This window comes from Triturus cristatus, chromosome 1_2 (genome assembly GCF_964204655.1).
Source record: "Triturus cristatus chromosome 1_2, aTriCri1.1, whole genome shotgun sequence".
Taxonomy (NCBI): Eukaryota; Metazoa; Chordata; class Amphibia; order Caudata; family Salamandridae; genus Triturus; species Triturus cristatus.
The window spans coordinates 470,293,748-470,582,105 of NC_140580.1; the positions used below are offsets into that span (position 1 = coordinate 470,293,748).

General features: G+C 44.6%; 1 protein-coding gene and 1 pseudogene across 1 annotated transcript; both read left to right on the forward strand.

Annotated features, from left to right (window-relative positions):
* The first annotated feature begins 105,843 nt into the window (after window positions 1-105,843).
* LOC146867503 (insulinoma-associated protein 1b-like) lies at window positions 105,844-229,924 on the forward strand (annotated as a pseudogene).
* An 18,175-nt stretch (window positions 229,925-248,099) lies between these two features.
* On the forward strand, window positions 248,100-253,625 carry NKX6-2 (NK6 homeobox 2). Its single transcript, XM_085606192.1, has 3 exons — window positions 248,100-249,234; window positions 250,443-250,615; window positions 252,730-253,625. Exons 1-3 carry the CDS (start codon window positions 248,802-248,804, stop codon window positions 252,976-252,978), a joined length of 855 nt encoding a protein of 284 aa, XP_085462318.1. The 5' UTR covers window positions 248,100-248,801; the 3' UTR covers window positions 252,979-253,625.
* The last annotated feature ends 34,733 nt before the right edge of the window (window positions 253,626-288,358 follow it).

The following is a 288,358-nucleotide window of genomic DNA, read 5'->3' on the forward strand; positions in this document are numbered from 1 at the left end:
CCTTATATAGACCTGAATTGTCCCACCAATGACCTCACCCGCCACAGGCCAGCTTAGTTCACCTACTGTGTGGCCCCCCCACCCCACCATGGTGCGGGCGATGGGAAAACCAGACAGCAAATCTTCAAGAAACATTTTGATACCTGTCTTAGAAAAAGGGAGCCCATCCTGCAAGACAAACCGCTCACCCTTGATGCAACCATGAGCTATAGATGACAACCTAGTCAACCTGAACAACTTACCAATATTAGCACAGAACGCCAATCAATATTCAGCTTCCTTGGCCCTGACCACGAATCCATGTGTGAAAAAAAAAACCTTTGCCTGTCTCACATATGAATGGCCCAGCACCAGCACTTCTGTAACCTCCTCCACTCCTGCTTGGACAGGAGGTGCCGAGATATCCAGCTTCTGTTTTAAATACTCACGCCGTCTACCTGCGTCAACAAGAGAAATAGATAAGTGGGGGTTGTGGGAGAAAGGCATTAGAGAGAGGTGGCTTCAACAAGTTCAGTCTCACATAGCGTTTGTAACAGTCTGATGTCCACCTTCCGATGCTTTGCACTGCCGGCCCGGCTAGCCCCATCCCCTGTAGCAGTTGCGTCCCCAATTCTGAACGAATGCGAGTCATACTCCATGGGATATAAGCCCACCACCCTCAATGCACTTGCCAACACTCTACAGAACTGAAACGTAGTAAGTGGTGTGCCATCTGCATGTACCAATAGAGGACCCACAGACCCCCATGTGTGGTGAGCTAAAAAGGCATCCAGATTCCCCGGGGGTAGCATTCATTACCTGGGGCCCTATGCAGGAGGATTGGACTTAGAACGAGAGATTGTGATTGCCTGGGAGCCATTTGGCCAATGAATGTCTGTATACTGTAGACAATCGATCAGGTGCCTCTTGTTTTTAGCCACCAGTTCACGTACTCTCAGTGCTCCATAAAATGCTGGGGCAAATGCCACCCTGAAGAAAGGAACCTCATCCTCTGACTTGTAAATGTTCCCCAGGGTGTACACGATGACTGCTAGCCAAACCGTGTCAATGGTGGCACCTTGAGTCCAGCTTAGACACTTCCAAAAGCTGTCAACCCTTGAATGCCCTTTAAAGCCTGAAAGCCTTTGTCCCATCGGCATACCCTAGCATCTTCATAAAGAATGATACAGCAACAAAATGGCACCTGGCGAATGAAACTGCCCACCCCTCCTGCCTCAGGGACCCCAGAAATGTTATCACTGACTCAGAAGCAAACCCCTCCCCCTCCCTTGCATGCCCTTGAAATTTGATCTAAGTGTTGAATGGCCCTCCATAAGCATGTCTCGTCCTGAGTGCTAAGCTGACTGCCACAAGGCCTGGTAAGCTGGGGCACCAAGCTGTCAAAGTCGCTCTGGAAATGGTGTAGAGAACTCCGCTACTCGTGGGTGGTGGAACCTGAAAGCCTGCATCTGCTGTATTGTTCAGTCCGCCAGGTACACGTTTAGACTTAAAAGTAACATTCAATCTTAAGCACAAGAACACAATCTTTTTCATGAGTCTAAAAATCATATTGCACCTGGCTACCTGTGATTGATGCAGTCAACCACAGCTATGCTATGTGACCAGAATACCACAGACTGGTTGCAAAACCTATCAGGCCCGACCGTGAGGGCCACTAGAATGGGGAAGAGTTGAAGAAAGCCAATTTTTGTCAGTAAAGCTGACTCAACCCATGCCCTTGGCCACTGCTAAGCCCACCATTCGGGACCCAGAATGGTACTGAAACCTTCACTGCCAGCTGCATTCGTAAAGAGACCTAACTCCTCATTAAACCTAGTTGGGCTGGGCCGCACTACAGTCCCATAGAAACCCTTCAGAAAGGCCTCCCAGATCCTCATAGCCTGGAATGGTGGCGTTTAGCTTTCAAGCCCGACATGGCCTGTGCAATTAACCGTGGAAAAGGGCGGCCCTCCCCCTTATGCCCCATCACCTCCACAGCCCCGGAGAGCCACTGGAGCCGCCACTGAGTGCAAAACAGGCCTAATTGCACCTCGGGTAGGGCAAGACTCTCGAGAGCCCATGCAGCTCCCAGAGGCACAAGCTCAGGGGCTGTGGTGCAGAACCTGCCACGGAGCGTGTCTGGAAATTAGGGATAGTCAGAGAGAGAAAACAGAAAAACACAGATTTCCTTGGGGTTGCTAGCAGCAGCGGTCCGTGGAGGGAGTTCCGTGAGGCGGAAAGGCGGGGCGGGGGAGGGGCAGGGTGGGGGTACTAAACACCAGAACATGGATAATTGGAGGTAAGTAAACAATGAAATAAAGAAAACGAATTTCGTAGCGCGCCCTGCATCACAAAATGCGGTGCAGCGCGTGCTACGAAATTTGTTTTATTTATTTAATTGTTTACTTACCTCCAATTATCCATATTCCGGTGTTTAGTACCCCCCCACCCTGCCCCTCCCGCGCCCCACCTCTCTGCCCCACGGAACTCCCTCCACGGACCGCTGCTGGTTGCTAGGATCCAAACATCCTTCCTGTGAGGAGGAGAGCAGGAAAGTGACCCGTTCCCCGACGTGTGCTGGCCTGAGTGGGCGGGACCATCGCTGAACATCCAGAACCCCAAGAGCATTCTCTCACTTCTGGGGTCACCTTCCAGCCCCAACAGCCAATCTGCTCACAACCATAGCCCAGGGCCACGGTGGCTTGTGCTGTGCCCCTGGGGTCGGGCCACTTCTTGCCACCATATTGACGGCTCCCCTGAGTTGAGGGAGCCTTTGCAATTTTCTCTCTAAGCAAGAGGTGATCCTGCATTTCATTTCTTCAGTATCGTTCCGTGCTTGCTCATGGTAATATTAACAAAGAAGTATTTTGTGGCTAGGATCGATCTACCATTAAGAACTGGTAGCACAAAATACACTTCTAGAGTGTTTGCAAGTCAGATTTTTCTCCGTCAGTGGCATGTATTTTTGACATGGACATCTGTTTCAATCTTTTACCAGGCCCTTCGATTTCCTTACCCTTATTTTCTTAATTGGCTTGTATGTGGGTTGTGTTTTTTGTTCATGGTTTCTGCCTCAATTTGAAAATCGTATTCTCTCTGGGCTTATGGACCTAATTTTGAGTTGGGAGTAATGTAAAAAATTTTGAATTCTGGTGAAATTATAAAGTCAGAGGCTATTCATGAGAGGCTTCAATTTTTGCAATTTCTCCAGAAATCTGGAGCTTTACACTCACAGATGCTTTCAGTACAACTGTAGAGTCAAAGGCTCCTGACACAGCAGCCCTTGCATCCCTCCTCCCCATTTTGACATTCATCACTGACCGGGCGGCCTGTGCAGGTAAGCGCGGTGAGGCAGTGGCAAGCGAGTGGTGGGGTGGAAGCGACAAATGACAGAATAGGGAAATTAAATAAATTAAATCGCTTTTCCTTGCGCTTGCCACATCACCAACTCGGCGATGCGGCGAACGCAAGGTAAGTGGTTTTATTTATTTAATTAATTTTCTCTATTCCATCATTTGTCACTTCCACCCTGCCCCACCCCGCTTACCTGCACGGGCTGCGACTGATCACTGATGTGATAAATCGTTGTGCATTGAAAACCTGAGTCATGAATCCCTAGGCAGGTGCTTTATGTTTGGTAAAAGTTGTTCCGCTGCACTGGTTCCTCAGCTCTCCTGGAGATAGCGTTCATCAAAAGTGATCTACCATCTAACATGGGACGCTGTGAATGCTACAAATGTTAGTTTGGAAAGTTCATTACCAAGGGACTGATCTGTACCTGAAAGAAGATGTGCTTGGAATTAATCACTTTGCCCCAACATTTCATCTGCTGCATCAATTCAGGCTGGCTAATCGGCCTGTTGCCAAATACCACTGTTTGAAGATATACGTAGATCCCGCAGTAGAGGTATACATATTTACCTTTGACCTCAAATAAAACTATTTACAGACGTCCAAAATAAAAATGGGACCAATGACAGAAAACTTGACTATACATAAAATTCCAAGTCTCCTGGAAGGTGATGTACCTGATTTAGGGACAAAGGGCCTCTGACATGTCAAACATTGTGAGTCTGGTTCACATAAAAAAAGTACCCCAAACCCGAAACAATGTCTTTGTAAATCTGGACTTCAATTCTTCTACAAATTGGGTGCGACCAATTTGAACAGCCTTTCTATATGGGTGACTTCCATCCTGTGTGCAGACTAGGACATGCCTAATTGTTGGGGCCAAATGACTGCTGGCCATGGGGTACCAGCTGCCGGGGAAACAGCCTACTGAGCCCGCCAGATACATGAAGTCTGGCAATACGTATTCAAAAGGTTTCCATCCATGGACAGTTAACAGCAATGGCACTTGTTTTTTTTTTTCCAAGTGCACAAGTGGAAGAAGAGCGTCTTTGGCCGCTAGATGTTATGAGAGTGGTCATGCATTATTTGGACACAGCATCATGGCTTAGACAATCTGATAGCCTGGTTGTGACCTGTGGGACATCAGAGTTGGGTCCTAGGGTGTCAATCTTGTCTCATGGTACATATGTTCTACCAACGTTTGTTTTACTCAATGGAACAGATACCAACCAAAGGAATCTGAGTGCAGGCCAGTGAGATTGGTGGCAGCATCCTAGGCAGAGCTGCGAAGCGTCCTGATGATGGGGACTTATAGGACAGACACATTGGTTACTTTGCCATGTTTTTTCAAGGTCCACAAGTGAGAGATACAAAATGTGCTTATATTGGTATATTATGGTCAGTACTGAAATAGTTATGGGTACCAGATACTAATAAAGGATACTATTAGTGCTGCAATAAAGGACAAGACTTTTTTTTCAAAGCTTTATTTTAGGGGTCTTTATATGGTGCAGGATAAATGCATGTAGATAATAGTTCATACAACTAATATAACATTTCGGGCCAGTTGTATCAACATTGGATTTGCGAGTCTATAATAGCGAATTTTACCGATTCGTTATCGCAAGATGCAATGTATGTAGGTTTTTGCAAACATTTTGCGATTCCTACGCATTCCTTACTTGCGACTCGCAAATTTTAAGTCGCAAATAAGGAATGGCTTCCCAGCATTAAAGGCCCATAGGAATGAATGGGAATTGCATGCGCAATTTGGGAGTACCCAATAGGTACTCGCAAACTGTGCATGCAATTTCCAGGGTGCCAAAAGGACACCCTGTTACACCCCTGAAATATGCATGTAAACATATGTGGCACACATACATGCCTTAAGGGCATGTATGTGTGCCACATGGCAATTAGAAAAATGCAATAAAATGCATTTTTCTAGGAATTTGTAAATTACCACCAACTAGAAGTTGGTGGTAATTTGCAATTCCTTAATGCTAATTCGCAATTTGCGATAGCTACAAGAATTGCATTAAGGGAATTGCGAATTGCGATTCCCTATCTGCATTCGCAATTTTGGTAATCGCAAATAATTGCGATTACCTATATTGCGAATTCAAAATGTTTCATACATTGCCAAATGCATTTTTGCGTTCGCAAACCATTTGCGATTGCAAAAAGCGTTGATACATCTGACCCTACGTGATCAGCAAGCAACATTAAAATAAGGTAATAGTGCATGAATGAAGAAGGGAGGCATTTGTGGACATAGTCATCAATCACCATATTATAATTTTTACATTTTACCCTTCACAATATATAATAATATAAGTGACGTTAATAGATAAGCCAAGAAATACGTATGTATATGACCAAAATTAATTATGAGAGCGTAGCAGATTGTTCATTTCACTTGATGAAGGTGACTGACTGTGCCTGCAGATCCTTGATCTATGTAAGATTATCAGTCATATTAGCTCGGCTATGCCACAAAGATAAGGTATGGAATAAGGGGTAATGGCCAGAATACTTCCCAGTAACGCTCCTTCTGTATTTTAAGGAGCGCAAGAGGGGTTGTGGTGAAAGCTGACTTGTAGTGTCTGTAGGCATCTATGCAGGGCTCTCATCCATCAGCAGGACTGAGGCAAGGAAGGATGGGGCCAAATCCAGTACAGTTTCCCTGCTGATTTGCACCACTCTGATAGAAGCAGTGGTCGAAGTGGGCAGGATCAGCAGGGCACGGCATGCCCCTACTTCTTTAATTTAATAGAATCTGTTCCCCTACTTTTTTTTTATTTTAAAAATGCATCCCAGGATGGCAGAAATAGCCAAACGCCTATAGATAAGGCTAGGCTTTCTGGCTGTTCGGGGAAGGGTGGGGTATGCAGAGAAGGAAAAGGATTCTCAATAAGTCAGGGAATTGTGAAGCGCACTACTCACCCGTGAGGGTCTCAAGGCGCTGGGGAGGGGGGTGCAGCTCCGAGTCAGCCGAAGAGCCAGGTCCTGAAGCTGTGCAGAGTGGGGGGGCATCTGATGTTGATCGGGAGCACATTCCAGGTCTTTTCTGTGATGTAGGGGAAGACTCTTCCCCCTGCTCTGGCTCTGCGGGTGCGCGGGGTTTCAGCGAGTGCAAGGTACATGGAAGGATACTCTTTCGTTTAGGTATTTGGGTCCGGTGTTGTGGAGGGATTTGTAGGCATGGGTGAGTAGCTTGAAGGTTACTCTCTTCTCGACAGGGAGCCAATGGAAGTCTCGCAGGTGTTGGGTGATGTGTTCATGTCATGGGATTTCGAGGACGAGTATGGCCAACAGTGTTGGATGGTCTGGAGTTTGCATAGCAGAGATTTGTTTATTTCGGCATAGAGTGCCCTTCCGTGGTCCAGTTTTCTTGTTATGAGTGCGTGGTTGAAGGTCTTTCTGGATTCGGGGGAGATCCATTTGAATGTCTTGTGAAGGATGCGGAGGGTGTTGAAGCAGGTGGATGTGATGGTGCTTATCTGTCGGGTCATGGTGAGCGAGGAGTCGAGTATGATGCCGAGGTTCCTGGCGTGGTCTGTGGGGGTGGGGGCGTTGCCAAGGGTGGTGGGTTACCAGGTGTTATCCCATGCTGAGGGGGTGGGCCCGAGGACTTCTTTCTTCTCAGAGTTGAGCTTCAAACAGCTGCTTCTCAACCAGGATGCAATGTCTTTCATTCTTTCCTGGAAGATGAGTCTGGTGGTGTTGGATTCCTTCGAGTACTCCGCTGTTGATCTCTGTGGGTATGGAGAAGAAGGGCAGGAATCTGATTCTTTGGGTTCTGCCGGTGAGGAAGGAGCAGAGCCAGTCGAGGGCAGTTCCTGTATGCCGGCGTTGTGGAGTCTGGGGGTGAGATTGCGGTGGGAGACGGTATTGAAGGCTGCAGAGAGGTCAAGGAGGATGAGGGCCGCGGTGTGGCCTTGGTCGAGGAGCATGCTGATGCTGTCTGTGGCGGCGTGGAGGGCGGTCTCGGTGCTGTGGTTGCTGGGGAATCCAGATTGGGAAGGGTTAAGGATAGAGTTCTCTTCGAGGCAGTTCGTCAGCGTGACGTTGACGATCTTCTCAGTGACTTTGGCCGCAAAGGGGAAGAGAGAGATGGGTCGGCAGTTTTTTAGGTTTGTTGGGTCTGCAGAGGGTTTCTTGAGGAGTGACTTGACTTCTGCATGTTTCCAGTCATCAGGAAATGTGCCGGATTTGAAGGTGGAATTGATGGTGCGTCGCAGTTTGGGTGCTCTGGCGGCGGTGGCTCTGTGGAAGATTTGCGGGTCTTTTTCCTTTTTGCCCAGAGAAGACAAGGACAGTGTCCACTTCTGCTCTGCCACTGGCAGCTGCCCCCCCTTCTTCCCCTTCTTCCCTCTCTTTCTGTTTCGCTCCTATTCACTTGCTGAAAACTGTAAGCTCCAAGAAACGGTTCTTACCCTCTCTTTCCTCAGCTTTCGTTTATTTGTTCCCCTGTGAAATGGATCCAAATATCAGAAAAACACTTTTGCTGCAAATGTTGCCTTTAGCCGACATTTTTCTATTCCAAGGTCCAGCCTTCGGACGGAGAAAAATAAAAGGTTCAAAATATGAAAATTAAATAAATAACTAAATAAAGCAAGACAGAGTGGTCGCAAAGAGGCCAGATTGGTTTCATTCACACCCAAACACATTAGCACCACTTTACAGAGTTTGCTAGCAAAGCACTACCTTTGTATCTCGTCTTTCTTTGAACAACATTTTCTCCCTTGGTGGGAAGGTGCACCATTCCTGGAGGTACTGCAATTCCTGGTTGATGAGTGGATTGGCAAACAAAATGTGTACCGCGCTTCTCTGTTCATGGATGTGGTCTATTTAAACCATACTGCTTCTGTTTTGTAAGGATAAAAGCAATGGACATTGAAATGGGTCCCTTCTGGGCGATGTAGTCATGTCCTCAACTTTTCAGGCAAAAGCACTCACTGATATCTGAATAATGAGTGTAAAAGTGTTACAGTTACCATGTTGTTGTTCCTGCTTACATTTCACATACTTTACTTAATCCTGCATTCCCTATGAGTGTTTGCTTTTTCCAGGATATTATTTTTTTTTTCAGGTAGCATATTACTCTTGTCTAGTGCATAATTTAAATTGAGGCGCATCCAGGTGTTTATTGCGGGGCAGAATTGGGTTGTAGCTGAGCTGAAGGCAGTGGAGGTTTCTCTCAGTGGAGCAGTAATGTGTTCAGTGGGGGAGAGGATGTGGCACTATGGCCAGAGCTGGTGAATTCCGAACAAGGGAACCAGGTTCAGCCTTCATGAGCAGTCCACCAGACTACTCTCCTGAGGGAGCACATTTCCATCCTAGACCTTACAAGGGCCCGCTAGACATTTTGCGATGCAGGGCGCGCAACAAAATTCGTTTTATTTATTTTATTGTTTACTTACCTGCAATTATCCATATTCTAGTTTTTAGAACCCCCCACCCTGCCCATCCCCCGCCCCGCCTTTCCGCCCCACGGAACTCCCTCCACGGGCCGCGGCTGGTCTTGGCTATGAGAGGATGATTAGGAAGGGAAGAATTGTATACATTTGTGGGGAATCCCTGAAAATGTAAAAGAAAAAAAAAGAAAACATGCAAACTTTTTGCAAACAAGGTTTGTACTATAAAAGCGCCTACGGTTTTTTAAAATAATGATTCGAGTCAATAGTCAAACAAAAGTGGAACTAACGGAAGTGAATTACAAGATTTGGGACCTTATCTAGAGGTTGGCAGATGGGATACTCTGTTACAAACATGGTGGATGCCCCTCCTGCCATATCACAAGTGTATTAAAACCCTTGTGATTGGTTGGATGGGATATCCGCATGTTTTGACAGGGTATCCATTAGCCAAAATCTAAAATAAGCCCTTGAATTTTCTTGAAGGGGACTACCATAATCGCTCTTTCAGAAGGTATAGCATTCATTAAAACACTGATTTACCCTTTAAAATGACAGCATTTGACGGTTTTTGTTAAGTGAATCTTTTTATTGCAGCCATTTCACTAGAATGCATAGAAGCTGAAAAAGTGCTAGTTTATTTGCTCCATGTGTGGTGGTGAATGCTTCTTACACGCCTGTTCTTGCCTCTGGCACTTGCTTTTTGCTCTGGCACTTATTCATAGAATCTAAGTGGCACCTCGTGTTGTTAAAACATGCATGCCACCATATATATGGGCGAGTCAATCTATTATTAAACTTACTTCTCTCAGTCATCTTCAGGCTGTACATGGAACACCTAGGTATCTGACTCACTGCCAATAACATGAAGATCTATCAGTACTATAACAACAAGCAAGTCTACCTCAAAATATCCAGATGACACACTATGACTTAAACTCTTCTTGAGAAAATCAGAACTGAATATTAGGCACCAGCTTAAGCTTAGGCCCACAGAAAGAGAATTTCTCTTGATTACCACTAGCGCCAAACAATCCTTGAGTCATGCTTAGAAATGAACCTGTATGATTCACCTTCAAGTAAATATCTAATCAATAAATCATTTGGATCAATTTTTGATATAGAGCTCTCCTTCAAAGAACATATTGCTAAAATGCTAATAGAGCACATCTCCCACTCTCCCTCCTAAAACATGTAAAACTCTTAATACCTGAGACCAACTTCAGATCAACAGTGCAAGTGTTGACACTTTCCAACCTGGATGGAGACAGCACTCTGCTCAAAAGCCTCCTTGACTCCACATTGGGACCTATGAAAGGCATTCTACATGCAACAACATATCTCATTGAGAGCTTGGAGTACCTTCACCACTGCACCCCAGTACTGAAGGAATTGCACTACATCCCACTTGTTAACTGCATATTTATTAAGATGAATTGCATCAAGTACAAGACCCTTAGAAAACAATTCCAGAGTATCAAACTAAGGAAGGAGCCATCTCAGTAGGACAATGCAACAGCAAAAGACAAAATGTCACCAAGCTGGAAACAGGAAAATGCAGGAAAGAAGACCAAAAGGCAAGTAACTCAGTCTATGCCCACAAGATCGAAAACACTATTCCCATCAACATTAGAATGTCCCCAGTCTTCTGCAGTTCAGATAAAAACTGAAGACACAGCATTTCACTGAACAATATCACTTCATTTGCTACGTGTCCACACTTCTACATTCTTGGTACTCAATGCACCCCTTTTCACAGATTATTTCTTGACCATTGCTAAACCTTCCTCTTCTCTGTGCCTCAATGTAATTGTACAATAACTTCCATTTGGCACTCTGCTTCAGTTCTCTATTGTGTTCAGCGAAGTTTGCATGCTACAAATAACCACATATTCACATTGTGGTTCTGTCTGCGCTCTGCTTCTTTTTAGGAATGCCATTCCCAAGGGCTCCCTTGAGTTGCCGAAGGAAAGCATGAACAAGGTGGTAGAGACACTGAAGTTGAACAAGGAGGAATTGCTCTGACAGCTGTGGAAACCCCAGGCCAAGAAGATGAGCAGGATGCTGCTATGGGCAGCCTGTAGAAGGGGGCAAACTGCCAGCTGCAACCTACTGAAATCTGTAAACTCAAGTAGGTGAACCAGAAGCTGCAGCACAACAACCATGAGCTTCAAGAGTGCAGCTGTTTCCTGGTCAGTGACCAGCAGGTGAGGCATTGACTGCCCTGTGAAAGGAAAAATTTGGGGCAGTGCCAGGATATTGCCATCTAGAAGGAGGTAGCAGCTTACCAACACTAGCTCACAGAGCCGAAGGCCGGCCAGCAGGTGCTTGTGTGTGACAATCAGGGTCTCAAGGATCTGTTGCTGCTGACTGGTGAGGAATGTGCATTGTGTATCCCTCTACTTCATCAACCTCTATACCAACCTCATCAACTTCATTGGGAGCACCGTCGCATGTGTGACACCATCAATTCCTTCAACACAGTCAGCAGCATGGACAGGACTATCAGCACTACCTGCACCAGCAAGTGATGAATACTGAGGCTGGGTTCAGCTAGAGGTCTTCATAGTACCTGCCCACACCCTCCAATACTGTGAGTCTGGAACAACATAATACTCAATCTATGTGTCCTCTGCTTGTCAGAAAAAACTTAGGGCTGAATTTGATCTTGGCATAATCAGTCACGCAGTCGCTTTTATTGGTGTCTTTCCAGCACGCCGAATTGGCAGTCCACCCACCCTATTTAGATGTTGCCTATAGCATAAACAAAAGACTGCCGTGATCCCACCATCACCGCCAGGAAATCTCAACCGCGTAGACAGCAGGATAGGCAAAAGCAGCTGTTTCCCCACTGGGCCAATCACGATGTGCCTTCCTGCCGATGTGTCTGTGGCGGCCGAACGTTCACACCTGAGTTGGCGGATAAGAAGGGCTATAAGGCTGAAACTCACCTTTTCTCACTTTCACACTTCCTGTTTCCCCATTGATCCAATCTGCCAAGTCCTGCCACTGCTGGTGCTGGTTGATGACGAACGAAACTAACACCATCATGGTAAGCCACACTCTTACCTGTTACCCATTGGCTTTTCTGTCATCATTTGCACAGGACTTGGGTATTTAGAACTCACTTCTACAAGCACTAGCATACCAATGCGTAATACAGATGTCCGTAATGTTGAAGTCTTAGAAATTCAAAGAAACACACCCATATATGCACATTGTATGTATAAATTTAGTCAGGCTGCTGTCCCAAAATTTGACACTTGCACAAAAATAGGATATCAAAATGAAAATCTAAGTGTCACCATACAGGTGTGTGTATAGAAAGGAAGAAAATTCCAACATTAAAAACATTTGCAACACACATCATAGGGATAAGTGCAATGTTTCATGATGTAAAAATTGCACTAGACAAGGTATTACCTTTACCTCAGAATATAACAGTCGCACGAATGTCTGTCACAAATTAGTAGTAATCAACATTTACATACATGTAACATTTCCCCTTGTCTACTGCTGGTCCTGTACTGTATCTTATATAATTAGTCACAATTGAAATTTAAATGTGTCATGAATATGTGCTCATACTGATCAGTAATCAAGGTTAAAGAAACACGTCTGTAGAAACATATCACCAAATCATTTTCTACATCAAATAATTGGTGCACATGTCCATTACTATCATGAAAGCCTGCATCTAAATTCAAGTGACCATCAGCAGTGTATGCACTTAATAAATTAGACATTAAACAGATCAGTTGTATCGCCTGCCATCATGGGAAAGACAAACTGGTACTTCACATTTTACTCAGAAACATTGCTAGACTAAACAACTGCTAAGGAAAAATAATGCCAGGACAAACTTGGTGAAACAAAAAATAAGTATTTTTTCACACTAGAGTCTCTTAAGAATCAAGGCAAATTAAATGTCAGTCCATTCTTGGTGTCATAAGTCCTGGGGACTGTGGTGCCGTGGCACTCAGCTTGCCTCCAATATAACTGCCAAAGGGGACCTCCTCAGGAAGAGACATCTAGTGGGCAGATCAGGCACCTTCAAGGTCTTACTTGGGAGGGATGGTTAAGGTTTGGCAGGGGTGTCCCTGTGTTTGGTAGGGGTTTCCGTGGGTTTGGAAGGGGTGGTTTGAGGTTGGGGGGGGGGGTAGGGCAAGGGAAAATCTCAGATCCTTAATGGGAATTTTGATAGGCTTTGGGGAGGGAGTGGGGTTTGGGAGGTAGAAGGAGTGGCAGTGTCTGATATGCATGTGTGTGTTGAGGGTGCAGGTGCCCTTGGTCTGGTGTATGTTGTGCTTATTTGGGTGTGTCTTGTGTTATAGGTGTCATGTGATTGTGTGCTTGTGAGTGTCTGAGTTTTTGGGGTATGTATTCTAAGCTACCTGTGTCTGTGTATGCATGTGCTGTGGAAGTGCTGGGTGTGGTAATGGTGCATATGGAGGGTGTGGTGCATGTGTGTGTGGTGGTGGGTGTGCTATCTGTTGGTGTGCCATCTGTTGGCATGGTGCATGTATGTGGGGTAGTTGGTGTGCTGTCTGTGGGTGTATGTGTTTGGTGGTGGGTATGTTGTCTTTTAAGTTTGCTGTCTGTGGATATTGTGCAAGTGTGTGTGGTGGTGGGTCTGCTGTCTGTTGGTGTGCCATCTGTGGGCATGGTGCATGTATGTGTTGTGGTGGGTGTGCGCTCTGTTTGTGTGCTGTCTGTGGGTGTGGTGTATGTGTGTGTGGTGGTGGATGTACTGTCTGTCAGTGTGCTGTCTGGAGGTGAGGTGCATGTGTGTGTGGTAAGGGGTCTTTTAACCGATTTTAAAACGAGTATTGGTTTCACTTTTTAAATATAAAAACGAGCATTTGTTATTCTTGCCTGAACAACTGTGGTTGAATTTGAGGCGTTTGGGTGGGAATTGATTGACTTCCTGGTTCCTCGGAACGCCACGGAGAGCCACCATCTTGGGCAGTGTGCGCTCTAGCTTACGTGGCTGCCGGGTCCATAAAAATGCGCACTGCGCAGTCGCAGGCGCCTTGAGGGGTTTGCTGCATTACGCTCCTGTACTTTTACATTCTCGCTATTTTGCACATCTCTGCCACCTGAATTTACTTTTTTTTTTTAAACGAGTCTTGCTTTTAACCGATTTTAAAATAAATGTTGGTTTTACTTTTTACATATAAAAACAAGCATTTGTTATTCTTGCCTGCACACCTGTGGTTGAATTTGAGGCGGTTGGGTGGGAATTGACTGACTTCCTGGTTCCTCGGCACACCACGGAGTGCCACCATCTTGGGCAGTGCGCCCTCTAGCTTACGTGGCTGCCGGGTCCATAAAAATGCATGCTGCGCGGTTGCACCACTGGCGCGCCTAAGGCAAGCCTGTCTGCACCCATCAGCGTCCCGGAAGCAGCCAGCGCCAGCCATTCTGCCCGCCGGGCCCCTGGTACACTGGACAGATTGAGCTATAGTAGTGACTTTCTGTTGAACCTCCGTCCACTCTCTTGTTCCCATCAAGGTATTTGGGATTTATCTATCTGTAAAGATCTCACTTGTGGGACAAGTGGCTTTATGTGGGTTGGTGGGTCGGCCAACTCAGGTCCTATTAGCACCTCACTTAAGAGGCCTAAGAGAGCCTCCCCCATTTTGGCCGCCTTGATTAATGCCCGCTCCCTCAGGAAGCACCACTTGGATATCTTTGACCTCCTTGTTGACAGACCTTTGGACCTTCTGTTCATTACCGAGACATGGCTAGATTCCACGTCCAATCCCATTGTCACCTTGGCCACGCCCGGGGCCTACAAGATCTCTAGAGCAGATCGCCCAGATGGAAGAGGGGGCGGAGTAGCTATTATCTACACAAACATATGGGACTTTCGGAGAGGGGATGTCAATCCAGGGGGGACTGTGAAGCATTTGACTTTAGCATTCTCTTTTCGGCCCATTTTACCCTGGGGGGCTCTCTGATCTATAGACCTCCAGGCCCCGCTGGGTCCTTTCTTCAGTCATTTGGTGACGCTGTTGTCCCTCTGGCTCTCTGATTCTCCAACTATATTGTTCTAGGAGACCTTAATATTCACCTTGACCAGGCAGAGGCCAGGGATTCATCCGACTTTGTGGATATTCTTCATCTCGCTCAACTCTCTCAGTGGATAAGCAGTCTCACCCACCAAGCGGGACACACCCTAGATCCTATATGCACCAATTTTCCCATCACAGTAGAAGATCCGTACCCGGTCCCCTGGTCGGACCACTTTTTAACCTATTTTTCATGGGCAGTCTTCAATGCTGACCCCCCTGCTCCAAGCCACCGCAAACCAGGAATCAGCAAAATTGATCCCGTTGCCTTCAATCAGGCCTTGGATGCTTCTAGGCCTGTACTCAAGGGTGATCTTGAGGGAGGCCTTACTGGATTTCCAGACTAGGCGACTAATGTGGTGGACACGTTAACTCCGTCATTTCCTCCAAGTTTTCTAGGGAGTCTCCATCGAAACCCTGGTTCATCCCGGAACTTAAAGTGCTCAAACATTTATGCAAAGTTCTTGAGCGAAGATGGCGCCGCAGTGATTTTTGTCCAGCAGCTAAGCTGCAACTTAGGCATAAACAAAAAACCTACTATGAAGCCATAATCCTGGCCAAAAGGTGTTTCTATTCATCACGCATTGACTCTGCCAATAATAATGCCAAGGAGATCTTCTCAATTGTCCAGAGCTTTACGTCGCCAACTGCCCAATTAAATATGTCTCCATCGACGGACTCCTGGTGCGACAATCTTTCCTGTTTCTTCAGAGATAAGATCAGTACTATACAGGCATCTTTTGCCTCTGGCGATAGTGTCGTAGGGGTCGCGTCGGCGATATCATCGACTCACCCTACTCACTTCCTCCAGGTCTTTAGTCCAGTGGACTTGTCGGAATCTCTGAAAATCTTAAAGGACCTGAAGTCAGGCTCTCCCGTGGACCATTGCTCAGCCAGGCTGTTTGCAGCGGCTCCTGAAACTATCAATGCCGAAGTGAATGGGATCATTAATCTGTCCCTGCAAAAAGCTTGTGTTGCAGAGGTCTGGAAGCAGGCCAAGTTTCTTCCCCTCTTAAAAGAGCCCTCCTTAGACCCCCTTAGCCCAAGGAATTACCGCCCCATCTCCCTCCTGCCCAGCTTAGCAAAGGTATGTGAGAAGGTGGTGACTAAACAATTTACTAAGTTTGTCGAAAGCGAAGGTCTCCTGCACCCGGCTCAGTCAGGGTTCCGGGCTTCCTACAGCACAGAATCAGCCCTGGTAGAGGTCTCAGAAGCCATCAGGGAGTGTTTGGACGCCGGCAGCAGGGCGGCATTGATTTTGCTCGACCTGTCGGCGGCGTTCGACACGGTCCCGCACTCATGGCTCCTCATGTGACTTACCGAAATAGGGTTCTCTGGCACGGCCTGGGGCTGGATCAAGTCCTTCCTGGATGGACGGGCCCAGCAGGTCTGGCTTCCACCATCCTCTTCTGCTCCCCAGACGGTGACCACAGGGGTCCCCCAGGGGTCCTCTCTTAGCCCCCTTCTCTTTAACGTTTACGCTACACCATTGGTTTATATAGCAGAAGAACTGGGGGCGAAGATTATCGCCTACACTGATGATACCCAGCTTCTCTTTACATGGGAGAAAAATACGGACTTAGTCTCTTCTGCGAAGCACTGTTTGTCCTCCATTTTTAAATGGCTTGCCTCCGCACAGCTTAAATGCAATGGAGAGAAGTCCGAGATGCTCCTCTTTGGGAAGTTTCCACCTAAGTTCTGGGACACTCTCTGGCCACCAGAATCCCCCCTGCCTCCCTCCATGGGGAGGCCTGCTAAGAATTTGGTGGTGTGGTTCGAGGAGAACCTTTCCTTCTATACCCAGGTCAAGAAGCTGGCTGGCACTTGTTTCCGCCTGCTTAAAACCCTGAGGAGGTTTCTCCCTCTTCTGCCTAGGGCTGTGAAGGAAACAGTCATCCGTGCCCTTATCCTATCTCGGCTGGACTACGTCAATGCTCTCTATGTTGGCATTCCTGGCTACCTGCTGAAAAAGCTTCAGGGGGTCCAGAATGCGGCAGCCAGGCTTCTTCTTGACTTACCCTCCAGAAGTAGTATGCGCCACCATTTGCGCTCACTACACTGGTTGCCCGTAGCGGTAAGGGTTAAGTTGAAATCATTAGTTAACGCCCATTGTGCTCTCTATGGCCAAGGCCCTACTTACCTGCAGAAACACTTTTCTTTCTATGCCCCTCTGAGACAATTGCACTCCTCGTCTCAATTAATTTCTGGCCTTGGTTCCCCGCTTCAAATACCAGAGGTTAGGTGGCAGTTCTCTCGCTTGCAAAGCTGCCATGGCATGGAACGCCCTTCCTTTTGCCCTTCGAAACATCATCCTTTGACTTTTAGAAAGCTCCTGAAAACACATCTCTTTGTTTAATGTTTTATTTTCCTCCCCTCATATGGCTCCGCGCCGGGACACTCCGTAGTATCTGTGCGCGTTATAAAATAAAATAACATAACATAATGTGGGAGGTTTTTTTTGGGTGATTGTTTGTGTGTGTGTGCTGATTGTGTCTGTTTGAGCAGGTGCATGAAAAGGTGTGTGTGCTTTGACAGGGCTGGGAACAGGGGACAGCAAATTTTGATGGGTAGGGGAGGGAGGTGGAGCAGAAGGTTGGGATGGCTAGAAAGTTGTGGTAAATGAGAAGGCCAGAGCTTGAAATGAACACTGTAGGACAGACACATCACTGTGAATGCCTTCCTGGTAAGCTACCATTTGTTGCATATGGCAGCTAAGCCCCTGGATAGTATTCTGCTGGGCAGTCTGGCTTACAACAATGCTCCGGAGAAGGTCAATAGAGCCCTCATTCAGTGCAGCCAGTGAGACAGGGGCAAAAGAGATCCCAGTCCTTTTAGTGGACATGGATGGGCCAACTGGGGGGGAGGATGGAGATGTTACTCTAGGTGGCAGACAAGGATACAGCTGTAACTTGAACCATAGGGTCCACCACCACTAGGGAAAGCTTGCTGGAGGAGGCCTCCAGAGAAGATGTAGTGGCACTGGTGGCCTCCATTGCACTACCATCACCCTCCGGGCCACTGTGTTCCTCGATGTAGGTACCAGAGCCACTGTGGCCAGATGCTTCCCCACAAACATTGGCATAATCTCCTTTCCCTGCTCCAGTTGATACTGAAAGGGCATATACAATTGGGTTATTGTATCTGTGTAAACAGAACAGATTATTAACTTTCACCACAAATCAGTTTTTAGATTTCACCTGCTTCAGGCCTCTCAAACTTTGGTTCTGCATTAGCATAATCACATGCATGTAGGCAACATTTTAAAAAGATACTTGGTCACAGTGAGGCATTTCTACACAATAGCTCCTATATCATGTATGATCTTTGATCTTGTCTCTTATCCATTATCATGTCTCTTCAGGAACTGCTGCATGCCTCAGAATGGTTCGCCATTGTTGTATAGATTAGTGAACTGTCACCAAAAAGGATATGTACCAACAACACCTTATTAGGCCCTAGAATCTGCATACTTAGCATTATCAATAAGTCAAATTGACTCAATATCTCTCAACATATACTGCAATTTTGTATGGATTTTGGCATAACCTGAAAGTAGGCTACCATTGTTTCGACATTTCAGGATGATAACACTCATTTCAAGTCAGTAAAGCACATGTCAAGTGTCAACATTCATACATGAATCAGTTACTGAAGTAGCTTAGCAATGTTCCACATACTATCTACATAGCTATGCTGTTGAAGACAGTGTGGGAGTAATATTTGGGGGGACTGGCAAAAGACTACTGCAACATAATGAAATACATAGCCCTTGTAACATTTCTAATACACTTCAGCACAGAACAAAAGCATCTTCATAAATGATTCCTGAACATCTGTAGACATTTGAACCTTGTTGTATCTTTCTGAAATTGTTTCACTAAATATGCTGACTTTCACTGTAGTCACAATGTTGTAAAACATCACACTAATCATTACATACAATGAATCATATATGATATTTCATTCTAAGATTTTAATGTCAATCACAATATGCAACATAGTACACCTTTCTGCATTTCACCATTTTTCATGAGTTTGGCCTGAATCTGAGTTTTCCTGATAAGATACTCATACATATATGTGATGAAACATTCCATCTTCTAAAATACCTTTAAGTTTCCCATCTTACTCTATTATTGATAGCTCATCTGGTCATGACAAAGGACAATGGTTTGGACTATCTGGAACTCTAACACCATTGTGCACACTTTCCTGTTTGTGTTTCATCAAAATTGTATGTCTATCTTAATAATTTGGCCAAAAGCAGACTACCTTACACACACATTTGTGGAGCAGTAAGACATCATGCTAATATGTCACTGTTTAGTATGTATGAAACAGTATTTCTGATACTGAACACATTTTGGACATGTCTTGATACCAATATGTAATCATCAATTCTGCAGTCACTAGCCATGTTGGATCACATGCTCACTCTGTTTTGTGTAGAATCCCAACTTGCAAATGTGATAGTTAGTGCATCCACTAAGTGCCTAGTATGCTATGTCACCTGTAATAGGGCTAACATGACATCATCCACATCGGTGAAGGAGCATCACACCTCACACAATAAAGACCAGTTGCCTGTTTGTTACAACTGTCTTTCATTACATCAAACAACATGATTAATCTGTGTAGTTTAGGCAGCAATGTGTCTTCTCAGAAAAGTCCATTAGTAGGGGATAGGAATAAGGTGGGCTCATTATCCAAAAACAATAGACAAAGCACATCATCATACACCTTGTACAAAACGTACAACTTCAGGAACACTTTGTGAGCAATGGACATGTGTCACCCTGAATGTTTTTGGTTTAGTTTAAATTATTTTTATTGAGTCGAAGACAAAGTACCAAGAGTACAAAATACATAAGGAAAATAGAAATAACATGTTAAGGAATATAACGGATAAGATACAACCTTATGAAAAGGATTAAAAGAAAAAATATTAGGGAACCGCTTAGTTAATAATATATATATATTTTTTTTATGGATTTGGGAAAGGGAGAAACAGATGAAAGAGTGGAAGAAGAGAGGAGGGGAGAGGGAAATAGAAGAGAGGAGAGAAAGGGAAATGGGATAGTCATGTCGTTATTAGTATAGAGATGAGTGTGCAGATAAGAAAGTAGTAAAAGGTAACCATAATAAATCCGATTTGATTTTTTGAAGAAACAGTGATGAAGATGAGTCAGTAGAGATTCTATGTTCATTACAAATAAAATTCCACCTTGTTAACATACATATTAGAATTATCTTTTCAATAAGAATAACTGTAAATGCAAGAGCAATAAAGAGGTCGAATAATTTTAACTTCAACGAGGATTCATAGAAATCAGCAGACATGGATCCCAAAAAAACATTATGAATTAATAGTAGAATACAAAAAAGAAATATCTTAGAACATTTGTCCATATGGATTTCCAGAATTTGAGAACATTAGGGCAGTAATATAACAAATGAAGTAATGTACCAGTGGAGGAAAGACATGAACAACAAAGAGGCGAAGAAGACAGGTTGATTTTGTGAATAAATATGGGTGTCCGAACTGCTCTGTTATATAAGAAAAATAGTGATTGAGTAATATTAGCAGTTTTAGAGGTAGTAAGAACTTTATGCCAAAATTTGTCCCATTTTTTAATTGAAAGAGACATCGAAAGATCTTATTCCCAAGCCAATTCGTCAGATGATATTGGTCTTTCAGAGTTAGGGGTAGATAAGAGTTTATATATACGAGAAACGTTTGGATTAGAATCAATAGGTATATTATATAACAGAGTTAAGGGAATAAATGTAGTAACATTGGTGGGACATTTTTTGGTTATTACAAATGATTGAAGTTCCTGTGATAATTGGGAGTATTGGGCTAAACAGTCGGCGGGTAAATCATAAGGGTATTGTAGTGTATTAAAAGGTATAACAGAATTATGTGAAATAAGTTGATGGATATATATAATATTCTTCTCCCTCCAATGTTTGAAATAGAAAGACTTATGACGAAACTTGATAAATGTATCGTACCAAATAGAGGAAGCAAGAAAACCTTGGTGAAAATTGGAGCCATCTGTGAAAAGTGAGTGTATCAGGTGTTGGGAATATTTTAAAATAGAGTGTTTGGAAATAAAAGTGCAATTAGACAGAAAACAAGTATCATAGAAAGAAAATTAGTGTAAAAAAGAGCATTCAAATTGAATCCAACCAGGTATTGGTTCATCATGATATTGTCTGTTTAATGCGTAGATTTGTCTAATTAGGGAAGAAGTATGATATAATTTAAAATTAGTACATCGTACACCCCTTCGCCTTTTGGGTTAATTAATTTAGAAAGAGCAATACGAGCAGGTGTGTTGTTCAAAGAATTTAAGTGCAAAGGGAGTTGATTTGATTAAAATAGTAATTGGGAATGTTAAAGGGGAGCATAGAGAGTAAGAATAAGATGAGTGGTACACTCATCATTTTGATGGTATCCAGTCTACCCCACCAGGATAGATAGAGAGGGGATCAGGAAGAAAATAAGTTTTGAATTTAAATGTATTGAAATTGTGAGAGAGAGTTTGAGAGATAGTAGAAGAGAACCAGACTCCCAAGTATTTCATTTTAGAAGGACACCATTTAAAATTAGCATCAGAAAAAATGAATTGATAGCATGGGTAATTTAAGGGTAAAATCTCAGTTTTAAAAAAGTTCAATTTATAACCAGATACTTTAGAGTATAAGTCAATTTCATGTAGAAAGGAAGGAGATTAAGGGTTTTGAAAGGTATATCAAAATATCGTCAGCATAAGCGGATATCTTAATTTCATGAGAGTTATGTTGGAAGCCAGTTATCAACGGATTACAACAAATGTGTTCAAGAAAAGGTTCAAGGAATAAAAGGGGAGAAAGGGGACATCCTTGCCTAGTACCCCTTTGTAGATTAAAATAAGGGGATAAAAAGCCGTTGACAGAAACGCATGCACGGGTAGCTGAATACAGTAATTTGATGAATGAGATCAATTTGGGGCTGAAACCAAACCAGTGAAGAGATTTGAACATAAACTGCCAATTTATACGGTCAAAGGCTTTTTCAGCATCAAGGGACAACACAGCTAAATGATCAGGATATCGTTTTGCCATAGTAAGGATATTAGAGAACATTCTAGCATTGTCAGAGGTGAGCCTACCCTTAATAAAGCCAGATTGGTCAGCTTTTACCAGCAGGGGTATAACATCCTCTAATCTAGAAGCGAGGATTTTGGCAAAAATCTTGCAGTCACAGTTGATTAAGGAGATCGGACGATAATTTTGACATAGCGAGTGATCTTCATCGGGTTTGGGGATACTTACAATGAGATCATCAAGAAAGGAACCCTTAGGTTTGAAGTGTAATAGAAAAGAGGTGAAAAGCTTATGTAAGTGTGGAGCAAAAATAGAAGAAAAGGAATAGATCAGTTAAATGGAAAAACCATCAGGGCCAGGAGCCTTAGCTTTTTTAAGAGATTTAATTGCATCTAAAATCTCCTGAGGTGTTATATCTCTTTCCAATATGGCCATAACATCAGGTATAGAGCAAGGGGGACCATCAAAGAACATTTGAATGTTATTTTTGGAAGGATGGGTGTCTTCCATGTATAGTGAGTGATAGTAGGTTTGCAATGCATTGACAATATCTGAGTCAGAGTGCAGTAGAGTGTTAGTGCGGTCATTAAGAATAGGTCCAATGGTTTTCCTTTCTGATTTGACTTTTAAATAGTTGGCCAACAGACTACCTGCTTTGGTCTGATCCCGTGATATTTGGATTTTCTTTGAGTAAAATATTACATGCATCAGATGTAGCTAATTTGTTTAAGTCAGATTTAGCCTTGATGCGGTACCAAAGGTGATCAGGGGATTTAGAAGTGTAATTGGCATGTTCAAGGGTTTTGATATGTGTTAAAGTGGAAAGGTATTGGGAGTTTCATTTATTTTTCTTTCTGGCAGTTTAGGAAATGGTAAAGGCTCTAAAGGAGGCTTTAAAGGCATCCCAGTTATTATGAACAGAGGTATCACTTGGTTTGTTGAATTGAAAATAATACTTTAATAAAAAGGGAAACATCTGAAATATAAGTTTGGTCAGATAATAGGAAATTATTGATTCTCCATCTAGCATGTTTGAGAGTAACAAGGGATAAATCAAAAGAAACTGAAACAGGGGCATGATAAGAAATGAAAATGGAGCCAATCTCAGAAGTTTTGAGAGTGGGAAGTAAGGTTTTTAAGCTCAAGATATAATATATGCGTAACATGGTGTGGTCAACAGTTGAAAAGTTCCTGTTTGTCAGGATTACTAGTTTTCCAGGCATCATAGAGTGGATGAGAGGTAATGCAGCTTGAAATGCTTTGTGTGATTCATTTGGTTTGAATTTACAATCTGTTTTTCTATCGGAAAAAGGGTCCATCCAATTGTTGAAGTCTCCAGCATCAATAATATTAGGGTTAGTGATTGAGCATAATTTTAATTTAATAGTATGCCAAAAGTCAATATCAAACTTAACTGGTCCATAAATATTGAAGAAGGTGATTTGTTTATTATGAACTGTAGCATTAAGTATTACCCATCGTTCACACGCATCATTTTCAGTAGATACAATTTGTAAATTTAAAGATTTATGACAGAGGATGGCAACACCTCCCTTACGGTTGACAGTTGAGGAGAAGACAACCTGACTCACCCATTGGCATTTGAATTTGAGGGATTCTAAATCATTACAGTTGGTTTCTTGCAAAAAAGCAATCTGACAATTAAGCTGCGATAAATGAGAAAGTACCTTTTGACGTTTGACAGGATGACCCAGACCACGAACGTTCCACGACACAACATTAAGCATGTTGATGTTTAAGGGGCAGAAGTAAAACACAATGATGACGAAATGCAGGGAAAAGAAAGGGAACAATAAGACACCAATCATTAAAAGAAAGGTAACTTGATGAAATTAATAAGCACACAAGGGTGTAAAACAAACATGTACACGTGAATATAAGGACAACAGATAGGAAAGAAAGAGAAGACAGAGAAAGAGGGTGTAATGGTAAAGCAGATGAGAAGAGAATAGAAAAAGTAGTGAGAAATAAGGACAGATCAAGGACATAAAGCCAGATCTGAAATAAGAAGAGAGGGAGACATGAAACGGACAAGTTCACACTCAGAGACAAGAGCAACAATGGATAACGAAGGAACTAAAAGAGATAAGAGAATATAAATAAGATATTAAGACCGCGAAACCTATATATAAAATACAAGAAGCAAGAGACCAGACATGAAAAGTCTAGAAGTATCAACAATTTAGCAATTTAAGAACATTAAGCATTTGTGTCCATAGGTGCTCTGGTGATGAATTGTAGAAACTGTTTTAGTTTAGATGGATCTTCAAATGAGCGAGAGACATCTTCATGTGTGATTTTACAAAGACTAGGATGTAATATGCTCTAATCTGAGGACGAAGAGCTAAGAATTCCTTGCGTCTGGCATTGGTTGTGTTAGATAGATTCTGTGATATGACGATATTATGACCAGACCATAGAAGGCGACATTTTTCTCTAGCAACCTTTTATACATGCATCAGGTCGGTGAATTCTAAAAAGAGCATTATGATACCGCATGGTCTACTCGATTGAGGTTGATGTCGACCAAGACAATGTGCCCGCTGGATGTTAAGAGGAGTAGAGGATTGAAGGTTAAGAAGGTCAGACAAAAAATTCTTTAGAAAGGAAAGAAGGACCCTCAACATTTTCAGGTAGGACATTCAGACGAAGATTGTTTCTTATGCTACGATTCTCAAGATCCTCGGTGTAAAGCTTAAGCTTGTGAATTTCCTGTTCCCGCAAGGGTACTTTCGTGGCTACATCTAGAAGATCACTTATACGTTGTTCCATTTCAAACATTTTACCCTCCATGTTGATCCATCTGTCTTCAATCAACTGTAGTTTTAACATTGGTGGTGTTCATAAACGGTTTTAGAGCACGCAATTCATCTAAAATTGAGTCCAGAACCAGATTTGAGGATGACTGAATTGGAGATGGAGGGTCATTTTTGGCTCTTTTTGGTTTAGTGCCAGATGAAGATGTTTTTGTAAGAGACAGAAAGTCACTAGCCATCTTGACGATATGTACTTGACGTCAAGGAAGTTTTTTGATGATGGAGGTCTTGCCCATAAAGCAGAAAATCACAGATAAAGGATTCAATGAAAATATGAAATGTTCGATCACTGTATTAAGGAATGTCACAACCAGATCCTAGCATCCTAGGAAACAAGATTATAACAATATGGTAGATTATATAGTAATGAGTTTTGGGAGCATCCACCAACTTGTAAATAGTAGGAAATAGGATATGAAGTGTCAACTGAGATAACGGATCACAACATATGAATGCTTATTCACATCCACTCAAATTTAGGTTAATGAGACGGCAAGAGTAGGACCATCTCAACAATGACAACGAAACACCTATATCATGACCATTATAGGGCTCCGAGAAGAAGGTCGAAAACAGCAGAGCAGGTGAAAGAACCCAACTGGATAAACAGGTACTGCGCTCAGCAGCACCATGGGAGGTTACAGGATCGCAACACGGGGTGTACTGTCCTGTGCACTGCAGTAGTTGGCAAATTCTTCAGAGATGTAAGAGTTTATTCCTGTTGGCGTGCCCTTATGGTAGCTCAAAAAGGACAGTTGATATATTGAGTGAGCTGGCACTAGTGATGATAGATTTTCTTTGATGGGATTCCTTGTCTTATAAGGTCTCTCACATTTACCTTTTTTCCTTTTTCTTGTATCAGAAACTTGAGTGAAAAACAATTGTGGTTTGGTTAATTTAGTACCAGTAGCAGCCCGTGGTGGGAGTGCTGCCGAGCGCTGACGTGGGGCGGGGGAGGGTCAGGGTGGGGGTAGTAAAATACAGATTACAGCCGATTAGAGGCAAGTAAACATATAAATAAATGAAACTAATTTTGTTGCACACGCTGCATCTCAAGGAGAGTTATACAGAAGCAGTAACTGGATAAACGCCGTGCATTCGCGACCCCAGCCGCAGGAATATTACGAGCATGGAAGTGTTGCGGCTTTGCTAGAAAAGCACACGCGTCGCTGTGGCATTTCTTTCTCGGGCTTGTCACCAGTGCAGTCAAAGCCTGGAAAAAGGAGCATTAATTCACCATCCATTTGGTACACCCTGTTTCACTTCCTTTTTATGATAGTGTTGTGAAAGCTGCTGCTTGGGCCACCAGTCAACCTCTTACTCACATGCACTTTGGATTTCTGGTATTATTGTCGTCTGAAATAAAGTCACACTTCAGCCTTTACTCTCTGGAAATGTGAAGCCTAGAGCTGTATCTGCTTTTCCCTTTTCACTTGGTGGGATGTGCTGCAGTAGTGACTGAGAGGGACATCACATTAAAAGATGTATAATGTAGTATAATAGATGGTCTAGCTGTCGGTGGCGTCTTGGTTCTTGGCGAGAGGAAAACAAGATGGCGGGCGCTCTTGTGAGGTAGATGACATTGTGGCAAATTCGCATAAAAGGTGAGCTACAAACTCACCCATCATCAGAGTGGTGGGCTTCCGTTTAGCGAAATGCACAGTCGGCTATGGAAGGGCAGAATGGTGTCTCCAGGCAGCCGAAAGTTCCCTCCTGAGCTCCGTGTGAGGTCGGAGCTCAGCATGCCGCCGCCATTCTCTCCAAGCACGTAAGCCACGTCCCGTTACCCTGAATGTTGGTGGTAAAAATCCTGGCTGTAACAAAAAATGGGTCATGCAACGTGTGTAAGTCTGATAAGAACTTACCCCTTTGTTGCTGCTATTGGGCCCTCAACTGCCCATCAATCTCCGGATAGGCGGGTCAGTGTGCGGCACATGCCTCTAACATGCTTGGAGGACTTCCCAAGCTGGACTTCTGCAATCTTCTGGGTCCAGCATCTTAGTCCCTCCCACATCTTGCCGCAATGGACACTGTGCCACCTGTAGACTCCCCGAGTCCCCACCTTTCTGGCTATGGTCTTCCATATGACACGCTTCTGATGGGCATTGACCTGTATGGATACATGAAAGGAAAGAACAATAGTATTGCTAATTTTTGTTAGTCTGTATTGCTATCACAACAATTGTCTACAGCTATCAGCAGCATAACTCATAAGTTACCACACAACATGTGTATTGTCACATGCTGACCGAACCCAACACAAATCCAGGCCTGTGACATCATCTAGCCCAGGGGCCCCAATATAGCCTGAGATTTGACCTACTCCTTATCAGTGCTAAAGATTGTGAACTACTGAAGGTTAGACATTAATGATTATGGCACAGTAAATAGTGGCTACTGGCTGATGACGGCTGATTAGCCAGAAACCGGTCCCAGGATGCTTGTTTCCGGTCCAGGGAAGACATGTCTTGGCAGTTCGGGCTGGACTGTTCCAATGAGCCACAGGGTCAGACTGATTTGCATATGGCCATGTCTGAACTGGGGTGGCGGAGTGAGCTAAAGAATGGTGATGGATTAAACCCAGATCAGTTGACTGGGGATGAGTGCTTGCAATGTTCAACACTTCGTCCATCATCCCCTTTGGTTTTGCTTTGTTTGCCCTAAGTTGGCAGGGTATGCCCAGACGTGGGTCCCTTGCTCACTTTGCCACTGGATTCAAGCTAGCCTGGCTGATGACAGCTGATTAGCCAGAAACTGGTCCCAGGATGCTTGTTTCTGGTCCAGGGAAGACATGGCTTGGCAGTTCGGGCTGGACTTTTCCCATGAGGCACAGGGTCAGACTGATTTGCATATGACCATGTCTGAACTGGGATGGCGGAGTGAGCTAAAGAATGGTGATGGATTAAACCCAGATCAGTTGACTGGGGGTGAATGCTTGCAATGTTCAACACTCCGTCCATCATCCCCTTTGGTTTTGCTTTGTTTGCCCTAAGTTGGCAGGGTATACCCAGACGTTGGTCCCTTGCACACTTTGCTTTGTTTGCCCTAAGTTGGCAGGGTATGCCCAGACGTGGGTCCCTTGCTCACTTTGCCACTGGATTCAAGCTAGCCTGGCTGATGATGGCTGATTAGCCAGAAACCGGTCCCAGGATGCTTGTTTCCGGTCCAGGGAAGACACGGCTTGGCAGTTCGGGCTGGACTGTTCCCATGAGGCACAGGGTCAGACTGATTTGCATATGGCCATGTCTGAACTGGGGTGGTGGAGTGAGCTAAAGAATGGTGATGGATTAAACCCAGATCAGTTGACTGGGGATGAGTGCTTGCAATGTTCAACACTTCGTCCATCATCCCCTTTGGTTTTGCTTTGTTTGCCCTAAGTTGGCAGGGTATACCCAGACGTTGGTCCCTTGCACACTTTGCTTTGTTTGCCCTAAGTTGGCAGGGTATGCCCAGACGTGGGTCCCTTGCTCACTTTGCCACTGGATTCAAGCTAGCCTGGCTGATGATGGCTGATTAGCCAGAAACCGGTCCCAGGATGCTTGTTTCCGGTCCAGGGAAGACACGGCTTGGCAGTTCGGGCTGGACTGTTCCCATGAGGCACAGGGTCAGACTGATTTGCATATGGCCATGTCTGAACATTATTCCCTTTGGTTTTGCACTGTGAATAAGGGGCCAGAAGTTTGGACATAACATTCTTTGAAATGTTAGTCCATTGAAAAAAGAAGTGTTAGCTCAAGAAGTCAGGGAATTCTCACTTTCAACTGTTGTCAATTTAAAAGCATTCAGGGACAGTATCTAAGCACAGCTCAAATTTGGACCTGCATAGGATATATGTTCTTGACAGCTGTACCTCAGTGCATCCGTTGTATGATCTTGTGACTCTGGCCCAGCCTGGCCCATGATTATGAATGAGCACTGCTCAATGAAAGGCCTTGCTATCTGCAGCCTGATGACGATTATGTCACATGAACACCGCCTTTCCTCAACTTTTAGATTACATGAGTCACCTTATGCCCATCCAGTAAAGGACTTAAGGCTGTGTGCTACTCAGAAGGGATCTGAGAGCTACTGGTAACTCCCAAACTACATTTGGAGAGCCCTGATCTAGGCTTAGTAATTTGTGGCACCATGCACATCACTTTCAATTTGGTTGCATACAGTACATACATATCTCCAGGTGTAAAGATTTTATGATGTGTTTACCATTTACCATGATGTTATTCGGCAACTTATCACAAGTACATCAAACATATAAATGCATAGATCTCTACATACAAACCAATGTGAATCTAGGGCTTTAACTCAGAACACATATTGATGGTGTTGTATATTTGACACTGGAGAGTGTATACAATTCCGTATCATCATTGGCCTATGTAAGGACCACATTATGTGACACTTAACATTAATCACTACACTTCACTCAGGAACTCAATGGGACATTGTAGCATGTGGAAATGGAAAAGAGCCAGTTATAAAAATTCACGCATGTATGCCAGGCATATACCTGTTCCTTTGGTGAGCTATACAGCTGGCCAACCAGAGAGAGAACCTCCTTTGCCACTGCTCCAGCTCCTCTGGCATGAAGGCAGGGGCCCTCTCAGTCGTTGGACCTGGCATGGTTGCTCCCAGAGGTGAGAAACAGCAGCAAATGTGATATAGGTCTTGATAGCATCAGTAATAGGAGGCAAGTGAGGGTTTTTCCAACCACCACATACATGTACGCAACATACGCAGTCGTCACCGGATATGGACACAGCCACTGGCCATCTACTGTTACATTTGTCAATGTTAGTCTTTAGCTGTGTCTGTCGTGGAGTTTACTGTGCACTGTGCGGTCAACTGCCAGTCCTATCCATGAGGTCAGGCAGCCGCCATTTCAGGACTGCATACTAGTGTGTTAGTGACTGTTAAGTGCATCACCACCAAGCCAAATGGGGGCTACTTAGTTCAAATACTCACACATTGATGAACACTTTTTTTTTTAATACGTTTATGTGTAGTGTGTTACTGTGCTGAAACGCGATATTAGCGTGGTATTGTGTACACGTACATTATGGGTCTTTTTGGAGAAAATAAGTGAAAATATAAAAAATCGTGTAAATGAGACACTTGAAAAGGATTATTTTCACATTTATTTTTAAGAGTGATATCAAGGCCATAAAAGTAATTTGTGAAGGTTAAAGAACAGGAAGCAAATGTAGCTTCAAACTATGTATTAACCCATATACATTTGTTAAAAATAGATGACTTTTGTGTTACTCATCACATATGTAGCCGTGGATCATGTATTAAATGTTCACGTTTCTCCAATGCACACATATGAACCCTGGAATGAACCCTGGAAGAGTGAGGAAATGACAGCCTCCAGTGTACCACACATTATTAGACCTTGCCACTATGGAAGAAAGCGATATAATCAAGAAGTTTAGGTTGAATAGGCAAACCATACTGCATTTATGTTATCAGCTGGAGCCGGATCTACAGCCTCACAACAGAAATCCCACATCTATTACAATTGTTAAAATCATGTCTGTATTTCATTTTGTGGCCACAGGATCCTTCCAATACACTGTGGCAGTAGCTGGTGGTATGTCAAAACCAACTTTCATTAGTGTGCTACAAGACGTTCTATCATCAATGATGAGACACATCAACACATTCATTCAGTTTCCACAGCAGCAGGATTTAGCCAATGTGAAGGGTGACTTCTATAGTTTGGGTTGCCTACCACATGTGGTTGGAGTAATTGATGGCACTCATATTACCTTAGTGCCACCACACGCCAGAGAACAGATATACTGGAATCGAAAGAACTTCCATTCAATCAATGTACAAGTTGTCTGCTTACTGGATTAGTACATCACAAGCATCTGAGCCCATTTCCCCAGCTCTGCCCATGGTTCCTTTGTAGTACAGAACAGCCCCATACACTTGCAAATGTCTCAACTTGGACCTGAGAGGGCCTGGCTTGTTGGTCAGTACAGTCTTTCATATTATTGTTTGGGGTATTGCTAGATGCATTATCTGGAACTGTGTTACATAAGTTTGGGCCTTTTCTATCTTCCATCTAGGAGACTCAGCTTATCCCAACCGATCATGGCTGTTGACACTTCTGAGGACTCCTACAACACCAGGGGAGGCAGCTTCAATGAGGGCCATGGACAAACACAGTGGCCAGTGGAGAAGGCATTTGGGCTCCTAAAGGCCAAGTTTTGTTGTCAGGATAAAACTGGTGGAGCCCTCCTCTTCTCACCCGCTACGGTGTGCCAAATCACTGTGGCCTGCTGCATACTCCACCACATCGCCCTGCGATGGAACATCCCTTACATTGCAGAGGATGGAGACCATGAAGAGACTCTGGGTGCGGATCCTGATATGTCAAATAAAGATGATAGTGGTGAAGAGGAAGGAGTTGACTTACATCTAGATGTCATTGACAACTTCTTCTTATGAGTGTAAGTATATTTAATGTTTTTCATCATTTCACCAACTATTAATGTAGTGATGACAGAAGTATGTGGTGGTACTTTGCTAGGCCAAATTCTAGTACAACCAGGCCAAAGGTGTTTGTAGAGTAAAGCGTGGACACATTGACTACTGTGTTCAGTTACATTGATTATTCCTTATTGTTTTACGAAACTGTGACCTCCAAAGGTTGACTTGGTAATATGGCCATCATGTGCCAAGTGATTGATAATTTGTTTTTTTAGATCTGTTTTAGGTTCCTTCACCATGTCATCTTTATTTGGACATTTCAGAGTTGTGACATTTGCAGCTATATGGTGCTGTTTCCAAGAACAAATGGAACCTGGGTTGATCCTGGGAAAGACATTCACAGACTTTGGATATACAAATCTTGTGCAAAGGTCACTTGAACTGTGATTCGGTGGGAGATTTGAAGATTGCATTAGACTTGCTATCTGTTGTGTATTTGCACTAAAGCTATATGTGTACCATCATTTACTCAAAACACATGTGGTAGTGGAGCCAAATCATGATACTCTACCTTCCCATTGGTAAAATCCTTTGTGTGTGTGTAAAGTGTATGTGGTTGCTGATCTGTCACATAAATGTGGGGCATACTTCTTGTGGCACACCGCTGAAACGTGGTTGTGGCATTCCATCAGATACTGGACCACTGGTTTTGAATGATCCTGTGACTCCAATATGGAGAGCTGCCATGGTTTTGTCTCTTGATGTTATTGATGTGGGCTCCTTATGTGGGCCACAAGATCTGGCTCCAGCTCATAACATGAATCAATGAAAAATTGCCAATGCTATCCTATTGTTTTGGACATATCCCCTCCTTCTATATTGGCATGGTCTTGAACTGGAAATGTGCAAACTGACACTGAGTATTAGTGTGACGTGTGGATTGCTATGTAAGTGCAATTGTTGACAGACAAGTACGCTGCTTTGATAGAGCGGGACCCTTTCTAAAGTAAAACCTACCTGGCATCTCGTCCCTTTCTGCTGATATGGACCTCGTTGCCTGTTCCTGTGGCCCTGCTGCTCCAAGCTGTCCCGATCTCCCGCCGCCGCATCAACACCTATCGCGGCCGCGGTGGGGAGACGGGACTACACGTCCCAGCAGCCCGAGCAAGACAAACCCAGCTGAGCCCTAATTGCGCGCCAGGAGGCGCTTAAATCAACGACGCTGCTTTGATAGAGCGGGATCCTTTCTAAAGTAAAACCTACATGGCATCTCGTCCCTTTCTGCTGATACGGACCTCGTTGCCTGTTCCTGTGGCCCTGCTGCTCCAAGCTGTCCCGATCTCCCGCCGCCGCATCAACACCTATCGCGGCCGCGGTGGGGAGACGGGACTACACGTCCCAGCAGCCCGAGCAAGACAAACCCAGCTGAGCCCTAATTGCGCGCCAGGAGGCGCTTAAATCAACGACGCTGCTCCCGCGTCGCGGGACCGCGCGCGGGTAGCGCCGGGAGAAGCCCGGGACAAGGGCGGGACCGTCTGTGGCCGTCCGGGGCCGGTCGTGGCCGGGCTGGGCCACCCTCCTGTACAGTGAGTACATTTTGCGAACTTCTGGAAGACTCACTGCATGACGTTTGACATTTGCGCTATCCTGTTATCTTCTTTGGGACCCCACTCGCCGTGTGAGAAATGCCTGGAATGGGGAAACGTGTTGCGGTCCCTTCAACTGTGTCTGGCACCATGGATCAATTTATCACCCGAGCTGTCTCGGTACTCGAGCAAGAAATCGCTATTACCGAAAGACGCCTCTCTATCGATCCTAAGCTTGCCAGACGTTCTTCCCTGGGCCCGCTAGCACTTGTTAAGTCACCAAGCAAACATACAGACTACACACGGGGGGTTGTTCCTTCCCACATAGAGATTGCATCACCACAAAACTCGCCATTATCTCCCGGGAGGTTATCACAATCTCCAGTGATGACAGATTTGGTTTCAGTAGCGGAATCTGTGGTAACACCTAAACCTAAAACCACTCGACCTCAGACCAGGGCAGGGGGAAAACCTTTTAGACCAGTGCACCACAAATGGAAAAGGGCCGGGGTAATTGACGGTGACAGGCAGGCGAAAATTTCCAAACCTACTAATAATACCCTACCTTTCGACTTTTCTAACTCTCCAGCCTGTCTTACACCAGCCGACGCAATCGCACCCACTCCCTCCTTGCCTAATGGCAATGATATGATTTCCCAGCTAGAACACACTGTTCGCTCCTTAATTTTACCTTTATTAGAAAGGATAAAAACAGTTGTAGAAAAGGTGGACAAACTTGAACAAACTATTCTGGACAATTTCTGTTCACTTAAGAATGTTGTTAAGCTAGCAACAAGGGACATTGATAAAAGTAATTGCCCTCACGGCATAAATCCTATGACCCCCATGCCGTCTCTAACAGACAAACGCCCCGTTATAACTGACGCAAGCATAGTCCTAGGTACAGCCCTGTCCTCACAACCTTCAAATACGTGTCAGCCCTCTGGGTCCTTTGGGCGGGAGGGGATGTCAGTTATCCATCAGCCACCCGGGCGGGAGGGTTGCACAAGTAAAGCATCCCCGGTTACAAACCCTAAGAAATCTGTGGGCACGAGAACAGCTATTGAGTTACCTCCCCCAGGCATTGTGCCCAGAGCATCCCCAACGCAAATACATCTTCCCCCCGAATCACTACCTTATGTCGTGATCTTAACTGGCGTCCCTGAACTCCCCACTGGCAAAACTGAATCCTTTCACCAACTAAAAAATAAAACGAGTCATTGGCTGAATATGCACAGGCCAATCCCTACTCACTTTAATGGGCGGATTCTATTTGTCAGAAGAGTACAATGGGTAGGCCTTCAACCTAAAACTACCCAGGGAGATTGCATCATCGTTAATTTTGAAGACGCACGTCTTTCAAGGTTTATTACGGAATACCCAACATACGGACCCAGAACAGGGATAGAGGCCCATAATTTAAACTTCTTTTACAACACGGGCTTCAATTACTGACAATCCCATTTTGTGACAAACGTTTCACCCCTTAAGAAGCCGAGGGCCAATGAAAGTATACTCACGGCCGACTATGATGTTGTCCCCCCAGATTTGATAGGACCACTTTTAATCCCCGGGGCCCCTTCGCCGCCTAAATTCAGGACGGGCGATAGGGAAAGCGCACTAGTTCAGATCGTTCCATCCCACATGGCACCATTTAGTACCCAACAAGGGACCCTGTTGTCTTGGAATTTAGCTGGTATTAAGACCAAACTAGATTCACCGGAATGGGTTAGTTTTGTGAGTAAATATGATGTTTGTCTCCTGCAGGAAACATGGGCCTGCGAGGCTCAGTGTTTGTTGGGATATTTGAATTTCCATGTCCCAGCCACCCAAGGTCCGTTCGGGCGTCCAATGGGTGGACTAATCATTTGGGCTCGCCAGGATTTATTCCCGAGCGCCGTTACGATTGATACGGGCTCCCCAGATATTCAATTAGTGAGATTAACTCTCGACCACAGGGGTAGTTTGGATATTTATAATCTATACCTCCGTGGCACAAGAGGGAAAACGTCAAGGGTGCTGGATACCTTGGTTAGCCTCATAGAAACTGAATCGTGTAACAGAGACTTGATTGTTGCTGGTGACTTCAATGTCACATTTGAACCCCTACTGGATCCTGACCTAGAAAGTGGCCTTGATCCCGTAGAGGATAGTTTATGGGGCATTCCAGCACTCTTACTTTCTCCCATTAAAAGGTGGTCTTCGGTAGCAGTGCAGGTAAATGCACTCTGCCTTGAGAGGGGCCTAAGGGCCCTGAATGGTAGGACCCCAGGGGATAGGATGGGAGCTTCCACCTTTGACAATGGCCGCTCAATGAGTAGGATAGATTATGTGCTCTGTGGCTTGAGCATGTGGCGCAAACTCATTGATATGGTGGTCGAGATAAGATTAGAGAGCGACCACAATCCTATTTGTGTCTCCCACAGTTGGTGGGGGAGCGATCATTCGAGGTGTGAGGAGACACCCATGGTTTCCACTGGATGCGTTCTGTCTAATGACATGCGGAGGTTAAAGTGGCCCCAGGTAATGACCAATCCCACGACCATTGCTAGTATTGACACCGAGCTTACCGCAACCATTTTGAGGTTGGAGGAAGCTTCGAACGACAAAGGAAATAGTGACCAAGTAACCAGAATACATGAATTCTTCTTTGAAGGTCTGCGCGGCTTTTTTCTCAAACCACTCAATAAGGGCAATAAGCCACTGCGCAAGCAATTGAGGTGGTATGATAATGAATGCAAACGCGCTAGAAGTACCCTTTCACTAGCTGTCTCTAGCGGAAACAAGGCATACATTCAGCAAGCCAGGTCCTCGTATAAGAAGTGCATAGATAAAGCTAAGAAAAGATGGGACGAATCTTTTTGGCTAGATCTGAAGGAGGCTTGTTATGCCAGGGACACTAGACTGTTCTGGAATGTGATCAAGTGGAACAGAGGTGGCTCCCCCGAAAAACCTTCAAACCATGTCACCCAAGAAGATTGGCTGGGGTATTTTAAACCCCAATATGCACGCGACCCCCTCTATAGTTGCTTGAGGCCAACCCCATATGTCTTCTATTCGCCTGGCCCTTTTAGTCCCAAGGACGTTTTAGCTGCTTTGGCTCGCGTAGCCGCCGGGCGGGCACCAGGGGTAGATGGGGTTCCATCTGACCTTTTTCTTAACAACAAGATACCCTGGAGTAAGTATATTGCTCTCCTGGCCAATGCTGTGGCTGAAGGTGCCCCAGTACCTAAATCGTGGGGGGGCGCCATTATAATTCCCATTTTCAAAAAGGGCGATAAAACCCTCCCAGGAAACTATAGGCCTATTAGCCTTATCGATACTATCCAAAAAGTTATTGGGAGGATGGTATTGAACGAGTTACTGGTCTGGATCGAAGATAATCAGATCCTTTCTAGCCTCCAAGCAGGCTTTAGAAAATTTACCAGCACCGTGGACCAGGTGTTCCGCTTTGAACAACTGCTTTGGAAGACAGTCACGTTAGGCAAAGGCAGTCTCTATGTCACTTTCGTAGATCTAAGAGCTGCCTTTGACCTCGTCCCTCGAGAACAACTCTGGTGGGTACTCGCAAAACGCGGCCTTCCCATGGAACTCCTGACTCTAATCAGGAGGCTCCATGAACCTAATTTTGCCAAAATACAGTGGGGAGGCCTGGGGGACACAACCCCCGAGTTTCCGGTTGAGCGTGGTGTGCGCCAAGGGTGTGCCATGGCACCCACACTCTTCTCTTTGTATATTAATGGCATAGTTGACTATATGCTTCAAACTAGCACCGACGCTCCAAAGTTGGCTGGAGTCCCTACCCCAATACTAATGTTTGCCGACGACACCCTCATAGTATCAAAAACTCCGAGTGGTATGCAAAGGGCTCTGAAAGTCTTTGAAGACTTTTGTAACAAACATGGACTGGAGGTCAATGTGACCAAGACCAAGCTCATGACATTCAACCCGCACCCAAGCTATAGAACAGGTAAACTTACAATGAATGGCCAAGTCCTCGAGGAGGTAAACAACTTTGCCTACTTGGGCATCCATGTGTCACACAACAATAAGTGGAATAGACACCTGGAGGTGTCTGCGTTGAAACTCACACAGATCCCGGGAACATTGATCAAAGAGCATAAAAAATCCTCCACCAAGCCGGTCAAGCCCGTGCTCCAGGTTTACGAGGCAAAGGCCCTTAGTGCAGTGTTGTATGGGGCAGAGCTCTGGGGTTTTGACGTATTATCATCTCTTACAGTTGTTGAAAACAAATTCTTCCGCTGTATAACAGGTCTCCCACAAAGCACCCCTTTGGTCCCACTGCGCTACGACCTAGGAAGGAAGGCCCTCAAGGATTTGCCCAAACTCCGCCCAGTCTTATACTGGAGGAGACTGTGGACTACGCCAGAGCTTCGGCCATATGCAATGGGTATCATGGATGTAATGCAGGCCGACAAGTTTCATAAGATAGGGTGGCTTAGGAATTTACGGGAAACCTTGGCAGATTTGGGACTGGCAGACTTATGGAGCGACCCCGCTACTGCTGGCTTTCCCGCTAAGAAGCTTTTGAAAACGCTTTATTGGGAGAGGGTAGAACATAGGGTGTGGAGTGACTCTGCCTCCTCTTCGATGACTAGTTGTTTTTTGGAGGCAAAGGCCACCCCACTTTTTGAACCCTACTGGGATTTGATCACCTCACCTAGAGACAGGAAACTTTATTTCCAACTTAGAGCAGGCTCCCTTCCACTCAGGTCCCTAACTAGTGGGTGGTTTGGTATAGGCAAAGACACTTGTCCTGGCTGTGGTGACACAAAAGAATCTATTGCCCACTTTTTGTTTGTCTGCCCTGTTTACGTGAATCCCAGACGAAAGTGGCTCACTCCTTTGTGCAAATTATTGGGCACAAGGAGTTCTGTTGTTGCTGTTAGGATTTTAAGCACAAGCACTTTTCCAGTCCACTCAATCGCCTTAGCTAAATACCTGGGATGGGCATGGTCCTTAAGATGTAATGTTATACGGGGAATAGAGGCGCCACCTTCGTAGGGTTCTATCTTGGGACGCTATACTGTCCAGTCTTTTTCTTCTTTTTTAATATTTTGCTTCATCTGTAGTCAGCTGATATGTTTAATTCCCAATTTAAAATTGTTTTTAACTATTTATTGTAAAATCTTTTATAGCCTTAGTGAATTGGATTTTATACTTTTGTCTTATGTATATGTTTGTGTCTTGTATGAATTATTTTTAATTCGAATAAAGACTATGATGATGATGACAGACAAGTATTGGTCAAATGGGATACATATAGTGAAGAGTATGACATATTTTGGTATCAATGTTTAGGGGCTTGAAATAAACAAGATCTACGTGTAAATCATCTATGTTGACACCATATTGTGATGTTCTGTCATTGTTAGGTTATGATGGGACTAAACAAATACATTGATAGAGTTAAGATATACAACAAAAACAGTCTATGATTTTTCACTTGTAAATGTATTGTGCCAAATGTGATGAAAATAAAGAAGGTGAACATAACTAAAGCAAAATAAAAAGTGAGGAAGTCAGTCATGGTTAATGAAGCCCTAGTTGTAGAGCAAAAGTGTGTGATGTCCAATGTCCAAAATACTACTGGCATCAGAAAGGCAAATGTGTCCAGAAATAGTCCACAGAGTGAATGGTAGGCACACATTGGAAGAATTATGGGCCTCATCTGGTTGCTGTGCTCCCTCTGCAGCTGCTTCATCTCCTGGAGCTCGGTAAGTACCTGACCCATCATGTCTTGGGACAGATGGTAGGCTCCCAAGACTTGGTTGATGATGGTCTGGGTGTCAGCGACCCCAGTGGACTCAGTATGCTGGCGCACAAACACCCTCCCATGACCCCTAACTCCACTACCCGGTGCCCTTGCCACAGTGTGCCCTATCTGGTTCCTCAGTGAGCTGGAGCGGGTGGTGGTGTGGTCTCAACATCAGCCGGGACTGAGGGGATTGAAGTGGAGTCTTCAGGTTACTGAGATGTTACAACTGGGGTGGGAGGTGTTGGTGTGCATGCAGGAAGTGACACTGGAGCTGTCTGTCCGGGTTGACCAGATGTATCAGGCTCCTCAAGCTTTTCTATATCACCAGCAGTGCTGTCCTCACTGAAGGCTTGATCCTGGGCTGGAGTGGATGTTCCTTAAGTGGCTGGCACCTGCCCACGTGCTCGCCCAGTTTGAACTATTGAGAAATGGAGAATATTCTTTTTAGAAAACGGGTGTATTGTACATTCAAATCTTCTGTGAAAAACAATGTGGATACCGTGAAAACAAACTAGGTAGAAAATATTGTGATGATAGCTTCCAGTGATATTGAACATATTACCCAAACTTTTAGCAATTTCAAACACTACAACTTCAAATCAGCAGGTAATCAGATAACCTAAAATGTTCATGTAGTGATTGAGGAGTATACTTAACATCCCCCAAAAATTCATCCCAACACAGTGGAGAGGTGAAACGTGTAATTGACAATTCCACTGCCTATATGGCTGCAAAACAGACATTTCCACTACTTGGATTGATGTTTGGCATTAGTCATCACGTGAACAGTGCAGTGTCAATATTTGCAAGGATCACTTATATATAGCATAGTCATTGGCATACCTGAAAAATGTTGTGTCAACACAGTTTGATTAGTGAAACTCATGACATCATTGCAATTGTTTGAGTGGAACAGGACAACTTTCAGAAAACAACACAGACCATTTTCATTAGAGATCATTGAATAGGTATAGATCACAACATGAAACTTTATTGTGTATTGAAATCTGTTAGGAAAGAGCGAATGAGCAAAATGACATAGAAATATTATTTAGAGAAACAGAAACAGGGCATCATTGTAGTTGTAGTCATTTAAAAGACAACTTCTCAACACTTGCAAAATGCTTAGTGGAACATACCTGTGGAACATATGCAGGGAAAAAGGGCCAGACACTTACATTTTGATATATATATGGGTAATGGGTTATTTGGTGTTGTAACACTTACAGGCACCCTACCATCATGTGATGTGTAATGGAGATTGACACCTGTAATCTTAGATGCAACACAATACATTCAAAGAAACAATAATAATTATTTGATACTTTGAGGCTTGTATGTTCGGAAAATATGTGTACACATTCACAACAGCTGATTTGAGAACAAACAGGATATTGTTATTTATTGTGACTTTGCAGAGTGTAACTTACCAGACTCCAATGCACCAGGTATTCCTGTCAAGCCAGCAGTATGTAGGATCTGCAAGAACTTCTCCTCCTATGGCATGAATGGTATTGGGGCCTGGGAGAACCACTATCAGTCCTGTTGGCCTCCACATGACGTTTCCTCATAGGGTGAGGCATCATGTCTTGTAGAATTTTAACAAAACTGATGTACTTAAATTTAACAGAATTGATGGTTATTTTGGCTGATTGAGGGTTTTGAATTTTAAAAGATTCGATTTGGAGGGCCATGATGGGTCCCCATGTTTTTTAACATGTCAAGATGTTTCCTCCTGAAGCTCACTTTCTGGATTTTTTTACTTGTGACTTTTATGGTTTGACAAAAAACGAATACAGTTGTATTTGATTTTGAAAGTTATTTTCGAGTAGAACGCGCTGACTCCAACTCTATTATAATTACAAGGGCAATGAGGAGCACGCAGGCACAAAAACACGATATGCATATTTGTGTCATGCATGTGATTTTTTCACGAATAGTAAACTTGTAAAAAATGCCTAAAAGAGAAAAAAATATTCCAATAGTCTAAAAAGAAAATTCTCAAACTATGTACATATTAGATAGATGATCACACAAGTCGCTATCAGAAAAACTAAATACGTGTACGCCTGTGGCTGTCGGCTGAAGGGGTGTCGGATAAAACCGGTCATAATGTGCCGTACAATTTTAGAAAGTGCAGTTACATTTAGAAACTATTGACATGTAAAACAATGTATTAAATATGATTTATGTAAAGGACGGAGGATTCTGTTCCCAGTACATCGCTTTCATGTGTTAGGAAGAAATGCACCAAAGAACGGTATCCGGAGTTTGCACGTAAATATTTCGCGAAATTGTATTATATATATATATCCGCTTAAGAAGACAATGCCTGTCTGGGAACAGGGCAAACATTTTGTTTTTCTTCTTCATCTTAAAGGTAATGTACTTAAGTAACGTGCGTAAAGAATCGAAACTTAAATAGCCGACGTTTACTCGCGAAAAAAAACATGAGCTTTCATCTCGGGCTTCTACATGGCGAGAAACGTAAAGTGCTTCAAACACCATTATGTAATAATTAATGCTAGAAATAAAAATTATAGGAGCCCCGAGGGAGGGCGGGTTCCTCCCGCTCACATTGGCACAAAATTGTGAGTTCATTATGAAGAACATAATTACTCTTAAAACTGATGAATTAATTCATGAAAAGTGTGAAATCCGTAACGACAGTGCCAGAGGCCTCCCACTAGGGAGCGCTGCTGGACCGATTATAGCAGTTCCAAGGTAAGGTGCTGATTTTCTCTGCCAAAACATGGATAGAATAAATAATGTTCGCTTCCAGCTAAGAGCTTATTTGAAGCTGGTTGCATTTTTGACAAAGTTAAATATTCGAGTCACTAAATTGTCGGTCTTGTATAATAACTGATGCCTGTAGAAGGGAGGCGTGAAGGACTGCCTGAAAATGTCACGAAATGTGACCACCTGTGAGTGATTCATTCAAGATTTCCATTCCCAAAGTTTGCAGTTGACGGGCTTAGGCAACGGGTATGACTACAGAGTGATGCCGCAGCCCACACTGATAGTTCGAGTTCAGTGTATTATAGGGAGAGGGGCTGTGGGGCGTCTCTTTAGTGGCGTACCGCAAAATGACGCCCCTCTTCCCCTGCAGAATGTGACAAGGGGCCCCTGACTAGACGCCCATATCTCACATATGTACATTGGCCTTGGGGTGACTGAGGGACCCTTGAAGGCTTGGGCCCCCTGAAGGGTTGGGGGGCCCGCCTCCGAAAGACGGAGTGAATTCCCCCAGCCTGCTGCTTGCCTACTGGGATTGGTGTCCGACCTGTGTCGCTTTTAAATTAAAATGGCGGTCCTCGTGTTCAGCTTTACAGGTGGATTAATAGCGGAATGTCTGCCTAGAGAGACTACCACAGGTTAGATGTGCAATTAGTATGTTAAAGCTAGCAAGGACTATTAACTCGCATATTAAAAAAGAAACGTATGTGGGACGTGCATTAACCCACGGAGCTATATTCCGACATATTTATGAATGTCAGATAAAGCGGAATAGTCTCGGGTAATTGCAGTAAGTAGCTTCCGCGCTTGCCGCCCATTTTGCTCAGTTTGACTGCGACAGAGCTGTGTAGAAGAAAAGTACTGCTTGAGGGTAAAACACGTTATCTCTGTTATGCACAATGTGCCAGAATGCACTTATAAAATGTGTAAATTGCTCTAAATTATCAGAGCTGCAAAACTACTGCATTAAATCAGGCTCTGTCCTTCCACGGCCCTGCCCCCATCCCCAGACTCACACCACCGAAAAAAAGCGCCCAACTTATTTTGGTGTGATTGCTCATAAATCACCGCTATAAGACTCCATGAAATATGTGTATATGTGATCATAGCATTTACTGTGATGAATAATGCGCGCGAGGCAAGCAGCTGCCCACGAGCTGATTCACTTATTGTCAATGATTAAACATTTGAATAAAACAAATGACCGATCTAAATTCGTGCCTTCTTACCTTAATTTAATTTTGGGGACAGAAAACAAGGCATGATGGATGGAGAATCGTAGGTGGGGGCGGGAGGCTGCGCCGGGAGCTCGCCCGTCAGCCTGGCCGAGGGGAGGGCACGGAAGAGCCAGGCGTCTCCTGGGAATCTGGGAGACAAGATACGTTTTACCTTTACGTTCAGTTTAAAATTTTCCACAATCTTTATTTTATCCTTTATTCATTTTTTTAAACCTGCTTTTGATATAAACATAAACAATATGTCTCTACTGAACGTTCTGTTCACGTTTTTGCTGTTATCACGATTTGCTTTACATCTATTTGTGTTGTCTTTTTACTAACTAAAAAACACAGTATAACGCGTCACTGCGCTATCTTAAAAGTCATAGGGCTGTGTTATAAAAATTAATCGCAGGTTAGTGCCACACTGGCGTCTTGGCACTATTTCTATCCTTAAATCCACGCAGAGGGAGTACCCGTACTGAGCAGGACACCTGCGGTGCAAATGTCGTACAAAGTTTGGTGCCTACCCCACTCGGCGCTACAGATATTAAAACAAATGTCATATTGGAAAGCTAGGTTCGGCGCCACAAATCATATATTTCAATAAAAACCTGTTGCATGTTCAGAAAAAAGAGATGTGCTTTTTGAGTCACATTTTATCTTTTTCTCAATTTGGGCTTTTGCTGCCGAAGTTCTTGTCTGTGACGTGCTGAGTGTGCATTTGCGACCATGGAGCGCTTTATAGTTGAAAGGGCTCCGAATGAAAGTTGGATGAAAGGTGCCTTCGGGCGAGTCTGAGGCGCTTCTGTGAGGCTCACTCTGCTCCTCCGGGCCACCGTCAGCCCCCTCTGCCTGCAAGGGCAGCCAATGGGCAGAGCTGCCGCCCGAGGACCCGGGAACCCGGTTCCAGTCTCGGCGCCGGCTCAACATCCTGTGATTCTGGGCAAATCACTTAATATCTCGGTGCCTAAAAAACACACATGGATGTGTCCTCCTGTAATGTAACGGTGCGCAGGTAACGCGCTCCAATACTGTCCGGCACAGGTCACGCTATATATAATTAAAAACATAAATACACCTCTCCCCTCCATAGCCGTGACGTCATTGTCGAACTCTTTCACATCGCTGTTATTTTTATACAGTTCAGGCACGCTCGGGAAATCTACTGGTCAATGTGTAAAGCGGTCGACATTGAAGTGAATGTATGCCCGGTGCCCCCTCTTTAAAAAACAAATGTCCAGTACTTAGAGAACAGGAGCTGCGTGTACCGCCGCTGGCGAGAGTTGGACAGCCGCTCGTTCAAGCTCCAGTTGGCCGGTTACAAGATGTTTATATTATATAAAGTATGCCTTGTAGTGCTTAGAAACGGGAAAAGTGCTTTACGTCGCACTACATAAAACAAGCAATTATTATTAACAACAATAATATCGGTAGATTTCTATTAGTAGTAGTATACATCTTGCCATCATCTAACAGCCACACCTCCAGAACAGCGATGAAAGATTATTGGACTCGGGACCCTCTTCACCGATCACCCCCGCCATTTTTCTGCGTTTCACTAGCGCTCTGAAGTAACCTGCAGGAAATCAAAAGGGAGTCAAAAAACAGATCAACCTTGTAAATCTGGAGTTCCTGAGTAGGTGAACTCTACTCAACGCATTTATGTATTTAAGTGACATCTACATTGCGGTCGTGTGACAGACGGCCACTTGGTACCAATGATGGCAAGGCAGGTCTTGAAGTAGCCAATCCCCTGCCTGAAAGATGGAAAGCCATATTTGTGGAAGATTGGACTACTTTTAGGGTGCTATATGAATCGACAATTAACAAGAAATATCCGAGAAGTTAATAAAATGTTGTTGGGGAAATAAATACACACAAGGGCACATCTGGCCTCACAGCACAGATAAACCTGCTGGACACACCCCTGTGGAGTGCTTGTGATGGTGGTGACCCCACCATAGAAGACTCTGGAGTGTCCCCTGCTGAAAGAGAGGGGTTGTTTCTGGGTGGAGGGACCTTTCAAATCGTCAGCACTAGAAAACATCTCTTGGGGGCCTTGGGAAAGGAGCGTCTCAAGGGGCTCTTTCTCAGCATTAAAGGCCTCGAGGCTTCAATTCATCAAACATGAACACACATAGAGTTATTTGGGCTGCCCATTCCTGTTGAAAAATGAGTTTGCCCTAAAAGTGGGATTCTGAGTAACTGCGAGCTTGTTTCATTTCGATGATCACAAGGGGGGGGGGGCTGTCTGATTTGGGCAAAAACTGCATGATTCTGAGTTTTGGACTAATGGAATGTGGAAATCATGCTGCATTTCTGTGTTATCCCTCGGTAATTCTACTTCTCATATTGAGTGCCGAGTAATTGGTGTGATATTTATTGCACCTGATCAAACTCGACTCCTCCTCCGCAGAATTGGTTAGGGGAGATCAAGTCTGCCCAATTAATTAGTTTTAGGGAAATAACATGTATATTTTGGTTCTTATACCACCAAAAAAACCCTGTTCTGATAACTGCTGCCATTATATGAGCTGGGTGGACCAGCCCATATCTATCACAAAACTCAGAATTGCAATATGTGCAGATCTCGAGTTGCCAGACCGATCACAATTAACTGGGCTGCTTGTAATGAGGACATAAGTGTGGTACTAGCACCAGTTTTGACCGCAAGAGTACAATGAGGGTCTCAGGATGTAACCATGTTTAGTTAAAAAAAAATTAAAGGAAGGCATGGAAAGGCTTAAGGAGAGGGTGTCATTGTTCATCATCCCAGAGAATATGGCACATGGTGCTTCCCACACTAAGTCGGATGCAGAGGCAACACCAGTCACGTGTTATACAAAAAAGGTTCCTAACTTGTGGCTGACTCCAACCCCAGCCTCACTAGTTTTTCGGGGCACCAGCTGGCATTCCTACTCTGGGCAGCTCTCCTTTGTGTAGGACCACTGGCCTAACACTGCCAGTTAGTGGCCCAGAGGAAAGGGATGTGAGATTGACATGTTTGCTTCTATTCCTTGTGTCTGCACCTGTTGGGACTGCAGCTGGTGAATTGCTCGGCCCCTACTACCGTGGTTCTACTATGACAATAGTGACGGGGGAGAATAGACCATTTTTTGTACAGTTGTGGTTGCTTGCATAGTAGGGGATGGTGCAACTGGACATTGAAACAAAATGATACATATATTGCTTTAGAATCGTTTTATTCTCCGCGGAGGAGCGTGTTTATCTAAGTAAAACTTGATCCATTAATTTATTTTGTTAGGAAAAAATGGAGCAAGTTGTCCTTGTACTATTTTAGGTCCTCAAATAAATACACAAACATATTCACTAATTAATTATGATTGTATTCGCATATAAATAAAAAAAAAGTGTGTTTAACTGGTGGACCTAGAGCCAACCTCTTGCATGTTTCTTGAGTGACTAGACAAGACTAGTAAAATTTATTCCATCTTCGTGTTCATCCACATAGCTTGGAATTCCAAGAAATCAGCCGCTTTCCAAGCTCAGTGTGCCACATCAGCTGACAAGCCACCTAAGGCCGCCACCAACCTAATGTAATTCAAAAGGGTTGGTTGCCTGACAAGGCTCAATGTTTTAAAACATCCTCCCATCACATTGGCGCACCAAATCCAACTTGTTACATTCATGGATGTCTGAAAACTCACATGTGCCCTCGGGCACGTGGCTGCAACCAAGATACAGGATGAAATTAAAGCACACAAGTACCCAACACTCTTGCAACCTTTCTTTCACTAGCTTTCCCTTTTATTGCTGGATTATCCCTTCATTTCTTTTCTGTATTACACCTGACCTAGCACCTTGACGCAGCTATTTAATTGGTTTAGGGCCACAAATACATTAAATCAAATGCGTATCCTGCGTTTGAGAGCAGAATGGCGCAAACTGATTTTGCCTCAATTACAGTTTCATCTTCCACAGTTTAAAAGAGGAACGCGATTTATTTAGCGAGCCAATTTTTTGCTTTTTTAAATACAGCCACAACAAAGAAAAACGTTTTTTTCCTCATTATTGTGTGCCTGCTGGATACATATTTATGTAAAATTCACTAAGTATTATGCGACAAGTATTGCTCATTTTTGTGCACAATTTCAAAAATATTATTAGGTTGCACTTCGCTGATCTTTACATCATCTGTCCGCCAGCTCCCATTTCTGTCAACAGTAAATAAGACCGGATACCCTATCTAGGGCTAGGGCCTGAGGGGATATTCCGGAGCATCGACGTGAACCGTGCGTGAGCTCCGTGGCGTGGAGGGCTTGCAACGTATAGTGCGCTCTAGATTCCAGGGCATTCAGTAACCGGGCTGGTTGGCTGGTGCGTGAGGTGTCAGAAACGACGCAGCATAAATCACAGCCGGACCCTGATGTATGGGCCTCTCAGAGGGGCTGGGAGGAGGCTTTCTCATTCCGATACGGCATCCCATTTAACTTGTGGCAGAATTGTAAATAGTTCCACAGAAGGAAGCATAAGAAGGGCGCTCAATTAGCAAAACAAGGACTGACGGCGAACAATGGGCGAAGGGCTGCCATAAAAAGGACCCGGTGGTCCCTGCTTGTGGGTGACGTGGAGAGGAAAGAATGCTGGCTGCAAACTAACTAACAAACCTCAAGTGGGAGAACTGCCTAGCCGCAGAGAAGAGGCCGCTTGTGCTCTCCACGCTTGAGGAACTAAAGCAACAACGGCGACAAACTTAGAAGTCTTTCACAGAAGTGCTCGAGAGTGAAAAATGGCAAAATATTAAACATTTACACCAATCCTTTGAAATCAAACAGTAGTCACCGAAAATCACCACCCATACTAACAGCAATGCAACCAAAACAAAGAAGCATGCATTAAGAGCAGAGCATCAGACTCGAATACAACAAAAAGTAGGACGATTCGTACTCGCGACATGGGTGGAGAGTGCGCAAGAGAGAGACGGGGAGACAGAGGGGGCGGAGAGCGAGAAAGAAGATGTCGATACCTTTCTAAATACATTTTTGAAAAGGAGTGGCACTAGAATGCACGCTTGTGGTAAATAGGAATAAGAGAGCAAACCGCCACCCTCCCTCTCACCCACAACCCGCACAAAATCCCGGAGCAGCAGCATGGCTGAGACTCGGCATCCCTTGTCGATTCGCTGAAAAGACCCCTGTTTACACGGGGAAAGACTTTCGTGTCACAGTGCGCTGCCCCCTCACAGCACCTGCTGCACCCAGGGTAAAAGGCGGTTGTCTCGCCACAAGTGGGAAAACCCTTCCGCCGGGTGTTGGACCCCTGCTAATCCCCCAGCCGGTTATTATCCGGGCACAAAAGGACACCGAGCTCCAAAGCACACGTGGAAACCAACCCAGAGCCCAGGCGGCGCGCGCTGCTGGCAACAGCTGCCCCTGAAGTGACTGCGGATGCGCGCTCTACTGTAGGGGGAGGGGGGGCAGCCGGGGCACGCCAGGCAGATTACTGAATACAAAGGCCTTGTCATAATTCACATGTAAATGGAGATCATAGACGGCAGTATTGTGGTGACGGCCACCCCTGGTGTATTCCCAGGGTCCTATTAGCATTCCGACCCCAGGACAGCCTTGATGCATAGGCAGGTTAAAGACAGGTTAAGCATATGCAGTAAACTCATGGTCCGCTATGCAATATACTTAGACCTCATTTAGAATATTGAGATGTTAAACCCAGGCTCTTGCCTTCTGGGTTAATAATGTGTGTCTGTTAATGCACCAAGGGAAAATCGTGCCATTGTTTTATCGTACGCGATGGCCAAAGTTTTTTAGCGTGCTAAAATGGCTACTGCACATGCACTAAATCACACTTGCATGGAGTACAATGTGTAACACATGAGCACAATTTTAAACAAGCGTTGGCAAAACCAATAGGTTTTGCATTAGCCCCCAACCTTTAGGTTGGCCAACGTTTGCAAAAAGTTTTCGTGAAACTGTAAACACACACATACCCACCCCCCAGAAAAAAACAAAGGTTAAAAGGATGTTATTGTTAGGTGAAAATATCACTTAAAACATACAGTTTTAAGAAATTCACTAGTTATAGTCAGTCGCGGTCGGCATGACTCGCGGGTGGGGGGGCGGGGGTCATGCAGGGAGGGGGTCGCGCGGAAGGTTAATTTAAAATAAAATTTTAAAAAACTTACCTTCGCCAGTCCCGCATTGCATCGTCCTTGCAGGAATCAGTCGCAGGCAGCTTCCCTCCCCTAAGCAATTCAAAACACTGCAATGACAGCGCTGTGATTGGCTGGGACGCCGACCGCACAGGCGTTTATGGAGAGCCCGTTTTCTCCATACAGGCTGCATGCATCCTACATGGAGAAAAGGGAGAGTGTGCATGACTGGGTTCTTCGGCCCTGGGGCCGGCCAAACAGTCAGCGCCTACAAGATTGGGCTAGCCACTCCTCCCTGACCAGCCCACCTGCCCGTCCCCAACCAAACCCTACTTCTGGTTTTGCGCAGTGCGAGAAGCAGAAACATAAAATGGCATTTATACCATTTTATGTTTCTGCTTCTTGCAGTGCGAGAAAGCAGTGGGGCGACGCTCCTCCACCCACATGGAGGAGCCACCCCTGGTTATAGTTATGTTGCATAACTATAACTTGGTCTAAAGTAACTATAACTCTCACCTCTGCTGTACACAGTGTTGGCATCAATGATGTCATTTCAGATGTTGCAGTGATTTTCATAGAACATGTCATGAGTGATGTAATATGCAGGCCCACTGGAGTTATGCGGCAGTTGAGGGCCAAATTATGCAGCAGGATTGAGTAAATTATGCAGCAAGTAAGGCAAATTATGCTTTCTGAGACTCAATTTGTGATAGTATTACTTTGTTATTTTGGCAATTTTAAACTTGTTAACACTGTCAGGGCATTGGTTGCATTTCTTTAGTACCAGTTTAACACCCAAATATAGCAATAGGCAACAAAAAGGTGGCCAGTCCAACTTTGCAAAGGGACTTCCACTGCGCAGTAACACATGCCACATTGTTTTTAATAACTTTTTAACCATTTGAGCTAGAATTTTGTTGTTGTTAAAATCTGCGAAGTTCGAAATCAGGTATATCGAACCCGCCTTGTATGTACGGGCGCGCAAGCACACTCCATTTAAGCCGCGGCCTTTTTCCTCCCCACACCAGACGGATGAGTTCTGATCGTAATGCCCTAAAGAAATAGCCACCTGGATGAAACGGTATATTGAGGAAGAGGTAGAGCAGCTTGGGGAGTATTATCATCTTGATCAGTGAGATCCGGCCAGCCATGGTCAGCGGTAGGGTAAGCCACCTGTCCACGTTCGAGCGTATAGCTTCAAGGGCCCTACCATAGTTCATGCGCATCACCTCTTGCCGATCCCTGGAAACCCACACTCCCAGGTACTTCACGTCGGTATCGCACCACTCCAGTGGGAAGTCAAGCAGGACTCTGTCAATACCATCCGTAAGAGGAAAGATAGCGGTTTTACCCCAATTTATGTGTATCCCAGAGTACAGCGCAAATCTAACAAATTCTCTGAGTATGGGGTTTAAATTATCCCAGGGATTTTTGATATATAGTGTGAGGTCATCCGCATACAGTGACAGCAAAATTTGCCGCCGTTGGCATCTCAGGGATGCCGCAAGGTAATTCTGCCTAAGGCGGGACGCCAGCGGTTCTATCGCCAAGGCGAAAAGGAGTGGCGACAGTGGGCACCCCTGCCTAGTACCCCTGGTGACAAGAAAGGGATCAGAGACACGACCATTAATAAGGACTCTTGCCATGGGGCGGCGGTACAGGATTTGAATCCATCTGGAAAAAGCCAACGGCATGCCCATATTTTTTAGAATCAAATGTAGGTAGTCCCACTCGACCGAGTCAAATGCCTTGGTGGCATCTAAAAACACCGCCACCAGGGCGAGAGAGGGATCAGCGTTGTTCAAGATCGAGAAAAGCGTCCGTAAGTTGTGGGAGGTGGATCTGCCAGGGATTAACCCCGCCTGGTCTGGCAGAATCAAGTCTCCGATCAAGAGATTAACGCGGTTCGCTAGGACTTTGGCTAGGATCTTCACATCGCTATTAATGAGAGAGAGGGGCCTGTAGGAATCGCAGCAGTCCGGGGGCTTTCCTGGCTTGAGAAGAGAGACTATTAGGGTCTCAGACATGCTGGGTGGCAAGGATCCAGTCTCATTCACCTCCTCAAACACTTCTTGTAGAACTGCCGCTAATGGGTCAATGAAGGTTCTGTAGTACTCAATAGAGAAGCCATCCAGACCCGGCGCCTTGCCCGATGCTGTTTGCATTATGGCTTCTTTAATTTCGGCTAGCCCTATGGGGGCCGCCAGAAGTTCTCGCTGGGCGTCGGATATCCATCCAAGGGTAAGCTCCGACAGGTACTCAGACATCTCTAATGGCGACTCACGCTTGGATGGGTACAGGGCGGAATAGTGAGATACGAAGGTGGAGAGTATAGAATGCGTATCGCGCTGCGTGGTGCCATCAGGGGCTTTGACCTCCAGTATGTAGCTGGCGCAACGCGGGGGGCGGACTACTCCCGCCAGAAACCTGCCGGGCCGTTCCCCCTCCCCATACGCTCGCGCAGCGAAATGCTTACAGCAAAAGTGGACTTCTCTCTCAGCAGTGACCTTGAACTCGGTAAGTTTGGTGCGGTAGTCAAGTTGTGCCACGGGATCATCCAAAAAATGAGGGGCAGTTTCTAATACGTGCAGGGCATGCTCCAGGGAGGTCAGCGTGGTGCGAAGCGAACGCAGAACCCCCGAGCCCTTAGAAATACACACACCCTACATGGTGGCCTTGAAGGCCTCCCACACCGTCGCCACACTATCCACCGACCCCCTATTCCGATCTATACATTCTGCTATCTCTTGGGCCATTTCAGTCTTAAAAAGTTCGTCTAAGAGAATATTAGGCTGCATGCGCCATGGAAGCGGAGCGCGGACCAATCCAGTTCTAGCCAGGGTGATCAGCATGGGTGCATGGTCCAAATGGGTACGAGGCAAGTGTCGTGCGCTTAGCAGTGAGGACCCCAGGCCCCTGGATAATAGCATATAATCCAACCTAGCCCAGGTGGAATGCGGCGCCGACCAGTGTGTGCCTTCCTGCGCATCCGGGTGAATGCGGCGCCAGGCGTCGAGCAGCGAATGATGAGCCATTAAGTCAGAAATGTAGGCTTGAGAGCGAGGGTGATGTGTAGTGCCTGCATTAGATCGATCCAGAGCAGGATTCAGGGTGACATTAAAATCCCTCCCCAGATCAGGTGCGTGGATCCTATATCCAGTATGACTTCCCACAGGGAGATAAAATGTATGGGTTTGTCAATGTTGGGCCCAAAGGAGGATGCAATGGTGACGGTAGCGGTTCCCACTCGTCCCCACACGACACAGAATCTCCCCTCCACGTCAGTTTTTTCCCCTAGAGGCACAAACGGAGTGTGTTTCTTAACTAATATGGCTGTTCCCCTGGAGTATGTTGAATATGAAGAGAAAAGGCTGTAAGCTGCCCATCTAGATGCAAATGTAGGTAATCGGCGGGGATCTGTGTGGGCTTCCTGCAGCAATGCGATGTGTACCTGGTGGCGATCGAGGTAACCCAGGACCTGTCGACGCTTACGCGGGTCTCCCAACCCCCGTATGTTCCACGTCAAGACATTGACCCTACTATGCGGGTCCCGCTGTACAAACCTCTCCCCTTGTGCCATCACACGGAGGGGCACCAGATACTAGGTCTAAGCATGTCTCGCAGCCGAGCCTCGGAACCCTGCTGCCCACCCCCCCACGCCAGTAATGTGCCGCATCTCTTATACCCAGCATTCTCTGTTCCATGGTGGACATACTTTGCATAGTGCATGCTGGTATATTAAGTTCCTTAATTTGCGTTTGCCTTGTTGAATGCGGCTGCCGTAAACCCCATGAAAAATACTTACCCCAGTGGATTGCTGTACCAGATGGAGCTTGCTGCAAGACTGGAAAATCCAAAACAGACGACATAACGTTCCGTCTTGCGCTGTGAAATACCTGTGCTCGGACCCGCACATCGGCGGGAGGATGCAGCAAGCCCCATCTGGTACAGCAACCCACTGGGGTTAGAATTTTTCATGGGGTTTACGGCAGCCGTATTCAACAAGGCACATGCAAATTAAGGAACTCAATATACCAGCATCCACTATGCAAAGTATGCCCACCACGGAACAGAGAATGCTGGGTATAAGAGATGCGGCAACCTGCCTGTCCTCATTGTCGACACCTGTGAGCAAGGGCGCGAGGACGCCCGAAACGTGTAAGGACTTGTTGACGAGACATTTGCTGAACGTATGAAGTTTGTTCAGCAAGGCTGCCTCACAGAATAAAGATTGACACTACGTACGTTGGCTCTCCAAGCTGGGTGTTCTTTTTTGGTAATATTAATTGCGGTCTTTCCCGGGTCGCGGAGAGCCCTCCCGCGGATGTGCGGGTCCGAGCGCAGGTATTTCACAGCGCAACACGGAACGTTGTGTCCTCTGTTTTGGACATTCCAGTCTTGCAGCAAGCCCCATCTGGTACAGCAACCCACTGGGGTAAGAATTTTTCATGGGGTTTACGGCAGCCGCATTCAACAAGGCACATGCAAATTAAGGAACTCAATATACCAGCATGCACTATGCAAAGTATGCCCACCACGGAACAGAGAATGCTGGGTATAAGAGATGCGGCAACCTGCCTGTCCTCATTGTCGACACCTGTGATCAAGGGCGCGAGGACGCCAGAAACGCATAAGGACTTGTTGACGAGACATTTGCTGTACGTATGAAGTTTGTTCAGCAAGGCTGCCTCACAGAATAAAGATTGACACTACGTACGTTGGCTCTCCAAACTGGGTGTTCGTTTTTGGTAATATTAATTGCGGCCTTTCCCGGGTCGCGGACAGCCCTCCCGCGGATGTGCGGGTCTGAGCGCAGGTATTTCACAGCACAACACGGAACGTTGTGTCCTCTGTTTTGGACATTCCAGTCTTGCAGCAAGCCCCATCTGGTACAGCAACCCACCGGGGTAAGAATTTTTCATGGGGTTTACGGCAGCTGCATTCAACAAGGCAAATGCAAATTAAGGAACTCAATATACCAGCATGCACTATGCAAAGTATGTCAACCATGGAACAGAGAATGCTGGGTATAAGAGATGCGGCAATCTGCCTGTCCTCATTGTCGACACCTGTGAGCAAGGGCGCGAGGACGTCCGAAATGCGTAAAGATTTGTTGACGAGACATTTGCTGAACGTATGAAGTTTGTTCAGCAAGGCTGCCTCACAGAATAAAGATTGACACTACGTACGTTGGCTCTCCAAGCTGGGTGTTCTTTTTTGGTAATATTAATTGCGGCCTTTCCCGGGTCGCGGAGAGCCCTCCCGCGGATGTGCGGGTCCGAGTGCAGGTATTTCACAGCGCAACACGGAACGTTGTGTCCTCTGTTTTGGACATTCCAGTCTTGCAGCAAGCCCCATCTGGTACAGCAACCCACTGGGGTAAGAATTTTTCATGGGGTTTACGGCAGCCGCATTCAACAAGGCACATGCAAATTAAGGAACTCAATATACCAGCATGCACTATGCAAAGTATGCCCACCACGGAACAGAGAATGCTGGGTATAAGAGATGCGGCAACCTGCCTGTCCTCATTGTCGACACCTGTGAGCAAGGGCGCGAGGACGCCCGAAACGCGTAAAGACTTGTTGACGAGACATTTGCTGAACGTATGAAGTTTTTTCAGCAAGGCTGCCTCACAGAATAAAGATTGACACTACGTACGTTGGCTCTCCAAGCTGGGTGTTCTTTTTTGGTAATATTAATTGCGGCCTTTCCCGGGTCGCGGAGAGCCCTCCCGCTGATGTGCGGGTCCGAGCGCAGGTATTTCACAGCGCAACACGGAACGTTGTGTCCTCTGTTTTGTACATTCCAGTCTTGCAGCAAGCCCCATCTGGTACAGCAACCCACTGGGGTAAGAATTTTTCATGGGGTTTACGGCAGCCGCATTCAACAAGGCACATGCAAATTAAGGAACTCAATATACCAGCATGCACTATGCAAAGTATGCCCACCACGGAACAGAGAATGCTGGGTATAAGAGATGCGGCAACCTGCCTGTCCTCATTGTCGACACCTGTGATCAAGGGCGCGAGGACGCCAGAAACGCATAAGGACTTGTTGACGAGACATTTGCTGTACGTATGAAGTTTGTTCAGCAAGGCTGCCTCACAGAATAAAGATTGACACTACGTACGTTGGCTCTCCAAACTGGGTGTTCGTTTTTGGTAATATTAATTGCGGCCTTTCCCGGGTCGCGGACAGCCCTCCCGCGGATGTGCGGGTCTGAGCGCAGGTATTTCACAGCACAACACGGAACGTTGTGTCCTCTGTTTTGGACATTCCAGTCTTGCAGCAAGCCCCATCTGGTACAGCAACCCACTGGGGTAAGAATGTTTCATGGGGTTTACGGCAGCCGCATTCAACAAGGCGAATGCAAATTAAGGAACTCAATATACCAGCATGCACTATGCAAAGTATGTCAACCATGGAACAGAGAATGCTGGGTATAAGAGATGCGGCAATCTGCCTGTCCTCATTGTCGACACCTGTGAGCAAGGGCGCGAGGACATCCGAAACGCGTAAAGACTTGTTGACGAGACATTTGCTGAACGTATGAAGTTTTTTCAGCAAGGCTGCCTCACAGAATAAAGATTGACACTACGTACGTTGGCTCTCCAAGCTGGGTGTTCTTTTTTGGTAATATTAATTGCAGCCTTTCCCGGGTCGCGGAGAGCCCTCCCGCTGATGTGCGGGTCCGAGCGCAGGTATTTCACAGCGCAACACGGAACGTTGTGTCCTCTGTTTTGGACATTCCAGTCTTGCAGCAAGCCCCATCTGGTACAGCAACCCACTGGGGTAAGAATTTTTCATGGGGTTTACGGCAGCCGCATTCAACAAGGCACATGCAAATTAAGGAACTCAATATACCAGCATGCACTATGCAAAGTATGTCCACCATGGAACAGAGAATGCTGGGTATAAGAGATGCGGCAATCTGCCTGTCCTCATTGTCGACACCTGTGAGCAAGGGCGCGAGGACGTCCGAAACGCGTAAAGACTTGTTGACGAGACATTTGCTGAACGTATGAAGTTTTTTCAGCAAGGCTGCCTCACAGAATAAAGATTGACACTACGTACGTTGGCTCTCCAAGCTGGGTGTTCTTTTTTGGTAATATTAATTGCGGCCTTTCCCGGGTCGCGGAGAGCCCTCCCGCTGATGTGCGGGTCCGAGCGCAGGTATTTCACAGCGTAACACGGAACGTTGTGTCCTCTATTTTGGACATTCCAGTCTTGCAGCAAGCCCTATCTGGTACAGCAACCCACTGGGGTAAGAATTTTTCATGGGGTTTACGGCAGCCGCATTCAACAAGGCACATGCAAATTAAGGAACTCAATATACCAGCATGCACTATGCAAAGTATGCCCACCACGGCACAGAGAATGCTGGGTATAAGAGATGCGGCAACCTGCCTGTCCTCATTGTCGACACCTGTGACCAAGGGCGCGAGGACGCCCGAAACACGTAAGGACTTGTTGACGAGACATGTGCTGTACGTATGAAGTTTGTTCAGCAAGGCTGCCTCACAGAATAAAGATTGACACTACGTACGTTGGCTCTCCAAGCTGGGTGTTCTTTTTTGGTAATATTAATTGCGGCCTTTCCCGGGTCGCGGACAGCCCTCCCGCAGATGTGCGGGTCTGAGCGCAGGTATTTCACAGCGCAACACGGAACGTTGTGTCCTCTGTTTTGGACATTCCAGTCTTGCAGCAAGCCCCATCTGGTACAGCAACCCACTGGGGTAAGAATTTTCATGGGGTTTATGGCAGCCGCATTCAACAAGGCAAATGCAAATTAAGGAACTCAATATACCGGCATGAACTATGCAAAGTATGTCCACCATGGAACAGAGAATGCTGGGTATCAGAGATGCGGCAACCTGCCTGTCCTCATTGTCGACACCTGTGAGCAAGGGTGCGAGGACGCCCGAAACGCGTAAGGACTTGTTGACGAGACATTTGCTGTACGTATGAAGTTTGTTCAGCAAGGCTGCCGAACAGAATAAAGATTGACACTACGTACGTTGGCTCTCCAAGCTGGGTGTTCTTTTTTGGAAATAATTATTGCGGCCTTTCCCGGGTCGCGGAGAGCCCTACCGCGGATGTGCGGGTCCGAGCGCAGGTATTTCACAGCGCAACACGGAACGTTATGTCTTCTGTTTTGGACATTCCAGTCTTGCAGCAAGCCCCATCTGGTACAGCAACCCACTGGGGTAAGAATTTTTCATGGGGTTTACGGCAGCCGCATTTAACAAGGCACATGCAAATTAAGAAACTCAATAAACCAGCATGCACTATGCAAAGTATGTCCAACACGGAACAGAGAATGCTGGGTATAAGAGATGCGGCAATCTGCCTGTCCTCATTGTCGACACCTGTGAGAAAGGGCGCGAGGACGTCCGAAACGCGTAAGGACTTGTTGACGAGACATTTGCTGTACGTATGAAGTTTGTTCAGCAAGGCTGCCTCATAGAATAAAGATTGACACTACGTACGTTGGCTCTCCAAGCTGGGTGTTCTTTTTTGATAATATATATATATATATTTATTTTTTATATATATATATAGCAGGAGATAATGTTGCAAAGGTTCCGGGAGAGGGGTTACCCTGAGGATGTCCTTTTGACTGCTCAGAATAAAGTAGCAAAACAAAAAAGAACCACGTTACTAATCAAAAGACCTGTCTTGGATGAACAATGCAACACCATTAGAATGATCACCTCATTCAATGTGGCGGCTAAAGCAGTTAACCACACGCTCAGTAAACATTGGCATTTGGTTAGAAGTGACCCAGTGGTGGGTACAAGTGTCAATGTCTTTCCTCAAGTCACTTATCGTAAAGCACGTTCCTTACAGGACATGCTGGTAAGAAGCTATTTGGGAGCAAGTAAAAAGCTGACCTGGATTCAACAACAAAAAGGCTTTTTCAAATGTGGGAAATGCAAGGCTTGCACCACTAGCAAGAATGTAAAGACTTATCCCTTACCAACAGGGAAGAGTGGTACCATCAAGAAGTTCATTAACTGCAATTCAGATTTCTGTGTGTATGTTATCAGGTGCCCATGCTCCAAACTCTATGTAGGAAGTACGATCTTTCCTGTAAAAAAACGTATTTTGGAGCACCTAAGGGCCATCAGAAATGTTGATTTGAACTATTCAACAGCCAGGCATTGGTTGAAACATCATAGCAAGGATGTTAACTGTTTTTCATTCTTTGGTATTGACAGGGTGCCGACCAACCCCAGAGGGGGAGATCGCCAAAAACAACTGAGAATCCTGGAGTCACAGTACATTATTCTTCTTGAGTCGAAGAATCCCTTTGGTCTCAATGAAGATGAGGAACTTTATGTACACATTGGATGAATAATTTATGGACATGCATTCTGAATACTTTGATTGATTGTCTGATTTACTTTATACTCCTAGGACAATGGTGTCCGATCGGTGCCACCGGTTCTCCCCTGCCACATTCATTTTCTCGTAGTAAATATTTGTTAGTGATTTTGTTTTTCACTCATATGAAACTCTCATTTGATGGGACCAAGTGTTTAATGGTCACATGACCTATGTTTACTAGAGTGTTTATATGGAATGAATTGCCTATGAAGAGTATATTTGTTATTTCTCTCAGTTCAGAGCCACTTGCCCCTTTCTGTTTGTTATCAATCACACTCTTTTGTTTACGCACTTGCGTCTGTAAACTTTAAGGATTTCGTTATTCCTCGTTTTGAGGACTTTGAAGTCTTCTGTTTATTTCACTGCTCGAACAGCGAGCCACACTTGGTCCATTTTCTATGTTTATGTATGTTTTAAATGGAGGACGAGTGTTTTACTTTTTGTGGCCAGTGAAGAAGAGCGTCTGCTCGAAACGCGTAGCCAATAAAACTTTATTGAAATACTGGACCTTGGAGTGCGAGTGTTCCTTGATCAATTGCGGTGGAATCTTCATCAATATATATATACATATATACATTACCTACTGGCGGTCGCCAGTAGGTAGTTATAGTTAGGACCCTGTTTCCATAGGAAATCCGCAACATTCTATTTTGAATAACTTTGGCGCCGGTCGACGAATCCTCGCGAATTTCTCAAAATAGGTGGGGCGCTACGCTCCGCTCCTACCCTGAAAGTCTCGGGGGGATTCGTCAAGCGGGGGCTGAGATAAAAGGGGGGTCCCAAAACGCGTTTTTCCCATGCATTTTTCCATAGGACCTTTAGACAGGGCTACAGCCCGAACGGCTGAACAGAATTACTAGAAATTTGGCAGAGAGGTAGTCCTCAGGTCAAGGAAGTGCCTTTTGTAGGTTTGGTGTAAATCTGTTCAGTAGATTCTGAGAAAATAGCCTTTAAATCAATATATATATCTGAGCCAGCTTACGGTACGCTTACCGTAAGCTTACCGTACGCGTACGGTGGCGTGCGCGAGCGCGATTCTGATTGGCTGTTACATCTAAGTAAACATTCGAATCGGTCGAAACCAGGAAGCGGTGGCCGCCATTTTCTCTCTCGCACTCTGAGGGGGGGGCTGTAAACAAAGGCAAAAAACATATAAAGGGGCTGTTTAGACAGCGCCCATGCACATAGCCATGTTAGTTGAGTCCTCAAAGATCCCCCAAGGCCAAAAACGGTAAATTTTTATTTTTTGAAAATTTCGCCGATTACGCTTACCGTACGCGTACGGTGCGCTTACGCTAAAATTTTTTTTTAAAAAAACACTCTCTGTGCATGGCATATTATTGTCATCACTTACAAATTAAATTTAACAGATTACCTATCACAAGGAAGCGCATAATATGTCCTCCATGTGCGCACGGTGCGTAACGTGGGCACGCGGTGCGCGTAGCGCACTGCGTGCCCACCTTGCGTGTACGGCACTAACTGCGTAAAGTGGGCGCGCGGTGCGCGAAGCGCACCGCGTGCTCACTGTGCGCGCACGGTGCGCGAAGCGCACCGTGCGCGCACGGAACGAACTGCGTTAAGTGGGCGTGCACGCCACGAATGGCGTAAAGTAACTTAGCATTAAAAAACCGTACAAATTCACTGAAAAAACCATAGGTTTCACACACGTTATAGTTAGGAATTAGCATTTAAAAGACCTTGCTAATTCAATGAAAAAACCATAGGTTTCACACATGTTATAGTTAGCTGGAAATTTTACTGATAAAAAACCAATGAAATTCCCCCGTTATAGTTACTGTAGGCAACTATAACTCACGCGACTGCAATCCTCTGCTGATGACATATGTGTCTTTATGAAAGTTTGGGGGTGATTCGTCAAGCAGGGGCCGAGAAAAAAGTGGGTCCCAAAACGTGTTTTCCCCATGCAATTTTTATATAGGAACCTTTAGTCGCAGCTACAGCCTGAACTGCTGAATGGAATTACACCAAATTTGGCAAAGAGGTAGCCCTTGTTTCAGACTCGTGCCTTTTTGTTAAATGGTGTAAATATGTTCAGTAGTTTTTTAGATATTAAAGGAAAAAAATACATATATATTTGGGCGGAGCCTAACCACACATCTCATCGTGAGATCTGATTGGCTGTCAGCACTTCATCCAAGAAGTGTTGGCAGCCATCTTGGGACCAATATACATGATAGCACCTCATTAAAAAGCATTGCAGTTAATAGAAGGTTTTAAGACTTTAGTTACATTATAAATCATTTGTTGATGGTACCATACTCATTTTAGGAATTGTGGTGTGTTCTAAGGTGATTTTACCATGTGAAAAAGCCTTCTGCTGGGATATCATGAATCATGTTTGAGAGAAAACTATTTTCTCATGCTTTTCCCACAGAGGTTTGGAAGGTGATCTATAAGCAAAACTGAGAGCATATTTTCTGTAAATTCACATTATCTTTCTCAGTCATGTGAGAATGAAGTCTGACATTCTCAGTAAAACATGTACATCCAACAAGGGCAGAGACTATCAGTTGATTCCTTTGTGTTCTACTGCAGCTTCCCAGAGTGTTCTAAAGAACAACTAGAGCGCTAACAGTCTTACTTATGACAAAAGTATGGCTCACCTGAAGCCATCTTGATTGGAATGAAGTGGTAACACTTAAAACATTTAATTTCCAAAGGAACAGAATGAGGGGGTTCATTTTGCCATAGAAATTATGATTAGTGCTGCAGAAAGAAAAATTAGGGCACATTTTGACTTCTCAAATCCTCTTCTATTTCATTAAAAAATTCTGACATGCAGACTGAAACATGCACTTTGAATACCAGCAACAGACTCCCCTGGTGAGCAGTAGCTTTACTACAGTGATCTAATGAGCAACTAGAGTGCTAACATTCAGAATTTTTAGGAAATGTGTGACACATCTGAATGCCTTCTTGATGGAACCAAAGTAAACAAGCATTGAAAATGCAATAGGTCTTGCCCTCGTTTAAGTTAAAGCAATTCTGTTTGTAATTAGGTGGCTTTTAAGCTTTGCTTTTATTAGCGTTTTTCAAACTTTCATGTACATAACATGCATATGTATGCATATATGTATATGTATGCATGCATGCATTTATATTTGTATTTATATAGTAGTAGAGAGTAGTAGAGTGAGTAGTAGTGAGTAGTAGAGAGTGAGTAGTAGAGAGTAGTAGAGAGTAGTAGAGAGTGAGTAGTAGAGAGTGAGTAGTAGAGAGTAGTAGCAAGTGAGTAGTAGAGAGTGAGTAGTAGAGAGTGAGTAGTAGAGAGTAGCAGAGAGTGAATAGTAGAGAGTGAGTAGTAGAGAGAGTAGCAGAGAGTAGTAGAGAGTGAGTAGTAGAGAGTAGTAGAGTAGTAGAGAGTGATTAGTAGAGAGTAGTAGAGAGTGAGTAGTAGAGAGTGAGTAGTAGGGAGAGAGTAGCAGAGAGTGAGTAGTAGAGTAGTAGAGAGTAGTCAGTCAGTGTCAGTCAGTCAGTGTCAGTCAGTCAATCAGTGTCAGTCAGTGCCAGTCAATCAGTGTCAGTCAGTGTCAGTCAATCAGTGTCAGTCAGTGTCAGTCAGTCAGTGTCAGTCAATCAGTGTCAGTCAGTGTCAATCAGTCAGTGTCAGTCAATCAGTGTCAGTCAGTGTCAATCAGTTATTGTCAGTCAGTCTGTGTCAGTTAGTCAGTGTCAGATAGAGCAGCTCTGCTGACCTGGTTCTCTCCCTCTAAAACAGCTCTGCTGACCTGGTTTCTCTGGCTCTACAGCAGGTCTGCTGACCTGGTTATCTGGCTCTAGAGCAGCTCTGCTGACCTAGCTCTTAGGCTACAGAGCAGCTCTGCTGATCTAGTTCTCTGGCTCTACAACAGCTCTGCTGATCTGGTTCTCTGGCTCTAGAGCAGCTCTGCTGACCTGGTTCCCTGGCTCTAAAGCAGCTCTGCTAACCTGGTTCTCTGGCTCTAAAGCAACTCTGCTGACCTGGTTCTCTGGCTCTAAAGCAGCTCTGCTGACCTGGTTCTATGGCTCTAAAGCAGCTCTGCTAACCTGGTTCTCTGGCCCTAGAGCAGCTCTGCTGACCTGGTTCCCTGGCTCTAAAGCAGCTCTGCTAACCTGGTTTTCTGGCACTAAAGCAGCTCTGCTGACCTGGTTCTATGGCTCTAAAGCAGCTCTGCTGACCTGGTTCTCTCACTCCAAAGAGCTCTGCTGACCTGGTTCTCTGGCTCTAAAGCAGTTCTGCTGACATGGTTCTCTGCCTCTAGAGCAGCTCTGCTGACCTGGGTCTATGGCTCTAAAGCAGCTCTGCTGACCTGGTTCTCTCCCTCTAAAGAGCTCTGCTGATCTGGTTCTCTGGTTCTAAAGCAGCTCTGCTGACCTGGTTCTTAGGCTCTAGAGCAGCTTTGCTGACCTGGTTCTCTGGCTCTAAAGCAGCTCTGCTGACCTGGTTCTATGGCTCTAAAGCAGCTCTGCTCACCTGGTTCTCTGGCTCGAGAGCAACTCTGCTGACCTGGTTCTCTGGATGTAAAGCAGCTCTGCTGACCTGGTTCTCTGCCTCTAGAGCAGCTCTCCTGACCTGGTTCTATGGCTCTAAAGCAGCTCTGCTGACCTGGTTCTCTGGCTCCAGAGCAGCTCTGCTGACCTGGTTCTCTGGCTCTAAAGCAGTTCTGATGACCTGGTTCTCTCCCTCTAAAGCAGCTCTGTGGCCTGGTTTCTCTGCAGCTCTGCTGACCTTGTTCTCGGCCTCTAGAGCAGCTCTGCTGACCTGGGTCTATGGCTCTAAAGCAGTTCTGCTGACCTGGTTCTCTCCCTCTAAAGCAGCTCTGCTGACCTGGTTTCTCTAGCTCTACAGCAGCTCTGCTGACCTGGTTCTCGGCCTCTAGAGCAGCTCTGCTGACCTGGGTCTCTGGCTCTAGAGCAGCTCTGCTGACCTGGGTCTCTGGTTCTAGAGCAGCTCTGCTGATCTGCTTCTTAGGCTCTAGAGCAGCTCTGCTGACCTGGTTCTCTGGCTCTAGAATGGCTCTGCTGACCTGGTTTCTCTGGCTCTACAGCAGCTCTGCTGACCTGGTTCTCTGCGCTCACGATGCAGGCACCCGACTTCGCGAAAATATATTTAAAAATAATATAAGTTTATTATAAGTACAAATATATTATTTGTATGAATATCTTAGATAATCTCTTGCCCTAAATTGTATATTAAAAACACATACATATCATTTTGGAACATAACATTTTTTTGTGGAAGTTGCGCACCAAGCGCGCCCCAGCACGTATATGACGTCACGCGGGACCCGCCACCGCGCAAGCATCTTGTACGGTAATGGGCATGTGTCTCGAATGCGCAGGAGCAGGAGTCACGGACTGGTCGCATACCAATCGCGCACATCACTTAACATTAAATGTATATGATGTAACTGAAAAACACGCAGACCGAACGCGGATCCTTCACGACTTTTCTAAAATTGTGACTAGAATCCACGCACCCACCGTGATGTGTACGCTTTGAGTGCGCGACTCCGAAAAAAATTTGGAAAAACATTTTTTAAACAAAAATAATGTAAATATATTAAAATAAAAAATGAAAAAAAAAATTAATCAATATTTCGGTTTGTGTTTTTTAAATACAATTTGTGTGCAATTTTCAGAAAAATATATAATGTTATTTAATGAATAAAATATTTATAAACAGTTAAAAAACTGTAGAAAATCAGTACAAAAAAATAGGTATAACTACTATCACACTTAAAAATTAGCATTTAAAAAACCTTTGAAATTCACTGAAAAAAACCATAGGTTTCAGAAACGTTATAGTTAGAAATTAGCATTTAAAAAACCTGAGAAATTCACAGAAAAAAACATAGGTTTCAGGGGTGTTATAGTTAGCTGGCCATTTCACGTCGTACAAAACCATAGAAATTCCTCCGTTATAGTTAGTTCTGCTAACTATAACTCGCGCGCCCGCAATGCACTGCTGATGATGTCACATATTGCATCATTCATGACATGGTCAGTGACATCACTGATGACATCTCAAATGACATCACTGATGACATCATCCACGTGACAATCTGATACACCTCATCACACACTAGTATAACCTTTCATCACTCACTGTAAAATACAGAGTACCATATTTGAAACCATTGACACACCAATACCAGTTACTACATACCCACTCACTGATTCCTAAGTCTAAACACACAACTACCCTTTTAACAACAGAATCATTTATACATGCAGGCACTAATTAATAGAATACTATCAAATATACATATATAGACATTGACACATCATCAGTCATCTTAGTCGGTTATGCAGTCTTTCTACTCACTCATGAAAAAAATTAATCACACTTACATTTACTCACTTACACAATTATCCAACAACACCTCATTTATTCAAACACATAGTAACTCATAGTTAATATGTTAAAAAATCACCATTACAATTATACACTCATTCATATAGTTACTCTCACAATCACTGACTCTTACACATACTTATTTATATACACCATCTCTCACATACAATGCCTTTTATTTTTTTACTTTGTTGAAGATGTACAACTAAAACATATATTCGCTCACCAACACACAAATAAATACACTCAGTCACCCAAACAACTGTTTCCACATGCACTCTTAAACCTATACACCTAGTCAATCAACCATTCACACATCTATGCATAGAGTTACACACACTCCATCCAATCACACACAAACTCAGTGTGCCATACAAATACTCACCCAACAAATCAATAACTAATATACACACTCATGTAGTTTGTGACCAACTGATGCAGCATGTTATACAACAACAGAGACAGTGATGCACACATTCACATAGTTTAGTTACTAATCCATGTATTAAGTGAGACACTTTTAATTACTCACTTAAACAGACAGTCAGACAGCTACTAAATCCTCCATCCAGACAGTTATATACCCACTCAATCTTCAATACAGATTTGTATATATATAATACATATTTAAATTTCAAACTAAACTACATTCACTGGATGATGTCATCAGTGATGTCTTTTGAGATGTCATCAGTGATGTCATCAGTGATGTTACTGACCATGTCATGAATGATGCAATATGTGACATCATCAGCAGTGTATTGCGGGCGCACGAGTTATAGTTAGCAGAACTAACTATAATGGAGGAATTTCTATGGTTTTGTACGAGTGAAATGGCCAGCTAACTATAACACCCCTGAAACCTATGGTTTTTTCAGTGAATATATATATATATATATATATATATATATAAATATATAGCCAGTAGGTAGCTATAGTTAGGACCTATTATCCATAGGAAAATCGTAACATTCTTTTCCCAATAACTTTGGCGTCGGTTGACGAATCTTCGTGAAATTTTCTAAACTCGTGGGGACGCCCCGGTCATCTTAAAAGTTTCGGGATGATTCGGCAAGCGGGGGCCGAAAAAAAGGGGGGTCCCTGAACGTGTTTTCTCCATGTTAATTCCCATAAGAAACTTTAGATACGACTACAGCCCGAACTGCTGAACGGAATTACACCAAATTTGGCGAAAAGGTAGCCCTTGGTTCGGAAAGCTCCCTTTTTGTTAAATGGTGTAAATCCGTTCAGTAGTTCATGAGAAATTAGAAAAAGAAAAAGTTTCAATATCTTGGCGGAGCCTAACGACACATTTCATCGTGAGATCTGATTGGCTGTCAGCACTTCTTCCTGGAATTGCTGGCAGCCATCTTGGGACCAATATACATGATAGTACCCCATTGAAATGCATTGTAGTGAATCGAAGATTTTGAGGGTTACCAAAAGGAGAACTATAAAGGGTGATAACAGACTTTAGTTACATTAGAATTCATTTGTTGATGGTACCATACTAATTTCAGGAAATGTGGTGTGTTCTAAGGTGATTTTACCCTGTGAAAAACCTTCTACTGGGATATCATGAATCATGTTTGAGAGAAAACTGAAGCTAAATTGAGAGCATATTTTCTGTAAATTCACATTATCTTTCTTAGTCATATGAGAATGAAGTCTGTCATTCTCAGTAAATCATGTACATCCAACAAGGGCAGAGACTGTCAGTTGATTCCTTTGTGCTCTACTGCAGCTTCCCAGAGTGTTCTAAAGAACAACTAGAGCACTACAGCCTTACTTATGAATGAATGAATGAAAGGAAATTTGTAAACGCGCTACTAAGCCCGAAGGCATCAAGGCGCCTAATGAAAAAAGAATTCAAAAAAAGGCAAAATCAAATCTAAGAGTAGGCATTGGCAAATAGCCACGTCTTTAGGGCCTTCTTAAAAACATGCATGGAGGGAAGAGATTTAATTTCCAAGGGCAGTGTGTTCCACAGCTTAGGGGCAAGAGTTGAGAAGGCCCTGCCACCCCACTTAGCTTTACGGATCCGGGGGACTAATAGCAGGGATTTATTGGCAGACCGGAGGGTTCTGGAAGGTGTATAAGGGACCAACAGGTCCCTTAAACCTCCGGACCTATTAGTGGCCAGAGCCCTGTAGATCACAGACAGGGACTTAAAAGAAATCCTGGCCTCAATTGGAAGCCAATGCAGGGTCCTTCTAGCAGTACGGGCAGAGGCCCGTTTGGGCAAGTCCAGTACAAGTTTGGCGGCAGCATTCTGCACCATTTGGAGACGCATCAACAGGCCCCTGTTAATGCCTAAATAAAGAGCATTACAATAATCGAGTCTGGAGCCTATCAATGCCAGGAGGATTTGTTTCCTAGCCTGAAGGGACAAATAGTGTCTAATCTTCCGTAAGATGTTTATAAGGCCCCAGCAGGTGGAAATGGTCCTCTTTACCTGTTGGTCCATCCTCAAAAAGGGGTCAATCAAGACTCCTAGATTTTTAGCCAGAGTCGTCGGTGTCGGACACACACCCATAGAGGAGGGCCACCAATCCGCCGACCAAATATCCTCCTTTCCACCAAACACCAGAATCTCTGTCTTTTCCCCATTGAGCTTCAATGAATTACAGATCATCCATTGAGCGACTGCCTTCATACAGTTCTTAAAATTGGAGGCAGCAGAGATGGTAGGTTGAGGAAAAGACAGCAATGTCTGTGTATCATCGGCGTAGGAGATTACCTCCATCCCGAAAGATCTAATAAGCCTGGCAAGTGGGGTCACATAGATGTTAAAAAGGGTCGGACTTAATGCCGACCCTTGAGGGACCCCACAATGCACAGAAAGGGATGGAGACAAAAACTCCCCCAGCTTTACTCTCTGTTCCCTCTGATTCAGGAAAGATGCCAGCAAACTAAGTGCCGGCCCCTCCACCCCTATCTCTCTCAGCCTCGATGTTAGGACTGAGGGAGACAGGGTGTCAAACGCAGCCGAGAGGTCCAACAGGATAAGGAGAGTGGTCTGACCCTTATCTACTCTGGTACGGATGGTATCAAGCACAATAGTAAGGGCAGATTTATGCACACCTGAAGCCATCTTGATTGGATTAAACTGGTAACACTTAAAACATTTAATTTAAAAAGGAGCAAAATGATGGGGTTCATTTTGTCATAGACATTATGGTTAGTGCTGTAGAAAGAAAAATTAGGACGTTTCAAGTGTGATCTCAAATATCTTCCTGTTATATTTCAACAGGAGCAGCCTGTCAGTTGATGCCTATGTGTTCTACTGCAGCTTCCCAGAGTGTTCTAAAGAACAACTAGAGCGCTAACAGCCTTACTTATGACAAAAGTATGGCACACCTGAAGCCATCTTAATTGGAATAAACTGGTAACACTTAAAACATTTAATTTAAAAAGGAACAAAATGATGAGGTTCATTTTGTCATAGAAATTATGGTTAGTGCTGTAGAAAGAAAAATTAGGACATGTTTCAAGTGTGATCTCAAATATCTTCCTGTTATATTTCAACAGGAGCAGCCTGTCAGTTGATGCCTTTGTGTTCTACTGCAGCTTCCCAGAGTGTTCTAAAGAACAACTTGAGCACTAACAGTCTTACTTATGACAAAATTATGGCACACCTGAATCCATCTTGATTGGAATAAACTGGTAACTCTTAAAACATTTAATTTAAAAAGGAACAAAATGAGGCGGTTCATTTTGTCATAGAAATTATGGTTAGTGCTGTAGAAAGAAAAATTAGAACATGCTTTAAGTGAGATCTGAAATATCTTCCTGTTATATTTCAACAGGAGCAGCCTGTCAGTTAATGCCTTTGTGTTCTACTGCAGCTTCCCAGAGTGTTCTAAAGAACAACTAGAAAGCTAACAGTCTTACTTATGACAAAATTATGGCACACCTGAAGCAATCTTGATTGGAATAGACTGGTAACACTTAAAACATTTAATTTAAAAAGGAACAACATGAGGGGGTTCATTTTTCCATAGAAATTATGGTTAGTGCTGCAGAAAGAAAATTTAGGGCATGTTTAAGTGAGATCTCAAATCCTCTTCTATTTCATTAGAAAAGTCTGAAATGCAGACTGAAACAATCACTCTCAATACCAGCAGTAGACTTCCAGTTAACTCCCTGGTGAGCAGTCTGGATTTATGACAAATGTGTGACACATATGAATGCCTTCTTGATGGAATCAAAGTAAAAAACTGAAAGCATTTCCTACTGAGGAGACTGCAGTAAATGAGGAAATTAGGAAACTTCATAACAAACAAGTCTCCCAAGATGGCCACCCGAGAAAAAAGAGCACAAATGTAGCACAAATATCACCCGGATGTAGCCCACATATAGCCCAATGACAGAAGTGTGCAAAACACTTTTTATTTTTAGTTTTTCTGCAGTTTTATATAGTGCAGACTGGCCAGGTATTGGAGCGTCACATCTTACTTGGACCCCTTATTGCGTATTTTGCACGAAGTACATGAGATTGATCTTGCGAAACATTGAACTTTGTCTGGTCCGAGCGAGGCAGCTCCGTTGAGCGCTCCCGCTGGTCTTTACGCGCATTTGGAAATCCGGTCACTCCTGTAGTGTCCGCTTGATTCCCGACCAACCCTCGCCTAATTTTTACACCGCTACGCGGTGATTTCCCCACACGGCCACGTTAATTGGTATTGCGCCTCAGGCTATTCTTATGACAGCTTCGGGGAAAGCCCAGCTGTTGGAGCACCGGCGAGGGGGCTGCCTTAAAGATGCTAAGGGCATTTGTTCTGTGCTCACACCCTCTGCTAGCATGTCTTCTCCAGAAGACCATTTTTACTCCTCCTACCAGGATGTGGAAGAGGAATGGCCCCCCAACGTCTCCCTCCAGCAGTGGACCAAGCCCTTTCTCTGGCTATTTCTAGGGCTCTAGCTCCTCTTAGGGATCAGGTTGATAAGCTGGCGAAAAGCATCCCTGGGGTGTTCAGTGACCCAGATCTGTTGGTAGCGGGCCCCAGTAGCTCCGAGATGGGGAATAAAAGGGCCGTTAAGCATAACGCGGGGCACTTGGAAGGATTTGATAAACTTACGGAGACCTTCCTCAAGAATGCGCCAACGCTAAAACATGCACCCTGCCGGGAGGAGGAGGAGTCCGGAGAAAATTGCAACGCTGTCACCACTATTGTAGACCCCGACGGCAGGTTTCCCTTAGAGGGAGAGGGTGTATCGGAGGACAATTCCTCCTCCGATGAGGATAAGGACTCGGGGCATCCCTGGCATCCAGAGTCCCACTCCCCTCAGTCCCGGGTTGGGGACGGGGTCCACTCGGACATGTTCGAGCCTACCCAAATTTGCCATCCTAGGTCGGCGGAGTGGACCCCTGACACCAAAGTGGCAGAGTATGTGGTGGGGAAAATCCATCAACCCCTTGAAAGGGAGGTCAGGAATAGGATGAGGGGAGAATGCCCCAGGCCCTCACTGAAGGGGAAGGTGGCACACACGCCTGAAATTGATGAGAAACTATGTACCTTTTCTCCAAGTATATGAGGGATCCCAAGAAAGAAATTGATAGGTCTTGGACGTGGTAGGGCCCTTGAACCAAATTATTCAATTGGCGGAGCGTTCAAAAGAGTCAGGATCCCATTTGTCCATGGATATTGTGGCTGGTTGGGCGCACTACCCTAAACCCTAAAACACTACCCCCTCCACTACCCAAACACCACTGCACTACCCTAAACCCTAAAACACTACCCCCAGCACGACACCCTACACTACCCAAACATAACTGCACTACCCTAAACCCTAAAACACTACCACCAGCACGACTCCCTACACTACCCAAACACAACTGCACTACCCTAAACCCTAAATCCACCCCCAGCACGACCCCCTTCACTACACAAATACCACTGCACTGCCTTAAACCCTAAAACACTACCCCAGCACGACCTCATACACTACACAAACACCACTGCACTACCCAAAACACTAAATCTACCCCCAGCATGACCCCCACACTACATAAACACCACTGCACTACCCTAAACCCTAAAACACTACCCCCAGCACGACCCCTACACTACACAAACACCACTGCACTACCCTAAAACACTAGAACCCAGCACAACCCCCTACAGGACACAAACACCACTGCACTACCCTAAACCCTAGGGAAAAAAACACCCCATGCCCAATCCCCCTTACCTCTCACTCCTGGTGGTTCCTCTCTCCTCGTGGTTCCTGCTTCACGTCGTCTCTGAGGGGCGGTGCACGTCATTGTGAGGAAACGGAACAGCCTCTGTTTCCTTACAACAACGTGGATCGTCTGCATGTTTTTTAGAACGCATGGTCATTTACCATACATACCTTTACAACAAAATTTGTTGTAAAGGCATGCGTGGTAAATGACCATGCATTCTAAAAAAATGTGTAGTAATGACTTCGCGATGTACAACGCATGCGTGGTAATGCATGCGTTGTAATGGTATCGCGAAGTTAAAAAAGTCGTCATAACGGCTGTTTACCGATCAAACTTGGCCCCTGTTCTTCAGTGAGACGTTTATTTGATTAATTTGGAGGAAGGAATGTGTTTTTTTTACCAAAAAGTGCACTCCCAGCTGTTGTATTGTGAAAGTGTCCGCGAGGCCTGGTTTCACTTCCGGTGAGAAAGTGGAAGAGTCTGTTTGGATCTAAAGGAGTTCTGTTGTTGGACGGGGCCAGCGTGACACGTCATCAGAAAACATAGCTAATGGAAAGCATCCTCCTTGAAGTGTGGAGCAGTGCCATGAGAGGTGAACGAGCGTGCATCCCACCGCAGTATGACCGTACCGCGTGACCCATGTGCCACCTCCAGGGTACGGGAGGCAGAAGCGGCATCGCAGGTCCTCTTGAAGACCGTTGTAGCACTAATCCTACATTTTGGTACTAGGGCATATTAACTTTGTTATTCCTGCCAGATACAAAGAGAAGATCCTGTCTTATTCAGCGCCCTCGTTACCTTTTTTGTGGGTTGTGGTGCTTGTCACTTCGCTGTCCCACGGTGCACACAACTGGGCACCCCACCTCGTGTGCCATCTGCAGGGCCTCTTCCCTCGGATCACTGGTTTTGGTTTCTGGAGTGGCAACATAAACAGTTGCTCCCAAAGGACTAGCCTGAATACTTAGGTGAATATCCCCTGCACCTGCATTCCACGGAAATTCTTTCCTAGCTCTCCCATGTCGACGAGGACGTCATAATAGCACGGCTCCGCTCGCGACACCGTATTACGTCATCGGAGCCATAAAAGGACCTCGTCAGCGTGTTGACGTCAGTTCCACCCATTTTTTCTGTGCCACCGTGGCAAACAGGCGGACCGAGACATTTTCACATGTATACATAGTATAATAAATATATATATATTCACTGAAAAAAACATAGGTTTCAGGCACTTTATAGTTAGAAATTAGCATTTAAAAAACCTTAGAAATTCACTGAAAAAACCCTAGGTTTCAGGGGCGTTATAGTTAGTTGGACATTTCACTCGTACAAAACCATAGAAATTCCCCCATTATAGTTAGTTCAGCTAACTATAACTCGCGCGCCCGCAATGCACTGCTGATGACGCCACATATTACATCACTCATGACATGGTCAGAGACATCACTCATGACATCACTGATGACATCTCAAATGACATCACTGATGACATCATCCAGTGAATGTGTGTTTTTCTGAAAATTAAATATGTTTTATATATGTATATCTCAAGGTTGATGGAAGAATAAATGGGTATATAAGTGTCTAAATGAATGATTGTTTTTGTAAAATTGATTGTATGACTGACTAAGTGTATCTTAGTGAATACATGGGTTAGTGAGTAATGTTTAAATATGTAAATATCTGTATCAGTCTCTCACTTTGTGTATAAGTGGCTGCATGGGTTGGTGAGTAGCTACATGAGTGTCTATATGGGTTATTAGTTGGTTTTTTGAGTATCAGTATGAGTATCTGTATGGTTCGGTGGGGGGGGCATTACTTAGTGCATAGATGCATGAATGAGTGATTCACTGTTTGTATGTGTTGAAGACAGCATGTGTGCAGGACTGTATAGGTGGATGAGTGTGTGTATGGGTGTGTTAGTGAGTGAATGACTGTCGCTATAGTGTCTTTATGAGTAACTACATATGTTTTAAACTAGTATATGTGAGTATTGGTGTATATAAGTGAGTATATGTGAGAGTGAGAGATTGGAAGAGCTCCTGTACAAATAAGTAGGTGTTTCTATGAGTGATTGTTTAAGAGAGTAAGTATGTATAAGTTTCTGTAGAAGTAAGTGTGGTAGTGTGTGTATAACTGTATATGCAAGTAAATGGATGTTTGATACTTTGCATGTGTGACTATGTGTGTGAGAAACTCTATGGATGAGTGGCGGTGTGTACCAGGATGTATAGGTGTATGAGTACATATGATGAGTGAGTACATGTATGAGTGACCGTATTGGGACTGTTGGTGAATGAGTGGATGTGTGTGTAGATCTTGGAATTACTAAATAGGTGTGTTGTAACTGGTATTGGTATGTCCATTGTTTTGAAAATGTTAGTTTGTATTTTTGAGTGTGTGTATCAAAGGTTATATTAGGGTGAGAGGAGATCTGCCACTCTATCACAATGATGATGTCATCAGTGATATCATCAGTGATGTCATTTGAGATGTCATGAGTGATGTCATCAGTGATGTCACTGACTATGTCATGAGTGATGTAATATGTGACGCCATCAGCAGTGCATTGCGGGCGTGTGAGTTATAGCTAGCTGAACTAACTATAACGGGGAATTTCTATGGTTTTTTACGAGTGAAATGTGCAACTACCTATAACGCCCCTGAAACCTATGTTTTTTCAGTGAATATATATATATATATATATATATATATATATATATATATATATATATATATATATATATATATATATGTATATATATATCCAAACAGCAAAGACGACACTAGGAATGCCCAGCCTCTCGAATCGGGGCCTGTTGAGTTGTGTCAGGACTCTAAATGTTCAAAAGCAGAGCGCACTCCACCCTCTGGTGCGCGCAATCAGGCCCAACCGCTGTGCTTCATTTTAAGAAAAGTTTTTATTCCGGCAGAATTAAGTAGCATTACGTGTTTCAGCTCTACTGAGCCTTAATCATATGCAAATCATCCTACAGTCACCACCTGGTTGATTATATACCTGGCATTCATGGACAGTGACAGGGGACTAGAATAAACATTTCCCAACAGTAAATCCGTGGCTGCGGGGTGTAATTGCAGTTCATATGTCAGTTCGAAATTCACATTTATTTCTTCAAGACAACAGTGGCTTAGTTCATTAGACTCGATGTAAAAAAAGTCTAAGTATTTTCTTGTCTTTACAGCTCACTGTTTTTTCTCGAATATTTATCGAACCACAGTTCCCACAATGCTTCAATTTTAACAAAATGTATACCATGTCCCAACTGCCACAGAATTCCAATACCTTCGGTTCTCTGGCTTCCAGTATATCACTTCTGGTCTCCTTCATGCCTTTAAAGGAAAAAGTTCCATGTACGGCAAAGATTCCAACAATATACTTTTCATCCAAAGTCGTGGCTGATACTGGCAAACTTCGATGGAAGAAGCTGGTCTGCCTCCGTTTTCTCCACACAAGCGCAGCGTGCAGGGAACCAATTCCCCCCAAAATCCTGGCTAACTCATCAAAGTTTTCAGAATTTTCTGTGCGGGCCTCACAACTGTGGCCCTGCTCAACCTTCTTTGTCAGCCGGCGGGCTTTCTATTGACGATAAATCCAAACAGCAAAGACGACACTAGGAATGCCCAGCCTCTCGAATCGGGGCCTGTTGAGTTGTGTCAGGACTCTAAATGTTCAAAAGCAGAGCGCACTCCACCCTCTGGTGCGCGCAATCAGGCCCAACCGCTGTGCTTCATTTTAAGAAAAGTTTTTATTCCGGCAGAATTAAGTAGCATTACGCGTTTCAGCTCTACTGAGCCTTAATCATATGCAAATCATCCTACAGTCACCACCTGGTTGATTATATACCTGGCATTCATGGACAGTGACAGGGGACTAGAATAAACATTTCCCAACAGTAAATCCGTGGCTGCGGGGTGTAATTGCAGTTCATATGTCAGTTCGAAATTCACATTTATTTCTTCAATACAACAGTGGCTTAGTTCATTAGACTCGATGTAAAAAAAGTCTAAGTATATATATATATATATCAAACACATGAAGAAAAAACGCCGCACTCCTCTTGGATTTATCAGCGTAGTTTTTAATTACCTTTTCCTCTTCCCCACCTACGCGTTTCGAACTCACACAGTTCTTGATCACGGTAGTAAGATAAGTCCTATGTTTATTTCACTAATTTATACCTCAACTCCACCTTATCCCATAATGGGGCATTGTGGGTTAAGTAGTTTATTTCCTTAAGTAAAGCACGATTCTGTGCTTTCAGTCCAAGTCTACGATGCTGTTTGGCATAGGTGTGTCGCACTTGTTTGTTAGGAGCTTAATATATCGTACCTGAGTGGTTATCCGTGAGCGGTTATGGGTGATATTATTATCACACCGAGTGACGCTCATTGTGTCAACGCTTATCAGAGCACATCTCGGGCTTGCTGATAGAGCGACCGCTTGTATGTTATAGACTAAGTGTCAAATAAATCACGGCTAAGTGCCATAAAAAGCTCGAAACTTACCTAATGTTCCACACCATGCCTCACAACATGTCAAACAATGGACATAAACTATTGATAACCATGATTATACCATTATGTTTTTTATATGTTTTTCTCTATTCATTACATCACATTTTAACAATCAATTTCAAGATTCATATTTATTTGTGTAGCCATATAGAAAGCAAACAGGGCGCTTTTTGGAGTCGAATCCCATTTGTAAATTTTCAAAGTACCATATGTCAAGTCTGTTTTTGACATGTTATAGATGTACATACATCTCCTCGTCTCCATTGAGCCCCAAAGGGCTTTTTGTTTTGAAGCTGATTATTAATTTCGACTCCAAGCGTCTCAATTTCTGAATGTGGTTGCCTCCTCTTTCATGTTCACAGATCGTTGCTAAGCCTGAGTATCTAATGTCTTGCCAAGTTTTTCCACTGTGACTTTGCAGATGTTTCGCTATAGCATAAGTTGTATCTTTGTTTTGGATCGCTCTAATATGTTCTAATATACGCTTCTTCAATGGACAGATAGTAGATCCTATATAGCGTTTGCCAAAATGACATTCAATAAGATAGACTACAAACTGCGATTCACATGTGATTGTGTCTTTGATTTCAAATATTTTTCCTCTTGGATCTTTGATGACTTTAAGATTTTTTCCTACTTTGCACGCTTTGCAGGTCTGACATTTTGTGAATCCCTTTTGTCGTTTTTGTAGCCAAGTTTCTGTTTTTTTATAATCGAAGTGACTGTTGACTAGTGTATCACAAAGTGATGGTACCTTTCTGTATGAGATTAGAGGTCGATCTCCTATTATGGAACCAATGTCTACATCTTTTTTGATCACATTCCAGTATTTCATTAGGATTTTACGAATTTGAAAACTTTCTTTTGAATAAGTCAAAATTAGTCGTGGCGTTTCATCGTTTTTATTTGTTTTCTCCTGTTTATTTTTGACGATGAGAGTTTGGGCTCTTGTTTTCTGTCTAGCTTTGGCCTCTCCTCGCACGATATCCCCATATTTGTACCCACGTTTGGAAAAACGTGTCTTTGTTTCCAGAAACTTAGTAATGTAATGTAAATCAGACACGCCCACTGGAAGGCCTTGATATAAATTGATGGATTTGGAATCTTAATTTTTCAATGTCAACGAGGACGATAACCAATGCTCGAGTTAAATGCATTCACTTCTTAATTATAAAGTAACTCTTGTTTCCCCTCTTGTGTGTTAAAAGACATAATCAATGTTTGCATACGATTTCTGAAATTTGTTGAACAAACTACATGTCCCATAATGCCTGTAGAACTTACAGGAAGTGATGTAACCCTATTGGTTTTTCCGTTTGTCTTCTGATTTAAAAAGCACAATTTCAATCGAAAACTTTACCTGTGAGCAAGGTCTCCGTAGAGACCGAAACGCGTAAGGCTTTGCTGGATGCTGTAATCAACGCATGGAAATTTGATTGAAAACCCGGTGTTGGTTCCCTTGATTTCATTACACGGGAGTGCACGAGGAAAAAACTTCCCTATGGGAAAAGCGGAATCCCTCATATATATATATATATATATATATATATATATATATATATATATATATATATATATATATATATATATATATTCACTGAAAAAACCATAGGTTTCACACATGTTATAGTTAGCGGAAATTTTACTGATAAAAAACCAATTAAATTGCCCCGTTATAGTTAGTGCTGGCAACTATAACTCACGCGACCGCAATCCTCTGCTGATGCTAATACTGTATTTAGACACTTATTTGCCCATGTCTTCTTCCATACATTTTTAGCTATACATATATTACAAATTTTTTTTTTCATAAAGACACATATGTCATCAGCAGAAGATTGCGGTCGCGTGAGTTATAGTTGCCAGCACTAACTATAACGGGGCAATTTCATTGGTTTTTTATCAGTAAAATTTCCGCTAACTATAACATGTGTGAAACCTATGGTTTTTTCAGTGAATTTGCAAGGTTTTTTAAATGCTAATTCCTAACTATAACGTGTGTGAAACCTATGGTTTTTTCAGTGAATTTGTACGGTTTTTTAAATGCTAAGTGACTTTACGCCATTCGTGGCGTGCGCGCCCACTTAACGCAGTTTGTTCCGTGCGCGCACGGTGCGCTTCGCGCACCGTGCGCGCACAGTGAGCACGCGGTGCGCTTCGCGCACCGCGCACCCACTTTACGCAGTTAGTGCCGTGCCCACGTTACGCTAGATGGGCCATGTACGCACGATGCGCTTCGCGCACCGTGCGCACATGGAGGACATATTATGCGCTTCCTTGTGATAGGTAATCTGTTGAAATTTTTTGGGAAAATTTTCTGTGCTCTGATAAGCCATGCACAAATGGTGGCCTTCGCCAACCATTTGCACAAGGGGTGGAGAAAGTGTGGATAGTGTTTTTTTTATTTTTATTTTTTTACCGTACGCTTACGGTAAGCGTACGGTAAGCGTACCCCGCGAAATTCCCGAAAAAAAAATAATGCCGTTTTTGCTCTTGGGGGATGTTTGGGGACTCCCTCAACATGACTATGTGAGAGGGAGTTGTCAAAACATCCCCGTAACATGTTTTTGGCCATCATGTTTGATACATAACACTCAGTGCGGTAGACAAAATGGCGGACGCCGCTTCCTGGTTTCTGCCGATTCGAATGTTTACTAAGATCTAAGAGCCAATCAGAATCGCGCTCGCGCACGCCACCGTACGCTTACCGTAAGCGTACGGTAAGCGTACCGTAAGCGGGCTCAGATATATATATTGATTTAAAGGCTATTTTCTCAGAATCTACTGAACAGATTTACACCAAACCTACAAAAGGCACTTCCTTGACCTAGGGACTACCTCTCTGCCAAATTTCTAGTAATTCTGTTCAGCCGTTCGGGCTGTAGCTCGTTCTAAAGGTCCTATGGAAAAATGCATGGGAAAAACGCGTTTTGGGACCCCCCTTTTATCTCAGCCCCCGCTTGACGAATCCCCCCGAGACTTTCAGGGTAGGAGCGGAGCGTAGCGCCCCACCTATTTTGAGAAATTCGCGAGGATTCGTCGACCGGCGCCAAAGTTATTCAAAATAGAATGTTGAGGTTTTCCTATGGAAACGTGGTCCTAACTATAACTACCTACTGGCGACCGCCAGTAGGTAATATATATATATATATATATATATATATATATAAATATATAATTTTTTTTTACTGAAAAAATCATAGGTTTTAGGGAAAGTTATAGTTAGTTGGACATTTCACTCGTACAAAACCAGACAAATTCCCCCGTTATAGTTAGTTCAGCTAACTATAACTCACGCCCCCGCAATGCAGTGCTGATGAAGTCACATATTACATCACTCATGACATGGTCAGTGACTTCACTGATGACATCTCAAATGACATCACTGATGACATCAATGATGACATCATCCAGTGACTGTGTGTTTCTGTATAGTTTAATATGTTTAATATATATAGGGAAAGGCATATTGAAGAATGAGTGGGTGTATAAGTGACTGAATGCATAATTTAGTAGATGCATGACTGACTCTTTAAGTGAGTGATTAAACGTATCTTACTGAATGCATGGTTTAGTGACTAAACTGTGTGAATGTCTGTATCCGTCTGTCTGTGGTGTGTAAGCGGCTGCATGGGTTTGCAAATAGCTACATGAGTGTCAATATGGGTTATTGATTGGTTGTCTGGGTATCTGTATGGATGCCTGAGTGTTTGTGTGGGTGGGGTGGGTGTGAATCTGTGCATAGATGTGTGAGTGGGTGATTCACTGGGTGCATGCTTTCAAAATTGCATCTATGATGGACTGTATGGGTGGGTGAGTGTATGTATGGGTGTGTTAGTGAGTGAATTTATATCTCAGTGGTACATGTGTGAGTAACATACATATGTGAAAAGCAGTATATATGTGTGTTGGAGTACTTAAATGGCTATAGTGAGAGTGTCTGATTGTGAGAGTGGCTGTACGGATGAGTGTATGCTTGTATCAGTGATTGTATAAGAGCGTAAGAATGTGCTAGTATTTGTATTAGCAATTGAACTGGTGTGTGTATAGCTGTATAGGTGAGTAAATGGCAGTGTGATTAATTATTTGCATGATTGACAAGGTGTGTGAGTACCTCTATGGATGAGTGGTGGTGTGTGAGTTTCTATATAGGTGTATGAGTCCATAAGTATGAGTGACTGTACGGGTGAGTGAGTGGATGTGTGTGTAAAACTAAGAATCAGTGAATGGGTATGTAGTTATTGGTGTTGGAGTGTCTATGGTTTTGAGAATGGCAGTCTGTAATTTAGAGTGGGTGTATCAAAAGTTATATTAGGGTGTGAGAAGATGCATCAATTTATCATATGGATGATGTCATCAGTGATGTCATTTGAGATGTCATCAGTGATGTCACTGACCATGTCATGAGAGATGTAATATGTGATGTCATCAGCAGTGCATTGCGGGGTCGCGAGTTATAGTTAGTTGAACTAACGATAACGGGGGAATTTCTCTGGTTTTGTACGAGGGAAATGTCCAACTAACTATAACTTTCCCTAAAATCTATATTTTTTTCAGTGAATTTCGAAGGTTTTTTAAATTCTAATTTTTAACTATAACGTGCCTGAAACCTATGGTTTTTCAGTGAATTTCAAAGGTTTTTTAAATGTTAATTTCTAACTATAAAGTGCCTGAAACCTATGATTTTTTAAGTGAATTTCAAAGGTTTTTTAAATGCTAGTTTCAAACTATGCCTACAGAGGTAGGACATGTGAAGAAAGAAGAAAAAGCGCACAGAAAGAAGCAAAAGAAATGCAGAAATAAGCAACAGAAGTCCACAAAGACGAAGAAAAGTGCAGGAAGAAGCAAGACGTGTGCAGAAAGAACCAAAAGAGGAGCAGAAAGAGGCCTTGTTGCAAAATAATCCTGTGCCCACAACTTTTTCAGACGGGTACTGGTGGTAACTGACTCTGACTAACCAGGCCTAGAGCCAGTGCTATGTTAAAAGACACTCAGAATACAGTGAAGCCACTTACATACACTAGGGAACACTATGCGTTGGGGTACCCCTGTGATTAGCATGACCTCCTCTGTAAGGCCATAGTACATAATAGGGTAGGGGGATTAAAATTACCTCTAAGTCAGAGGTGCAGAAATATGCTACTTTAACTAGTAGTCGCGTTTGCAGAGTGGTGGAGAAAGGGTGCTGGGCGTCCAACCAACGCTCAGGAATTCCGCTGCGTCGGACTTACAGGAGGTACCAGCAGGGATTCTTGGCCCCCAAACTCCCTCAGTACTAAATTGGACTTCATCCCCCATCCCGTAGTCTGCCACAAGGCACTTTTGCAGAGTGGTAGAGAAAGGGGGCCATGGCCTCCGAAGGCGTCTTAGCAATCCCACTGTGTGGGACTTACTGGAGGTAACAAGAGGGGTAGTTGGCCCCCAAGGACATCCTTGGGGGCCAACTTCCCAAACTATTACCTCCAGTCAGTCCCACACAGCAGCATTGGTAAGTACCCGTACCAGGCCATGCCCACTTTGCCCACTACTCTACAAACTTGCTCCCTGGCATGCTCTTGGATGGGGAATGAAGTCCCCTTCACTGCTAGGGGTCCTTTAGGGGTCAACTAGCCAACCTTTTACCTCCAGTAAGCCACACGCAGTGGGATTGGTGAGAGGTAGACAAAGGTCATGCCCCCTTTCTCCACCACTCTGCAAACATGCCCCCTGGTGCGGTGTAAGTTGGGGGATTAAGTCCCCTTGAATCCTGAGGGTCCCTGGGGTCCAACTAGCCCACTAGGTACCTCCAGTAAGCTCCACAGAGCTGCATTGCAGAGAGGTGTAAAAAGGGGCGTGGCCTGGACCACCTCTCTGCAACGCAGGGCTGTGGCGCTTACTGGAGGCACCTGGTGGGCTAGTTGGCCCCCAGGGGCCCTCAGGATTGAAGGGGAATTAATTCCCCAACTTAAAACGTGCCACAGTGCGTGTTTGCACATATGTCACCTCAGACCCCACCCCCTCCCTTCACCACTGTGCAAACGCACCCCGTGGCGCGTTTTAAGTTGGGGGATTAAGTTCCCTTGAATCCTGAGGGTCCCTGGGGTCCAACTAGCCCACCAGGTACCTCCAGTAAGTGCCACAGAGCTGCTTTGCAGAGAGGTGTAAACAGGGGGATGGGCTGGACCACCTCTCTACAATGCAGGTCTGTGGCGCTTACTGGAGGTACCTGGTAGGCTAGTTGGCCCCCAGGGGCCCTCAGGATTGAAGGGGAATTAATTCCCTAACTTAAATCGCTCCACACGGCATGTTTGCACATATGTCACCTCAGGCCCCACCCCCTCCCTTCACCACTGTGCAAACGCACTCTGTGGCGCGTTTTAAGTTGGGGGGATTAAGTCCCCTTGAATCCTGAGGGTCCCTGGGGTTCAACTAGTGTACCAGATACCTCCAGTAAGTGCCGCAGAGCTGCGTTGCAGAGAGGTGTAAAAAGGGGCGTGGCCTGGACCACCTCTCTGCAACACAGCCCTGTGGCGCTTACTGGAGGTACCTGGTGGGCTAGTTGGCCCCCAGGGACCCCCAGTATTGAAGGGGAATTAATTCCCCAATTTAAAACGCACCACAGGGTGCGTTTTCAGAGTGTTGCTGGGAGGGGGCGGGGTCTCTGGCACGATCGCATCTTTTTTTCTTTCTTTTTGTTTAGAAGGGGGGCTGTGTGGACCCCCATCTTTTCCTTTTTTTGGGGCCCTGGGGACCCCATCTCCCAGGGCCTGACCTCTTTTTCTTATAAAAAAAAGAAAATGAACAGGAAGGGGGACGCGTGGGCCCCCCTCCCTTGGCCAATTCCAGTCCCGGGGACCCCGTCACCCGGGGCATGGCCACATTATTTATTTATTTTTATGGAGGGGTCTGCGTGGCCCCCCTCCTGAGGCCTTTATTGGCCCCATCCCCCAGGGCTGACCTTTATTATTATTATTTTATGTATTTTTTAAATTTTGGGGAGGGGGACCCATGTGGCGCCCCCTCCCAGGCCACTTCTAGCCCCGGGACCCCATCCCCCGGGGCTGGCCCTCTCCTTTGGGAACCATAGGGGGTGCCCCAATTCCCCATGGTCCTGCCGGCTCCCCGTGTCCTGCGGGAGCCGGCATTGCTTTTCCACATGGGGAGCTGCTAACATGCCGCTCCCCTTGTGGAAAAGCAATCTGCTTTGCTTCATTGAAGCAAGAGCAGGTTTCCCTGCTCTCGCTTCAATGAAGCAAAGCAGTTTGCAATGACAGCGCCCTGTCATTGCAAACAGCAGTGTCCCAGGGGTTGGGCACCCCGGGACACTGCAGGAGCTGGCCCTGGGGTGGTGGCGGTCCCCAGGGCCATCACGGGCTCAAGGAGGGGGGCCACACGGAGGTGGTGGTCCCCGGTGCTCGGGGGTCCTTAACTTTAGTGCCCAGGAGAGGTGGCGGTCACCGGGGCATGTGGGGGGCTCGAGCCCCCCGACATAGGTATATTTTTTATTAAAAAAACAAGCCCCGGGGGGTGGTGGTCCCCGGGGCTGCGGGGGGACCGTGTGCTCCCCGCAAATAAAATAATGAAAGCCCCGGGGGTAGCGGTCCCCGAGGCATGGGGGGCCTTGGAGACCCCCATGCATGTTCAAATTAGCCCTGGGGGGTGGCAGTGCCCAGGGCTGCGTGCCCCCCACAAATCATTAATCAAGTCCCGGGGAGGTGGCGGTCCCCGGGGCAGTGTGGGGGGATTGGGGCCCCCCACACTTTTTTTTCACTGCCCCGGGTCCTGGGCCACCCGGGAGCTTCAATACAACGAAGCGTGGGAGCCCGCGCTTCGTTTTGTTTTATTTTCTTGGCCGGATTCGCACACCCAGTGCAAATTCGGCTGATTTTTTTTTTTGGCAGCAAGATAATTCTTTGAATTTACTATTCATTTTCGGAGTTGGAATGAAAATGACGAATTTATGGACATTCTTTGAATAAAGACTGACTGTATTTATGCAAATACATTGGATTATTTTCTGAATCTGCTGTGGAATTTATGTTTATGAAAAGAAAAATATAAATACTAATATTGTGATGATAACAATGTTTTAAAAGCCCAGGTATTTTACCTGTTGTTATAGTGCACAGAGGATGGGTCTTATCGACCCTTAATATTGTTGGTTATTACTGGCATTTGTGACTGTTGCATGCCCCCCCTGCAGCACGCTTTTATATAAAAGTGTTTAAGACTGTGAAAAGTTTTTGTTGATCAAGCTAATTTAGTGTGTGCCTCTCCAAAAATATTGTTTTCTCTGTTTAAGCAGTCCCAGGTAGAGAGCACCCAAACATGTCATTTGACGCAATCACGAGCTTAACAGATAATAGAGCTAGTACTCTTGCTTACACACCCGAACAAGCTTCAGAAATTTACGCATTAATACAGGATGTAAAAGCATCAGACCTACAAGGCAGCACAATCACTAAACAACTAAAACAACTAGAATTTCTAGTTAAGAGAGAAATGAATCAGCATCTTCATGCGTCCACCCTAGTACAGTATCACCGAGCCAAAAGGATTCCGCGGGGATTGAGGTTGTCTATTAAACCAATGTTATTCTGGTTTCATCTCAATAAAGACTTCATGGAGAGATGGTATTCGATCTTAAATAAATGCTCACTAGACCTGATCTTACTACTAGTAGAGGAACTATCAAAAGCCATTAATGAACTTACTAATGAAATTGAAGAGATCAAACAAAACTTATCTACACGGATGGAAGAAGGAGAATTAAAAAAGTCCTTGGAAGATATTAACTTTAGACTAGACAAATATACCAAAGAATTGCAAGAAGGAAAATTACGGAAATACAAGAGAGATACTTTGGATTATAAATTGAACGAAGTGTATACTTGGGCAGAAGTCTACGCACGGCGGCGTTCATATTTCAAAAAATCTACAACCACCACTTCATCTGAAGAAAGCGTAGCTACTGAGACTGACACAACTATGACTAGACCACCAGCGCAGAGCCAAATGAAAAGTACAGCAACTCCTAAGGATAACATTGAAAGTGCAACAACTTCAAGCTCCACTCATTTTTTATCCAAGGATCCAGATCCCAGTCAACCACCAGGAACGTTAAAAACCGGAAAACCAGGAGAAGTCACCGGAAAGTCAGGACGAACACGGAGCCAGAAACAAACCTAGTGGTTAATATTTTGTCCAAAGAGTTCACTCCATCACAGATTCAAATTCTTAATAAAGGACTGGGCTTTGTCCCTACATATGACACTAACATTCTCGAATGTGAAATAGCTCTTTTTAAGTTTTTGAGAATTCTGCATCTTAGACATTTCTTCACCAACGTGCCACCACCTAAAAAAGATGAAGAAGTCTCCGAATTTCTGGAATTTCGCCCAAAATCCAAATTCCAAGCACCTATTTCCCACAAAATACTGGATTCCTTTGAGAAAAGATTTCCATCAGTTGCATTTTAAAAGAACTAAGAAGACCAATCTAACCAAACATTAAACCTATACGCTACGTTCTATCCAGAACAATGCTGAAGTGCAGGTGCAAAGAACGGATAAAGGCGGCGCTATTGTCATAATGGACAGTTCATTTTACTTTAACACTGTTCAAGATCATGTAGCAGATCTACAGACATACTTGCAGTTAGACAAAGATCCTGTCAATGAACTTAAAACTACTCTCAAGAGCATCCTGGAACACGCCCTTGAGTTGGGTTGAATTACCACTGCCACTAAACAATTTCTCACTGTGGATTATCCTCGCAAACCTCTACTATATATGTTACCTAAAATCCACAAAGACCTGTACAACCCTCCCATGTGACCGATAGTCACCGGATGTGGTACTATCTTTGAACCTCTTGGCCATTATATTGATTACTTTTTGCAACCTTTTGTCCAAGAATGGAGTTCCTATATAAAAGATACCAAGGACTTTCTACAAAAATTGGAGACTGTAGTTCTCACAGAAGAGATTTGCACGATTGATGTTAAGTCACTGTACACTTCCATACCACACACTGCTGCTGGTATGGAAGCTGTAGAGTGGGCCCTGCTGCGTCAACCTTCACTGCGAGCTGATAAAGTGTTCATACTTGAAATCCTACATTTCTGTCTGTACCATAGCTATTTTCATTGGAACAATATTTTTTTTCTTCAACAGCAAGGTACTTCGATGGGCTTTGCAGGGGCCCCTGCATACGCCAATACCTTTATGGCCAAATTTGAATCTGACCATATATATAACGATGTTGATTGGACAAGGAACTCCCTGCTTTATTGTAGGTTCATAGACAACATTTTTATTCTATGGACAAACACCCAGGAACTACTAGAAGAGAAAAATCTAAATTTTAATTTAGTAGATCATCATATTCAATTCACTTATACCATCAGGGATTCTACTATTTCATATCTAGATGTGACCCTTGCCATCAGCGGGAGGATTATTCAGACCGAAGTACACAGGAAACCGACTGATGTCAATAGTGCTTTGCACTTCCAGAGTTTTCACCCCACCAGTCTCAAGCATAATTTACCATTTTCACAATTTCTGCAGATTAAAAGAATTTGTTCTGAACCCATTGATACGGAAAAACATTCTCTACAACAACAACAAATGTATCTTGAAAGAGGATACCCCTGTGAAGTGATCGAACAAGCCAAACAACGTACCTCTAAATATACGAGAAAGAGCCTGTTACAATCTCAACCTCGAAGACAAACATCTAGACAAGTTTCTGTCTCGAAGTACTCAACAAGCTCAATAAAGCTTAAAAAGATCATCAACAAAAGGTGGGAAATGTTACAGAACGAACCTGATTTCAACGATATCTTTAAGGATCCGCCCATGTATGCTTACACGCGATCTAAAAACTTGAAAGAACTTATCAACACTCCTAAAAAGTCACTTGGCATTAAATTCAAAGGCATGAGTAAATGTCATAACTGTGTTCAATGCAATAATGTTATAGTGGGGAATGTGTTACACCATCCTACTTCTGGAGAAATGATCCAACTCTACCATGATTCTGATTGCAATTCTAACAAACTTATCTATTACCTCAAGTGCCCATGTGGAAAACTCTACGTGGGTAAGACAGAACGAAAAATAAAAGTGCGAATATCTGAACACAAAAGCACTATAAGAACACAGAATAAAAACAGTAGCTTAGCTACCCATTGGCTGGAGGAGAGACATAGTATAGCCCAATTAAAATTTTCAGTATTAGAAAGGGTTGTACACCATTCAGACATGGATCTCACCAGAGGTCTTTTGCAAAGAGAAACATTCTGGATAAAACCATTAGATACCCTGATAGATAGGGGAATTAATGACAGAATAGACTATTCATGTTACTTATGAGTATGACATAAATACTGTTACAGGCTTGTTCTGCATGATAACTATGCGCTGAATTCAGATGTATTTTAAACTCACGACATTTCACTTGGGTTTTTTTATTTTGTTCTCTGCACTTCTTTTTATATTTCTATAGCTCACTGATCAGTTCCACTTATTCCTCAGATGATCGTCAGTTGTATTAGCTACTTGGACTCTAGTCTCGCTTATGTAAATCATAGCGTTAAGATGGCGGCTGAATTTCTTTCTACACTCTAAGATAAGCACTTTAGCGTTCGTCTTCAGTTTCCATGAAAGTTTCTTTCAGCGTGTGATCAGTCCATCTTTTATCTCTAAACTGTTCGCGTATTAACGCATAATGGAAGGTTGTTTCCAAACCAAGCGGACCTGTGGCAGAACACTCCCAAGTCCGCCACGCCGACTTCGAGGGTCTTGGCATCTACACTTTGAATTTCCCCGCACGGTATGATATGTTTATTTATCGTCTCCCATGAAATGAGGCTACTATAGAGTAGTTCCTCAGAGTGATACATAAACCACGGTATTGATTTTTATTGAATCTGTTATCTTTTCAGGCATCTACTTAAACTGCTGGGCCACTAGCGTATATACGCATGAGAGAGAAGGTATTCCCTAATTACGCTTCAATAATCACGCTGGTGGACACCACTTGGATTGTTTGAAACAGCGCCTTTAAACTCGAGATATGCCTTTTGACCTCTACAGATTACATAGCAATCTCTTTGAATTAGGACTAAGCACACACCCAGACAAGCGTCACTCTCTGGTGGAGGGCTTTATGTTAACTTATATGTCGTTTACAAATACATCTACGATTTACTATTACTTTTCTATGTATCATGTAAATGATGCTTTGATATTGATGATGTTAGTACTATTGCTGTATAGTATTATATTTTTCCGTTTATATTCTAGAATTTGAGCCCCTGAAGAAGGGCCAACTTTGGCTCGAAATGCATTGGGCAGCAAGATAATTCTTTGAATTTACTATTCATTTTCGCAGTTGGAATGAAAATGACGAACTTATGGACATTCTTTGAATAAAGACTGAATGTATTTATGCAAATACATTGGATTATTTTCTGAATCTGCTGTGGAATTTATGTTTATGAAATGAAAAATATAAATACTAATATTGTGATGATAACAATGTTTTAAAAGTCCAGGTATTTTACCTGTTGTTATATTGCGCAGAGGATGGGTCTTATCGACCCTTAATATTGTTAGACTTAGGGCTATGACACGCTTCAGCAGGATCCCCTGCCTTGATCCCATGTAGAGCCAAACTCCCAAAATAAATTTAAATGTTTTGTTACCATCACGTAGTACCAAAGACATACACAAAACACTTCACACACAATTTTTAAAGTTCATTATTAAAATTCAGTGTTTTTAGATAGAACAAGCGAGAGTGTGTTTATACATTGCATTAATAGTATTGCATTTTTAACATAAGATGTTTCATTTTATTTACTTTTGCATCTGCAGTCGCTCTCCTTCCTTTTTCTCTTGGTGTTTTTTCTTTTCAATGAACTTTATTGTACCCGACAACTAACCCTTCCTGAGTGTTTTACTGACAAGTGTCCAAACATTACACATATCACCCGGTATACGTTCTCAAGTGGGGTCCATGAGTCCTTTTCTAATTTTGTCTTAAAGGCACAGCGCGTCATAAGGTTTCATTGTGACTGCGCGACCAAATGACGGCGGGTGTGATCAGACCATAACTTTAGCCACACACTTCAAGAGCACGCTGCGGTACGATCCCTTTCTGGCTTTTAACTGTATATACAGGCTTCGTGTTTCATTATACCTCCCCCCATTTCCCATTCAAGTATCCCATAGGGCATAGCTTTCCAAACTCTGTGTCGCGACACGGTACTGTGTTGCCTGCAAATGGTGGGTGTGTCGCGGGATGACGCCGGTACTATGCCAGACGTATGTGGAGAAAGGAGGAGACCGTTAGGTGAGCGTTTGCGCGCCGCACGCGGCACATGCGCAGTTCGGTCCGCAGAGCCCAGGGACGAGGAGGAAACGGTGTGCCCGGAGAACAATCCAGTGACCACGGTGTAAGCCAAGTACGGGTGTTCAAGTTCTGAGGTAGGTAGGGCATAGTGCGCGCCTTTCTGCCTGATGTGTTGTTTTAAGCCAGAATGTGTTTTAAGCAATCCCTTCCTCCAACCGGGGGACAAGATCGCGTGCCCTTTCTGCAGGACCCCTTCAGCAAGCAGCGGGACAGTGAACACCCGGATATTGGAACTCCCGCAGGACGGTTCTCAGGAGGAGGGAGGGATGATCAAGGGATGCCAACGCCAGAGTGGGCCCGACCTTCTAAAGGAAATATGCCCACTGTGTGGGGTTTACTTTGAGGGGAGCGACCCGAAGCCAAGGATGTTGGAGTGCGCTCATGTCTTCTGCGGTGACTGTATCCTGGACATGTTGGCCACGTCTCCCGCACATGTTGTGAAGTTCCTGTACTGCCCGCTCTGTGGCAGCCAATCAGTGGCTTTCGTACAGGGTCGCGTGCCGTTCACATACAGTGGGCTATCTCCCGTCCCCTACTGCTACAGAGGACAGACTCTACCCGAGCAGACGGTAAGCAGCGAGGAGGACAGAAGATAGTTGTAGTCCGTCCCCTCAGGTGAGGCGATGGCTGTGAGTCCCGACGAAGATGAAGAGCAACACGAGGAAGAAGAGGAGAGGGAGCTAATGGGAGGCTGCTGGGATGTTCGTGCTCTTTGCCTTACTTCTTTTTCACACCATTGCAAATTTTGTGCAGTGTGTCTCTTAGAGTTACTGAGAGCATAATCCGGCAGAGTCAGACATTCATCTGTCTGAAAATGGAGAGAGCATTTTCAGGGATACGAAATTCATGCAGGGGACAGCATGAGATGCTTCGTGCAATATCACATGATATTTTCAAGGTGGGAGGTTCGACAGCCCTGTATATTGACTCAGGACAGGGGACGTTGTTACGATGATGGAGAAACCGAAATGAAAAATATCAACTGATGCATTTTAAACCAAACACTGTGCTCAATACTTTATTACACCTTTACGGCCGCCATGTTGAGTTCGGGAAAAATCAATGCGAGATGCACGGAAACAAAGAGATTGGCAAATGGTGCGATAATCCATGTGGTACCAAGTTAAGCAAATCTCTGCTTTAAGAGTGACAGAAGTAATTACAGGCCCCCAGGAGATATCTGGTAGCCACAAGTTGAGAATATGAACGAGGTGCTATGTAGGAGTATTCAAAGTTGAACTGGAGCTCTGGGCCCTTTAATAAAAGACCATGTCCCAAGTTGTGTCACTGTAGAACTGACTCAGTTCAATTACCAAATATAATTAGCAGGCACGCAATGTAGGCCTAAATCTCAGCTTCTGTGGCTTTGAACTGCGGATCAATCAATGCAGTGCTCTTTAGATCATCTCAGTGTGTGTTAATTCCTGCTGCACATAACAAAAGTCATAGCAAACAAGCAGAAGATTCAAAGTTTTTTTTTGTTGAGAACTCTCCGCACAAACTTCCTGCACAGTTCCTTCAAAGTATCTTACATGAGCTTGGTGTTGTGGAGCAGGCGGAATAGGTGAACATGAGTGGTTCTGCGTATATAGGAGCCCAGGGGGAAACATGCAAGGCCCGGTTTATATAGGGAAATGGGGAAAAGCGCGCGCAGCCTGGATTAAATAAGGGAAGAGGGGTAAGCGTGCACAGTCCGACTTATATAGGGGCGGAGAGGGAAGCGGGTGTGGCCCGGCTTATACAGGGGAAGAGGGGAAAGCGTGTGCAGTCCAGCTTATATAGTGGAGGGAGGGTGCGCAGCCGAGCATGTGCGGATCTGCTGATGGGAGGTGAGCACTTGTGACCCGGCTGATGGGAGCACTGTGTGGGGTAGAGTGCAGACAGCATGACTGAGGTTGTGTACTAAGCAGCTTGGCCTTAATATATCCCATTAAGCACACAGTAAATAGCCATGTGTATGCTAAGAGTAACTGAACGGCTGCAACAATTAGTGATGGGAGAACGTGTGGAAGGTAAGGTTGTGCAGAGCACTGCTGAAGGAGATTTAGGCATGGATAATCATGAAGAGAGTAGAGACCAATGTCTGCAGACTAGCTGATACTGAGCAGACGAATGTAGTGAAGCCCATAAATAAATGCACACGGAAATAATAAACATCAGAGAAAGATAGCACATTTAAATAAAATGACACAAGCTTCAATACGTTTAGCTTCCAATAGCAGTGGAGCAGCACTACGAGGTATCCAAAAGGGCATGAATGAAGAGGCCTGAAAAAGGCTCCCCCATCCCCCCGGGGTGGGATTGCTTCCATAGTGTATTAAGATGACCCGTTTTAATTTCTTGCACCGTAGGTATATCACTCCAGTTCTGTCTCACAGATTGACCCAGTAGGCCTTAAAGTTGTTACCGATGTTAGGCACAGGTGACGTCGTTCCTGCACCTTGCCTGGGAATCTATAGTGAGAAAGGTGGCCACGGTCTTTGGTGTTGAGATGGAGCTGGACCCAGATGATTGCCTGTTGGGCGCTATTAAAAAGCATAAAGGCAGAAAGATGAAATTAACATTTTTGCATTTGCTATTGTTGTAAGATGGAGTTGATAAAAGTTTGTAATCACAGGAATGAGATGAGATGATCGAATTAGGTGGGGCCTAATTTTAAAATGGCTCGGCGTTCACACCCAATAGAGAATAAATATCGAGAAACTGAGTACAAGATAGGCATGCTAGTATCATATTTTAGTATCCTGTAAGCCTCCGCACAGTGTTTTGTTCTGAGGTTTCTACATACCTGTAGTGACCATAGGTGTCTAGCCTTCTTGTATGCCGGGCAAAAAAATTGTACGGGTTGCTCCGTCTCCGATATGTTATTGCAGACCGGACAACCCTGAGTCAGAGTGCCCCCCAGTTGTTTGTGAATGCTCGAAATGGCAATACTGCGTGTCTAAATTGTAGATCAGCTTTTTAGAAAGGGGAGGCTGGATGACATCAAGAGCAGGTTCTAGCCTATATAGCGCTTTAACCTCTAGAAAGGATGCAGTCAATATACCAGTCGCAGGGTTCCTCTTTATCTGATTAAGTTTGTATTCCCTAAAGGTCTTTGACAGGGCCTTCCTGGATAATGACAAGCAGCTTCCTTCAGCGTTAGCCCATAGGTCGCCCATCCCCATAGCTTCTAAAGAGTTTTTGATATATGCCAGCCATGGGATTTTACTAGCTACCTGTAAGTTTAACATCCTTCAGCTCTTCTCTAAAAACGACTAATTCTGGGGTATTCCATAAACGTCGCCAATGTAAGAGAGGTCTAAGGGCAACTTCCTCTGCAATTGGGCCAACCCAAAGATCCATTCGAAGTGGTGTAAGTGGTGTACTTTTGGGAAGACCTAGGAGTTGCCTGGCAAAGGAATTCTCGTTCTTAGAAAGGGGGTAGGATGGCCGATGGCCCCAGATTTCAGCCAGATTTCTGCCCCGTACAAGGCCGTCCCCCCTTGCTTGGGCTTTATAAATTTCCATCACAGGTCCAACCATTTTATGGGTGCACTTCCTAAGCATCTTTGCTAACCCTCCCATTGTATGGGCCATCTTTAGGCTAGCCTTCTTAATTTGTGCACTCCAGTCCATTTTTTCAGTGAGTGTTATTCCTAAGTATTCAAAGACAGTCACTTTCTCTAGTGGTTTCCTGTCTAGCTGAGGATTTTATTGTGTAGTGTTTCCTGCGTTAAAAGCCATATATTTGGTTTTCTGTGAATTTATCTCTAAACCCCTACTTTTACAAAATTTATGGAAGATATCTAGGGCTCTCTGTATTCCCATAGGGGACTTAGATAGTAGGAGGATATCATCGGCGAACATCAAGGCGGGAACCTTGAGGTTTGCCAACTTAGGAGTCTTAATCAGTCTGGCCTCACTAACGGACCCAATTATCAAATTTTAGGGCCAATATCATAACCAGGAAATCCTCCTAATTTGATCAACATCTACTTAATAGTTAAGAAACATCCCTGTAACCCTAAACGGAATACCAACACCAGCCTATGACTGTTAGAGAGGTAAAATCATGGCATGGGATGATAACCTATGGCGTACATATTGGCCGATGGCAATGGCTACATCCCGGTGTCTCAAACCACATGCCAGGTCTAGACAAATTGCTCTCGACCGTACCCCATATTTTTACATATATACAATGAAAGTAATTTAATTATATATATTTTTTTAAGTGTTCCATTAATTTTTAATTAAAAATGATGTTCTATTTTTATATTTGTTTAACCATTCAATTATAAATATTTAGATTTTTAACTGTTTAATTAATTAAATTTAACATGATTTCCAATGGCTATTTTAAGGCCCAAACTCCACTGGGTTCTATGGCAGGGTATTGCGGTACCAGTAAGTAAGTAATAGTCTTTATTTGTATCAGTTAATTAAAACCATTACAAAAAGAGATAAAAACTTTAAAAACAGCAAATTTTCTCATACCAATAAGTAGGTACAAATGTATCAGATATATAAAACAATGGGGCCGATTCACAGAACTAACTTAAGACAAAATCCTAAACTTACAACTTTTGGTATTCACAGAAGTTAGGATTGTGTCTTAAGTTTGTCCTAAGACAGACTTAAGACAGACTTAAGACAGACTTAAGAAAAAATCCTGTCTTAAGTCTGTCTTAAGACAAACTTAAGACAAAATCCTAACTTCTGTGAATACCAAAAGTAGTAAGTTTAGGATTTTGTCTTAAGTTAGTTCTGTGAATCGGGCCCAATATTCTTAGCAAGAAGTAACTTAACAAATGCATCATCAATTGGATATGACCCTATCAATTATTTTGGTCCTACGTGTGGGTAAAGCGGCAAAGTGCATAACCATAGTTTGCGGTTCTATTAATTCTGTAAATTGGCTAGGGTTCATTTATGCTCTCATCCATATTGGTTTACAATCCTGTTATTATCAAATATGAACCGAAGCTCAAAAAGATCCAAGAAGATACATATGTTTTGAACTTTGTTATCCAGTTCCAATATCTATGACTCAATGCATAAACCAGAAATTCTAAAAATACATTGAATTAAATAAGCTGTAAAAGTTAGAGAACCGAATAAAACTCCCTACATTAGTCATTAAGTTCATTAATAAAATCACTTACAAGGATTTATTGTTCAATTGCAGTCACATAAATGTCAAATAGCAGGCTAACAGTTGCAGAAATTCCCCAGAATGGCAGGCTGCAACTTCATCTTAATTTGTCCTCAGACTTAACTGTAGGATAACCAGTTGCAAACAATATCTTCTAAGAGCCATTAAGGGAGCGCAAATGCAGATCGTATGCAGTAAGGACTCTGACTGCACTCCACCAAGTCAGGAAGAGATGTTGGTCATTCCTTTTATGTGCCCAAAACAATATTCTTCCAGTGGAATCACATCACACCTTAGAAGTGTAAACTTTGCTTCATAAGCATTTTCCAGGGTAGATCTAAAAACCCTGAAACTCCATTTTCATTATACTGGGGAAGGGGAAATCCTGTTTGCACCAAGGCAAGAACAGCTTCCTTATCCATAGATCTAGAAATTATTTTAGCTTGTTTAGACAATGCTCTCAACATTAGTTTTGGTGGCATGTTACTGTCCCAGATTTCCTTTGCTGCTAAAGTGTTTACCGCAGAAGTAAGGTACTGGTGCCACTTCAAATGTTCTGTTGAAATGTTATGCTCAATCTAATGTTTCATTTAACCAATTTCATCATTCCTTGCCTTTGCACAATAAACTACAAATCGAGATTTTAATATTAAACTTTGTCTAGGCAGGTTGAATTCAAGGCGCAGGCATGCTGATGGGAACAGTTTGGCAGCAAGAAGTGTGAATGGCGGTTCTAGACACATTCTAGCCAAACCTCTTGATAATCTTTAACAAGCATTTGCAATGCAATAGGTCTTTCATTTGCGAGAGTTTAAGCTATTTGCATTGTAAATAACAATACTTTTTAGTTATAATTTAAAAACTAACATAAATAAAAGGCATTGTCATTTAACAATGCCATTAGCTCAAAGTCACGCAAATGCGGGACCTATTGCATTGCAAATGCTTTTTATTTTTAACCAACTAGAGACGACCACGTCCTGTAAACGCAGTGACTCATGACTCTTGGGAAAACATGGTACTATCTAATTTTCTTTAAAACCTATGAATAACAGATCTATAACGTATAGTATTCTTGCTCTGGTTTGCATCGTGATGTATGTGCAGCCCACGCATTCGCGCTATATATCACATCGTTGCTTTGTTTTTGCAAAGCAACCATTCTTAGCCACGTTTCGAGTGGAACAAGCCTCGGTAATGGTGCAAAATACATAAGTCGGTGGTCGGAGGGCGGGTCATCTAACATTACTTAATACGGTTATGGGAAACGCAAAAATAGGCGAAAAACTGGGAGTGTCACAAATAGAAAGGGCGTTGTACTTTTTGACAAAGCATGGGTGGGGACCAGGAGATAGCAAGTGTCTTTGTTCCCAGTCCCATGCCCCTAGTAGCACTGCACACCTTTCTCTCCCAAACCTGGTTTGATGTTTTTATGCCTCCTATAAACTGACCGCTGCATTTCAGGTCAGTGCTAAGGTACCTATTAAGGGAGGAAACAGCCAGGCACGTCAGTGAAATAGGGCGCATGTGTTGTTATTGAAAGCGGGCGCCCGTGTTAATAAGAAACCGTGTTAAGGAGAAAGCGGGCGCCCATGTTGTTATTTTAAAAACACAAGATAAAGCGCAGCCATGCTGCTTAAAAAAGCACAAGCGGTTCCAGCTGAAGCAGCACATGTCCTGCCTGCAGTAAGAGAAAATCAATAATGAAAATAGTGCTTATAGACTAAATAACACGTACAGTGTAACAACCGAAGTAAAAGGGCAAGTCCCCATGGGAGGTTACAAATGAAGACAAGGCGGTACTAAGAATGGACTAAGAAGCCAATTTACGAATCAGAAGTCAGCATTTACAAAAGACAATGACACAAGCCAATGACAAATATGGGCGGAGAGTAGGTGGGGCTTCAAGTGCATACTCCAATAAAGCATGGCTGGCAGAGCAGCACATGCGCCCTGCCTCTAGGCTCGGCCTGAAAACCAATGTTCAATCTAAGAACAAAATTAATGGGCAAAGTAAGTTTCAAGATGTAGGGATCATTTCTCAAACCCCTTTTAGTGAAAAGAGCATATCCACAGTATAAACAGCACTGTGAATGGCTTTGTAAGCCGGTTGCTGAAGAGCCAGGGATGAGTGGAGGGGTAAACTTGCCAAAACTGTTCTCAAGCCATATTCATCAGAATGCCTGCCCATGCGATGATCACCATCCAGTGGGACACACACAGGCTTATTTGCACCGTTCCCGAGTCAGTCCATGCCATTCAGGCTTCCCACAGGCCAGAAGCGATTCTGAACGCGGATATTAAAAAGATGTGGGTGGACATGCTTAGGACCCTGTGCATCCTCTTTGTTGACTAGATTGGGTATTTGGCTTACCAAGGGCCTGTAGAAATAGCCAAGGGGTAGAATCATGACTTTACTGGCCTTGTGCTGCCCCAGGGAAAAGACCCCAATCAAATTTGCTGTTACTCTCGGGTTACAAAAAGTAATGATGACACTGTCACCCAGGAATCCCTTGTGCTGCTTCCCTACCCAGCCCACCCTTCTGGCCATCAAAACTTCATTGAAGAGCTCGCCTAGGCACCAAATATGGTCATGTAGCCAATGAGTAAATTTATCAATTAGTTTGCATATTATTGTTTTAAGGAGAAATGCATATGCTGCTTCTTTTTAAATTCTAAATTTACATTTAAATGAATGCACAAAAAACTAATTTGGAGAAATGTACAGGGAATTAAAGGCAAGAAATTTATATTGATATACCATAAATATTTTAAATAAATAAAGTGTATGGAAAATCAGCTGACTGCATAGTACAGATGTCTAGCGGTCCTAATGCAAGTAAGCGCAGGCACATAAAACTGCTGCTTCCGTGCGTTAGCACATTAGAACTACAACTACTAGACTTTGCTAACGCTTGTTTTCGGGAATTATAGCGCTTTCGCAATTACATGTCAAAAAATAGTTGTACAACTGAATAAAGGCATAAAAGGACACAGGTCTGTTTTGCAAAATTTCATGGAGTATCCATAAATTTTTTTTTTACAATGATGGTAAGAAAATTCTGCCTGGAACAAATAAACCCAATTGGTATTTGTAAAACAGACGGAAATAGCATTTGCCTTGGTTTTAGCAGTAGCGCCAACCAGGAACTGAGCACAAACTACCCTGACACTGGTGATCTCAGGGGCACTTGCCACCAGCTTTTAACTGATGGTGCTTATCTATGTAAGATGTCAAAAAAAGTGGGTATTAATGACAGAAAAAATAAATGTGCACATTACTTTCAAGTTTTATTTAACGCCAAACAACCAATCAGAAGCAGAAAAGCACACCCAATGTACACCGAATGTCCTTCCAGTCAATGAAAAGTCTCTCCTTCTCTAAACCACAACTAGTTTCCTGACATTGTTTGTTACTGGGAGTAAAATATTTTCTAACAAAGCACATGCGTTTGCTTTATGGTTTAAAAGTCGCCATTTCTGTTCAGTAGCCTAACCCTTAAGATATGATTTTTTTTGTACCTGATTTTAGACTTACTGATGGACACAACTTGCTTTTGGCCATGGCTATATTGTGCAGAGCTCGACAGGTATTACCTGAGGGAATTTGCGCAGGGAAAAGGCAAAAACATGCAATGAAACTAAAACTGCATATTAACTACGTCCACCCTTTATAAACTCAAAATCAATCATAAAAAAGAACTCATAGTAAAACTGTAACCACGTGGTAACATTATTTCACCCAGTCTTACGCTACAAAAGATACAAGGCACAGAATGAGGGGTTAAGTAGCAAACCAACAGCGCGTCACCAAGGGCTATATGTATCAAGCCTTTTTCCCGTTTGCAAATGAGAAAAAGCTTTTTGAGATGTATCATCCCAAAAGGCCATCGCAAAATAGAGAATCGTAAAATTTGCGATTCTCTATTTTGCGAATGCAATTAAGGAATTGCAAATTGCGATTCCTTAAACGCAATTCTGGAAGCACCAGAAATTTGCTATTTGGCCTTAAGGAATTGCAAATTACCACCAACTTCAAGTTGGTGGTAATTTGAGATTTTCTTAAAAAAGCTATTTTTTAATAGTGCCATATGTCGCACATACATGCCCTTAGGGCATGTATGTGCGCAAAATGTGCACACATACATATTTCAGGGGTGCAACAGGGTGTCCTTTTTGCACCCTTGCAACCTTGAAATTGCATTCTCAATTTGCGATTCTCTAATTGGTCATCGCAAATTGAGAATGTCTTCCCATTCATTCCTATAGGACTCCTAGCGCATAGGAATGACTGGGAAGCTATTCCTTATTTGCAACTCTCAATTTGCGATTCGCAAATGACGAATATGTAGGATTCGCGAAATGTTTAGCAAATTCTACATACATTGCATTTTGCGATTCTCTAATTTCAATTCGCTAAAAATCGCAATTTGAGAATCGCAAAACTCTCTTTTCACTAGGTCATATCATAGCTCCATAACTTAAATAACTAACGCATAACATGATATTGACAGTGGCTTTACGGCCTTTTAAAAATAATCCACATTGCAGAAGTAAAAACATATCTTCTCAAGGATTCCACGCACTCGAATTTGAGAAACTTGACTGATATTGCTCACTATCACAAACTTTACAAAGGACTTGCAAATAAAAGATTCTGCACGTGTGCACTTAACAGGGTGAGAGGAAGTAGTTCACTAAATTTCTTCAAATTATAACATTTGTGATCTGGGGAACTTGCATCAAACTAACAGGCAACTTCAAAGAAAGACTTAAATAAAAAACAGATCTTAAGCTTTAGAATGCAGACGCGGACAATAATCTCTACCATGAAACACACTACAAGTGGTTCATTCAAATATAGTTTAGCCCTGTACATGGCCACGTCTTAAGTGGTAACCAGTGAGTCTTAGACTTTAGTACTCTGAAGTTCATTAAAACATAAGTTGCAGTTTGGGATCCCCAAAAAGTATTTGTTAACAGGACGGTGATCAGTCTGTACCGTTAAATGAGCCTCTTATCCCTATAACCAGGGCCACAGGAATTATGTGATTCTACGCCTGTTGTTTTTTTGTGCCTAATTATGGATTTGCCACATTACACATCATCCTCTGCATAACCTGCAGATTTATTTCCCAAAATTAATTGTTCCTAGCTCAAACTGATCAAAAGTTATAATAATGTGGTGACGTGTTCAGGCGCAGTGGAAGGCCCTTTGCGAAGGTTAACTGGTTCATTTAGTTTTTAAACTGGTACAAAAAAGGTGAATTTTTTGCCCAGACAGTATTACCATGTGCAAAAATGACAAAATAATGAAGTAATACTATAAATAAAAAGTGCTGCATTTTTCTGCATAATTTTCTCATTCCTGCCACATAATTTGGTGCTCTCCTGCGAATAATTCCAGTGGCCCTGCCTATAACCACTTGCTGTCCCCACAGTGAGATTTCCACAAACCGGAATGACTTTTCGCCTCTTGCCTTGTCCTCACACAAGTAAAAAGCAAAGAAGGACAAAAACGTTCCGCACTTGGTTTAACTATTGGACGATTATTTTATTTCTTGCTTCGAAAAAAGCAAGGCTGGGAGGCAGTATTTAGTCTGCTAAAATATGGAGTGATTTACACAATTTTCATGCAGGAAAGTTGAAGACACTGCACCCCAAAAAGTTATCTTAAGTTATAGAGACAGAGTTAATACAAGTTTATTTCACTAGTGGAGAGAGGACTACCACATTCACAATATTTTAGCTAAGAGTGAACAGCTTATTTTCACTGTGGACTCTTAAATAGCCTAGGATTGTAAGAGTGTGTGGGGAACCCAACAAAAAACCAGCATACTGCACGAAAGCAGGAGATAAAAGGGCATATCGCATATATGCCCACCTGCGGAATGGAGGGAGGCTCCCGAGGGTGGAGGTAATAAAAAGCTGGGATTAGGATAATTGAGCGGCGAAGGGGTGGGGCACAGAGGATCTTTGTGCAAGGACTTCCTAGCGAACCCCATCATTGGTTGTAAAAATCAGGCCGCACCTCCTGTTCCAAAGAAACCTCTACTGCTCCAAATTAATTAAATGAATAAACCAAGCGCACCCGCTAAAGTCAGCGGACCATGCTCCAAATTAATTAAATAAATCAACAAGCACGGTGAAAGCCGCCCGCGCGGCAAATCAATTAAATAAACAAGCGTGGTCCCTGAAGTGAAAGAGGACCGCGCTGCAAATAACAAAAAAAGAGTGCTCACTGACTTATGGAGACCGTGGGTGTAACGCTACAAGTAAATGATCCAGTCATGATGGGCCGTCCCAAAAGGAGACAGGGTGGTAACAGGGAGGGACTAAGAAGCCCGTGTTTACCAAAGACGATGATGCCAGCCAATGAAAAATAGGGGCGGGCTTTCACCCTACTTGTAAAACATACCCTAATATAATATGCCTTGCAGAGCGAGTAGCGCATGCGCACTGTGACGCTAGGTCTGCTCGACCTAAAAAGGAAGGTTCCTACATTAAAGTTGCCCTTAATTTAGAGTTTATCACTCTACACATTCTATCTGCGTTTCAATTAACAAAACGTGATTGTTAAAGCAGAGCCAGCTTTTCTCTGGGCGATGTTATTTCAAATTGTTTGCTGCCCAAATAGCATGGCTTTTTCTGTCCTACAGATTATTAAGATTTTAGTTTTTCCCCTGTTAATTTCAATGATGTTAATTTGACAGCATGCATTCAAGGCATTCAAACAACTCTGTAAGCCTACTTGAGTTTGATCAAAGATAATGGTGTCGTCGGCATACTGAAGAAGGTGTATATTGCTCCTTGCTAATTATGATAGACACGCCCTCACACCAGCTAGATGGTTATTAATATCTGTAAGGTACAGGTTCAAGGGGAGAGGATCCAAGATATACCTTTTTTTAACCCCTCCAAGGTTGGGATTTTGTTTGTTTTTATCCAATTGGATGTGATCAGCACTCTTACCAATGTGTTAGAGTAAAGACTAATAATGGCATTTAGTATAGAGTCAGGGATCCCCCACTTATGGAGTTCGAGCCACAGCCTCCCCCTGTGCATGCAATCAAAAGCTGTTGTGAAATCAATAAAAGCAGTGAACGGGAGAGGGAGCCCTATTTCATGGCCATGCCTGAAGGCATGCCAAGGCCATTAGATCTCCTTTCCCACATCCACCATGAAAACCCATCTGGGTCAGGGGTATATCCTTTTTCCCAATGCCCAGTGTTCCAACTCTTGAAGTAGGATCTTGGCATATGCCTTTCCATCTACGTCCAACAATGAAATTAGTCTATGATTGGTGGGTCATCAGAAGGGACCAGGAACAAATACTGCCATCTCTCTGGAACAGTATTGCACAACTTGCATTGAATAAATAATGAGTGCATCATCTCAGCCCATTCTGTACTTGCTGCTTTGAAAATCCTGGGTAAAAGGTTGTTTGCTCCCAGAGTTCCTGCCGACCGCATGACCTAAAGCTCTTATATACTTCTTCATAAGTTAGTCTTCGAGGGACAGGAACCGGTGCACTTGAGTCACCAGAGAGGTTAGAGAAATATAGTGGTTCCACAGGTTGGTTTGCCTCATTTAATTTTACAATGTAGGTCGACCAAGTTGCTGCTGAGATAATACTAAACTTGTGTTGATTCTTAGGGTTCATTATCCTGTGAACCAGCACCCAGAAAGTACATGGATTAGTTGATTTTGCTGCTTTATATAATTTCATCATCTGTTTTTCTTCGTGGACCTAGTCTAATTCCCACTTCTTTCTATATTCTCGCCTCGCTAACCTTAATGCTATCCACATCGATTAATTTTGTCTGTCTCTCACCTGTAACCTGGCACAGGTATTCACTATTCTTTTTAATCAAATGATCTTCTTAGTGTCATTGCGGGAGCATTCGGCTTCCAGCCTGAATTTATCAGTGCCTCCCCAGTAGTTTGGTCCCTTTCTAATATTGTATTTATGATTATAGGCCAAGTTGCTATCAAGACACCATTTTCCTTGTTCAGACAGTCTAGGGAGTTTGTCAGTTTGGCGGTGTCATCCTCCTGAGACTCTAATTGCCATCTAATTTTACTGACAGTTCTTATTTCCATTTGATTACCTAGCTGCTGTATGGGCTCCATCAAGCAAGAAATAACCAATAATTAGCACCTTAGCATTGCACGATGAATGAATCAATATCATAATTGTAGACTGCGACTTTTGATCCCTAAGAAGCATCTTGGTGCTGTGCAGGTAAAAGCAAGAATTCAAGAGACCGGGGGAGTGAAAGGGTGCTGACATTATCGAATAAATGCCTGGCACAATGAGTCAGCGGATGAAAAGATCAAGGTTTTGAGACTTTTATCAAACAGGGATTCAGAGTTGCTAAATCTCATCTGTTGAGGGAGTTGAATCAAGCCTTTGTTCCCAAAACTGCAAACGATTTACCGCCCTTGGTCTTATAGCTAAACATGAAGATTAGCTGAGGAGGACCTCAGGGTGCGGGAGGGGGTATTAAGAGTAAATCTAGAAGCTAGATATTTGGGACCTTTTTATCTGTATGCTCTGAAGGTGAGCAAGAGGATTTTAAATAAAATTCGCTTATGTGTGGGGAGCCAATGGAGTGTCCTAAGGGCAGCTGAGGCAGAGGAGCGACATGGTAGTTTCAGCACGAGCATAACGGCTGCATGTTGTTCTACCTGCAGTTTTTAAATAATTTTTTGGGTTGTGCCTGCATATAGACTGTTACAATAGTCCAGTCTGGATGTAATTAATGAAACGGCAACTGTCTTTCTTGCTGCAAGTGAGAGATAGCAAAACATTTTTGGGGGGATTTTATCAAGTTGAAACATGTTCTTGCCACTGCAAGGGCTTGTGGCTTCATGGATAGAGCAACATCGAATTTCATCCCTAGATTTTTTACTACCATAACCATGTTTGGTGAGGGGGAAGGGGTCCAGAATCTGGCCACCATGATATCAGGTTGAAGGAGTTAGTCTTACCTAGGAGCATGATCTCTGTTTTGTCTGTGTTGCATTTGAGGTGGTTGGATTGCAACCACTGAATCATCACCGTCACCAGTGTGCAAAACCTGAATTTTTTGGGTGCTCAAAAATGGGTGGCTATAATACAAATGTAACCCAGTATTGATTCTTTGTTTCCGAAATGTGAGTATGTGAATCAGGCTGATCAGTTGTAAATCTACCATTCATTGCGCAGAATCCTAAGTTGTTCAGTGTGCTGGCCAGCAGAAAGGCTTCCTGCACTTCCCTAGAATTGTTCTTAACTATAGGAGAGATTCCCATTCCAGAGTCCTCTACTCCCATTTCAGAGTCCTCTACTTGGGTTTTGGATGTTTGAGCCTGCAAGTTTCAGTTAAAATCACCTGTAAGCAGCCACAATGCATCAGGGTGCGTCAATAAGTTGCTTTGCACTACCTCCATCAAAGATGTTTGGTGGGCTTTTTTCTTTGCGGTGTGCAGGTTTATTTTTCTTTTTTTTAAAAAATTTGTTTATTCATTTTAACAAAGGAATCGTTCACCATACACAGGATATCATGTTCCCACATCATCAATCTGGTCTCCAGAGAGGTCCCCATTCCTATGTGTACAGGTTTATATAAACATTTCCGATAAGGATTGTTGGTGGTATCAACTGAACGGTGGTGTTGGAATGCAATATAAGAAAAACAAGATCATTTTCTTCTCTATATAGGACAGTGATTTCTACTCTCAGGCTCTTTTGTATTTATATTGCCACACCACCAAAGGGTGGCCCCCTTTTTCCAATGGTTCAGCTGGAGCGTACTTTTCATTAAGATTTTGCAATGGGTTATCTGATCACTGCCAGGTTTCTTGAAGACATACTACGTTATTTTGCTGCAAATTGTGCAATAAATCAGGTCTTTTAAACAAACTGTTCAAGCCTCTAGCATTACAAGATACAATAGTTAGAATTAAGGCCAAATTTCGATTGCGAACACCAATTCATATAAGACATACTATATTAGGGGTATTGATCATTATTGAGTTGCAAGAAACTGATGTTACTATTATACACGGCATTCTCAAAGCGTCTTGAAATTGAGATCCCTTGGAAGGGATTATGTAGTAAGGTCTTGCTCCTATCCTTACTACCTATGTTTGTATTACTTTAAGTGGGTACGGTACATTCTCTCTTGGAACTCAGGATTGCTAGGTTCCAGAGAGAGGCGGTTGGCTACAGTCTTTTTGCCTGAACCGGTCAGGGGTACTGCTGTTGTATATATGATTAAATATATGATTCTCACCACAACATTGTCAGCCAATTACTTCACGTGGCGATGAGCTGGATCTGAGTACCCCCGAGTGGTGAACTTCTTCACCGTGTGCAAGAAGTGTTAGTTGGACCATTGCCCTTCCCCGTCTGTTGAGTGTCGGGTTTGTTGTCGGTCACTGCTTCTGTGATTCATGGTGCACCGTGACCTCCAGCGGAGAGTCAGAGTGCCATCATGCATCGTTAGTGTTCCCCTCGTTAGCGCTTCTGCCCTCGGTGGGGTTGTGCAAAGAGGAGTTTGGACCTGCAGTCACTGGAACTATGCAGGTGGTGCGGCGCTTCGTTTGTGGCTGCAGTGAGAAGCGTGGAACTGTAAGCATGGTCAGTTGACTGGTTGGGAGAATCGGCTGTCTGCCACGTTGCCTGCAAGGTGATCGGCGGGTGGCTGAGGAAGGTGGAGCACTGGTCCAGGCCCAGAGGAGAGAGTCTACACATGCGTTGGTGACACGCATATGAATTGAACAAGCCCTATCGTCGTTGGAAATAAGAGGAAAAACACGGCGGCCGTCTTAGGAAATGTACAGAAATATTGTTCATTAATAGAAAGTGCCTAATTACTTTAGAGACATTAAACCAAACCGGCGGCCATCTTATGTTATTGCGTCTACTCTGGTATGTGTGCACTAGAGTACAACTTTCTGTCTATGCTTCAGGCATTTTGTTTTTTTCTCTCTCAAGAGGTGGATGCAGTAGTTTCAAGACTGCATGAGTTATTCACAAATGGTTGGCTATTCATACTAATATGAAAACATATATACATTCATAGGACAACGTGGACGGCCCCGTAGGTTTATCCTTGAACAACTTCCGACTCAGTATGAAGTACTAGAGTGCAGAAGACCAATAAGGTTGTTAAAGAACCCTCACCCACCAACCTGGTTGGTGGCATGCTTCATCATAGGGTTCACAGCTAGGCTGCCCAATGCAACCCAGCTGTGCTACAAGACCTGATTACAGCGAGGCGGGAATTTGGTGATGGTGTGAGTGTGAAAAAGTGTCTTGAATAGAACTGGTGTAGTTAAAAATGTCTCTGAAGTGCCCGAACAAGTAGTGGTTTATTTATAGGGCCTTAGGACACATTAAAATGAAGGTGAGATATTGTGAAGATAATAATGATCTTCTATATCTCTTTTTTTTATAAAAAGGTCAACATGTTTCATCCTCTCTGAAATTCAATTAAATGAGGCTTTCTTCAGGACCGTGAAAATATGAACCATGATATGTCAGAATTTCTTTTTTTATGCCACGTGAGTGAATGAGTGATCTTCAGCACACGGGCTAAGGTGTGCTGTGCATGTGGTGTGATGACCGTACTTACGGACCCACAGGCTGGTATAAATATTGTTCGTTAGCAAAAGATCAAATGGATCCCTGAAGTGGGGGGCTCATGTAGTCAAACATTCATCAAGGAGAACCTCCCGCCGGCGGGATCCTTAGAAGCCAGAAGTAGGTTTGAGGTGCTCCTCCCCCGTTGATAAATCTGGGGTTAAATCTTTTTTAGGTCTGTGTGAACTTTACTCACGCTTTATACCTGACTTCACTTTTAGAGTCTGGGTAATTTCTATGTTGTTGAAAGACAGGTCAGAATTTGTGTGGAGTGATGAATGTTCTGCCGCTTTTTCCGACATAAGAAAACAACTGACCAGTGTGAATGCTCTGAAACCTTTTGATCACAATCTTAAATGTGTTTTGACTGTCGACACTAGTAAGTTTGGTGTTGGTGCTGTGCTGACACAGAAAGATGTTAATTCTGAATACACAATTGGCTTTGCTTCTAGAGTCTGAAGTCCACTATTCAGTGATAGAGAAAGAACTTCTGGCATGTTGGTGGGCCATAGAAAGGTTCAAGTGTTATCTCTGGGGAAGAAGGTGTGTCTTACAAATGGATCACAAACCCTTAGTTTCCATTCGTAATGGTACTAATTGCAAGAGCAGCACTCCCAGGATCGTAAGATTTGCTGCCAGACTTCTGCAGTTCCATTTTGAAGTTGTTCATATTTCTGGAGGGAAGAATGTGAGGGTGGATTATTTGTCCAGAAATCCTATTGTTGAGAAGGATGTGATGGTTGGTGAGAACGGTGAGAACGATGATGAGTGTTGTTTCATTGCTGCCTTAGAGGTCGACAATTGCTGTCAGTTCACTGAAGAGGTGTGGAGAGAAAGTTTGGGTCATGATGAGGTATTAAAAAAGTAATAGATAAGGTCATCTCTGGGTGGCCTAGAGAAAAATCTTTAGATTTAAATATGCAATCAAAGTGTCTGAGGAGTTAACCATTGAAGATGGTCTACTTTTGAGAAGTGACAAACTTGTTCCCTCAATTGAGTTGAGGCGCAGTATTTTATCTAAAGCGCATAAAGGTCACTTGGGTTCCACTTTGACCAAACGGACGGTGCATAAGTCATTCTGGTGGCCACAAATGGATGGAGAAATTGATGAGTTGGTCAAGAGTTGTTTTGTGTGTTCCACTTCCGATAAATATTTCAAAACAACCACTCCACTGTTGAAAACCATTGATTGTCCTGCTGGACCTTGGAATAAACTAGGCATTGATTTGGTGGGGCCATTTAATATTCTTTCACATAATTTTCGCTTTGCTTTAGTACTCATGGACTACTATTCAAAATGGCCATTTGTGAAATTTATTGGAGAGCCGGACTCCAAGGCTGTGATTCTTTTCCTCAAAGATATTTTTTTGAATGAAAGTCTACCTGAGGAGATCATCTCAGACAATGGTGTGCAATTTGTCCCTGGTGAAGTGGAGACATTTTTGAGTGATAGTTCCATTCATCATCTCAAGAGTTCTCCTTACAATCCACAAATGGCCTTGTGGAACGTTTCAATAGCGCGCTTGGTGAGTGTGTCAGGTGGGCATTGGCCAATAAGTGTGATGTCCATAATGCTGTCCAATCCATGTTGTGGTTTTATAGAACCACTCCGCATTCCACAACAGGATTCTCTCCATTTGAGGCTCTTAAAGGAAGGAAACCTGCATTTTAGTTTAGGCTGGCTTGGATGAGTAGGTTTAAAAAAAATGAATTATCGCATCATTGTCGTACTGAACTGCTTCAACGCAATGTGGAATGCGCCCAACAGAAACAGAAATTGTATTACGATGCAAGGAAGAAAGTCAAAGTCTGCACTTATAGGGCAATTGATTTTATACAGATTAAAACTCCAAGTTTTGTGAAGAAATGTGAGCCAAGTTTTCTGATCCTTTGGTTATTGACAAAGTGTGTGGTAACGCTGTAAGGGTCCAAGGTCGCAATTGGTGGAACACTGCTAGAATTGTTAAAGTGCCTAAACATGATGATTTGGTTTCTCAGTCTGTTAAGTGCGATCTTGAGAAATCTACCAATCCTTGTGTCAGTTCGAGACAAGTCTCGTGGTGGTTCTCCTGGATATGTTGAAGGTGCCTTGACTCCTTCTGAACCTCTGCGGGGGAGCCTCAGTGCCCGAAAGATTACTAGCATGTACAGTTAGCACCTTTATTGAGTGAGTGTTCTGTTTCACATGTTTTTTTTTTTCTCAGCCTGGTTGTTTCTGTTTTTTTGTTTCTCAAAAAAATATATACATAAGAATACAGATAGTGTATATTTATAGTTATGTGTAGCTCATGTCATTTTAGCGTTTGTTAAGCTAATGTTCTGGCTCACTAAGGTTTTTTTCTTGCGCATGTTTATTTTGTTTTTCTTTGGTTGTATTTAAACAAATGTTTATTCAAAAAGGGAAAACTCAATATAGTAAGGTCTTGCTCCTATCCTTCCTACCTATGTTTGTATTACTTTAAGTCGGTACATACTCTCTTGGAATTCAGGATTGCTAGTTTCCAGAGAGCGGCGGTTGGCTTCAGCCTCTTTGCCAGAAGCGGTCAGGGGTACTGCTGTTGTACTGAATAAATCTATGATTCTCCCCACAACGTTGTCAGCCAATTACTTCAGATTAACAATTAATTCAGAACCTTTAGTATTCAGGAGAATAGATCTAGTCTGACTCTTACATTCCTTTGACCCTTTTGCATTGGTAACTGCCCTTTCTGAGCCAGTTGTGAGAACACTTCTAGGTCATTCCTTTGACCCTTTTGCATTGGTAACTGCCCTTTCTGAGCTAGTTGTGAGAACACTTCTAGGTACTGAATAATTAGGGGGACCCTTATCCAAATTTCTCATGCTTCAAGATTTGCCTTCTGAGATACTATTTTGGCATTAATCTCACTACTAGATATAACGAGGTTCAAACATTCATTAGTTTCTCCAATTTCTTCAACCCTGAACCACTAAATCATTATCTGATGAGGAAATGTTCTCCAGGCCCAGTAGCACTGAGAGCAGATGTAACAAATCCCCCCTAGTTAGTATATCTTTTTCCTTGTAATGGATATTCGAGGTACAAAATGAATAGACCAAACTCTTCGTTCATCTGTTGATGCACTATTTCATGATGGTCTAATTCCTGTGATAGATCTAAGTCTCCTGGGACTATTAAAACATTTATGAGTTGAACCGCTCTAATTGGGTCCCAATTTCCTTTAGCAGCACTCCCCAATTCTGTGGATTCCAACTCTAGTTTTTTCACACTGGTTGCTGCCTTATTATGGAACTCCCAGTGGGTGGTTGCATCCCAGTCAGTGGAAATGTTGCAGATGGTGTTGGGATCAACAAAGGGATCCTATTTATAGCTTGCTGTATCGAGCTCCATTAGTTTTTTTACTTACATTTTCTTCTATCATTGGAATTCAATTTTGGGTTAGTACAGAATTGCTGCACGGCATGCGCTTTAATTCCTTCCTATGTTCCTCCAGGTGCTCAAATGGAATCAGAATTTTTTTCAGGTGAGACTTGCATGATTTTTAGATAGGGCTTTTAGATGAAATTCCATTCGTTGTTGTTATCAATGTGTCAGCAATAATATTGACGCTGGTGCCCTCCTCCTGTTCCATTTCATCTTATGCGCCCTCTGTGTGCCTTCATATTTGAACAGGGGATAGAAGCCACATACTGCTTTCCCTGGTTTATTCGCTTTCTTATTAAGTTTAAAAAATAAATTTTTCTTCTTTCTGGATAACACCGGAGAGGCTTTAGTTATCTCTGTTAACTTCTCTTCATTCTGCTGAAGAGAAGTTTTCAATATACATTGGATGGCCTGCATTGCGTCTTCTTCCTCGTTACTCTGGCTCTTATGAGAATCATTTCTCACCTCCAGGATGTCTAACAATTGACACATGTGTGAGTTGGACCATTGCTTTTTAAGTCTTGAATTAAGCTTGACATTATTTCTGGGAGGCTGGCTAGTTTATCGATTAAGTGCATACAGTAACACAATGTTACTGTTCCCCTTTTGCAGATTGGACTTTAACGATGAGATCATTTAATTTTTCCAATTTCAAGTCTATTGCTCTTGTATGAGATGCTAGTATTTGCAATACTGAAATTTCCACATCGAGTTTATCAGCATGCATTATTGCTGTTTGACCAATAACAGTCAGAGTTCTCTCAACCGGGCCCCACCTCTCTATGATATTCTATTGCTGGTTAAAACCATCTTAGTTTACAGGAGAAGGGAGGAAATTGGTCAAGGCGCTGGTGGATCCTTGCAGGTTTGACTTAAAATATCAGGCAAAGGGCTGGTTTGGTGAGACAATAAGGCCAGGGTGTGGACAGTTCTTGATCTGTTTGAACTATTCAAGATATGATCTTTTAGTAGTTTTGATGAATACAGGCCCCAGCTAGGCCCGCAGGACACAAGGGTTCGCTCTCCTGTAATGGAATCTATAAGGAAGTTGGCACGGAAACTGCAAAGTACAAAGACAGCATTTATTAACCCTTAAGGGTGGTCCTACAATCCACACAACACTCTTCAGTATCGCATAGAGTAGCACAAAGAACTTACGTACATGGTCCCCTTTTATACACAATAGAGGGGCTCATAAGTGGGTGGATACAACATGAGGCCGAAGAACATTACCATTTATGGTCATTTTCGATACTGAATCAATATGTGGGCGGAGCTAACACACTCCTTGAGCCCGCGAAAACATGGTCAAGCAAGGCTAACTGATAACAGATGTGGTCAAGTCTGGGCATGTGCCAGATGGACAAAGGAGCTATTTATAGACTGTTACTAGGCAGATTACAAGAGCAACTAACACAGAGGTTGGACTCTTCTCGTGGGGAACACGTGGAAGCATGACAATACAAAATGGAGTCCAAACTTCGGTCAACATAACGGAGAAAACATGATCTATAAGAGGGGAATTAATGTCTTTAGTAAATGCTTAATCACATCGTCGTTTCAATTTACAACAGACGACCCTTTCAGCATTTACTGAAGACATCCGGTTTGTTAGGATAATCATCATGTATGTCAATTGTCATCATTTCTTCAACTTCCTTAGCTAAACGTTTTTGGTGAGCAACATCGGCAATAGCTTTCTTATCAGGGATACAGAATGATACACATAATGAGCAGAGCAAGGGACCACATTGAATACAGATACAGCACGAAAACAGAACCGCTACAATAATGCAGAGACCAGTTAGAACCTTCCATCCCCAGGCAGTAATTAACGCCCAAAACCATCCAGAAAAGGACCAAGTGCCGTTTTCTGTATGGATCTCAGCTGCAATTTTATGCAGTTTATTGATGGCATTATAAACCGATGGCGTATGATCAGGGATAAACACACAACAGCTACTTCCAATAATTTTACATGCTCCTCCTCTGTCAGCTAGCATAACGTCTAATACCATACGATTCTGCAATGCAACAATTCTAGTAATTTGCAATTCCTCCGTAAGATTCCCAAGAGCAGCAGCAGTCTGATTTGTCACAGCTTCTACCACTCTTGTTAATCTTCGGATCTTCCTACTGTTCAGGGCAGCTCCAACAGAGAAAAACAATCCTAAGTTAAAATCAATATACTGCTGCAGACTGGTGTCAGTCTGATCTACATCGTCAATTGATAAAGTACGTTTATACCTATTTACAGTCACATTATTCAATAATTTCAGATCCTTATGATAAGATGCGGGTGCTAGGAATACAGGAGGTAATAGAAATGATACATAGCATACCCCAGACCACCCAGCCGGCAGACGGTAATAACCTTTATTTCCACACACAAAATACGTATTATGGGAGGCCAAGAAGGTACTATTGTTCAACCCATCAATATTCAGAACAGTAATACAATCACTAACACCAACAGGGATGAAACCCACACTCTGGACACACAGGTCCGCCTGAGCTTGTGCTACTTGAATCACAAATTTGTCCTTTCCCACAGTGTCTCTTGTGTTCGTGAAGATGTAGGGAATGGATTCATTGTCTGGTCGGTACTCTTCCCACTCCCAAATTGTCCCATTCGCTTGTGGATACCCATTTTTGTCTTGATGGCATTCTTTATTAAGTCTAAAAAGCAATCGTCCCACTGTCGGTTTCCGAGTGGCAAAAAGCAAAGTATACCATGCTCTACAAGAGCCATTATGAGAGAAAGGAAGTGGTATAAATGGCGTTCCTCCTTTCTTCTGATGAGCTGGCATCATCCCACATATCCAACAGTTCGTAGCATTCGTAGCAACGTGGGTATGATGCAGCATCTGGATGAAAGTGTTATTCAAGTAAGATTGTCGATGCTTCAACTCTTGATACGGTAATGTATAAAAGTAGTGCTCCTCAGGCACCGGAATTGTCAACACAAGAATCTTCCGAGCGGGAGTTACATCCTCCACGAACCATGTGGTTATCCCAACAATGGCTACTGTCAGCATGAACCCTAATGCACAAAGGATTTTCTTTTTCTCCATGTCAAAGTAAAAAAGAATAAAACCAATATCTTCCTGAAACTAAAAGTCTGTCAGAACTCTTCCCCTTGGGCAGCGGTTGATTTCTTCACCAGCGGGCCAAGACGGGTGTCGCTACACTAATGCAGGGCTGATCCCCCCCCCTTGCCTCATCGGCTCTCCGTTTCACTAACCCAAGGGCCGTTCTGACAGTATGTCCCGGTACTGGAAAACTCACTTCCTTGGTCGAAGATGATATCGCCTTCCTCCAGGAGTCGCGTGGTCCGGAAAGAGCTCCTCAGTGGCGTTTGGCTCCGCAGCACGGCCTGTCTCTGCAGCCAAGATTTCTCGTTGATCGGTCAGCACGGCAGGTTCCACCAATCCGGGCGGCACCTTCCTACAGTGCAGGGAGTGGATCCAATTCTTTCTGTTGGAGACTCGCACAGCCGTCCTCGTTGCGAGGAGGACCTGCTCAGGGCCCACCCATCTCGGTTCCAAGCTGTTTGTTCTGTCAAATATTTTCACCATCACGTGGTCCCCAGGCCGGAGACCATGTCCTTCACCGGTAGACCGATCAGGGAGCGCCTCTCGGACCTGTTGATGGATAGAAACCAAGTTATCCATTAACTGTGCCAGATAATCGCTCATCATTACACAAGGTACATCATACACAGCCTTAGGTCTTGGTGGACCCCAAATATTCATTGGGCGTCCGAAAACAATCTCATATGGTGTAAGGCCAGTTCGAGAGTGCGGTACCGATCTAATTGACAATAACGCCAGTGGCAGAGCGTCTGGCCAAGTCAAAGACGTCGAAGCTTGAATTTTAGCGATCTTAAGCTTCAGTGTACCATTATACTTCTCAACTAGGCCTGCAGACTGAGGGTGAAACACGGCGTGGAACTTCTGAGTGATGCCTAGGCCCTTCAAGACATACTTTATAACATCCGCTACAAAGTGAGGGCCGTTATCACTCCACAGAAGTCTACAAACGCCATATCGGGGGGAAAACTCCTTCAGCAGCAGCTTCGCAGTAGTCATTGCAGTATTGTCTTTCGTAGGGTACGCTTCAACCCATTTGCTGAAGGCGCAAACCACTACTAGAACATACTTCAGATTATTACAGCGCTCCAGCTGGATGTAATCCATCTGCAGAACCTCAAAGGGTGCAGTGGGTGTCACAAACCCTCCTGCTGGAGTTCGAGTACCCTTTCCTGGGTTGTACCTCAGGCAGATCATACAAGTCTGCACCACCCTCTTCGCTGTGCTAGCAATCTCTGGATGCTCCCAGACTTGGGTAAGCAATTTCACAATTGCAGAAGCTCCAACATGTGCTAGCCCATGTGCCATCTGAACCATAGGTTGTACAAAAGCCGTGGGTAATTTCCATCTATCCATCTGCTTATTCCTCCAGCAACCCTCATCATCCAATTCTCCCTCACTAGCCCATTGTTCCCGCTCTTTGTCAGAAGCGGTCCTTTGCATTTCTCGCACTTCCTCCTTCGCATCATGCCATCTTTCCACCTGTGACTTTACTACATACATGGCAGTAGTACCGGGCTGCATCGCAGTCTCCCGTGCTACTCGGTCTGCTAACGCATTCCCTTCTCCAACTTTATCAACTACTTTCCTATGGGCGCTACACTTAACGATGGCAATTTTCTTTGGGTATGTCAGTGCAGTTAAAAGATTATGAACTAACTCTCCATGCATTATCTGTACTCCATGTGACGTTAAAAACCCTCTCTCCTTCCAGAGTAGGCCGAAGTCATGCGCTACTCCGAAGGCATAGCGGCTATCTGTATAAACATTCACACATAGTCCTGTACTGAGCTCACATGCTCGTGTTAATGCTATCAGTTCCGCTGCTTGAGCTGATTTCTGTGGTATGCGTGCTGTCTCCACTATCGTTTGTAATGTGGTAATTGCATATGCTGCTGAAGTCGTACCATCTGGTAGCTTCAGACAGGATCCATCCACCCACAGTTCTCCATCTACATCTGGAAAGGGCGTATCCTGGAGATCAATACGACCCTTTGTTTGTTCCTCAGTCACGAGAATACAATCATGCGCTTTCCGCGCCTCAGGCTGGGTTTCGGGGTATGGCAACAATGTTGCCGGGTTTAACGTTACGCACCTTTTCAACGTAATATGAGGAGCCAAAAGCGTCAACTCATATCCCGTTAAACGGGCGCTGGTCAAATGCTGCGTCTTCGTTTGATTGAGCAGGGCATCGACAGCATGGGGGACTAATACCAACAGCTTATGAGATAACACAATTCCCTCGCTTTGGCGTATTGACACAGCTGTCGCCGCAACCGAGCGAAAACACCCTGGTAATGCTCGGGCGACAGGATCAAGTACAGCCGAAAAATATGCACAAGGGCGCTGCTTATCGCCGTGCATCTGCACTAAAACTGACAATGCACATCCATCTTTCTCATGCACATACAACGAAAAGGGTTTTGCATAATCAGGGGTCCCTAACACTGGCGCTGAACAAAGGGCCTGCCGGAGTTGCTGAAAAGCAGTATCACACTCATCTGACCAAGGGATTGGGATAGGCGTGTCCTTTAGAAACGAGGCCCAAAAATGCACGCACATCCTTCTGTGTGGACGGTCTCGGTGTATCCAAAATTACTTGGATACGATCCGGTGTGAGTGCACGTCCCTCCTTAGACAAAAGGTGACCCAAATAAGTCACCTTTGGTCTACAGAATTGCAATTTCTTCCTAGATACCTTATGATTGTGGGACGCTAAAAAGGAAAGTAAGGATAACGTACTTTTTTCACACAACTCCAGGGTGTCAGCCGCCAGCAAGATGTCATCAACATATTGGATGAGGGCGACCCCCTCGAGCAGAACAAAGGAATCCAATTGTCTTTTCAAAGCCTGACTGTAAATGCTAGGGCTTTCTGTGTAGCCCTGGGGAATCCTACAAAAACGATAAGATCTATTATTTAATGTAAACCCAAAAAGATATCGGCTATCAGGGTGAATGGGAATGGAAAAGAAGGCATTCTTCAAATCAATCACTGAGAACATGGTCGCCGTAGGCGGGACCAAGGTAAGCAACGTCGTGATATCGGAAACCACTGGGTTCTGAGGTATCACGATCTTGTTCACTTCTCTCAAATCAATTATAAACCGATAAACTCTGGCATCCGTATCCTTTTTCAGTATGGGAAGAATCGGACTGTTACAAATGTTGTAGGGGACTTCCTCCACTACTCCTACCGCCATCAAATCCTGCACTATCTGTATGAGAGCCTCCTCCCCCTCCTGGGAAATACGGTACTGTGGGAGGCGTGGTAACACCGCCCCCTCCTGGACGCTAATGTGGACCGGTGGAATCACCATTTGTCCCACATCAGTATCCGAAGTTGCCCACAAAGCACGAGGGAGGGTAGCTAACAGCGCATCCTCTGACATCGTACACATTCGTTCTGATCGGGGGTAATTGTCATTCAATATTACCCGTACACCAGCAGGGGAGCAGCGGATCGTAGCCCTAAAATGTTTTAACATATCAAGACCCATAATGTTGTCCGGTGTGTACGGGGCAAGCAGAAACGGACAGGGTGCAGAAAAAGAATCAACCTTAAACATGAGGGGCTGTGAAAGAGGGCTTCGGGAGAGTGTACCATCAAACCCTACCGATGTGACCATTAAGCCGGATGGGGGAGCCCCCGGAACCAATTGCTTAGATAGCGCACTACGTGTCGCTCCTGTATCCACTAGGAACTGATCAGTAGAGCCCAAAACCTCAGCCGATACATAAGGGCCCTTCTGATCGACCGGCACCTCAACTGATTCTAACCCCCATCCAACGCATTCCTATGCATGCTGAGAGTCATGGTACCCCGACCGGTCAATCCCTGACGCTTGATACTGATGCTGGCGATCGAAAACATTTGATCTATCTCGGTGCTGCCCAGCAGAGTCAAAACGAGCCTGTTCGTTAGAATTCCCTCGAAAGTTCGAGAAACCCCCTCTACCTCGCGGGCCACCGTGGGTATGCCCCTGACGCGATGCATGCAACACCGGGCAGTCCCTAGCCCAATGACCCGATTGCTTACAATACGCACATTGGTTCCTATTCAAATCAGATCGGCCCGAGGGAGGACCATAAGATCCTCCCCTACCTCTATTACTACCCCGTCGAGGCGGGCCATAGACTTGTGCCAACATCACCTTTGTTTTCAAATCTTTCGATTTCTTTTCTTCCTGGCCCTTTGCTTCTTGCTCCTGACGCTCATAATACTGGGCGATAGTCAGGAGGGCCGTCGGTGTAGCGGAGGACCAAGAACTTTCACTCGCTTTTAGACGGGCCGCAACTGCCGGCAGCAGATTAGCCACATATTTATCCGCAAAAAGGTGGCGTCCCGTATCGTCGGTAAGCGACTGTCCACTAAAATCATGAAACGTCTCCTCAAAGCGCGTAAAGAAGTCCGCAACTGACTCGTCAACTTTCTGTTTACATGCAGCTAACATATTCCAGTCAATCTTTTTAGGGGGGATAATTGTCTTCAACTTAGCCACAATAGCAGCAGGGAGATCTAAAATATTCTGGGGCGGTTTCTGCGCAGGCTTCCTCTCCCTATCCTCATCCTCCAGTTCAGACCATCGAGCCTTAAAAGTGGCAACATCATCTACCTTTCGCACAGATCGCCACATATCTGGTGGTAGAATAAGCCCAAAGAACAAATCTATATCTGCTAAAGTCATAACGCAAGAATTCAAGGCCCCCTCAACTTCTTCATAGAAGGCCGCTGGATTCTTGCGGGGGTCGGGCAGCGCCTTCTTCAATGCCATAACATCAGCCCTATGCCACGGAGTGTAAACCCAATTATACACAAAATATCCCTTAGCATCGGCGGAGGTAATGTCCGAGCTAGTCCCCGCTCCTTTAGGAGGAACATACAAAGGCGCCGCCTCGCGCATTGGCTTAGCATGCACTAGATCGCTCTTATCTGATTGAGAGGTGGATGAGTGGCCTTCTGCGGTACACGAATCCAACTGCGTCTCCTCCCCTGCTCGTGGGCGCGCTTTTCCTTTATGGGCCAGCACCGCGTCCCGCAAGGCGAATAGCCGCCGAGCCGTATCAGGAGCCTTAGAGGGAGAAAAAACACCATCATGCAATGCTTTAGCATCCGATGTCACTTCTTCAGGCTCAAAGACACTAGAATATTTCCGAAAAGCAGCAATCACTTCCTCAGCGAAATGACTCAAAAAATACAATCTCTCTCTATCCTGCCACGACCCCCAAGTATGAAACAATTCATCCACGGACACCTTACCCTTAAGTGCACGGAAGGAAATTTGCCGAAGCTCAGCCATATGCTCAGCCGATAACATGGACCGCGTATCTACCTTACCCGGACCCGGGACAGAATCTTGCGGCCTCGGAGCAGATGCGCCGACATAAGGGGGCGGAGAGCGATCTAGTAAATAAAAATCATCATCAAGATTATTAAGGACAGGAGGAGGAGCCTAGCGCGCAACCAAGATGGCCGCGTAGGTGCGAGGCTCCCGAGGACCTCCACGACCTCCTGAATTAATCCTGGCTATATCCTGTCCTTGTTGAGGGGACTGTATCGGTGAACCCGAGCTGAGGCGCCACCCGTTTTTCGTTTTCGAATCGGACCCCGGACACCGGTGGGAGCACCGATTGAAGGTTGCGGCCTTCTCCGCGCTGGCCCCCCGGATTGGAGTAGTGGGGCGATCCGGGGACAAAGCGAACAACAGCGGCGGGCAGGGCTGGGCGACTCGCGTATCCCGCGCTTTCACTTTCGCTTTTGCGCCCTCCTTGCCCTCAAGCGAGGTAGGGTTGCGGAGCGGGGTGCGGTGGTGTGGCCTTGTCCAGGTGCCCGGCTGACCCGCCGGCTGTGAGTCGTCCTGCGGTCCAGTGGTCACCCTCCCCCCCCGGAACCCGTGAACTGGTTTATCGGCCCTTTCGAGGAGATTGGCACGACGGTGGGAGAGCAGGCATGTCCACCAAACAAGATGGCGACCGGGCGAAGGTGAAGACGACCCGCCGTGGCCCGGCGCATCAATCCAACAGTATGGACCGCTACACCCTCCAGAAGGGATCTCCGGAGGCATCGCGCACATCCCCGGCGGGCCCGACGGAGGCGTCTGCTCAGCCGGTGGATCTGACCCTCCGGGACGTCATGGGCGCCATCGCAGAGATGAAGGCCTCGGTGGACCAGCGCTTCGACACCCTAGCGCAAAAGATAGACTCGGTCCTTGTGGATGTTAGCCTTGTGAGGGCTGACTTGTCCAAAACCAACGACCGGGTCGATTCCCTGGCCCACACCACAACGAGCCTCACGACGGACGTGGTGGCCCTCCAAAAGGAGGTGCGCCGGCTTGGCCAGGCGAGCGCCCTGATGGACCGGCGACTGGAGGATTCCGAGGGTCGGGCCCGGAGGAATAACGTTCGCATTGTGGGGGTGCCGGAGGGACGAGAGGCGGAGGCGGCAGATCTTTTTGTGGAAGAATTGATCCTTACCCATCTCCAGCCCCGGGGGCTGAGTAAGCTTTTTGCGGTGGAACGTGCTCACCGGGTCCCTGGGGGCAGACCTAAGGCCGGTGCCCCGCCGCGGCCTCTCATTGCCCGGATTTTTAACTTTCGGGACAGAGACGCTATCCTGCAGACCTCCAGGCAACAGGGACCGGTCAAGCTTGATAACATGGATGTGCATTTCTACCCAGACTTTACTCCGGCGGTCCAAAAACAGAGACTGAGTTTTCTCGGAGTTAAACGTCGCCTACGGGACCTGAACCTTAAGTACTCAATGCTTTTTCCAGCTAAGCTAAGGGTGGAGGTGGATGGTCGCACGCACTTTTTTGACCGACCCGAGGCGGCTGGGGACTGGTTGGACACTCTGCCTGGAGATCGGGGCCGAGGGGGTGGGGGGGTGTGGTTGGCGGGGAGGGCCCGCCGGATCAGAACTGAGGGGTGAATAATAGGCCTTGCTCTGGACAACATTCCTTTACCATTTACTGATCGTGTATGTTCCCCTCCTATGGAGGTCGTGCGGGGTCTGTTGGGGGCTTCCCTCCTCCTCTGGGGGACTAGTTAGTTTTTCATCTATGGGGCGACAGGCACACTGCACTTTGGGGGGGCTGTCTGGGCTCATGCAGGGGTGCAGGGAGGGGGGAGTTCTGTTGGGAGGGGGGGGTGGGGGGGGTGTGTTGTTTGTTTGCACCGCAAGGCAAGCCCTTTACTGTATTGTTGCTCTCGAGATGCTCTGTGGGGGACGACTGATTGCTTCTACGTATGATGGGGGGTAGGGATTTGACTGTGTTGTCATGGAATGTTAACGGCCTGGGGGACAGGATTAAGCGTGGTGTGGTCCTGCAGTACCTGAAACGTATTTCACCAGATGTTATCTTCCTGCAGGAGACACACCTTATAGGTAACTCCTTTCATGCCATGAATCGGCGGGGCTATCGTTTGGTGGCCCACTCGGGCTTCACCTCGGGCTCGCGGGGGGTGGGTATCATGATCAAGAACTCGCTCCCGTTGGAGATTGATGAGGTGCGCCATGATGAGAGGGGACGCTACACTGTTCTGGTGGGTAGAATGGAGGGTAGAGTGTTTGTTTTTATATCAGTGTACGTCCCGCCTGGGTTACAATCTACTACATTTGCGGACCTGGGGCGCCTCCTCCTAGACCTTCCGGGTGGCCTGCTGGTGGTTGGGGGGGACTTCAATGCGGTAGTTTCTGGGTCTATGGATCGTCATCCCCCTAGGGACCTCCCCCGGGCACAGGCTTGGCTGTCCGGCCTTTTAGATACATTGGGCCTGGTGGATTGCTGGCGACTAAAGCATCCCGCACAGCGGCAATACACCTTCCACTCGGGTGCCCATGGTAGCCTCTCGCGGCTAGATTACATCCTTGTCCCGGCGGCCTATGCTGGGAGGGTGGGAGAGGTGTGCCATCTGGCGCGGGGCATTTCCGATCACTCCCCATTACTGTTACATTTCGATGTCTTCCCGAGGGGGGAGGGCAGGGTGGCTCCAATCAATGCTTGGTACTTGCGCGACCCCACTATTCGTGCCGACTTGATCAAATCCTTACAGCGATACTTTGATGAGAATGTGGGGTCTGTCCCTTCGGCCATCTCCCTGTGGGAGGCTTTTAAGGTAGTTCTCAGAGGGGAGGCCCTCTCCTTTATCTCCCATGCCCGGAGGCGCGAGCGGGAGGAAGTAACCCGGGTGGAGGCCGAAATTGCGGAACTAGAGGGTGACCTGGGGAGCGGGGTAACGGACGCCAAGTTGCATGTTCTGCACCTCAAGCAGGCGGCCTATAGGGCCCTCGTCACGGAGGCGGCCAGGGGCCTCAGTAGAGAGCAACAGGGGCGATTGTATGATGTGGGTGATAAGGCTGGTAAATTGATTGCGTGGTTGGACAAGAGGGAGAGAGCGAGTCGTGTGGTTCCTTTGATTGAGGGGATGGATGGTGTGCGTGTCACCGAGCCGGAAGCCATTGTCTCCTGCTTCGCGGATTACTTCCGCGAGGTGTACTCCCCGGTTTCTCCCTGCTCGGAGGAAGATTCCCATGCCCTGCTTCGGGACATCGCGCTGCCCTCCCTTACGGTGGAGGACAGGGATTTGCTGGACGCTCCTCCCACCTCGGACGAAATTGCCCTGGCTATTCGCTCGGTCGCATCCGGCAAGGCCATGGGCCCCAATGGTATCCCCATCGAGCTTTACAAGCTGCGACCGGATGTACTGGCGCCCCACCTGCGCGCGATGTTCCTGGCGGCCCACTCGCAGGGTTCCCTCCCGCCGGACCAGCGTCTGGCCACAATCGTGGTGATCCACAAGGAGGGGAGACCCCGTGAGCGGGTTACATCCTATAGGCCTATCTCGCTCTTGAACGCGGAGCCCAAAATCCTCGCCAAGGTGCTGGCCAACCGGCTGGTCGGCGTGGTGGGCGATTTGGTCCACCAAGACCAATCTGGCTTTATACCCCATCGCAACACGGCTCTTAATCTGCGACGCTTGCACGGGGTGCTCGCGCGTGTCCCGTTTGTGCGGGAGCCGGCCATCTTGGCGTCCTTAGACGCCACCATGGCGTTTGACACGCTTGAATGGCCATACATCTGGGCGATGCTGGCGAAATTTGGATTTGGACCAGGATTCATTAGCTGGGTCAAATTGTTGTATTCGGGCCCATTGGCGCAGGTGGTGGTGAATGGGCGAGTCTCGGCCCCATTCGCGCTGGGGCGGGGCACGCGTCAGGGTTGCCCCTTGTCGCCGCTCCTGTTTGCACTGGCCTTGGAGCCCTTGGCGGAGTGGCTGCGGTGGCACCCCTCTATCCGTGGTCTCCGCTGGACCCCCGAGCATGAGGACCGCGTGTCCCTCTACGCCGACGATATCCTTTTGTATCTCGCCTCCCCGCGTAACTCGCTGATTGTCCTGGTTGATGTTTTGCGCTCCTTCGGTCGTAACTCAGGCCTTGTCATCAACTGGGCGAAATCCTGCGTATATGTGCTTTCCGGGGAGGCTCCGGCCCTACCACGGGACTGCCCGATCCAGATTGCCTCCCAGGGGTTCCGGTACCTGGGTATATATATTACTCTAGACCCGGAGGCCCGCTACGAGCGGAACTTGCTACCCCCCCTCCAGCGCTTGAAGGAGGACGTTGCGCGTTGGCGGCGTCTTCCGCTTTCGCCGCTTGGCCGAGCGGCCTTGTTTAAGATGATGTCCTTGCCGCGCTTTCTGTACGCGCTCCAGAACACTATGGACTTGGTTCCGGCGCGCTACTTCCGTGAGGTGGAGAGCCTGCAGCGGCGCCTGTTCTGGGACGGGAGGCCGCGTATTGCTCTGGCTAAATTGACGCTCCCGTGGTACGATGGGGGGGTCGCCCTCCCGGACATTAAACGGTATTACTGGGCCTCCCAGCTAGCTGCAATTAATCATGGCCTTTACGGGCCCGCCTTGAACCCGGCATTTGAAATGGACAAGATGCTCCTGCCCGGTGGCGATTACAATCGAGCGCTCTACTCTGGCGCGCCCGACTCCCGTCTCACGGGACCGACGCGTGTCATGGTGCGTGTCTGGCACGCGGCTAATGCAGCTATGGGGTGGAAGGACCGTTTGACCCGGGCGTCACCACTATATGCGTCTGAGAGGTTGGGCTCCCTGTGGACATCGAAGGGCTTCGAGAAGTGGGACACGATCGGAATCAGCACAGTGGGAGATCTCTGGACGAGGGGGGGATTCAAAACTTTTGAGACGCTGCAGACGGAATTTCAGCTGCAAGGCAGTGAGTACTTTCGGTACTTACAAGTCCGCCACGCGCTGGGCTCCGTCTTCCCTGATGTCGCGTCCATTCCGGAGTCTTCCCCCCTGGAGGACAGAGTGCTGGATGGCTATGTCCCAGACAGCACGATCTCCCTTATATATAAAAAACTGATCAACGACAGATCGTGCCTGCTGACTAGTCTCCGCGAGGCCTGGGTTGCCGATGGGCTGGAACTGGACGACGAGGACTGGATTTCCGCGGTGGCCTCTCCGAAGGAGGTGGCCATCCCGGCTCGCCTTCGCTTCGTCCAGCTTAAAATCCTCCACCGGGTTTACGTGACGGGGCCAAGGCTTCTACGTATGGGCTTTGCTGGTGACGGATTGTGTAAGCGTGGCTGTGGTGCCTTGGCAACTTTCATGCATATTCTGTGGGAGTGCCCAAAGGTGGAGCGATTCTGGCGTGGTGTGCATGAGGTCCTGCGTGTGGTGACGCGTGTTGCGCTGTTGCCTGAAGCGAGGAGATGCTTGCTGAATGTGTGGGAACCAAATGACTATTCGGTCCCGCAGACGCGGTGGGTGACTCTGGGATACATGATAGCTAAGCGTGACATTGCTCAATTGTGGGGATCCCAGAGGCCCCCGGCGGTGTTGGCCTGGAAAGAACATATGGATTGGTGTATGTTTCGTGAAAAGGTAGTGTATGTGGCGAGGGGTAAGCCTGGGGCGTGGGTGAAAATCTGGGGCCCCTGGAACGCCCATCGCGGGGGTATTTGTGAGCCGCCACTGCTACCGGCTGCCTCACCAGCTCCGTCCCCCTAGCCGACCCCCTCCCTCAGCCGTGGGCATGTGGTTCCCCAGTCCCTGATCTATTCCCATTCCCCTCTTCAGAGTTTGGCCGCTGGTTGGGATCCCCCACTTAAGGAGCACGTGCCGTCACTTTGGATGGCGGATTGCCTTGCGGGTGTGGTTTTTTGTGTTGTTCTGTTTTGAAAAAAGGAAACCGTATTGTGGGCTTGGAGTTATGTGGCCTGCGCTATTGATATCTCCTGATTTACCAATCTGCACCGCCAAGAGACTCGTACTGTAGGTATGTCATATGCTTCTGCCACTCTAGCGGCCGGCCGGATGGTTGTAGGCCCATACTTGTAGCCTTTTTAAAATGTAATAAACGGTTTCAAAAAAAAAAAAAAAGATTATTAAGGACAGGATAAAGTGGCTGCCGAACAGCATATTGACCCGAAACTTGCAGCCCACGCTCTTTCTCTTGTCTCTCTGTCTGTTCTCTGTCTTCCCGACGCTTCGCTTCCTGGGCTCGCACATGATCATTCTTCCGTTGTTCCTTATCAAACAGCGCTTTCTCGCGCTTCTCTCGCTCACGCACCTCCTTCACCCACAACCGTACACACTCAAACATATCCTGACGAGCACGCCGCTTACACATACACTGTTCCACATACTCAATCTTACGTATATCAAACGATCCATACAAAGGCCATCGTAACTCAGGATCTTTCTTAGTATATTTCCTCCATACTGTGCTGTACATTATGGAAGAAAGACCATGCTTCACATACATATCCCTATTAGGAGTCCCCTCTGGGGGAGCTGGAGCAGATTCCTCGAGGTTCAACCGGTTTCCAAAACAGCAACACCACTTACGGAGTGCGCTAAAAGCAGGCATGCTCATGAATAATGCAAAATATGCAATATTATAGAAAAAATGGCACTTAATCGTTGCGCCGTTCAAAATTACACAGCTCCGGAGAAATCTCTCCACATTACCTGCCTATATGTGTTGCAACGCATATATATTCACAAAGACAAATACAAAATATGACTAGTCATCACAAATCAAACTCAAATAGCCAGATCAGGCTTCAAAAACTCGGAGCAAGTACCGTACACCGGTTCTTACCAATCAAGAGTCCAGATTCCAACTGCCAAGCTCCACAATCGCTCAAACGGCTTTCACGGCAAGACCGACAGAAGAGGTCTCAGTCGAGGACCGGCGCCACCCAGACGGTCAGCTCGGAAGGGAAGGAAGAAAAACCTCGGGATGCCAGGCCTAAGACGCCGCTGGCAGTGATCACGTCCCCGGCCAAATTCCTCACCTTCGTCGCGACCAGTCCTTCGAGCATCCGAGTCGCCGATGAGCCCCACGTGACGGGCGCCAATTGATGAATACAGGCCCCAGCTAGGCCCGCAGGACACAAGGGTTCGCTCTCCTGTAATGGAATCTATAAGGAAGTTGGCACGGAAACTGCAAAGTACAAAGACAGCATTTATTAACCCTTAAGGGTGGTCCTACAATCCACACAACACTCTTCAGTATCGCATAGAGTAGCACAAAGAACTTACGTACATGGTCCCCTTTTATACACAATAGAGGGGCTCATAAGTGGGTGGATACAACATGAGGCCGAAGAACATTACCATTTATGGTCATTTTCGATACTGAATCAATATGTGGGCGGAGCTAACACACTCCTTGAGCCCGCGAAAACATGGTCAAGCAAGGCTAACTGATAACAGATGTGGTCAAGTCTGGGCATGTGCCAGATGGACAAAGGAGCTATTTATAGACTGTTACTAGGCAGATTACAAGAGCAACTAACACAGAGGTTGGACTCTTCTCGTGGGGAACACGTGGAAGCATGACAATACAAAATGGAGTCCAAACTTCGGTCAACATAACGGAGAAAACATGATCTATAAGAGGGGAATTAATGTCTTTAGTAAATGCTTAATCACATTGTCGTTTCAATTTACAACAGTTTGGCCTCAGCTCTTAGTGCAGCTGAAGCTGTTATTAATGTTGATGCTCTGATACTAGCCTCCTTTATCGACATCTGCGTTTCATGATCCGTTGCCCCCTTGCTGGGGCTATCTGTCAAGAATTCTGATATTTTTACATATGCACCATTGATCTTCCTATTGTCTTTTATTATTGTGGGGGATAGTGGGTATTCTAGTTTAAGCAGGCCGACACTGTCCAACGCATCCAATTCTCTCCCACTAGTTGTTACTATTGGCATTAGCAAGGCAGGTTCAAACGACTTGTCCTCCAAAGTACTAAACTTACCCTTCATTTTTGATCCTCAGTGCTTGTATCTTTCTCCTCTTGACTTTTGTCTAGATTTATTTCAGATTGGGGGTCCATGGGGGTGCCCTTGAAGTGGGGCCTAATGTCGTTACCATTTTTGATCTTGATTGAATATTGGACAGTGACTGAGGGGTTCGTAATGGAAAGGGCCTGACTCAGCAATGCAGCGAGCGCAAGGGTTGTGGTTTTATTTATTTATTTACTTTATTTTCCCTATCCTGTTGTATGTTGAATTCCCCCGCCCCACCCCTGCCACAATGCTCTTACCTATACCGGCCGCACCTGCATACTCACATACATATGTGTATAGAGATTAATACACTTAGCTAGAAAGAGAATCATATAGTGACAAAGTAACTTAGACACCCAGTGACACACTCCTATAGTGTGACTCAAATACTTATTTACAGATCCTTTCACAGATCCAGTGAGTCAGTTTGAAAGGCACTTACACATTCACTCTCACACCCTCATATCACTTATGTATCCAACAGTAGCAGGACAAGCAGCACACATTTTTTATACCCCAATACTTACTAAAATAACCAGTAACTAATAGATACAGCCACTTACATACACAATACAGACCTATATAGCTAGTGAGACAGGTAGTCATATATTGACATAGTTACTCAAACATCCAGTGACACACCTATAAAGGAACTCATACACTCACTCAGATATGTACTCAAGTACCGATAATCTTACTCACCCATGCAGACATGTAGTCCTTTAAACATGTCTGAGGCCTGGTAGTGCAGAGGATGTGTGCACAGTTTTACTTGCAGGTGGTCTTGGCATTTAAAACCCATTCCAAGCCTAAAACTCCCCTTCTAATACATATGAGTCACCCCTAAGGTGATAGATGGGTCATAGGGGAGGGTGGTATGTGCTTAAAAGGTAAGATATATACTTTGAAGTTTCAGTGAGTTACATGTGCACTTACAGACCCATACAGTGAGTTATACATTCAGTCTCCTACCCGTACTGCGACTCTCTTACATAATTACAAAAGATAGAGCCACTCACACACAGTTAGACAATGACAGAGGGAGTTCTACATTCACTCATACAAACACACAACATATTTATTTATTGAGCAGTAACAGTGCCAGTTACACACACAGTTACATACCCCAACACTCAGTAACACAGTCCGTAAGCTATCCATACAGCCACTAGAATACAGTTTTATAGAGTTACTAAGAGAGTGAGTGAAATAGCGATATAATTACTTAAGCAGCCAGTCACACTCCCAAAGAGGTACTGAAAGACTCACTTACATATGTACTCAAGTACTGACACAACCAAATCACCTATCCAGACAATCAGCCCTTTGAGCATGATTTGGGCCTTCTAAGGCAGAGTATGTGTGTGCAGGTTTACTGCAAGGTTGACTTGGTATTTAAAACCCCTTTGCCAAGCCTTAAACTTCCTTTCTGCTATATTTATCACCCCTTAGGCAGGCCGTAAGCAGGCCAAAGGGCAGGGTGGTATCTGCTTAAAAGGGAAGACATACTTTGAAATTTCAGTGAGTTACATGCGTACTTACAGACCCATATGCCTAGTTATACATGCACTCTTCCACCCATACTGCGATTCACATACCTATCTAGAAAAGCATAGAGCCACTAACACATCCAGTCAGTCAGTGAGAGAGGAACTTCCCCTTCACTAACACACTGACGGAACACTCATGTCTCCAGCAGTAACAGAGCCAGTTGCACACACATTTACATAACTGAACTCTTACTAACAAGCCATTAAGCTATCCATAGAGGCAATTGAATACAATTTTACAGACTTATAGAGTTATTAAGAGAGTTAGTGAAATAGAGATATAGGTATTTAGCCATCCAGTCGCACACCCACAGGCAGCCTGATACACTCACTCACATATATAATCAAGTGCTGACATAACCAAGTCATTCATTCAGGCACATAGCCCTATATGCATGTCCCGGGCGTGCTTCTGCAGAGTCTGCATGTTCAGTTTTACTACCATGTTGAGTTTGCATTTAAAACCCCTTTGCCAAGCCTTAAAATCCCCTTCTAATACAATAAGTCACCCATAAGGTAGGCCATAGGTAGGTCATAGGGTAGGGTTCTATGTGCTTAAAATGTAAGACATGTACTTTGAAGTTTCATTAAGTTACACGTGCACTTCCACACACATACACCGGTTATACATCCAGTCTCCCACTCATACTGCGACTAGCAGATCTATATACAAAAGCATAGAGCCACTTACCCCCACAGTCAGACAGCAACAGAGGCACTTAGACATTAACTCACACACTCACACAGCACTTATGTATCCAGCAGTAATAGAGCCAGTTGCACACACAGTTACATACCCCAGCATTCATTAACACAGCCAGCAAGCGATACATACAGACACTTGCATACAGATTTACAGTCCCATAGAGTTAGTAAGAGAGCCACTCATATACTGATAGAATTACACAGACATACAGTGACACACCAATAGATGAACTGATATACTCACTCAGATATGTATTCAAGTACTGACACAACCAAGTCACACAACAAGACAAGTCGCCCTTAAAACATGTATTAGGTGTACTACTGCAGAATCCACGTGTGCAGTTTTACTGCCATGTCAACTTGGCATTTAAAACCCTTTTGCCAAGCCTTAAACTCCCCTTCTACTACATATATGTCATCTGTTAGGTCGTTGGTAGGCTATAGGACAGGGTGCTGTGTACTTAAAAGGTAAATATCAAAATAGAAAGGAGGGAGAGGAGGATATAACTAGGTTTGTCCTCCTAGGTACATGTAAGACAAAAAGATCCAAGGTCATGGATCCGTGAACCTAGTTAGTAGGGACTGGGGGTCAAAACTCAATGACTCAACGCACCACAATTGAAAGAAAAGAAAATACTTTTCTTGAGTCCCCTCACTCACCCAAGGTTTCCCTTAGGTGACATGCTTCATCATTGGGGCCATCCCAAGCATCTACTGCTTGGGGCGTGCTGCGACTTGCAAGAGTTACGTAGGAGCACTGAATTAATAAAGACTATGTGTAGTGCAGTGAGGGGGGAGTGGTGTGGATTGATTAAAATGTACCTAGCTAGTGAGTGTAGGATAAGTTTATTCTTGCTCCTAGCTGGTAAAGGATAAAAAGGGGTTTAATAAAAGGGAGGAATTAGGTAATTATGTGCTAATAGTCCCTAATATTCAGAGTCTGTTTTTGCTATTTCTATGTGTGCTGCATTGCGCAGCACACATAGAAGCAGCAAACTGCCATGAAATATTGTTTATGTGCAGGAAGGTGTCCTTTCCTGCACATAAACAATCATTTTAAAAAATGACAATCTGCAACTTCTATGCATGCTGCACAATGCACCACACATAGGAGTTACAAATCGCCATTCTGGATTGTTTACGTAGGAAGGGACACCTTCATACACATAAACAATCATTCCCTCAACACAGGTACCCTTGTACTGTGGTGCAAGGGTGCCTGCATTGGTGCTAGGCAGCTGATTTTAGCACCAGCGCAGGGAGAAACGCAGGGGGGAACGATATCATCATAAAAACGTCACATCCCTGCATTTCTAGAGTGTCAGAGCGTGGTGTTAGCAATTTTGGAACTAACCACACTCTGCCACTTGCTTGTAAATATGGCCCATAATTTTAAGTTTCAGTGAGTTAGACGCTCACTTAAACATCCATAAGCCCAGTTATACATCCCGTCTCCCACCCATACTGTGACTCACATACCTCTTTACAAAGGAATAGAGCCAATCCCACACCCAGTCAGATAGCAACAGAGGCACTCACTCAAACAGCACTTATGTATCCAGCAGTAACAGCCAGTTGCACACACACTTACATAACCCAACACTCACTAACACAGGCAATAATCTACCACTACAGCCCCTAGCATACGGTTTTAAAGACCCATACAGGTACTAAGACAGCCAGTGAAATATAGTTACTTAGACATCCAGCCACACACCCACAGACAGAATGATACATTCACTTAAATATGTACTCAGGTACTGACAACCAAGTCACCCAGCCAAACAAGTAAGCCTTTAAACATATCTCGGGCCAGCTACTGCAGACTATAAGTGTGCAGGTTGACTGCCAGGTTGACTAAACATTGAATACCCATTGCCAAGTTTTAAGTTCCTCTTTTTCAACATATTAGTCACTCCTAAGGTAGGCCATAGGGCAGGGTGATATGTGCTTAGAAGTTAAGACACGTAGATTGAGAGGGAGTAGAGCTGTTATGCTTAATATTAGTGGAATGGAATGATAAACTGATATATTGAATTATGTAGGCATTTAGTTGATTGATGTATGTTCTGTAAAATGTGTACTGTATTTTGTTTTCAAATAGCTACTTGTGTTCAAAGAAAACAGTTTACGGTGGTAAGAAAGGAGCAGAGGAGGAAAAAACAAAAGAAACAGTACTACCTGCAAAAAATTGAGAAGAAAGAAGGAGATGATGGATGGAACGTAGTGACTAAAAAAAGATTTGCTTGTAAGAGAACCAACGAGTTTCTTAAAACAGTAGTAAGAAAAATGAAAAATGCGGAAAATGATGTGAAGAAAAATAAAAGTTTACTAACAGCTCCAACAAAAAACATTAACTCATATAAAAAATGAAAATAAATCCAAAAAAACCAACTCATCTAACAAAAAGGCCGAAACGGTACAAAGACATAAGAAGACGAATGCTTAGAAGTAGGGTACTGCAAAATTTGGTCAAACAATAGAAAGCAGTATGAGAAGAACAGCAGCTTACAAGCAAAAAGAGCACATGGAAAGTGTAGAATATTAAGCATTGTCCTTGAAGCGTAAACTATTTATCTTAATAGTAAACAGAATAAGAACACTGTGTTCTCTATAAAGTGGAAAAGCTAAAAGAAAATACTTGTTAATATAATTAATTTTTGTAAAATCTTCAGAGGAGAATGGAAGCATACATCCTGCACTGCGCTTCTTTAATGAAGAAAGCTATTTCCAAGACAACACATTAGTGCATGCAGTTGAAACAACTGGTCGATGTTTTTAAGTGAAAGATGGTATTTCCTTTGCAAAAGAAGAGATTGTTCCTAGGAAAGTAGAGGAAGTGTTAGCTGAAGATGTACAAGGAAGGCATAGACAGGCCACTATATACAAATGGAAATGTAGCAGTATTTGCATGGTTCATCAGGAATCAATTGATACATTAAGAAGTTTCCATCACCAGTTTCCATGCAGAAGTCTGAAACAGAAAATTGCAGTTTTGCAAGAATTATATCCATGCACGGTAAGGAAGCATGCTTATTTACAGAGACATTCACTGACATGTCTATCGAAGAAAGTGTGCACGAGCACCTTTCATCACTTCAGAATGTTAGCTGTTCATAACTCAAAAATGAGAAATTTAGTAAGGACACTTTACTATGTGAAAACCCCTGCCTTATGTTTAGGAGAAATTAATAGAGCCTTGTTTCATGGTTCAGTAGCAGAGGTAGAAAATGTTTTTGAAGATGTTCTGTTTAGTTTCTTTGGTCCTGAACAGGAGTCTAGGGAAAATAAGCAGTCGGAATGTGCAGGTGTAGAGGAACCAGACACAGGAGTTAAGTATCGATAACTTTGCACAATAGATTGTAAAGTTTAACAGAATTTCTTCAGATAACCCAAACAGAAGCCAAACTGGCAATGTTGTTTAGTTCTCAAAAACTGAACAAGAGAACAGAGATAAGTAGCAAGAATTTGCTGTATATTTATTTTTAGGAGAATGCTTTGATTGGTCAACACTGCAAGTGATAAATAAATATTGCTATGATAAGTCAGAGGATAAAAAAATGCCAGCCAGAGAAATATATAACAAGTTAGAATAGGTACCAATTCCAGAAGAACTACAGAAATTAAATGTTTATTAGGCAATTTTCTTACAATATATGCATCCATTCAGGCAATAGTTTGTATGGAAACAAAGACATGGAAGCTGCCACCAACTGAGTGACAGAAAGGCCTTAAAGGAAGAGTTGTCTACTTACCTTTAGATTTTAAATGAAATATTTAAACGTTTATTGTAGATAGAGATGTTGATGAACCACTTATCATTCTTGTAAATGGTGTCCCTACCAAAAACAAACAAATCTGGAAAGAGTTTGTGGATGTTAATAAAGTAAAAAGGCTAAACTATACCTCAAACTAAATCATATTTATCATAAAAATGTTGATGTTCTTGGAGATGTAAATTGTGTGGGAGATGAAATATTACCATCAAGTGGACAGATTGAAAAACTGGATGGATCCCAATCAGAAGAAATGTATGATCACTATAGCATCTATCCATTGTATACCAAAGAAGTCATTAGTGATGCTATTGATCGCTTTCAAATTAAACAAGCAAGAAGAGCTCCAATGAGTGTGAAGGAGAAAGGTTTAGAGGCTCGCTGTTTTCCACAATTATTTCCCACTGAACCAGGGGGCCGGTATGATGACCACCCCATACAAATACCAGCAGCTGAATACAGGTCTACCAGATTATATTCAGAGGATCCTAGATTTCACCAGGGCATTCCATACATATCTCATCTATAATTTGAGAGTGAATTGCCTAGACTATCATATGCTGTAAACCACCTACTGAAGATGGAAGTTAATCTACAAAATCTCTCTGCAAAGAAATTAGTTGACAATATTCATGGGAAGGATGAGAAATTGGAATACAATTTGATTAATTTGATGGCATGGCAATGTGGGACCAATGAGAATTGGTATCGTCGTCATGGAGAACTGAAATGTATGTTGAGAAACCTAGGTTCACCTTCTTGGTTTGTGACACTCAGTTGTGCAGAGTACGCGTGGGATAACTTACTTCAGTTTTTGAGGAAAGCAAACTCAATCATTAAGGACATCAATGTGAAGACAGAAGGGAACTTTGCTCTATGGATCCTGCTAATGTTTGTGGATATTTCAACCACAGGTTTCAAGCAATGCTGCATTTCATCTGCAATAAAATTAATTCTCCTCTTGGCGAAGTAACTGATTTCTTTGGCGGAAAGAGTACCAAGCAAGAAGTGTTTCTCATATTTATATGTTGTTATGGATTAAAGATGCACATAAATTTGGAACAGACACAGATGAGTATATTCTTTCTTTCATAGAGCAATTTGTTAAATGCACCATCCCGAAAGACAGTGACGAAAAAGGCCTAAAACAGCAAGTTTTGCATTTTCAATCACATAGATGTGGGAAGTACTGTCGGCGGAAGTACAGAACAAAAAGAATCTTTTACACTGAATGAACTCCATCACTTTTGTTCTTTCTCTCACCTCGTATATCACAAAAGCAAAGAAGACAAAGATGAAGGAGCTGTGGGCGGAGATTTCTTCAGAAAAAAATCTAACAGAGAAATTGTACAGCTTCAGCTTGAAAATGCTTTCACATAGGGAGATAGGCTACTATGAATGTTGTGACCGGTTGAGCTCAGCTTGTTTGTACTCAAAGTCAAGGAGATTTGTTTGGGTAAGTCTAGGCCTTGCAAGCACACGAAACAGAATCATGAAGTCTGTCCCGTAAATTCAGAAGCTAGTGGAGTTTGAGCCAGAAAGTCCTGATATTGTGAAAAAAAACATGTTGGATACTGAGGGGCATATTTAAAGCCTCTATCGCCACCACAACATCACTTTTAGGGACGCTGTGATGGCAATAGGGGCTTCGCCTTATTTACAAGGCAGCGTTACGCCACTTAACGTGGCATAACGCTGCCTTGTAAATAAGGCACCCTTTCACGCTGTACTTAGCATAGGCGTTACAGTGGGCGTTCCATCACAACACCCATTGATTTTGATGCTGCCTCCTATTTACAAGGGGAGCATAAATAGGAGGCAGCGCCAAAATTCGGACCAGGGAAAACCTGGTCTTAAACAGGTGAAACTAGGAGAAATGCTTTATTTCTCCTTGTTTTTGCTGTTTCCATGTGAGCTGCGTTGTGCAGCACACATAGAAACAGCAAATTGCCATTGACTGTTTATATGCAGGAAAGTGACCCATCCTGCACATAAACAATTAAAAATATGACGTTTTGCAACTTCTATGTGTACTGCTTTAAGCAGCACACATAAAAGTTACAAAACGCCATTTAAAGATTCATTAGGTGCAGGAAGGAATACCTTCATGCACCTAAACAATCCTCCCCTCAAAGCAGACACCCTTACACTAGGCTGCAAGGGTGCCTGCATTGGTGCTAGGCTGCTAAGTTTAGCGCCAGCGCAAGAGGAAATGTAGGGCTGCATCATATTGTTGTAAATATGGTGCAGCCCTGCGTTTCAGAAGTGGAGGAGTGCGACTGCATTGTAAATATGTCCCTTAGTATCCAAGAAGGGATCCATACCTTGAAAACATGTGTCTTTATGAGCTACTTCAACACTATAGATATAGAAACAATGTAACAGAAAACGCAATGGAGGGAAAAATGCAGTAGTTGGTTGCGATGGTTGTTCGGTTCAACATACAGAAAGAAGTTTAATAAACCACTAGGTTGCCAAACTCCTGATAAAAGAGTTTTTCTATTTGGCACTCCTGCCACTGTTCAAGCCTTGGAGTTCTGAATTGGAGTTACTTGGACACTTTGATTGATATGAAGATTTTTTCGACACTGTGACTGACAACATTCAGTGCTCAGTCTTTCCCAACTACATAAAAATGTTAAATGATGAGATTGAACAGCATAAAAGAATTGCTGCTGAGATGCCTAAAGACTGTTTACAAAGCAGACAAAGTTCAGGACCACTGAGTCAAGATTCTCATGGATAACAAACTATTGAAAATGATGCTGCCATAGCTATGAATATGGTGGCGACTGCAATGCAACAAGCAAGGCAAGAAAGTGCTGATTTCGAGCAGTTAGTTGGACAACTGAACAACAAGCAGAAAGAAAGATACAGAGAGGTAAAAGAGAAAATAGAACATGGATTCTTCCATGAGAAGAATGAATGTAAATGCTCATTATTCAAGCCAATACTATTATACAGTGCTCAAGCTGGTACTAGGAAAAGCTTTACTTGATGTTCTTACAGCTTACTTACAGAGGGCTACAGACTCAAATTTGATGTGTTTAGTAACAGCACCAACTGGCTTAGCTGCATACAACATTAAAGGAATTACTTTATATTGTCTACTTATGCTACCTGTAGAACATGACAACAAACTGGAGTACCAAATGTTATCCGTTGAAGCTTGTCATGAAGTTTCAAGAGTACTGAAGTAAGTGTGGGGCATATTACCAAGCCCCTATCGCCACCACAACGTCACTTTTTGTGGCATTGTGGTGGCGATAGGGTCAGCGCCCTATTACCAAGGCAGAGTTAAACCACATACCGTGTCCAAAAGCCACATTAAGTGGCTTAACGCTGCCTTGGTAATAGGGCCCCTTTCACGCAAAAATTTGCATGAAGGAGGCGTGCAGTGGGTGTCACGGTGGGAGTTCCACCGCAACACCCATTCATTTCGACGCTGCCACCTATTATCAAGAGAGGCGATAATAGGTGGCAGCGCCGAACTTAAGACCAGGAAAATCCTGGTCTTAAGGTGGCAAAATGAGGAGAAATGCTTAATTTCTCCTCGTTTTTGCTTTTTCCATGTGTGTTGCTGGCAGCACACATGGAAAAAGCAAAATGCCAAGCTTTGTTTATGTATATAAACAAACCTTTTTTTTAAATGCCATTTTGTAACTTACACGTGTGCTGCATGAAGCAGCACACATGTAAGTTACAAAATGGCATTTTAGGTTTGTTTATGTACAGCAAGGGACACTTTCCTGTACATAAACAAACCTCCCTGCTCGCAGACACCCCTGCACTCTGGTGCAAGGGTGTCTGCGTTGGCGTTAAGTCGTGAGACTTAGCGCCATCGCAGGGGGAAACACCAGGCTGCACCATATCCTTGGTAATATGGTGCAGCCTGGCGCTTCCGAAGTGGCGATGAAAGGCGTTAAGCCAAGGAGGCTAACGCCTCTCACTGCCACTTCCTAGATAATATGCCCCAGAAACTTGTAATCATCGATGAGGTGAGTATTGTCTCAAACTTAATGCTTGCCTTTGTACACTTGAGAATGAAAAAGATTTTAAAAGCAGAGTATGATGTGAATTTTAGAGGACAACACTTAATTGTGTTCAGCTACCTACTACAACTTGCCCTCATCAAAGGAAAGCATGTATTTAAAACACTTCTCCATGATGAAACTTGGAAATCCTTGGGCAATATTGGAAATGTATACATTTGGCTAAACTTCCAATACAAGGAACTACTTAGGAACATGCATCAAGCATCTGACTTGGAATCTGGAAATATTCTCAAGGATATTAGAGAAGAAGTTCTCATCAGAGAGGGAAAACGTCAATTAGAAAGTCAACTTGTTAAGAAACTGTTTCCTACAACCAAGAACAGCAGAGTTAATGTTTAATTTCATTCAAGAAGAGAAAATGATTACCTGACTAATGCCTGCACGTTTGCAACTTACAGCAAAGGCAAAATGGAACACCAGGGTGTGACAATGCTCCTAAATGAAAAACTGGATTCATGTGAAAAATATGCATCCAGAACCACTGGATTAGACAAATGTTTAAGTGTTTGCAAGAATTATAGAGTAATTTTGCATAGAAATTAAAATGGTGAGTAAGGATTTGTAAACGGTGCTATAGGTAAAGTGATTGATTTCATTAACTTTCCAAATAGGAATAAGGTTGAATACTTAGCAATAAAATTTGATTAGATTGATGGCTTGAAGCAGACTGGAAGGTGCATTGTAAGTTTTTTGCTTGTGAAAGGTTGTATGTCCAGTGGCAAACATTCCCATTCCCTGTAGCATATGCTCCAACTATATATAAATCTCAAGGTTTAAGTGTAGATGCCGATTTTATTAATATTGGTAGTACTGTATTTAAAGTAGCATTGCAAAAACAACAATTGATGGACAGAATGCAGAACAATGTCATACATTCACCCCAGTACAGAGATCTGGGCCTAAATCCATCGTTTTTTTGCTCACCATGCCATTCCAGTTTGAACCCAGCCATATGCAAATCAGTCTTGACCCTGTGCCCCATGGGAACAGTCCAGCCTGAACTGCCAAGCCAGGTCCTCCCTGGACTGGAAACAAGCATCCTAGGACCGGTTTCGGGCTTTCAGCCCTCGTCAGCCAGGATAGCTTGATTCCAGTGGCATGGAGAGCAAGGGACTCACGTCTGAGCATACCCTTCCCACTCGGGGTGACAAATGCAAAAACAACAATTGATGGACAGAATGCAGAACAATGTCATACATTCACCCCAGTACAGAGATCTGGGCCTAAATCCATCGTTTTTTTGCTCACCATGCCATTCCAGTTTGAACCCAGCCATATGCAAATCAGTCTTGACCCTGTGCCCCATGGGAACAGTCCAGCCTGAACTGCCAAGCCAGGTCCTCCCTGGACTGGAAACAAGCATCCTAGGACCGGTTTCGGGCTTTCAGCCCTCGTCAGCCAGGATAGCTTGATTCCAGTGGCATGGAGAGCAAGGGACTCACGTCTGAGCATACCCTTCCCACTCGGGGTGACAAATGCAAAAACAACAATTGATGGACAGAATGCAGAACAATGTCATACATTCACCCCAGTACAGAGATCTGGGCCTAAATCCATCGTTTTTTTGCTCACCATGCCATTCCAGTTTGAACCCAGCCATATGCAAATCAGTCTTGACCCTGTGCCCCATGGGAACAGTCCAGCCTGAACTGCCAAGCCAGGTCCTCCCTGGACTGGAAACAAGCATCCTAGGACCGGTTTCGGGCTTTCAGCCCTCGTCAGCCAGGATAGCTTGATTCCAGTGGCATGGAGAGCAAGGGACTCACGTCTGAGCATACCCTTCCCACTCGGGGTGACAAATGCAAAAACAACAATTGATGGACAGAATGCAGAACAATGTCATACATTCACCCCAGTACAGAGATCTGGGCCTAAATCCATCGTTTTTTTGCTCACCATGCCATTCCAGTTTGAACCCAGCCATATGCAAATCAGTCTTGACCCTGTGCCCCATGGGAACAGTCCAGCCTGAACTGCCAAGCCAGGTCCTCCCTGGACTGGAAACAAGCATCCTAGGACCGGTTTCGGGCTTTCAGCCCTCGTCAGCCAGGATAGCTTGATTCCAGTGGCATGGAGAGCAAGGGACTCACGTCTGAGCATACCCTTCCCACTCGGGGTGACAAATGCAAAAACAACAATTGATGGACAGAATGCAGAACAATGTCATACATTCACCCCAGTACAGAGATCTGGGCCTAAATCCATCGTTTTTTTGCTCACCATGCCATTCCAGTTTGAACCCAGCCATATGCAAATCAGTCTTGACCCTGTGCCCCATGGGAACAGTCCAGCCTGAACTGCCAAGTAGCATTGCCATGAGTTAAAACTTTGTCCGGTTTGTTTTGGTTGCATTTGATAACAGCAAAGTTAGTGCTGATGCGAGTTGCGTGAAAGAGTACAATCGGTTAAGAAGTGTACACGCTCCTCATTTGGGACACTATCCCATTCATGAAAAATGGATAATCTGTCCAAAGTGAAAGCTAAGAAAAGAATATATGGATGTTCCTGAAAATAAGGAGAACAAGGAGGTATCAAGAAGAAAGAACTGGAGAATGAGGGAGATATTGTAGGTTACCAGTTTTCAAACTCTTCGGGTGTCAACTGCTATGCAAATGTGGTTCTCAATGTACTTTTTTATTTACCACATCTTATAAATGCAAATGAACGGAAACCACAGAAGAGATTATGTTCTGCACTAGGTGTTTTTTTTTTAAAACGTTTACATAGTGGTAGGACTGTAATACACTGTGCGTCAGGCATTCGAGATCAAGTAGATATATGTAGTGGATCAGTAGTATTTACTCACAACATTCAACAAGATGCACAGGAATATATAATGGTCATCCTTGGAGTTTTAGAAGAAGAATAAATCAGTATTGATATCTTATTTGGACAGAGTTACACATGAAACATGAGTACGAAGATTGCTCTTTTATGCCTACCACTCAAATCAATTCTGAGCAAATTCTGTACTTAACACTACCGAATTCCAAAACTGTGTATTTTGACAGATTGACCAAAATGGCTAACAAAACTATGACCTGCCCAAATTGTAGATCAGATGTTATGCCTACATTGCGTATACGAAGAAGTGGAAAACACCTTATATTAATGCTACAACGATGCAGAGCAGATGGATCTAAATTAGAAACCAAAATTACAAACTTCAAAGCTGTACAAATATCAATGTCTAGAAGAACTTATACTACTTTGGCTATCATCTTTCACGGAGGACTTAATATTACATTCGGACATTGTACTGCCTATTTAAAGAGTGAAACTGAATGAACTGAATGCAATGAGAGCAACCTTAAATTCAAATAAAAACAGCCTTTCAAGCTATCACATTCTTACCTTTTATTTCTTCAACCAAAGTTCTAAGGAGGATTACTGTTTAAAAAGTAGCATACAGATGTTTTTCCACGTGGATCGTCAATGTTTAAGACACCATTCAGCATACTAGGGGTGATGTCTTCAAAAGGGTCTCCAAAATTCAAGTGTGCTTTATATCTACTAGTAGTATTGTACCACTTCTAATAATAAAAAAGTTATTATTAAGATATGTTTGTTTAGATTAGTTCAGTAACTATAGATAAAAGAATGTATTAAATAATTATAGTGAGTACAATCCATAGTGCCACTTATTTATAGTGACATACTGTTAAGTTCTGGGGGGAGGCTCTAAAATCTATATGATTTATTCCCCCACTGGTCAAGGATGAATCTTTATACAGTACATCATTGATGGTGTATAAGTATAAAAGCTTAGAACAGTAAAAAGGGGAAATTAAATGCTTAAATTAAATGTGTAATTGCTTTATAGCCTTACAGCTGTGTAATGCTTTATTATTAACATGAACATTTGTATTACAGAAACTTAAACTTTACAATGCAAATTTATAACATGTAACAATAACTTATATTTATATTTTCGCTCTTTTTATAAAGATGAATAGAACAATTTATTGCAATAATGTAGGTGACTAATTACATCTTTGCCCTTTATAATACATCCAATAAGACACATAGGCAGACATTGCTGCCCACACTGACAAACCCAAACACACAGATAAAGATCCTGCTTTCCCAATCACACACCAATGGTTACACTGACACACCCAGGGACATACTCATGCATACACTGACACACCCAGGCACACATTCAAAAATACACTGACTCATCTAGGCACACACTGATGCACAAGCAGACACATAGTAATGCATACACTCACAGATCCAGACACACATTGATGCATACACTGACACACCCAGGCACACACTGATGCATACACTGACACATACATTGACATACACAGGTACACACTCATGCATACACTGACACACCCAGGCACACACTCATGCAAAGACTCACAGATGCACACATATACACACTGACACAACCAGGCAGACACTGACATAAACACTGACACAGCCACACACACAGTAATGCATACACTAACAGATCTATGCACACACTGATGTATACACTGACAAACTCAGGCACACACATATGCATACACTGACACACACAGGCACACACAAACGCATATACCGGCATACCCAAGGGCACACCAGTGCAGACACTGACACACCCAGACATACAACAGTGCAGACACTGATGCACCCAGTCAAACACTGATGCATCCAATAACACAGCCAAGAACACTGATGGATACACTGACACACTGATGCATACACTGATGCAGAAACCGACACATCCATACACACAACAAAGCAGAAACTGACACACCAAGCCATACACTAATGCATGCAATAACACACCCACACACACTGATGCATACACTGACACACCCAGGGACATACTGATGCAGACACTGACACACCCAGGTATACACTAAAGCACACACTGACACACCCAGCCAAACACAAATACATCCAATAACACACCCAGACATACACTGATACACACACTGACATACCCACTCTCACACTGATAGAGTCACTGACACATTAAAAACATGGTTAGCTCACTCATTCATACAGCCACTCATACAACCACTCACTAACCCATATAACTACTCACACATCCACTGACTCACCCACACAGTCACTCATGTGCTCTCACTCACCCATATAGCCACTAATGCACCTACTCACTCACCAATACAGCCACTTATGCACCCTATCACTAACTCACACAGCCACTCACACACTTACTCACTTATACAGCAACTCACACACCCACTTATATACCATATACCCACTTGTGCACCCACTCACTCATTCATACAGCAACTCATCCATACAGCTACTCACACACTCACTGACTTACCCATATAACCACTCACTCACTCATACAACCACTGACACACTCTTTTACTTACCCATATACCCACTCACTCATTCCTATAGCAACTTACCCATTGAGCCACTCATATACACACTCACTCACCCATACAGTCACTCACACACCTTGTCACTCACTCATACACCCACTTACACACCCACTAAGTCACCCATACAGAACTCAAACCCAGTCACTCTCACAGACACATCCACTCACTGATACAGGCACTCTCATATGCACTTACTCACCCATACAGGCACTCATGCATCCTTTCACTCAATCATACAACCACTCACACACTCACTTATACAGCCACTAACACACCCACTCACTCACCCATACAGCCGCTCACACACCCACCTACTCATTCATACAGCTACTTACACAGCCACTCACTCACCCATAGATCTACCCAAACCCACTCACTCACCCATAAAGCCACTCACGGACACACTCACTCACTGATACAGGCACTAACACACCCACTCACTCATCTATACACTCACTGACATATTGTCAGACAAACAAGACATATTCACACTGTTACAAACATACATGTAACATGTATTCTTTTTTTAACATATTTTAGGTTTTTTTGGTGTTTCTTGAGTTGTTCAAATAAAACATTAAAACATATTGTTTCGGAACAAACGTTGTGCACAAAATGGTGTAACACACAAAAACAACTAACACGTGTTAAAAATATTTATTAGAGCAGGAATTGACCACTTCCCCGTGCTCAAAATCCTTTTACATTTGAGGCAACATTGCCCGAGCTTTGCAAATTCCGGGACAGTCGCAGGAATGTCGGATGACACTTGAGGAGCTAAATAGGTGCCTGATAGTTCTGCATAATCTCCAGCTTTTGGTTTCTGGCTCATCTCTCACTCTTTCTCTGCTCATATCAGATGTTTGTGGTGGACCTTTTTTTCTCCTGATGGAATTATAAAACAATTGCCATGCAATGCTCTCTTTTTTTTACCTTAACTCCTCCTCCAATGAAAAGTTTCTGTTATAATGTCCATGATTCTCAGGAGTAGATGCCATTTTTTTTAAAGAAAAGCCAAACCAAATTACCAAAGCCAAAACAACATTAAGAAGAGAGATGGAGAAGTGTGAAAAATCACAGCCACTCCTAAAGAATACAGAAAACAGAAGGTACCTTCTTTTATTGATCATTAAAAGGTGTTTAACCAATCAAATCCACTTTTCCTGTGTCACATAGGATTTGTGATGAGCTCGTGATGAAGTCACGATGACGTTGCAATGTCATTGCGAATCCAAAAATGTTATTTAAACGAGCATTGAATATTTTTTTATCAATAATTATAATAGTTTAATTTTTTTAGTAGCCAACCACTTCAATTAAACATTACATTTAATGTCTCTATATGTGTTTTTAACTACTGACAAATAACAAGCTGGAGTCACAACTCTCCCGTGGCCAGGGAAATACATGGCGGCACTTATCGAGATAGATTTGCGACTCCCAAACAAAAGATTTTAAAAATACTCAATAATACAAATCAAAACGTTATGAGGAATACCACTCTTTAATATGCACTCTAATCATTTTAGTGGGTGCACGGAGCAACAGGGGTCTCTGCAACATTGTACTGGGAGAAATGAGGGCTCTACTATCATCTGAAATTAAAAGCACACAAGGTCACTGTAAACATTTCTTCATGGTCCATTACAAATCTGTAGCGTTGAATATGCAGTAGACATTTATCCACCAAGGTAGCACTTACTAAATAACCAGTAGAAAGTACTCCAGTTGAGTAGAAATGTTGTGCAAAACTGTGGACTCTTGTTGGATAAATGGGTAGGTAAGGTTGCATTATGGCCCTGAGGCTCATTTCAAAGAAATTAAATCTTAATGGAAAGCACTTACAAATATAAACATAGCAGGTGCTGAAGATGAAGCTCTACCAAAGGGGATGATGGACAGAGCGCTTGAGTAAAACAAACTCACCCCCAGTCAACTGATCTGGGTTTAATCCATCATCATTCTTTAGCCCACTCCACCACCCTAGTTCAGACATGGCCATATGCAAATCAGTCTGACCCTGTGCCTCATGGGAACAGTCCAGCCCAAACTGCCAAGCCATGTATTCCCTGGACCGGAAACAAGCATCCTGGGACTGGTTTCGGGTTCATAACCCTTGTCAGCCAGGCTATCTTGAATCCAGTGGTAAAGTGAGCAAGGGACCCACATCTGGGCATACCCTGCCAACTTAGGGCGAACAAAGTGATACCAAAGGGGGTGATGGACGGAGCGCTTGAGCAAATCAAACACTCCCCCCCAGTCCACTGATCTGGGTTTAATCCATCATCATTCTTTAGCTCACACCACCACCCCAGTTCAGACATGGCCATATGCAAATCAGTCTGACCCTGTGCCTCATGGGAACAGTCCAGCCCAAACTGCCAAGCCATGTCTTCCCTGGACCGGAAACAAGCATCCTGAGACTGGTTTCGGGTTCATAACCCTTGTCAGCCAGGCTATCTTGAATCCAGTGGTAAAGTGAGCAAGGGACCCACGTCTGGGCATGCCCTGCCAACTTAGGGTGAACAAAGCAATACCAAAGGGGAGGATGGACGGAGCGCTTGAGCAAATAAAACACTCACCCCCAGTCAACTGATCTGGGTTTAATCCATCAACATTCTTTAGCTCACTCCACCACCCCAGTTCAGACATGGCCATATGCAAATCAGTCTGACCCTGTGCCTCATGGGAACAGTCCAGCCCGAACTGCCAAGCCATGTCTTCCCTGGACCTGAAACAAGCATCCTAGGACCGGTTTGGGGTTCATAACCCTTGTCAACCAGGCTATCTTGAATCCGGTGGTAAAGTGAGCAAGGAACCCACCTCTGGGCATACCCTGCCAACTTAGGGCGAACAAAGCGATACCAAAGCGATACCAAAGCTTTTGAAGATGAAGCTCAGCATCTGTAAAGGACAAATGATCCTAACTTCTACGGATTGGTGAAGCCAAAGTAATTGTGTTTTCTTGGCAATTCTACCTTGAAAATCACTCTAAAATCATTGATGCAGCAAAATAATTCCTTCTTTCATCTATCAGGCCACAATCTCTCTGTAGTGAGTGTGACAAGTCGGTTATTTCTTGTCGTCTCCTGGTGAGAGCAGACTCCATCGTTGTTCTTTTAGATTGCTACGAGCATACAAATGTGGCAAAATCACTTAAAAGCTCTGCCCATTTAGTCACGTTAACAGTAGGCAAAGGTCTTCCCGCATTTTCCCAGGTTGATGAACAGTTTGCCAAACGGCCTCCTGGCGGGTTTCTCATTAATTTTGGTGACATGCTCTTGATGCAGAGGAATACGAGAACAGATCTGCCAAACAAAGAAGTACTTAGTTCATATAAATAACAGGAAGTATCCTTGTTGGGTGGAGATTCACCTCTTTGTAGTATTTCCGTCTTCTCTATACATGTATTCATGTTAGCACAGACTTCGGGACAAGACACTCGAAGAACAATCAAATTGCCAAAGTTAAATTCAGACAAGGTCACAAGAGACATTACCTTATGGCCCATTACACAACTGTAGCATAAAATGTGCACTAGACATTTACCCAACAAGGTAGCACTTACTAATTAACCAGTATATATTCACTGTAAAAACCAAAGGTTACAGGGATATTATAGTTAGGAAATAGAATTTAAAAAATCTTAGAAATTCACTGAAAAAAGCAAAGGTTACAGGGATGTTATAGTTAGGAAATAGAATTTATAAAACCTTAGAAAGTCCCTGCAAAAAAACAAAGGTTGCAGGGATGTTATAGTTAGGAAATAGAATTAAAAAAAACCTTAGAAAGTCACTAAAAAACCCAAAGGTTAGGGCTGTTATAGTTAGGCTAAGGTTTCACTCATACAAAACCTATAAAATTCAGCAGTTATAGTTGACTGAGCTAACTATACTTATGCTCTCACAATGCGCTGCTTATGACCTCATATTTTACATCACTCATGAAAGATCAGTGACATTACTCATGACATCATCCCTAGAACTACTCACACACCCATACAACCATTCACACAGCCACTCACATACCCATACAGCCACTCACACAGTCACTCACATACCCATACAACCACTCACAGACACATACAACTACTTACACACCCATACAACCACTCACACACCCACTCACACAACCACTCACACACCCACTTACATATCCACTCAACCACCAGGACACCCACTCACACACCCATACAGTTACTCAAACACCCAGTCATACCCCAATTCTACATTCAAAACCCACTCACACACTAATAGACAACACTGACACAGCCACTCAGATGACATATGTTCGAAATAGTATCACTTATTAGTAGCAGAGAACAAACAATAATGTAACTTATGCATTATCTTAATATAAATATATAATATTTATGAATGTTTATATATGTGTATATGTATGTGTATATATATATATATATATATATCTACTTCATAACTTAAATTACTTTTCCTACTGTACTACTAATGAGGATACTATTTCTAACATATTTCATTTGAGTGGCTGTGTAACTGAATCTGTGTGAGTGGCTGTATGGGTGGGTGAGTGGCAGTTTGAGTAGCTGTATCAGTGACTGAGTGAGTGTGTGAATGGCTTTATGGATGAGTGGCTGTGTGTGTAAGTGGGTATATATGTGAATGAATGGCTGTTTGGGTGGGTGTGTGAGTAAGTGAGTGGGTATGTGAGGGTCTGCATTACACAATCAGTGTTTGTATAAGTGGCAGTATAGGTGAGTATGTGGGCCTGTGAGTGCTTGTACAGATGAGTGAATGGGTATGTAAGTGGTTGTGTGGGTGTGCTTATAGGTGTGTGAGTGGCTGTATGGGTGAGTGTGCACTTATTATTACCTGTATAAGTAAGAGAGTGGCTGTGTGAGTGGCAGTATAGTTGTGTGAGTGGGTGTGTAAGTATCTGTATGGATGAGTAAGTGGGTGCGTGAGTGGGTGTATGGGCTTGTGGATAGGTATGTGAGTTGTAGTGTGGGTGTTTGAGTGGGTGCATGAGAGGTTGTATGGGGGTATGATTCAGTGTGTGAGTGGTTGACTGGGTGTGAGAGTAGGTGTGTGAGTGGTCATATGTATATATGAGTTGGTATGTGAGTGGTTCTGTGGATGATGTCATAAGTGATGCCATTTGAGATGTCATCAGTGATGTCACTGGCCATGTCATGAGTGATGTAATATGTGAGGTCATAAGCAGTACATTACAGAGGAATAAGTTATAGTTAGCTCAGGTAACTATAACTGCTGAATTTCTATGATTTTGTACAAGTAAAATAAGAGACTAACTATAATGTCTCTGTAACCTTTGTTTTTTTCAGTGAATTTCTAAGGTTTTTTAATGTTTTTTTTCTAACTGTAAATGTAACCTTTGAGAGTGAGTGTGAGTGCATGAGTGTCTCAGTGGGTGTGTGAGAGTGCATAAGTGTCTGGGTGGGCCTGTGAGTGGGTGCATGAGTGTCTCAGTGGATGTGTGAGTGACTGAGTTGTTCTGTGAGAAGGTGCATAAGTGCCTGAGTGGGTCCTGCTTGTTTTCTGCCTTTTTTCTACTCAATTATGACCCTTACTTTGCTCCTTTCTGCTCATTACTGACCTTTATTTTTTCGTTTTCTGCTAGGCCTTGGCAGAGCTCACTGCATTTCTCTCCACAGAGTTACCAAAAAACTCCGGAGTTCCGTAAGCGGGTGGTGTATTGTTCCGCCACCCCTAATTTAGTCCCCTTGGATGCTAAGAGTAGTTAGGGGTTAAGAGCCCCTCTTAGTACCACCAGTAAGTCCCCCACAGCAGGAATGCTGAGACCTCATTGGAGGCACGCCCCGTTTCTCAACCACTCTGCAAATGTACCTTCTGGTGCACTACTGGATGGGAGATGAACTCTACTTGACTGCTGAGGGTAGATGGAGGCCAAGAACCCCTATTGCTGCTACAAGTAATTTCCCCACAGCGGGATTGCTGAGACGTTGGAGGCCCTATGCCCTTTTGTCAACCACTCTGCAAAGGGGCATCCTGGCACACTACTGGTTGGGGGATGAACTCCCTTTGGCTGCTGAGGGTCGTTGGGAGCCAAGAACCCCTATTGTTGCCTGAGTATGTTCTGCACATTTTCCACTCTTTTTCTGCTCACTTCTCACCTTTCTTTTGCCTCTTTCTGCTTGTTTCTGACCTCTAATTTGCCTATTTCTGCTTGTTGATGACCTTTATTTTGCTGCTTTGTGCTCATTTCAAACCTTTATTCTGCCTCTTTCTGCTCATTTCTGTCCATTATTCTGCCGCTTGCTGGCCGTTTCTGACCTCTATTTTGTCTCTTTCTGCTTGTCTCTGACCTCTTTTTTGCCTCTTTCTGCTTGCTGCTGACCTTTATTTTGCCTCTTTCTGCTCATTTCTGTCGGTTATTCTGCCTATTTCTGCTCATTTCTCACCTTTATTTTGCCTCTTTCTACTGTTTGCTGACTTTTATTCCGCCTCTTTCTGCGCATTTTTTTTTTTTAATCTTTTTATTAAAGAAACAATAAACAATAATATAATAAGAACAGCAACACAAAAAGGAAGAGCAGTTGTTAAAATAAGCATATCACATAAACTAGACACGTTGTACATGTGATCAATAAACTGAAAAGATAAATACAGATAATGGTACAGGCACACAGTGACATTATAAGAGTCTCTTTATCAACATTGAATGGGGAATCATCATCAAAGGGGGTGCACAAAAACCCTCTTCTCATTTCTACCTTTTATTCTGCCTCCTGCTGCTCGTTTCTGACCTCTAGTTTGCCTCTTTCTGCTCATTTATGACCTCTATTTTGCCTCTTTCTGCTCGTTATTGACCTTTATTTTGCATCTCTCTGCTCTTTTCTTACGTTTATTTTACCTTTTTCTGCTTATTTCTGACCTTTATTCTGCCAATTTCTGCTCATTTCTGACTTTTTTTTTTGCTTCTTTCTGTTCGTTGCTGACCTTTATTCTGCCTCTTTTTGCTCATGTTTGCCCTTTATTCTGCCTCATTCTGCTAGTTTCTAACCTTTATTTTGCCTCTTTCTACTCATTTCACATCTTTATTGTGTCTTATTCTGCACTTTTCTAACCTTTATTCTGCCTCGTTCTGCTTATTTCCGACATTTATTCTGCCTCTTTCTGATCCCTTCTATCATTATTTTGCCTCTTTCTGCTCATTTCTTACCTTTATTTTACATCTTTCTGTCATTGCTGACCATTATTGTGCCTCTTTCTGCTCATTTCTGACCTTTATTCTGCCTCTTTCTGCCCGTTGCTGACCTTTATTCTGAATCGGTCTGCTCATTTCTCACTTCATTTCACCTCTTCCTGCTCATTGCTGACCTATATTTTGCCTCTTTCTGCTTGTTTCTGACCTTTAGTCTGCCTCTTTCTGCTTGTTTCTCACCTTTATTCTGCCTCTTTCTGTTCATTGCTGACCTTTATTCTGTCTCTTTCTGCTTGTTTCTTTCTTTTATTTTGCCTCCTGCTCTTTTTCCCTGGGACTGCAGGGGAAGCCTCAAGGCCCCCATTGTCCCAGCCGGCTCCCTGCCTCTTGTGGAAGTCAGCATTGCTGCTCCACAAAGGAAGCTGCTGAAAAGGCAGATCCCTAAGTGCAGGAGCAATCATTTCATCTCTTTCACAGCATGTATGTCTGTAAGCAGGGAAAGAGGTGGAGCTTCCACTCTGATGGAGCGCTTTGACAGCTCCTCTCCGATGGAGGACTTTGACAGCTCCCAGCAGCTGCAAGCGGAGTGTGTGCTTTAGCTTGGTGGAAGCTGTGAGCATCCGCCAAGCTAAAGCAAACAGCTCTGCCTCATGGGTGGGCACTCCGGGACACAGAAGGAGGCAGCCCAAGGGGGTTGTGGTCCCCAGAGTCATTATTGGCTCCAGGAGTGGGCTTGCCCAGGGGAGGTGGTGGACCCCGGGGCCGAGAACTGGCCGGGCTAGGGGTCGCGTGGCTCCTCTCACATTGTTTTGAAAGAATTTGGCCCCAGGTAGGTGGTGGGCCCCAGAGGTGTCGGTGAGTCCCCCATTAGGTGTTTTTTATCCCGGCGAGGTGGGGGTCCCTGGGCCACGGGGGATCCACGCGCCCCCATCAATGTTTAATTAACCCCGGGGAGGTGTTGGTCCCGGGGCTTATAGAGCCCATGGAGGGGAGCCCTGTACACCCCCTCATTTTTTAGGTCTCACCTAGGCAGCGCGTATGCTGCCTGCGCTGTCTCGAAGAGACATGTTGTATCTAGATATGGGCTTAAAAAAACACCCATCTTTTTCATTGGTTCTTCTTACTGTCCTTTAAAAATGCTGACTTTTCATTGGTGAATACAGTTAGTAGTCCCTCCTTTTGTTCCGCCCAGGAGACTGCTCCTGTTACATGAATCCTTTCACTATGGGCCACATGTTTTCCTTCAGTGCACTACTTTGTCTTTTGCTCTGTCCTTGCTGCTGCTCCCAGTTCATTTAATCTCCTGTGCCTCCCAGAACAACATCTCCTGTACCTCACAGCTTGTTTGTATTCTGAACAGCTGCTCTTCACTCCTCTCATTGTTTGTAGTTTCCTCCTCTCCTCCCTACTCCATCCCCCGTTAACGACGTGAGGAGGAAGCTGGAAATGTATTTTCATCCAAAACTGCCTTACTGGAAGCCAACCCGGCACTTCATGCCCTGCGTGCTGATGCTGTCGTTTGTGGGCTGTTAGGATCTCCAAGAGGAGGAGGTGCTAAATGAAGGTATGTGCCATTTATTATAACATAGTACTTACTACCCCCGATCAGGCATCTGTCCCTTATGTGTGATGCTGAGTGAGAGACGCAAGCATCTGCTTGCTCACAACGAGGGAATCCCATAAGATGCTAGTACTATAAAAGTAAAACATTTTACTTTGGCAGCACATTTTTCATGTTCACAAATGGCTGAGCCAGAATAGAGAGACACTGAGTTGCCGATGTCTTCCATGATGCCTTAGTTAGTCCAGACTTCTGTTTTTGTGTGTTGGTGCACTCTTTGCTTATATGCAGCCTGCACACTCCCGTCACTCTGCCCTTCACTGCCGGCGGTGCCCCCATCTATGCCCTTGGTGTTGCTTGTTTTACCAGTTGACTTGAGTGAAAGAAGCTAGCCTGCCACTTCCTTGAACAGATAACACGGTATGCTGTGCGGATGAGTGTCTAGCTAAAAGTTTTCATTATATCTCCTTCCTGGTGAGAGTGCACAGGTTTTTTATTACACTGGTGTTTCTTTACAGGCACGTACTATGTTCTTCTTTAAGGCAGAGACATCTATGGTGAGGAACGGAAGACTCCTGGCAGCCCTCCTATCCCACCCCTTCCTACACATCCTCTTCCCATGCTGCCTTTGCAGAGCACGTCTTCCCAGGCTCCATGTACAACTGTCCTCCGTGCTTCACAGCTACGAGCTCTCACTGCAGTGCTTATGAAGGTCGCTCTTCATGGGAGAGCAAGTAAGCTAGGAGGGCTGGAACAGGGTAGAGTGCTAGGGGATGCTTTCCCAGAGTGAGGGTTCCGTTCGTGGTGATCTAGGAGGACAGGGTAGAGCAGTACAGTGCTTGTGGTGCTGCTATCACAGAACCAAATCTTCTGTGGCCTGCCATAAAAAGCACTTCTTTGAATGCATGCAGGTAGCAACACATCATCATGGACATGCCATCTGCACGATTACTGGTGGCATGCACAGTCCAAATACGGTGTGCAGTGCTGCCTTTCCCCATACATTGTTTCCCCTTCTCATGGGAGAGATAGGTCTCTTGAAGAGCCTTAGAGCTGTTTGGCCAGTGGTGGCTCCTGAGCAATGGCGGAGGAGCATCACCCCACTGCCCGGCTCAGAACCAGCAAATGCTAATTAAAATGATGTTCTTGCATCCTTTTAATTTACTTTGTTGGCTCTTAGCCAGCGCTGTTGAGAGAGGCCGGCGAGGTATCGGAGGGGGGAAGAGGAGTGCTAGTGCACTCTACTCTCTAAGTGCGCATATGTGCTTTGGCCGGCCGTCTCAGGCCGACTCAAACACACATGCGCACTTAGGTTTTCTGTAGCCCAGCTGCATTGAGCAGCAACCCTGGAAAAACCCAACAGGCACACTGGTCTGAGCAGGGTGTCTTTTCTGCCTACTCAGACCAATGCTGCGCTGCTCTGCAGCGTGGGGATTGGACAGGGAGTCTGTTTTAGGGGCTGCTGGGACCAGAAGGCAGTTAGAGGAGTGGCGGCATGAGGAGACATGGCGCTGGAGCGGCCGGCAGCAAAAGGTGCGTTTTTGTTTTTTTGTTTTTATCCAATCCACCAGCGCGACGCTTTCCACGTGACCCAGCCCACCACCCCACCCTTCGTTGATGGCGGCCACCGCTGTGTTTGGCATCAGAGCCTCTTATAGCTCCCCCTTTCAGTAAGACCCTGCAGCAAGGCCTCTGTGCACGGCAAAGCACCCTCAAAGCCTGTTTGCTGGATCACTGTAGCTAACCCCTCCCTATAGGCCTACACATAGCTAGGTGATCAAGCCTGCCAATCGTGATGATCTAGCTGGAACAAGTACATATTCACAATCAAAAGCAAAAAACTACTGTAACTGTGAAAATAAATTAATTTGCTGATTTGAGTGATTAGTGCAATTGAACTAAATGTGTGCTGTGCACCCTGTTTATTCTATGTTTCTCTAAATACAATCATTTTGCTGTATTTATTTTCATAATAGTACATTGTGGAAATAAATTCTGTAACATGATTGCTTAGGAAACGAAGTAGAAGGAAAGGTGAGCACAAACAGCTGTAGCGCACCAGCATTATAAATATATCTTGCAAGATTAGCCCAACTTTTTAACAGACCTCAATTGGCGTAATGTCCAGATGTGCCAACTTGGATACCAGGTTCGAGTCTTGCGGTGGCCTCAACATCCTGTGATTCTGGAGAAAATCATTTAATCTCCCTTTGTGTAAAAAACGAAGTGTCCTTGTGTAATGTAACTGGTGCTCATCTAAAATGCTCCAATACCTTCGGTTCGAGTTTGCTCTTTATTAAACTGCAAAAAATAAATTGCCAATACTTGTGTTTGAGTGCTAGAGCAGGTTTTATTCTATTTGCCTCTAACTGTGACTGCTGCACAGCAGCCTGGAGTATGTGGAGAAAGGATTCTGTTCATGATATCTGTGCTTTGGTTCCATGAATACGTGCATCATTCTAACAACCTGCGAGTTTGAGAATCTTGCCCACACTGCACAATTGATGTCTGAAGTTGTATTAAAAATTAATATGTTTTACTGAACGTGGTGTTACCAGCTATGAAACAGGCTGTCTTTGGGAAAGGAGCGACTCTGATAGCTCTTCCACTGTACAAAGCACTAGCAAAGGGGGTCTTTGAAGTGTTCTGTGCCTATAATTGCAGGCTGCTCCTGATTTTTTTGTTGAAACATTTTTATTGTTTTCCAACTCAACAAGGCAACAATCATCTCACCATCCCCACCCGTCCAGGAAATACCACACATGTCTCAACATCCCCGACTCTCCTGAAGACGGCTCAACCTTCCCACCCGGTCCCCTCCCCCCCCCCCCTCCCCCACCCCCTGTCAGTGTGCCCCCGTCCCCTACCCCGTTCCCTCTTTCGACGTGCCCCCCCTCCCTAGTCAATAAAATACAGGAGCCCAGCCTCTCCCTAAACCAACAGAACCTTCCAGCTAGCCCAGCCAAAAGTGTAGGCGGTCAGAGCCCACCGTCTCGCCTCTTCTACTCCCCGCTCCCCACTACCTCCTGCCCGTCAGACCCGCTCTCCTCAGCCCCAGCCTCGGACATCAACCCCTGAAGTTCTACCACCAACGCTTCCCATGCCCGGGCCGTCGCCAGCGCCTTTTCGTCATCTCTCCGGAGGGCCAGTTGCACCCGGAGCGTGCCCTCGGCCCCCGCCCAACGCGCCAACGCCGATCTCCAGCGCAGGAAGTTAGGTCCCCCCCGGGATTTCCAGTGCAGAGTCAGTTCCCTCTTGGCCATTATCAACCCCAGATCATAAAATTTGCTAGTAACCTTCGTGCGGCGAGTGTGGGGGAACCAAAGCAACAAACAGGTCCCCATATCGGGGCAATGGAGCGATCAGTTACCTGGTTCAAACAATCCACCACTGCTTCCCAGTAGTCGCCCAACTGCAAACAGGACCAAAACATGTGTTGAAAGTCCGCACCGTCCACCCCGCACCGCGGACACTGAGAGTGCGCTCCCCCGAAATATCGCAGTATCTTGGCCGGCATCAGGTATGCCCTGTGTAACGTAAAAAACTGGACTAACTGGAACCGGGCATTCCTCGTTCCCTTCCATGCCCTCCGCACCAGCGTGGACCACGTGGACTCAGGGATCTCTTTGCCAAGGTCCGCTTCCCACTTTTCCCTCAGAGCGCCCAGGGGGAGGAGTCTCTCCGTCGACAGCCGGCGATAGAGGCAAGTGATGGCCTTAGCCGTCCCCGCCGCCATCACTACATATTGGCAACCCGCGGCAGTCGGCGGTTCCGAAAGTCCCATGTTCCAATGCCTCTGGAGGCTTGCCACCAGGGCCGCATGAAGCAGGAAGTCTCCCCGCGGGAGCCCATAAGAGTCCTGCAAGTCCTGGAAAGGTAGCAGTACTCCCTCTCTAAATAAGTCCCCCACCATCTGTACCCCCAGTTCCTCCCAGACCGCTAACCCCGACCAATCTCCCCCATGCGGGAACGCCGTACACATCCCCAGGGGGATCTCCGGGGCATAGGGGTGGACTATGGCGGCCCTCCTCTGGCATCTGTTCCAGCATAACCGGAGGGTACGTTCCTCCAAGGTGAGCTGGGCGAGGTCTAATCTCTGGTGGAGGACTATAAAGGCCAGCACATGGCGCGGTATGAGTCTGCCCTGAGGGCCTTCCGGGCCCCTGTACTCCCTGGCCACCGCCTGCGTGAGCCATTGGAGCTGAGCCGCCAAGTAGTACCACTCAAAATCCGGTGCCGCCAAGCCCCCCTCCGCCCTTGGCCGCCGCAAGGTGGTCAGCGCCACTCGACGCCTGCCCGAGCCCCAAATGAAGCCCGTGGCTAATACCCGCAGCCTCGCGAAAAACGACGCCGGGATCCATATAGGAAGGGTGCGAAAATAGTAAAGAAGCCGTGGCAGCGCCACCATTTTCAGCAGCGCCACCCTCCCAGCACACGAGAGTGGGAGCGTACTCCAAAACCCCATGCTACCCCGTAGGCCTCGAAGTGCCCTACCAACATTCCCCTCCAGCAAATCAGTCTGGGTATGGTAAATGTTAACCCCCAGATAACGGAGACAGCTGCTTTCCCATCGGATATGGCCCAACTCCCGCGGGGGCCGTCCCCCCTGCGACAACGGGAACAAACACGTCTTACCCCAGTTGACCGTAAGCCCAGACAGCCGACCAAACTCCTCCAAGAGGGCAACCGCTCCTTCCAGCGCTCTCTCCGCATCCGCCAAGAACATCAGCAGATCATCTGCATATAGGGAGATATAGTGCGTATCCTCCCGCAGGGAAACTCCCACATAGGCACCCCCTCGTCGGGCATGAGCCGCCAACGGTTCGATGGCCAGAGCAAACAACAGGGGGGAGAGGGAACACCCCTGCCTTGTCCCCCTCCGTACACGGTAGGAGGCCGATATGGTGGCCCCCGTCTTCACTCGGGCCGTAGCATCGCTATAAAGCAACGTGGTCCAGCGTACGAAGTCCTCCCCCAAGCCGAACTCCCGCAGCACTCGGTATAAATAGGGCCATTCCACACTATCAAAGGCCTTTTCTATGTCGACCGACAGCGTGCAGGCCTCCGGGAAGACTTCCCGGTCCATTTCCATCACTCGCAACAACCGCCGCACAGAAGTGGCCGTGCTGCGTCGAGGAATATAGCCCGCCTGATCCGGGTGGATTAAGGCGGTCATATGACTCAAAAGGCGCGACGCCAGTATCTTACTCAATATTTTATAGTCCACCGTCAACATGGAGAGCGGCCGATACGCCGTGCGCGCGTCGGCCTCCCCTCCGGGCTTTAATAAGGGTATCACAATCGCCTCTCGAGCTGAGGCGGGCAAGCACCCACGCCGCCAGGCCTCGCTGTATAGGACCTGCAGCTGCGGCGCTAACAGATCCGGAAACGCCGCAAAGAACTCGACAGGCAACCCATCCGCCCCCGGGGTTTTCCGACGGGCCATGTGCCTAATCGCCGCACGAATCTCGCCCAGCGATATGGCACCCCCGAGATCTTTCCCAATCTCCGGGTCCAGTCGAGGAATGCGGGCCTCCAGTAAGAAGCCCGCTAGGCCTTCAGGCTCCCCCTCCATAGTGCTATCGTACAGCCCAGCGTAATATCTGGCAAACCGCTGATTTATCCCCTTCTGGGAATAAACCGGGGCACCCCCCGCTTCAACCAGGGAAAGTATCGGTTTCCCCCGGGCCGCCGGGTTCGCCAACCACGCCAGAAGGGATCCCACCTTATCCCGTTCCACGTGCGCTCGCATTAAGTAGCTTTTATGGTCAAAACAGCGGAGCTTCTCCACCTGCACCGCCACACCCTCACGTGCCTCGGCAACAGCAGCCAACTCGCCGTTCCCCGCCTGATGCGCCCGTTCAGCCGCCCGCAGCAGGGCCTCCGCCCCATCAACCTCCTGCAATAAAGTCTTCCGTACTCCGGCTGTGGACGATATACAAACCCCCCGGACAACCGCCTTAAACGCGTCCCATTCCGTCGCCCGGCTTACCGTCGTACCCGAGTTCCACTCAAAATATTGTTTTATGCAGTCACTAACCTCAGCCCGGAAGACCGGGTCCTCCAGAAGCAGGGGGTTAAGACGCCACGTGGGTATAACTTGCCGCTGCCTGGACCACTGCAGCACCCCCATACAGGGGTTATGGTCCGAGAGAGTTTTAGCTAGATATTCGCTATGCCGCATCAGCGATTGGACGTCCGGGGAACACAGTATACCATCCAATCGGACATACAGCTCATGAGGGGCAGAATAGAAGGAGTAATCCCTGTCCAGCGGGTGATGAGTACGCCAAGTGTCTACCAGACCCCAGGTAGTCTGCCAGCTACGTCGGCTATTGGCCACCCGACGCACCACTGACTGTGCCAGGGGTGGGTGGGACCTATCCAGCTCCACATCAGTCACCGAGTTAAAATCCCCCCCCAACACCACCGGCCCCGTCAGATACGCCGCCAACTGCCCCGACAGCCTGGAGAAGAACGCATCCTGGTCCATATTAGGGGCATATACACTGCACATGCTCAAGTCCCTCCCGTCCAGCCGCCCCTGCACTGCCACAAACCTGCCCTCTGGGTCTACCAACGTCATCAAGGGTTGAAAAGGGACACCTGCTCTCACCCAGATCAGAGCCCCCCGGGCAAACCTCGAGAAGGTGGTATAGTACAAATGACCCCGCCAGCGCCTCTGCAATGCCTTCCCCTCCTCTCTGTCTAAGTGGGTCTCTTGAAGGAAGGCTACCTGAACCCCTCTCCGCACTAAGTAGGCGTGGACTTTATGTCTCTTCACCATAGAGGTGAGCCCCCTCACGTTCCAAGTCACAATTCTCAATTCAGGGGGGGTCCCCATCCCATCGCCAAACTAACCATCCCTCCCCACCCCTCCAAGGCACACTGACAACCCCCTGGAACCCCAGAACACCCCAACTCCCCGATTCCCCACCCTTCCCCAGAACAGGTTCTAAACCACAGTCACCCATCCAAATACTACCCCAAACAGAAACCAAACACTCTGGTAGCCACCAGAGTCTCACTATGTCCGTGAGGTTGAGGTGGTGGCTCTACGCCTGACGGGTTTGACGGCAGTCCTCCCAAGAGCATCCACGCCCAGAATCCGCCAATCCTCCCCCAGCGTTCCACTCCCTGCAGGCTCCCCCGCCCCCACCCCCAGGACCCCTCAATAATCTCCAGCCGTGGACCCCATCAGGCACCGGTCCCTCCCCGAGCCCCACCAAGCCCGGCCCAGCCTCCTTCTCCCCACGTACCCAGTCCTCCCTGCCCATGTCCCTCAGTTCATGGCCCGAGCACTCCCCAAACCTTCAAGCGTCCAACAGTTCATCTGCCGTCCCCGGGGTAACATCCGGCAGCACCTCCGCTTCGTCGATAGCACCGTCCGAGTGGGAGTCCTCTGTGCCCTTCCTGGAGCCCGAATCCTCGCTGGGCTGGGAGGCCGTGGCCCCGGAAATCACAGATACTGCCCGCAGTGCAGCTCGCCTCTCCAGAGCCGTCTGGGACGCACCCGGTGATCGGGCACCCGCTGTCCTCACCTTGTTGCGTCTGTTGCGACGGGCCTTCGTCGGGGTACCCTGCGGCCCCTCCCCAGCAGCATGCGCCGGCGCCCGGGTCCGGGCCGACTCCAGCCAACTCCAGGCTGCCGCGGGGTCAGTGAAGAAGGAAGTCGCCCCATCCATCACAACTCGGAGGCGGGCCGGGAACAACAAAGAGTATTGCAGCCCCTCTTCCTGCAGTGCCCTCTTCACCGCCTGGAATGAGGTACGTCTGCGTTGGACCTCCATGGGGTAATCCGGGTAAATAGACACCCGAGCGTTCTCCACCTGGTAGGGTCCCGAAGTTCTGGCCCTCTGGAGGATGATATCCCGGTCCTTGTAATGCAGCAGGCGGGCCACCACCGGCCGGGGCGGGCGGCCCGGGTCCGGGGGACGGGCCGGAACCCTATGCGCCCTCTCCAAGGTGAAAAACCGCGTAAGTCCCTCGGGCGCCACCACCTCCTGTAGCCAGGTCTCCAGATAGGTCAGCATATCTCCCCCTTCAATCTTTTCAGGCAGCCCGACTACGCGAATGTTATTGCGGCGGTTGCGCCCTTCAGCATCCTCGGCCCTCTGTTCCAGAGTCACCACCCGCCGTAGGAGATCCGCTGTCTGACCCTCCAATACCTTCTGTGCTGGCTCTACCAGGTCCATCCTATCCTCCGAGGTCTTGACCCTGTCCACCAGCTTCCTGTGGTCCGCCCGGAGCAGCCCCAGATCCGAGGCCACCTGAGCGATATCAGTTTGCAGCGCCGTTTTCGTGTCCGCTATGGCCAACAGGATTTGGTCGAGCTGTCGCTGCTGCAGGCCCGCCGCAGAGTTGGCGCTGGTGCCGCCCGTTCGGCCACCGGTAGAGTCTCCCGCCGACTCCGCTGGGTTCCCCCCCAGCTTGAGTCGCGGCTTGCCCATTCTTCCAGCCAGGCCGCTCGTCAGGGAGGCCCTCCCCAATCGGCCTCCAGGCCCGCTCCCCAAATCTGCGGGAAGTGCGCCCCCTCGTCGGCCTCAGGGACCTGCTCCCCCTTGCCTCCGGACAACAAGGGCTCCGGCGCACTCCTGCCTCTCACTGGGCGCCCTGACGGGAGCGGCCCCCATCACTCTCCAAAGCCGTCATCGCCGCTGTGGCTGGTAGCACCGTCCGACCCCCAACGCTGTTCTCCGGGGAACTCTGGGGCTGTCGCACCAGGGTGGGCACCATCCAGCAGCCAGGCCCTCGAGTCCGCTACCTGTGGCCAGCCAAGCCACCACCTTCGAGGAGTTCGCAGCACCGGTCACCCACCTCGCTTGTCCACCAAACACGCGGGGTCCCACTGCCTCCACTCCAGCTCCAGGCCCTCCGCTCCCGGCACAAGCCCAGCGCCGTCCACTGTGTCGCCGCCTCACCGCAGTGCGACCACCGCCGCTAGCTCAGGGTGTTGCGGGGTTCCCAGTCCCGGGCTCCGCATAGAAGGCGGACTCTGCAGTGTTCCACCGATCGTCAGGGCTAGACCGGCACTTCCGGTGCCCGCAGCCGATTCAGCCGCACTTCCGGCCAGCTCCTCAGGCACTGTGGGCCGCTGCCGAACGTCCCTTCACAGGCCGCTCAACATGGCCGACGGCCGCCCATCTCCGTCGTGTTGCCGGCACCGCGCCAGCCCTCTGCGCCGCGCTCCACCCCGCCCGACTGCTCCAGGGGTCCCGAGTTGGCAGGGGAAGCCCTGCGGGAGCTTCAGATCGCCGGGGGGACTCTCGCTGCAGGATTAATGGCTGGGCTGGATGCGGAGCTCGTCGCTCACGCGTCCATGCCCGTCGGCTGCCAAGCCACGCCCCCCAGGCTGCTCCTGATGCACATGTACACACCATCTCACACAGTAAAAAGATTTTTGTTTCACTTGGCAGGGATCACTGTGCAACATTTTATAGTGCAGACTAAGTTTTTTAGAGGAGGGAATATGTATGATGATGATCAGCCTTGCAGTCAGAAATGCTGCTTCATATTTGCACTGCCCCCAGCAAGCGCGAGACACCTGTAAACCGTGTCAGATGACCTGTAAATCAACCAATTGATGTGTACAGATCCTGTCACATGCAACAAGGTGCACTACTCTTGCCCATATGGTGCCATGCTACTTAGAGGAAAATTCTTTCACAAATTCAATTGTTAAACACTTTAAACCTAGATCATTAGCCAGTACATAAACAGTAAAACCATGTGCTCAATGCTACTGATAACCAGAGAAAAAACAACAGCAATCACCTTCATGTTGACACTTCACTTGTGTCATCTATACTGTACAAGTTGTTAATGCTCTCTTAACATTATGCATTTAACATGAGGTTTTTCTTTGCCGTGTTCCCAATGCATTTCGTGAATCCCTTTGTCAGGGAAACTCTACATTAACAAATGATACATAAGTTTAACCATACCATGTAAATCAAATAAACAAAAATATATAAGAACTTCTCAGGTGTATACCCTTCACCGGAAGATTGGTGCATAAGTTCATGCCATAAGTTCATGCTGTTGCTCAAGAGCCCGCGCCTTTACTTTACCGAATCTATTTGTGAATGTAATAAGTCATCCATTAACATCTTCATACAAAATGCTCTGTCGTGCCCCTGAGGTATATAATTTCTCCAAGAGATGTGTCCAATTGTGTGATGCATCTGAATGATACACCCCTGAACTGTGTGTTAATGTGATCAACAAGAAGAATGTCAAATCAGCTGACACCTACCCGGTCAAAGATTGATCTCAACTGCCAATGTTGTGAGTATTTCTCTAAATTGAACACATGTAAAGATCAGTATCCCGGCTCATGCCAAAAAACATGACCAACAGTCTGAAACCATGAAAGACTCTGACCTAAAAAACACTTACTTCCGATGTCGTAAAACGTTGTACGATCAAGTCAAGGGGGTGGTATGATGCTTGTTCTAGATAAAGTAACACATTTCATGAATAACCATCCCGCAAACCAACCAGATGCAAAAATATCAACTACTAAATGGCTTAGACTTACTTCACAAACCGAGCTGCTCTCAAGTGTACCCCACCCGTCCTTAGAAAATCACTCGCAATCGCTACTGATGGAGTGTTAATTAATGCCTGACGTATGCATGTTTCCCCAACGTGGCGTAATGGCACAGAGACATGGAACAGACTCATTCGTGATTGTGAGTCTTCTGATCCTTCCCTGTGCTAAAAAACAACCTTGCAAGAAAAACTCTGACAACGTATATGGTCTCATGCTAAAAACCTAACTTATTAACTCTAGTTGTACGTATTCCCAATGTGACAGTGATAAATAAATGTGTCCACTTCACTATGTGATACCTACATGCCGTGTCCATACACTTCTGTATAGGGTAACGTTGTTCTCAAAATGCGATACTAAGTGATAAAAAAGAATGCGGTCATGCCTAGAGAAAAAAAAAGTGTAACAAATTAATAATAAGTATTGTGTGCAACAGGCTGTGTATGCCCCATCTCTATATAGTATCTGCGTGTCGAGTTACCCACAGTTATAGATCACCTTTAAATAATCATCACCCCTGTAGATCCTAAAGCCACATAAATAATATCATGGTAACTGGATGGAACGATTTGAAGGGTAGATTGTTATTAGTGGTTCTTTAGAGGTGGAAGGGGCATGGGCAAGTACGTGCTATTGCACTGCAGTACACCAACATACTTTATTTTGTTACCAATCTCTTTTTGTATGCAATGACTTGTATTTCAATCCTAATGTTAAAGGAAACTGTGTAGACGTTTGTACTTAATATAAATTCCTTAAATAAAAATTGCTTTAACAGTACAGCTGTAAACATTTCAAAAATATTAATGTCCAAACATTTACCAGAATTTACATTTCCTAATATGTGAGCTAGGCTACATTGCAGTAATATGCGATAATTACTACATGGCTAAATACTTACAAGGTCCCAAAGGCGAGACTGATTGCATTGCAAATGCTTGATTATAAAATGCCCCTGGGACTTTGCCCACACAGGGGCCCTTTTTAAAATAAGCACAAAGCCTGTGATTATCACTATTTCAGGGTAATTTTTTTAACGCTTTATTTGCTGTACCGGGTGCCTCTGGGACCCCATGACCAAGTTTGGGGGGTCTGGGTATTCCTACCCTGCCCCCTTTTCTTTCTTTTACGTTTTTTGGGGAGCACGGCAGAAGACAAGACCCAAGATGGCTGCCAGCACTTCATAGATCAAATGTTGGCATCCAATCAGAGCTCTGCATTTCCATGCACAAGCTTGTTATTATTCACGGATTAATAGCGGCCACAGATATCACTGACTTATTCTCTTAAATTTCTCAACATCTACTGAACGGATTTACACCAAATAATAAATAGCATAACCTGCGTAACCAAATCTACCTTTCTGCCAAATATGGTGTAATTCCATCCAGCGGTTCGGGCTGTAGACATGTTCAAATGTCCTATGGGAATTAACATAGGAAAATGCACCTTTTTTACACCCCTTTTTCTCAGCACCTGCTTGACAGATGACCCCAAAACCTTCCATGTAAAACAAGAATCATCGGCACACTTCTTCTGGAAAATTTTGTGAAAATTCATCAAATAGCCCAAAGATATCGGAAAATAGGAAAGTCAAAAAACACTTTTAGTATGGAAACATGGTCATAACTATAACTACTTACTGGTGACCACCTGCAGGATATATATATATATATATATATATATTACCTACTGGCGGTCGCCAGTAGGTAGTTATAGTTAGGACCCTGTTTCCATAGGAAATCCGCAACATTCTATTTTGAATAACTTTGGCGCCGGTCAACGAATCCTCGCGAATTTCTCAAAATAGGTGGGGCGCTACGCTCCGCTCCTACCTTGAAAGTCTCGGGGGGATTCGTCAAGCGGGGGCTGAGATAAAAGGGGGGTCCCAAAACGCGTTTTTCCCATGCATTTTTCCATAGGACCTTTAGACAGGGCTACAGCCCGAACGGCTGAACAGAATTACTAGAAATTTGGCAGAGAGGTAGTCCTCAGGTCAAGGAAGTGCCTTTTGTAGGTTTGGTGTAAATCTGTTCAGTAGATTCTGAGAAAATAGCCTTTAAATCAATATATATATCTGAGCCAGCTTACGGTACGCTTACCGTAAGCTTACCGTACGCGTACGGTGGCGTGCGCGAGCGCGATTCTGATTGGCTGTTATATCATTCGAATCGGTCGAAACCAGGAAGCGGCGGCCGCCATTTTCTCTCTCGCACTCTGAGGGGGGGGCTGTAAACAAAGGCAAAAAACATATAAAGGGGCTGTTTAGACAGCGCCCATGCACATAGCCATGTTAGTTGAGTCCTCAAAGATCCCCCAAGGCCAAAAACGGTAAATTTTTATTTTTTGAAAATTTCGCCGATTACGCTTACCGTACGCGTACGGTGCGCTTACGCTAAAAATTTTAATTAAAAAAAAAAACACTCTCTGTGCATGGCATATTATTGTCATCACTTACAAATTAAATTTAACAGATTACCTATCACAAGGAAGCGCATAATATGTCCTCCATGTGCGCACGGTGCGTAACGTGGGCACGCGGTGCGTGTAGCGCACTGCGTGCCCACCTTGCGTGTACGGCACTAACTGCGTAAAGTGGGCGTGCACGCCACGAATGGCGTAAAGTAACTTAGCATTTAAAAAACCATACAAATTCACTGAAAAAACCATAGGTTTCACACACGTTATAGTTAGGAATTAGCATTTAAAAAACCTTGCTAATTCAATGAAAAAACCATAGGTTTCACACATGTTATAGTTAGCTGGAAATTTTACTGATAAAAAAACCAATGAAATTCCCCCGTTATAGTTACTGTAGGCAACTATAACTCACGCGACCGCAATCCTCTGCTGATGACATATGTGTCGTTATGAAAAAAAAATATTTGTAATATATGTATAGCTAAAATTTAATGGAAGAAGACATGGGCAAATAAGTGTCTAAATACAGTATTAGCATCAGCAGAGAATTGCGGTCGCGTGAGTTATAGTTGCCTACAGTAACTACAACGGGGGAATTTCATTGGTTTTTTATCAGTAAAATTTCCAGCTAACTATAACATGTGTGAAACCTATGGTTTTTTCATTGAATATATATATATATATATATATATATATATATATATATATATATATATATATATATATATATATATATATATATCCACGCTACCAACGATGTCCACGCTCTCGGACAAAGCACAGCACTCCGGGAGGATTCCGTATATCAGTTTATTCGGCAACAAGCAAAAAGACAGACGCGTTTCAGGGTATCCTTCGTCAGTGTCTAATTACGCTAGCCGCGCGAGAACTATTTTGAAATCAAAAGACCCATGACGTCACTTCCTCACCCATACGGCCAATGCAATACAGTCTATCGCATGGCGGCCATCTTAACAGGGTGAAGATAACGTACCAGCCTATAGAGTTATACACAGTTTCAGGTATTGCTCTCGACATTTAAGAATTGCATCAACAGCGTTAAAACATAATTGTTACTAATCATGATTGAAAGCAATTGTTAATCAATTAGCATATTGTAAATGTCATTTAACAATTATGTGTCAGAGAGAGCTACAAATCTTAATTGCACTAAGATTTGTAGCTCTCTCTGACACATATTTGTAGCTCTCTCTGACACATAATTGTTAAATGACATTTACAATATGCTAATTGATTAGCATTTGAAAACCAGTACTGTCTGGGTGACTGGAGATGGGCATGGGGACTAACAGTGTCTTTGAGAGACTGCAAGGGTAGTACCTGGGTGAATTAATCTTACCTATTTTCAATTAGATATTAAATTAAAAGTAAATTATATTCACTTCTTTATTTAATGCAAATTTAAAATATTTTAAACTTTAGTAATAAGGTTCATAAAAGAGAAGAAAAAAATTCTGTTATTACATATAATTTTATATTTTTTGCAACACAACATAAGTATACAATTACATCACATATTCAATTTGCCTTTTTTTGCTGTCTTCAGATTGTATTGAATTTCACCATGAACAGTGATATCAATGTTAATCATCAGATAAAACATATTTCTCTTCAAAGTATCAACAACAAACGCAGGTTGGTATTTACATTTTCACAGAAGAACATCCTTAATAACATAGTATACATAATACAAAGATCAAATATATGACCATATTCTTTCGAACACAATTTTCCAAATGCAATATTGAAGAACAGAATCAATAATTGAATCCGTAATTACCAACATCTTCCCAACTGGCCGAATGATGTTTCTGAAAATGTTTCCATTAAGTATATCGCAAATACACTTTTGAATTTATATACACACCTTCCCAATAGGCCGAATGATGTTTCTGAAAACATTTGCAATGAGGATATCCAAGATAAACTTCTAAAATCATATTCACATGCTTCCAATAGGGTGAATGATGTATCTAAAAACATTTGTAGTGGAAATATCCCAAATATAGTCAGTAATTCATGTTGATATCTTCTCAGAATTTTGGCATCAAAAATATTAAATATGAATTCGGTAATTCATTAGGCAACCGAAATGTATACTGTAAATGTGTATCATTAGATAGTGTCCATCCTTTATTGCATTTTAAATATACAGTAAAGTGTCCAGATGTTGAAGTAGTTTCATCGTGGAAAACAATAGCCACTGTTTTAAAAGTTCTTCCTGAAATTGAAACTTGACCTGCCACAAAAATTTTAATTTGGGTTTTCAATTTTGTTCCATCTGCTCTACAACGTTGCAGCATTAAAATAATATATTGTCCACATTTTTGTATAAATAATGTTGACAACATTTCTGATTTGCATATGTTGATTAGCTGAATTTACTAAATCATTGAAAGACACTGTTTTCAAATCTGGTATTGTCAAATATATGAATCGTTCAGTGTCTGTTTTAGTAGTAGATGAAAATTAACAGCTGTCACATGAATGAACCCACCTACTAACATAGTCCAAACAGGTTTTCAATTTGTATACCTTCCTCTTCTAATACTGAAAGCATAAACATAAGAAATTCCTGCGCATCTTGCTGTACATTCTGTGTAAATTGTGAAGATCCAGAACATATATCCAGAAGATTCCGCACATCATAAGCAGTATGGATTTTCGTTTTATCAGTTTTCAACTTCTTAAAAATATAATGTTACAAAGAACAAAATCTTTTTTCTCGAATTTCCATAATTTTATGCTGTAGATTTTCTAAAAACAAAACACAACTTTGACGATTACATTAGCATAGCAGTTGATACCTGAACTATTTTCAAACTGATATCCTACAATATTAGCAACCATGTTCCCTTGGATTTTCTTTCCAAACTCATCATTCTTTTCAATTCTTTTTTTCTTTGCAACCTCAGTAAAATCTTTATCATATTTTCATTTTGGATGTATTAAACATTTTTCATAAATAGTATATTCACTTAAGCTAGGAGCATAGAGTCTTCTTAACCTATTGTACTCTTCTGCACAATTTACATCTGCACTAATCTTTTCTTCATCAAAATCAATCAAATACAATCTGGATAACGTTCTTACTCGAGATAATTCAATATATGCCATACCCTCCTTAAACACAGAACTTCCAATATTTACCAGAGCACTGTTTACACTTAAACCTTGAGATTTATGAATAGTCACTGCATATGCTAAACAAACAGGAAACTGTTTTCTACAAACATACAAATCTTTTACAAGCAAGAAACGAACAGAACAGCGTCCAATCTGTTTCACCTCTTCAATCTGATCAAATTTAATCTTCACAAATTCAATTCCATCTCTATTTGCTTAACTAACAAAGTCAACAACTTTCCCCATTTCTCCATTTACTAATCCTTTCTCAACATCTAAATTACGCTGTAATATTACCCGGCAGTTTAGACATACATATAAGGTATTTTCCAAACCAGCAGTTTTATATATTGATTTTTCCAAAGAGTCTAATTTTAACTGCAGTTTCTCTGACAAAAGAATAGTTACTCCTTCATGTTCTATTTTATCAATAGCTACCATTTTCAATATCGGTTCATTCTCCAGTTTCAACAGTTCTTCATTGAATGTAGAGCATTCTTTCAGTGTTGGCATAAGGCAAATTATAGATTTCTTTTCTGCAATTCTTCAGTAGATTGTTTCAGCTGCAATATTTTCTTTTGGAAACAAGTTTCTTAGTAGCTGACTTTCTAAAGCATTTTTTCCATCCTTTGTTAAGACACCAATTCTAATATTTTGTAGAATATTTCCATAATCTTCATCATTTGCTTGTCGCATGTTCTTGATAAGTTCCTTATATTCAAAATAACTCCAAATGTTCACATTTCCAATACTTCCCAAAGATTTTTTAGTGTCTTCATGAAGAAGGGTTTTAAAAACTGGTTGGCCTTTCACAGGTGTGAGTTGTAGTAGATCACCAAATACAATTACATGTTTTTCTCAAAATAAAACATCGAAATTTGTTTTTAAAATCTGCTGCATCCTCAAATGTACAAACACAAGCATTAAGTTTGAGACCATGCTTACTTCATCAATTACCAGAAGTTTCACTTTCTTTAGTACTCTTGAAACTTTGAAACAAGCTTCTCCAGATAGCTTGTGGTATTCCAACATATTTTCATGTTCTACTGGTAACATAAGTAGACGATGTAATGTAAGCCCTTTGATGTTGTGTGCTGCAAACCCAGTTGAAGCAGTTATAACACAAGATAAATGTGAATCCGTTGTTTTCTGTAGATAACTTGACAAACATTTAATCAAGAAACTTTTCCCCGTTCCAGCTTGTCCACTAATGTATATAAGAATAGGTCTAAATGATGTACATTGGCAATCATTCTTTTCATGCAGTAATCCACGTTGTATCTGTTGTGTAACTTGGTGATATATTTCTTTCTGTTCAGTATTCAAACGTTCCTCCAAATTTACCAAATCAATATTCTCCTGTTGTGCTTGCTGCATCACCGTTTCCACTTCACTCATTGCTATTGCCGCTTCGTTTTCAAGTATGGCTTCTCCTAGTGATTCTTGACTTTGTGGAGCAGAACTCTGACTATCTTGAGAACTATTTCTAGCAATTTCAGCTGCAATAGTTCTTTCTTGATTAATCTCTGTTCAACATTTGTAGATAATTTGGAAAAATTGTACATTCAATGCTATCTTTACATGCATTGAAAGAATCTTCATAGCAGTCAAAATCTCCAAGTAATTCCATTTCAGTCCGCCAAGGTTTGAAGAGTTGCAGAAGAGCTAAATAGAAAAACTCTCTTTTATCTGGAGTATCACATCTTAATTTCCTGTGATTAATCAAATTTCCTTTGTCATGCTTTACCATACATCCTTCAGATCCAATTATAGTGTATTTTCCTTCATTTATTTTTTCTGTAACATTTTTTTAAAAACTATAATGTTGTAGTATTTCATATAGACATATGTTTTCCAGGTATGGACTTCTATTTGGATAGTATGTATCCAACATATTTGATTTCTGAATATCTGAACTTTCTGGTTCATTCAGTGCCAAGTATTCAATTTCTTGTACAGATTTCCAAACTCGAATTTGTGCTGCAGCAAGGCCTAGACTTATCCAGATGATTCCTCTTGACTTTGAATATAAACTTGCAGATGTCAATCGTTCCGAACATTCGTAGGATCCAATTTCTCGATGTGAAAGCATCTTCAAGCTGAAGCTGTACAATTTTTTGCTAAGTGTCTTTTCCTGTGAAATTTCCTCCCACTTTTCTTTCAATTCTGTATTCTCAGATTTTGTAATATATGACGTGACATAGTGAGCAACAGAAATTGAGTTATCTGCAACATATTGTATGTCCTTATTTGCATTCCACATCTTTAAAATCACTAGATTGTAATCATTGATGTATTTCGATTCTTCTGTTCTTTTTATATTATAAGTATTTTTGGGTGATTTTTGAGTGATAGTATGCCTCACTGCAGACATAAAACTATTCACTCTTCCTTTGGAAATTACTGGACGTGGAAAACCAAATCAACATTTTGTGTTAAGTTTGTCCTTTGAATTGTGTTTCCGTGGACAATATTTTCCACATTGATGACTTTGAAATCGTAAAACTTGCTGTCTTAAGATATTTTCTCCTCCTGTTTTCGGAATCGCACAGGTAACATAATCTTCAATAAAAGATAAAACAGTCTCATCCGAATCAGTTCCAAATTTGGGTGCATCCTTGATCCATAAAAGCATATGTATATGAGGAGCACCTCTAGCTTGGTATTCCTTTCTCCAAAAGAAATCAGTAACTTCACCAATAGGTGGATTCTTTTTATTACAGATGAAAGACATCATAGCTTCAAATCTATGATTAAAATATCTACAGACATTTACAGGATCTAGGGAACACAGTTTTCCAGGTGTCTTCAATTCAATATTTTCTATATTTGAATTTGCTTCTCGTAGAAAATCCAGAAATCATCCCATGCGTACTCAGCTCAGCTAAGTGTAAGAAACCACGTAGGGGTTCCTAAGTTTCTTAACATACATTTTAGTTCCACATGACGTCGATACCTATATTCATTAGTGCCACGTTGACATGCCATCAAATGAATTAACTGTGATTCTAATGTTCGGCTCTTTCTTCAACTTTGTCCATAAATTGCTTTGCAGAAACATGTGAAAGATGCGTTCCAGTTTTTAATCTATGATTGACTGCATATGAAAGTGCAGACAGATCACTCTCAAATAAAAGATGAAATAAATATGGAATACAATGACGAAATCTTGGTTCTTCTGAGTACAGTCGTAAAGTACGATATTCTGAAGCTGGAATCTGAACTAGTTGTTCATCATATCGTCCACCTTTTCCAGTAGGGAACAGCTGTGGAAAACAACGAGCTTCCAAAGTTTTTTCCCACACACTCATAGGAGTTCCTTTTGCTTTTTTCATCTGAAACAATTCAATAGTATCTCCTATCAGTTCTTTTGAATGTAGAGGGTGTATAGTATAATGTTCATAAATGTCTTCTTTTCTAGAACTCTCCACATTTTCTATTTGTCCACTTGAAATATGTGTTTCGTCTTCTAAAGTAATTTCTTCTTCTTCTGCATTTACACTTTTATAGTAAATATTGTTTTTGCACCAGATATAATGTAGCCATTTTGACTTTTGTGACATCTACTAACTCTTGCCATATTTTCTGACTCTTTGTGGGTACACCATTAACAAGAATAACTACAGGTTCAGTATCCTCTCTTTCTACACCAACAGTTTCACCATTTTTCTTAAAATCCAAAGGTAAATACACAACTCTTCCTTTTAAACCTCTTTGTAGATCTGTTGGAGGCAGATTACCTGTTTTAGGCTCCATACGAATTATAGCCTGAAAAGGGTGCACAGATTGTATAAGGATGGTCTCATATGTATTTAAATCTTTAAGTTCTGGAGGTATAGCTACTAATTCTAAGTCATTATGGACAGCTCTAGCTGGCATTTTGTTTTCTTCTAATTTATTGTAACAATATTTATAAATACATTGTACAGTACCTAACTCAAAATGACCTTCCACAAACAGATCAGCAGCAAATTCTCTCCATTTATCATTGTTTTCCTTTTCACTTTTTAAAAACACATCTACATTCCTAGTTTGAATTTTATAGTGAGTACGTCGATAACAAATACAAACATAGTTGGGAATTTCACCAGAAACTACTTTAAACTTTGTTATTTCTTTTTCAAACTTCACATCAGTACTATCTTCCATCTCTTGTTCAACACCTACACTTATCAAACTCTCACTTTCTCTACACTCCTCTTGACCAGCAAAGAAACGTAACTCTATATCATCACAATTTTTTTACATCCAACACTGAACCATGCAAAAGAGCTGTATTAATTTCATTTAGACATAATGCAGGACTTTTTACGTAGTATAATTTTCTAACTAACTTCCGCATTTCGGAATGATGTACTGCTAACATTCTCAAATGATGAAAACGACTTTGACACACTTTCCTAGAAAGACAAGCCAGAGAATGACCTTGCAACCCTGTATTTTTTCTCACTTTGCAAGGATCCAGTACTTGTAATATCTTAATCTTCAGTTTCACAGTTTTTCTTCCATATTCTCTTAAGAAATTGAGTAAAATTTCAATAGATTGTTGATGTATACTACAAATACTACTACAATCCCATGTAAACACTGGAGCCTGGGTACGTCTCCCTAGAACTTCCTCAGCTACTACTTGTTCAACATTTCTAGGAACTATCTTTTCTTTTTCAATTGGACAACCATTTTTCACTACATAACAACGACCACAGGTATCAACTGCATGCAGTAATCTGTTTTGTTGAAATGTACTTTCTTCATTAAAAATAGGTTCTGTACTAGAAGTATGCTTCCATTCCCTGGAAAATATTTTACAAAAATGTGTTCTATTTACAATTCTTTTTCTGTTTCATTTGTCCTTCATACGCTGCATTATTGTATTTAAAGTCTTCAATCTTTTTAAAATTAAGATAAACAATTTTCTTTTCAATTCAAACGCTTTTTCAATTACACTTAGAATCTCCTTTTTTTGTCTGTAAAATGCTGATCTCCTTTTATATATTTTACAATCTTTTAGTAATTTTTGGAGTACTCTACTTTTATAGATTCTTTTTCGAATTTCTGAAAATTGTTTATTCCTGCTTCAAACATAATTATGTTTCCAATAATTCAATTTTCCACTTTTTTGTACATTTTTCTTTTCCTTTTGTTTCACTGTCCTTGTTGTATCTGTCTGTTCTTTATTTTTAAAATTGGAAACTGTTTTGCAAGTTTTAAAAAAAAATCTTTACTTCTCTTACCAGAACACTTTTTCTTTAAAGATCCATGTTGTAGTTGATCTAATTCCTCTTTTCCTTTTTTTTATTAAATAAATCTCTTTTCTCAGTTCTCTTTTTCTCTGCTTTTTTCTTGTCATTTTTACTCTTTCTTAATAATTGTGCAAAATATCTGTAAAATAAGAAAAGTTTTGAAAACAATTTAATATAATTTAAATAATTATATATAAATATTCACATGTATAGCTATAAAAATACATACAAAGAAACTAATTCAATAATTTCAGCAATGGAACAGTGCTAACTGCATAATTGTAGTAGTGTATGAGTAGTGTGAAAGATACTAGAGCACAGCATTAGTAGTACACATCTAATTGTAGAACTGCATGGTTACAACCTGTATCATTCCATGAATACATGGCTAGTGACTAAAAGATTAGAATACTACAAGGAGAGTGCCTGAGTGCATTTATACGTGCTTAGGTACTGGCGGAGTGATAGGATAAGTAAATAGTGCTGGATGGGTGATTGGAGAAGTGCATAGGACTACCAGGAGGATTCCTACACTGCATAGGTGCTAACTGGATATTTAGAGAAGTGTACCAATACTATGTAGCTGGTTAAAGGTCTGCATGGATAGTGCACAGAATATTGTAGTTAATGTTAATAAAAATGTATAGAGCGCACGTATGCCGGGTGGCTTCATGGCGCTGAGGCTCGAGAAACTGTCAGAGAAGACAAAAGACTAACCCTGTGCAAATAGTCACGTTTTCAGGGATTTCCTGAATTGCAAAAGGTCTGTACAATACCGTATTTCTAGTGGGAAGGAATTCCACAATTTGGGAGCAAGGGTAGCAAATCTACGGCCACCTTGACGTGCCCGTTTGAAACCCAGGGTAGAAAGGAGTGAGAGATGGGCAGACCTTAAATTGCACGTGAAGGTGTGCCTGAGTATCAAACTATTAATGAACTCAGGACTGATGCCATGCAAGGATTTAAAAATAATGCACCTAGTTTTAAAGGCACAGCGCTGAGAGATGGGGAGCCAATGTAATTTCCTCAACAGGGGGAAAGCTGAATGCCATTTAGGTTGTCGGTAAACCAGTCGGGCTGCATGGTTCTGGACCATCTGTAAACGTTTAAGCAGGTAGTATGGCATGCCTAAATACACAGAGTTGGAATAGTCCAGATGAGATAGAACCGTGGATATCATGACCTGAATCAAGGCATCATGAGTGAGGAAAAGATGTATTTTCCTAATTTTGCGCATTTGAAAGAAACACTTGGACACAACCGCTCCGACCTGAGTTTTCAGGGAGAGATCGCTGTCCAAGGAGACTCCTAAGGTTTTGGCTGAAGTGGAAGGGAGGGGTGGAGAGCCAAGCTCAGGAGGCCAATAGTGGGGGCCCCAGTGCTTGTGGCTATCCCCGGCAAGAACTATCTCTGTCTTATCGGGGTTTAATTTGAGATGGTTAAGATCCATCCAACTTTGGATGTGTAACATAGTGGCCTGGAAGTCAATGACAGAATTGTGTGAGCTGTCAACCTTGAGAATAAGCTGTAGATCATCTGCATAGTTGAAGACCAACACATTCCTGTCTTTAAGGGACTGGATCAAGGGTGCCATATAGAGATTGAACAAATGAGGAGAGAGGGCAGAACCCTGTGGGACCCCGCATGTGGTATTGTGTGGAGGCGCTAGAAACTGCCCCTGACGAACAGCCTGAGAGCGATCCTCCAGGAAGGAAGTGAGCCATCGAGCCGCTGTCCCTTGAACACCAGCCTGTCTGACACGGTCAGCCAAGATGATATGGTCGACCGTGTCAAAGGCCGTAGAGAGATCTAACAGGACCAGTGCCTGGGGATAACTTCTATCAGCGTTTTCCCGGAGGGTATCCAAGACCGCTAGGATCACAAATTCAGTAGAATGGGCTGGCCAAAAACCAGCCTGATGAGGGTGCAAGTATTTCGATACCTCTAGAAAATTGGAGAGGCATTTAGCTATGTGGCCCTCTAGAACCTTAGCCAGGAAAGGTAGCAAAGAGATCGGGCGATAGTTGGATAGGAGCGCAGGGTGAGCTCCAGATTTCTTCAAGAGAGGTACCACTACTGCTTTTTTAAAAGCTTGGGGGACTATGCCAGATGAGATAGATTCATTCAGTAATGCAAGTGCAGGACCGGAATGAGTTGCAAGACAGTCTTTCAATATATGGGGGTGGCAGCAATCAGACGGAGCGCCTGATTTGATTTTTACTAGCAGATCTTGAAAAATCTCATTACTAATGATGGGGAAGCAACTAAGAGTCCTATTATTACGATGTGCCACACAGGCGTCAGGTAAGGAGAGGTGGTTAGGAATGCTGGCCTTTATGGTAATAATTTTATCAATAAAGTAATCATTTAGCAAATTACATAATGCTTGGGAAGGGATGGCCTTCAAAAGAGTTCGCTCAGGATTAGATAGTTCATCAATTTTGATAAAAATGTCGTTAGAATTTTTATTAGAATTGAGAATGCGATTGGAAAAGTGGGCAGCTTTGGTGATAAGGATGCTTTCCTTGTAATATTTCCGAGCAGAAGTATATAATAGTTTTTTTTCAGGAGAATACTTCAGGCGCCACTGCCTTTCTAATTGGCGTAAGGCCAATTTCTGGGTCTTGAGGTCATTGGAGAACCATCTTTGTGCATCCGCGCGACGTGCTAATTTAACTTTTTTTAATGGTGCATGCTTATTACTAGCGTCAAGTAACCATTTGGATGCATTCGTTTCCATGGTATTAACATCATTACCACGGGGTGGGACTGTATTTAATAGTGTGTCAAGAAAGTCCTCTTTATTGATGGAATTCCATCTCCTAGCAGGACCTCCTTCGGTCACATTAATATTCCTAATGGATAGTCGTGCCAGCGTGAATTTAAGAAGATGGTGGTCTGACCAACTACAGGGCATAACTATGGGAGGGGAAAGAGACAGATCATCTGGTCAAGGATCCGGCCCTTCAAGTGGGTAGGAGAAAGGACTTGCTGAATAAAGTTTAGGTTTCTAAGTAGGTCAGACATCTCCACGGATTGTGGCCCTTCCTGGGGGTCATTATACCAATAATTGAAGTCACCCACTATGAGGACTCTGGCATGATCAATCACAAGCTTGGCCATCTGTTCACTAAGTGATAGCGGAAAGTGAGGCATGTGATTAGGTGGCCTGTATAATAGAACACAGACAAAGGAGTTGTTAATAGATTCCAATTTTATGACTATGTTCTCGGTGTCTATGAGAGGGAGACACGTTAGAGAGCAGAACCTGAAATTAGTATGAATGATGGCTGCAACTCCCCCTCCTACTCCCCTTCTACTTGTGTTAGTGGCTAGGCCATTCCATAAGTACATAACTAGTAAATGGAATGATTACAGTGCTGCAAACAGAGTGCATGGTGAATTTATAAGTGCTTAGGTATTGGCAAAAGTAATAGGGTAAGTAGATAGTGCTGGATGGATGATTGGAGAAGTGCATGACACTGACAGCAGGATTGCTAAACTACATGGCAGGCAGAGGGACACATGCGGGTCGGCTACCAGAGGAACAGCTGCGGTCCAAATACTATAGTAAAAAGTACAGGCCGTTGCCTTGCAAAGAGATAGCTACGACTGGTAATGTCGGAAGAGGGAGCATGAAGGGGATATATTGCAGAGAGAACTGCAGTATATTTCCAGTGTTGGCTTGCAGAGGTACAACTGCGAGCCTGACGGCTCGCAGACGAAGAGCTGCGAGCCGAATGATGGTTTGCAGAGGGAGAGCTGCGAGCTGGCAGGCTGGCTCGTAGAGGAAAACCTGTGAGCCGAATGACTGGCTCGTAGAGGAGAGCTGCAGCCCATGGGCTCGCAGAAGGAGAGCTGCGGGCCGGCTCACACAGGAAGATCTGCGGGCCAACAGCTATAGGGAAAGTTGCAGGCCGTCGGCTCATAGGTGCGGGATGGTGATGTGGGGAGAGGAAGCGTGAAGGGGGTATCTCGTAGACAGAGACCTGTGGTATATTTCCAGTGTTTGCTTGCAGAGCTACAACTGCGGGCCCAACGACTCACAGACAAAGAGCTGCGAGCTGACTGGTGGTTCGCAGAGGGAGAGTTGTGAGCCGGCGGGCTGGCTTGTTGAAGAAGAGCTCCGAGCCCACCGATTGTTCACAGACAGAGAGCTGCGGGCCGGCGGGCTGGCTCGTAGATGAAGAGCTGCAAGCCGACTGACTGACTGCGGGACGGTGATGTGGAGAAAGGGATCATGAAGGGGGTATCTCGCAGAGAGACAGAGCTGTGGTATATTTCCAGTGTTGGCTTGCAGAGGTACAAATGTGGGTTGGCTCACAAAGGAAGAGCTGCGAGCCGAACAATGGTTTGCAGAGGGAGAGCTGCGGGCCGGCGGGCTGGCTAGTACAGGAAGAGCTTCGAGCCAACTAGCTGGCTCGTAGAGGAACAGCTACGGGCCGTCAGTTCGAAGAGGAAGAACTGCGGCCGGCACGCACAGGAACAGCTGCGGGCCGACTGCTATAGAGAAAGATGCAGGCCATCGGCTTGCAAAGGCATACGTGCGGGACACTAATGTGGAGAGAGGGAACATGAAGGGGCTATCTTGTAGAGTGACAGCTGCGGTATATTTCCAGTGTGCGAGCCCACCAGTGGTTTGCAGAGGGAGACCTACGGGCCAGCAGGCTGGCTCATAGAGGTAGACCTGCGAGCCGAATGGCTGGCTCGTAGAGGAACAGCTGCGGCCCATCAACTCGAAGAAGGAGAGCTGAGGGCTGGCTCGCACAGTAACAGCTCCGAGCCAACTGCAATAGGGAAAGGTGCGGGCCGTCGGCTTGCAAAGGCATAGGTGCGGGACGGTGATGTGGGGAGAGGGAGCGTGAAGGGGGTATCTCGTAGAGAGAGAACTGTGGTATATTTCCAGTGTGGCTTGCAGAAGTACAACTGCAAGCTAGCAAGCAGAGGAAGAGCTGCGAGCCGTACGATAGTTTGCAGAGGGAGAAGTGCGGGCCGGTGGGCTGGCTCGTAGCAGAAGAGCTGTACGCCGACTAACTGCCTCATAGAGGAACAGCTGCGGTCCGTGGGCTCGTAGAAGGAGAGCTGCGGGCCAACTTCTATAGGGAAAGGTGGGGGCCGTTGGCTTGCAACTCATAGGTGCGGGACAATGATGTGAAGAGAGGGAGCATGAAGGGGGTATCTCGTACAGAGACAACTGCGGTATATTTCCAGTGTTGTTTTGCAGAGATACAACTACGAGCTGCCTCGCAGACAAAGAGCTGCGAGCCCACCAGTGGTTTGCAGAGGGAGAGCTGCGAGCCAGCGGGCTGGCTCGTAAAGGAAGAACTGCGACCCAACTGGCTGGCTCGTAGAGACAGAGCTACAGGCCGCCTCACAGAGGAACATAATTTAACTTATGTTCGTAGTTGGTATGCAGATTCCAAATGTCACAAACGCATGCAATTCTTTCTTTGTCACACAGTACATGTAATGCACAGCTCTCATCAAGAAAGGAACCAGTAATGGCACAATTTCCCTGTTGCTCCACACATAAATACATGTAAAGAACAAATCAGAATAGTTCCTTGATTTTTTCAAATTGCAAAACTTGTCTCTATTGGTTATTTTTGAACTTTCCATATAAACAGTTTTTTTAACATTTAAGAACACATACAGGTGAGAAGTTCAACTAATTCTATCAACACACTTTCTAGAACATTCTACTACACGTGCAGGTTAAAAGTTAATATTTTCTTAAAACCTAATGATATTTTTTTGCAACATTTTTTTGAACATTTAACGCACCTGCAGGTTAAATGTTCTCCATTGTTTTAAGTTCGAACAGTGCCTTCCAAATGCAAATAGCAGGTGTGGTTGAACTGAGCAAATGTTATCCTATCATATGTACTCCACGTTCAAACTGCTTTTTATTAACCAATGACAAAGATGCTTTTCGACAAACTAATATGCACCCTACTTTTAAGTAAACAATGTTTTTCATCTCCCAATCAGTTATCGTTTTGTATGAGAAAAAAAGTAGTTCCCCATCTTTAAACATATCTCTTATTCTATGAACGGACTGCATGAGCTACAGACATCTATCCATATCTTCCAGCTATACCTTCAAAATACTAGTGTGGATCGTAGGACATAGTTATATTTTATGGTGCAAGAGGTATGCAGAACAGAGACGTATTGACTTAGACCTAGGTTTACAAAATGTGGACATTAAATGGTTTGGACAGAGAGGATTGAAGTGGCACCAATTGCTCCCTTTGGTTAAAACCTGTTTGCATCTCCAACACCCTGACCTCATGATTGTGCACTGTGGTGGTAACAACCTAAGCACATTGACTGGGGTAGGTTTTTAAATGCTAATGAAGGGCACCTTTAGACAATAGATGTTGCTTTTGCCTCAAACTGTCTTTGTATATTCCAATATAAGCCAAAGACAGAAGTGGAAATGGTCAAACCAATTTTGTCCTCACATTGAAAACTCTAGAAAAAATGTCAACAAAGCTGTGTCTGCATACCTCAGAGACCAAAGAATGGGGTCGATCTCCAACAACAACATATGTTTTGATATGGCTGATTTCTACAGAAGTGATGGAGTACACTTCACAGATCAGGGAAATCGAGTTTTTCTAAATAACCTTAAGCTGTGCATCCACACTTATGTGTAACTCCAACAAATAAACACAAAGGATCTTTTTAGAGCCGCCTTATATTCCCAATATCGGTTCGCAGAGTGACAGCTGCGATCCGGCTAGCACAGGGAGACCTGCGGGCCATCGAGCAGCCTCGCAGAGGGAGAGCTGCAGCCCGTGAGCTCGGCACGCAAACGCAGAACTGTGAGCCAACGGACTGGTAGTGTTTTATGTTTTAGGGTAGTACAGTGGTGTTTGGGTAGTGTAGGGGGTCATGCTGGGGGTAGCGTTTTACGGTTTAGGGAGCGCAGTTGTGTTTGGGTAGGGTAGGAGGTCGTGCTGGGGTAGTGTTTTAGGCTTTAGGGTAGTGCAGTGGTGTTTGGGTACTGTAGGGAGTCGTGCTTGCGGTAGTGTTTTAGGGTGTAGGGTAGTGCAGTGGTGTTTGGGTAGTATAGGGGGTCATGCTGGGGGTAGATTTAGGGTTTAGGGTAGTACAGTGGTGAATGTGTAGTGTAGGAGGTTGTGTTTTAGGGTTTAGGGTAGTGCAGTGGTGTTTGGGTAGTGTAGGGGGTCGTGCTGGGGGTAGTGTTGTAGGGTTTAGGGTAGTGCAGTGGTGTTTGGGTAGTGTAGGGGGTCATGTCATGTTGGGGTAGTGTTTTAGGGTTTAGGGTAGTGCAGTGGTGTTTGGGTAGTGTAGGAGTCATGCTGGTGGTAGTGTTTTAGGTTCTAGGGTAGTGCAGTGGTGTTTGGATAGTATAGGGGGTCGTGCTGGGGGTAGATTTGGGGTTTACAATAGTGCAGTGATGTTTGGGTAGTGTAGGGAGTCATGCTGGGGGTAGATTTAAAGTTTAGGGTGGTGCAGTGGTGTTTGTGAAGTGTAGGGGGTCGTGTTTTAGGGTTTAGGGTAGTGCAGTGGTGTTTGGGTAGTGTAGGGGTCGTGCTAGGGATAGTTTTGTAGGGTTTAGGGTAGTGCAGTGGTGTTTGGGTAGTATAGGGGGTCATGCTGGGGTAGTGTTTTAGGGTTTAGGGTAGTGCAGTGGTGTTTGGGTAGTGTAGGGAGTCATGCTGACGGTAGTGTTTTAGAGTCTAGGGTAGTGCAGTGGTGTTTGGATAGTATAGTGGGTCGTGCTGGGGGTAGATATAGGGTTTACGATAGTGTAGTGATGTTTGGGTAGTGTAGGGAGTCATGCTGGGGGTAGATTTAGGGTTTAGGGTAGTGCAGTCGTGATTGTGTAGTGTAGGCAGTCGTGCTGGGGTAGTGTTTTAGGGTTTAGGGTAGTGCAGTGGTGTTTGTGTATTGTAGGGGTTGTGCTGGACATAGTGTTTTGGGGTTTAGGGTAGCGCAGTGGTGTTTCGGTAGTGTAGGAGGTTATGCCGGGGGTAGTGTTTTAGGTTTCAGGGTAGTGCAGTGGTGTTTGGGTAGTGTAGGGGGTTGTGCTGGGGGTAGTGTTTTAGGGTTTAGGGTAGTGCAGTGGTGTTTGTGTAGTGTAGGGGGTCGTGCTGGGGGTAGTATTTTAGGGTTTAAGGTAGTGCAGTGGTGTTTCTGTAGTGCAGGGGGTTGTGCTGGCAGTAGTGGTTTAGTGTTTAGTTAGGTAGTGCAGTGGTGTTTGGGTAGTGTAGAGGGTCGTGCCAACAGACTGACTCACAGAGCTCCGAGCTAACTGACTGGCTTCTAAACGCATAGCCGCGACCTGGTGATGTCGGTAGAGGCAGCATGAAACGGGAATCTCACACAGACACAGATGCCAGTGTTGCCTCGCAGAGGCAAAACTACACACCCGATGACTTCTACATGGAGAGATGCGAGCTGACAGACTAAGTCACAAAATGCCTGCCAACACTTCCTAGTTTCAACCGTTCACAGCCAATGAGCCACGAGCTCGTGCTCGTAACCCCCCAGCCAATCAGATGTCAGAATTCTCAAATATCGATGTCTGTAAAATTTGATATTTCTCAAAAACTACTTAACGGATGTACACCATTTCAACAAATGCGCGCTTTCTGAACCACAACCTTTCTCCCTGCCAAATTTAGCATAATTCCGTTCAGCAGTTTGACCTGTAGCCTTCTCTAAAGTTTCCTATAAAAAATTAATTGAGAAAACACATTTTGGGACTCCCCTTTTTTATCAGCCCCCCCCTTGACCAATCACCTCCAAACTATCAAGATAGGAGCTGATTGAAAAAGAGAAACTTTTTGGAAAATTTCATAAAGATTCATCAAACGACGCCAAAGTTATAAGTACATGGAGGGCTCCAGGACACGGGCCGCGTAACTCCCCTCCCAACATGAGTGAAGCCCCGGGGCTGCGTGGACCCCAGTGGGCCCCCGCAGCCCCAGCGAGCCCCCGCTACTATTTTTTAAGAAATGCCCCTGGGACCTAGCTCACCCGGGACCTAGCTCACCCGGGGGCCTCATCCGGAGGCCTCATTAAAATAAAACGTTGGAACCCACGACCCCAGCGCGATTTGCGGCGATTTTCTTTTGTTTTTAAATACTTTTTTGGCCCTGCGGTCCTTCTGGGACCCCCTGAGCAGGCCTAGGTGGTCAGGGTGCTTCTACCCTGCCCCCTTCTCTTGTTTTATACCTTTGTTTCTCTGTTTTCTAGTGACTTGCTTCTACCGAGCCACAAGATGGCTGCCAACACTTCCTGGTTTTGAGTGTTGGCAGCCAGTGAAACTCGTGCACGGGACTTAGGCTCCGCCCAGATATCGAAACAATTATTTTTCTAATTTCTCAGCAACTTCTGATCCAAGCACTACCTTTTTGCCAAATTTGGGGTAATTCCGTTCAGTAGTTTCAGCTGTAGCCTTGCACAAAGTTTCCTATGAGAAATTGATTTTGGGACTCTTATTTTTTAAATTTCTCAAAAACTACTGAACGGATTTACACCATTTAAACAAAAAGGTCGCTTTCTGAATCAAGCTCTACCATTCTGCCAAATTTGGGGTTATTCCGTTCAGCAGTTGGGGCTGTAGCTCGTCGCAAAATTTCCTTTGGAAATTAACATGGGGAAAACGTGTTTTTGGAACCCCCTTTTTTCTCAGCCCCCGCTTGACGAATCACCCCCAAACTTTCAGGATAGGAGCTGAACTGGATAGACTTTTTTGGGGGAGAATTTTGGGAAGATTCGTCAAACGACGTCAAAGTTATAAGTACACGGAGGGCTTGAGGAGAGGGGCTGTGCAACCCCCCTCCCAAAATTAGGGAAGCCCCGGGGCTGCGGGGACCCCAGCGGGCATGTGTGCACACATGCCCTGTGGCGCATTTGAAGTTGGGGAATTAATTCCTCTTCAATCCTGAGCTTCACTGGGGGCCAACTAGCCCACAAGGTACCTCCAGTAAGCACCACAGAGCTGCGTTGCAGAGAGGTGTAAAAAGAGGCGTGGCCTCTGAACACCTCTCTGCAACACAGCTCCCTGGCGCATACTGGAGGTACCTGGTGGGCTAGTTTCCCCCCAGGGACCCTCAGGATTGAAGAGGAATTAATTCCCCAACTTAAAACATGCCACAGGGTGTGTTTGCACACATGTCATCTCAGGCCCCGCCCCCTTCCTTCACCACTGTGCAAATTCTCCCCCTGGTGAGTTGTAAGTTGGGAAATTAATTCTCCTTGAATACTGAGGGTCCCTGGGGGGCAACGAGCCTACCAGGTACTTCCAGTATGCGCCAGGGAGCTGCGTTGCAGAGAGGTGTTCAGAGGCCACGCCCCTTTTTACACCTCTCTGCAACACAGCTCTGTGGCGTTTACTCGAGGTACCTGGTGAGCTAGTTAGATCCCAGGGACCATCAGGATTCAAGGGGACTTTATCCCCCAACTCAAAATGCGCCAAGGGGTGCGATTTTGATCAGTGGTGAAGGGAGGGGGCAGCGCCTGAGGTGACATGTGTGCAAACACACCCTGTGGTGCATTTTAAGTTGGGCAATTAATTCCTTTTCAGTCCTGAGGGTCCCTGGGGGCCAACTAACCCACCAGGTACGTCAAGGAAGTGCCACAGAGTTACATTGCAGAGAGGTGTAAAATGGGCATGGCCTTGGACCACCTCTCTGCTACGCAGCTTTGTGGTGCTACTGGAGGTACGTGGTGGGCTAATTGGACCCAGGGACTCTCAGGATTCAAGGGGACTTAATCCCCAAACTTAAAACGTGCCACAGGGCGCCTTTGCACAGTGGTAAAGCGAGGGGCGGGGCCAGCCATGACATGTGTAGACACGCCCTGTGGCACGTTTTAAGTTGGGGAATTAAGTCCCCTTCAATCCTGAGGGCCCCTGTGGGCCAACTAGGCCACCAGGTACCTCCAGTAGGCGCCACAGAGCTGCGTTGCAGAGAGGTGCAAAGAGGGAGGGGCATGGCCTCTGAACACCCCTCTGCAACGCAGCTCCCTGGCGCATTCTGGAGGTTCCTGGTGGGCTAGTTGGCCCCCAGGGACCCCCAGTATTCAAGGGGAATTACTTCCCCATCTTACAACGTGCCAGGGGGTGCGTTTGCAGAGTGCTACAGGGAGGTGCGGGGCCTCCGGCGCGATGCCAGTATATATTTTTTTTTTTAAAGAAGAGGGGCTGTGTGGCCCCCCCTTCCTTTTCTATTTTATGGGCCCAGGGGACCCCATCCCCCAGGGCCTGACCCCCATTTTTAAAAAAATATATAATTATTACGGGAAGGGGGCTGCGTGGGCCCCCCTCCTGTGGCCAATTCCGGCCCCGGGGACCCCATCCCCCGGGGCATGGCCAAATATATATTTTTTTATTATGGAGGGGGGCTGCGTGGCCCCCCTCCTAAGGCCTCTATTGGCCCCAGGGAACCCACCCACCGGGGCCAGCCTTTATTTTTTTATGTAATTTTTTTCTTTGGGAGGGGGGCTGCCTGGCCCCCCTCCCGGGCCACTTCTGGCCCTGGGGACCCCATCCCCTGGGGCCTGGCCATTGCTTTTTTACTTTTTTTTCCAGAGGGGGGCCACGTGGCCCCCCCTCCTCAGGCCAAATATGGCCCGAGACCCCAACCCCCGGGGCCTGGCCTCTGCTTTTTTTTTTTTTAATGCACAGGGGAGGAGGGCCGTGTGGCACCCCCTCCCGGGCCACTCCTAGCCCCAGGGACCCCATCCCCTGGGGCTGACCCTCTCCTTTGGGGACCGTGGGGGGAGCCCCAATGCCCCCACGGTCCCTGCCGGCTCCCCGCATCCTGCGGGAGCCGGCATTACTTTTCCACATGGGGAGCTGCTAACATGCAGCTCCCCATGTGGAAAAGCAATCTGCTTTGCTTCATTGAAGCGAGAGCAGGTTTCCCTGCTCTCGCTTCAATGAAGCAAAGCAGTGTGCGGTCCCCAGGGCCATTACTGGCTCCAGGAGGGGGGCCGCAAGGCCCCCCTCCCACTTAATGCTAAGCCCCGGGGGTTGGTGGTCCCAGGGGCTTGAGGGTCCATAACTGTTAAATGGTAGCGGCAGTTTCAGTCGATAATCTTTCAAGTATTTGCCCGGCGGTAATCGCCTCTCATACCACTCGATGATTTACCAATAAAAGAGGCAGGCGCCGGAGACTGGAAGGCAGGAAACAAAGTTTTATTCCGTCGGAGCAGAACACATCAGATCAGACAGCAAGGTATCGTCACGAGGTGCTCTAACTGCATCTCTGAGACCTGGTCTCTTATACACTGGTTTATTGCTTTATTACATATAGTACATTCTTGAGATTCCCTTGATGCCTGAAAGAACATCCCCTGAAGCCCCGGCTCAGATCCGATCCCACACATAGATACAGTAGAAGTTCCCACCCTACCCGCAGTGGGAGATGGCTATCGCGCAGCAGGGAATTCCGCTAATTCCCGGGGGTGTGTGCAACTGGCCGGGTCTCAGGGGGTAGGGGCTTTGATCTACTGTAATCCCTTTGATGTGGGGTGTTTCCCTTACAGTAGGGGCAGTAAACTGCATCCGCAGGGCTAGGTGATGGCCTGGGACCAGTTCAGACAATGGGGCGCAGAGGAAGGGGGTTATCAAAGGAGAGGCATGACCATGTATGGGTTGTCGGTTGGAAGTGGTTCCGTAGCAGGGTCGCGCAGAAGGAGAGGGTTTATGGCCTGTATGAGAGAGCGGGGGTGGTCGGCGCGCGGGGGATGCTTGCAGCGCCAAGGGAAAACGCTGGCGGTCGAGAGTGAGCGGGGAGAGAGCGGGGTGCCTAAAATGGCGGCCGTGCATTCGTTGTGCGTGGCGCTGGGGAGAGGCAAGATGGCGCAGATAATGTTCAGTTTGCGAGCTAAATTTCCACAGTCCTCCCTTTTAACATATCTCGCCAGCTTGTCCGGCCAATATTCGCCTTTGTTAGCCTTTCAGTTACAGTATCGTCAATGTTCGTCACACATTTAAAGATACAGAGTTTTTAGGGTAGGCAGGAGTAATCTGACACATTTGTACATTGTCTCATACAGTTTGATGAAGCAGGCGAGGAGGAAGTACATTCAAAGTTACAGTATAGTTGTGTACATGGCTGGTGTTGTATGAATGTTACTATACAAAGTTACATTTTCTTAACTTCTCAGTGTACAGTCGGAAGTGATTGATGCAACATCATGAAAACTTGATAAGAAGATAGTTAATATAATAAGGTGGTTGGGAGAGGATTTTCAACTTTGACATGGGTTCTTCTTTCCAGTGTCCTTGTTTATAAAGAGCTATCACTGGTAAGCTCTCATTGTTGTTCTTCTTTCGTTGGCACTGTTGAGCACCGGCGGTGGAACTAAGGTCCAGCTCAAATCCGATTTCTTCACGTGGCAGGGTGTGACCACTCACTGTTCTTTGATCATAGTCCTGTTCCTTAACACAGTTCACCACAGGTACTTTTGAGACAGGGTGCCGGCCTTTTGTTCCTCGGTAGTAGGTCAAAGTCATAGTCCAAATGAAAGAGGAAGAGAGAATGGGGTGGCATGGGATCAGATCAAAAATGCGGACCAAGGAGAGCAGAATCTTTTCAGCACTGGGCCCATCAATCGGGCCCGACGGGTTAAGACTTCAGGCACGCTGGTCAGTGAGCAGGGGCCTCGATGTAGCCCTTCGCGCTCATCGTTCTGATAAGGGTGCCTCGTCTCACACTCTTGTTGCTTCGTCGCTTCCCCCTTGGTCGATGTCATAGATGTTTTATGATCCTCAGCCAGACTGTGCGTCACATCCGACCCCTCTCTTCCGATGGCTGCAGGTTATCCTTGAATAGGTTATAAGAAACGAAAGTCTTAGAGATCTTGGCAGGGAAGACATTTACATACTTCATTCTCTCTCCCAACCACTGAGTAGTTGCGGAAATGCTCTTATCTGTTACTATATGATTGGTGTCTATTAACTCTGATGTTAATGTGCGTGTTACTAATCTATTAATTACTGCTGTGGTGCAGGGTTCTGTGGGTGTCCCTGTCCATCGTCTGGCCTTCTAGGTGTCAGTTTCTGCGCCCTATAATGCAAGGTTTGGTAATACCCGTAAGTGCGAGGTGCTATGGTCATGCGTTCACGAGTATCCTTTTCATACAGTAGGTGACCCTTTATCAGTTTAAAACAGGGGCCATCAGCTGTTTTGTTCGGGATACTCTGAGACGGCTAGTATAGGGCTGGAGTTATCTTTGGGAGAACAGGGTGCTTTAGACATTTTATTCCGGGCCAATTGGTCAGGGGTAATTCTGGGTGGTGGAGATGGTGTCCTTTAAGAACAAAAACCACTGACATATAGTCCCCGTGTTGTGGGTCAGGTTGGGAGACATCAGTCGTCTTACCTGTCCTTTCCTTCTCAGCCGATTAGGCTTAATGTTTGTAAAAAGGAGAGGTAGTAACGTGGTAAAGTGTGATCGTTTTTGTTTCTATCAATTTGTTCGAACACCACTGTGTTCAGGCCAATTATACACTTACCAAAGAGGTGTATGTCGTTAATTTATTCAAGAAGAAAGAGGGCAAGAAAGAGCCTTTTGCGAGGGAGGGGGAGAGAGAGAGAGAGAGAGAGAGAGAGAGAGAGAGAGAGAGAGAGAGAGAGAGAGAGAGAGAGAGAGAGAGAGAGAGAGAGAGAGAGAGAGAGAGAGAGAGAGAGAGAGGGAGAGAGATAATAGGTCACTTGGTGCACACACAACATGGAGTAGCATGGGTCTGTTCCATGTAAGAAAACACAAGCGGGGAAAAGACATAAATTCGGTGATCACGTACACACAAATGCCGGATAGGGTGTGACAGTACATGCGTCAAGACGGAGACTCAGGGCTGCGTCGAGCACGGGGACCTCTCCTTTCCTGTCCTCTATTCCTACGCATGCTGCGTACCTTCAGTATTTTGTAGTTCATCTTATGGGTTGTCTGACCCTTTATTCTCCTCCCTTTGATCGGTGGACGCACACTTCAATCATACAATGACGCTCTCTTCAAGTGATCCGAACATGAAATGCATACACATTCATATCGTATAATCGTAGTACACACGCACAATCATATCATACAGTTTTTCATGTTCTCAAATGGTGGTCTGTAATTTTACACACTATCTCACAACGTTTGTCTATGTTTTCCCTGATGTTGAACTTGGTGCGGTCCATGTCCACTCCACTCTTCAGTCGGAACTTCGTCGTGACCTATAGAGGGGAAATAAGAGGGGAGGGGAGGTGCAGTATTCAAAATACCCCAGCGCGCGCAGACACGAAAGGTTCTACCTACCATGTACCAGGCTAGCCGCAGGGTTGGGTAATACCACGGACCCATTATTCTTTAGTTTGAGGCAAAGATGCTCTAGTTCATTCATCTCCTAAATTCGCGTTCCCTGGTCGTGCATGTATTTCTCAATTGGTCGTGTATTATGGTGCAGGATACCGTACCTTGCATGCGACATATACCTTAAGTTATAGTTCATTATTGATTTGACAATTCTTGGAAAAAGGGCAGGCGTGATGGGTACAAATTCCGTTAAACAAAAAGATTTTTAGGCAAATGGTGTCTGTATTATCTGTATGCTTTCGCTTAGGAGTAACAATCATTTATTCAAAAGAAAAACCTTCAACAACCTAGATGATTAGTCATGACACTGAGTTCGTAATTCCTTTTTAAGAAGCCCTTTATTTAAAACAATGTCAGTATGGAAATACGGGCCTACAGCCGCCACAGACCGGCCACTGTGTGAGAGGCGTCGAGCAACATGAGCAACACTGGATTAACATAAAAATCGGTTCCCCCCTCTCCCCCACCGCCATGTGTGAAAGCATCGCATACATGTATATATATCTCTTTTTAACACGAATGTCACGTGACTGGAACGCCACAAGGAGTTGTAGGCTACTCCTACATCAGCGCCATCTTAGGGCGGGGTCGGGCCAGTGCACAGTCTAAGTCTTTCCATGAATTAGCAGTTGAACCAGAATCCCTTTCGGTAGTTCGAGAACTTTCGTTAGCGTCAACTTTGCGTCACTGCAACCTTGTAGCAATGCCACGGTTTGTTCTTAGGGCGGGGCAGCAGGCGGGTTCTTCCGCCGACGTTTTACTGTCTCACTGTATCAAGCGGAGGCAAGGTGGCTGCCGCCCGGGGGCAAAAAGAGCAATGGCGGTGGTTTTGTCCTTACCGGAAGTCCGCAGGAGTCGAACGTCAAATGACTCCAACCAATTCTGCAAGGCTGAGGGGAGCGTTCTGTCAAGGGTGGGGCCCATGCCCTAGCAAACAAGCTTTCGAGTCCAGAATTGTCTCACGGTGGGCCAGGCCTGGAACCGGAGGGGTCGACCGCCGGAGTTCAAGGGCAGCAGTAGCAGCAGCTCTTCGGTACAGTCACCGGAGAGGAGCCAGCAGCAGTAACAGCAGCAGTTCGGGTGGTGCTGCCACCGGGGTGATTCCAGTAGCAGTGACGACAGCAGTTTGGATGGTAACACCACCGGGGTGGGTCCCCGATTACCTTGCTGCGGGGGCCCACTCCTCACGTCGGGCGCTAGCGGCAGTCCTGGTGAACCCGGTGCTTGGGTGGTTGCCTGGCGGCCGCGTGCAGGGGTGCCGGCTCAGCCGAACGGCGAATGAAGTGGCAGGGCGCAACTCAGCTGGCCGACGTGTGAAAGGTGTGGTTTGGGGTGCCCTCATCTGCTGGCGAGCCTCCACCTGGGGAGGTGGGGGAGGTCCGTCCGCGTCGCCTCCCCCCGCCAGGGCACCCTCCGTTATTGAAGGAAGAAGTGACTGGGAAGACCCGCACAGCGTGCCAGGGTGAAATTCAGCAGGCCGATGAAAAAGATGGCTGGGTGCAGCTTAGCTGGCCGGTGAGTGAAAGACGGTTGGGTGCAGCTTAGCTGGCCGGAGAGTTAAAGGCGGTTGGGGTGCCTGGCAAGCCTCCACCTGGGGAGGTGGGGGAGGTCCGTCCGCGTCGCCTCCCCCCGCCAGGGCAGCAGCCATAATTGAAGAAAGAAAGAAAACGGGAAGGTCCGCACAGCGTGGCGGGCTCCGCCTTGGTGTTGCCAGAACTTCGGCGCTTCGTATAGCCTCCGGCCTATTCGCACAATCGCTCGCCACTGATGTCAATGGATTTTTGCATGGTTTTTATAGCCCAAAGTCAACTAAGAGGGACCGCCCAAAACAGGCCAATGTTGCAATTTCGAGGAAGGAGAGGCGAGGACGGTGTCACGTGGACGTTAAGGCTTTGGGATGGAGGTTGCAGTAGACCGTCATGTAAATAGTTGTTTTAAAACGTGTTTTAACCTGTTTACCCTGTTGGTGTGTTTGTTATATCTTATAAGTTATTAAAATGTTATAACTACATTACTTCGTTGGAGTGTTTGTACATATTTGTAGTCAGATGACGAGCACCAGGAGGTGACTGTGCAATCGGAAAAATAACATAGCCCAATTGTGCGCGAGCTAGCCCTAGTTCGGTGACGTCGAGGGTGGGTGTCAGCAGGCTTCCGTTTGTGCGGGATTTTGTCATGCTTATTGGGCGGGGTGGGCAGTAGGGCGGACATGTTTAGGTAGCGAGAGTATTGGAGTCGGGCTACCTCGTGGTCGTCTCGACCGTGAGCTTGACTCCTTCCCTTGGTTTCATATGTCCCACAAAGGGCTAACTCCTAGCGTTATTTTAGTTTTTGTAAGGTCAAAAAGGATCCTACCAGTGCCTTTACTATCTTGTCGATTCCTGTTCGCTCATCCTTAGCTAATCGATTCATTCTGGTGGACTCTTTCTTTCCTATCTCATGGTCGTCTAGCGTTGTAGTCGACGTTGGGTTCGGCACAAGAGGCTCAGTCGGCGCGGAGGCCGTGAGGGTCGAGGCCCTTGTACTGCTTTCGCTCGTGTTCGGGGGTTGTGGGTGTTGCACTACCGATTGGGAGGGTGCATACGGAGGGGGCATGTAAATGGTCGGGGGACCTAACAGTAATTCGTCATTCGTTTGCTGCTTGGAGGACAATACAGGGTAGAGCAGAGAAGGGGTCCTAACAGCGTACTGGCCTGAGGTTTCGGGCTCCTGTCTTAGTTTAGTTTCCCTTCTCTCTTTTATGTCTTCTTCTAACTTTTTAGCGGCAAGGTGAGCTGCCTTTCGTAATTCCTTTTCTGCTTTTACTTCTTCCCTCTTTTTCCGTTGCGTTGCTTCTTTGCGCCACATGCCGATACTGTCAAGCATAGTAGGCGTCGTCTTATTGCTACGCAGAGCTATTTCTAGCGCTTCTATCTTATGGTCGTCGAAGGATCCCATCAGTGGCCACTGACTTTCGGGGTCCTTCTTGGTATATTTATGCCACAGCTTGCTATAAGCTACGGCGACTAGTCCATATTTAGTGAACATGTCCTTATTAGGGGTGCCTTCCAGTGGAGCCGGATGGTTCACCTCTAATAAGCGGTCCGGGCAGAACCAACCACCAATCAGTGGGGAGAAGATAGGCATGACGGGTTTCAACGGGGACAAAAGTCAGCACTACCTATCTTTTCACTGCTTGCAAAGACTAGACAGAATATCTCTATTCTTCGTTATTTGTAAGCAGAGAATACCTCCAAAGAACCAATATCGAACAACTAGTGTTCGGACAATCAATCAATCAATCAATGGGGAGATAAAGATAGGCACGACGGGTTTCAACGGGGACAAAAGTCTGCGTTACCTACCCTTCACTATTTGCAAAGACTAGACAGAATATTCCTATTCTACGTTATTTGCAAACAGAGAATATCTCAAAAAGTACTATTCTTCAAAACAATCAATGTTCGGACAATCAATCAATGGGGAGATAAAGATAGGCACGACGGGTTTCAACGGGGACAAAAGTCTGCGTTACCTACCCTTCACTATCTGCAAAGGGAGAGAGAGAAAGTATTCCTACTCCTCCCCGTTTGTAGACAGCGAATATCTCAAAAAGAACAATCAATGAGCAATACTAGTATTCAAACAATCAATCAATTATTTCGCACTTTTGTCGTATTTCACGACCTTACCCGGACCGCGTGGACAGTTTCTCGTCTTCCGCCTCCAGCGCCCGATCGTCCTCTATTCTCCGTATTTGCCGCGGCACTCCTGATGGTTCCCAGTCAGGACCGTAGATCACTCGAGAGAGGTCTGCTCGGAACCAGTGAAGTTCGGATGATCGGCTGCCAGACGAGGGTCTATTGGGCAGGAGCTCTCCCGATCGTTGCAGTCGTTCACTCTGTCGTCGGGACCTCTCCCACTGGATCCACGTGTCGCTGATGGGCCCCACGTTTGGGACGCCAATTGTTAAATGGTAGCGGCAGTTTCAGTCGATAATCTTTCAAGTATTTGCCCGGCGGTAATCGCCTCTCATACCACTCGATGATTTACCAATAAAAGAGGCAGGCGCCGGAGACTGGAAGGCAGGAAACAAAGTTTTATTCCGTCGGAGCAGAACACATCAGATCAGACAGCAAGGTATCGTCACGAGGTGCTCTAACTGCATCTCTGAGACCTGGTCTCTTATACACTGGTTTATTGCTTTATTACATATAGTACATTCTTGAGATTCCCTTGATGCCTGAAAGAACATCCCCTGAAGCCCCGGCTCAGATCCGATCCCACACATAGATACAGTAGAAGTTCCCACCCTACCCGCAGTGGGAGATGGCTATCGCGCAGCAGGGAATTCCGCTAATTCCCGGGGGTGTGTGCAACTGGCCGGGTCTCAGGGGGTAGGGGCTTTGATCTACTGTAATCCCTTTGATGTGGGGTGTTTCCCTTACAGTAGGGGCAGTAAACTGCATCCGCAGGGCTAGGTGATGGCCTGGGACCAGTTCAGACAATGGGGCGCAGAGGAAGGGGGTTATCAAAGGAGAGGCATGACCATGTATGGGTTGTCGGTTGGAAGTGGTTCCGTAGCAGGGTCGCGCAGAAGGAGAGGGTTTATGGCCTGTATGAGAGAGCGGGGGTGGTCGGCGCGCGGGGGATGCTTGCAGCGCCAAGGGAAAACGCTGGCGGTCGAGAGTGAGCGGGGAGAGAGCGGGGTGCCTAAAATGGCGGCCGTGCATTCGTTGTGCGTGGCGCTGGGGAGAGGCAAGATGGCGCAGATAATGTTCAGTTTGCGAGCTAAATTTCCACATAACGGACCCCCTAATTTGAATAATTAGTGCCCCGGGGAGGTGGCAGTCCCCGGGGCGGGAGCTCGAGTCCCCCCACACAGGTTTTTTTTTTTTTATAAAGCCCTGTGTGCCCCCCGCAAACAATTAATGAAAGCCCCAGGGGTGGCGGTCCCTGGGGCTGTGTGGGGGGCTTGGGGCACCCCACACATTTTTTAACTGCCCCCGGGCCCTGACCCACCCGGGGGCTTAATTAAATGAAGTGCGGGAGCCCGGGCTTCGTTTGTTTTTTCCACCCGAAATTTGCACTGGGTGCACGAATCTCGACGATTTTCTTTTATTTTAAATGCTTTTTTTGGCCCTGGGGTCCTTGTGGGACCCCCTGAGCAGGCCTAGGGGGTCACGGTGTTTCTACCCTGCCCCTTTTTCTTGTTTTTCGCGTTTCTTTTTCTGTTTTGTTGTGCCTCGGTTCTACCGAGGCACAAGATGGCTGCCAACACTTCCTGGTTTGGAGTGTTGACAGCCAATTAGTATGAAGCTCATGATCGGGAGGGTGCACGGATCCTACGCGGCCATAGATATTACTATCTTTATTTCTTAATTTCTCAAAAACTAAAGAACGGATTTACACCATTTTTAAAAAGGACGCTTTTTGAGCCAAACAGTACCTTTTTGCCAAATTTTGTGCAATTCAATTCAGCAGTTTTTGCTATAACTGTGTCTAAAGTTTCCTATGGGAAATTGATTTTTTTACCTCTATTTTTTGAATTTCTCATGAACTACTGAACGGATTTACACCATTTAAAAACAGGGCGCTTTCTGAACCAAGGGCGACCTTTTTGCCAAATTTGGTGTAATTCCGTTCAGCAGTTCGGGCTGTAGCCCTGTCTAAAATTTCCTATGGGGAAAATGCGTTTTGGGACCCCCTTTTTTCTCAGGCCCCGCTTGGCGAATCACCCCCAAACTTTCAGGATAGGAGCTGACCAGAGCACCCCACCAGATTTGAACATTTCGCGAAGATTCGTCAACCGGCGCCAAAGTTATTGGGAAAAGAATGTTACGATTTTCCTATGGTAACTAGGTCCTAACTATAACTACCTACTGGCGACCACCAGTAGGTAATATATATATATATATATATATATATATATATATATATATATATAGTTTCAGGGTTATTCGTCAAGCGGGGGCCAAAAAGAAAGGGGGATCCCAAAACACAAAATCTCCATGTATTTTCCATAGACTTCTTTAAGATGACTACAGCAAAAACTGCTATACAGAATTACACAAAATTTGGCAGGAAGATAGATCTTTGCCCATAGATTGTGCATTTTGTGATTTGGTGTAAATCTGTTCAGTAGTTTTTGAGATATTTAATGAAAAATATAATTGTATATTTTGGCAGTTGGGTCAAGAAAGTATTGAGTGACTCTTGTGGAAGTGCCAATTTAAAAATCGAGCCGTCTGATTGGCCCACGGGGCATTTTTTTCTCTTGGGCCATCTTGCTCCCGTGGAAGTCAGACTCTCGCAAGATCGAGCTCTCTGATTGGCTATAAGGCAACATGAAAAAGAAATTGCTGGCAGACATTACAAGACTCAAGGACTAGGTACCCTGCCCTGAAGTAAAAAAAAAAATAAAGATACATGTAGGCAGGGTATGGATACCCTGTCCCCCTAGCTCCCACACACAGGGGGCAACATTAGAAGCTGCTCCCTATGGGTAGGTGCAATGACGGCTCCCGCTGTATGTGGAAAGCTGGCTGGGGCCTTAGGGTTCCACCCGTGGACAACAACAACACTATGGTGGTTGCTCTGGGTGGGCACCCCCACCTTTAAATTTAAGACCTCAAGGGATGGGGTCCCAAGGCCACAATCGACCTGGGTTGGGAGGCTCGTGCCCTCTTCCTCCTGCAGAATGTCATCAGAAACCGGGGGATGGCGTCCCCGTGGATGAAATCAGCTGTGGGAGTGGGTCATGTGCTCCCCTCCGCCTGCACAAGGTTGCCAGGCCTTAGGGGATGGGATCCCCAGTGCCAAAATCAGCCTGGGGAGAGGGGTTGCATGCCCCATCCCCCTACAAAATAATGCTAGGCCCCAGGGTATGGGGTCCACGTGCTGAAATCGGCCCAAAGAGGGGGGCATGTGTGCCCCCTCCCCTATTTTTAAAAGAGTGGCCCTGGGGAATGGGGTCTTCAGTGACTAATAAGACTCTGGAAGGGGGGCCATATGGCCACCCTCCCAGTTATTGAAATAAATGGACCTGGATATGGGGTCCCCTGGGTCGATAATGACTCAAGGGGGGGGGCACACCACCCATCTCCGCTTAAAAAAGCAAATTACGGCCCTGGGGCATGGGGTCCCCAGGACCTAAAGAGGATCAGGGAGGTAGGCTGGACAGATCTCTACACTTTGTTTTTAGAAATGAACCAGGGGGATGGGATACACATGGCTCAACAAGGCTCAGGGAGGAGGGACCCTCCCTTTTAATTAAAAAACAAACAGCTCAGGATCCCCTGCTCTGAAATTGGCCCGGGGGGGGGGGGGCGCGTGCCCCCTGCCCCTACAAAATGACACCAGGCCCGGGGAATTAGGTCCCCAGGACCTACATCCACCCGAGGAGGGGCCACATGCACTCCCTTCCTTTTTTTTTAAAGAGTGACTCTGGGGTAAGGGGTCTCTAGGGCCTAACAAGATTTGTGGGCCATGTGCCCCCCCTTACCGTTTGTTCGGTATTGTTTTGTACAAGAACTGGTTCCCCTCCCTTTTACTTGTCACTTTGTGCATGCAAGAGGGCAGCATTTTCTCTTGACACAACTCTGCTAGACTAATAGATTCACTGTCTAGTATTTAGCCCTTCGTCAGTGTTTAACATGAGTACACCATGAGTCTTATCTCTCAGTGACTTATCTTATGTGATGGCTGTGAGGTGCTCTGGATGGTTTCACTGGCACGCTAACTTAATGAATAGTTTCTTCCATTCTTTCTGAAGTGTTACCCATTTGTCTGGGATGGTCGCTAACATACTTTACGCATTTTATCCTACAGTGAGTCTTTTGAATAAGAATTGAGTCTGCTTTGTCAGTTTGGTTTTGAATTTCACTAAATATGTTGAGAATGGTGGTCGAAAAAGCTAGGCAACATATATTGTTAGGATGCACATTTTCCTTTTCTTTACTTTTGGGCAAAAGTTCAAAGTTTAATTCGGTAACCAGTTGTTTCTGCTGGTAGGATGCAGTGAATGTGACATCTTTCCTTCACAACATGAGCCCTTATGGATAAAATGCATCCTGATCGGTCTTCAGAACTACCATGCATGTCGGTACATTGTCTCTATCACACACACATTGTTTCAGTACTGTTGCAGGTATTTCAATTTGGGTGATTGAAATTTCAATTTGGGTGATTGTCTTCAGATTAAGATTTGCTTTGGGGATTTGTCATATTCAACACTGCATTCATCTATGTCTTCTTGGTATAGATTCTGAACAAGTTCGTTTCCAGTACCATTGAGGTTTCTTTCCATAATTCACAGTTTTTAGGACATCTCCCATCCTGGGTCTCTGGATATTTAATGACTCCTCCAGGATCCTTTGGTCACGTGAGGCGACCTTACATGCGTTCCACTGTGACCTTACCATATTTAATATGGGCTCTGACAGTTCCTATATCATTTTCAGGTCACTACTGATTTTGTTTTGTCCTGAGGGAGACCCAGTAGGAATCCTTGTAAAGGAACGAAATGTCGACTTGTTAATCATAACCATTTCTCATATGATGTGGGATGCCAGGAAATCCTGGATATTCATTTCCTTGGATTGCACAAAAATCATGTCCTGATGGTTACGATTATTATATATGTTGTGTGCGCACTGTATTGACATTTTTTTAATTCACTTTCATCACTTGCATTGTGCCATTACTAAGAGCACCTATGTTATATCAAATCAGAAAAAAAAATGTTGATTTTGTTGGAATGGCAGGGATGATAAAGAAAATAGCCCTTGCTAAATCAAAGTTATTTATTTGAAGGATTCCTTATGGAACAGTATTTTCCATATGATTTCTGTTTTAAGGCCAAGAGGACCTCATCCACTTAAGTGCCATGCTTCACCCTCGAGTCTGCTCCTCTTTCAGCTGACAATTTTACATTGCTTGAGCGGGATCCTATAAAGGATCTTTTATAAGGAGATCCTTTCTGTGACAATGTTATAATGACTTGATAGTGAACAAACATTATTTATGTTTCCTGAGGTAAGGTTAAAAACGTTATCAGACAATGAGGGTGTTAATCCTCTCTCTTTTCCTAGGATCAACAGATTTCTGCCTTCAAGTGAGGGTCTCTGGTTTTCATCAGGGTCCCAATCAAACTATCCACTGCTCAACTAGTTGTGTGTAGTCTCAACCTAATAAGTGGTAGTTAGGGTGCATACATAAAAAAAAAGTAAACATTAGAAATTGATCTCCTAGAGTTGTCCTTGAGCCAGCCATCAGGGTTATACCCTAGTGTGAATAGGCAATATGGACGGTCAAGCAAGGTCAGCCCAAAAATGGCAACGCAGAAGTCAGCAATCGGCTTGAAAACATCAGTGCAGCACCTCATAGTAGTATCTGAAGCCCAAAGAAATTAAACCTATTAGTCCATCTTTTCCAATAATATTCAGGGCATCATTAAAAATAAATTTATTTATATTAAGGAAAATTAAAACCTCTAATGTAACCATAATCTCTATTGCTTCTCGCGTGGTAGAGCAGTTTGAAACTGAATTAATTATGTTTTTAATCGTATATTGTCCGTGCTTTGATTGTGATTACCCAATTGCTACTTTCAAACTATTCTACCTATTTTACCTAATGTTTTTATAGAATGAGATAACTGTAAGCCATTTATTTTTAAATGAAGGAAAACTGAAGGTGAAGGTAGGATTACATTATTTGCTCTTTAATCTTATCATGCTACCATTGTTTGAGAGAGTGGTATTATTGGGTATAAGGTTCTGAAGATAGCCTTACAGGGTTGATTCACCCAAAAATCATACACATGACTAATGGGCCTTATGTTTTCAAATTGAGCTTTCCCAAATATATTCATGCTTTCTTTAGTAATACTCTTTTAACTTTTGTCTTCTTCCTCCATTTGCTATAGTAATCTAAATAGGATTAAGCACAGAACTGTATTTTGAAAATATGAGTTTGTATGTGTGTGTGTGTAAATAGATATATAGATATTGTACACACACACACACACACATATATATATGTTCACTGAAAAAACCATAGGTTTCACACATGTTATAGTTAGCGGAAATTTTACTGATAAAAAACCAATGAAATTCCCCCGTTATAGTTAGTGCAGGCAACTATAACTCACGCGACCGCAATCCTCTGCTGATGCTAATACTGTATTTAGACACTTATTTGCCCATGTCTTCTTCCATACATTTTTAGCTATACATATATTACAAATATTTTTTTTTCATAAAGACACATATGTCATCAGCAGAAGATTGCGGTCGCGTGAGTTATAGTTGTCTGCACTAACTATAACGGGGGAATTTCATTGGTTTTTTATCAGTAAAATTTCCGCTAACTATAACATGTGTGAAACCTATGGTTTTTTCAGTGAATTTGCAAGGTTTTTTAAATGCTAATTCCTAACTATAACGTGTGTGAAACCTATGGTTTTTTCAGTGAATTTGTACGGTTTTTTAAATGCTAAGTTACTTTACGCCATTCGTGGCGTGCGCGCCCACTTAACGCAGTTCGTTCCATGCGCGCACGGTACGCTTCGCGCACCGTGCGCGCACAGTGAGCACGCGGTGCGCTTCGCGCACCGCGCGCCCACTTTACGCAGTTAGTGCCGTGCACGCACGGTGGGCACGCGGTGCGCTACGCGCACCGCGTGCCCACGTTACGCTAGATGGGCCATGTACGCACGATGCGCTTCGCGCACCGTGCGCACATGCAGGACATATGATGCACTTCGTTTTGAAAGGTAATATTTAAATTTTTCACATCTCTTATAAGCCATGCACAAAGGGTGCCCTTCGGGCACCATTTGCACACGGGGTGGGGAGAGTGTGGATAATTTTTTTTTTTAATATTTTTTTACCGTACGCGTACGGTAAGCGTAATCGGCTAAATTAGCAAAAAAATAAAAATTCGGTTTTTGGCCTTGGGGGATCATTGGGGACTCCCACAATAAGGCTAGGTGTTTTGGAGCTGTCCAAACAGCCCCTTTACATGTTTTTGTGCTTTGTATTTTATTCCACACTCTCAGTGCGAGAGAGAAAATGGCGGCCACCGCTTCCTGGTTTCGGCCGATTCGAATGTTTACTAAGATCTAAGAGCCAATCAGAATCGCGCTCGCGCACGCCACCGTACGCGTACGGTAAGCGTACCGTAAGCGCACCGTAAGCTGGCTCAGATATATATATTGATTTAAAGGCTATTTTCTCAGAATCTACTGAACAGATTTACACCAAACCTACAAAAGGCACTTCCTTGACCTGAGGACTACCTCTCTGCCAAATTTCTAGTAATTCTGTTCAGCCGTTCGGGCTGTAGCTGTGTCTAAAGGTCCTATGGAAAAATGCATGGGAAAAACGCGTTTTGGGACCCCCCTTTTATCTCAGCCCCCGCTTGACGAATCCCCCCGAGACTTTCAGGGTAGGAGCGGAGCGTAGCGCCCCACCTATTTTGAAAAATTCGCGAGGATTCGTCGACCGGCGCCAAAGTTATTCAAAATAGAATGTTGCGGATTTCCTATGGAAACGTGGTCCTAACTATAACTACCTACTGGCGACCGCCAGTAGGTAATATATATATATATATATATATATATATATACACACAATTATATATAGACATAGATCGATATAGGTACGTGCATTTTTGTAAGATAAAGTCACTATTTTATTTGATGAACTATATATTTAGCATATATCTAATCCGCATTACTCAAATACTTGCTCCTAAAAAAACTCAGTGTTCCACTCTATTGATTATTATTACTGAGAAGAGATTTTTCACCTTCTCCTTGCCTTTGAAACTTTGTTCTGTGTGTGCATGTTCCATAATATGTTACAGTTTATATTGAGTTTTGTAGGCCATTGAATAATAGCGAGCAAACAAACATAGAATTTTTATTGGATTTAGATGAGGAAATAAGTATGCTGATTAACAATGTTTAGACAATAGTTGCTCAGATTGTATAACATTTCCAAATTTTCTTCTCTAACTCTGGCTTTCATTTTCTGTATAATAGACATAATTTAACTCATCACAAACTTTGCAAAAGTAATGGTATGTAGGAAATTCATACATAGAAAAAGAGGCAAGCTGGGAAATAAAGTAGGCTTGGGCACGAAAATAAAAGCGGACCCTATTAGTGAATACAATAGCTGAAAAAGTATCCCTGATTTGCAGATCGGGCAGTTTTGAGTTTAAAGTCGCAATATATAGGGGTTTTGCAAGGTATGGAAGACATCATGCATTTGTGCTTGCTGTAACAATGTTTGTGTTAATATCAGGGAAATAAACAGTAAAAAAATGGCCCGCCAGGCCATAAAACAGTCCACAAAAATACAAGAATTGACTCACACCTTAATCTATCAGACCAGCCCTTCTGGCGCTGCCAGATTGCCCTTTAGGTCAGTCTAATCCTGCAAAAAAAAAGATATACCATAATACAATACACATATTCCTCTAGTGTGAAACAGGTTCATAGTTTTGGGGAAATACATAAATAAAAAGCTAAGAAATACTTGATTTAAATTTGCCAAAATATAAACATTGTTTTTTCCTCAGTTAATGTCCTTCCGGATATTAGCTGTTAGAAGGGGCATATTATCAACGGCAGTTCTGCCGCTTTAGCGGCACTTTTAGCCGCTAAAGTGGCGATAATCCCATCGCCCCATTACCAAGGCGGCGCTAACATGCATCAGCACATGTTAGCAGCCGAATTACTAACGCCACGCATCCTAGCGATATACATCGCTAATGAGATGAATAGTAGGCGTTCCCTCCTAGGACAAACAGTGCAATGCCAGCAAAACCTACATCGCGGTATTATCAACGCTGCCCCTGAACAGCGAAGGGATGAGAAAGAAGCCCCCATCATCGTAATATTCTATTGCCTAAATAAAACCTGACTTGCCATTAATGCCTATGGGGGGTGGATTGTACGGTTAAGTCCACACTCCCCTATTACCAAGTTTGACATTAGCGCTGTGAAATCATCGCAGGATTTCACACGCTAATGTTCATTATCGCAGTCTATCGCAGGATTTCACATCGCCTGTCAGCTAAGCGTTGCTAATACGCCGCTGACACGGCCATGAAATCCAGCGATAGCCTCATATAATTAAAATCGCGCTAAGCGCACTTTGCGATATTTATTGCGGACTGTAGATAATATGCCTCAAAGTTATTTATTAATTTCAGATGATTTTCAACAAATTACTTCTTGTTGCATAAGTACTCAAAAACATGAATGTCTCTTTTAGTATTCTTGGTGGAACCTTGTTTCTTTGAGTTGGTACAGCCTGTGAGTAAAATTAATGATAAGATCAAGACATATTTGTTAGGGATTCCCCAACATCACTTTCTGTCTAAACATCACAAGAAAACAGTTTCAAAACTATTTACATTTGAGATTCCTAAGCATCGGTAATTATATATAACCTTAGAATAATACATTGTCGATCAATTATATCCTACTATTTATAATGCATTGCACTTGAATGCAATACTGTCTTTATTTGTAAAAGCAGTTATATATTCCTTTTTTGGTGATTTCCTTTCCTAATTTCCCTCCCCTTTTGTGTTTTTCAATGTTCCTCCTTCTAGCACATTATCGATTAAATTCGATAGAATTTACTTTAACTCATACATCTTCGTTATATTATTAAATGTTCTTTAACCGTTGTAATACTTTACATTGCACATATTTTCGTAAATTGGGAACATTTCTCACAGGAAATTTGTTTCAAAATTCACGTTTTATTAATTATTTTCGTGTATTCTCCTTGTTGGAAATTCTGTGCTGTAGACAATTCGATTCTGTTACTATAATAATTGTATATATTTTTTCTTATTTTACTTAGAATATAAATACAGTTTTGCGGAACATAAATACTATACTCACAAACTATGAAACTAATTTGAACAACCTCTGGATGCCTGCCCGTTTAGAAACAACAAGCTCTATTGTGGAAGGTGTTTGCGAAGTCTCAGTATATATTGTATATGGACATTTCAAAACCCAAAACACATATTTTATAATTCACTGCAAAATGTTTCCTTTGTCCGACCTTTACCAGACTCAGCATGAACATCCTTGGGTGTACAAACACGGCTTGGATAAGCTTAGGGTAGGTTGGTTACAAATAAAAACTTAAAAGTTATTGCCCGTGGAAAATGTAAACATGATGAAGATATTGGCTGAATCCTTGAGGGTCAATTGCGCTATCTCGCTACTTAATTGGTGGTGATCCAGAAAAGGGGAATAAACAAAAACAGGGTTTATACACATAGGTGCACATAAATTAATTTGTACTTTGAGGGAGTGAAATAGAATCGCGCGCACAGCCCGTCTCACGTCGACCACGTGCTGGGCACGTAGGGATCGTCAGTGTTTGAATTCGACAAAATAATTTGCTTGCTTGGAATGTTGAACTGCAGCTTTTTTTATATAGCAAATGAGACGCTTTCATACATATACGTATTTTAATAAAGAATTGTATAAAACCATAATAGTGTGGGAACCAATCTCTGCGTGATATTTCCAATCTGGATTACGCTCTGTGAGGGACTGTGGAAGCTTGTGAAAGAGTTAGTGAGCTGGTGTGAATGATACGGTGCATTCGAGATAATACTGGCTGCCTGGACTGCAGTTGAGCACAAGCAGGCCTTAAAACACGAATGTAGACGCTGAAAAAAAACATATTTTACTCTTTGCCATGGGCAGTGAGCCAAGTCTTGGAGCTTGGAGTGTAAATAATGCAAAAAAAAAAATGGGGTGCTCGACGCGGCTGCAGGCCCCTCGCACGGTGTTTTTTCAACTCTTGTTACAATGTCGAGGGAAAAAGGAACATTTAACAGTGTCGAGCATGGTTTTCTACGCTGGCTAGGCAAAATAAAAGTAAAAAAGATACTCTGCGTGTGCCTTAAAATTAAGATTCGGGCAAGAAACCTGAAAAAGCTGCTTTATTGTGCAGTATTTATTCAGAGTTATCAGGTAAGTGACAATAAATAAATAAATAACATCGTCTTTGAAAGGTTAATTACATTAGAGTACACCGTAAATGTTTTTATAATCGCGATGTGAACGTTGCTAAAGGTTGATGGAGCCTTAGAAACAACTCTGAGCCTCCAAAGGGGGGTCATGCGGATATCGCTTCTTATATTCAGCCAGAAATGTGATCTCCATCGGCGTTTCAGCCCTGTGACACCCCTTTGAAACATCTTTCACTGCGACATGCGCGGTGTCCACGAGGCCGCCGGTGTCAGACTATAGCAGGCTCCTCACAGGCGCGCGCAGGGCCAGTTGTACCATGCAACGCTGTGTGTTCCGAGGAGCGAGCATTGCCAATATGAGTGGCAGACGTCTTCTTTGAGTTTGGCATTGATCGGCGTACGTGGCCGGAAGTCTATTCTTGAGGTCATTAATACCAGTATAAGGTTAGACGTTGCCTCTAGGCTGGTAGTGCCCCCTGTAGGTTGGCCGGCCGGGTGTTTAAATCGGTAAAAGCAGGGCTTTAAGGCGGAGAAAAAATTGGAGGTCTCTCAAAGGGGCGTGGCCGATGTGATTAAGGGCGTGGCTTAAAAGCACCCAAGCTAAAAATGTATGCTTACCATAGTGTTCCGTCCCTCTGGTATTTTGCTGCTTCTATCACTGCATCCAGATATATAATACAACAAGTAACATTACATCTACAATAAGCCAGCACTATTGGCTTTGCCAATGATTGTTAGTTGCATAAGATAAATAGGCAACAACTATGGCTTCGTTGTATATAATATTGAAAATGCTTCCATTCTGAAATGATGAGACTGAAATAACTATAACTGGTCTCTTTGGAGCCACATCAAAGGAAGTGGAGGGTGGTACTGCTGCAGAGTTAAGATTTTATTTTCACCCTGATGGTGGGGGCAAAAATGGAGAACCCGATAGGGACCCATTTCAGCACCTGCTTTTTAGAACTGCTGGTGCTGAGCACCGCAGGACCCGGCCCACGTAAAAGTGTCAATATTTGTGGCCGATGCTCTCTGCCCTGGCAAGGCCCAGGGTAACCTTGTAGGCAGTGTTCCTATAAATGGCAGTATCATTTTATAGGCAAGCATGCTCTCTATGCTGGCATTGCGCAGTTTACTCTAGCACGCAGTGTGTTCACACAGATAGCAGTGGCTGTATTTGTGGTTCATGCTGTCTCGGTGTTGGTGGCTCCTAGTGTATCCTGGAAGGGCGGGAGGGGCATTATTAGTCATCACCGAAGTCTCTCGCTGGTATTGCCCAGTGGGGACTTCTTGAGAAATGAAACTAACATCTATATATCTACTCTGTATTAAAAATTATGGAGGGGTATGTATTGAATTCATTAAAAAAAAAAATACAATATTAAAGTTACAATTATTTATACAAAAAAAACAAAAATATTTTACAATTAAATAAATATATATTATGGGCATCTACTGTTTAACATTTAATTGAATTTAATTTATATATATATTTGTAAAGTGTCTCAATACATTGATTTATTTTAACATGGATTTCTATGGGGGAATTATTTTAAGTCCCTGTCTCCAATATTTTCCATGGGAGGATATTGCAGTATCAGTGGTTGGCCATTTGTGGTGCTAGATTTACTCCAGGTCTAAGCTGGAGTATATTTACTACTGTTTTGGGTCCTTTTAGCCAAAGTAACTTTAGGAGTGCAGTTTGTGAATAGGGAATGGGCTTACTGTTTTGTGGGTATGTGCATGCCCCTCCCTTAAGCCCTTCCGTAGCCCTTCCTTAGCCATGACTTATTCCTCCCGTAACCCTTCAGCCACTCCGTCCTTTCCACATTTACTGCTAAATGAATACGTACAAACGCAGAGATCTCTGCAGGAGTGGCAGACACGGAAGCAGACACCACTGTATTTGGGTTAGTGAATAGCATTTTGTAGTACGTGTGTAGTACTATTGCAGTACTCCCAAACATAGAACAAAATAGTCTGTGGATAGGCCCCTTGGTAGTAATGTTACTTCTTTTGGTTATTCAGCATTTCTAAATGTAAATTTAGTACAAAGTATTTTCAAATGTACATTTAGTACAAAATGTAGACTTACAGGCCTCCACCACCTGAAACAGGGTTGAGGCAAATTTAAAATTGGAAAAATTCTACTATTAGATTTTCAAAAACAGGTAGTGAGGACCGACAGGCAGAAGGAGGATGTGGGTCAGCAGCATGGACAATGCTAGGGACAAATTAAAAAAGTTTATTAAACTTTTCTAAAAATAGTAAACATATTTCTTTGCTAAATATTAGTGAAAAACATTTTGTATAATTATTTTAAATACAGAACAAATTCAAAAAAGGTTACAGCACTTTCTAACTTAATTTCTAATTACATATTTAGTGACTTTAAATATATTAAACTCAAATTCTTTTTTAAATATGTAATTTTAAGATGTTTTCTCTTTTAAATTATAGTTATTCAAATATTTTATAATAAAATTAATATTTTTTATTTATATGTAATTTTTTAACATTCAATTAAATACAAATGTATTCATAAAAAGTCTAAATAAACTAATTTATTTTAGAATTATTTACTATGGGGTTATATTTTAAATCGCTGCCTCAATTATTTTCTATGAGAGGGTGTCGCAGTTACAGTAGTTGACCATGTTTCGTGCAAGACTTACTCCCAGTTTCAGCCTTGCCTCCAACAGCTTTAAGTTGGAAGAGCACCAGGGATGAGGACTGACAGGCTGTGGGTCACCAGCAAAAGTGGGTGCCTCCTCCTTGACCCAAACTTTTAAAGGTTGGTGGAGCAAAATCACAGCTGCCAACCCACTCCACTCACCTGGCTCTCTGACAACTTTTTGCCAGAAGTAATGTATCTCAGCCCGACACCTGCTCAAAGAAAATGACTGCCCACTCCCCATCCCACCCCCACCCTAGGGGCTTCCGTTGCCATGCATTGCCCTCTGTCATCGCAGGCCCTTTCCTATCCACAGCAACCTCAGTCGGAATGTGCCTTCATACAATGGGTTAAACGGAAAGAGAGGGATAAGCCCAGTGGCCATGCACTGCTGGTATCCACCTGGTTAGTAACCCCTCCTAATCAATAAGTCTATGATACATGGTGCAAAAATGCACTTTCTGTGGAGGAGAATAAAAGTCATGTATAAATAATTTTTCTTTCAGTTGCAGCAAATAATCAATAATAGCACAACTGATAAGTATTGTGAATTATTTTAATTTCAATCAATTCATTTAAAACATATGTCTAAACTAAGTGTAAATGCATGTAGCTCTTCTTAAGAAACTAATTTTTGTAATGTTTAGTGTCAATATGATGGAAATGGAAGTATCATAGAATCAGTGACTCAGTCTCAAAAAATACATAAATGCCTTATTAGAAGTATATTGTCCATCAACAATAGTCCTGATCTGATATTAAAAAAGGCATAAAATGTAAATGAATAAAACGCAACAACTCTCCAGTCTACAACAATCCACTATACAGCACTTCACACCACAGCACTCCACACCACTGTACTTTATCCCACTTCACTCTACAACACTCCACTTTATGACACTTCACTCTATGCCATTTCACTCTACGACACTCCACTCTACGATATTCCACTTGACACTCTATGCCACTCTACTCAACAAAACTTCATCCCACTTTTCTCCATTCTATGCCACTCCAGGCTAGACCATTCCACTATATGACACTGTACTCCACTCAACTCTATACCGCTCTATTCTACTCCACTCCACTCTACAGCACTCCACTCTTTGCCACTCGACTCTTATACACTCTATGATACTTTACTCCTATCTATGCTATGCAATTCTCCTCCTCCTCCCTACACCACTCCAATCTATTACACTCTACTCCACTCTATGCAATTCTACGCCAATCTACTCAACAACACTCTATGACACTTCACTCTAGGCAACTCTACTTCACTCTATGACACTCCAATCTATAACTTTCCACTCTTACACTCCACGCCACTTTACTCCTCTCTGTGCCACTCTATGCTGTGTGACACTAAAATGTATGACACTTTACTCTACGCTACCCCACTCCACTCCACTCTAGGGCACTCCAATCTATGACACTCCACTCTACGTTATGCCACTCTATGACACTCCACTCTACAGCAATCTACTCACCTCTAGCCCACTCCACTCGCTGACACTTCACTGTACGACGCTCTACTCCACTCGATGCCACTCTATGGCACTCCACTGTACACCACTCCACGACACTCAACTCTACAACACTCTACGCCACTCCACACTACATCACCTTACTCCATTCTGTGCCACTACACAACACTTCACCCTACAACACTTTACTTCACTCTATGCCACTACAATCTATGCCACACCACTCCACTCTTTGCCACTCCACTCTTCTCTACGACACTTTACTCCACACTATGGCCCTCCACTCTTGGGGGCTCATTTACAACCCTCTTGCACCATTTTTGCGTAATTTTTAACATGGGAAAAGTGACATACGGGTGGCCAAGGGGCTTGTAAATAAGCCCCTATGCCTCTTCACTCTACAACCCTCCACTCCATTCTGCAATCCTCCACTCCAAGACTCTCCATTCCACTCTATTTGACGACACTCCACTCCATGACAATCCACTCCACAAAACTCTGCCCCCTCCACTCTATGACCCTTCACTTTAAAACACTCTACTCCACTCTGCCACATTTCTACACTTTACGCCACTCTATGCCACTCCAATCTACGACACTCTACTCCACTCTGCACAATTCCCTTATGTGCTCTACTCCACACTACTCTACTCCACTCTACACAATTCCCTGTATGCCATTCCACTCTACTCCACTCTATAACACTTCACTCTACCACACTCCACCTCACTCTACAGAACTCTACTCCACTCTATGCCACTCCACTCTACACCACTTCACTCTATGACCCTCCAATCTACGTCACTTCACTCTATGTTGCTCCACTCAATGCCACTCCACTATACACCACTCTATGCCACTACAACTTTGCCACATAATTCATCATCTGCAGCATCATTTGCAGATTTAAAAAAAAAAACATACTAATTCAAATAGATCAAAAGTTACTTAAAAAAGCAGCCACATCTATTACAGAGCAATGGAGGGCCCGTTGCAAAGGATGACTAGCCATCTTCCAGCTGCCTATTGCTGTATTAGGGTGTTAAATTGGTACAAATGAAGTGAAATATTTTCCTAGAAATGTTAACATGTGTACAAATGACAACACAATGAAGTAAAAACATTACAAAATGGGCCATATTGTGCTGCATGACTTGCCTTTTCTTGTTGCATAATTTGATTCACATTGCGGCATAATTTGGTCCTCACGTCATATAATTCCAGTGGCCCAAATGATGGGGGTGGGATAGTGGGGCAGCAGAAGGGTGTGTGGAGAGTGAACATGTCGAGGACCTCCATGACACCCAGTTCAAGCTGGCGTTCAGCAGTCAGTAATAAGCAACATTCTATCCCACATATAATTATCAGTTAGTAACGAATCCCATCTCCGAGAAAAGGAAAGATAAGGACAGACAGGAACAAGTATCTCTTTGAACTCTTAATAGAAAAACCCCATGGCTGAAAGCTGCATATGTGTGCGAAGGCCTCAGGACGTCAGGGGATGTATAGTGGTGGGAAAGAGTCCAGTAGGGTGCGGGGGAGTCCAAGGATTGCTTTACTATTGTGCAAAGTCAGCATAAAACTCAAGTAGGGGCCCCATGTACGCTGCTACATTGAAACCTGATTGCTTAATCCATAAATTATATATGAATGAGCGTAAGGTGCCGTAACTCCCCAAAAATGTGGGAGGCCTCATTCTCACGCAGAATGCAAATTTACAGATAAGAGCCATGGCTATCCACCATTGCCAACGTGAAATAGTGCCATGGAGGGTGACTAGGTAAGTGAAGGAGAGGAACTGACAGCCGCTGGTAGAGCCTAACACACACCAAATCCCGTTGCACTAATCATTAGTTGAAACCAACACCAAAGAACATGAAACACATCACAACCTGAGGTCCCACACTTCCAGCAAAGGCAATCTGTACTCAAAATAGCAATATAGAGTTTGGATGAAGACCAGTACTACCTGTGAAGACTTCTCGGGTGCAAGCAATTTAAGTGTGCCTCTCACAGACCCTTGACATGTGTGGTGAGTAGTGACGTCTAGTCATCGTCCAATAAATCGACATCGAGTATAGTCTGCCAATGAGCCCTAGAGTCTGGCAACACCTCATCCGAGTACATTGGTCAGAACAGTGTATCATACAGACCAGAGACTAGGCCCATGTATCCACTCATATGGTACATATGAGAAAATCGGGGAAGTCAGATACAAAAGTCTTAATACTGTCATTAATAACCCACAGTGTTGAGACCGGGATCAGCATAGGCAACATTCCCAATAGACAAACACATCTGGGGCCCACTAAACTTTTGATGAACTGGACTTGTCCCTGTAGGGACACTGGTAATGCGGACCAAAGGGCAAAGTGATAATCAGTTTTGGTCAGCAGTGGTTGTAGATTGTCAATCCTCATAACCATCAAGCCACGGTTGACCAGAACACCAAGATATTTAACATTCGCGGGCAGCCAGCTGAACATTTAACCCACTATTACCTCTGTAGAGGTGCCTTTAGTAAGGGGAAGAGTTTCGCATTCATCCCCCTCAATGCTTTATCCTGAAAATGACCAGAAATAATCTATGAGAGAAAGTAGGCTCAGGATAACTACTTCTAGGCATTTTAATGTGAGCATGATAATATGGTGCACAACATAACTTTTGTGGGGCCAACTTCAATGTCTACACCCATGAACTTTGTCTAATTGCGATTGCTAGTGGTTCAAACATCATCAGGAATAGTAGGTGCCTGAGCTGGTGCCCCTATATTGGGCCACAACAGTCTGTAAACCCACTATCTTGTTTCCCTATGGACCACAAAAGCATAAGACAGAAACCCTCTGCATGACAGTCCCTGTCATGGGGTTCTCATAGAGCCAGTTGACATTGGCAATAAAATCAGCACCAATGTCAGTTCTCTCGAAGATCTGAAGGGGGTATCCAGATTAGATCTGGTCAAACGCTTTTTCTGTGTCTAGAGAGAAGACAATCATACCAACTGGAACATCCATCACCTATCATTGCCCATCTGGTAAAGTGGTGTCAGGATGTTTTGCCTGGCACAAAACCAACTTGTGATTCATGGATCAGGGTAGGAATGACCTGTCAGTAGTTCACCAAGATTTTGGCCAAGATCTTCATGTCCTTGTTGAGAAGAAATGGGCCCATTTCCAAGTTAGGTAGCAGGATGATTAACTCTTTTAAATTCATTATTTTGCTGTGTGTGTGTTTAGTGTCCTCTTGTCACCTGCACTGTGTGGTACACTAGTGATCCCGGTTCACATGACTGCAGGACTGTGCATTCACTCTTTGCAATTTTTGAATGTTTAGTCACAGGAATTGTGTGTTTTTTCACCTGACATATACAGATGCAGAAACCAGTAATTCCAGCATACACTCAGCCATCACTGGTTGTATAATGTATTTGCTTCTTTTGATAATTTGCACTAACAGAGTGGATCATGTTTTGATGAATGTCGCCACACTTTGGTTTGAAGATATAATTCAATTGAAATATGTTGATCTCAAAGAATGGGTCGCATGACATCCCATTTTGTATCCTCTACCACTCGGGACAATAATAAACTATATATAGGTCTACCAGGAGGTGGTTTAAACAGTTTTCCGCTCTAGATTCATTATCCCTTCTATACACCTACTCTTTCGGAGGACCCCCCTCCAGCTATTTTTGGAACACCGAGGAGCTCTCTTTTATTTGAGTGGGAAAGCAAAAGACACACAATTGATGGACGGAATGCAGAACAAATCAAAACATTGACCCCCAGTCAAGAGATCTGGGTTAAATCCATCATTCTTTTGCTCACCATGCCACCCAGTTTAGACCTAGCCATATGCAAATCAGTCTTGACCCTGTGCCTCATGGGAACAGTCCAGCCCGAACTGCCAAGCCAGGTCTTCCCTGAACCGGAAAAAAGCATCCTAGGACCGGTTTCGGGGTTTCACCCCTCTTCAGCCAGGATAGCTTGATTACAGTGGCACAGTGAGCCCAGGACCCACGTCTGGGCATATCTGGCGCACTTAGAGCGAGAAAACAAAAGACACACAATTGATGGACGGAATGCAGAACAAATCAAAACATTCACCCCCAGTCAAGAGATCTGGGTTAAATCCAATCATTCTTTTGCTCACCATGCCACCCCAGTTTAGACCTGGCCATATGCAAATCAGGCTTGACCCTGTGCCTCATGGGAACAGTCCAGCCCTTTATTTGAGGGCTGTGGCCCATACGAACACCATCCATGGAGTTGTTATGAAGAGAGGCCTGATGATGAAGTATGCCACCCCAGGGTGGGTGAAGACTGCTGTCCCTTTAAACCAATTTAACTAACACATTCCAGACAGACTCTTTTTTTATTCATTAATTTACTACAAGCACTTTTTGCGTTATCTAGAGTATTGTCATCACCATAAATTCCCGGTATGGTCACCTGTGATTCCCTTCATTTGAGTTTCAGCTGAGAGCAATCTGTTTACCTTTTCCCTCTGTTCATAGAGCCACCATTGCAGCCGAGATAGAGCATACTTAGCTCTGCTGGTAGAGAACACATTAAGACAAAACATTTATGTTCTAGACTTCTCCTCAGTTCTGGGAAAAGACAATCATTGTAACTGACCATCGGATGCCTAATGTCAACCTCAAGGAAGTCTGTCCGTCCCTAAGCTTAGCCTGGTGTATGGGGACATTCATCCTCCACCTTTTGGACCCCGGGACAGCAATCAGCATATCAAGGGACATAAGGATTGGTAAATAATCAGAAATTCCACCATCTAATACGGCAAAAAAAATGAAGGATCGAGTGGGAAGTGAGGACATTGTCTATCCAGGAGCAAGCGCCGTGAACGCAGGACAAAGAAAACATATTCCCTGACTCTTGGGTGTAGAAGTCACCAGAAATCCCCCATCCCTTCGGCACTCATCACCAATCCATGTATCAATATTCTTTATTGTTTCAGCAGTAAGCCATACAATAACACCATTAAACATTTTACACATTGATTCATTAATAATACCATTCTGTATATTTTTCAATTAAAAGCTAAATTTTAGATTGGCAGATACCCTTCCAGCTAAAAGAGTTAAAAATAATAACAATCGACCTCTATATACATTAAATGGCATTATCACACTCTACTACTAAACTTTCATCATCCAACTTAACATTGCACATTCCCTCTAGCAGCATGTACCTTTTACCCTAGTTACAGTACATACAAAATATCAATTAAAATAAAAATATAATATAGTGCATATGCCGAATCTCATACAGATCAGATCCTAATAGTGTTAATAGTAATCTAACATTTTAACAGCCTCGTGATCAATAACTAGGGTACACAAATCCTATGTACAATAAAACATCATAGTGAAGATACTAGTACCGTAAAGTGCATATGCCAAATATAGTGCAGGTCAGATCTTAGTAATGATGACAATAAGCTAGAATTTTAACAGCCTTAAAATCATTAGTTGTGGTACACAAATCCTATGTATATTAGGACATCAAGGTACAAATACTAATCCAGTATATAAATCACTACTCGTCAGATATAAATTCTATAAGCCAAGCATCTCCAGTTCATCTCATGGTTCCAAAAAAATAGCTCTGAATTACTATGAAGCTAATTAAAAACCTCTCTTACTCGTGGCCAGGCTGCCCAAAGATATGAAGCTACAGTATTAAAAATTATTTCATCATTCGTCCTATGACAGAAAGCAAGGGCAGTACTAACAGAGCCAACATCATAGAACTTAAACCGAGGCAGCAACCATCTTTTACGGGGAATATAACATTTTGTGTGAAAAAGCAAAATGTGCAAAGTATTATTCCCCCCCCTCCCCCCCCCCCCATGGATACAATCAGAATATTTGCTTCCTCTCTGAAGTCTTGAACATTAACAAGGCAATCCCTGGTAGGAAAAATCCCCAATCTGAATTTGATATGCAGTGTGTGTTTTAGTTCTGTACAGACTTGGTCCAGATAGAACTTCCAATCAGGATCTACTCTACTCGCAAAGTAATCGCTCAATATATTGCCTGGTATTAATGTATCTAACTCTGATTCCCACCTAAGTTTGTAAGAGCGGTCTTTCACATGATCATTGGTTACACACCCAACCTTACTCGGATTTGCCAATAGGCCCCCAGATGCATTTCCATTAGCAAATTCCTCACATGCGCCAACCACTTTCCTCGACTGGCCCACCACATCCATACACATCCTCCAAAGACCACAGATGTACGGTGGACTTAAGGTTCCTCAACAGCCTAATCCAGTATAGCATCGGCTTTATTGCTGCCAGATCTGAGATGGGAGTTAGCCCAAGCTCCATATAATGTGCTAACAAGGGGGTACCCGGTCTCAACTTTAACAGAGCCCTCAAAGGTTATTTTTTAGGTCTCGCCTACACAGCGCGCATGCGTTGCAAGGACCTTCAGCCGTTGTTCAGCTCTTTTTCAAGCACTGCACTCGTGCTTGTGGCGGCATACACCGTGCGGGAGTGCGCAGCTGCGCGCCACAAGCACAAGTGCAGTGCTTGAAAAAGTGAAGCCTGCTCTCCCAAGCGCGCGCGCGCCTACTGCTGCAGCCTGCACGCCATTCTTTTTTTTAAACTTTCAGCGCGATCAACAGATAACTCCTAAAATGCAAACCCTAGATAGCATTTACTACAGATCAACTGTGATCTGCTAACAGGCACCTTCCGCTCTCTGCAAAAGTAAACTTGTATCATCAGCACATGCATATTTGAAGACAGCAGACCACCAAACAAGGCCTACAAATTCGTTTTTATCAGTGGCTCTTCCCTACTAGACTAAAAATCATAATTATAAATGCACACTATTCATTAAAACCATTTACAGACTATGGTGCTGCACTTGCATGTCTTCATATGTTTATTATCAAAGTTACAAGAAACAGGATATAATACCTAATCTAGCCCCATGTGGGGAGAGTATACTGAGCCGCATTATCACATTATGTCCATTGAAATAATGCTATGAGGATGGTGGGGCAGTGTGGCTATTTCATATTATGCCAATATTCATCTCATTCCTTTCATTACTTTATGGTGCATACATTCTGACTTGCAAAATCCTTCTGTCACAAAGTTTGCCCAACTCTCATCTCCTGTTAGCATTATTCAGGACAAGAAACCTACTTTCCCATTCTCTAATCTTTTTTAGTACATACACCCTAGGCCTGACGCTGTGGGTCTATAATAACCGCTGTGAACTTACAAAAGCCCGACACATAAGACCTTCAGGAATCTATACAACTCATGACCCGGCCCACAAACATTTTACGGCACAAGCTCTATCAAATGTTATCAAGGGAGGTCTACATTAACACTGACACCTAAACAAAGACCTCCATTAAAAACTCCCTGCTTCTAGGACATTTCCCGACGAGACATTCACTGGAGCATGAAGGTGAATGAGTTGTGCCACCGTCTGTCCCATGGTGAATTCCACATGCATGTTTCCCTTTTTTCCCCTTCTGTCAGCTTTATTTTGTGTTGCTCTTCTCCTGTCCTCTCTATGGTTTTGGAGAAGATGGCTCAGCATCCTTGTTCTGATCAAATTGGGGGTGGGTCGTAATACGGTCATTTTTATTTTGTCCATGCTCTGCGACCGGCCTCTTTTGCAGTGTGAGGGCTTTTTTTTTTATATCAGGAGGATGGTCGGGCGTCAGTGGGGGCTTAACCCTGCTTACTCTTTACTTAATTTTTATTGGGGGAAGGTGGGTACCCCTATGCACCCACTCCTCATGTTTATTTTTAAGGCCTGCATACATGTTGTAATGTCTAATCCAGGGATACACTGTAGGTGATGGAATGACCGGCACAGTGAAGTGCACAGCAAAGGCATACATACCGAGCGGCATATAGTTATATGGCTCTCTTGTAAGTGTGTGCAATAGTAAGTACCAAAAGAACAAAATCCGGTATGTGTATCAAAAGTAGTTGGAAGGGGCTGAAGCTAAGAACATACAATTCCGCCAAACCAGTCAAAGTGTCAGCTCACTTTCCTTCATTATGTTGAGCTAAGAGAGAACTAACTCTTCTAAAGTATCCTTATACTATTAGAGAGACCACATCATTATTGTAGAGAATGGGGCCCAATAAAAAAAGATTGCAACACTGCTTATGGTACAAAATAGAGTAATTTGTGTCATCTATGCCCTAAAGAAAAACAACCATGTATTGGCATAGCCAATAGGTCTCGCCTTTGGGACCTTATAAGTGTTTAGCCATGCAACACTTGATGTTGTTGCACCAAGGATGTTGTGTTGGATACAGCAGCGGTCCGTGGAGGGAGCTCCGTGGGGCGGAAAGGCAGGGCTGGGGAAGGGCAGGGTGGGGGGTACCAAACAACGGAACATGGATAATTGGAGGTAAGTAAACAATTAAATAAATAAAACAAATTTCGTAGCGCGCCCTGCATCACAAAACGCGGTGCAGCACGCGCTACGAAATTCATTTTATTTATTTAATTGTTTACTGACCTCCAATTATCCATATTCCGGTGTTTAGTACCTCCCACCCTGCCCCTCCCCTACCCCGCCTTTCCGCCCCACGGAACTCCCTCCACGGACCGCTGCTGGTTGGATAACTAAACACTTATAAGGTTCCAAAGGCAAGACCTATTGGCTATGCCAATGCTTGTTTACTGCTTGCAGCAAATCATTTAGATACCATACCCCTATAGCTCAGCCCCATAGATCACAGCTGCTACTGCTTTGTGCTTATATACCTGGATTATTGTACTGATGCTACAAGCACCTGCCTGGTTTTTGTCTATATTTTAATATCATCTGAAAGGATTGTAGTAAGGTTGTTCCGACATTTGGGCCTTCCAGCTAAGTTTCTCCTCCAAAAGTCGATACTGGTGAATTTGTAGGGGTTTGTGGCGCCAACCGACAATCCCACACTTTACTTTTCCCACTGGTCCTTGTATGGGTCGTGGTGCTATGAAATGAAATCATGTGATCAGTCGATCATTTGAACATAATTACAACTAAGGCTCCCTGTTTTCCTGTTGTTACTGATTTTTACAGATAAATACAGACAGCAAATCATTTATTTTCTTGTCTGTCTTTATTTTTAAATGTGGATAAAAACGGAAATTGGGTACTATTTGAGTGATTCGAAATAATCTTTGCCATGACTGCCAGGCCAATAACTGTGTGGATTTATAGGTAAGGGTGTTAGAAAAAAAGGAATTTTAGTAAAAAGGCTTAAACAGCAGTAGATATGCCCAAGGCTGATACTGAAATATGCACATTTTCAAGTAAGTGCGTTGATTTATCTTCTGCAGGTGTTCATATCACTGAAACCTGGCAGGCATTCAAGCGTGACTGAATATTTATTGGTTAAATAAATCTGGAAATATACCAGTTTCAGCTTTGTTTTTCACAAATCCCATAATAAATATGGATAAATACAGATAAAGTTGACAAAAAATGAATATGGATAAATACAGACGGAAATGTCTAAAAAATAAATACTATAAAACTGGGATCCCTCATTACAACACAACCTCAAGCACACGCAAAACTGTCTATCTTATTATTAATGCAAATATTCAAAATGACACTTATTCCGTTCAGTCCTGCAGTAAGAAATAAATATTTATCATATGTAACCAATCCTGAACCTTAATGACAATATATTACCACTATAGAGCACAGCCTACCTTACTTCCGGTTGTACTTCCGTACCAGGTATCAGGTAAACAATATTCTTCAAAGGGAGTCATCTATGCATAAATAATAATACTCCATTAGGTACTGACCGGCAGCAGCCCCAATTAAGGTATTCACCCCTATATTATACTGTGACACCCCAGTATTTGCACTCCATAGCTCAACCCGTCTCTATTCTTAAATCCTTTCTATTTGTTGTCAAAGGTATAAATCCAACCGTTCATTGTGTTATAATCACTGTGATATATTAGATCCAACTACCAACATTAAAGTGAACACGTATTATTTTGAGGATTTAATGGAGATAGCTACATACAATTTCTATAGAGTTTTTGGTGTTGCATGATATTCTATATATTGTCGAGTCCTTTGAGGGTGCCACACCTTGTAAGACCCCACTTAGGGTAGTTCACACAAATTGTAGTACTACTCCATGCCAAATAATGACTTGAAATTTGGAGGGTTGTGTTGTCCTTATAAATCCACAACTAGTAAGAATAAAAAAAATGATATATAAATGTGCATGGGTTTCCACGCATTACCACTATTTAGGATATACGAATGTGATCACTGTAACATGGGTATGATGTGATGTGGTTGAAAGTGACATACCACAACCAGTAGTGTTCTTTATGTTTTTTTGCCCTGAGGAAGTTGTGGGGTGCATGCCATCACATCAAAACATGTGTTGGCTTTAAGACCAAAAAATAAGAAAGAAATATTAAAAGAACAAGTGTTGTTTTGAATATTTGCCTTCATAATAAGAAATACAGTTTTGCATGTGCTTGAGGTTGTGTTGTAATTAAGTTTCTCTTCCGTATCCCAAGATAATAGTAGAACTTTACACGCTCAATGAAATTATTCTTTATTAATAACTTCCTCTTTAGTCTTGGGGTTCATCAAAATACCATGACTTTAGTCTTACTGCTGTTGATGGTAAGAGCCTTCTTCTCCGACAATAATCAGTAAAACGTTTTACCAACCTATGCAATGAGTTCTCCATTTGGGCCAATAGAACTGCATTGTCTGCAAAAAAGAGGATTGGAACCCTCTAGCCAGCTATCAAAGGGACATCAATAGGATTCTCCAATAGTTGGTCAACCTCATAATATAGAAAAAGACAAAAGAGTAAAGGCGCTAGCACACAGTATTGTCGGTACATAGGACCCTAATTATATGTAAAATATAACCCTCTACTCCCTGCATAGCCAACATTTCCCATAGACTTGTCTGATCAACAAGATCAAATGCTGACTTCAGGTCACTAAAGGCTAGGTACAAAGATGCTTTTTTATTTCAATGAAATTATGACATGTCATATATAAACGTACTGATTGGTCAACTGTTCTCACCCTAGACCTGAAGCCAGCCTGTAGCTCGATTAAAATGTTTTCTATATCCACCCAAACTTGGAGTCAATTTAATACAACTTTCCCAATAATTTTACCTGCACCATCTAAAAGGGAAATCGGGCGATAGTTGGAAGGGCAGCTACCCTTCTCTTTTTTGTAAATGGGTACATGTATTGGCAATCGCCATGATTGGGGGATATTATTACTGGCTATAGCAACACTAAATACCTTAGTAAGTACTGTAGTCCACAAGTGCAGATCCTCTTGGAAGAGATCCACAGGCACCAGATCAGCACACGGGGCTTTACACTTTTTAATACTGGCCAACGCCCTTTCCACTTCTGGTACTAAGATACCATCAAGGAATACATTGCATACTGTTCCTTACTCGATATAGACTCCATTTTGCTTAATTCGGAGTTGTCACACTTTTAGAGTTCGCTAAAGTGGTTAACCCACTCCCTTGAGCCTATATGGCATTCTAGCTTATTTGTCTGTCCCCTCTCCAACCGGGTAACATGCTCCCGGAATCTCTTGGTGTTCTTTGCTTAATTTGCTTCCTTCAGTTCTGCCCACAGGACATTCTGTGCTGCTTGCTTCTTTATTCTTAGCAAATATTTATATTCCTTCCTATAGGCTTGAAAAAGCCCTTCATTGGCCATATCATGATGACATAGGACATTTCATGGTATAGCGCTCGCTATTGTACCAGCTAGGGCAATTATGGGTATTCAAAGTTCCCTTTGCACTTAGTCCTGGATTTGACCACAGGAGTTTCAATTTGTGGACTGTGCCCCATGCCCTGTCCCTGGGCATAGTGCCTGTCAAATATGATGTTCCTATTCAGTAAGGAGTCTATGGTCACGCTCCAATTGCCTCCAATTATCTTCTTTGTAGACTTCAGTTCTCTGAGTATCCTAAACATTGCTGATGAGAAAGAGGCTTTAAATGTATAAGGTTCACCTATTGCATGTATGGTATCTATGCACAGACGTTTGCGAACATATATTTCCCATTTGGATCGACCCACGTCTTGAGAACAGTGTACTTTCACCTGATGCAATTGACATTGAGAGATAGGGACATCATCAGTGAATACTGCGAGCGGAATTGTAGAAATTTGGTGACTCCGTATTAGTCTTGTAATGCGGGGTTCCCGCCAAATCCCACCAATCGCCGCATGGTGGAATTTTTTTCCCATTCAAGGAACACGATGACAATGGAAACAATGCGATGCTTCAGAATGGGAGTAGGAGAGTGCGAACAAGATTTGATGTCCCTTGGCATGATTTGCGGTCGCTCCGAGGACTACCTACAAGATTTTCTAACGAGGGCAATCATGAGTAGTAATCAGTCAGAGGGATGCTGCACAAGTGGATTTTCTACTCGCGCGGCAGCAAAATCAACTTGAAAATAGCATGTTGCTATTCAAGCAGATTTTTCAGTGCAGAATGTGCTACAGGCCCTGAAGTCGTAACATGAGCAGCGCTCTGTGCATTTTCTGCCCATTTGAGGAACTCCATGGAATCTCGCAGAGTATTTGTGCAACTCCATGGAATTACGAGGAGTTAAATTCCACGACTTCTGCCCAAACCTAGCCACTTCTGAGAAAGCATTGCTCTTGTGGGACATGGTCAGAGTGCTCCAATGTTGTATATGAAGGAGAGGGATGGTGGGGGTGAGGGATGAAGGGTACACAACAAAGGGCTTACAGAAAGAACACTACGTGGGCTGCGGGGATCGCAGTACTAGTCAGACGGCACCTAACTAGTGCAGAGCAGAAAGCCATGATATTTAAACTAAGAGTGAACTGATGGTGAAGCCCAACACACCTACACCAAACAACCTCACAACTTTCAACAGGTGAGACTAGCACTCAAGTGCTACCCTCCTCGCACATCTTTAATATCCCTTCAAGTCCTGACTTGCAATCCAATAGTTGTAAAATATGACAGCACCAAGGCTGTGGGACAGGCACCATGTGGTGGCATACACAGCAAAGCAGGCCCAAAGCACACGGTGTAAGGACGACAATAAGGAAGATAATTATTAAGACCGGAAAAACAATGGAGAAGCAGGTTTATAAAATACGATGACCCCATCATTGTTCATCGCAAACTGAATATTACTATAATGCAAAGGATACAGAACACCTCATCCAATAATAGAGCCCCAGGAAACAGGAAGTCAGAGAGGTTTACGGTTCCGCACCACCACAACAGAACCGACTGAACTATAAGGCAATGAAATGGCCAGGTGGCAGGAAGAGACAAGGAGGCAGAAGGCTAATGGAGTCGGGGGAGAAATAGCAGAGTACCTCTGTCTTATGATTCCAGTGTCAGTAAAAAACAAGCATTTTCAATGCAATAGGTCTCGCATTAGTGAAACTTTGAGCTATTGGTGTTGCAAATGAGGTTTCTTTATTTTTATTAAAAAATATCCCCGCAGCAGCATAAATAATTAAAAACAAATCCACTATGCAAGGAAAGAGTGCAGTACCACAGGCTGTCACTAGGTGTCCCTGGGACACCTAGTAACAGCCTGTGGTACTGCACCCTTTCCTTACAAATTAATATAGGCATTACCCAATAAATTTAGCTTGCAAATGCTCAAACTCGTTCCTGAAGCCACTGGGTAATGGAATATAAATATTAGGGCTTAAGGAAAGGCTGCAGTACTACAGGCTGTTACAAGGTGTCCCAGGGACAACAAGTAACAACCTCTGGTACTGCAACCTTTCCTTAAGCACTAATATAGGCATTCCATTAAGCAGTGGCTTTTATGAAGAATCACAAGCATTTCTTCCTTTATTAAGTTAAAATGTTTTCTTATCGCAAAGGCAAATGCTTGCGCTGATCGTTCCTAAAGCCACTACGTAATGGAATTCCTATATTAGGGCTTAAGGAAAGGGTGCAGTGCCACAGGTTGTTACTAGGTGTCCCTGGGACACCTAGTAACAACCTGTGGTACTGACCCCTTTTCTTAAGCCTTAATATTTAAATGTCATTAGCCGTTGGCTTTAGGAAAGAGTGTGAGCATTTTTCAGCATTTTGTTTTTAGCCCTTTGTAGCTGGACCCGGCGGGACCCCACAGGACTTGGAGGAGCGAGAGAGACATAAACCAGGGGACTGGACGGGAAGCGTCCGCTCTTTGTCCTCCATTCAAACTCAGGCTGTGGTACTGCACCCTTTCCTTACAAATTAATATAGGCATTACCCAATAGCTTTAGTTCGCAAATGCTCGAACTCGTTCCTAAAGCCACTGGGTAATGGAATTTAAATATTACTTAAGAAAAGGGTGCAGTACCACAGGTTGTTACTAGGGGTCCCAGGGACACCTAGTAACAGCCTGTGATACTGCACCCTTTCCTTAAGACCTTATATTTAAATTCCACTACCGAGTGGCTTTAGGAAGAAGAGCAAGCATTCTTTCCTTTATTAAGTGGATTTTTTTCATATTGTAGAATTTGATTTGATTTTCTTATTTTAATGACTACAAAATCATAAATAAAATGATAGCTAATGCTCCAACTGGTTCCTAAAATACTTGGTAGTGGAATTTAAATATTACATAAAGAAAGGGTGCAGTACCACAGGTTGCTACTAGGTGTCCCTAGTAAAAGTGTGTGGTACTGCATGCTTTACTTAAGACCTGATATTTAAATCCCATTACCCAGTGGTTTTAGAAATAAGCGCCATCATGCCTTCCTTCATTAAGTGTATTTATTTTCTAATCCTAAAGTCACAAAAGCCTAAATAAAAAATGCTGGCAAATGCTTGCACTCTTTCCTAAAGCCACTGGGTAATGGAATTTAAATATTAAGGCTTAAGGAAAGGGTGCTGTAACATAGGCTGCTACTACCAGGGACACCTAGTAACAACCTATGGTATTGCAACCTTTCCTTAAGCACTAATATAGGCATTCCATTAAACAGTGGCTTTATGAAGAATCACAAGCAGTTCTTCCTTTATTAAGCCAAAATGTTTTCTTTATCGCAAAGACAAATGCTTGCGCTGCTCGTTCCTAAAGCCACTACGTAATGGAATTTAAATATTAGGGTTTGAAGAAAGGGCGCAGTACCACAGGTTGTTACTAGGTGTACCTGGGACACCTAGTAACAGCCTGTGGTACTGCGCCCTTTTCTTAACCCCTAGTATTTAAATTCCATTACCCAGTGCATCGTGCGTCCAGTGAACCAGGCGCCATGACAAAAAAACAACGAAGTAGTCCGTAAATTAAAAGATTGAGGGCCACATGCATCAAAAGAAAAACCGCTCCCAAACGGGCAGATTCTAAGAATCTGCCCCTTTGCGACCGGTATTTTTGCATTTGGGATGCATCCTCCCAAATGCAAAAATCGCAATTTAAGGAATCTCTAAATTGCAATTACTTAAATTGCGATTGCATGTAAGGAATCGCAAATTGAGATTCCTTAAATGCAATGCATTAAAGTAAAATATTTATCAATTTTGCTAATAGGAGTCGCAAATTACCATCAATTTGTTCTTGATGGTAATTTGCAATAACTTTGAAAAATGCACTAAAGTGCATTTTTCAAAGCTCCATTTTACACATAAACATGCCCTTAGGTTATGTGTGTGTGCAAACATGTACTCATATGCAGATTTCAGGGGTGCAACAGGGTATCCTTTTGGAACCCTCGCACCCTTGAAATTGAATGCACAATTTGCAAGTACCTATTTGGTACTCGCAAATTGCGAATGCAATGCCCATTCATTCCCATGGGCCTCTAGGTCCATAGGAATGAATGGGAAGACATTCCTTAATTGCGACTCGCAATTTGCGAGTCACAATTAAGGAATGTTTAGCGATTTCTACATGCATAGGCTTTTGCGATTCCTTAATAATCTCAATTAAGGAATCGCAAAAGCCTACCTTGATGCATGTGCCCCTATGGGCCTCATGCATCAACCTAAAAACTGGTCGCAAACGGGCAGATTCACAGAATCTGCTCCTTTGCAACCGGTATTTTTCCATTTGGGATGCATCATCCCAAAAGCAAAAATCGCAATTCAAGGAATCGCTAAATTTGCGATTACTTAAATTGCGATTGCATTTAAGGAATCGCAGATTGCGATTCGCACATATAATTCGCAAATTACCGTCAATCTAAAGTTGATGGTAATTGGCAATTTCTTTGAAAAATGCACTAAAGTACATTTTTCAAAGTCACATGTTACACACACACATGCCCTTGGGTCATGTGTGTGTGCAACATGTGGATAAATTGTCATTTCAGGGGTGCAACAGGGTATCCTTTTTGAACCCTTGCACCCTTGAAATTGCATGCGCAAATTGCAAGTACCTCTGGGCCTCTGGCCCATAGGAATGAATGGGAACCAATTCCTTAATTGCGACTTGCAATTTGCGGGTCTCCATTAAGGAATTTGTAGGAATCGCAATTTTTTTGCGATTCTTACATGTATAGGCAATAGCGATTCTTTAATTGTGATTCCTTAATAACTTCAATTAAGGAATCGCTATTGTCTATGTTGATGCATGTGCACAACAGCCCTGTAGTGTAACTTAACTGTAGTAGGCCAGTGCTACTTTCTCCAAAAACGGAAGTGACATATCGGATCGCCAGCCAACAATAAGCGAGATAAGAACAGCAATGCCAGAGTTAACCAATGGCAAGTAGCAGGAGAAATTCCCCTCGATATTCTATTTACTACATGTCTTGCGACAGCGAATGCACTGTCTAGGCTCGAACTAATGAAACCTTCAGACAGCCAACACTTCTTTATTACTTCTATGGCGGTAAGTACCCGGACATAATTCTAGTGCTGCCTTATCTTAATTGCGCAATAATCAATAGCTTCGACTCACTTCAGTTCCCATGTACTTCAATGTTCATTTGAAAAGCCTGTCACAATTGTGCCATTGTTTGTAGTATAGTGAATAAAATCAACAGTAAAATACTTTAAACAAAAGACAGAGACACAGTTAAATAAACAGTAATAAGAGACAAGGGGTAGATTTTCAAACCTTTTGCGTTGGTTTAACGTCACAAAAGTGAGGCTAACCAGCGCATATTTTTTTTGTTGCTATTTTCTTTCCAGTGCAAAACTTGTTTTGCGCTGGAAGGCACCCTCTAAGTAGCGCAAAGCAGCGCGAAGCACTGCTTTGCATTACCTCGCGCCGAGGGGGCGTTACATGGGTGGTACATGGGTGTTCCCATGCACCATCCATGCCTTTTGACGCAAAACCATATTTACAAAGATTTGTAAACATAGTTTTGTGCTAAAAGTTAACGCCCCATCAAAGGAGGCGCTAACAGGAGAAATGCTTTCATTTCTCTGTGCTTTTCTGACTTTCCATTTGTGCTGCACTGTGCAGCACGTATGCAAAGTGGGGAAGCTGTGCATCGTGCCTAGCATATTATTTTGTACAGGAAGGGTACCCTTCCTGTACAAAACCTATGCTACCCTCATGCACACACACTAGCGCTGCGGAGCTAAGGTGTGTGCATAGCGCACGGCAGCTAAAATTAGTGCCGGCGCAATGGAAACATATGGCGCTCTTCTGCTCCCTCCCTGTCGCGCAATGCAGCTCCGCCTCATGCTGTGTTGTGTGACTTTTTTTAAATCTCCCCCAAGGTTATGATTTTCTTGAAGAAAAGGAACAATCCGAATAAGATAATCATACTTATCGTTGTGATAGTCAATGTATTCAATGTGCATTATATGGAGTCCCACTGAGGGTCATATAATCATTCTTCAGCAGGGAGCCAAAGGTTTATCAGGGTATGAAAGACTACTGGGCTCCTCAGAGTTCGAGCAATACAGGGAGAGGATGTGGTCTAATAGCCAGAGCTGCCGACTTACGCACTGAGGAACCGGGTTTCAGTCTTGGTGTTGGCTCAACATCCTGTGTTTCTGGGCAAATCATTGAATCTCCCACTTAATGAATGTGTTGTTGTGTAATGTAACTGGTGCTCTTATAAAGTTTTCCGATACCTTCAGTTCGAGGTAGTGCTATATAAACTGCAAAAATAAATGTGAAATTTGCTTCTCTGTGTCTTGCCAATGCTTTTTGACTTCTAAACATGGTCCGTAGTTAGAAGGAGGTCTTTTTCAAGGCAGAAAAGAAACTCACATCTCTTCACTATATATGGAAACTCAAACGCTCACATACAGTATACATGAGAACTAAAGTGTTTGATTGTTGCTGTGATCTGTGGGTGGAGGAACCACAACTTCCACACATTGTGTGCCACTCTTTTTGTGGCATTCACCAGTCGCTCTGTATGGGACGTTTAATTGTTGCTGTGACCTGAGGGTGAAAGACCATAACTCTCAGTGTGCCATTGAGAGTGCGGACAGAAGTGAAACCTTAGCAACCTGTGACACACTATTTGCAGAGCACATTGGTCCTTCTACATGGGACACACCCGGGCCACCCAAGGCAGATTCTGGGCAAAGTGTAGGCCCATCAGAGGCAAAAAAGCCGGGCCATGCCCATTTTCACTCACACTCAATCCTTATAGGGAAGAGAAAGAGTCCTGGATGCTCAATGGCGCCGATGAGTTGAACTTATTGACTATCATGTAAATAAGTTAAGGCAGCACTTGAATTATGTCTGGGTGGTTGCTGCCATAGAATTAACAAAGATTTGGTTACTAAAGATTTAGTCTTTTGTTTGATGTATTTGGCACCTCCTTCAGCAGCTCTTAACAGGCCATACCCCTTTTTTGATATATTATGATTTCAGTCTCCACTTAGATTTACCTCTGTCCCTTGAGAAGTCTCTATCACATTTAATCCTCTCTGCCTATTTCCAAGTAGCTGATGCCAACATGTCACTTCGAGCCTGGTTGCCTCCATGCAGGGTCCAAGATGTTGTTCTATCTAGCTAACTCTGGTCCATTCAGGCTTGTCTCTGAGTAGTGTTCACAGCCAAAGATTCTAAGGAGGCCATATCTATTCCATGTTCCTCAGTGTCTGTAAATTATCCATTCCTTGTAATAATAGCTAAGAGCATCATGGCTAGTTCAAGAAGTCTATATCCTATTTTCCACCAAACTACCAGTTGGCACAGTGCCTGGAACTTTTTTGTGTTTTACGGTGGTTGCCTGTGAAAAAACTGCCAATATATACATCTTCTGAGTGCCAGAAAGCAGGGGCCATTCTTTTTCCAGACGGCAGTAACAGCTTAACAGTAGCAAATGAGGTGCACTATCATAGGTTGTAGAGAGTCGCATTGTTTAGGGTTTCTGAAATTCCATGGGAAGGGTGGGGTCTAACTACTGTTTGACCATTTTCGAGAAGAAGGAGGATCTGAAAGCATGCATGTTGGTGGACTCAGTGGCCTCTGGTATGTCTATAAAGAGACCAATATTCCTATGGCCTCAGTCCTCTATGTCAATAATGTTCCTCCTCCACAGATGCTGTAGGACTTGAACATGGTGGGGACTAATGGGCATGATATCCACTTGGTCCTCAAGACCTATCAACCTCCTATTCACCTTATCCATTCCGTTTACAAAAGGCCAAGTTAGACCACAGCAATTTGACCTCTGTCACAGACCTTCCCCAACACATCAGGACTTCTCCTTCCCTCCTCAACATTCACAAGAAATTGAAGACCTGGATTTTTAACTAGTTCCCTTTCTTCTCCGCAGTACCCTACTGAGCTCCCGATCAGCCTACACGTTTGCTCTAGTACCTGGATGAACTCACAAGTGATGTGCACTCTACAAATTTACATAACATAGCATAACAGTAGACAAGGTGTCTTCATCATCAATTACATAAAAGGATTTAGACAGAAGGAATCCTTGACAAAAGTCCAACCATTAGCAATAGCTTGAGTAGCATTGCAACTCATCGTTTTTCACCCACTGTGCAGCTCCAGACGTAGCTAGTACCGCAAATCAGCACTGACCCTGTTCCTCATAGGAACAGTCCATCTGGAACTGCCAGAAGAGAACACAAGCAATGTCAGATGGTTTCAGCCATGTGCTAATTTGCACATGGCTGGGTCTAACCTGAACTAGCACTGTGAGCCAAAAAATGATGGGTTGGAATGCTACTCCAAGCAACATTCTCAGTGCTTAAACTATTTGCAATCGTTCCTCCCATCAATTTTTGTATGTTTGGTGTCTTCTTCATCACCCTGATGGTATAAAGCTCCTTTTATATGGGTGTTCAGTCTGACTTCTGCCATTTGTGGCAGTTTTGAGTTTTGACCTCTTAGCCACTGCTTCTGAGGACAATAGTTGGTGCTCGTCCTCAGACTTGATCATGGAGAGACAGACAGGATGTATGCATAGGCCGGCACCTGACTGTCAACTCCAGTGGAATCAGCGCTTATTGACAAGTAGGGGAAGAAGGCACTAGTAGGCAGGGAGTCAAGTCCAACCAGAATAAAATGCAAAAGGGCAAGTTAGAAGCGGGCCTTGCAGGCAAGGCCCCCTGGAATATTCTGAGATCTTTGGGGCATTAATACTAAAATAATTGTAGTGACACAGTGTCCCATTCCAGCCACTAGATTGTGGATTTTTTTTTTAAATGGAGTACCTCGTGCAGAGTGTACAGCAGCAGACATAGTTTGACATGGCAGCGCCATTGTTTCTGGTAAACTCCACCCCTGGGGACTTCGGTGTGGAGTGTACCTCAGCAGACACGGTTTGACATGCAGCGCCAGTGTTACTGGTAAACTCCATCCCTGGGGACTTCAGTGTGGAGTGTACCTCAGCAGACACAGTTTGACATGGCAGCCCCATTGTTTCTGGTAAAGTCCAACTCCCGGGGTCTGCAGTGAAGAGTGTACTGCAGCAGATATAGTTTGACATGGCAGCACCATTGTTTCTGTTACACTCCACCCCCGGGGCCTGCAGTGCGGAGTATATGCCAGCAGACATAGTATGATCTGGTACTGCCTAACCCCCCCCCCCCTTATCAAACCACAGACCCTTGAGGTGGGGAGCCTCCCGGCTCCCGTGGGGCTCACCGCCCCCCTTTCCCTAATGTTTGGATTAGGGGTCGTAGCAACCCCGGACGTATTTTATTACATAAAATAATCAAACATTGAAAATCGTTATTATTTACATTATGTACAATACGCAGAAAGTCCAATACATTGATAGGTATAAGATGTCAATTGGCTAACCTTAACATACTTCTAGTACATAGCCGTTCCTATCGTAAGCTAAGCGATGTAAATATTCTCTTTCTGCGCATCCCTGTTAGAGCCTACAGCAAGGTCAATAACTGGAGGCCCCAGATCTCGATTAAGCTAGGTCCCAGCCTCCTACCGGAATAACCTTGCACAGGGAGCCCAGCTTACCAGGTAGATACCTCCCCGGGGCACCCTCTATGCCCTCAATGTTAACTCCATAAAGGGGCGCTGCAGTTACGCATCCTTACGTCCTTGAGCGCATGCGCGTACGGGGATTGGCCAACCAGCCTAATGGAAGCGAGAATTTCCTTCCACCCGCACCCCTCCAGCCTACTGCCTGTAACTGCCCCTGGAGTTCCATGAGAGACCCTCTGTCTCCCCCTCGGGCGTCCCCAATTGACAATGGTGATGCCCGCTAAGGACCAAAAACTATGCTCACCAATCATGAACTTACCGCCTGACCCCGGGAAACACATACAAAATACGACAAAATAACTTTCCTGAAATTGCAACGGATTAGATTAAGAAAAGAAAAACATTATTATTCCAACATCATGACAAAGCATCAATCAAATAGACTCTTTACATTACTACTCCAAAAAATGGAAAAAAAATACATATAACACAAGATATCTGCCTTAGGGGATGGTGGGTGGGGAAAAAGATTTGCTAGGGCCTCCGACTGAGGCCCTGACCCAAATTGTGTTGTCCGGGCTGGGGAGCGGCGAAGAGAGAGGCCGTCTGCTCCGCTCCCCAGCCTTTTATGCCTCCGTGTCGGGCAAGCCAGTTCTGACAGGCCTGTCCATCGTCGGCCGGACGCGTGAACCGGAAGCACTTGGAAGTGCTTCCGGGCCACGCGTGAGTGACCAATCATGTGCTCGGGTCAGTGGAGGTTGGGGCGCCATGTCACTCTTGTGCACAGCTCACCCAGCCTCCCCTGAGGTGCGGGGGCTTGGTGTGACAGCCATACTAGCGGCATGCCAGAGTCCGTGCCCGCCTTGTAATTTGACATGGCAGCACCAGTGTTACTGGTAAACTCCACCACCAGGGCCTGCAGTGCGGAGTGTACCTCAGCAGACACAGTTTGACATGGTAGTGCCAGTGTTACTGGTAAACTCCACCCCCGGGCCCTGCAGTGCGGAGTGCACCTCAGCAGACATAGTTTGACACGGCAGTGCCATTGCAGGGGCGTAACACAGGCCCCCGCAGCCCCCGCGGTGCGGGGGGGCCCCCACTCTCCAGGGGCCCTCTCACTCTCTGCGGAGGAAGATAGCTGCGCCTGCAAGCAAGCCTCTTCAGTCTTCGCAAATAAAATGGTGCTCCTGCGCGCACCCAAGTCCCTATTAATTAAACTGTGCGCAGGCCATGGTGACGGCCTCTAAGCCTCCGAGTCTTCCCTCTCTTTCTGTCTCCCTCCTCAGTTAGTGAAAACCGAGACTTCAAGAAACGGGTGTTAACCTCTCTTTCCTCCTTTCGTTTATTTGGTCCCCTGTGAAATGGATCTAAAAAAGAAAAACATTTTTGCTGGAAACGCAGCCTCGGGGTGGAGAGAAATAAAATATTCCAAATGTAAAAAATAAATAACTAATTAAAGCAAGACAGAGTGGTTGCAAGGTGGCCAGATAAATTTATTTACACCTAAACACATTAGCGCCACTTTACAGTGTTTGCCAGTGAAGGGATACTTTTGTTTTCTCCTCTCACTTTGAAGAACATTGGCGCATATTATCAAGCACGGCGTTCCAATTATCGCCGCTTTAGCGGCAGAAAACTGCCGCTAAAGCAGCGATAATGGGCTTGATAATATGCCGCAGAGAATTTCCATAGAAGCCCATGTTGACACCAGAACATGGGCTTCTAGGGGAATTCTCTAGGGCATATTATCAAGCCCATTATCGCCACTTTAGCAGCCGTTTTCTGCCGCTAAAGCGGCGATAATTTTAACGCCGTTTCTTGATAATGTGCCCCATTGTTTTCCCCGGGTGGGAAAGTGCACCTAGCCTGGAGGTACTTAAATACCTGCTTGATGGGTGAATTGGAAAACAAAATGTGTACAGCGACTGTGTGTTTACGAATGTGGTCTTTTTAAACCATACAGCCTGTGTTTTGAAAGGATTTAAGCAATGGGCACTGAAACGGGTCCCTTCTGGGCCCTGTAGTCATGGCCTTACCTTTTCGCGCAAAAGCACTCACTAATTTCAGAATAATGAGTGTAAAAGGAAAAAGGTAACTATGTTGTTCCTACTTACATTTCACATCCTTTACTTAATCTTGCATTCCCTATGAGTGTTTGCTTTTTAGGTCTCGCGACCTGCGTTGCACTGCGCAGCAGTGCTTGCGCAGACGAGAGTCCTTTTATTCTGGGTTTCAGAAATCGATCTAGGAATTGCACACACTTGTGCGTGTGCGATTCCTTTTTAGCTCCCCCATTGGCCTTTGCATGCGTCTTCTTCCAAAAGACTGCACGCAATTGGCCTGAGGCACGCGCATAGCTCCTCCCATGGCCTATTGGGGTCTATTACGCGCACCAAGCGCGTAATAGACACCAATAGGCCTTGGGTGGAGCTGTGATCGTGCCGAGAGTCAGGCGTGACACCCGCGCCACTTGCTTTTCTTTACTTCTGGTATAAGCGCGGCACCCGCGCTTTCCTTATAACATTAAAAGTAAAGCGCGGGTGCCGCGATTATACCAAAGGTAAAGAATAGATGGAACCGGGGAACAGAGCGATAAGGTGACATGCCCAGGATCACACCATTTTCTGAAGTGAGGGCCTGAGGATCCGGGAGGACCCTGAGGATGCCAAACACCGGGGTCAGGCCAGCAGCCCATTGGGGGTCTTCGTCTGTCAGTTGTGCCGCGAGCAGTATGCTGACCCTCTATCCCTGGCACAGCATAAGTGCTCAAGGATCATACAGGTTGAGTACCGCTGTGATGAATGTGACAAGGTCTTCAGTTGCCCTGCCAACCTGGCTTCTCACCGTCGTTGGCATAAACCAAGGACCCCTCCAACAGTTGAACAACAAGTATCCCACCAGTCCGACAATGCCAAGGAAAACCAGAGCCCCGGTCCAGAAGGCAAGAGGTGGCTACTCCTTCGCCTAAACCCTCTGACTCTGATGAGGAGCTGTATGACTGCTCACACTGCAACAAGAAGTTTAGGCGCCAGGCCTACCTGCGGAAACACCTGGCACTACACAACCGGCCCAGTGCTGCAGCCACAATGGCAAATGTCCTATCAGAGAGCCAGGCCTTGTCCAATGTCTCGTCTGAAAGCCAAGGCCCAGCCAGCATACAGAGCCTTCAGCATTCACCACCAAGGGACGAGCCCCTGGCCCTGGTCTTCAAGGAAAGCAAGGCAGCCATTATGGGCCTTTCTAGAACATCCTCCTCGTGCCATGGTCAGGGAGCACAGGCCCACCCTTGCAGATTTCAGTTCTGAGACTCTTTTCTCCTCTGCTGGCCTCACCCGGCACATCAACCGATGCCATCCTTCAGAGACCAGGCAGGTTATCCTACTACAGGTTCCCCAACATGCCTGAGGTGGATACTCCCAAAGAGAGCCATCTGTGGCATAAAGACATCGAGTATGAATGAAAATATGACTATCACGCCATTTTCCCAGGCGTCACTTTTATGATTGCTTATTCTGTACTTTTCTGTCCTACCGTCTGTCCCAGGCCTATTCTCCAGCTTTGTTACAACATAGTCTCTGCATGGTCTCCAGCTTTAACTTCGCTTTCTCGGCCTTTTAGCCTGAACTTGTCAGCAGATAAGGATCACTTGGCATCTCCAGCCCACTGAAGTCACAGATTCTACGTGGTCCCCAGCTTTAACTTTTTCAGAAATGCTGTCTTGCCCATCCCGAGGAGACTACAGAAATTCCCCTTGTCTGTGTTACATTTGAGACAACTCTACCTACTATATATATTGATTATATAAGATATATGTATATATATATATATATATGTATTATCTACTGGCGGTCGCCAGTAGATAGTTATAGTTAGGACCGTGTTTCCATAGGAAATCCGCAACATTCTATTTGGAATAACTTTGGCGCCGGTTGACGAATCCTCGCGAAATTTTCAAAATAGGTGGGGCGCTCCGCTCCGCTCCTACCCTGAAAGTCTCGGGGGGATTCGTCAAGCGGGGGCTGAGAAAAAAGGGTGGTCCCAAAACGCGTTTTCCCCATGCAATTTTCCATAGGGACCTTTAGTCCAAGGTACAGCCCGAACGGCTGAACAGAATTACTTGAAATTTGGCGGAGAGGTAGTCCTCAGGTCAGGGATGTGCCTTTTGCAGGTCTGGTGTCAATCTGTTCAGTAGTTCCTGAGAAAATCAAAAGTAAAATCATATATATATGTGGGCGGAGCCTAACCACACATCTCATCCTGAGATCTGATTGGCTGTCAGCACTTCATCCAAGAAGTGTTGGCAGCCATCTTGGGACCAATATACATGATAGCACCTCATTAAAAAGCATTGCAGTTAATAGAAGGTTTTAAGACTTTAGTTACATTATAAATCATTTGTTGATGGTACCATACTCATTTTAGGAATTGTGGTATGTTCTAAGGTGATTTCACCATGTGAAAAAGCCTTCTGCTGGGATATCATGATTGAGAGAAAAATATTTTCTCATGCTTTTCCCACAGAGGTTTGGAAGGTGATCTATAAGCTAAACTGAGAGCTTATTTTCTGTAAATTCACATTATCTTTCTCAGTCATGTGAGAATGAAGTCTGACATTCTCAGTAAAACATGTACATCCAACAAGGGCAGAGACTGTCAGTTGATTCCTTTGTGTTCTACTGCAGCTTCCCAGAGTGTTCCAAAGAACAACTAGAGCGCTAACAGTCCTACTTATGATAAACGTATGGCACACCTGAAGCCATCTTGCTTGGATTAAAGTGGTAACTCTTAAAACATTTAATTTAAAAAGGAACAAAATGAGGGGGTTCATTTTTCCATAAAAAGTATGATTAGTGCTGCAGAAAGAAAAATTAGGGCACATTTTGAGTGACTTCTCAAATCCTCTTCTATTTCATTAAAACATTCTGACATGCAGACTGAAACATGCACTTTCAATACCAGCAGCAGTTTTCCCTGGTGAGCAGTAGCTTTACTACAGTGATCTAATGAGCAAAAAGAGTGCTAACATTCTGAATTTATGGCAAATATTTGACACATCTGAATGCCTTTGGAATCAAAGTAAAAAACTGAAAGTATTTCCTACTGAGGAGACTGCAGTAAATGAGGAAATTAGGAAACTTCATAACAAATAAGTCTGCCAAGATGGCCACCAGAGACAAAAGAGCCCAAAATCACCCAGATGTAGCCCAAATATAGCCCAATGACAGAAGTGTGCAAAACACTTATTATTTTGTATTTTTGCAGTGTTATATAGTGCAGACTTGTCAGGTATTGGAGTGCTTTACATGAGCATTGGTTACATCACACAAGAACAAATTCATTTTGGTTGTAGACATGGGGAGACTAAGTGATTTGACCAGAATCACAGAATGTCGAGCTGAAGCAGAAACTCCAACCTGGTTCCCCAGTTGCAAAGTCTGCAGTTTTGGAAGTAACACCACATCCTCTCCCCTAAGTGCAACATTTAATCAAGTGGTCAACTGGATAAAAAAACATAAAGGTAAAAAATAATTTAAAAGTGCTTTCTCGCTATTTGAAAACTCAGAAAATATGTCCTTATTTTAGTCTTTTAGAGCACTAACCATAATTTTGATGCCAATAAGACCCTCTCATATATGTAATTTCTAAAGGAAATGCTCTAGGTATTACAGTTTTGATTACATCAAGATGACGTCAGGCGTTCCACACTTTTGTAATAAATATAGAATGTTAGCAATCTAGTTGTTCATTAGGATACTGTTGAGAGGCAGAGGCCAGGGGCACGGACTCTGAAAATTGAAGGCAGGTAGGAGGGTGCAAAGGCAACAATTTAACCACACTGAGCAGGCAGGAAGGGCTGTGGCAGCACAACAGACTATGGAGGGCAGTGGAAAGGGGGGCAGGGCAACAAACCAACAATACAGGACTTGCAAGAGAGGCTGTGGCAATGTAATAGACCATTGTGGGCAGAAGGAAGAGGCAATGGTAGTACAACCATACATGCCAACAGACCCGATTCAGCCAGGAAACGTCCAATGTTTTTAAGCTCAAATGGGCTTTATTTTATCTGTCTCCTGTCTACAATCTCCTCTTTTTCAATGTAACTCAAAGGGGAAAATCAATACCCCAGTTTTTTTTCAAAATCTCCCTCTTACCAAGTTCAAAATGTTCATGGAAGGAAATGGGGTAGGGACATGGACTTGGATAACAGAGGACAGGAGGGACATGGAGAGGTGCACCAAACTGACCCTGAAGGGCAGGCATCAGGGTTTGCAGCAGCACAATATACCACACAGAGCATGCGGGACGGGAGTGCAGCACAACAATCCATAGAAAGCAAGAGGGGGGGGACAGGACCATGCACATGGACAACAGAGAACAGAGGGGCAAGAGGCAGGACCATAATGGACAGACAGGAGAGAAAGCTGCAGCATAACAGACCATAAAGGGCAGGAGGGATGGATCAGGGGCATTACAATGGAACAGACAAGCCAGGAGGGAGGGAGTAGGGGTCTGCACATGTAAACAGAGGGCTGGGGGCAAGGGGGCAGGGCAGGAGCAGCAAGATAGCCATGGAGGTAAGGCAGGATGGGCACTAGAAGCAAGACACACCATGAAGAGCAACAGTGAGACTATGATGGCATACACACAGACCATGGAGGGAAGGTGGGAGGGGTTCAGGGGCAGCTAACTGACCACACAGGGAAGGTGGGAGGGGCCATGGCAGCACAGAAGACCATGCATGGCAAGTGGGAGGGTTAGTGGTAGCACAATGGCTATGATGGGCAAGAAGGAGGGTGCAGGGGCATGCACAAAGGACGATGGAGGATAGAAGGGAGGGTCAGGACCTGTGCACAGACAAGAAAGTTCAGGGGAAGGGGCCTCACAACAGACCACATGGGGCAGGCAGGAGGAGCAGTTGCAGCACAACAGACCAGGGAGGGCAGAAGGGTGTGGCAGTACAATGGACCATGTAGGACAGGAGGAAGAGGATAGGGGCATGGCATGTGGACAGGCAGGGTGGAGGTGGCAGGGACAGGTTACAGTCATCTGACAATGCTAGGCAGGTGGGAGGGGAGTGGCAGCTCAACAGAACACTCAGAGTAGATAGGAGTGGCAGGTCCATGGAACATGGTGGGAAAAAAGGATGGAGCAGGGGCATACACAAAGACATCGGAGGGCAGGGGGAAGGAGAATAGTGGCAGCAAGCTAAGCACAGAGTTTAAGCAGGAGGTCAATGATGGGGCATAGAATTGGGCAATGGAGGGCAGGAGGAGTGGACTGGTACATCATACTAAATTGAGGGCAGTGGCAGAACATCAGACCATGCATGGCAGGAGGGAGGAGGCCAGTCCATGGATTCACACAACAGAGGATAGGGAGGAGGGGGATGGGGCAGCAAGCTAACTGTTCAGAGAAGGCGGGTATTAGGAACTTTATTGTTTTTAAAACGTGTGTCTGTGCGAACTACTTAAAATATGAACAAGTATGCAGCATAATCTCACTTTTATTCAGGAAGAAGAGGACGTTTGTGACTGTGACTCCGGGCTCACTTGGCAGAAACACCCCCTGACCCTCCACCCCCTATCGCAAAATGTAATGCCCGTGAAAAGGGTAGGTGAACACAGTGTTATATAGAACATAGTCCTGAGACCACGATTGAAAATCAAAACTAGATATAGTGTATGGTATAAACTATGCACCAAAATGTGTGATATAAGATGAACCGGGCGTGAAATATAATATGCAATACATTGTGCGCAATGACAGATTCATTGGAGAGCGCGAGATAGCACAGGCACTAGCGCGTGCTATGCGATATGCGCCTTGGAGTGTAATATGCACAGGGCAGTGTTGTGTAACCTAACTAGTCTCTAAAGTTGTAATATAAAATATGTGCTGGGGAGTGTAACGTTGCATATGCACTGTGACAAAGATATGGATCCCAGATTGTAATATGTATGGCATAGCACTGTGCGTTATAACATAGGCATCGAGGAAGGCACGCTAGATGGGGCAATATAACCCGTGCGAAGACAAGTGTGGCATGACATATTCACGGGGTGGTGTTACAGTGCACATGGGCTAGAGAGTGTCATAGCATATGCACTAGCTAGTGGAATACAACACAGAGGTGTGTGGCACTCAGCAGGCAATGGTGGGTGTAACACAGCATTGGGCTCTGCCAGGAGCGTGCTGTGACTCTCAAGTGATGTTCGTCCCCTTTCCAGAGAGTAAAATAAAAAGTATTACACATCCGGCAGTGGATGTGTGTTTTATTAACCGCGAGGGGGGTTTCTTGCATAGTTTTGGTCGAATTTTTGTCGAATCCCCTTTGAATGGCTTGGTGTGCATGTGTATTAAATGTGCCCGTCAATAGCTACCCATGTTTGTATAAATAAACGACAAGGGTGTCTACCGGGATTAGGCACGGTAGGGCATCAGACATGTCAGAGCTTCACTAGTGGTGTAAATACATTCCACGTGGATTCATTGTATGCATAGTCGCCTTTTAATTAATATCACGCAAATTGTCATGGTGATAGGTACGTACGGTTTGTCCAGCATGTCCTAGGTGTGTCTATAAATATATATTTTTTTAAAATAATAAAAAACAGTGGCCGGCCCTGGGGATTGGGGTCAAAAAAATATAATTAGGAGACAGGCCCTGGGGGATTTGGTCACCAGGGCCAATAAATTAGAATAAGAAGGGGAACCACACAGCCCCCCTTCTTAAAAAATTAAAATAAATAAAAGACTGGCATCGTGCCGGAGGCCACGCCCCCTCCTTGCAGCACTCTGCAAACGCGCCCCCTGGCGAGTTGTAAGTTGGGGAATTAATTCCTCTTCAATACTGAGGGTCCCTGAGGGCCAACTAGCCCAACAGGCATCTCCAGTATGCACCAGGGAGCTGCGCTGCATACAGGTGTTCTGAGGCCAAGCCCCTTTTTACAACTCTCTGCAACGCAGCTCTGTGGCGCTTACTGGAGGTACCTAGAGGTCTAGTTTGACCCTAGGGACCCTTAGGATTCAAGGGGACTTAATCTCTCAACTTAGAACAGCCACAGGGCGCATTTACACAGTGGTGAAGGGAGGGGACGGGGCCTGAGGTGACGTGTGCAAACACGCACTATGGCACGTTTTAAATTGGGGATATAATTTTCCTTCAATACTGAGGGCCCCGGGGGGCTAACTAGCCCACCAAGCACTTCCAGTAAGCGCCACTGAGCTGCATTGCAGAGAGGTGGTCCAGGCCGTGCCACTTTTTACACCTCTCTGCAACGCAGCTCTGTGGCACTTACTGGAGGTACCTAGTGGGCTAGTTGGACCCTAGGGACCCTCAGGATTCAAATGAACTTAATCTCCCAACTAAAAACGGACACAGGGCGTGTTTACACAGTAGTGAAGGGAGGGGACGGGGCCTGAGTTAACGTGTGCAAAAACGCCCTGTGGCCTATTTTAAGAGGTAGTTTTGATCCCCCTGCCCTATTATATACTAGGGGCTTACAGAGGAGGTCATGCTAATCACAGGGGGACCCCAACGCATAATGTTCCCTAGTGTATGTAGGTGTTTTCACTGTATTCTAAGTGTCTTTTAACATAGCACTGGCTCTAGGACTGGTTAGTCAGACTCAGTTACCACCAGTATCCGTCTGAAAAAGTTGAGGGTACAGGATAATTTTGCAACAAGGCTTCTTTCTGCTCTTCTTTGTGTTCTTTCTGCCCGTTATCCTTCTTCCTGCACTTTTCTTCGTCTTTGAGGACTTCTGTTGCTTCTTTCTGCACTTCTTTTTTTTCTTTCTGCGCATTTTTTCTTCTTTCTTCACATGTCCTATCTCTGTAGGCATAGTTAGAAATTAGCATTTAAAAAACCTTTGAAATTCACTGAAAAAACCATAGGTTTCAGGCACGTTATAGTTAGGAATTAGCATTTAAAAAACCTCAGAAATTCACTGAAAAAACCATAGGTTTCAGGGGTGTTATAGTTAGCTGGACTTTTCACTTGTACAAAACCATTGAAATTCCCCCGTTATTGTTAGTTCAGCTAACTATAACTCGCGCGCCCGCAATGCACTGCTGATGACGTCACATATTACATCACTCATGACATGGTCAGTGACATCACTCATGACATCACTGATGACATCTCAAATGACATCACTGATGACATCACTGATGACATCATCCTTGTGATAGAGTGGCAAACCTTCTCTCACCCTAATATGACCTTTGATACACACATTCAAAAATAGAGACTAAACTTTTCAAAACAATGGACATACCAATACCAGTTTCAACAACCTCTTCAGTAATTCTAAGATCCACATACACATCCACTCATTCACCAACAGTCCTATACAGTCACTCATACATGTATTCACTCATCATATGTACTCATACACCCATACATCCAGTTACACAATGCCACTCATCCATAGAGTTACTCACACACATAGTCACTCATGCTAATAAAGAATCAAACATACATTTATTTTCATATACAGTTATACACACACCACCACACTTACTTCTACGGAAACTTACACATACTTATTCTTTTAAACAATCACTTATAGAAATACATACTTATTCATACAGGAACTCTTTCAATCTCTCACTCTCACATATACTCACTTATATACACCAATAGTCACATATACTAGTTTAAAACATATGTAGTTACTCATAAAGACACTATTGAGACAGTCATTCACTCACTAACACACCCATACACACACTCATCCACCCATACAGTCCTGCACACATGCTGTCTTCAACACATACAAAGAGTGAGTCACTCATTCATGCACCTATGCACTACGTAATACCACCACCGAACCATGCAGACACTCAGACTGATACTCAAAAAACCAACTAATAACCTATATAGACACCCATGTAGCTACTCACCAACCCATGCAGCCACTTATACACAAAGTGAGAGACTGATACAGATATTTACATATTTAAACATTACTCACTAAGCCATGTATTCACTATGATACACTTAATCAGTCAGTTACACAATCAATTTTTCAAAAACAAATCATCCATTTAGACACTTATATACCCATTTATTCTTCCATCGACCTTGAGATATACATATATAAAACATATTTAATTTTCAGAAAAACACACATTCACTGGATGATGTCATCAGTGATGTCATTTGAGATGTCATCAGTGATGTCATGAGTGATGTCACTGACCATGTCATGAGTGATGTAATATGTGACGTCATCAGCAGTGCATTGCGGGCGCGCGAGTTATAGTTAGCTGAACTAACTGTAACGGGGGAATTTCAATGGTTTTGTACAAGTGAAAAGTCCAGCTAACTATAACACCCCTGAAACCTATGTTTTTTTCAGTGAATATATTTATATTTATTTATATGTATTTGTCGCGAGAACATCTACTTCTTTACCTTTGGTAAAATCGCGGCACCCGCGCTTTACTTATAACATTAAAAGTAAAGCGCGGGTGCCGCGATTATACCAAAGGTAAAGAAATAGATTTTTGTTTCTATTTCTTTATGTTTGGTATAATCGCGGCACCCGCGCTTTACTTATAACATTAAAAGTAAGGCGCGGGTGCCGCGATTATACCAAAGGTAAAGAAATAGATTTTTGTTTCTATTTCTTTACGTTTGGTATAATCGCGGCACCCGCGCTTTACTTTTAATGTTATACGTAAAGCGCGGGTGCCGCGATTATACTAAAAGTAAAGGAATAGAAAAAACATCTATTTCTTTACCTTTGGTATAATCACGGCACCCGCGCTTTACTTATAACATTAAAAGTAAAGCGCGGGTGCCGCGATTATACCAAACGTAAAGAAATAGATGGAACCGGGGAACAGAGCGATAAGGTGACGTGCCCAGGATCACACCATTTCCTGAAGTGAGGAAAGGAGTATGAGAGTTTGGTGCAGCTTTTCAGTGTGAGACCCTGCCTTCTGTTAATGGCTCGAAGTGTTTGTAGCTCCTGTTTGCACTTTGGCAACACTTTTTCAGTCTAACGCATATTGGAATGCACATAAACGACCTAGATTTGCTTTTGACTCGGAACAACATTGCTTTTATTGTCAGGCCTCAAGGACAAAGCGCCTTCCTTGCTATTTTCCCGTCACCTTCACACTACATAACATACCCATTTTCTTTGCGTTGGAGTCTGCTGATGTAAAACAAGTTGTTCTCAAATATAAAGCTCTAGATTACGGTTAGCATTGAGAGCACAATGTAAAAACAAAACATGTAAAAAACGATATATTATATGTGTGCTCAATGCTGGAAATCACTAGACTGGAATTAGCTTTAATGGAAGAAACCACACCTGCTCTCTGCGATTCTGGGATGATTGCTTTATCTTATGCATTCTGTGGGTCCACCTCTTGGGCTATTGGCCTTTGCTGAATGGATTAAACTGATGGGGCAATATGGTTATCTTGGCGCATGGGCAATCACGATTAATGCAAAGCTGATGGGGAAGTATGATGCTTATATTTTCAAAATGATGTGCATCAAAGCCATAGTTGTTGCTTATTTGTCTAATGCAACTAACAACCATTGACAAAGCCAACAGTCCTGGCTTGTTGTAGGTGTAATGTTACTTGTTGTATCTGGATGGAATGACGATGCAGCAAAATATCAGTGGGGCAACGCACTATGCTAAGCACGGGTTTTCAGTTCGTGGTTTTAAGCAACGCCCTTCATTACATCGGCCAGGTCCCTTTCAGAGCCCCCCCAAAAGCCTTTTCATTCCACTTAAAGCCCTGCCTCCGTTATAGTGACTTCCTGCTGTAGAGGGAGAACAAGTTCACTCAGGTCATCATACCTGCCAACTCGTTATGAATATTACAATTAATATTTTAACAAACATTGCATAAAAAATAACACTAAACAATTTCTTACTAATGAAAAGATTACACAACTATTACCATACCCAATACGTATCACCTTCATATTCTTAAAAGTATTGCATAACTGTTACAGTATTCAAATTACAACTAATTCCATTTTTTTCAGATATTTAATATCATCTGCATAACCTGCTATATCTATTTGCATTTCTGACAATTTTTAATAGGTTGTTTAGCTTAAAAGTACTTCATTTCTTAATGCACGTACAAATACAAAAAAATAATAATCTCATTTTCAGTGCCAACAACTCAAACTTTAATAATGCGAGACCTATTGCATTGAAAATGCTTGTTCTAGGATGTTGTTAAATTTTTTTAGGCAGCATATTACTCTTGTCTAGTGCGTAATTAGAATGGAGTCACATCCAGGTGTTTATAGCGGGTCGGTGCAGTGCAAGTTTGTCTAAGTGGGGCAGTATGGTGTTCAGTGGGGGAGAGGATGTGGCGCTATGGTCAGAGCTGCTGAAGTGGAACTGGTGAACCAGGTTCAGCTTTAATGACCAGGCTCCCAGACCACTCTCCTGAGGGAGCACATTCCTGAGCTACACCTTAGAAGGCGCCGCAAGATCTTAAAAGCCCTGGTGTCTTAGCACCAGCAGGTGGACCCTAGCGGTGGCAAGTGTGGATTAACCTTGAAGGCCTGTCCACCACTATCCATGAAGTTCACCTCCAGTCTTGGGGACAGACCTATGAAGCAGCACACCATAGAGTGGCAGTGACTCTGTCACTGAGGTCACAGGACCCTTGAGCATGGTGGCTCTAGGGCAGTGCGACCGCACTGGGCACTAAATTCAGGTGGGGGGCGTTGTGTTTGTAAGTATAATATGGTTTTAAAAGCACTTGCTGCCTCCTTCCTGGCCTCCAACATTTTTGGGCAACAATAAAAATGTCTTGATAACTCCAGTGATTAATGTTCTTAGTAGAGAGAGATGGTGTTTTGTCTAGTGGAAGGTTTGACTCATGAAAAGGAATGGCAGAGGTGTAATGTGCATGCTGCTAAGAACATGTGCCATGCAGATCACAAAGTGCACATGATGTAAATAGGTCAGTGGGTTACTGCTTTTATCAGAGAGATCCTATTGTTACTTGCAGTTAATAAGTTAAAATCCTAACATAGAACAGTGAGCTATTAACTGTCATGGAAGAGCTGCATGCAAACTCCAAGGTATAAATTAGAGCGTTATGTTTTTTTCCCCAGTCTTCGATTATCGTAATGTTGCAAAAAAAGGGTTCATTTGGGTAGAAATCAATTCTGATTATTAAAGAGAACCCCCAACCATGGTATTATGTTTTTAATTCTGAATATGTGTTTCTGTAGACCAATCACTATTAAACTATGCTGCCTACTAGTATGGTTGTCATGTGACTCCTACACCTTGTAGTCCTTTGTCTTATGGAACATTTCCTACACAGTGATGTACACACACGAATGATTGTCTCTGTGTAATATGTGTGATGTAAAGTGCTCTGACACCCTACACTGGTATTAGTGGTGCTATAAATTTTCTGATACTTTATTATTTTGAAATTTTTACACATGCTAACAGTCTCTGCAAAGATTTTTCCTTATTAGTACTAGTGGAACATACAACTGCAGCAATGAGAAAGGTGACCAGTCAACCTTTGCAAAGGGCCCTCCACTTCACAGCAGCAAAAGTCACATTTGTTAGTATCTCTTGATGTATTTGGGCTATAAACAATTTATTAGTTAAAATCGTCAGATTCCTGTTCCCGGCCAAGGTCATCGAGAAGATCGTCAACAGACAGCTAACCCGATACCTCGAAGAAACCAGAATCCTGGACCCTTCCCAGTCAGGATTCCGCAGCAACCACAGCACCGAGACCACCCTCATCACCGCCACCGACGACATGGACCCTACTGGACAATGGTGAGACTGCAGCCCTCATCCTCCTGGACCTCTCAGCCTCCTTCGACACCATCTGCCACCGCACACTACGTGAACGCCTCCACACCGTAGAGATCCGAGACAAAGCCCTGGAATGGACAACCTCCTTCCTTTTCGGCAGAACCCAGAGCATCCGCCTCCCCCATTCCAATCCGAAGCCTCCGAGATCATCTGCGGCGTACCCCAGGGATCTTCTCTCAGCCCGACACTGTTCAACACTTACATGCCCCGCTCGCACAGGTCGCCCGACAGCACAACCTCAACATAATCTCCTACGCCGATGACACTCAACTGATCTTCTCCCTCACCAAGGACCCCATCACCGCCAAAGCCAACCTCCATGAAGGAATGAAGGCCGTCGCCGACTGGATGAAGATCAGCCGACTGAAGCTGAACACGGACAAAACGGAGGTCCTCATCCTCGGCTCCAACCCTTCAGCCTGGGACGACTCCTGGTGGCCGATGGCACTGGGGGCAGCCCCGACACCCACCGACCATGCACACAACCTGGGAATCCTCCTCGACTCAACGCTCTCCATGACCAAGCAAGTCAACGCTGTCTCCTCCTCCTGCTTCAACACCCCACGCATGCTCCGCAAGATCTACAGGTGGATCCCGACAAATACAAGAAGAACAGTCACCCAGGCCCTCGTCAGCAGCAGACTCGACTACAGAAATGCCCTCCACGTAGGAGCCCTGACCAAGCTCATTAAACGACTGCAACGCATCCAAAACACCTCGGCACGACTGATCCTCGACGTACCACACCACAGCCGCATCACCCCCCACTAGAGAAACCTGCACTGGCTCCCTATCAACAAGAGGATATCCTTCAAGCTCCTCATCCATGCACACGAAGCACTCCACAAGACCGGCCCAGCATACCTCAACAGAGTACTTTCCTTCTACATCCCCAACCGCCAGCTCCGCTCTGCCAAACTCGCACTAGCCTCTGTCCCGCGCATCCGAAGAACAACCATCGGCGAGAGATCCTTCTACCACCTCGCCGCCAAGACCTGGAACACCCTCCCACTGAGCCTACGACAGACCCAAGACCTGCTGACATTCAGGAGGATGCTCAAGACCTGGCTGTTCGATCAGTAGCGCCCCCCCCCCCTCCCCAGCGCCTTGAGACCCTCACGGGTATGTAGTGCACTCTACAAATGTTTGATTGATTGTTGATATATTATGTGGCAAATATGGCAAAGCCATAGTTATGTGGAAAATATTTGCAAACTAGGATAGTTTGCCATTCATGTTTGAACTGCTCTTGTGGAAAAAAGGAGAAGTGCTGATGACAGAAACTCCATGGCTGGGAGACAAATGGCTTGCGATTCCACTTTTAAGGATATTTGGGACATTCTGTGATTGGAAACGTATCCAACTTTGTGAATGTATTTTAATGTCAATAACACATATTTAACCTTAAATAAACATGTGTTTCTATTGGTTAGATTAAATAATGTAATAAGCTGTAACCGGTTAGTGAAATGGGAAACGAATACTAAAAATTGGGATATTTTGCTCTTTCTGCCACACCTCTCACTCCGCCCACTGACCCAATCCATTGGTTATTCCCACCCTCTTATTCTCCTCCCACAGTTCCCCTACTTGTTTCCCCCCACTTCGACCACTGCCTGGCCCTAACATGCATTAGAGACAACTGTGGGCTTTTACCACTGGGTCTCTTAGAGAATGACACCTCCGGTCCATACACGGGGGCTAAACACACCACGTTTCTGGGTTCTCCGCACAACGTGTTTGCTATTTGACGGCAGACTTCTGCAGCTTGTGTGGAGGAAATTAAACATCCCCTTGTGCTTGTATAAAACATAGCTGCCAAGTGGCATTGGCACCATGTTGTGTCCATTCGTAGCTTTTATCCAACAACACTTTGCATGCTGGAATGTTTAACCCCTTACTTAGATGGTCACAGCACAACTCCCAGAATGCAAGGCGCTGCTGCCTTAAAATCCAGGCCTGACTGGCGGTGTCACACGTGATGATAGAGCCATTTGGAGGCAATGGTGAATCTGTAATTTAGCAGGCGTGTCTATACTCTTAGTAGATTGTAAATACCGCCAGTGATGACACACTGAGGTCTGAGGCCTCTGTTTGTTATGAAGTAAGGCCCAGTCTGGTGGTTCAGGTCAGTCCTTGTGAGGGAAGCTGCTGGACTTGTTTTTACCATGCACTTTGAAAGTATTTTCCCCTTGATGCAAGAAGAAAGTTGGATTGTTTTACAAAACATGCTTGATTTTTGTATATTGCTGGACTGCTGATTGCTTTATTTTGCACTTTGAAAGTATTTGCACTTTTTATTTTGCTTTACCAACTACAGTTTGTATAGATTGTCATTAGGTACTTGTTGATATGGTTTGTTTGTATTCTACATGCAGAGTTATTTATGGTGTTGCTTGCACTTGTCTGTAATACGTGTACCTTAAATCTTGTATTTAGCATTGTTTACACTACATAAATGATAAATTAAAACAGACAAACATCTGCATCAATGTGCTGAAGCATCCAAACAGTTTTCTTTCTCAGCCTTGTTTGCCTGCCTGTTTTGCAATGCTTACTAATAAAGACATTATGATTGAAATTGCTTCCTCAGTTCACGTTATTATCATGCACAACCCTTGACAGTCGCTAGTGTGTGGCATGCAGATAATTTACCAGTCTATTTCTCTTGACTTTCGCAGGATACTGAGTTATAGCTTGTGTACTTCTCATGTATATTGTCAGTCGAGTTTTTATAGAATTGCAGGTTTGGGTTGGTCTATCAAAGTTTCAAGGTATTGTCAATTCTATTTCAGACCCTTCATAGTTGTTGTTTGTTCTTCAGCCATAGGCAGTTCCTGAGACAATAGGACCGCTCCTTGGCATTGTTCTGATTGCTGCCTCAGTTAAATAATCTGCTTTTGACAGTATTGTTACAAATGGCATAGCTTGTATGTTAAGAGTGTTTCCCACTTTCTCATTAGAACTTAGAGAAAGACAATATAGAGGCATTTCATTTAAATGTTGGCGGTTTCAAATCAAAATATGCTAGATTTCTGGGTGGTAGGGCAAAGTGGTAGATGGTGGGCTGCGCCGTCGGGGGAGGGGGAGGGGGGGCCCCCTCCATGTGCTTTGCAGGGGGGCCCCCTCAAGTTTCGTTACGCCACTGTGCCATTGTTTCTGGTAAACTCCACCCCAGGTCCTGCAGTGCAGTGGAGAGTGTACCTCAGCAGACATTGTTTTACATGGCAGTGCTATTGTTTCTTGTAAACGCCATCCCCAGGGCCTGCAGTGCAGTGTACCTCAGCAGACACAGTTTGACATGGCAGCGCCAGTGTTACTGATAAACTCCACCCCCAGTGCCTGCAGTGCGGAGGGTACCTCAGCAGGCCCCGCTGTTCTCTACCCTTCCAAGGATGCGGCTGCACCAGCCCCCCCCCCCCCGCCCCCCCCAGGATCCGTCCTCATCTGCTCACTGTGTCATCTGCTAAATACCAGTCACAGGCCAGGGAACTACAGAGTCCAGACATTTTTCATTCCGGTCCCCGGGGTCCTGGCAGTCCCAGATTGGGATCTGAGCGTCGCTAACAATGTCACATTGAGAGAGTCCCCTCGGGGTCCCAACTGTACATAGTGTAGCCCCAGGGGAGGTCTACATCCATTGATCTCTTCGGTGCGTGGCAGTACTCGCTGGACAGTGGGGTGCCCTGGCAGCTAGACACCCAGAAAACCTCTCCTGCGACATCATACCCAAGGGCACCAATGCAGCTTGGAATTAGCGTTGTGCTCCACACAAGTGCTAATTAACATAACAAATTCAGTCATAACTACAGAAAATGCCCCTGAGGGGAGAGTGTATGGGCGAGACCGAGAAACGTAGGCTTTACCCCAGACGGGTACAGATAGACCCCAACAAAAATGAGTAGGAACAGGTGTATATAATTGTTGTTTTATCCCAGTAAATGGCACAGCAATCTACATTAATTAGCATAGTGAGAAAAATATAACTCCAGTATGCGCACATGGCTTGAGTATCTAGTGTACGTGCATTTGAAACCTAAAGGCCAACAGAGAAATTAAAATACAATGTTACATTTATGGAGCGCTCTAATATTTGCTGCTACGTCGCAGTAAATAACGAAAAGGTTCTAGAAGCACAGAAGAATGTTTTTCTTCTTGGGGTGCCGTTTATCGAAAATAGATGAAGCGCACTGTTGCCTGTCTGGCCGTTTCATGCCACTTAGCAGGCGTCAGCGCGAACCACAGGCCGCAGGCACCGCACTCTGCTCTGTGGAGCGGTAGAAACCAGCCATCCCTTCGCCAGACCCCTCCTCAGATCCGAAAGTGTGACATAGACGGTGCTTTATATGACAGGGACTGACTACCTGCATTTCTTTAATTCGAAAGGGACCAACATTTATCAAAAGGCGGGGGGGGGATACTTTTAACGGAAGAGTAGCTGCACTTCTAAGTAGCAAGCCGGTGCTCTGCGATAGTGGGTACCTGCACTTTCAGAATCACGCACTGGACACGGGTGCCACAGACCCGGATTCACCCAAACGAAGATACTTCCCACAGCTCGAGGTGACAGCATTTGTCTTGAGTTGTACCTTTGCACCCCCCTTCCCGCACAAATGTGGCGTATGCCGATGCCCTTCTGCAGTGTCGCACGTAATATCGGCAGAGAAAAGGAGAAAAATAATCATAAAACGGACTAACTAAACTGGTGAACGCCACAAAGGCAGTCGGCGTCGCTTGATAACCGTCTTCGTCATAACCAGTAGTTTGCGCTCCTGTTTCCTTACGCTGTAAACTACAGGTGTCACTATAGCCTAATCCAACCGAAATCGCTTAGGCGACACGAGAAGGATGATCAACTGAGTAGGCCCCACTAGGATTCACCCCGCAACCTTGGTGTCAATGTGGAGCGTTTATTCCCCCACCCTCTCTACGGTCGGATAGAACTCGGAAGCGACAGAGGCACGGCGAATATATGTCTATAGTTGTATATCAGTTACCGACTTGCGGCGACATTCTAATCCTCTTGAACTACTGTGTTATCGTTATTCGAAATCGTTCGCAATTAAAACGAATCTCATACTAGGGAAACACTGAAATATGTGTTTATAGAGTCACAAAAGAACTGCGTGTTAGGTGTCCTATAGCCAGCTGATGTACTTGTGGGGGCATATATATGAAGGAGAACGCTTTGACAGCGGGGGTTTTGTAGCGCACTCGTTTTCCAATAAACCTGCAATTCTAAAAAGAGAAATAGGCGAGGTCGGCGAAATGACCTTCAAAATAAAAAATAGATATAATGAAAAAATCCAATCGAATTTATCAGTAACAAAAACAATAAGCTGAACACAACAAGCATATAGGCATATATCTAGGGGGGTTTACTAAGTAGAAACTACTAACTACACTTCAGTAGCTCTGATGGGAAACGCGCAGTATACGACTGTCTTATTCTAAAAGAGTGTTCATCAGAACATGTGGCTTCCAAGCACGTACTATTTCGCTCACAATGTTATTTATGTTTTTTTTAATTGCCCTATCATATTAGTAGAGCATGAACAGTACTTACCTATAGCATAAACGCACGTACGTCCAATTTAAGCCTGTCTAAATTACCACGCAAAACGTAATCGCCGTTATTTTAAAATACCTCATAAAGACGTGCGGAAGCGGGCAGGTCTGTTGGGAAACCGGGAGAGTCTCCTGCAGAAAGGCGCGTCTCGAAGGCCAGTTAGACATGTTATCTGAGGGACGGCCGTGACTTCTCCCCTAGTCTTTCTGGTGGACTGGCGCGCCACGAATTTCCATAAAACCAGCATAGGAGTCGAACGCTCCGTAAAACCAGCGTAGGACTGCCCGCGTTGAATTAAAAGTAGACAGCGACGAAAGTTGCCCTCTGGGTTCCTGAAAGGTTCAATAAGGCTCACGCGGAGGATCGTTAATCAAAATAAACCAGTTCTGAAGTGAGTTTTTGAAACAAATGTGTATTCGTCTAAGAAAGGTATCGACCTTTCATAACTACTTGTTTTGTTTTCAGGAAATTGCATCCGCTAATAGGGCACCCCCACTTATGATAGTCAAGTATCTGGAATTCGTTTCAATTTACAAAAGACCAGGCACTCTATTCTATTCTCGCGCCAAGAGCTACCCAATTATACAGTTCGAGAAAAAAGGACGGGCACTTCATGCAAAGTTCATAGACCTGAGAAGTGCACCCTAAGTGCCCCCTCTCAAGCACAATAGGCTCTTCTGCAGCTGCTTCAGCAGCCTCATCCGATCCCATGACAGGGCGCCTTTAAGCTCGCAGCTATCTTTATGCAATAGTTTGGCCGTCCCATGAAAAGGTGCGTCCATGCTCGTTTTGTTGAGCCCTGATGCATCGCAGTCCTGATGGACTCCGGATCTGCATTTTTTATGTGATCAAACACGATGCTCATATTTTGTGCTGATTTCCTTTTAAAGCCCGGTTGTGCTCACTAAAATCCCATTGAAGGGGATTTATTCGGTGGCTGGGGCAGATAAATCAGCGGCGGGATTTACAGCACCTGACTGTATAATAGGAGCTTCATTGACTGTGCCGGCCAGCAGCTGACGCCGACGCAGAGTGGGGACAAGGGCCCTCGATCGATCGTCCAATCAGAGCGTGCGCCGAACACGGCTCCGCCAATGAGGAGCGGCGGCCGGCGGGCGGCGGCGCAGCTTATCAAGTGCGGCGGGTGACAGGGCGCGGAATGCACAGTCCGGAAGCGCTGGGTGCGCTCGCTGCCTGGGGACTACGTCGGTGCGGGAGGGACGCGCTGCTTCCTGTGGGGAGACTGACGGCTAGCGCGCAAGCGACGCTCGGGGTTACGCTGTGTTCCAAGCCGGGACGCATATACCGCCTCACCCGCGTGTCCTCTGGGGGACGCCTGGCACTCACCGCTGCTCCCCGAGGAGTGCCGGCGCCGCTGCTGCTTTGGAGGCCTCTGGATGGGCGTTGCTGCTCTTCTGCCGTCCGTGAAGACTGCCCATGGGTGCTGCCATTGCAGACTCTGAAGTTTCCCCGGCTGCGTGTGGTCTCATGAGAAGTCTCTGCTGATGTAAGGTGGCGCCTTTGGGCTGCTCTTGAAGGGTGCTCGCCTGGCACAGGCTCTCGCTGCTGCACCTGCTGGTCTCTGAGGAGCCTCTGCAGTTTTCTGATGGTCCTGCTGTTCTGCTCTCTGAAGACTCTGCTGCTTGCTCAGGTGTCCTGCTCGGTACAACTGTCCCTCTGGCTGCTCTCTGAACACCCTGCTAAGTTGCTGAGTGAAGTTCTGCTGTGATCTCAAGTTCCTGTTCCCACGTCGTTGCCCTCTGAAGTTCTTGCGGGTCTCTGAAGTCGCCTGTGCTGTCTGAAGTCTGCGCAGCCCAGTGCCCCGCTGGCGCCCTCCCTGTCCGCCGCCTTCGCCCCTCCATGCGCACAGATGTTGGCGGTGGGGCAGATGGATCCTAACCCCCAGAGGCAACAGCAGCAGGGCTCTGCCTTCGTGCTGAGCAGCGCGCCGCTGGCCGCCCTGCACAACATGGCCGAGATGAAGAGTTCGCTTTTCCCCTACACCCTACACAGCCCCTCGGGCTTCAAGGCGCCCAGCCTCTCGCAGATCAGCTCGCAGTTCCCGGGCCTGGGTACCCCACACGGCATCAGCGATATCCTGGGCCGGCCTCTGGGCTCTGCCGGGGGGCTGCTGTCCAGCCTGCCCCGCATCAACGGACTGGCTGCCTCTGGCATGTACTTCAACCCCGCTGCTATGGCCCGGTACCCCAAACCCCTGGCCGAGCTGCCTGGCCGACCCCCCATCTTCTGGCCCGGAGTCATGCAGGGGGCGCCCTGGAGGGACCCCAGACTGAGCTGTCCCGGTGAGTACTGCAGCACACCCCTGACAGTCTGGCTGGGCCATTCCTGGTAGGATGGTGCCTCAGCTTTACTGGGATTGTGACGGAGAGGGGAGGGATACAGAAGGGGACTGTTTTACTGAAAGATGATATTTATAAGTACTGTACATCTGCGGGCTGAAAACGTCAATACTAAGTTCCGCTAGTAAATTTATCCGGTAGCAGTTACAACAGTTGACTTCTCAAGATCACATTGCATATAGATCACATTGCATATTAAGAAGCTCATATACTCTAACTTAGTTGTAACAATGATAATACCACTAATCCTTTCACAATTACAATACTGATATTAATCATAATATGTGGCCCAAAGGCACTGACCTAACCACCACACCAACATTTCCTTCTGTTGAAAGTCAGCTTTTTAATGTAAGAGACACGCATTTGTTTTCTAGACTTTCGTTGTGTGGCCTGGCCTGCCTCACTTTGGGGGAAATGGTGTATCTAATATCCAGTGCATTGGAAATAAAATACACTAGACTTATTGCTCTTATTTGTTTATTCATTTATATTATTGGGAAGTAATATCACAACAATCTGCACAGGACACAGCAACCGAGGGGAGCACTACGTATACACCTAGACAAAACATCAGATAGGACACATTTAAAGCGCGCGTAAAAACACCGCTAATGCGTATTCCACTGCTCGGACTTACATAGAGTACAGAGATCTCGGTCATTGGGAATCTCATACGCTGTGTTATCAGAATTAATCTGTTTTCAGTTGCCCCAAGAATAAAGAACAAAGGTTTCTAAATTAGTAGCATGGGCCAACACAAAGACAAACTTTACATGCATATGACTGGTCTCTCTTCCATAGAGTGTATTCAGTGACACAGGTGTGCATGATATATACCTCTTGATTATGTCTGGATGTGTATGAATGTTAACCGTATATAATTGATTTTCTCCTGTTACCGTATTGGCGCTCATTGCGAGTTTCAGAGTGGTGGTTTGTTTGAGATTGTGTTCTGGTTGTTAGTGTGTTTAATTTTTTGCACGCATTCGCCACATCATCAGACACTCTAAGGCCATATAATGACCAAAACATGTCACCAGTTCTCACTGTGTGCAGCAGAGTGGGAGAGCGTGTTCGTGTTAGACATTATCTGTGAATTTGACGCCTCGTCGCCACTGCTCTAACTCGTCCTCTGATGCTTCTTACAGCCCAGAGCGGGATGGTGCTCGATAAGGACGGCAAGAAGAAGCACTCGAGGCCAACGTTCTCCGGACAGCAAATCTTCGCCTTGGAGAAAACCTTTGAACAGACCAAGTACCTAGCGGGGCCCGAGAGGGCGCGGCTGGCCTACTCACTGGGGATGACGGAAAGTCAGGTCAAGGTAAGCAGACGTGCCTGACAGTGTTTACAGATGTTATCGATCACTTAACTGAGAAGAAACACAGAGTCCCGACTGAAACACCCACAGTGCCCCCTCCCTGTTCAATGACACTGAAACGTTACATAAGAGGCACTATTGACAAATACATAAAACATTCCCTCAGGCAGTCCCCAGTAATCACTGCTTAAGGAGCGAGAACATCAACACAACCCAAGGAATCCGGCAGGGTTGTCAGGCCATTACGAAATTAGCTGAAAACTCCGTCGCATAACACGGATATACATTAATGCTGCTTTTCCGTCGTGTTAACAACCACACGTTGAATTTAGAATACTTTCATTTTCTTTCCATCTCGACGTTTGTATTATGCCCAACATGCCCTGTACACAATTCGAAGTAGGTCACGGATTCAACATAGTAATAAGTAAAACAATTCGTTTTTAAGACAGCGCGTTAAAGCTACTTCAGAAGTCCGGAGCGCTCTATAAACGCAGTTGCGCATAGTAAAACAACAGAAGCGTGGTGTTAAAAAGCACCTGCCTCACACCTTGAGTTAGGTCTCGGTATTCTCCCTGCGACCTGTTAAAACTCTTGGCAATCTGTTGATTAGAAAATCACCAGCTGCGGGTTTTCTTTTAACTTTTCAGTTGGGTCCAATTCAATATGTATGTGTGGCTCCTCGGGCGGCTTCGTATTTGTTTATTAGGATATAGCAATCACTTACATTGTTAATATCTGTTTACCACTGACTGTGTTCGCGAGACACCAACATCGCGCACCTATAGTGTGGGTTAAATCTTGTCACACAAGTTTCCATAGATCCAAAGCTACCAATCACCACAACACAGAAAACTTTTCCCACCGTGCATTTTTTAAACAATTGGCAAAGCATTACAACCTGTGCGAACCATTCAGTGTCCACTCCCACTGCTACCCAAAAACATAATCAAGCTGCGTGGCTCTAGGCATCTTACACCCGCAGAATAACACCTCTCCCACAGAGCAGGAACAAGTGTGTCTGTCTGATGCTTATCAGTTGTGCATATGCGAACCTTCTCCTAGTCACGGTGCAGAAATGTGAACACCTGCAACCAGTTATTGTTATTAATAGTACAGACACCGAGGCTACCGCTGTTAATAGTTGTAATAAGAATATTAATCGTCGTAGTAAAGTGTAGTTTGGTGATTCCTTTCACAATGTGCTTTTCCTAAAATAGGTCATTTAGTTGTATAGAGACACAAATTGACTCTCCCGCCGTCGCCTGCTGCCTTAGCAGGGTGCCACCCTTCTTGTCTTTTTTGCACCATTTCTCGCTACGATTTATGTCTATAAATGTTCTGTTTTATATAATGTATAGGAAAGTGTATTAATAAAAGAGAGGGTGCCGGCCACGGAGCGAAGGATAGGACTCTGAGCTGGGGGTGAGCGGGCATCCCTCGGGGAGGTCCTTGAGCTGTGAGGGCAGCGGGTATCACACTGCGGGAGTGACTCAGCTGGAGGGGCATGGGGAGATGACGGGGTCCCTGACATGGGAGGCTCAGAAGATACCCACCTATTATGTCACTGAGCTCTCGGGGTGAGCGAGTGAGGTGGCCTCTGTGCTGGGATGGTGGCGGATATCACCCCCCGAGGATTCTGAGGGGTGTATCATTGCGAAGTCCCCGAGTTTAGGATTGAGCTGGTGACATTGTGTAACTGAGGGGTCACTGCTGGACGGGGTTAGGGGGGGGCTTTCGTTAGGGGTCCCTGAGCTGGGAAGGGATGGGAGCATCACTCACCGAGGTCCCTAAACTGGGAGAGTTTGTCCACATCACTCTGTGTGGTCCCTGAGCTTGGAGGCTAAACGGTAATCAGTTAGAGGAGGTCTATGGTGTGGGGGGGGTCGTTGATGGTGAGCTGACATCACACTAACTGGGTATCACTCTGAGGAGTACTGAGCTGGGTGCTGTTCAGCATTAATCTGAGGGCTCCTTAAATTGTAAGTGGTTATCACTTTGAGGGGGACCCTGAGCTGGGGGGAGGGACACCCAGTGCCCCCGGTCCCCGAGACGATCTGTCAATATAGGTCCTGAATGACCTTGAGCCCTAACGCCCTGTGCCCCTCTCCCACCAGGTGTGGTTCCAGAACCGGCGGACCAAGTGGCGGAAGAGGCACGCCGCCGAGATGGCCACGGCGAAGAAGAAGCACGACTCGGAGACCGAGAAGATGAAGGAGAGCTCGGACAACGAGGACGACGACGAGTACAACAAGCCCCTGGACCCCAACTCGGACGATGAGAAAATCTGCAGGTTGTTAAAAAAGCACAAATCCACAAACTTAACGCTCATCAGCCCCTGCAGCAACAACTCGGACACGTTGTGATATCAGGGGGGTACCCGGAAGGACTCGGAACACCCGGACTTTTACTTCCTGTCCGCGAACTTTACTGCCCCTTCTCAACCCGCCCCAGCGCTTTCAAAAAGCCGAATTAACCAGGGTATACAAATTATAAAGAAGTGTAAGTGAATGTTTTAAACAAAGTGATGTGTTGTACAGCCTAAATTGTAATGTTCAGATGTATATATTTTTTACAGAATAAGTTATGAAAAATCTACCTGCTCCCCGATGGACCAGGTTGGCCGTTCTTTCTTCCTTCTGTTTGTTTTTCTCTCTTGCTCTCGTGACTTCCTCCTGGTTGGGATTTCTGAGCCCAGACTCACACTTTGCTACTGTTTTGTAAATCACAGATCCAGGACAGTTACTTTGAACATAAAGGTACCTGCAAAAGTTGTTATATGTATTTCCAAATTCCCCCTCATCCCCCACCCCAGTCTCTCCTCCCCCTTTTATTCAGTGTTTTAGTCGTTTCTTTATGTCCGTGGATTTTACGCTCAACAACCCCAGCCTGACCCAGAGGAGAGAGAAAACGGGACAATGGATTTTAAATTGAATTAAGAATATTATTGTCTAGACAGCGGTTGGAAAGACTTTGTATAATCAATAAATTATTTAACAAGCGTCTTAAAAAATGCATAGTTATTGATACTTCCGGGATATGACACAATAAGAAAAACAGAGTAATTCATTTACAGAATTACCATAGGGAGCAGAGTTTGATACGACTTTTTTTTTAAATTGTCAATTTAATGACAAGTACACTGTGTTAAAACTAGGTCTGCGTCTGGAAATGCGCTTGAATGTTTGACAGAACAGCTATGGCCGACGCCGTAGTACATAGGGGGCAAACGTTACTAGCTTTCCGTTTAGTGAGGCGCTTGCTCACAAAATGTATTCAAAACGTGTGCACAAAAGATGCCCCCTGCGGAATTCTAGAAGTACCGAATTTGTTTATTTGTGCTCCCTACACACTAATCGCTCTTTTATTTTATTATAAATGAATCAAAATTCCAAGCTCGTGAATCCGCCCTCCACTAGGGCCTGTCGCAGCGTTTTATTGCCCTCCAGTGCGTAGGACGCCGGCGGAACGTACGCAGTGCCACGTCACTGCGCACATCTTAGTACTGTTGGCGCCATATATGACTACGGGGTGATATTTACTACGTATTCAATATTGCACTTGAATAACGCTTCTGTTCATCGGGTTGGACCTGAGAGGGCCCGACCCCGGCTCGTTAACATGTAGTAATGAGCCGCGCGCTACAGGTGGGGACTTTCAGAGGAGGAGAAGCGTGGCCTGTGCTCGAAAGATGCTGTACACTGACACCTGTCAGCTGTTGGGATGACGTACCATGGAGGGAAACTATAGATCGCGCTCTCTCTATTCTTCATTCGCAGATCCTTACTTATTCAAATGTTAATAAGAGTGTGATGTAAAAACCTTTCCCGGAGAGGCTCCTGCCGTTAAGAAGTTTTTTTTAAATACACGAAGCAACATTTAAGACAGTCGAAGAGCAGCGCATCCCTCAATCCTCAATCCGCGCGCATAAACAATAGCAAATATATTTTGTGTGCTCCCTGTGGCCTGCACGAAACAGCTGCCTTCCGAGCCTTGAAAACATTTTCATATTTATTCTGGGGGTGCACGGTCTTGATTCGACAGGGCAAACACTTCTACCTCGCCCATGCGTCGCTTCCTTGTACAAGATACCAGCAGAACGTAGTCACACTCAATGCATTGACGTGAGCTAGTGCTAGAAAATACGTACATTACAGGCATTAATGCAAGATAACAGTTGTACATAATTACACTGGATACATTAACACGAGCCTGCACTAGAACGTGCATACATTACAGGCATTAATGCAAGATAGCAGTACCGCATAGTTACACTGGATATATTAACACGAACTAGTGCTAGAAAATACGTACATTACAGGCATTAATGCTAGATAAGAGTACCACATAGTTACACTGGATATATTAACACGAACTAGTGCCCGGAAATACGAATACGTGCATTACAGGCATTAATGCTAGATTAGAGTACCACATAGTTACAATGGATATATTAACACGAACTAGTGCCAGAAAATACGTACATTACAGGCATTAATGCAAGATAGCAGTACCGCAGAGTTACACTGGATATATTAACACGAACTAGTGCTAGAAAATACGTGCATTACAGGCATTAATGCTAGATAAGAGTACCACATAGTTACACTGGATATATTAACACGAACTAGTGCCAGGAAATACGTACATTACAGGCATTAATGCAAGATAGCAGTACCGCATAGTTACACTGGATATATTAACACGAACTAGTGCTAGAAAATACTTGCATTACAGGCATTAATGCTAGATAAGAGTACCACATAGTTACACTGGATATATTAACACGAACTAGTGCTAGAAAATACGTACATTGCAGGCATTAATGCCAGATAACAGTTGTACATTAATACACTGGCTATATTAACACGAACTAGGGTAAGAACGTACGTACATTACAAGCATTATTGCAAGATGACAGTTGTACATAATTACACTGGATGCATTAACACGAGCTAGCACTAGAGAGAACATACAGAAATTACAGGCATTAATGCAAGATAACAATAGTACACTGGATGCATTAACACGAGCTAGCTCCAGAACATGCATACATTACAGGCATTAATGTGAGATAGCAATAGTACATAGATACACTGGAGGCATTAACACGAGCTAGCACCAGAACTTGCATACATTATAGGCATTAAAGCAAGATAACAGTTGTACATAATTACACTGGATGCATTAACACGAACTAGCACCAGAACATACAGATATTACAGGCATTAATACAAGATAGGAGTACCACATAGTTACCCTGGATGCATTGACACAAGCCAGCACTGTCTAGAACATTCATACGTTACGTGCATTAATACAAGATAACCGTAATACATTTTTAAAATAACTGCATTGATCAAAGGTGCCCCTCGAAAGCGTGTATAATGCATGCATTAATGTAAGTTAACTCGTGCATACCTGTAATGGATGCAATTAATACAATCTATCACTTACACATACACGTGTTGCATTCATTAATGCTCTAGTATATTCGCAGAATACTTGCATTGATACAAAAAATAACAGAGGACGATGCTTATTGCAAGAGAACAATAGGTCATATGTGTAATACAAGTTTTCATAAAGTTAACACTCATACAAACATACACCAACATGCGTTTAAGACAAACGTAGTGCATCGTTACGATACGGCCATTGGTAGAAGGCGCCACTGGAAGATTCTTATAATGCCTGTAATAATGTAAGGTAAGTCGTGCTGTAATATATTGAATTTGCATACAATATAATATTATAATATACTTATGTTGCATACCGGAATTGGCAATAACAGGTGCATACTTCTAATGCATATAGCGAGAGAGAAGTGACATTGGAAGTTGCTTTTAATGCATGCAATCATTTGAGGGGGAAAAAAGTGCATACAAGACATGCAGTGATAGAAGATAGCACGAGCACACGCGTTCATGCAGGCAGTATTGAAGACAATTGTTGGGCATACGTGCAATGCCCGCATTAACAGAAATGAAATGTACACTAAAAACATACTTACAATGCATGCGCTAATGCAAGGATACTGTCGAAAATGCTTGCAACTCAGGCATTAATATGGACTGTAAGTTATGCTTGTTGTGATAGCGTGTAAGCAGTTATAGGTTGTTTATTTCACCACATTGTTCGCTAGTGGTCTCCAGAAACTGTCCACATTCACGTGACAGGGACGTGCCCGCGGTGAACTTTCCGTCACCTTTTCAGTGTGATGCTTGGAAAGGAGGCAGCCCCGGCGGGTGGATTCCCAGGCCGCTGTGTCTCGACACAACATATCTTTTTGTTTTAATCGTGACGTATGAAACCGCCACCACAATGCCACATATAAAACTAAAAGCTGTGTACATATTTTAGGTCATTGTCCCAGGTGTCGAACTTTAATTTAAGGTTGTGGCGGCCATTTTGGGCCGTTGTCTGCCTGTTGCTTTGTCTGTTTTCAGAGGCCTCTGAAAGCGGCCCCGCTTCCCGCCATGTTTGTGGGAACTTTCGTCTCTCAAACAATTGTGCCACTCGAGGACTACTATGCGTTGCTCAGCGCTCCCATCGAATGCACATTGTAATGTGGATGCAGCTCTCGCGATGTATATCCATAAATCACGTCTCAACCGCCATGTTTGAGAACCACCAAACACAAAGTCAATCATATAAAACAAGAAAATCCACAAAGAACGCAATGCTTGCCTCATGTTCTAACTGAGTCTTCGGATTTGAAAACTAACCCTAACACACACACAGCCCCACATACAACCACACAAACCTGACGTGAGCAGATGTTTAATCAATACCTTGCCCTTTCAACAGGCTAGAACATATCGGACACCCAGCGAGAATATGGTACATACGCCTGTACTATACACACACACAGAAGGAAGACAGTCACACACCATTCACGCTCACAATAAACATACATAGACGATGCACACTCGCAACACACACTCACGGAACCTAAACGTGCCAAATGCACGTAACCAACACAGCAAGCAGAAATACTCTATGCACACGCACAAGAAACACACTCGTTCGTCGTGCTCGCTCCACAACAAACACACGGTGCTCACTCAAAACAAGTTGACACAATTACAAAGTACTTACTTCAGGCCGCATAAACGGTTTTCCTATTTTTAAGAGAGTGACATCTTTGCTATATAGCTCAGTGGGTTGAGTGCCTTTTGCAGAGACGAGTATTTGAATATTAAATCCAAAATTACACATTTTAATGCAATCCCCGAACACCCATTAGCAAGCGATGTTTAGAGTAGGATAATTACAAATTAAAAATGATTTTATTTCGGTATTTTTCCAACTATTCATTTTATTAAAAGGCGTTTACCCAAATCTAAAGTTCATTGAAGTGAAGCCTATCTAAGAGTTTTAAAACGGTGGTTTTACTTGGTAACATTTCGTAAAATGAAGCTGTAAGTGTTTTATCCAAGCAATCCAAACTTCTTTTTACATTAATAAAAGGTAATTTAACATGTTTCCATAAACTGGAGTTGACTGGTAAAACGTTTTAGTGACTTTTAATAAACGTCTATCCCACTCCCATAGTTTTTACGACATTTGACCTGCTGCAGATATGCTTATGTATATACAGAGACGTACTTACACCGGGCATTATTAACGCCTTTTTATAAATGACCCAATTGCAGGGGTTTGAGTTTGAGCGTGTATATCTGTTTCAGAAGTGTGGGAGCATGCGTACTAATTAATTTGACAATATGAACAGCCACTACCGACCTGTAGCTCATAGTTTCAAAATTGGGCAGGAATTGCTCCGCCTTTCATCTTTCTCAAGTGGATGAAATGAGTAGAATGGAGTCGGATAATAATGACATCTGTGCTTCACAGGCTTGGACTGGTAAGTAGCACTTTAACCTCTCATCCTTATGAAGTGGATAACATAGGTGATATTGAAATGTGTGATATTATTTAGAGACCGTTACAGTCCCGCACAGCAGACTGTGTATTCTCTGGAAGGATGAGCGGCCGATTTCTCCCTGCCGTGAATTCAACGGATACTGTGCGAATTAACAATAGCTTTTTATTATCATCCGGGCACACGAATTGTGTTTCACCTAAAAATCAAAAGGCACGAACACCTGACCCCAGAACGTTTGCAATTAAGCTATAAATATCTTTTAGAAAGGTATACCAGTCAATCGCTACTTTTTAAACTCGTGAAACCTTTTAAACATTAAAATAACACAAACTACCAGTTGGCTGGTAAAGCACCGTACATGTCTGTTTGGCCAACTAATTCCAGTGTTTCACCCATTTAACCACCAATCCAAAATCCACTGTTTTCCCTTTCTTCTGTTTTCTTTTTATTTTTTTAAGGAAACCCCTGTATATCTTCCACAGGCATCTCTGCAGCACGCGCCCGGCTGTGTCTTCCAATGCCTCTTTTCCGGATGGAACGCGGTCACACTGGGCGCCTCCACCCGAGCAGATCGCCGCGTGCTCGGCTCCGTGAAACTGATCTGTTTCCGGCCTCGCGAGCAGAGAGCGCGCGCTCCTGTAGATCAGACCGTACACCAGAGCCCGCGGAGAAGCACCATTTCCGTGGACCATCCAGCCTCCAGGGTGAAAGCAGGACATTTGTGAGAGGATATGCGAGGGGCCCGAATCTGCTCCCAGTAGATCCAATCCTGGCAGAGACCCGGGCACAAAAAAAAAGAAACGGTCACTCTTTTCTTGAAGTCCGCATCTAATGTACTCTTGTTATTGCAAACTCCCCGAGGCATGAGTGCCGTACACATGGACTAATAATAAACAACAGTAACCCCAAGAATGATACAATAACCATAATAATAATCAACACAGCAACCATAATAATACGAACAAAAATAAAGTAATAATAATTATTACTGTTAGTATTACACAAATGACAACAATTCCGTGTATAAAACCAGTGATTATAGAAACGGATACAATTATCTGTATTGTTAGTAGTATAAGTAGTAGTGGTAGGAGGGGGAGTGGTATTTTATTATCAACAGTATTATTAATACTGATTTTCCTTTAAAAGCGGTTCCTTCTTATGGGGAACTGTGCTATGGTGAAGCTAAGTCACGTTACACCTTCGCTACCAAGGGTAAAGCTAGCCATATTATCAGGGTGTACGTGAAGTTGGGTTTAATAATAATAATCGGATTAAGAAAAGTAGCCGTAATAATAACAATCATACTTTTCTATAGTGGTTAGTGCCATAGATTTGCCGTTTTACAGCGCTATAAATACCAGGCGCTATTATTACCCAATTTAGTAACAGTCACTAGATTCTTAAGGGCCATGTATAAATGGCAGTATGAACTGAAATATTTCTAGGTTTCCCCGTGCTGTATTTGCAAGTTTCTGACAGCGCTCAGATGTGTCCAGCCTGCCAATTCGAGGCGCTTAGTGGGTATGTGAGTGGCAGCGGAGGGAATTCAGTGACTGGACTCAGGCGGCCTCCTACAGTCCCGAGGGGCACCGCAGGAGAAGCCGTGGTAATATTATTCTTTCAAAGGGAACACTTTACTGTGTTTCCATGAGAGGTTCGGGTGGGACGGACGCTTTATTTTAATATTGCCCTGAGATCAAGAGTCAGGCAGTTTCTCTCACGAATACTTTATCAGGAAACTTTTAGTCTTCTTTGTAAGAAAGCTAGTAGTACGTCCCGTCTCACGCTTTGGACTCGGTGGTTTTTCTCGTCACGTTTTTGGCTGTGGGGCCTGTATCTTTTAGAGTGTGTTGTAGAAGCCTGCAAAGCTTTGGCAAACTGCGTCTTGAGGCACCAGACGTAGCAAATTATTCCAGTTGCAGGGACCGGAAGAGTCAATTGTGAAGTGAACAGCGTGAATGTAGACCCCGCGGAAGGTTACATCGCAGCGCAGCCAGGAGAGTTGGTGAAGCCTTGCTGATACTAGGAGTGCGTTCCCTTCCCCCGCCCCCTTGAGCGGGAGGATATGGTTTGTTTTCACGGCGGCTGGAAGAGCCAAGAGATACTCAGCCCTTCCAGCCCCGCAAGTATTCCTTGGGAAGAAACCTACTTTTTTTACAGACACAAACACGGGTGCTGCTTTTGAGAAATAATGCTGAAGTAGTGCATGTGCTACGGGTTGTTTGTCCTTGAACACTGCGAGTAGAAAGACACCCGTTTCTCTCGTCCCGTAGCAAATGTATTTTAAAATTTGTTTCGGAAGACATCTTTTGACCCTGTTTGTAAAAATATGGTTTTTTTTGTGGGGTGAAGGCTCTCAACTGTCGCTCCCACTCGCACTGTGTAATATGGGACTGTTTTTCAAACGTTATTACAGGGCTGATTTAAGGTTGTACCACAGGCGAGTCCACGTGAAAAAATACTTTAGAATACATAGACATTATACTGAGAAAAGTAGCTTCAGCTCTACAGAAGGATTTTCAGATTACAGGAGCCTTTTTTGGCCAGGGTGAATAGCAAATAAGCCACACAATTAGTTCAAAAATATCTTGGAACACTAGACAGTTCTCTGGCGAGATTAAAATAGGGCATCATTAAGAGGAGGCCGGGAGAGGGCATCTGCTAAAAATGGCGTCTGTCTCGACTGCCTTCCTCTGTGTTCACTACCCCTGTGATAGCAGATGTCAAGGTGAACTCGCCTAAGTGGACAATTAAAGGGGTGAGTAGACTCTCTAAATAGGAAAATGTCAAGGCCCTTGGTGGTCTTCACAGTTTGCAGAAGAAATTGGAGATCATGGAAGTGTCTTTGTCACACAGGCAAGTATGGCGACCAACTCACTTCAGGTCATTACAGACACTCTCCAGTTCTAAATTGTTCTCCTAAAAATCATTGATGTCAGACTAATTAGTTAATTAAAAGCTAAGCAAGACTACAAGTCCCAGAATGCATTATGTTATCTCACAATAACCCAGGACAGGAAACATTGTCTGTAAGGACTTTGAGGGAGGTGGCCATCCTACGGGCAAGCAGTTCAAGGCTTCACAGAGCACAAAAGAGCAGACAGAAAGTACAATATCATGAACAAGAGTAGTGCAAGACAAGGGACAGTGTGTCAGGGTTAAACTTGCACACTGAGGTAAAGGAGATGTATGCTGTCCTCACGGGTGCCACAAAGGCACTTAGAGGCAGAAGCAAGGAGCTCATAGTGCTCTAGATAGTCCACAAAGGTCACGGCACCCAGATAGCTAACCTGGTGCTGGCCCATCATACTTTTTTTTTTTTTTGTTGCATATTTATATCGCGCGAACTCGACCCGAAGGTATTGGAGCACTTTACAAAGCACCATATTTACATTACACATTCAGGCACGGGGAGATTAAGTGATTTGCCCAGAATCACAGGATGTGGACACGACCTCGAGGCTCGAACCCTGGTTTCCTGCACTAGAGGCGGCAGCGCAGCCGACGGACCACATCCTCTATTGGCAAGATCAATGAAGTAACAAAAGAAAGCATGAATATACAATTTGTTAAAACGTGGAGTTTGTGCACCAGGCTGAATCTGCACCATCTGAAGTTCACATAGGTCAATTTCGTGAGCAGGTCATCTTCATTGTTGGTGAGGGACATGAGGGCTCAGCAGATCTTCGCACACATTTAGCTCCGGTGAGGTTGAATCTTCAGCAGACGGCTTCCATCTCGTGAGGGGGGACATGGACTCAGCCTCCGGGCTTCTTGGTTTGGCTGAGTCCATGGTCCCCCTCACAATGTGAGGGCAATGTCACCAGAAGGTCAGGTGAGCAGAGCTTCAAGAGGGACTTGGCTTAGTCCTCGCCAGGAGGTAGTGATCAGCACACGATCTCCTTACTCCGGATACAGTTCAGCAACATGGGGTTAATGTTGTGTTCCAGCTTAAACACAAATGATTAGTGAGGTATGGGCAGCTCTAATTTATGTTCAGCGTTTCTCACCATTTCAAAGTTCCATCCAATTGCCTGACATAAAGTTTTTGCTGTGATGAAGTTTCATGCGTAGCGGTGATGAAGTAGACGTAGCCGAGTAGTGTCTTTGTAAGGTATTTATTAAGTCCATAACATCAGTGGTGGATGTATGACGTTACAACGCACACTTTTACAACGCATGCACTTACAACGCATTTTTTACAACGCATAATCCATTACAACGCACTACACTTACAACGCATGACACTACAATGCATTTTTAAAAACTACCTTTACAACGCATACCATTACAACGCATAATATAACATTGCATTTAAGGTAAGTATTAGATAGTATAGGGGTAAAAATTACTTTTCTAACTCCAGGGGGTGCAACAGTAGGGTAAGTGTTGGATAGTATAGGGGTAAAAATTACTATTCTAACTCCAGGGGGTGCAACAGTAGGGTAAGTGTTGGATAGTATAGGGGTAAAAATTACTATTCTAACTCCAGGGGGTGCAACAGTAGGGTAAGTGTTGGATAGTATAGGGGTACAAATTACTATTCTAACTCCAGGGGGTGCAACAGTAGGGTAAGTGTTGGATAGTATAGGGGTAAAAATTACTATTCTAACTCCAGGGGGTGCAACAGTAGGGTAAGTGTTGGATAGTATAGGGGTACAAATTACTATTCTAACTCCAGGGGGTGCAACAGTAGGGTAAGTGTTGGATAGTATAGGGGTAAAAATTGCTATTCTAACTCCAGGGGGTGCAACAGTAGGGTAAGTGTTGGATAGTATAGGGGTAAAAATTGCTATTCTAACTCCAGGGGGTGCAACAGTAGGGTAAGTGTTGGATAGTATAGGGCTAAAAATTGCTATTCTAACTCCAGGCGGTGCAACAGTAGGGTAAGTGTTGGATAGTATAGGGGTACAAATTACTATTCTAACTCCAGGGGGTGCAACAGTAGGGTAAGTGTTGGATAGTATAGGGGTAAAAATTACTATTCTAACTCCAGGGGGTGCAACAGTAGGGTAAGTGTTGGATAGTATAGGGGTAAAAATTACTATTCTAACTCCAGGGGGTGCAACAGTAGGGTAAGTGTTGGATAGTATAGGGGTAAAAATTACTATGCTAACTCCAGGGGGTGCAACAGTAGGGTAAGTGTTGGATAGTATAGGGGTAAAAATTACTATTCTAACTCCAGGGGGTGCAACAGTAGGGTAAGTGTTGGATAGTGTAGTGTAATATTATGCGTTGTAATGGTAGGCGTTGTAATGGAATGCGTTGTAAAGGTAGTTTTTAAAAATGCGTTGTAGTGTCATGCGTTGTAAGTGTAGTGCGTTGTAATGGATTATGCGTTGTAAAAAATGCGTTGTAAGTGTAGTGCGTTGTAACAGTTGCGTTGTAAAGGTTGTTCCCCTCAGTGGTAGCAGCCACACCAGGAGCAGCCTGCCTGCTGCTCAGCCCATCTTCAACTGTCAACACTAACACCAGGCACCCAAGCATTCCACTCATGTCCATCATACCAACACTCCACACAGAACACTCACACTGGCTGAGCAGCTAGGAACCAGGTAACAGGGAACATTATAACCACAACAGGAATATACTACATTATCTTCTCCCCTTCAAATTGAAAATTAACTAAACCATACTAGAATGTAAACAACTATATACAACAATGTATAAATGAAGTCAATAGTCCATTACCCAAGGATGAATAGTAAAAACCACACCAAGAGAGGGAACAAAGAATAAACAAAGGAGGAAAGAAGAATGAAAAGATACACACAATCTATCACACATCCTCTTCCTTTAATATTAAAAAAAGAAAGTTCTGAGAACGTACAGTTCACTGGCACAAAGTGAGATAACACCACATGACCAGACACATGAAACACTGTGAAGAGAAACACAGTAGAAACACACTCCGGGAACTCTAACACTGTGTAGAGAAACATGGGAGTAACGCACCCCCAGAACTCTAACACTATGGGTGGACTAAACCCACGTATATGCTCCTCATGTAAGGAACAAAACCATGTATAATGTGGCAAAGGGACTATAACCCAACTTGCCAACCCTCATGTAAGGGACGATAAATGCAAAAATGGGGAAGAGCGCAAGGCTCTGAGGAGGGTTCAAAGATTTAGTTATATAAACTAAAAGTATGGGAAAGGAAAGCCCCACGCACATATGTGTCATGTGAAGATATTATGGTTTAAATGTAAACTGTATTGATATGATTGCTTATGTTGATTATCATGTGCTAGCGGGAGGGTGCTTTCCAGGAAATTATTGCATACAAATGTTCTAAGCCATATTGTAACCCTTTGAACCCTAACACTACATGCATTACACCTGCATGAGGAGGGTGTCTCCTCAAGAGACAGGGACAGCAACTAATACCTACATCACAGATGGGGGTGTAGGGGTGGATAGACCTTTATGGGGGACAGGAGAAAAAGGGGTCCTGGGAGGTTCCAGCGCTTTTTAAGGGCAGGGAGGGTTTCCACAGAAGGGGCCCCAGATAGCCTTCTCCCGCTGAAAGTTTTTTGCTATTGGCGCAGGCCAAAACCAGTCAAGTAAGTCCTAGGGGACTTGTATCCCAGGACCGGAAGCAGGCGGGCGTTCCCCAGCTCGAGGAAGGAGGTGGACTTCTGCAAGGTAATACCACCCTGGACACAGGTGAGGCCCATCTTAAGTGAAGGGACCCTGTGTTTCCCCAAAGGGGTGGTACAGGCCTAGCCGGGATCTTTAGGGTCCCTGGTTGAGGAAGGTAGTACCATCCTGGACACGGGTGGGGCCCATCTTAAGTGAAGGAACCCGGTGTTTCCCCAAAGGGGTGGTGCAGACCTAGCCGGGATCTTGAGTGTCCCTGGCTGAGTGTGGTAGCACTACCCTGAAGGCCGGTGGGGCCTATCTTAAGTGAAGGGACCCTGCTCTTCAGAAGGGGGTAGTGCAGGCCATCCAGGGATCATGTGGGTCCCTGGACGTTCTCCCAAGGCGCTGCTGGGAGACCGGGGAGAGCCATGAGAGGTGGGCCTGGGTCTAGATAACTCGGGGCCCACAGGCTCTCTAAGGGTACTCTGGGAGGAGAGCGCGCCTCTCGGAGGGAAGGGTGCATGGGCCCTGATCTCGCAGCGGAGAACAAGGAAGGGGCCTAGGTTCCTGGGGTAGTTTCCATGTGGAACTACTGACGGGGGAATGAGCTGTAGGATGTCTGACGAGGCACCCTCAGTTTTCCTCCCTGGCACTGCCAGTGTGGTAGTGAGGTCAGTCTGAGGTCCTATTCTGGGAGTCAGGCCAGAGGAGCTTTTCTGTGTGGGGAAAGCATGAGTGGCTGGGCTTTTTTCAGGGAAGACAGTCATCCCGAAAGGGTGGTGGCAGCAGAATGACCCCAGCGGCAGGCTGAGGGTGAGGGTCCAGAGAGGTTGCATCTTTGGGGTGCAAGGACCAAACCAGAGAGAGGGTACTGGTTGGAACAAACTCGGGAAGGGAGACCAGCTAGTGACCATGGGGATGGGTTGTAGACCTATCCCAGAAGACCGCATCAGTGCTGAGGCACTGTGCCATTGTCCGGAGAAGTGGTAGGCATAGTGTTGCATGCCCAAGGGCAAATGTGGGCCTGGTTAGGCTGAGTCCATGTAGACCATGAGTGACCTAGAGGCATCTAACCTAGAGCCCGGGATCCCTGTCATGGGTGGAGATTTCGTGGATGGGAGGAGTAGGTGGTCTGAGCGGATAACTGGTGAGTAAGGGGGGTCTGGTCAGAACCCCTTATAACTAGTTATCGCTGACTACGGGAAGTGTACCCATGTAGAGTGGCTACTTCTTCCCTGTAGGAATCAGCTGGCACCGGCGTGTGTTAAAAGGTGGTTCTAACACTATGGGCCGCCTTTTTAAGCACCTAATTGTTGAGCTATTACTGTGGGGGAGCCTCATAAGTTGGAACTCACCCACAGTGAACTCATAATGAAAGAGACTGCATGGGGATTTTACTGGTGTCCCCCTGGCTTGACCAGGCCACTACACAGCAGCTGGAGTAAGGGACACCGGGCTGGTTATATGCAGACACATGTGTACATGCATGTGCACACGTGTAGGGGCTGTGCAGGGGAGATTCCTAGCGTGTGCAGCCAAGGAGCAGGTGCAGATAGACTGGTGTGGCAGGACTTATGCAGGATGGGGTGGGTGACATGGAATAGGCTTTATACACTGGGAAGAAACATGTCAGGGAAAGTCAGTGTGTTTTAGTGTATTTTTCACTTCATTATTCCCTTATGGGGATGTGGAGCCCATGGGCTAGATTAACTTTCCTAAGGCCTACAGATTCCAGACACACACTAACGTCCACTGTAATAGGTGTGAGGAGAAGTATTCTGCAGAGTCCAAAATCATATTTGTACTGCTTTTGGGTCATCCAGAACTGTCATATTTCTGTGAGCCAGCCATAACCAGGCCCTCTCTGGGGGCTGGCCTCAGTAGCCTGGATTGAGGACCTTTCTTCCCAGAGCGAAGACCTCCTCTCCACGAAGAGAAGATGGGTGGGGCTACAGGCTCATCCATCAGCAGCCATCACTGGGTGCCAGGCACCAGGCTGCACCAGGGAGGAGGCAGCCCTGGGGGGAAGGGGCTTTTTCAGAGACCATGTGGCAGGAGACCCTAGACGACGCCATCTTGAACCAACTCAGAGGCATGGGCAGGAAGGAGGGAGCAGGGGCAGAGAAGTGATGTGGCGCTGTGTGAGAGGGCAAACAGAGACTTCCTGCCACCCCCCTCCGCAACTTCTTAAAATAACTTGCACAGGAAGAGAAGCTCTCTCTGGGGTGTGGTCTGCTGGAGCAGAAGGTGCTGGAGCCTGGCGCAATGGGTAGTTGGAAGGAGGAACCCCCTGACTGCCCCCATGGTCCTGAATAGCGCCAGGAGAAGAGTGCAGGACCAGTGCGCAGAAGCAGGGGCCTTTGCACAGGCAGAAGAGAGTTCCCGGAGGAGAGCAGGCGAAAGGCTGGCGCAGGGAGCCAGTGAAAACAGCTCCCTGCCGAAGTTCACCCACTTGGAGGCGAAGAGGGCAGCAACAAGTGCTCCCGATGTGTAGAGCTGGCCATCAGGAGCAAAAGGAGGCCGGAATGGTGCAAATCGGCAGCCTGGGGGCAGAGATATGCCCCCCAGAAGGTAGGTGACCTTTGACCCCGCCTGGGACCGATGACGAAGTGCGTGGGGCTCCACCGCCGGTCGCAATTATGCCCCCGGGGTGGGTCAGGTCCCAGGGGCTGCCCCAGGAGGAAGCAAAGTCGGGGGGCGCAGTCGCTCCCCCGTGAAATTGCCCAAGAAGGGGGCCAGGAGCCCACCCTGGCCCCCGGTGATGTGGGAGGAGGGGGTGCGCAGTCGCCCCCACGAATATGTGTGCAAGGGGCCCGGGACCCCATCCCCAAGCCCCGAAGATGCAGTGGAGCTGGGGACGGGGAGCGCCATCGCGCCCCCCACGCAAAGAGGTCTAGAGGGGCCCGGAACCCCATCCCCGGGCCCCGACGCAAAGTCGGGGAGCGCCGTTGCGCTCACCGTGAAGATGCCCCTCAGCGGAGCGCCAGGAGCCCACCCTGGTCCCTGCCGACGCTAGATGGGGGGAGCGCTGTCACGCCCCCCCGAAGATGTGGGGCAAGTGGGGCAAGTGGGGGAGTGCCGTTGCACTCCCTCGGGAAGCCGGAGGAGCCGGCAATGATCCGAGCGTCTGCCCGCCGGAGCGGGCAGACCAAAAGAGGAAGCCGGCTCCCGCGGTAGCACGCAAGGGTGCTGGCCAAGCGGGGAGCCGGCGGGGGCAGCCGGGGGTGGGCTCCCTGAGCTGCCCTCCACCGGACAGGTATCTGGGGGTCCGGGGTGGGACCGGGACCCCGAAAAAGCAGGGAAGTGCGGCGAGGGGCCCGGGTGGAACCGGGCCCCCGAAAGATGGAAAAGGCGGCTGGTGGTGGGCTCCCCGAGCCGTTACTCTCACCTGGGGGTCCGTGTAGGATCGGAACCTCGAACGAGCGACACCACAGCTGGAAGCCCACATCGCGGCTCTCCCCAATGCAGCGGGAGAGCCGCTGTTATAATATTCATAGAAAGGAGCTTGAAGCGTCACATAATGCCTTGCAAGGCATGGGGAAATCATCGTGTTTGATGCCTGCTGGCCCCCAGAGGAGGGGGCACCCTCATTTGTGAAAAAGGTGCTGGGGGAGCTGCTGGAGAAGCGCATTCTACCCCCCCCCCCCCCCCCCCCCCAGCATGAAGAGAAATCCCCCCTAAGTCACATGGGGACTTGAAAAGAATAACCCCTCAAGGGCTCAGCCAACATTTAACACCTTCTGGGCTGGAACTTTTGTTCTACAGCTGAGGGTGTATTGAGAAGTGCATCAAGGAGTGAAGGGCTGAGTTGGGGATATCTGGAGAAGGGCATCCCCTGGAGGGGAAGAGGTGTAATTGTACCAGAAATGCTTTAACTAACAGTTATTTCTTTTAAAGGGACTAAAGTTCATGTGTCTAATGTGAAGTACTTGTGACGTAATCCTGTGATTTCATCTGTGATGCCTTTAGGGACTGTAATTGCAATGCATTCTAATGATCCACAAATATGATGAGTACTGTCAATCTAAAGTGATGCTTAAACATGTATTCTTGCTGCTGCGCTTAGGTGAAGAACCCAGACTGCTAGCCCTTAAGATGTAGAGGTGTATACTTCATGGTCAGTTGGAAATGCTCAGTCAGGGTTATGTGTCACAGAGGCAGGGTTACCTATTTTAAATGCTTGTTGAGATAATGGGGTGGGTCGCCACTGGGATGGTGCCAGTGCGCAAGGCCCTCGCCCCAGGTAATGTTCAACTAACTGCTTTTGGGGCAAGATGATGTGCATACATGGGAGTGATGGTACTAGACCCCACCCCCCTGTGGGGGGGGGGGGGGTGGAGATGTTATGCAATGTCACAAAGTAATTCCAACAGCTTATGTATATTTGTAAATTGGTGCATACTATTGAGTAGTGCATGTGTTTAATAAATGTACTCTTACTTTTATAAAGCAAAGTACAGACTGGACAATCAATTATTGAGTGTTATTTCTGCGCACCTGCAAATGGCGATTACTAGCCCATACCACCTCCCTTGACTGAGCCTCAGACTGCTCTTCACCGCTACCCTCTGAGAGCCAGGCGCTACAATTGGGTGTTTGGTTCCCAGTGAAGGACACATGGAGTCATGTTATTTGTGCAGGCCTCACAGATGCTGCCTCGTTTTCCAACAATAGCCCATAACGTAATCTGTGTAGATGGGACTCAACCCATTACAACGTCAGGAAACTGTGGAGTGCACAAATGGGACAGTGACCTATAATACAAACTAAGTAGGTGGGACTAACACCTATTACAAACTATGAAGATGGACTAACACCCACTACAAACTGCGTAGATGGGACTAACACTCACTACAGCAAACAAAGTGTGAAGCACGGGTGACTTACACACACACTATATGATCAACGTGCAGCACAAGGTGACTTATACACACTACAATGACCAACCTGAAGCACAAGGTGACTTACACACAAAAGGAACATGACAACATTGCGTTAAATGGGACTACCACCCATAAACTGTGAAAAAGGGAGCGACAACACGTAAACCATCCCTCATGTAAGGGAATAGTGGCTACAACATGGAAGTGGGACTATACCCCTTCCCATCCCTTAAGAAAGGGATACAGGATTTGCAAAAAAAAAAAGCTAAAACACATAAAAAAACAATCTGACCACCCTCCTGTGAGGGTCGATGCACCCACCCAACATATGGAAAAGGGTTTACAAAAGATCCAATGCCAGCCAAACAAGAAAGCGAAAGGTGAGAAAAAAAATGCTGGCATACAACTGTAACATGTCACTCAAAACAAATTAGTTAGTTTTTAAATAACAACATTCTAGGCATAGACTATTTTATCATGCACCTCAAACCTAGAATTTTTCTACACAACATTAACTATAACATCAATGAGAACATTCTCTCACGTGACAAGAGACATTGTCCAAAATTTAAAGTTGTGTGCCACTTCTAAGATGAAAATGAGTCACTCTCCAAGGCGTAAAGGAAGATACTTATTCACACTCTGTTGTACTTGAGAACTGCATGACAGCTGCAACTTCCAACAAGTTTGTTAAAATAATGTCATACCAGGAATAAACACCCTAAAATAGTGTGTTGAATCGATACCTGAGTGAAGCTACAGGACCCCACAACATTGCCAAGAACAAGAGATGGCTACGTCTGCTTCATCACTTCTACGCATAGAACATCATCATTACAGTTTTCCTCCTCAGAGATGCATCTGAGATAGCAGTTTGATTCAGATATGGCAGAATCAATTAAATCCAATTCAAGTCAATTATGGTCCTTCGCACTCTCTTAAAAAATAAAGTTACAGGGAACACTTCAGGGACAAATCCTAAAAATGATGGGGCACCACCAGCTGCACTGGTGATGGCAGCACTGCTGTCAGCTCCATCAATGGGAACGCTCATTTGGAAAACCAGACAGGCCGCCCCATTCATGGAGGCCTGGTCTATGCCATTCCCAGTGGCATCCTTCTGTGCCAGACTGTCAATGAAACCATGGCATCCCCCCCACAGTAATCTCTGAAAATGTTCCCAACCCCCAAGGAAAAACACCTAGTGCTTCAGTGGCATTAAAAAAAAACAATTCTTTATTATAATTTTTAAAATACCATACATAAAGAAAAAATATTTACTTATAGATACAACACCAGCCCTATCACTCCACCCTTCCATCCCACCCCTGCTGATCCATCTCTTTTAATAAAAGATCAGTTCTACACTAGTATAGAACAAACACAAAAGAAAAATTAAATAGACCCAATTCATTTCAAACAATTAAACATCATTGTGAAATTTAAAACATTAAAGGCCAAGATATTTGTAAGGATAACACGCCCCCTCGATAGAGATCCCTCCTAGTATATTTTTATTTTTATTAGATATAATCCATGGCTTCTTCTAAGAGCACTGGCACTTTTTAAACACCTGCTTTATTTATTTGTTGCTTTTGCTTCTTACCCTATACCTTCATTGTCAAGTGACCATCTACTCAAGGGAGAACACATTTCCAACCCTCTTTCCCTTGCCCTGGACCCTCTCCTAGCATAGACTGCAATTTCTTGTCTGCACACCGCCAGGAATTTAGCTAGCCATTGTTGACCTGATGGTGGAGCTGGATCAAGCCAGTGAGTGGCTAGACAAAGTCTAAATACTGTCATAGCGATATAGAGAAAGGCCTGCAGTTGCCCTGAAAGAGGAGTGCTACTAACACCAAGTACAATCAGCTGTGGTGATACATTTACTTTCTGTCCAAATTGAGATTCCAGAATAGTACTGACATCTCTTTTAACTGTATCTAGATTGGGACAGGAAGCGAACATATGAACAATATCAGTGGCTTGACAGCCACAGCGTGGGCAGGCACAGCCCACACTTCTTCCCCATTTTGCAATCTTTGCCGGAGTGATATAGAGATTAAACTATGTTTTAAAACACTATAATTGTAGGTTAGCTGCAATAAATGACGTTTGGGCCAGTTGTAATTAATCTTCGACTTCACCCAGTCCCACCTGTATAATTTCCTGCCAACGATCAAAATGTTTGATTAAATCATTAGGTGTCATCTCATTCAATTTTTTATAAATCCCACCAAGTGTATATGGCCCTTTGAGTAATGTCTCGACAAACGTCACCCCAGAGAAGCCGCTGCTGCCCCCGTCTTTCTGGCTAAGAAATCTCTTATCTGGAGATATTTGAAAAACTGTCTATTTTCTACCCCACAAGTATCCTTAATCCTTTCAAACGGTATTACCCCTGCCTCGTCCATTACATTGCCAATCATCCTAACACCTTTATTATGCCAGTTTTTCATATGACCGTCATTAAAAATACTAGGATGTGACTCATTGTTATACAATGGGATATAGGCATTAATAAGTCCCAGACCAAGTCTTTTCCGGACTGCAATCCAAACTTCGAAACCACAAGTCAGGGTCTTAAACTTCACCCTTTTATAATAGTTGAATTCCCTATGCTGCTGAAGACAACCATTGGCCTTTTCCCCTAATATCAGCTCGTACATTGTAATGGGTGCAGCCACCCGCATATCCGCTTCTCCATTGAGTAGACTACTTATTTTATGTAGTATTGAGGCCCAGTGATATAGCTGGAGATTGGGTACTGCCCACCCCCCCTCTATCTCTTGGCAGTGTTAAAAATGTTAGCGCTCTCCAAGGGCGACAATTAGCTCAGAGGAACCTAGAAAACATCTGCTTCATTGATTTAAACTAGGAGCTATCGATGGTCAGAGGAATAGCCCTAAAGAGGTATACACTTTTTGGCAGAAATAGCATCTTGATGACGCTGCATCTCCCAACCAGCGTTAATTTAATTTTATCTAGTCGGGTAAAATCCGTTTTCAATTTTGGGAGTAGTGGGCCCAAATTAATTTTGCCAATTTTTGACACATCTGCCGTTAGTTCAACCCCAAGATAAGTTGCTTTCTGTACGACCCCATGGTCATTTAACTGTAACCCCTTGCTAACCACAACTAAGGTCTTCTTTTGATTGAGTCGATAACCTGAGATGCGTCCAAAGATGTTGGCTTCTTTTTCAATATCCTCTAGTGCGCCTAAAGGGTCAGGAGTCATAAGTGCCAGATTGTCGGCATAAGCCAGGATCTTAGTACTACTGCCAATACTATGAATTGGTGAAATCCGATTATTCTCTATGATCGTCCTGACTAATGGGTCGATATATAAAGCAAATAATAAGGGGGAGTACGGACAGCCCTGACGAGTTCCCCTACTGATCAAAACTGGCACTGACATCTCCCCCATTATCGCTACTCTTGTCACCAGACTGCTATACATTGATGCAATAGCCTTAATATAGCCTTCACCTAGCCCTCTGTTCTCAAGCGTTGCCCATAGAAAAGGCCAGTAGACCCTATCAAAGGCTTTCTCCGCATCCAGCAGGAAAAGCCCAATAGGGTCTCCGGTGATTCCAGCAGCATCAACAAGAGCAATCACCCTTTGAACATGGTCAATGGTGCTGCGGCCAGGAACAAACCCATGTTGGGCTGGGGAAACCAATTTCTTGATGACAACCGCAAGTCAGTTAGCCAAAATCTTGGCATAAACCTTCATGTCGCTGTTTATTAACGTAATAGACTGATAGGATCCTAGCTCCCTAAGTGGTTTCCCTTTCTTGGGGAATACCACTATTTTAGCCATTCTCCATGACTCAGGAGTCCCCTGACCAGATTGTGCATCTAGAAACACACCCTTCATCAATTCTTGTAGGCCAGGAGCCAGTATTTTATAGAATTCCCCTGGAATGGAGTCTGTTCCTACCACCTTCCCATTTACCAGGGAAATAATCGCACCGTCAATTTCCTCAGCCGTAATGGGCGCTTCCAGCTGCTCCCCTTCTTCCAGCAATATTTTTTTCCCGGGCAACCCAACTATACACTCCTGAATTTCCCTTTCCCTACCACTGGTATTTTCAGTATAGAGTTGTTGATAAAATCGTTGAAAGGCAGCCCGTATATCTGAAGGTTCGGAAGCCAGCTCACCCAGAGAATCTTCGATCTCACGTATCTCACCCTGTGTCACCCGTTGTCTGGTGCATAGTGCTAGCAAACGTCCCACTGTCTCACTGCATACATACATTTCAGACCACCAGGCAGCATATTTTCGTGCCGCTCTTTTGGCCGAGACGTCTAGTATTGCAGATTGTGCAAGAGCCACTTTTATTTGTACCGGTCCCACTTCGCCCCCATTTGCGATCGCCTCAACCAATTGTGTTTCAGCTTCACCCAGCTTTCTATAAAGTTCCTGCATGTAGTTTTTCATCTTCTTCTGGGATGCCCAACCATACCTTGATGTTTCCCCTCATATCCCTGCTTTCAGAGCATCCCATACTACCTCCACCCGTGTACTACCCTTATTTTCAGCAATAAACCTAGGCATCCATATCCTTATATGTGCAATATATTCTTCACCATGGAGGAATGCTCTATCAAACGTCCAACATGATATCGTGGGTTTTAATGTATGCATTGAAATTTACAAGACTAGCAGGTTGTGATCAGACATAACACATGGAAATTTAGAGATCCGGCAGCATGTCGAAAGCCCCTGGGACACAAAGAAATAGTCTAACCTAGCATGAGACTGGTGTGGGGCAGAAAAAAAGGTGTATCCTACATCTTGAGGTTCCTGTGTGGCCCAGACATCTATAAGTCCGTGTGTCATGCATAGGTTTGCTAGGGATTTAAAGACTTTGGGTTAGCAGCCATGGTATGAGCTTTGCCCTAGCTTGATGTTATTAATACTCATATTTATATTAAAGTCCCCACAAACTATTAACGGCAGTGGCCACCCAACAAGTTCTATATTAAGCTTGTTAAAGAGGGCAGGGTAATGAAATACTGAACCATACACAGAAAATAGCGTAAAAGAATAAGTATTGGCAAAACATTGAACAATGACCCATCTACCCAGCTGATCACTCTTGAAGCAAGGAAATCTAAACCCTTTTTTGCATGCCATAATAGCGACTTCTTTTGTGCGTGTTCCTTGTGATGTGGTGGAGACCAGCTGATATCCTGCTAGTTCTGCCATCTTATGTCTACCCATTTCTAAGTGTGTCTCTTGCAGACATATTATATCTGCCTTTAAATGTTGAATATCTTCATTGACCCTACGTTTCTTTTGGGGGGTTATTTAGCCCACAAATGTTGACAGTAGCAATTCTTAGCTTACCCATTCCCATTTGTCGTAATTAGAAATGTTTGAGCTGCCTTCCTTCAGAAATGTACATATTGGACCAGCCCCTCTCCACATCCTCCCCCAATCCACCCCCTCCAGATCCCTCCTCCCCCTCACCCTTACCTCTAGGCAAAAAAGGTCCGAAGACCCTTGTGATGCCTCCTGTATAATGCTGCTTCCCGCCTCCACCCAGCTAGCTCCATAGAAAAGACATGTGTACAAAAAAAAAATCTTCCACTTTCATCACACCTTAGGTTCTTTCTGGATCCTAGTTTTGGACATTTCTCGTAAAAAATCCTGTGCCTGGATTTCAGAGGAGAACACCCTTATAGTCCCCCAATGAATGATCTTAAGCCGAGCCAGGCTCAGTAGAAAGCCCTCGCATCCAATCTTTTGAAAAGGGATAATTAGTTGCCGGAGCCTCCACCTTCTTTCCACAGCAAAGTGTGGCTGAAATCTGTCCTCACAAAGAAGGTGTGCCCCTCCTCCGAACATCTTGCTTCCGGCCATGCTTTGTCGAGCACCGCTTGTCTCAGGAGAAAATTACCAAAGAATATTAAAATGGCTCTAGGTTTTTCATTCACGACATTTTGCCCATTAGTATTTTTGAGCATAAGCGGATACCGATGCACACGCTGCACCTCTTTGTCCCAATCCCAATGCGCCAATTCAGGGAGACTACCTTTCAGTAGACATAGCAAAAATCCTCTGATATCTTCTCCTTCTACATTTTCAGAAATACCCAAAAGTCTCAGATTATTACGCCTTTGGCAAATTTTTTAAGTCTTCAAGCCTCCACATGACATCTGTCATCGTGATTCATTTGCTATGGTCTGTCAACTATTGCTTTTGGCTCCAGCCTCTAATGCCACCACTCGCTCTTCCAGTGCCGAAGGTCTATTGGCGATTTCGGTGCAAGTTTTGTTTACTTTCCTAATGGCAACTTGTAGATTCTTTGTTGCGAGGTGGGCTCGCTTGTGCTCCTGTGTAGCTTCCACCTGCATCTGTTTAAGAGTGGAATGAATCAAACCCATTAAGGGCGATGTCTCCATCATTGACCTTGGCTGAGAGAGCGGTTTATCTACTCCTTATGTGGTGTCAACTGTTTCCAGTCCTCCATCCTCTGTGCAGAAAAAAGTGGTTGAATAATCTCATTTTAATTGGCTGGACCGGCTATGATATGACCCAGACTGCCTGGCCTCAAGCTCCCTTTTGGTTTTATGTTTTTTCTTTCGCGTTTGGGAGGAGAACCGCTGTTGAGTACTGGGGTTAGAGAGTGAGCTGTTTGTAAAAAAAAAAAAAAAAAGTAAATCCAGTATTTGTAAAACGCACAGCTACCCGTAGGCATCCCGGCGCTGGGGGCCGTCGGGATGATTAAGCAAGCTATTGCTCAGAGTCACATGGTGCTGAGCGGACCTGCCACCGGTGCCGGGGATCGAACCGTGATCGGCCTGGATTGTTTAGAGGCATGATGCTGAACCGGATCCGGTGTCTGCGCTGCACCAGCCAAGCAAAGCCTTCAGCACCGCCCTGATCACCAGGTGAGTGAATTCTACAGTAACCGCCTACATTCTCTTTCCTTGCTGCCTTTTCCAGCTGCCCGGTTTAAGAGGGGTGAACATTCACGTGAAGTTAGACCAGATTATAGGATATCCATGGAGCAGCAGATGGGTGGCTTCCGCAATGTCTTACACAGCTGCCATCTTGCCTTTTCAGGGGCATTTTTAATGAGTCCTGGAAATAGACTCTCATATTGAAAGTCTATTTCCAGAATTTGCATAAGTGTTGATAAAATCATCATGCCATCATGGCATGGGGACCTGCTGCCACAGCCCCCCATACACCACCACCAAGCACACAATGACTTTGTGGCCCCTTAAACCGCCATAAACCACACAGTGAAGTAGTTGTTTTAGGGCAAAAATGCCATCTTCAATGTCAAGTGGCCCAGCTGCAGCACGATGGCAGTTTGGTAGCAGGGTCAAGTAAGTATAAATTGCTCTCATACACGTGTAAAGCGCATAATATTCCGTAGAATGAGAACAGATGATCCTCAGGTTTTTAGAGGAAAAACAAAGTAATAGGAGCATTGACTGGAAGCATTTCTTCCGCAGTAGGGATAGAGTTGTGGATTCGCCTTCTTATATCGCAATTTCTCTAGAAATCAAAGGACTTTATTTCACCACCAGCTTTACATCTGGCACAGAGGTACACATGTAGAAGACAGAATGATTAATAGAAGAGATGAGTTAATGTTTGTATTAAAATAAATACAAATATTGATTACTTTTTTAGCCCAAAACCAATTATACGCTCTCTCTCTTTTTCTATCTTTTCCCCTCTTTCTCTCTCTCTCTCTCTCTCTCTCTCTATGGACCGCTGAACTCATGGGGCTGGTCTGACCACCATTACACTGCGAGCCCGCCCACAGTATTTTAAGTGTGGCTGTTGGACTGCCACTGAACCGCTGCGACTGCCACGAATCAAGGATCCCGCGGTATTGCCCTTATGACCTTCTATAATTCTTAAATAGATTGTTTTAAATGTCGTTTTCATGCAACATTCATAAAAAAGTTTTTTTAGGCCAAAACAGAACTCACTTATGAGAAATGGGAGGGTGATATTAATGAGCTACTGCTGTTTTACAGTACTGAAAACACACGTCACTATCCCAGGATGTTAGATGTAAGTTAATTTAATAATTTTGACATGTGCACTGTCAGTGACCTGGTCAATGAGGCCATGAAAGAGCTGAAATTGGATCATAAATCAAAAGTTGTTCCGAACAGGGCGCCTGAAAACATGTTTGGCCCAGGGCCCCCAAAATCCTTAAGATGTCCCTGGTTACGCCCCCATACCCAAAATCTTCACAAGTGCCCCCTAAAATACGGTCGAGCTCACCCTGACATTTAGGAGCCCGGGTGAGCCAGGGTGAGCCCGATGATGAAGCATGTCACTATTAGAATGAGTGAGGGCTATAATAACGAAAGGGTCTCCCTCCCTTCTCACCTTACAGCTCGGGGACATACTGAATCAGTAAGGTACAGACTCTTTTTAGGTGTTCTGTTCGACTCCAGAACTCTCAAGAAATCAAAATCAGGAGTGAAGAGGAAAATGGTAGAATTGTCCTCTCAATACTGTTTCTCAACACAAAGATTCTACCGTTATATTGCTTGATGCCTCAAGAACCTTAAAGGTTCTAATCATAACGATGGTGTGGGAAAAGATGTTAAATCCAAAGCTCCTTCTCGTTGCTGTTAGAAGGGCAATCCTATTGAAATTGTAAAATACCCCTCACACACTGAAACCTGATTCAGTGTCATGCTTCATCATTGGGGTCTTCCTGTCCCTCTACGGGGCGGGGCATGCTACAACCTACGTAGACGCGGGAGCACTCATGTTCATGATGAAAGTTATGTGTAGTGCATGGGGAAGTAGGGTCATGAAAAAATAGTGAAATGTTTTTTAAAAAATTCCCTGGCTAGTGGAGAAAATAACTTTATTGCCTTCCCTAGCTGGAAACAGTAAAAATGGGGAGGTGTAGATGGTGTACTGTATGACAAGTGTGACACATTCCGACGAGCCACGAGAAGGTAATTCCTGGGTAAAAGTGCAGCCTCCAGCATTGTCTGATTACAGGCGCCTCTCACCTTCCGTGCCAGCTCATGGGGCGATAACGTCATTAAGCGGACAGAATTGACAAGAATACCATAGGTATTCACTTGAATGCCAGATTAAGGCATATTGGATAAGTACTAAAGACCAGCAGGCATATGTACTACTAAAATATTATTTCACTGACAACAGTGATGTAGGGGTCGTTCTTGGTCCTGAGGAAGTAAGCCAGGGGGATGGCTCCTGAAACATGTCGACCCTGTAGAAAGTGACTCATTGCAGTACGCCATCTACACCTCCCCATTTTTACTGTTTCCAGCTAGGGAAGGCAATAAAGTTATTTTTTCCACTAGCCTGGGAATTTTTAAAAAATGTTTTCACTATTTTTTCACGTCCCTACTTCCCCATGCACTACACATAACTCCCATCACGAACATAAGTGCTCCTGCGTCTACATAGGTGGTAGCACGCCCCGCCCCGTAGAGGGATGGGAAGACCTTGATGATGAAGCATGACACTGAATCAGGTTTCAGTGTGTGAGGGGTATTTTACAATTTCAATAGGATTGCCCTTCTAACAGCAACGAGAAGGAGCTTTGGATGTAACATCTTTTTCCACACCATCGACTTCAGAACACGCCCGCCTACATCTTTGGCTACGTGTTGTTTTTTTCCCCCCTTTCTTTACCTCTGTTCTTCTCACCACCCAGGGACCTTGAGAGGTTCTAAGGAGGGATATCTTTTTGTAAAACAAGGCTTTTTACTGAGGCTGACAGACCGCAGCACTCAGACTACCGTAAGACCACCTGCCAGACCAGGAGAAAACTCCTGATCTGAGAGACAGTCGCACCACGCGGTTTGGCGGTCCCACAGCGGATGGTGTATGACCAAACTTAAAATAAGGCCTGTAGACAAAATTAACTTTCAGATAAAGCATATGCAGATCACACAGGGGCATATTATCAAGCACTGCGTTAAAATTATCGCCGCTTTAGCGGCAGGAAACTGCCGCTAAAGCGACGATAATGGGCTTGATAATATGCCGCAGAGAATTCCAATAGAAGCCCAGGTTCACACCAGAACATGGGCTTCTATGGGAATTCTCAAGCATATTATCAAGCCCATTATCGCCTCTTTAGCTGCAGTTTTCTCCCGCTAAAGCGGCGATAATTTTAACGCCGTTTCTTGATAATATGCCCCACAGTCTTTTACAAACTTACATACATCACCATCCATAGGAAAGCCTTGATTAGAGCCCCTTGGGAGCTTCTGCTGAATTAGTGATAAGGTGTAAGTTAGTGGGTGTGTGTCACATTCATGCAGACTTTCAAAAGTGTCACAATGGCTGCAGTTTATTTGACATATAATTCTTATGAACCACTTTACAAATGATGTATGATACAGCAAAGAAAGCAAGAAAGAAATGCAATCAGATTAAAATGTATTTTGAAGCATTGCTGACTGGACAAATTTAGAGCAGACTCTGAGATATATCTAAAATCCTTGGAGTTCTCAAGCTTTGGCATTTCCTAAAATCGAGAACAAGTAGAGGACATTGCTTGCGCAGGAGAAACATATTGATGACAGGTTTTCAGGATACCTACATAAGATATATATTCATTCAATTATATAAATGGGGTTCATTTACATATCAAGTGGCTATCTTGAAAAGAGGGTACGGATCTAACTCTCTTATACTTACATCCACTTCTGTCTGAATCAAATAATTTAATCAAGAGATATGAAATCAAGGCCCAGACATAGACTGATTTGAAAATGGTAGGCATTGTTTAACTAAATATCACCAACCGATAGATATTGAAGTTGCAAAGCATTTGAATAAAAAGAGAACTTACTATTTATATGTGTCGTTTTTTTAAATAGCACTTGATGATTACAGTTACAATACTATATGTGCTGAACAACATGGTAATTTGTATTGGAAACGCATTGGCTGTTTAAGCATATGTCGATCTTGAGTTTTATTACAACATAACATCAAAATGTACATTTATCACTTGCAAATCCTGTTTTATCTATTAAATATTCTGGTATTCTGTTTATTAGCATGCAATCCCCATACTATTCCTCAACGTCGTTCCCTCATATGTTACTACATCGTGTTGTGTATGCTTCCGTTCTACATAAGGCAGACTGTCCATTTACGTACCCACCTTTTTCACTTGTCTGTCCATCTCAATAGGGATTTAGGGATTTTAACTTTGGAGGCCTAGGGTATCTAGAATGCACCCAGTGAAGTATTATTTTCTTCTTTCCTCTCAGGGAATGGAAAGAACTGGACAGTGTACCTTCAAGGGGGCCTCTAATTCGATTTGCTGTAGAGTGTCAGGAGAAAAGTGTCCAGTTTGGGCAATGTTGTCCTCTGCCCCATCTGTTTTGCACATCAGAACAATAATTTCTCCAGTAGTCCATTAGATCAAATCTTGGAGTCATTGCAATAATTGGGAGGTGTGTGCACTTCCAGTGCATTGATATACTTCTTTTCCCGAGGGCTAGATCTATAAATTTGAATATTTGCTTGGCTTTGGTTGGTCTGGGAAACCGCCCCAGGTCGTCCACTAGATATTTATGTGGCTGCAGCCCCATAACATGTGGAAAAAATCTGCCATAGTGGGCGAGCACCTGGGGCATTTGGACCAGAGGCAATGCCAGAAGGCCCCCAAGACAGCTGTGGGCCAGACCGGACCGGTTCCAGGTGACAGCAAGCAGTGAACGCTGTATTTTACATTTTCGCAGGCATCTCGCAATGCTAGGGATTGGCTATCAGGGGAGTAATGAGGGCACCTGTGCAGGTGGCAGGGGCAGCCGGGTGAGTTAAAAAGGGGAACTCAGCCTCACTCACCTTTACCTGGTTTTCACCTCACTGCCCCGAAGACCACAGATGCGTCTGCACTCTGGACCTTCCTTCCATTTGGACCCAGGAAAGATTTGACTTTTACCCACCTGCATATCCCCGTAGATAGCCTCTTTCTTGGGGTTGGAGGTGTTCTGGCAGGAAAGGAGTCATGTTTGGACACATGCAGGCGGACAACCTTGGCATCAGGAATAGAAGTGCGGGAGAGTTAAAAAAGGAATTGGGATCCTTTCGCTCAAACCGTGGCTGGGGGTGCCGTGGTGTGTAGAGAAGGGCTTGGAATACCATCTAAGGCGATTGTCCAACGCCTCCCACGGTACTCCATTACATGGCCCTGTGGATGTTGGGGGATGGGGACAACTCCAGAGGACCAAAGTGTGGTCAGGTTGCCCAAGCCCATCTCCCATTGGGTGCCAGGGGATCCCTTCTTTGGGTTCGCTCTGGCATGGTTGTGTTTTGGGGCCCAGATTTCATGCTGGCCCATGCTCCCTCTATCTTGAAGCAGCAGGTGACTTCACCTTGTGAATTGCAACTTGTTGTAGGGGATCACAGCCCTTGAGTCTATTAGAATAGACAATGCCATGGGTGCCTGGGGGGTGGTCAACCATGACTTCTTTTAATTCTATTCTTAGGAGATGCCATATATTAGTTACCCCTAAAAATGACATGACGCACATATTGTAAATAAGATGCAAGAATACTATGAAATGCGTTTAATGTCGTGTTTATGAATTTGTAATAAATACTGCCTGAGAATTGTTATATTCTCGAATGAAGGAATGTCGTCAGCTTGTCTCTGTTTCCCTAGGGAGCTCTTTCAACCTTGTGGGGGGGGGGGGGGGGGGTATCGGAATTCTTGGGTGGGTAATTTGGATAGGTCTCGGTCGGGTCCCCCACCTGTCGATAGGAGCCCCAGATATTTGTGTTCACAAGTCATGCCAGGGACGAAAAAGTGCAATGGAAGTAGTTGAGTTGTGTGCACTTAAAGCAGTGATTGCAGTTTACTGTTTTAGTGTATTCTATTGTGCACCCAATTCTTTGTTGGTCATGTCTTCTCCCAATTTCTGCTCCCATTTGGCTTTTAGAGAGGCCATTGTTGCACAATCTGCAGGTGCTAGCCTAGGGCACGTTGCATACAGGTCACAGCTGTGCGCTGTACCCCGAATGTCAGTAGGGTAGTGAGGATTTCCAATACCATCTGTTTATCCTTGTCCCTTCCCCAGTTAGCATTAAATGCCTTTTTCAGTGCTTGGTATCTCAGGAATTATCCCTTGTGTAGGTCATAATCATCCACTAGAGCTGCAAACGTGAGCAGATTACCATCTGCATGTAGGTCAACCATCAAGGTGAATGCAGCCAGGTGCCACGCTTGCATGGCATGATTTTTTGCCACAATGACAAGATCAGACACCACCTATAATGGAAGATCTGGGGAGAATGGAGTAGTTGTTTGCAGTCTTTTGGAGTAGGTGTCTCAGCAGGCTTCAATAGTGCCTGAAGCCCGCTGATGGGGACGCTTGGTGCGGGTTCTTTGATAGTGGCAAACGCCCCTAAAACAAAAGGATCTGTCTTCTTCTGGTGACATATTTATCTAGGTTTCCTTCTTGGGGGTCAGAATCTGAGTGATAGATCTGGACTTCCATATATTTAAAGTGTTTGGTTCCCATTTCAGGGAGCCACCAAGATACAGTGGGTGATCCTTCAGGTACAGGTTCAAAAGTGGGAACAGGCCCAGCTCCAGGATTCTGGATCTGAGAGGGCGATGAAGCAGCATGGGTGTCTGAGAGCTGACCCTGGGCATGCAGGATGGCCTTGTAAGGGTATGAGCAGCATACTCTAGCTACAGTTAGAGCCGCCCTAATAGTTTTACTCTGTATTGCAGGTGGGCTTGTAACTATGTGCTTTATCTCTTCTGCTCTTTCTGCCTCAGTCTCATTTCTCTCTCTGCCTCATACTCTGCATTCTCCCTTTCACCCTGCTCTCCTGCCCACCTCACACTCTGCTTCCTCCTACTTCATCCTCTTCTCTCTACCTCACCCTCCTCTTTCTTTGCCTCACCTTCTTTTTATTCACTTCATCCTCCTTTCTCCTTGTTGTAGACTTCTCTCTCTCTGCCTCACCCTACTCTTTCCACCTCACCATCCTCTATCTCTAACTTGCCATCCTCTCACTGTGCATCAACCACCTCTCGCTCCACCTGCCACCTCACCCACCTCTCTCCATCTCACCCTTCTTGCTTGGCCTCCCTTTCCCTTCACTCTGTCTTTCAGACTTAACCTTCACCAGAACCTTCTCTTAACCATTTTTCCTTTCTTCCTCACTATCCTACCTCTTTCTACCTGGCCCTCCTCCCTCTCCTCCTACGTCTCCTACCCATCACCCTCTCCTCTCTCTTTTTTCACCTTCTCCTCTCGCCATCTCATCCTTCACTCTCTCTCCACCTTAACGTCTTCTGTCAGCAAATTGTCAATGTTAGCGAAACATGCACACATTACCTGTGAGACTTAAAGTAGCTGGACCCTGAATTTGCTGAATTTTGGTTCCCCATTCTGAGTTCACGGGTATGCTTTTGATCTAACTTACATAACCTTTATGGGCATATTCATCTAAAAATCAAATTAATACATCACTTTGTTCCATAGAGACAAACACACGTTTGAGGTTTGTAGCATTTTGATTATAAAAATATCAATGCCCTATTCAGATGCCCCTATGTTAAGAGATGTATTTCTACCGGGGACAAAGCTGCTTTGGTCGGCATGAATTAACTGTGGAAGCACCAATTGTATGTGATTGGCCAGGATCTTGGTAAAAATATTATAATCTGTTTAATATTGCTATTGGCCAATAGGAGGTCAGGTCTGTGGAGTCGCACCCCGGTGTCAGTATTTAGGTCCGTGCAAAGGGATGTGGGCATTCATCCTGTAGTGATTGCTGCCCCATACAAATTGGCTAGTCTATGCATTAAGGAGTTTGCATACATTTTGTAACATTCAAATGGAGGCCATCAGTACCTATGTTTATTCCAGGTGCTAACTCAGCTGTTGCCCCCTTCATATCTTGGACTGTTATGGGAGCATCTGTTTCCTATTGCATGTCTGGGGAAAATCTGGCCAGGCTCAGTTCATCGAGGCATCACAATTCTTCATGTTTGGTGGACCATAGGTGTCTGTCTGTACAGGATTTGATCACATTTGGAGAATGTCTTGTTGCAAGTATTGTAGTTTCCGATTCGCATCTTGCAGGGTCATTACAGGAGATCATCTAATGTCATTATTCCTTATCAACGTGAGGGGGTGGCCAGACTTGTCCCTCAGAATGCTGAGGAGCCATGAAGGCTGAGCAGTCAAAGCAATGCAGGTGCTCTACCAACACCACCTCTTCCTCGCATAGCTGAACCAGGGAGTCCCGCAGTGTTGGGTCATCTACCAATTGCCTTTCTGTGGTAATGTATGCTTCCTCTACCATAGCCAGGTCTTGTTCTATTGCGTTCCATCCTCCCATCCCAGCTTTGGATCATGAGCCCAAATGCCTCCTACTCTATTGTCAGGGAGGATGATGTTCACTGTTTCATTTCAAAACACTCCTAAATGTTATCTGCAATTGTGCCTCGAAAGGCGGGCTATTCCAAGTTCATCAGTTGCCATCTCCAAGTGGGGATAGAGAAGATGGACCTGACCTAAGTTAAGTACAGCAGCATTGTGTCATGGTCTGAGAGTTCTCTGCCTCGATAGACTAGAGAAGGAACAGATGGACAAATAAAGGAGGTACAAACTATTCTGTCCAAGAGATCGTTTGACCTTAGGGTTATTACGTCTTGCAGGGACCACTGCTGATGCCATGAGGTAAAGGCTTGTACATCATGAATAGTGAGGGTGTCCGGAAGTAGGAGGTGTGATGTATCTAGCCAGCTATTATGGAATTCTGAGGATGATATGAAAAATCCTCCCTCTGTTACCTTTTCCTGCTAGAAGACTGATGGTTCAAGCATTGATCCTTTCCCGGCTTGATTATGCCAATGCCCTTTATCTAGAAGCCCCATGCTTCACCACCAAAAAACTACAGATTGTGCAAAATTGCGCAGCACGTATGCTCCAGGAACATCCCCAATCGCCTATCCGCAAAGCCTGCCCTTGCCACTCTTCACTGGCTTCCCATTAATGAGAGAATCCAGTTTAAGGTGCAGGGCATTGCACACAAGGCACTGTCAGGCAAGGGATCGCCCATCATTCGTTCCATCATCCTGCCCTACTGTCCAAACAGGACCTTGCGGTCGGATAATAAAAATCTAGCGGCAGTTCCCAAAATCAGAAGATAACGAAGTAGAGGGCGTCTCTTCTCATCTAATGTTGCCAAACTATGGAACCGCCTTCCCCTCCAGATCCGTCTTGAGCCAAATTACTTGAGCTTTTGAAAACAAATTAAAGCCTTTTTGTTTCCCTAAATACTGCTCAGAGTTTGTAACTGCACTGCTATCAGCGCTGGGATGCCCTCGGGTAACCACGCGCTTTAGACATGCTGATTCATTCATTCATTCATCTGGCGTGATGACCAAGGATACTATTAAAGTCACACCTCAATGTCTAAGGAATGTGAACCCACTTAGCCAAATGGCTTGAGAGCCGGTTGAGCAATATATGCTGCTCTGCGAATGGGGCTTAGATACTACCTATTATGATAAGGGGGGCATTCGTCCTGGCCTCAAGTAGGACAAATCTACACTCTGGATCAATTCCAGTTCTTAGGACAGTAAGGCAGTTCCTGCTTTCACCCAGATGAGAGTTCCACTGGCATGTGCTGCATGCTTACTGGTAAATATCTGACCCATCGACCACTTTTGGAGCCATTTTACCTCAGACTATATGATGTGTGTGTCCTGAAGTAGCACTATTGGAACCCCCTTGCATTTGAGAAAAGAAAACATTTTATCGCTTAGTTGGTGTTTGTTTCCCTCTGATATTCCAGGAAATGATCTGGTATTTCTGTTGTTGTCCTTATGTTTCTAGCATCTGGGAAAAATACCAGAAATTATTCATAATATTCAGTTTGTTATTTTTCTTAAGATAGATGCTTCTGTGTCACCTACTCAGAATACCTGGTATTCTGAAACACTTCTTCCCCAGACGCTCTAAACATAATGACACCACGCCATCTTTGTGTGTTACAGTAACTTGAGAGGCAGGCGTGGACCCTTCTCAGCATCTTTTTCTCCATTGGTGTTATATATTTCTGTTTATCAGCTGAATGTTACATATAAATTCCTGCCTGGTAATTCGTATCCATCTGCAGAGAAAATTATAAAGCAATCAGTGTCACTAGGGCCAATTGCAAGTCCGTCTCTCCAAGTCTTAAGTAGAAACTAAAAAAATGCAAACTGTAATATAAACCAAGGAAAATACAGAGTACAGGAGGCAAACTGCTAGCTGCCCAAACTATATTGGAAGGCCGCTCATAACCCTTTGGGCCATGTTTCAAAACATGACAGCAATTGGGGTTGCAGTGGCTAGAGCCTTTGGATTAAGAGAGCTTTTGTGGGGCGGTGGTCCCACGTTGGGGTATTATATGACTGCAAATGCCCCATCAACCGGGACAAAAATGGGGGGCACGGGGTGAGCACACTCAGGGGGTCTGCAGGACAGCAAGCCCACCTTTAGCCTTAGGAGGTGAGGACAGGGAAGTAAGGTTCCTAATAGAGGGTACAGAGGCAGCTTCTCAAGACATGTATGCGAGGGGGTCAAATAATCGAAAAGGAAACCCTACTTGTCCCATGCCCATCCTGTGAGGAGGCCTGCTGGTGCTGTAGATCTTCCCTCCATCCGCATCTTCTGCCTTCCCATCCAGGTATCGAACCCGCTGCGTTAGATCTCAATGCTGTTTTTAGAGGTTGGCGGATCAGGGCTGCAGCTTTTTCAGTGTGTTCTCGGAGGGGCACCTCACTATGCAATCTTTTTATGATCATCTTCTAAAAAGCATACGCCAATATCAACTGCATTCACTTTCTTCTCAAGGGAGAGCCTTGAGTATTCTATGCTTTTAGGATGGCATCTAGTTTGTCAGTGTATATAACAGATTCTAGGCAAAAGTGCATCCTGTGATGATCGTGGTGAATATGGACCAGGTTTGAGAAGATTAGTTCAGCCCATTTCTAGGTCAACTGCAGTCTTGTAGTCATATATTGTAATAGCTCCAGCAAGATTTGTGGAGCCTAGAGATTCATAGGCGTGAGCTATGGCTTTCTTCACGTGTGTTGGGGTGGGCCGCAGTCCTCTGGGTCCCACTTTCGACACTTGGCAAAATCAGATCCATTTAAGATGCGTGACGTTGCACGAGCATCCACAGTCTGTTAGGTGCCCACTGGTGTATGGGATCTCAGACAGTCAAACTCAGTAGGGAGGGGGCGGCTTCAAAGCTCATCCTTGATTATTTCTACTGGAAGGTGACGTGGCAGTGTTCAATGGCCCAGAATCCATGAGACTTGAAGGAAGGACTTTAGAGTAATGTTAAATTATAGGGTGGATAGTGAAGAGGGGGGAATGG

Coding starts and splice junctions, on each gene's coding strand:
- NKX6-2 (XM_085606192.1), top strand. CDS start 248,802: ATGTTGGCGGTGGGGCAGATGGATCCTAACCCCCAGAGGCAACAGCAG. Junction 249,235..250,442: donor CCCCAGACTGAGCTGTCCCG/GTGAGTACTGCA, acceptor TGCTTCTTACAG/CCCAGAGCGGGATGGTGCTC. Junction 250,616..252,729: donor TGACGGAAAGTCAGGTCAAG/GTAAGCAGACGT, acceptor CTCTCCCACCAG/GTGTGGTTCCAGAACCGGCG.